We start from the raw sequence: 255185 nt of genomic DNA, 5'->3' as shown, positions 1-255185 counted from the left end.
CTTCAGGTTACAGACTCCGCTAACCCAGAAATAGTACCTCGGGTTAAGAACTTTGCTTCAGGATGAGAACAGAAATTGTGCTCCGGCAGCGCAGCGGCAGCAGGAGGCCCCATTAGCTAAAGTGGTACTTCAGGTTAAGAACAGTTTCAGGTTGAGAACGGACCTCCGGAACGAATTAAGTACTTAACCCGAGGTACCACTGTATTTGAAGAATGGGCAGTTATAAACAAGGCAGGACATTAATAGTACAATTAAAATATAAGCATATATGCATATATATATATATATATATATATATGCAGGTTTTGGTGTCTTCGGGTGTCTTCCCGTGTAAGAGTCGGGGTGTCTGTGCGACGTTTCGACGAGGTCTCACTCGTCATCTTCAGGCTGGTGCTTTCGGCTTCTTGTTACTGGAACAGAGCAGAGTCTGGTGTTTGAGTTCCTATAAATACTGTTGAGGGGTGTGGTGTATAGCCTCCAACGTTCTGGGCAAAGAGGAAGTTCCTAGATTAGTGTGCCTTTTCTTCTTTTGTTCCTTAATTACTTGAGGGATATCTTGGGTGATTTCATGAGTGATATTCAGAATATCACTGGGTGGGTCATTAAGTGTAGATTAGTTGCTAAAGCTTTCGTGTCTTGACCTCTTGAGCTTGTGAAGAGTTTTTCTGAGAAGATGGCTGTGCTGCATTTAGTTGTGCTCTGGCTTGGCTTCGTGTATAGGGGCGAGCTATGGTTTTGTGCCTTGTGCCAGCCAGATCTGTGTAGGGATTGCAGGGGGGTGCAGCATCCAGAGGTGCCACTATAGTTTGGCTACTGGATGGAGTCTGTAATATGTCTGTGGAGAGGGTCTGGGTTTGGGTCTGGTGTGGTTGATTGGTGACGGCGTTCTGTGTGCCTCTGGTTCTGGTGTCGGTTTTTGTGGGGAGGGCTAATTTCCAGATGTCTGGCAGGCGGGACGTGTCGTCACGCTTGTTCATGTTGTGAGGGTGTTTCTCTATCTCGATGGCTTCCATGATTATTCTCTTGTGGTGATGTTCCATGTTAAAGAGCAATTTGGAATCTGCAAAATTAATTTCATGTCCTGTTTCTTTCATGTGTTGGAAAAGAGAGGAAGTTTTTTCTTCTTTTTTGACGGCATTCTTGTGTTCTGCGATACGTGCATTTATTCATCTGTTTGTTTGTCCAATGTACGTGGCTGGGCAGACTTTGCAGGGTATTTCATAGACCCCTTGGTTTTCCAGCTGGATTTTGTCTTTTGGGTTTCTGAGGATATTGGCTATTTTTTGGTTGGTGCAGAAGGCTGTTTTGATATTGTGTTTATGGAGGATTTTGCTGATTTTGTCTGTAGTGCCCTTGATATAAGGAAGGAGGGCCATGCCATTGTTTTCTTCTGTGTCTTGGTTTTTGGGGGGTGTTTCTTTTTGGATTAGCTTCGTAACCCTGTTTTTCTGGTATCCATTGGCGATTAACACATTTGAGAGATTCTGTAACTCAGTTGTCAAGTGGTCTTTGTCAGCCAGGCGTTTGGTTCTGGAGATGAGAGTCTTGGCTACGGAGTTTATTTGTGCAGGGTGGTGGTGTGATTGTGCATGTAAGTAGCGGTTGGTGTGTGTTTTTTTCCGGTAGATAGTGTGTCCTAGGGAGCCATCAAGTTTTTTGTAGATTAGGACGTCAAGAAAGGGGAGTTGGTTGTTGTCTTCTATTTCCATAGTGAATTGTATTTTGGGGTGTAGGCTGTTGAGATGTGTGAGGAAGCTATCTAGTTTTTCTTTCCCGTGTGGCCAAATTACAAAGGTGTCGTCAACATATCTGAGCCAAAGTTCAGCCCTATGCAGAATCCATCGCTTCACACGTTACTAACTCCTTCCAGTTCATAGAAACAATAAAGAAACAATACCTACATCCCGATGACCTACTTGTGAGCTTCGATGTTGTATCTCTCTTCACTCAAGTGCCCATTAATGAAGCCTTGACAGCCATTCAAAACAAATACAACCCCCCCAAATACATCCTGGACCTGACCAACCACTGCCTAACCAACACGTACTTCATCCACAATGGACAAAGATACAAACAGATAGAAGGAGCACCTATGGGATCACCCCTCTCACCGGTCATCGCAAATTTGTACATGGAACACTTTGAAACCAATGCTTTAGACAAGTCAGAACACAAACCCAAACTTTGGCTCAGATATGTTGACGACACCTTTGTAATTTGGCCACACGGGAAAGAAAAACTAGATAGCTTCCTCACACATCTCAACAGCCTACACCCCAAAATACAATTCACTATGGAAATAGAAGACAACAACCAACTCCCCTTTCTTGACGTCCTAATCTACAAAAAACCTGATGGCTCCCTAGGACACACTATCTACCGGAAAAAAACACACACCAACCGCTACTTACATGCACAATCACACCACCACCCTGCACAAATAAACTCCGTAGCCAAGACTCTCATCTCCAGAACCAAACGCCTGGCTGACAAAGACCACTTGACAACTGAGTTACAGAATCTCTCAAATGTGTTAATCGCCAATGGATACCAGAAAAACAGGGTTACGAAGCTAATCCAAAAAGAAACACCCCCCAAAAACCAAGACACAGAAGAAAACAATGGCATGGCCCTCCTTCCTTATATCAAGGGCACTACAGACAAAATCAGCAAAATCCTCCATAAACACAATATCAAAACAGCCTTCTGCACCAACCAAAAAATAGCCAATATCCTCAGAAACCCAAAAGACAAAATCCAGCTGGAAAACCAAGGGGTCTATGAAATACCCTGCAAAGTCTGCCCAGCCACGTACATTGGACAAACAAACAGACGAATAAATGCACGTATCGCAGAACACAAGAATGCCGTCAAAAAAGAAGAAAAAACTTCCTCTCTTTTCCAACACATGAAAGAAACAGGACATGAAATTAATTTTGCAGATTCCAAATTGCTCTTTAACATGGAACATCACCACAAGAGAATAATCATGGAAGCCATCGAGATAGAGAAACACCCTCACAACATGAACAAGCGTGACGACACGTCCCGCCTGCCAGACATCTGGAAATTAGCCCTCCCCACAAAAACCGACACCAGAACCAGAGGCACACAGAACGCCGTCACCAATCAACCACACCAGACCCAAACCCAGACCCTCTCCACAGACATATTACAGACTCCATCCAGTAGCCAAACTATAGTGGCACCTCTGGATGCTGCACCCCCCTGCAATCCCTACACAGATCTGGCTGGCACAAGGCACAAAACCATAGCTCGCCCCTATACACGAAGCCAAGCCAGAGCACAACTAAATGCAGCACAGCCATCTTCTCAGAAAAACTCTTCACAAGCTCAAGAGGTCAAGACACGAAAGCTTTAGCAACTAATCTACACTTAATGACCCACCCAGTGATATTCTGAATATCACTCATGAAATCACCCAAGATATCCCTCAAGTAATTAAGGAACAAAAGAAGAAAAGGCACACTAATCTAGGAACTTCCTCTTTGCCCAGAACGTTGGAGGCTATACACCACACCCCTCAACAGTATTTATAGGAACTCAAACACCAGACTCTGCTCTGTTCCAGTAACAAGAAGCCGAAAGCACCAGCCTGAAGATGACGAGTGAGACCTCGTCGAAACGTCGCACAGACACCCCGACTCTTACACGGGAAGACACCCGAAGACACCAAAACCTGCATTCCTGTACCCGTGAAAATCTACGAAAGCATATATATATATATATATATATATATATATATATATATATATATATACACACATACACATATACAATATATGCATATAAAAGATCACATACAGATGGCTACAATAAAAACATCACAGCACTAGCCCTTTCCTTAAATGTAAGTGGTCCTAATAGAGAATAAAGTTCCAAAGGGCTGATTGAGCAAACTGCTGATTCTGTAGGTTCACCATATATGTACCGTATTTTTCGCCCTATAGGACACACTTTTCCCCCTCCAAAAATGAAGGGGAAATCTGTGTGCGTCCTATGGGGTGAATGTAGGCTTTTGCTGAAGCTTGGAGAGCGAGGGAGTCGGTGCGCACCGACCCCTCTCGCTCTCCAGGCTTCAGGAAGCTATCAGCAAGCCTGGGGAGCCCGCGGGAATTCCCGCAGGGCTCCCTAGGCTGCGGATAGTAGCCTGCTGCACGGAGTGCGGGGAGCGCTGAAGCAGAGCGCCCCGCGCTTCGGGCAGACATTGGGCAGCCCCACAAGCTCGGGGGACAGTGAGGAGGCGCAGCGCCGCCATCCCGCTGTTCCCAGACCTGGTTTGGAAGCTGGCGCTAGGGAGAAGCGCGCTTCTCCCCAGCGCCAGCCCCACAAGCTCGGGGGACAGCGGGGAGGCGGAGCGCCGCTATCCCGCTGTTCCCTGACCTGGTTTGGATTCCCTGACCTGGTTTTTGGGGGGAAATAAAGGGGGGGAATTCCTTTATTTCCCCCCAAAAAAACTAGGTGCGTCCTATGGGACGAAAAAATACGGTATTTAAAAACAGTCATAAAAATAGGAAGAATAAAATTAAAAGATAATAAAATAAGAATCATCATAATAGAAATCTTAAAAAGCATGAATCGTGTAAAATATATTCCATAGGGCAATATAGGGGTCATATTTCTACTATTTATACCCAATATTCATAAATGTTGCAAAAAAACAACAACCCTCATATTTAGTGGAACTGTGCCAGCCATGAGATTGTTTGATCATATAAATCACAAATGCCTCCCAAGCAGAGGTAAAGTCAGAGGAGCTGAAGATGTGCAGGCAGGCGCTGTGTAAGACCTTCCTATGTAAATATTTGCTCACCATATTTGGAGCCAGGGAGGAAATTGCCTGCAGACAAATTAGGCCCATCTGGAGGTTTTGCCTACCCCATAATAGTCACAACTTGTTGGCAGATAAGGCATTGGGTTGGATCCTTAGTCTAGGATCTCCTGGAGGGATTGCCCCTATTTGATGTATGTCATAGGGAGATCCATAACTCAGGATCAACCCTGCAAAATAATCAAGCAGCAGTCTGATTGATTCAGGATACATACCAAATGCTTTCACTAAAGCCTACTTACATCTGTAATCAGAGGTGCCAGCTTCTCCAAAGGATTGGGGAGTGGGGACGCAATGTTGCATGACATCCTCGGAACAGTGAAAGGGCCCAGCCCTCTCAAATATATATATATATTTGGGGGGCCAAAACTGCCTTGGCCCCTAGCAGTCGGCACCTGTCTCTGTAATAAATAAAGTTGTGGTCTATTCAAACCCAATATGTTTGTCTTGTAGGTTTGTTGTCTCTTCCCATGCTTTGGGCCTCACCGGCCACAGGTTCCCTGCACAAAGATGTGGCCTATTTAATTCCAGTATGGGGTTCATTTCTTTCTTTAAAAGTGTGTTCTCCTTCATGGAGAGCACGTGTTGTGGTGGGGTCTGACAGGCCACCCCTCTGTTGCAGGGCGGATCGTATAGATGGCCATAGCAGTGATTGGGCTGTTTGAGTTACTGGGGTAATTTTGATGTTGCCAATTTGTGGGACGGACCAAGGGTTTTATATACTGAGCACGCAGCATTGAGCGTTCTCTTTTGTTGCGTGCACCGGGTCCATTTATTTCTTACAATCAGCAACACTTCATTATTGTTATTGCATAATATGCATTGTTCTTGTCAGACAGTTAGCTGGAAAAACTGAACAGAGTATGCAGAAAGTGTAAAGGCCTAACATTACTATTGTTGGTTTCATGAATATATTCATTTAACCCTACTTTTGAGTGCCCCAGTGAGAAATGGCATTGTTGAATACAATGCAGTGATTAGTGTGAACACTAAATCTAGCTATGTAATAAACTGAGTATTATTTATATAAATTGTGACATTTTAAAAGAAGAGATTAAACTTCAATTTTCCCTTCGAAAGTAATGTAGAAACCTTAAAACTCAGTCTTAATGGAGGGGTTTTCTTTAGTACTTGTTTCACAGGAGAAAGCTGCTGCTAATGCTATTACCAAGAGCAATAGTATCAAGACTTCACCTTCCATCAACACATTGCATAATTAACTTATGGAATTCATTGCCACAAAATGTGGCAAGCAGCACTAGCTTAAATGTCTTTATAAATAATCCATATAGGTGATTTATTATTTATAATATAATGGCTTTAAAAAAGGATAAGATAAATTCATGGAGGACAGACATATCAATGGCTGTTGGCCATGATGTAGCAGAATACTGAACAATTTGCCACTGGATTACCAGATGCTAGGATCAAGCAATATCTGATGGCTATTGCCATCATATCACACTTGTGGGCATCTGTCTGGTCTCTGTTTGAGACAAAATGGTAGCCTAGGTCTGATCAAGCAAAACAATTATTATTTTTATGGAGTATTATTTTCCATTTGTGAATAGTATCACCACACTCAAAGTCACCAATGACCTTGGCTTATCTTCCATTTTGCTTTTATTGTTAATCAGTATTAGCTTGTCTACATCATGTAGTGTTTTCTTGAGGGAGGGGAAAAAACTCCTGTAAGATTGTCTCCGTCTGAACAGCTAACAACTTTTCCATACCTCACTTGTGCAGTGTAACTTTCCCCCAGATTAGACTTTAATTAGACTTTAATTAGATTTTGACCTGTTTTTAGGAGTTAATTTAATTATTGTTTGATTTTATACTAAAGTTATATATCTGATGTTAGCCCCCCTGAGCCTGGGGAGGGTGGGATATAAATACAAGCTTATTATTATTATTAGTTGCTCACAGCACTTCCCTGGCTCATCCCTTTGACCTTGTCATTTACCTCTGACTGCCCACTGCCCTGGTTTCCATAAAGCACAGATTACTTGGGGGGGGGGGTTGGTCTTTGAGTCATTCCAGGTTTCTCCAGTTTCGTCACCTGCTTAGCTGCAGTGTTAGGTACTTTGCTAGACTGTAGTATTTACTATAATGCCAACATGAGCGTAGCCAAGGGGGATGGGGGGCAGCTGTCGCCCCATCAAGTAAATAAATAAAAATACTTAACTGAGGTTCTGCCCCACTCAACCTAAGGCCTGCCCCCCCCCAAAAAAAAAACACCTGGCTACACCCATGAATACCAACAGGGAAACTTCCAGTCACCATCGTGACTGGTAATCCCATGGTACTGGTAGCACAGGTAGCTGCTAAACCAGAGTTAATGCTGGTACAGCAATCACTAGCCTAAAGTTCAACAATCTGTACATGAGGCAAGAGAGAGACTGACCAGTCCTTTTACAGAGCCCTCCAGCCCTTCCCAAGATCCTACTAGAACCCTGAGAGGAAGAAGCTCCATGAGGAGCCAGGAAGGGGAATGACCTCCACTGGCCATGGGGGCATCTGTCCCATCCCTCAATTCAACTCCTGTTTCAAGGCTTCACTGGAATCCTGAGATAGGACACCTGTATGGGTTTTGAGAAAACAAGTGTTTACACTTTCCACTTCGTTGTGAACCTTGGCAGTTTGGAGAAAGTGTCTTTTTTCATAATTACCCACTAATGTACTCTGGGTTCTATGCAAATGAGAAAAGAGTGGTGTCATCCTATTCCTTGATAGAAGATGCATCTGTCACTTGACTGAGTCTTGTTGTATACCATGATTGGCTATAGAGTTAGCAAGAATCCTATTTTCTGATTTGGCTATGAGGAGAGATGAGGGGTGGGTGGCTGTCTGTGACTGCCTATGGTCTCCAGTGAGAGTGTTTATCCTTATGTCACCACTTTTACAGGCATTATATTATGCCATTGCATCAGATGGGAGCAAGTGATGAGAGGGTTCCAATTATTATTATTTTATTTATTGGATTTATATACCGCCCTATATCTGCAGGTCTCAGGATGGTTAGCTTTCATTCTTCCCTTGCCATATCACCATTCATATCACATTTGGCCCTACTCCTAACAGGGAGTAAGCACAAGTGAATTCAGTAGGCCTTACCTTCTTAATAGATATGATTAGGATTTAACTGTAAGGCTGCAATCTTATGCACACCTACTTGTGATGGAAGCAACTTCCATTGAAGTCAGTGAGGATTATTTCTGAGTAGACATGTATAGGACGGAACTGGAGAGATTGATACACTGGGAGGGGCTGCTTGGTTATATTAGTATTATTTACTTATTCTGGCATTATTGCTTTGTCAGCATCTCTAGTCTATCCATTGTATCTTTCTGTTATGGGTTTTAAAGGGGTGTGGGTGTGTTATACTAAACTTTGTCTAATGAGGCAACCTATATCTTATGCACTATTAATGGTAACAGTTTGTTTTAATAACAAGTGTTTAAAAAACCTTTATTTTATATGGTATCTGATGGATCGTGTAAATTGTAGCATGTTTTTATCGTTTTCTCTAGGGACTAGTTGTTAAATCTAAACAGTTTCCACTGTGAACTAATTATCTGGTATAAGCAGCTGCCTTCAGTAATCTGGGGAAGTAGAAGCAGAGAGTGAGTTGTAGTAGTAATAGCAATGACAATAATATATAATTAGCTAGATGTTCAGACGGCTATGTGCTTAACTAACCAACAGAAGGGAATAATTTTTAAAATAACTGATTAAAGATGCTGCCACATTAACTGCTTAACACTTAACTGCATTCACATAATAGAGATGTAACTTTAAAAAATGCTCTGAGCATCTCTCCAAAGACAACTAATGTATGTTTTCAGCTCACTTGGGATGCCTTTTATGAGATATAAACAAATTGGCACCATAAGGAGCTGAGTTTTATTGCTATCTCTCTGCTAACAATATCTTATTCCTCAGGGTTTCCCAAGCACCTTGAGACCAACATGAATTCAAATCCAATTAAGACAACTTTCAGTTTGCTGGTCTAAACAAATGAATGAAATCTCTCACTGTCCACTATATAGGCTGTGCCTACTGGCCCACCCATGATTATATATTGTTTTATTTCTAGTAATATAAGTAAAGCCCTGCGCCACATGCTATGGAAGAAGTTACTGTTCCACACACAGCAGCACACTCATGGTAGAGAATTCTGATGCAGCATTAAATTTCAGTAATCTCTCATCACTCCTTTTGTTTCCAGGTTTGGCCATGTGAAGCATCCAAGCGATTTTTTCAATCCTTCTTGAAAAAGAAAGGTTTACATAGTTTATAGCTGGCCACTTTTTTCCATACTTTATATATATATATAAGACTATACCAAATATCCTGGGTTTTCAAAATACAGTGGTACCTCTGGTTAAGTACTTAATTCATTTCGGAGGTCTGTTCTTAACCTGAAGCACCACTTTAGCTAATGGGGCCTCCCACTGCTGCCGTGCCGCCGGAGCACGATTTCTGTTCTCATCCTAAAGCAAAGTTCTTAACCCGAGGTAATATTTATGGGTTAGCGGAGTCTGTAACCTGAAGTGTATGTAACCTGAAGCGTATGTAACCTGAGGTACCACTGTATTATGCTTCCAGACATGTATAGATTATGGAATTGGTACTGCTCATGCAAATTTGTTGCTGTTCCCACATGACATCGTCAGCAACAGAATGCTAGTCTGTATTTCCCCCCCCCCCCCCATTTAATCCATATTTACCCTTCCTATGGAATATCTGATAAGTAGGGTTTTTTAAAATGTTGCCAAAGACTCGCTTGCAATATCCGAAGTTGCTTGCAACATTGAGTCCACATCTGGAAGAACTCATTGTTTCTCAACAGTTCAATTGGTACAGCAATTAAAGAGGCTACTTAGGAAGTCTGTAGAATCTCTTCCTTTTGAAGAGTAGGAGCCGGGCTATACTTAAGCCTCTGTCTGGGATGTTAGGTAATGGGCATCATATTCAAGGGGAAGACACTGGATGCCTTCCAGTTCTCGTTTCTTCTGTATACTTCTGTGATTCTTCTCACAAAAAGAGTTAGGAAGTCATGAACTTTCCTTTAATCTTCACAGTATTCTGTCACATTGAAAGAAAGAACAGAAGCTCAGTGATTTAGGTTGCAATCCAATGCGCAATGCAATGTAAACTCCATTGAACACAGCGGACTCACGTGTTAAATCAGAAGCTATAATCTAGGTGTTGGATTATTGCAGTCAATGCTGTTTCCATCCTGCTACACTTCAGCTTCTGCTAAAACCTATGTTATTTCACTATCTGCTAAGGCCAAACTTGTGTAATTAATTTCAATGTATTTCAATGGAAGCAAAACAGCGGAAATAATGTAACTATTTACATAACATTTGTGGACTAAAAATGATTGTGAATATTGCCCATGTTCTCTTACGTGTTTCCATTCCTGACCTGACCTCAGATAACCATGAAAATTGCAGGAATTTCCACTCCTGTTTCCATTTCTGATTAAATTTCTCAACATCCCTAGTTGTTGGTCTCTCCTGCATGCTTTCCTAGATTCAAATGGTACTGGATAATTGTGAAAGCTTAGTATGGGAGAGGGCCAGACATATTGTTTCTATATCTTAAGAACTGGCTAGCAAATTTTTAGTAAAAAGGAAGACACAACCGTCTTCAGCAGCCATCAAAGTTATTCAGTCTTACTCATTGAGAATTTTACGGGAAAAGAAAAGAAAAGAAGGGTTTTAAATTAGGATTGCATGCTCCAAAGCCAAAACATTTTAATGCCAACTATAGAATCACTTATTCCACTGTCCAATATCTCATCAGCTAACGCCCAGCTTTATATACAGACAAATGTTATCCAGGAAAAAAGGGAAGGCATTTTAACATGGGATTATTTTTCTCACTTGTGATGAGAATGTCAGTGTTATGTACTGAGTTGAATAGGATCCAAACTGCAGCAGTCTGATTGGTCCTAGAACAATAGGATCCAAAATGCAGCAGTCTGATTGGTCCTAGAACAATAGGATTCAGAATGCAGCAGTATGATTGGTCCTAAAACAATGCAGCAGTATGATTGGTTGGCGGGAACCACCCAATCCTGCTCCAGATAGAAGTGAATCCACAACCTGATTGGCTTACAGTAGAATTCCAGAATTAGCCAATCATGTGCAGCCCATTGTGTAAATAATGTATATAAAGCAGATACTGTGAGGGGACTTCCATTCATTCCTCCTCACCACTATGAGCTGAATAAAGAGCGTGAAATCACTTTGCGACTCTGAGTATATTTCAGTCAGAGATTCTGCAGTTGTTGAATTTAATAACAAATGTCACAAGTATTACTTGTTCATGCATTATATTTTATTGTATTGCTGATAGTGTCCAGAATGTTTGGATACTTAAAACCAAAGAGGTTAGATCTGAACAACTCTATTAAACAAAGTGTATATAGATGATTATGAAGATGCCTAGTAAATGGTAAATATACATTGTTCCAACTTATTTCAGTGGTGGAGTTTCTGTATGAAAAATAATCAAAAATATAAAATCACCATTGTCATCTTCTTTGTATGCCACCATTCCATGGTTAAAACCATGCTCAAGGTGACTTACAACATGAAAAGATTTACAAAATTATAAACATAACAAAAGTCATCATAACCAGTAAATAAAACATATCAAAAAGAACACAACCAAACTGAACAATTTCCACATAAATCATAATAACATCTAAAGATAATATATTAATATTGGTGGCAGCAACAAAAATAATCCTAAACTGTACCCCAGCCCAAGGGTCTGTTAAGCAGCCTCAGCTTTTGTAGCTGGAGTCAGCCAGGGCCCTGCCCTCCCAGGCCAGGTGGTAAAAGGCCAGCAAGGCAGGGAGTGGGTCTTCCAGGACTCATAGCCAAGATGGTCTCCAATGTAAAATTCAATGTTGGATCATGGATCTCTCAAAAACTCTCAGGATTCTCACACAATTAGAGTTCCTATTTTAGGAGAATATAGCAGCAAGAGTTAAGGCAGTCACTATTTCACAGCACAAACCTCTTTACAAGTATACACAAAAGTAAAAATGGGAGAGAAATTCAATTTATTTCATGCTTTCTGAAACCCAAACAGCCATTCTTTGAAATTCACAATTCTCCAGATTGTGTAATGCAGTTCCCCAGCCAAATCATTTGTAAAAAATTCACAAACTGGGGTTAAAGTGTACATAAAAACACATATATTGGTGAAAATAACAAAAAATGCATCGTATTAGGGAAAATTGCTTGCAAAAATGTGTATATTAAGTAAAATTGCCTATAAATATGTGTCTATTAGGAGAAATTTGCACTAATATGCTGAAGAATTTTCATTAGGACTTTTTTTAAAAAAGCAAACTGATGTGGAAATGTGAAAAACTGAAATTAAGATTAGAAAAACGAGAAACAGAGAGAAACCAAAATGGTCAGAGTGATCCCTCATTACTCAGAATTACTCTAAGCCCCATAGAGTTTTATGAGCCTTACTCTCAGGTAACTGTGTAGAGGACTGCAGCCCTAATGCCCCAATGCAAAAGATTTGAAATATCAAGAATGTTTAAGTACTAAGATTGCTAGATTCTATAAAGAAGAATGATTCTGTGTCCCACTATTTTTCAGAAGAAAATATATTGGTTGATGTTGCTCTTCCTTACATAGTGTTGCAGAGGTAAAGGAAGTTGTACCTGCTGAACACTTCTCAACTCAGTTTATAATGCCTACCCTTTATTCTATTAGGATGATCTAATGCTGTCCCTACATAACAAGTGCACAAACATTAATACTGAAGAAGAAGAAGAAGTAGTTACTGCTGGAGTTATGGGTTTTAAACTAATATTGCATGCAGATACTTGGACATAATTATATTCAGCGTTGGCAAGAATGGGAAGATAGCACTATGAACAAATTTTGTAACGTAATAGAAAAGGGTAAATAAGAAGAAAATACTTCAGCTACTAAATCCCAACTTGATGAAGCATTTATAAATACTGGAGAAAGAGTACATACCTGTGTCTAACTCTACACATTAGAGGATATGGGTTTCCTTATGGAAACCCTACTCAAGTATTCAGTACCAATGAGCGTGAAACACATTCCCCCAGAATGCAGATAAATTGAAAGGTGAGATTGAATGGGATAATGTCTGGATAACTATTCTGCTGTCCCACATTTATTTATTTAAAATATTTATGCCCCGCTTTACAGCCTGAAGAGGCTCTCAAAGTGGCTTAGAAAAGATTTGCACAACACAGTTGCATTTAAGCATAGTAGTAGGGGGGAAAATGACATTGTGTCGTATGGTGTCAGGATAATTAAGGCAGAATTTCCTGTCCTCCTGTCTCCCTTTGGCCACAGCCAGCTAAGCAACAACTGTTCTGAAGCAAAGGATTGGAGCTGAGCAGCTAAACACACTCAGCCCATAATGGAAGCAAATCTTTTTCTGGTAGTTCACCACCCATACTTGCCACACTGATTGTACTCCCCTGAGTTGGTGCCTGTGAGGACACTGCCTATCCCCATACCCAAATGCCATTGCATACACACACACTTGACCCTGGCTGTGTCGGCATCAGCTAGAAGGGGACCTATATATGTACGATTGTATGCATCTAGTGCTCCCTTCATGATTTCTGTCCCTGTAGAGGGTTACCAATGCACAGGATCCATATATGTACATGCCCCTTTCAGACTGACACCAATCATGCATCAGCTACAGCAGGGACTTGGCCAGTGTACACACTGGTGCCTATGAGACACAGCCAGCCTGTATATTTTAGAAATGGTAGCTCTATATTTTAGTGACAAGCCTATGATTATACCCATGGATTAATCATGAGATCACACACTTTTGATTTTTACTTGTTTTCCTGCTGTTTTGCAAATGTGATTTTGAACTAACTTTCAGATCGCCATAGGCTTCATATCTTTTAAGAAGCCATACTCCAGTCTATCCTTTTTATAGTGTGAAACCCATGTAGAGTAGCAAGCCATCTGCATGCTGATTGAACCTGAAAGAAACCCATTTTGCAGATGTGCCATTTGAATGTCTTACTGGCATTGTAACTTTTTTTTAACTTCTGGTAATTGCTTTAGAAGAACAAAGCTCTTTGTTTAAGGGGAGCTCAGGGAGATCATAATTGCCATAAGGTACAAGACTGTTTCCAAGTATTTCTGAATTGCTTTTCTTTCTACATTAAATATTTAACGTCTAATCTTTGGCCAAACTGTAGAAACCCACTAAGGTCCATGGGTGATGACATCAGGAAGAGAATGGAGACCTGCCAGTTAAATGCTCTGTGTAATTTTCACTATATAACCACCACTTGAAAAGTATCTGGCTGAATTTGAAATAATATGCAAGAATACAGAAGCATGTAGTCACTGAAAAGTGGACCATAAGCAATTGGTTTCACACATTTGTGAAAAACTGAAGATTCACAAATTGTTTTGTTGTTTTTTTAAATACAAACAGCTTTTTCACTTCCCAAACATTGTGAAACAAATGTTTATCTTCCTCTTCCTCTGTAAAATCTTTTTTTTTAAGGATCGAAACAATAATCTTTATTTACAGCAATGTGCAATGTGACTTGGAACTTTTTAAAAAAAAATTATTGGTTTTTTGCACAAATTTTCCAACATAACAACTTCATAACATCATAGCAAATCTTTGGCTTTCACAACCTAATACTTCCCTCAACCTCTTCTAATGGTTTTCTAAATTCTTCTCTATTTTTGCATTTTATTCTTCCTCTGTAAAATCTTGACCCTTTATGGGTTTTTAATTGAAAGACTTATCATTCTTAGCACTTTTTGTCAGGACTGATGCCAGTACTGACTTTATCTGTGGGTATCCAGCAGTGAGAGGGTAACCCAGTACTCCAAGAGGGAATTGTTTTAATGCAAGCACTGACTGAATTATTTGCTGGATCAGCTAAAGGGCACCTGTTTCTCAGTCATGTGCTCTGATACTCTTTTGCCTTTGCTAAGAGAGCAGTTTCATGCCAGGCAGAGTGGACTATTTATTTTTTGTTGAAGGATAAGAGAGTGTGAATATAAACACACATAGGGTACAATTCATCCAAAACTAAACTTCCAAAACCCATTGATAGAACAGTGGACGTCCTTATCTTTTGCACTGAAAATAGTATGACAACAGTGCATAATTGTGACTAGATCATTCCATTCTACCCAGTGCTACTTTTCTAGAAAAAGAGGTACTGGAACTCACCATGCACACCTTCCTCATTCCTTTAGCATGGCAATGGCACCCATCTGAGAGGTGCCAGCACTGAGTTCTGATGAGTTCTGGCTGAAAAACAATTGACAGTGCGGATGCTATACATGTGGGATGGCAAGTGACAGCTTGCAGGCCAGATCCAACCTGAACAACATATGAAGATATTCAGAAGTCCTGCTATAGATCAAGCCATATCTGCTAAGAATTTTCACATTATATTTTAAAATAAAAAATATTAGCACAAAATTCTGACCAATGCATTGTACCTTATAGTACTACCTTTTGTGACAGACGATCCACAAATCAAGCACTGGTGACCATGCGTTCCAGTAATTATTTGAAATGCCAAATTTATTTGCAAATGGGATTATCTCTTCAATAGTTTGAAACTCTGCTTTCTCAGTCAATTCTCCTCCTTAGCACTCATCCAAATTTGACTCTAATGTTCTTCATGAGATAGGACAGAGTTTGCAAGGCTATATATGTAATATGACACCTTCCGCTATATCAGAGTTTGAATTTTGATTAGAAAATTCTGTGATTAGTTTCTCAGTACAAGAAAGTTGCTTAAAAATAAAAAATAAAAAAATTTGATAGTTGTGTGGAGGGGTTCTTGCAACCCAGTAATTGCAAAACATTATTTATCCAATTTATGGTGGAATAGTTAGGAATACTGTATATATTAAGTAGCAGTAAGCAGACCATGTACCTATTGATCTTTGAAGTAATGGAAGGGGAATGTCAGGAATGACTATCAGTGATAGATGAAAGCTAGGAGAGAATAAGGCAAGCCAGGCTGATGGACAGGAAGCCAACATCTGCTAAAAGGCATAATGGCACCCGACTTCACTTTCAACTTGACTTCCATAGCAGCTCTGGCTCCTGCTTATTTCAGAAATAAAATTAAAGATATTTCAGTCACTGTACCCATTAAATTTCAATAGATGGTCTTAGTTCAGCCTTAGAAAGTTCCAGTGAGCACATGCAGAGACAGTCTTGTCTAAACTATTGTTAATATTTTTTAACAAAATAAATATAAATATTTGATCCATTTTATAATGCTCTTTTTATTTAGTGCTGGCAGTTATTTGCAGATAAGAAACTGAAAAGGCACTCCTTTTCTCTAAGAGAGACATGGGGAACCTCTCGCCTGCCAGACATTGTTGGACTATAACTACCATCATCCCTGACTCCATGCCATGCTTGCTTGGGCTGATGGGAGTTGAAGTCCAGCAGCCTCTGGAGGGCCACAGGTTGCCAACCCTCAATCTTACAGGAAGCTGGCATGGGCTGGCATCCCCCAAAATCTATTAATTCTGCTAATAAACAAAAAAATGACATTAATACTTGCCAAGGCAAAACAGTAAGGCAGTTTGTAGTAACACTGGTATTTAGGGTGTGTGTGGTGGTTTGTTTGTTTTTTAAGATGCTAGTGTCAGTCTCAGTATAGTGCCTGCCACTATACCATCCCTAATGGCTGGGAGCAAGAACGTGTGTTGTGATTTTAGCCAGTTTTTATATGATATATTTTTAAGTTGGCATTTTGTTCTGCTGGTGATGCTGATTATGGTGATGATTTACTTCTTTTCTATGGCTTGTCCTAAGTCGCAGGGACTGTTTGGTATTGAAATGGAAATAAATAAAAGATGAAGTATTCCATACAGGACTAGTAAAGCACTACAGTGCTTCATGCATTTTTGTTACGATTAACTAAGTGCACTGATGCTCATGAAATGCAGTGGCATCACAACGGGGGACAGGGGAGGTGTGCCCTGGGTTCCATGTCTGTGGGGGTGACAAAAAGTCACCCTGTGGGGGCTCACATCAGCACGAGCAGCCACCGCGCTGCCACAGCCACATGTGGAGGATCCTCTGTTCGCGACTGCAGCCGCGAGCAGAGGATCCCAGCACTGGTGGCAAACTACTAAGTACAGTGCATGTGCAGCATTGCAATCATGGGCTGTACGTAGCGACACCGCACATGCGCTGTATAGCGGTTTTCCGCTGGCGCCACTCCAGCGCCGTACGGACAGTGCCGGGATCCTCTGCTTGCAGCTGTAGCGGCGATGGAGGGATCCTGGCACCGTCCGTACGGCTGGAGCGGTGCCGGCGGCAAACCGCTATACAGCTCATGTGTGGCGTCGCTAGGTACGGAGCATGTGTCCTACATAGCAACGCCGCACATGTGCCCTATGTAGCGACATCTGCCCTGGGTGTCACAATGCCTTCCTTCACCCCTGATGAAATGTTCTCCATGTTGACAATTGGATTACTGACTTTATAAACATTCCTTGGTGAAAAGTTTTTGTAAAAATTTTACACATTTGCTTTTTTATCCCGTCATCTTACATTTCCCTATAAAATACTCAGTTTAAGGCTGCAATCCTATATACACTTATTTCCCTATAAAATACTCAGTTTAAGGCTGCAGTCCTATATACACTTACCTGGAATAAATCTCAATGAACTTCATGGGTTTACCTCTGAGCAGATGCATAAAAGGCTGCACTGTTAGTGTAGAATTATAGAAAACCTTTTATTCAGTTTGCTATTGCTAGCTGTACCTAAAGCTATTTTAATCTTTAGAAGAACCTTAGAGTGAAGAGTTAAGAAAACTAAAGAAATATATTTGGCACTGTCAAAAATCCCTGAATTGTCCCTCTAATATCCCTGTGCTCTGCCAAACATTTAATCAAGTTTAATCAAAACTCACTGGTCTAATACAAAAACTTAATATTAGGTATGTCACCTGAGCTATGATCTACACAGGCTCAGGATTAAGAAAAATTGACGCTCCATGCAAAACGACAAGGCAAATGCAGTTCTGTGTGGGCAAAAAGTTTGTGTTAAATCCCAGGGTGAATATATGTGGCAGAGAGAGGAGGTATTGGATTATTGCTGGAATAGTTTTAGGTTTTAGTGAAATAAAATGAGACCCAGCGGCTGCCAGCAACAGTAACCAGGAATCTACAGTATGCTCTGTGGGTTCTTGCTTAGGCCTTGATTTTCATCCAGAACTATAGCATTTGCTGCTTCTGCCAGATGTTCGGGCTTGGGCCAACAATCCCATATAGGCTCACAGGAAAAACAAACCTTTATCCCTATGCATAACTATGAGACTCTGGCACAGTGCTCTATAGAGCTGTAAGTTATCCCATGGCTGCTGAAGGGTACTACAATTTTTTTTATAAAAAAAATAACCATTTTCCTAAGCTTTTAAACCTGTATTCTTACCCAGTAAACAAAGGAGGAAATTTTGTTTCTTAAAATGTGGTTTTAAATGGGACTGTTAAACTACAGGAAAGCCAGGACTCTGGGTCAGCAGCCTGAAACGCAGTGGATATGCATTCAATACATAACCATGGGTGTAGCCAGGATTTTTGTTAGGGGGGCAGAACCGACATGATTGGTCAGTTAGTTAAGTATTTCTATTGTTTTACTTGATGGGGGTGGGGGAGGCAGCTGCCCCTCCCTGCCCTCCCTGGCTACGCCCATGTACATAACCTCTGCAGGCCAAACAATTGTCCCTTGCCTTTTCGCAAACAATCTGGGGGGAACTGCAGGACCTGTGTTGGCTTTGGAGTCTGAAGTTCCTTTCCAATTTTCCAGTTCAGTCCCTTGGTGCTAAACAGCTGGCTTCCCCATGTTCTTATGAGTGCAGGGGAATACTGGGGAAAGATGGTGTAAATATTATTTTATTATGTTTGTTTAAAAGGGTAGCAGGGTGGGAAGCTGCCCTTCAGTATTCAGGGCAGCATAGAAGGCAGCATAGAGCAAAAATATCAGCATCAAAATAAAATCACAGTTAAAATGAAACACAAAGGAAAGCAGCAGCTCATAATTCTGCAGGAAAATGTCAGCAGAATAGATTAAGCAATTATATACCAGCTCACGTTAGCTGCTGGAATGCCTGGGCAAATACTCATGTCTTTGCCTGGCACCAGAATGACATCACACTTGGCATCAGGCAAGCCTTCTTGGGCCCAGCATTCCACAAATAAAGAGCTATGTCTGAGAAGCCCCTTTCTCTGGCTGTCATCCCCACTTCAACTATATGGGGCATCCAGAGGAAAGCTTTAAATGACACAGGATGCTTCCAGGCCACTGCTGTTTTCCGATGGGAATCAATCATATTCAAGAGAATTTAGGTTGATTTGGAGCTCTTGTGCAACAAATCCACTTCACACTCATATCCCCAAATCAGACTTTTTGCAATAAGGAAAGTGACAGAGAAATGCACTGGAAAGTGTGGGATAACAATTGCTTGATGTGGTGTTGTATAGCCTGCCTGCAAACAAATCAGAATGAATGCTCAATAAACAACTACTGTCATATACCAACCCCACAAACTTTGTGCAAATAAATCAGGATGAGTATTCAATTCATGTTGTCTGGAAGTGATCACAGTGTTTGGGCAGGTTTAGGTGATAGAAGTCAGTCCTTTAAGAATTCAGGTGCTAAGTCATTTAGGAATATATGGGTAAGCATCAGCACTTTGAAGTGTGCCTGGAAATCGGCAGTAGCCATTTAAGGACTGGTAAGCAATGGTGGCAATTGGGACGCGGATGGTGCTGTGGGCTAAACCACAGAGCCTAGGACTTGCCGATCAGAAGGACGGGCGGTTCGAATGCCCGCGACGGGGTGAGCTCCCATTGCTCGGTCCCTTCTTCTGCCAACCTAGCAGTTCGAAAGCACGAAGTGCAAGTAGATAAATAGGTACCACTCCAGCGGGAAGGTAAACAGTGTTTCCGTGTGCTGCTCTGGTTCGCCAGAAGCAGCTTAGTCATGCTGGCCACATGACCCGGAAGCTGTATGCTGGCTCCCTTGGCCAATAAAGTGAGATGAGCGCCGCAACCCCAGAGTTGTCTGCGACTGGACCTAATGGTCAGGGGTCCCTTTACCTTTACCTAAGCAATGGTACATCAGTCCTCTTAGGGATTTTTAAATCAGACATTGCCTATGCTCACTCATACTTATCCTTGCAACATTAAGGGCCAGAAATTTGCCTTTAGAAAATAAGAAAACATTTAAAAAGGTAAAGGTAAAGGGACCCCTGACAATTAAGTCCAATCGTGAATGACTCTGAGGTTGCGGCGCTCATCTCACTTTAAAGGCCGAGGGAGCTGGCGTTTGTCCACTTCTGCAGACAGTTTTTCCGGGTCATGTGGCCAGCATGACTAAGCCACTTCTGGCAAAACCAGAGCAGCGTATGGAAATGCCGTTTAACTTCCCGCTGGACCAGTACCTATTTATCTACTTGCACTGTGTGCTTTCAAACTGCTAGGTTAGCAGGAGCTGGGACCAAACAATGGGAGCTCACCCCGTCGCGGGGATTCAAACCGCCGATCTTTCGATCGGCAAGCCCAAGCGGCACAGTGGTTTAACCCACAGCGCCACCCGCGTCCATATATACCGTATTTTTTGCTCTATAAGACTCACTTTTTCCCTCCTAATACGTAAGGGGAAATGTGTGTGCATCTTATGGAGCGAATGCAGGCTGTGCAGCTATCCCAGAAGCCAGAACAGCAAGAGGGATTGCTGCTTTCGCTGCACAGCGATCCCTCTTGTTGTTCTGGCTTCTGAGATTCAGAATATATTTTTTTCTTGTTTTCCTCCTCCAAAAACTAGGTGCGTCTTATAGTCTGGTGCGTCTTATGGAGCAAAAAATACAGTATGCACTTTAAATGGAATACCTGCAACCCTTATTGGCTTGAAGACAAAGAAGGAATAACAAAGAAAAACATGGGTTTTATTGTTCAACATCTGGAAGTGTGTGAGCCCCGCAGCCCCTTGAGTGTTTACAGAGTGATGATGAACAAATTTACGTCTACCGGAATCAAGGGATATTGCAGCAGGATATCACGACTAGAGGAAATTTGCACTCCAACTGATCTCTAGGGCATTCTTTAAAAATATTTCACTTCTAACAAGTATCACTAGAAAACAGTCGTCACTCCCATTCCCTTGCGTTGAACATGCTTGTTACACTTTTTTTCTCTGCCTATACAAAGACCACAAAAGAAAGCAGTTGGCTACATGAAGCTTGACAGAACACCACAAGGAGAGCGTATAAATCTTCTTACGTTGGCTGTGTGCCCTTGGAATTAAAGGGAAATTGTCTTTTGAATGTTTTTTCTCCCAAACACACTAGATTAACAAAGTATATTGTGCCTTCACAGCTGAATATATGCTGGAAAGTTTGGCAGTTGTTGGCATCTGAGGCAAGGCCTTGTGTTCCTAATCCTTCCTTCTTCTTAAAGTATAAACCAGACATTATAAGGGCTTGTGCAAAAGTCTTGGGGAACTTTGTGAACACCTCTCAGGTGGCACCTCTCAGGTAGGCTCCATTGCCATTATGAGAGAACAATGGAGGCATTCGTGGCGAGTTCTGGCACCTCTTTTTCTAGAAAAATAGCACTCGCAACAGGGATGCCAACTTGACAAAAACAGGGGGGTATGACATGATGCATGCACACCATTTGAATGGCAATGCCCATCAACTTTGGGAGGGCAAGGTCCCCTCAAATATTTCATGGGAGGGCAAAGCCCCCTCAGCCCCTAGGAGTTTGCTCCTATGACCCACAGAAAAAGATCCCTGTCTCGGGTAAGCTATTGCGCAGGGCAGGCAAAACAACACGACCGCATTTATTTTTAAAACTTAACAGCTCACTTTAAAAAATTTATATTTAATTGCATTGCAGGGGTTGTTTATATGAAAACAACAATAGCAACAAAGAAGCGAACTAAAATAAATCTCATGTAGCATTTTTAATTTGCCTTGGCTTTCAGTTTTGTCTATCAGACATTGTTTTTAAATATATTGCATATACAGTGGTACCTTGGTTTATGAACTTAATCCGTTCCAGAAGTCCGTTCTTAAACCAAAGCGTTCTTAAACCAAGGTGTGCTTTCCCATAGAAAGTAATGCAAAATGGATTAATCCGTTCCAGACTTTTAAAAACAGCCCCTAAATCAGCAATTTAACATGAATTTTACTGTCTAACAAGACCATTGATCCATAAAATGAAAGCAATAATCAATGTACTGCACTATAAAATAAATAAAACTGTATTGTAGATGATAAAAAAAAAATTAAAATTCTTCCCTGTACTAATGATAGTCATTGTTTGGATGGGGGGCTTTTATCCATTTCCGCAGTCACACAATCAATCAATCAATTAATCAATCAGTAGCTGAACTGGGATCCACACAGATCCCCCCCCATTGCGGGAAATGCTTCCTAGAGCGCGCGCCTCCCGCAGCGGCATGGGGGGTGGGTTGTACGCCCACCAACCAGATGGCTGGTGGGCGTGCAGCTTCCCTCCCAAGCCTCTGTGGGGATTGCTCTCCTCCCTCAGCTGCATGGAGGAGAGTTGTGAGCCCACCTACCATATGGCTGGTGGACACGCAGCTTCCCTTCCTCACGGCTGCGGGAAATGCTGTGGTGACCCCCTTCTCTGCTGCCGGACAACGGAAGTGTGGCACTCAAAACAGAAGTGCACCCCCCAAATGGAGTACGTTCGTATACCAAAAAAAACAAAAAAAAAATACCCAACCAGGAACACTCATTTCCGGGTTTGAAGTGTTCCTAATCCAAAAAGTTCATTAACTAGGCTGTTCGTAACCCAAGGTACCACTGTATATACCCTTTTAAGAAAAGGGTAGGAAAATCAACAATGACATAATCTTGCCTATTACTGTGATATTTTGTAGAAAATATTTGTGTATGCATGTCATATTCAGTAGATAAAATCACTTCACTTTCAAAATGCAATGTTCCTCATATTTCGGGAAACCAGTTTTTTATAGGATTGCTCTACACATTAAAAAATCAATCTTGGATGCACCGTTTTGAAAACATAGAATCAGCATTTTACAGTAAACTCAGTCCTCATCATGCTTGTAAGCTGCAGAATGTGTCCAGCCCCTTAGGTTTCTTTTACATTGCTTTCCTTTCTCGAAATTATTCTGACATTGAATCTGTTTTATAGTTTACTGAATGCTCATCATGTTATTTCAGAAAGGTTCCAAATACACCCCCCATTGCTCATCTCTTCATGCTCAAGATTTTACATTATCCAATATTTCATCTTTTTCCCAAGTCAGGTTGTGGTACTATTGTCAGTCTTCCCTGTCCCAACAGATGTATGCTGATGCCATGAAACCAATAAAGTGTATAAAACTGAATTTGATTATTTTTGGTTAAAAAATTGTTCTTAACACCATTAATCAAGACCAACTTAATTTAACGTTTACACATCTGTTCATTTTTCATTAAACAGAATAGTAATGCCTAAATTTAAATTCGAATAGGTAGTGCTTGTATTAAATTCCATGCCACACATTCATCTTGAAACAACAGATAATGCAGAATACAGTAGTATTGCAATGTTGATTCAGACCCATATGCAATATGCAGACCCATCATTTTTCAAACTGAGCAGTGTTTTATGTCTCATTGATTATCGCAGAAGACAGGTATTTCATTTAAATCAATAATCAATTATAACTGCCTCAAAACTGTATTGTGGATTAGATTTGCAAAGAGAAACAATAAAATTGTGCACTGAACTTTCAAGAGAAAATGCTCATAATCATTACAATTGCTGCTGCGTTTTACAAGTTCAGACATTGCCCTAGCCATCTTACCTTATCTATGGCATCACAATCATGCTTTGGCATAGGTAAGCACTCTTATACCAGCAATAATATAGTCTGATGCAGTACAATACTGTTCTGTATGCATGTATGGCTAAGAAGAGAGGCAGAAGCAGGTCTGATCATTGAAGATAACTTATTTAACTACTAAAGAGCCAGCTGGGTAGAAACAAGCATTATGGATCTGAGATAAGATGATAATGAATATCAGTGGTTGCGGAACTGAAGCGTATCCTTGTAAGATGAGCCACCCTAGGTCCTTCATACACGACACCAGTTTAACTGCCCATTCACAGTCCCTGTCTATGTTTATAGTCAGATGTGTCCACTGATAAGACTCAGTTTGCTCTAGCCTCATAGTTAGACATATTGTGGGTTATACTAGCCAGCATAGTCAAACATACAGAGATATGATCTACAAAATACACGGTTCAATAGCCACTCATGTAGGCTTCTGTTAGTATAACCATGTCTGCAACTTGAAAAGGCAATGTCTCTCTTTGGGATGCAGAGCCTCTTCCCTTGGGATGATGGGACACCAGGAGAGGGAGCTACAACAATTTGATGTGTCATATACTGATAACAGACCAGTAGACAATCATGGCTCAAGGCTTCCCATAACAGGAGGTGGAACAAGGGAAGGATAGATCTCTGTCTAAAGCAACACAGCTGGATAAGAGCTGAGGCAGTGCAATATGTTTAGGATCAAGCTGGAATATCCAGTGAGATACGATTTAGAGCATGTAACTGTAAACTTAGAAAAGGAGAGGGATGTCATAAAGGTATGAGAAACGCCATGCTAAAACTCAAATCCAGCAATGAAATCAATTTCAACATACCATAGCACCTCCTTGGAGCAAGTTAAGTAGGAAACCATGCGTGCAAACATAAAGGATTCACCATATGGATCTCATTGCAAGATCTGTATAACCAGACATTTCCATTACATGTGTTTGTTAATTTTATCCATACTAATTTCTTTCATATACGTAGATGCCTGTGCCTTTACAAATCCCAACTTGTTCCTTTTATCATTATACATATATGTTAACTTAAGCTTAAGCAGCATTGTTAATGTCAAGTCACTCCATTCTGAATCCATTACTTTTAAATCTTAGAAGAATCCCTGAAATATAGTCTCTTTGGCTTTGCTTTGGCTACAATCCTAGGCACATGTACCTGGGAACACACCCCATTGAACTCAGTGGGACTTACCTTTGAATAGATCTGTATAGGACCACACTGCAACCTATAGTTTTATATCTACTTACCTAGGAGCAGATCCCATTGAACCTAACAGGACCTAGAATCATTGTAAAGTTGGAAGGGACCATGAGGGTCATCTAGTTCAACCCCCTGAAATGCAAGAATCTTTTTGCCCAATGTGGGGCTTGAACCCACAACCCTGAAATTAAGAGTCTCATGTTCTACCAACTGAGATTTGCTTCTGAGTAGACATATATAGTGCTGTCCTGTAAGGCTCTAATACTAAACACACTTTCCTGCAAATGGGTTTCATTGAATTCAGTGGGACTGTTTATTTTATCTGTTTAATATATTTTTATGCTGCCTTCAGGGAAGTAACTGTGATTAAGTCTGTGTGTTGTGTAAAACTCAGTCTTCTTGCATGAAGTTCCTCTCTTTGGAAAGCATGGGAAAATGCAAATCTTTTAATGGAATAAGGAAACAGAATTAAACAAAGTAAAGACCCAGAGTTAATTTTAAAAGATATTTATTTATCAAACCATTTATCAAATGGGCCATCTCATTCAGAAGACCTATGGCCTGATCTGGGAAAGTCTGAGAACTAGACATCTCCTGCTCTTCCCCTTGCCTTTTCCATGCCCAGTCTTGACAATTTTGCATGCATTACAAAATGTGTGTCACTGCACATGGAAAACTGAGGCAAAGAGGCAATGACGTGCCATACACGAGAAGGAATTCATGCATATGACTCATTGGACCATGTTGCCATATGACAAGCAGATGACCTGACATCACCCTCAATCTATATCACAACCATAGGCGCCGACTCCATGGGGCCTGAGGGGGCCAGAGCCCCCTCAAAAATTCGTTTGGGGGGGCTCTGCCCCCCCCAATAATCTCGGGCGCCCCTCCAGCAGAGCGCCGCCGCCGGAGCCTAGAGTCCTTCCAGGTTTCAGGATATATTGGCCTCAATTCGAAACCGAGACGACTGCCCGTCGGATGCGTAAAGGGGAGCACAAGCCTCGGCGGGGAGTTCACTCTCCCGCGCTAGCTGGAGGCACGCAGCCTCTCCTTCTTTCCTCGCCCCCCCCCCACCTTTGGCAAGGAAGAACGAGGCAATTTCATGTCCTCTGATGCGGGGGGGGGGAGCTAGAAGAGGAGGAAGCCAAGTTTTAATTGTTTTAATTGTTGGCTGTTAATTGGAGATGACACTGGAATCTCTGGCAGCGGAGCCGCTTCTAGGCTAGGCGAGATGTAGGAAGGCGAAGCGAGAGCGCGCGCTGAGGCGCCTCTCCTCTCCAAGGGGGCTGGGCAGAAGGAGTGGGGGGGGGGAAGAGACTGAAGGAAGGGCTGGGGGGCTGGGCAAGGCACTGGGATTGCTTTCAGAGCGTTATGCGTATTCATCCCACCCCAAACTAACAGAACTCCAGCCAATATGTGGAATATAGATTTCAAGCAATGCATGCACACAATCTTGGAACAGGCAGAAATCGTGGGGTTGGGCTGCAATCCTGTTGCCCCTCACCTTAAACCATACCCCTCAACCCCCCATTTCCTAGCTTTTACTCTGAAAAATTATTAAGTTTCTCGCATTTGTAGAACCGGAGACAGGAGGCAAACGGTACGGGTCTTCCCACTGAAAACATAGACTGCTCCTCAATTTCAAGGTTTTACTTTGCCTGCTCGGGAAAAAAAAATCCTGCAACTGCCCAGCTCCGAACTACCCCAAATCATATTTGCCAGACAGAGAATCCTAGCTATCTTTTGAACAGGAGTGGCCCACGATCCAGCAGAAATGGAAACATTTTTTTAAAGCCCCAGTACGGAGGAGCTTTCCGTTGCAATCTTGTGCCTGGGTCTACTTTCCAGCAGTGGCGTAGCGTGGGGGGTGCAGGGGGGGCGGCTGCACCGGGCGCAACATCTGGGGGTTAGGGTTAGGGGGCGCAAATCCACTGGTTAGGAGCCGCAAATCCACGGGTTAGGGGGCGCAAATTACTTGCCTTGCCCCGGGTGCTGACAACCCATGCTACGCTACCCCCGCCTCCTCCCCACCTGCTCCCTCGCCAGCCAGCCAGCCGCGCGCCCTAGCCGGAGAGCCCCGGCCGTCCCCGTCGCGCAATCGGCTGGATCTCCCTTCAGCAGGCCGTGCTCACAACTCGGCCCAGGGACCCCCCAGCAGCGGATCTCCGGCCCAGCTGAAGAATCCGGCAACAAGCCCCCTCCTCCCCAATCGCTCCGCCGAAATACGCTCCAAAACCCCCCAGATAGGCTGATGGCCGCCAAGTCTCGTGGCGCCCTGAGCGAGGGTCTCTCCCCAACACCGCCACCTCAAACTGCGTTCTCCCGGCTACCAGAGCGAAGCAGCCGTAGGACCCCGGTATGGGCCCCCCCAATATTTTTTATAAGTCGGCGCCCCTGATCACAACCTTGGTTTTCCATCTCTCTCACACACCCCTCTTCTGCATTTTTTCTGGTTCCGCTACAAATGGGGGAAAATGGATTTTGGCTAAACATGAAGAGCAACTTCAAGCAGTTTGACTGTGGAACTAACTGCTTCAGGAAGTAGCGGCATTTAAGTAGAGGCTTGTCAGGGCTACTGCAGTTGCATTTCACATTGCAAATCCTGCACTGTGCTGATGGTTGGCTAGATTACCCAAAAAGAACCATCCAGTTCTTTGATTCTATCTCCCTTGTGCTAAATTCAGGCTTATAGCAAGCCAATAGAAATCACTTTAAATGTGGATAAGTAGCAGCATGCCAAAAGTTGAATGCCATGTGTGGTAGCATATTGGGACAAGCCAAAGAGAGCTTGTACAAGTCTATTTCTGTTTCTACGCAGATATGATAATGAGGAATTGCACCCTGACATTTTGATCCTCTTCCTGCTGAAACTTCCATCTACAAGAAGTTGACTTTTTAGCTGCACATTGCTTGTAAATGCCCCCTCCAAAAAAAATATTTTTAAATTAGAAATTTAATTAATGCAGCAGACTAAGACTATCTACTAATATATGTTCACGCTGAATTGGTTCCATTCCCACCTTTTTATGGTTGATTAATTCCTAATGGCTGTACTAACCCTATTTAAATGTACAGAACTTGTTTCTGATTAAACATAAACAGAGTGTTGCTATGAAGCTACATGCATCCACTCAAATTTCTTCTTCTATAAAACTATTAAATGTACAAGTACCCTTGTCTTCCTATGCCTCTCAACACCATGGAAATGTGCTAGCCATATTTGGCTATGCTGCTCACATGTAAAGGCTGCACTCCACCTAAGAATACTAGAACTAAGCTAACTGCTCTTGCGTCCCTATGCCTGTCACTGTCCATGATCTGGAGGGCATCTGGAGTCTCCAATACCTGCTTTATTTAGAACCTTGCAAAACTGGGGTTCTAGATAACACAGGAAGCCCTCAGGAGTAGAGGAGACTCCTCGGTTCAAACTTTACCGTACAACTAGTAAAGAGCAACTGGCATAGTTATTGTTTGTATAATACACATTAAGCATCATTTTTTCTCTTGGGTGTGTTCCAGTACTTGAGTCCAATTTCTCATTCAGCATTTAGCATAGTATGTCAGCACCCTCTAGTGATGCTTTGGAACAATACCTGTTGAGGCATAGAAGTAGTCATTTCAGGAATGACAAAGAGAAAGGTATGCCTACCATGCTACAACTAAAATAGCTTTGAGGAATCAGCCATAAAAAGGTGGGAATGGAACCAATTCAGCATGAACATATCTTAGTCTGCTGCATTTTTTAAAAAAAAATACTAATATGCATTAGGTAAAGGTAAAGGGACCCCTGACCATTAGGTCCAGTTGTCACTGACACGGGGGTTGCGGCGCTCATCTCGCCTTATTGGCTGAGGGAGCCGGCGTACAGCTTCCGGGTCATGTGGCCAGCATGACTAAGCCGCTTCTGGCGAACCAGAGGAGCGCACGGAAACGCCGTTTACCTTCCCGCCAGACCGGTACCTATTTATCTACTTGCCCTTTTGACGTGCTTTTGAACTGCTAGGTGGGCAGGAGCTGGGACCGAGCAATGGGAGCTCACCCCATCGCAGGGATTCGAACCACCGACCTTCTGAATGGCAAGTCCTAGGCTCTGTGGTTTAACCCACAGTGCCACCCACGTCCCACCCATGCATTCCCCTGTTCAGTTTTTAAAACCAGTAGCTGTGTCATTATTACTCATTTGTTTTATGCAGTTCAAATTTTAAACTGTTCAGTCCGATTCAATCCCTGGCATCTCCAGGTTCTAGGATCTCTTACAATAGGACTGGGAAAGAACCGGGACCCTAAATCATAGAACTCTAGAGTTCGAAGGGACTCAAAGCACCTTCAAGACCCAACTGCTGCACTGCAGAAACCACAAATGCTCACTGCTATCTAGAATAGACCATAGTATGCTCAGGTGTTTTCTCTTGAAGCTGTGCTTCTATTGAAAAGGCATTACATGTTCCCAGCACTTGATGTGCTGTATTTTATATAGCATCTTGACTGCTATATCAATGCTACTAGGATTTCTATGTGGAATGCAATAGCCTAATGGGTATATGCCTGTAATATGAATGGTGCCAAATGATACAAACTGCCTTCTCCCAAACGCCAGCTATAAAGGAGCACTCATGTAGCCTTTACAAGCCACCATTCTCCTGCCCTGACAATGTTGCTGCACCATTGCAATTATCTCTTATGAACCGTTTTATGAAGCTTCAATTCCCCACCCCCTTAAAGGCTATGGGTCCCGCTCATATGAAACACGCATTTATGTTGTGTTCAGTATTGTGGGATCCAACAAGATGAAATTGGGTCTAGTCTATAATGGTAAATAATAAGTAAATATTGACTCTTTGTTTAAAAGGAGGACAGTGGGTATGGTTACCCTCCCATCTGCTATCCACTGTCTGGGGTGTTGGAGACCATTGCATAAGGTTAAAATTTAACTAAGGGTATGCTTTCCCTGACTGGCTAAATAAGTCCTTGGTGTTTAGATAAAACATTATAAATCATATGTTAATATACCTGGGATACATGCTGTTTGCTTCAAGTGATCTTCATTTTCGAACGACCTACCTCTTTGCTAATTCTTAAGTTGTTTTTGTTCCACAATGGCAGAATGCACCAGCAAAATATCTACGTTCAGCACAAGTGCTGTTGCTTATGGAACTAAATAGAATTGCTCTGACCTTGAGCTTTGTGATTACTAACAACAATCAAAATCAATAGGAGAGTGGGTAGCCGGATATTATAGCTTAGAGGAGCCAATCAATAAATCTTAAGTGAAGTCTTCATTTATCTGCTCTAAGAAACATGTTTTTGTCTAATACCAAAGTGATAAGAATGCAAACATATAATGACTCCTTAGTTAAAAAATATACAGATGCATTACGCTAAAAACACACACACCAAGATAACATTTGTAACATTCCCAAGAAGAACTTAGCTTCCAAATAATACAACAAAATATTACATCAATAGAATAATCTTATCCTTGGTGGACCCTTTGGGGTATGGAAGAATAGCTCCTACATCCCCTTGTGCTTATAGCCACAGGGTTACCCCAGCAAAAAATATATACAAGGTTAGTGATGTCATTGCCCTCCAGGCGTACCAGCAGGGGAACAGGCCAGTACTGGAAGCATTGGAGAGAAATGAACTTTAAATTCAGTCTAGACACCAGTCCTGATGGTGTAGTGTTGGTAATGTTAGTAAGCTCTAACATTTCCAAATAACTTCCCCTATTGTGTCCGTTCCCTCAACACAACCACAGTGGAGAGCAGGATTCATGTTAATTCTGTCAATTGTGGCACAACATCTGGGCTACATGAGGGTCAAGCGTAGTGGCAGATGAAACTGTTAGGCCACAAGACAGAGAGACCAACACTAGGTGGAGCCACAGCCACTGACAGGCAGAGCCTACTAAGCTACCTCATTCTTTTTCTCAATTCACATTGAAGCGGCTTGAGGAAAATGCATAAAAACACAATATGAAACAAGATGATAGGTACATGATAGATATGGATTGTGGCTTATAGCATGGGTAAACCACATCCCAAACCTGCTTAGTTCTGCAAAGGCCAAACAGAGACTAAGTAGGAGGAAGCCGACAGACAGTGCCACTACCCGCTAGACCAAGAAAGGCATGCCAGATGCGCGTGTATGGGAAGAGGTTGTTCAGCCAACAGATGGGTCAGTAGAATCCTCACCTTCCTCCACACCTCTGTTTCCTAGAGCCAGGAGACGCTTGAAGCAGGAAGAGTAGCAATGTGAAGGCGAAGTCTCAGGTTATGGGCACACAACGCATATGGGGAGGGTATATAAACCAGCTGGAGGTTGGGGTCTCCCTGTTGCAACTGCTCTACAGGCGTACCTCGGGTTAAATATGCTTCAGGTTGCATATTTCTACAGGCGTACCTCAGGTTAAATATGCATTTTCAGGTTATGCTCTGCGGCGACCCGGAAATAATGGAACACATTACTTCCGGGATTCACCGCTTGCGCATGCACAGATGCTCAAAATGACGTCACGTGCATGCGCAGAAGTGGCAAAACGCAAGACGCGCAGATGCGTTTTATGTTCTATTCAGGATGCGAAAGGGGCTCTGGAACGGATCCTGTTCACATCCAGAGGTACCACTATACAGAGCCTAGACCTGTTGACAACTACCTAGAGGCTAGAAGCATGGGTGTTTGTATATGGAGCACTGTGGAAGCTGCTATAAGTGGGGGTTTTTGTTGATAAAGAGTTAACTATCAAAAGTGTGTCTTCCTTGGATCGGGAGGGCCAGGACAATAAAGCCAGTAACTGTAAGTGATTATTCCAATCTAATTCACTCAAGCTGCAAGGTCTGCAAATACTAATGACATAAAAAATACCTTCTTGTAACAAACCTCTGAACATTAGCAGAGGAGGAAGAAACTGGGATCTTTGCAATAGGAAAAAGGCACTATGTTCTCCCATCTTGCTCCTATATTGAACTAAGAGCCTTGCATTATGTTCAAAGGATGGGTAAAATCTATAACACGTGGGTCCTGCAGCAAAAATTTGCAGCGTGGTGTGTTTTCTGTTGAGGATTCTTGCCACTATACCCCATTCCTCTATTTAGGGGTTATTTTCCCTCTTAGGGTTTTTTCCTCCTAAATATCTTTTTACTTCTTCAAACTTCAGGATACCCCCAAGCCTGCTGATACCTTGATCTTGCACGTGAGTTGTGCTTTTTTTTTTCTGTGGAGTGTACCGCCTGCAGGGGCGTGGTGCGCCGCCTGCGGAGGTGTGGCACCCAGCACGGGCGGGGGGGCAGCCGCGATGGCACCCTACCAGGATCGCAATGCCGGGGGCGGTGCGCTCCCCCCGCACTCCTCTACCTCCGCCAGTGCCTGAGATTTGACTCTGTGTGTTAAAATAAATATAAATACATTGTTCACCACTCAGGTGCAATGACCATGTATTCTATATACAAATTCCAAAAGTCATTTGCAACACAAATTGCAGGAACCTTGATCAGCACAACCTGCACTCAGGTCCCACATGTGGGCATCTGTTGACCCACTGTGAGGACAAGATGCTGGACTGGATCAGTCTATGGTCTGCTCTAAAATTCTCCTTATGTTGTTATGTCATGCTTAACCTATGTGCTTGGAATATTCAAAATGTATACCATGTGGAACTATCTCCGCATATATGGGCAGGGGGAGGACTGCAGTCTGATTTCACTGGAATCAAAGCATTAACTGTCCTTTTTTAATTCCATCTATTTCATTGGGATTCATATGTGCCTAACTTGTTGTATTATATTCAGAGTGGGAGTATATACAGTTCAATTTTTGTTCTTTAAAATACTATTTTTTAAAAAAAAACCTTAAAAAAACTGCTACACAAATCTGCAGTTTCTGGAGTCTCCTTTTTCTTTTCTAAATTATTTGGCAGAAGTGCAAGACTTTTGGATTATGAAGAGAAAAAATGTTAACTTGATTCCTCACAGTCTGCTGTTATTGCAGCTATTACTGATAGTCAACTGAAAACCATTAGAACTCTCCCCCCCCCCCCCCCGGTTCAAATTTCTGTTCAAAGCTTTGACATATATGAGTTGGTCATATCCGACACTGAATGGTGCTACTCTATTTTCCAGACAGTTGTAGTCTGGTATACTTTGTAAAAATGGATGTGTTCTATTTCTAACTTGGCCTGAGGTCACTGTTGTGGACTTTTTTTACAGCCTAATGAAAGTTATTTGAATTTAGGTTCATCTCTGTACTACCTATGAATACAATGAATTTATCACAAAAGTCTCCAAAGCAGCCTTCATAGCATGCTATGTGGATAATGTGTTATTTATATTTTTCACCAAGGGAATATTTTGCTTATCATCCCTTTCTCAGTGATATGATAGCTGGAGATATTCATATTTTAAGGCCGCATATGTTTGGGGTTAACAGAAGTTAGTTGCTTGGAACTATGAATGACTACAGTTTATAGTCAACAGAGTATATAAAAGCTGGGGAAGAAGCAATTGGGATTGGCAAAATGGCCCAGGAGACAGTTCTGGCCCCATGTGCCTTCCATTGCCCCCTGAAACTGGCAACTTCCTAAGGCTGCATTTCAATTTAAAATAAGTCATGGAAATCAAGTCTCATGTGACTGTAGTCTGGTATTTGGCTTCAATGACAAAAGCAGTGGGATGCTCACCATTCTTTGGAGCACTGAGCACAAACTACGTACTTATGTCTCACCATTTGTAAATGTTTTTTAAAACCCCTTGATTTTACTTAGAAAATGCCATTTTTAATTATTTTAAATTACAGTAACAAGCATTAGAACTTTCTCTGCTAATTATGCAGTTTTAGAACTGCAATCCAGAATGCAATATTCTAACTTGCATTCTGTAACATAATATTGAACATAATGAAGAAGAGGAATATACATAACATTGGAGAAAGTGGAATACAAGGTCAGGGATTTGAGATCTGTGCCTTCTGTGAGAGTTAGACTTTCCCCTAGAATCTTATGTCAGCAAGGCAATAGGAATCTCTCACCCATTAGTCCATGGTGCAGCAGCCTTAGGGGTGATCTCTGAGATCAATGAAGGAGTCCGCTGGAGCTGTGAACTATTAAAAATCCTTGAGCTTAAGTATACTTTGAATCTAAATAACTTCTATAGAGAAGGGAGTGGGGCTTGGTGAATGAGTGAATGACACAATACCAAATCCTTTGAACTATATTTGTTCCTTCTTGTTTACTATTGTGTTCCTGGGAGATAAATTTGAAGTGAAGAAGATATGACCTTATTTTTCAGAAGACCATGTTTTTAACTTTACAGCTTCTGAATCATAAATTTACCTTAAAAGAGATATTCATTGTCTGTGTGAAGTCTGGCTCCTGCTTACAGGGAATTGATAAACAAATCTTTCTGGTAAATACAAGGATTAGTGCTCTGATCTTTCCTGCAACTATTAAGGTCAAGATGTTAGCTGTTCTTCCAGGTCACGTATGAGATAGGAACTCTACCAGGGTCATAGTTCATGATGCCTTTTATGATCCATAAATATAAAACCACATAAAAGGTCCAGACTAGCACCCCAAATAAGGGCTAGTAAATTACTATCATCAGTGTAGGATGATGCAATCAGGCCTGGTTTCACTTCTCATCTTGGTTGCTGATGAAATTCCAGTCCTCCCCTGGTCATGTCTGAACTTGAAATGGATATTAAGTATCTTCATTTGGAAAAGTATCTTTGTAGCCAAACTCCTTCAGAACTGATCATGCACACTGTGCAAATGGGAGGCTTTAATGTATGACAAATACCTCTTGATCAGGTCTTTTTCAAAGAGTCAAATTCCAAAGTATAGTGTTACAGCAGACCTTGCAAGAGTCAATATGCTAGAATAATTAAACTAGCCCCTTAGTTCATGAAAAATATTCCAGTAGGTTTGTCAGCAGCCTATTCATAGGCAGTTTTCTTTAAAGCTTATCATATTGATCTGGAAAATACTTTGCAAAGGTCTAATATGTGTCTTGCTTCCTGAAGCACAGGAGAATGTAAAACAAAATGGGTTTAGCACTTAATGACATATAACAGTTCATATAAATAATGTATATACATGGCCATTCTCCAATACCCAGGAGACTGTCAGTCTAACTTTAATGTTGAAGATAACTATCTATATGTGTTCTTAGATTTATCGCTTGAATCCTAATGCATTTGCCAAAGGCATTAATATTTAAGAAGCAAAAAAATATTACATTGAGAGAAAATGAGAAAGATTTACAGTTCTTCACATAGACACAGTCACACACACATAGCTTCATAGCATGATAAAGAATTCAGGAAATCATTTTCTGTAAGCAAAAGTCAGAATGGGCTTTCTTTGTTAAGGTAGCAATATCAAACTTCCCAGTACAGAATGGTTTGAGAAGTTACCGATATCTAGAAAATCATCTGCTTCTGATAAGTTTTTAGAGCATATTTTTAGGAGCGGTCTAATATTTGAAAATTCGTGTTGACATTCTCTTATCTCCTGCAGCACACAAATAACAGACCCAGTTTCTGATACTGGAAATGTTTATATTCTTAAGAAATGCTTAGGCAGCTACATTTAAAGCACAAAGAACTTATTCTTAAAACCACCTGCTTATGAGGAGCTATACTGTGCAATGTAACACAAGATGCATTCATAACATACTGTATTTCCTAGGGGAACTATAAACAACAATTACAGGATAAACTTCACATTGCCTCATGTTGAGAAGTGTTAATCTAAAGGCTGAGACACAAGAAGGCTTGTGTGTGAGTAACACGCAAGCATTTGAGAAAGATAACACCTTGCCTATTCTATATCTTTGTATTGAATTGAATTAAGGCACCTTTAAATATTGAGATGATAATAATAATAATAATAATAATAATAATAATAATAATAATAATAATAATTCCACATTCAGAAAAGCTCAATGTTGCATGCTAAATGGCACATATATTTTCTTACTTATTTCACAGTTTCTTCTGATATTGCTAACTGTGGCAAGAGCCCATGCAGGAAACGGAGGTCTTGCTCTTGGGTCAGTGGATATCCAGCTCAGGCATTGACCACAGACTTTCAAATTGATTTTCAGTTTTAGGCGCTAGGAAGCTGCTCTTTTAAGAAGGAATACTGAGATTCACAGGATGCTGAATCCTTCACCCAACATCAGATTCTGTCCTCCTGCAGTTCAGTCACAAAGGACACCTACAGCCTTCACTACTTTTCAGAAAGTAGTTACCTTGTGGTAACATGAGACTAACTTAATATCCCCAATTTGACTTCCTTCATTATCCATTTATTATTGCTAGTCAGCTGATCGGGCAACCTTTTACTCTTTTGATTTTAATCATGGAGGGTGGGCACCTCTGTCTTTACCCTTATCCACTAGCAGTGGACATAGCTAACATGAGTGACTTAGGCTTCCACCGTATACCTATTCAGTAAGCCCCATTGAACCTTACTGAATAGACATGCATAGAAGGAACTGTAAGGAGCCTGCAAAGCCAGACTAAAAAAAGTTCCTATCAATGACAACCTATTTATACACTCACAGATTTAACTTGGGCACATCTTAGGACTGCTGAAGCCACCACTACTCAGCCAGTACCAAACTTCCAACACACTCAGTGATCACATCTGATTTATTTTCTAGTCTAATTAATTTAAACCTGGGGTCCTGAGCATTGCACCCATCAAAGCCACAACCCCTCCCAATTTTCATATTTTTAAAATATAAAATAGGGGGGGGTTGTTTAGTTTGGTTGGAGGATTGCCTTGGGGGAGAGTTCCTGTCTTTTCTCATTTGTGTTTGTTTGGGGTGCATGTAGGTGTTTGTTTGTCTGTTTTGGAGGGGGAATATCACCAGTTTTTCTTCTGTAGAAATTTGTATTTTTGTGATGCCCACTACAGTTTCTTAGATTTCCAAATACATCCCAAAAGGTTGGGGGCTGCTGATTTAAGCAGACAAGTCTATATTAGCAATTCTCTCATATGCATGCTGGAACTATCTGCCTCCATAAATTAAATCATTATGGGTACAGCTAATGGACTTTCAGACAATTTATTGGCTTAAAAAGTTTGAATCTGACATAATACAGTTCTCCTAAAACACGTAAAAATTCTGGAACCACTAAACTGATAGTCTGGTTAATTATTCAAACAGCAATCTAATTCTAGTTATAAATTAATGATAGCCCAACTGCCCTGCACTGACTAGATTCAGCGCCTCAACAAAACGGCATGTGTAATACAGTCCTATACAACAGATCTACTTATAAGTAAGCACCTTACTTAGTAGGGCATACCCGGGAGCAAGAGTATAGAATTGAAGCCTTAAGGCTCAAGTGTAAATGGTAATTTGTATTTAAAAATGAATTTTATATTGTTGCAACCAGTCCTGAGAATTTATGGTGAGGGGCAGGTCAGAAATCAAAGCAATCATAATCACAGCTCTGTGAGGTAGACTAGGCTTTGTTAATATACATACATAGGCAGCAGTCCTTGCCAATAGATTGTGCAGGGCAGACGGCACCAATTCACATATGGTGTACTGGGTTCAGGAAATCTGCAAATTTAACAAAGAAAATAAAATTAAAAAATAAAGACAGTGAAGTGGAATAAAGAAAAATAGTACATAAATAATACTAGTAACAACAACAAAACAATCATCTGTACTCAATCTGCATGCAATAACCATCAGTGCATAGATAGATAGATGATAGATAGATAGATAGATAGATAGATAGATAGATAGATAGATAGATAGACAGACAGACAGATGGATGGATAGGGGCCTGCAGTGCAGTGTACAGAATCCTAGGCCTTCTCAATGCATTTGTATGGCTTTTTTGTGTGGCTTTATTATTATGCTGGCAGAGCATTGTGAAAAATCACAGCCCATACCAAGGCAAGTCTATGTCATTCAGAAGAACATTTTTTTCTATTTAGGGCAGAAATTTGATTCAGTTCACATTTAAAAGTGAACCTACCTAATTCACACTTTACAAAACAACACAAGAACAGAAACAGCCATCCTTTAAAATTCATGTTTTTCCCAATTTTGGAATGCAATTCTCCAGTCATATAATGTGTACCAAAAAAATCATATATTTGGGTGAAGTATGCATACCAATGTATACATTAGGAAAAACAGCATACAAAAATGCACTGCACAAACTAGTTAGGTGATGATTTAAGCTGAGTTGTTTCCAATTTGTACACTAGTCTGATAAATTGAAAATTGTGGGTTTAGCTCACTGGTATGAAATTCTTCTCATAAACTGTAAATCCCATTCATTGGAGGTTACCTGGAGTGGAATTGTATGGTTAACAATTCAACTCAGTAGAAAAGGGCTTTAGGGAAAAAATAGCTCCAATTCTCAGAAACTCAAACTCATAATTAGTTTTTATTAGTTCTTGAAAGGGAATTATTTAGTTATAAAAGTTCAGGTTCAAATGATGAAGGAAGTGGTCTAGTAATATTTTTAGTGAAGGGCAAGTATTATATAAACAAATGAGACTAATTCCCAGAAATTGTAAGACGCAGAGACAGAACAAATAGACAATTCACTGTGAGTTATAGACACTGTTTATTTGAAAGCGGAACCTCTGTTGCATCAGCAAGCAAACACGGCCTATTTTAATGGTTCAGTTTTAATGGAAGTGAGAGTAACACAGCTCGTTCAAGCAGTGATCTATGAAGTCATGTGAATTCAAGAACCTTATTTACTTTAAACTATGATGGGTAACATAGAAATGGTATACATCTGAACCCAAAGGCCCATTGTCTTGACTGTTAGCAAGAGCCTGTAAAAGTGTATGAGGTGTTGCAGGTGTGATTCCTTTTGTTCACAGGGCTTGCTACAGGATTAACAGGGACCTTCAGAAGGTGATAGCATGAGCTTCTTGGTCTTCCCTCAAGCACCAAGGTCTTCAAGCAGCCCCAGGGAAGACATGGAAGGCCTGTCTTTACATTTTCCACAAAGGCTGGGCCTGCCAGGCAGCAGCATGAAGTGATGTGCTTTTGGTGGCACTAAACGAAGAATAGGTGAATAGTACAGTTATATTAGCTAGGGACCTGGGATAAGAGAGATTTGGGCTCTGCTGCAGACAGCAAAATATATTGGACCAATATTACCTGCCTCAGGCCAGGCCACTGATGTTCCTCAGAAACCAATGATGTGAGCTCCCTGGCCTAGACTTTGTTTCTTACATCCTCCTCCTGCAGGCACACCGGTTTCCAAATAGCCCTGAGAGGTGGGAGACAGGCAGCCCCTAAAGTCACCTTAGTCCTCAGGGTCCTGAACAGCTTGGACACATGGTTACTCTTAGATTATTTCACATTAATACAACAAAAACTGAGTTGCAATCTAAAATGCCTTGCTTAAGAGTTAAATGTTGGAAAACAGATACTCTTACAATCCTTAGCTGCTTTACTGAGAAATAATCGTTTCAAACATAAGACTTACATTTTGGTAAACGTGTGCTGATAATCTTACTGCTATAGCATACATTTTTAGATAGCTATTTTAAAACAGATGTTTACTTTACAGTAGAATGTAAATAACTGAAAGACAAACATTTTGCACCAGCTTAAGCATTTGTTCTGTGCAGTAAGAATTTATTCTTTCCCATTTGAAAGCCAACAGTGCCACCTTTTGTTACTAAAGGCCTAGCACAACTACAACTCACCTTGAAAAATCAGGCTTGACATTCATTTACTAATGTGTAATTCTACAAGGATTTCCTTCCTGTCAGGAAATTTCCAAATGCTTTATTTTTCTATTTTTTAGGGGTTTTCTATTCTTTGTTGCTTGCAAGAGTCTTCTAGAAACTGGGAAATGCCATTTTAAAAATCAACAATAGAAACGTTATTGAAATATTTCTATTTCATATACAACAATACCTTAATTTTAGGTACCACTGTGGTGGTCAGATAAAATTTCTGAATAGAAAGCAATAAAGTAAAGAGAGGATGGCATTAAAAGTTCACAGTTAGCTCGAAATGCAGCAACTTTAATATTACCTCAATTAATATACGTAATACAGAATTACCTCAATGAGACTTAAGGAAAGATGACTGAAATACAGATGGAGAAAATCTCATGCGAATCCAGACTTACTTGAAATAACTTGAAGTCTTTTTCTATGGCAGTGATACTGATAAGGCACCATTGTATGAGCTATCATCCAGCTGAGCTACTCCAGGTGGTTTATGGGCTATAAAACGAAGGTCAGAGCTGCTTGAGGGAGGAATTAGCTACAGCTTCTGTGGCATGTTTGTTAAACATTGCGCACATAAAATCACTTGCCTTCATCTTGATTTGGACACGACACACTAAGTGCAGATTATGAGCTGGGCGTGTCTTCAGACCAATGCTGTATTTTTAATGTAAGGCACAGTTGCTCACTTTGTAGCCCCAGAACAAGAGTAACTACACAGGAAAGTGAAAGTAACCTTGAAAACAAACTAAGAGTAAAAACTTAGCTCCAACCCATACTGGGAGACAGTATTTTAACTCTATAATTTCCAATTACGTACCACAAATTCATTCCTCAGAACGATGCATTCTGGGCAATGCAGTCTAGGAGAGTGCCTGCAAGGCAGATGCTTTGCCATTACAGCTAGCAAATCTTTAAACAAATTACAGTAGTTAAAAGTTTAAAATGGGTGCTCAGGAGAACCCTGCAGCGATCTGAACAAGTAGGAAGTGTGTGAGATTTGCCCTGGGCCACCCATCTCTTTGGGGACCTTCCTGGTGGTAGTTCCCAGTGAACCTTCTGCATTAGAACTTCAGCAGGGGTGCAAAAATCCTGTTCAATTTTGCTAGGACTCTCAACAGCTCTTGATATAACTGACTGCCTTACATTAACAACAACAGTTTTCATTATTGAATTTATATCCTTTCCTTCCTCCCAAAGCAGCGCAGGATTGCAAACACATCCAGAACTTAAAAAACAATCTAAAACAGTTAAATCATTCTAAAAACAGTTACAGTAAAAAAATAAATAAATCTAAAAACAGTGGAACCTCTACTTACAACCATAATCCATTCTGGAGGTCCGGTCATAACTATAAATCTACTAGAAACACCACCTAAAACAGCAATTTAACATGGATTTTACTGTTTAATGAGACCATTGATCCATAAAATGAAGGCAATAATCAATGTACTGTACTATAAAATAAATAAGACAGTATTGTAGATGAAAAAAATTAACATTTTCTTTTCTTACGTGCACTGTGGGTGGGTGGGCTTACCTGGCTACAAGCTGGGGGTGGGGCATGGGTCAGTAAAGAGCTGATTCACTTCAGCCAGGGTCACTTTTTTTTCTTGCCTGGCCAGGTTCTTCTCTGGACTTCTTCAGGTTAGTTCCTCAGCAGGGTTTGGGGCTGCAGTGCGCCCTGCTGTGCCTCTTCCATAGCTTTGGGGTGGGATGGGGGCCCTCTCCCTGGCAGCAGAGGCCTCAGCACTGCTCCGCAGCCAGCAGGGTGAGCAGCTGCAAACCAGAGGCCTCTCCCCGGCAGTGGAGGCCCCAGTGTTGCTTCGCAGCTGGCCAGGCAAGCTCCGATCTACTGGCAAGGCCTCTGTTTATATCTAGAGGAAAGTTCATAAGTCAAAGTGCCTACTGAAGGTCGTTACTGGAATCATATGTAAGTAGAGCCGTACGTAAGTCGAGATTTCACTGTACACTTTCATGCAGTTTCATGCAGTGATCCATGGGTTGCAAGGAATAGTATTCTTCAACCACCAAATGCCTAGATAAACAAGAATGTTTTCAAATTCCTCCTAAAAGTTAATAATGGGTACTGGTAGACCTTAGCTGGGAGGACATCCCACAACTGGGGAACAACCACTGAAAAGGTCCTGTCACAGGTCAGCGCCAAGGCTGCCCGCAGTGGCAGCACAACCAACAAGGTCTCACCTGCTGAACACAGGGTTTCATATGGTTGTTATTTGGCTTTGTTAGGTGCCTGAGTCCCAAGCCATTTAGGTAACTACCGGTATATGCTAGTACTTCTTGCCAACCTAGTACTTCCTAGTACTTCCTGCCAACCTATATGCTAGTACTTCCTGCCAACCTATATGCTAGTACTTCCTGCCAACCTAGCAGTTCGAAAGCACCTCAAAGTGCAAGTAGATAAATAGGCGTTGCTCTGGTTCGCTAAAAGCAACTTAGTCATGCTGGCCACATGATCCAGAAGCTGTACGCCGGCTCCCTCAGCCAATAAAGTGAGATGAGCGCCGCAACCCCAGAGTCGGCCACAACTGGACCTAATGGTCAGGGGTACCTTTACCTTTACGTTTTATGCTAGTACTAGCACCTTGAGCATTCTGCACTAGTAGTAGCCTCAAGACCATCTTCAATGGCAATCCTACCTAAAGGACCTTTACAGTAGTCCAGTTGGGAGGTCACTGGAGCATCGACAACTGGTGCCAGGATATCCTGGCTCAGGAACAGCTATGTTGTCGGACTATGGTGTGGAGTGCCATTTAAAACTGGTGCCATGAAGAGAGCAGTTTATGAAAAAATTCCCTCATATTCTTGGAATCTATGCAGTTAAGAGATTAGGCATGAGAGCAGTTTAAACAAAGGATTTAGGCAAGAATGCATTGCTTCAGGACAAGTTTCCTCTAAAATGCTTTTATGACTAATCTTCAAATTATTATTGGAGAGTTTAAAGAGCAGTTAGGGTATTCTGGGATCAGCTTCTGAAAATGATACTCTGGGGGAAATTGTGTGTTTTTATTCTCCTGAATCCCAGCCTAAGATACTATTCATACAAATTGCTGTGGCATGGATGGGTACCCATGCTACAGCAATAAAAAAATGTAACTGGTAATCACATAGATTGAGTGGATTACCGGTATATGGTGACTTCTCATGCCATTTACCCCCAGGAAGCTACAACAGTTCATATTAATAAATTTTTAAAATCTATTTTTTTTTCCAATTCCAGCCTCAGAATACAATTCAGCATGGAATAAACATATATTTCTTCTGCTATAGTCTTATTCAGAAGCTATTGCTCACACTGAGACCAATGGATAAATGGAGCACAGGGCTACATGAACTAGCCATGCCCCTGACTAGGTCCACCCCCTTTCTAGAGGGACATGTCTCTTCTTTTCTATCGATGTATTGATGTGCCAGCTCTCCCTGGGTGATAATGCTGGACATGCTGCCAAATGTAAATCCTCACACCATGTCACAACACACTACACCCTGGAACCTTCCCCATTCTCTGGTGGAGAAGTGGCCTTCGTAACTTCCCACTCTCTTCCACTGGGAACTGGAAGCCTCTGGGACTTCTGCTTCAACTGCAGAGCCAGATGCATCCAGAGGCGGAGGGGTGTTCCCATCAACCAGGTTCTACTCCATTGTGTCATCCCATTCATCTCTTTCCCATTCATCATCCTGCTCCCTAAGTGCCTCTACTCCTGGCGTTAATCAGAGTACAGTCATACCTCAGGTTACATAGGCTTCAGGTTGCGCGTTTTCGGGTTGCGCACCACACCAAACCTGGAATTACCGGAATGGGTTACTTCCGGGTTTCAGCGCTCACGCATGCGCAGAAGCACTACTGCAGGTTGCAAACGTGCCTCCCACACGGATCACGTTCACAACCCGAGCGTCCACTGTACTCTGAAATAATCATTACATGCCTAGATGCCTGGGGGCAGAGCTTATTTAGTGAAGCCCTAATCACATGCTGATAAATAGAGCTTATAGGTCTTCAGAAAAGTGCATCCACAATCTGACTGTGCTATCTTATTTGCCATAAAGGTGCTGGATTGTAGTCCTCCCCCCTTCACTGATTACATCATTAGACAGATCACTAAGACTGCATGCTTTTACTTGATGCTGGGTAAAGAGACAGACCAGGGCTTCTAGTAGTATACAGACACCATTCTGACCCAGATGGTTGCCGCCATCATTCCCAAGTGCCCTCTCCTACATGGCAGAACCCATGCAGATGCCTGATGTTCCAAGGTGGCAATACAACAGCCCAGGGGACAGCTTGAGTGACAGTGGTGGACATGTTCAAATGAAGGAAGTCTAGAACCCATTTGAAAGCTTATTATTTGATGGTGATTTCTGCACTAAATCATATTTCTTTGCTACTGCTGTGTTTCAGATTGGTCACAGGAAAAAATAGCAAACAGAAGTCATAGCAAGGCATATGTACACACCATGAATCCAAGTGCAGATGCTGTTTTCGGTTAGCTGCAAACTACAGTGGTACCTCTAGTTGCAGACTTAATCCGTTTTGGGGTGCTTTTTGCACCCCGAAAAGTCTGCAAACACTTCTGGGTTTGCCGCATTTGTAAGCTGAAAGTCCGTAACAAGAGCAGAACGCAACACAAGGTATGACTGTATAGAGCATGGGTAAGCAACCTAAGGCCCGGGGGCCGGATGTGACCCAATCGCGTTCTCAATCTGGCCCGCGGATGGTCCAGGAATCAGTGTGTTTTTACATGAGTAGAATGTATCTTTTTATTTAAAATGAATCTCTGGGTTATTTGTGGGGCCTGCTGGTGTTTTTACATGAGTAGAATGTGTGCTGTTATTTGAAATGCATCTCTGGGTTATTTGTGGAGCATAGAAATTCGTTCATTTCCAACCCCCACCCCCCAAAAAAAATACAGTCCGGCCTCCCACATGGTTTGAGGGACTGTGGACCGGCCCATGGCTGAAAAAGGTTGCTGACCCCTGCTATAGAGCAAGACTATTGCTCTAGCTACAGAACTAGAGCAATAGTCTTGTTTTTCTTTATTACTATTACCAACATCGATTTGCCAACTTAGATTTGGCTAAATGTCACATACGTATTTTGGAAAGGGTAAAATATTACTTATGCCCTTCATTATTTGTGTTGAAGTATTTTGTCAGTTATCTCTTTCTCTTACATTTAGACCAATTATCATTAATTTCCTGTGCTGTCCCTCATTTTTCTGCCATTAACTGTTTCCTAATTTGAAGTGCATTGAACTATTGACCTTCATATGACTTAATTTGATTTCCACAATTGCATCCTGGAGAAAACTTAGCTGTGCCAATCTTCAGCAAATGATCAATTTGTGTAGAGTAAACATTCATTAATGCTTTATTATTTAGAATGTTCAAATGCATATTAGTATATTTTCTCTCTTACCTTGACAAAATGAAGTAGGGTTTTTATTTTTAGCTCGTGTATTTGGATTACTAAGAACTAGCTTTGTAGACTAGAGTCCACTTCATTAGATGCATTTAGTGCTATCCTGAGTTGCATCTTTGTGTGACACTCTCTCTCTCTCTCTCTCTCTCTCTCTCTCTTAGAGGGAGGCAGATGTAAACACTGAGGTCAGAAGAAAATGAAATGCAGAAATGTACAGAGCCAGTGTGGTGTAGTGGTTAAGAGCGGTAGACTCGTAATCTGGTGAACCGGGTTCGCGTCTCCGTTCCTCCACATACAGCTGCTGGGTGACATTGAGCTAGTCACACTTCTTTGAAGTCTCTCAGCCTCACTCATCTCACAGAGTGTTTGTTGTGGGGGAGGAAGGGAAAGGAGAATGTTAGCGTCTTTGAGACTCCTGAAGGGGAGTGATAAAGCAGGATATCAAATCCATACTCTTCTTCTTCTTCTTCTACAGTGCTAATTCCATGAAGGGTGGCCATTCTCCAAAAGGCTTATGTTTGTAACACAGAGATCCTGGCATTTTTAAGTCAATTAACACATATACTGTACTGTTATGAAAATTAATTGCTTCAAGTCAGTCCACAAGTAATAGCATTGAACTTTGTGATTATTGGTAATTTAGCAGTTTCATGTTTTCTCTTTGTTCCAGCTTGGTCATCTTCTTTTCACATTACTTGGTCACATTACTTGGTCAGTAATAGAGTGTCCTGGGAGGATGAAATGTCCCCTCACTGGTTTTTTGGTGCTGCCATTTTTTTAATGTCAGATTTGTGTCCATTATTTCATGCAGAGGCTGTCATGTTTGTCCTTTGCAGAATGCAGAAGGGTATTGCTGGCAGGTGATGGTACACAACACATTGGAAGATGAGAAAATAAATGAACCCCTGATGTTGTGGATGACATTATTTGGTCCTGTAATTGTGTTGCCAGAGCAGATATGGGACAGAACTGGCATCTGAACCTGCCACAGGGTCTGGTCCAAGTTATGTGGCCTGTTGTTGCTGATGAATGTGTTTTAATTTGAGGGACTGTATGTTACTAAGTACAGGAATGTCACCCAAGGCCTGTAAGAGAGAAGTGTCGTGGTTTTAATTGGGAGCTGTCAGTGACGTGTTGTAGTCTCTCATGTCTTCTAGGTTTGTCATGTAGAACTGCACAAGTGCCTCCTATCTGTGAGTCCAGGTGATGATGTTTCTCAGGTAGAGGAATTTTGGGAACAGAATCTGGGAAAGTGTCAGCCATGAAGATGTTGGCATCCTTTAGAACCAATGGCATGCCAGTGATCTGTCCTACCCAGAAAGAAAACTTGGTGTCAGCAAGTGATCTCTCCAAATAAATAAAGATAAGAAGTGACCTAATTGGGGGGGGGGGGTTCTGTAATGGTAGAATTGCATATTCTACCATTCTTTAATAGCACATTGCATAGAAGATCCCAAGTGCTGCAAAACCTGCCTTCATGTCTGGCTATCCCACCACTATAACAAAGAGCATAATCAGTGGATTTCATGGCATGCACTGAGAAATGTAGTGTCAGAAAAGCAGCTTTTACCATCTACTCTCATGTCTGTAGCTGGCACAGAGGCTGCTGGGTCTGTTGACCTCAGGTAGTAAGTGCCACTTACTGAAGCCATTTAAATCTCAGATTCTTCTACACAATCAGAAGATTGTGGTTTCAAAAAGGCCATTCTGTGCCAGACCTCTCCGTATGTGCACTCAACCACATCAGTGTATTTGCATTGCAATTGAGAGTGAGAATGTGCAGTAACTACTACCACGGCCAGAGATGGCCAACAAAACAAAAAGATAGGCAACACAGTGCTGTGGAGGCTGATCACTTTCGGGGAGGTTATATGCTGTGGCAATAAACATCCAAGTGCTTTAATAGCTAGGGAGGGCCATTCAGCCTGTAAAAAGGGTTTGTAGTAAATGGCTATATTTGCGAAGGAGGAGGGACAACCTGAGGAAAGGCAGGGTTGTCCCTGCCGGTGTCTCAAGGAGAGGGGTTTGCTTAGAGGGAACGAGGATCCTGCGTGTGTGTGTCCACACCACACACACACGTGTGTGCGTGCGCGCCTTGGCTCCCTTCCAGTCTTTCGGTAACCTCGAGCTGCCTGGCGGTGGGCTTGCGCTGGGGTATTTACGGTAAGGTAGCCACGGCGGCGGCGGGTCCGTGTCAGGTGATCTGAGGCGAGTTGCCGCTGGCGCTGCCGCCCAAACGACGCCGCTTGCCCGGAGGAGGAGGAGGGCAGAGAAGCGAGGAAAATGCAACATGGCCCAGCAGCTGCAGCAGCAGCGGCGGCGGGGCTGTGAGGAGGGGCTGCCTGGCGCGCCCTCCGCGGCCCTGACGCGCGGGGACCGCGGCGAGCGCTGAGAGCCGCTGCCTGCCGGACGCCTTGAGCCCGCACGCGCGCACAGCTCGTCGGTTCCGCGAGACATGGGGCTCTGCTACAGCCTGCGCCCGAGGCTCTTCGGCGACTCCGGAGGCGGCTCCATCTCCAGCGCCGCCGCCGCCGCCACCACCACCACCTCGGAGACCGAGCAACAGCCGCCGCCCACGGCGGAGCCCCTGGCCCGGCCGCAGCCGCCCCTGCCCGGAGCCCCGGCCGGGGGAGGAGGACGAGGAAGGAGCGCAGGGAAAAGCGGCGGCGGCGGCAGTGGCAGCATCTGCAGCGGCGGGGAGGCGGAAGGCGGCAAGGCGCGCGCGGTGGAGCTGGACGGGCCGCTGCTGCTCCTGCAGAACGGAGCGGGCAACGGGGCGGCTCCCGCGGAGAAGGACAAGGGGCGGCAGCGGCAACGGGGGCCGTCGCCACCCCTCGCAGCTGCCACGGCGGCGGCGGCGGCGGCGCCCCAGGCCAAGCCCGAGTCGGGCTCGGCAGCGAAGCAGCAGCCGCTGGCGCTGCAGAGACCTTGGGAGAAGCTGCGCCTGGAGGAGCGGGAGGCGGAGAAGGAGGCGAGGCGCGTGAGCAAGAGCATCGACCGAGCGCTCAAGGAGCAGAAAAGGGAATACAAGCAGACGCACCGCCTGCTGCTGCTGGGTACGTAGCGCCCCCGCCCTGCCTCCCCTCGGCGCGCAGGTTGGGCTGCGGCGGCCCCTAGGGGTGGCCCCGTGGGAGTAGCGGAGGGGGGTTGCCCCCTGGCAGAGGGCGCTCTTCAGAAACCCAGGGGTGCCTGCCAAACCTCGAGCGTTCCTTCTCCTAGGAACTCTTTTCACACCTCTTTATAAAAACATTTTTTCTCGGGTTTTGTACATCCCTCCTGAAGTGGTTTCTTGCATTTGTCTAATCCCTTTTACGTGTTTCTGTCCTCCCTCTGAATTCCCGGCTCTCTCCTCCCTCTGCATCCCAGTTCCCCGTCTGTCCTCTCCTCCAAATGACCTAGCTTCGTCTCTTCTCTTCAGTTAGGAAAGTGGTACTATAATGTGGAACAGGAGGTGTTGCTTCTGAGCAGGAGTGTAGAAATCATGATGTTTCTCTGCTTCTCGTTGTGCCTGCTGTATTGCTATAATAAAAAATAAAAGTACATTTGGGTTGGTGTTTCAAGACTGCGAACATGTTTGGCTGCTAATAAATAAAAAATGTTGCAGCTAGAATTTATTAATGAGGATGTTTCCTTTTTGCTACTGGACACAAGTGCTTTGGCCCTTTGGAGATGAGGTGGTATGATTTTATGACTCAGAGTGAGCCAATGGAAATGCAAGACAATAATGGACTAGGTAATTATGGAAAGATGAGGAATTTATGAACACTACATAGAAAGATTAAAGCTACAATTTATAGCCTCTGTATTTATAACCCTAAAAGGCTGAAGAAGATTGGAAGAGAGTTTTGAGAATACATAGTGTTGGATTCTTCTACATCTTGTTCTTCAGATTTGCCCATAGAATAAAAAGTATGTGTTAGAAACAGAGAGCAATACTCCAGCAGAGTTTAATAAAGGTACCTCTGGATAAGCATCAAGTTGTTGTGAAGCTAACTCTGGTAGCTCTAGCAAAAAGATCACTGTTGTATGCTGTGTATATAAAGTGAAAGGTTTTTTTCAGAACTGCAAAGAAACCTGACCTAAAGTTTAGCAGTAGACAAGACCTATATTTTGCAGAGAATTAACCTGATGGCATCAGAGTAGGCCTTGGCAGAAGGGGGTGTGGGTGGGAAAGACCCCATGTGAAGTGTCTGAATAATCAAATATTCTCGAATTGTAAAAGGTAAGTTCTTTTTCTGAATAATATCAAGCACTTGTTGCTGATTTCTAAATTAATAATTATTAGTTCTCTAGAGCCTCATTATAACTGCTGCGTTTACAGTGTTAATACTCTAGGGATAGTTAAGTGAAACATCTGATTTCCTTGAAGAAATAAATTATCTGGTTTATTCTTTTGAGTAGCAAATGGGTATTTGCATTCCTGAGGAATCCCAAAGTAAGATTAGAACTCCTTAATTTCTGTTACATATAGAATGGTATGTCTTACCATTGAACAGTAGCTAGATTGTACATTACTTTCTTCTGTTTATCCAGAATTGCATATAACCAGCAGATTTCCCCATAAACGTTAAGAAGGAAATAGATATGTTAAAAATACTTCAACTTGTAAATGTGCCAGAGGTGACTGCCAAAACAGGATCTGTTCTAAAAATAAAGCATAGGCTCTGTTATTGTCTGGAAGTTTGTAGTACACACAGTAGTACTCATTAGCTGGTAACCAGAAAAATCCGGACAGTCGGTCTCTGACTAGTAATAGTTTCAAAGTGTGATTCTTTAAGCACTTAACTTACACTGTGAAAGCCAAGCAAATTAAAAATTGAGATGGCTGCTCCACTGCTGCTTTGGAGAGTTGTGAAAGGGTATGTGATGCAGCCAATTATGTGGATGATGGATAAGTCAATAGAGCAGGTTTAGAATTAGCAACACAGCTGATTGATGGAAAGTAAGACTTTCTCCAAGCTTAGCAACTAACTCCATAATATGGTCTATGCCCCAGTAGTAGTGTGTGTGGTGAAGTAGAGCAGCCTTCCTGACACCAGCTTCAATTACATGGTTGGGATGTGGCAGTGGCAATATTGGGGCTGTGCGGTTGCACAGGTGGGACCACAGGATTGGCCCTGCCCCATATAAACAACAGTGACACCCATGTCAGGAGGGGAGGGCAGCTCCACCCCACCACTTGCACTACCACCACCATATCCATTATGTGTCTTTAAATGTATGTTTCACTCCAAGGAGAGAGAGAGAGCATATTGGACTGTCCTAATTAATTCTGGGATGGTGTTGGAAGGCTGCATTTAAGGATGGTAAGAACAGTGGCCTACCTGTCCATCCACATTGAATCCTTGTTTCACATGGAGACTGCCATGGCAGCTGCATAAAAGCAAGAATAGTTGCCATTAGTGCAGTACTACTGATAGCTGCTTCTGCTGCCCCTGCCTGTCTTCTGAAAATGATGTTGCTATGGAGCAGCCACCTAGTGGGAGATAAGGGTGTAGATGGAAAAGGAATTGAATGTACCATTGGAATGTGGTGGAGAAGACTTCTTCTTCCCTGGTGGCAGAGGTGGGTGACACCACTTGAGTTTCTGCTGTTCAAGACCAGTGCTTCACCCTGCTTCAGCAATGGGTTGCGCCTGAGTCCTCTGGTAATCTTACTTGCTTTAGAGTCAGATTCTGCATGTTGACCAAGTAAGATAATGATACATATATGCAGTACAGTGGTACCTCGGGTTACAGACGCTTCAGGTTACAGACACTTCAGGTTACAGACTCCGCTAACCCAGAAATAGTACCTCGGGTTAAGAACTTTGCTTCAGGATGAGAACAGAAATCGTGCTTCGGCGGCACGGCAGCAGTGGGAGGCCCCATTAGCTAAAGTGGTGCTTCGGGTTAAGAACGGATCTCCGGAACAAATTAAGTACGTAACCAGAAGTACCACTGTATATGTGATATTGTTTAGTGTGAATATTCTCCAAAATTCACCTTTGTTTTTCTTTTATGTGTGAGACACATTTTCTTTTACCAACCTTGTTAGAGTAACTGCTGTTGCTCCCTGAGGAATTACAATGGAATGGAATGTTGTGGCTAATCCATTTCTGATGTGGAAAATGTTTTTTGATAAGATAATGAGTTTGAACCAGTCTCTTAGTTGAACTAGTTACCACGTTATGCTTGGAAAATAATTTCCCTGATATCTGATTGGATGGTGCTTTCTTCTCATTTGACAATGTGTGGCAGGGTATCAATATCTTTGCTGCAGGCAGCTTAATTAGGATGCACCTAATCTTTGTGGTGCATAATTACTGAGCATGTGTGGAAATGTCTTTGATAGACAGTTGTGTGGCCCTATTCAAGTGGAAGGAGAAATGAACAAGATGACTTTCTGGTCATAATAATAATAAATATCTTGGTGTATATATATTATGGAATACCTGACATCTGGTCATGTTGGCATTCACATAATAATAATTTTATTAATTATACCCGTCCATCTGGCTGGGTTTCCCCACATGTGAATGTTGGCTTTCATGTATACTTTTGAGAATGTTGGCAGACACTATGCCCCTAAAGTCAGGAAATACACATCTATTTTCAGACATGCACAAAATTAACCTGAAATGATCAGTAATCATTAGATACTGCACATTCACTAACACATATTTAGTTCAGTTGCATTTTTCCAAGCGAAGACTTTATTGGCTGCATTTCCCATGTACAGTTACCTAGGAATAAGGGACCTGCTTTTGCATTGAGATGAATTGGATTGTGCTGCAGGTCATTCACTCTGAGCTAAAATTTTCATATCTGTATTGATTTCTATAGGCATCTCTTCTATCTGTCTCTGTGGGACATTCAAAAGTAGCTTCTCAGTATAGAGTGGGAAATGGCCTATGCCTCCCCCATTTCAGGGCTCCCTCCCTCCCTGCTTAGCAGTCAGTTACGTATTCTGTGGCAACTAAGCATTCTCAATCCTTGTTGGGTTGTTTGGGGCTGGCTTCTGTTTCTCAAGGGTTTTTCTAAACAATTTTTGTATTTCTGCAAAACTTGGGGTTATCCTAACTGTGCTAATATCTCCTTCATAATATATTACTGTTGTGGTTACATAAGTTATAACACCCCAATAATTTAATTGGAAGCAGGCAACAGTTATGTTGAAAAGACATGCAGTGTAAATAATATTCTACATTTTAGAAAGTAAAAGATAACTAGATGGCTAAACTGAGTTCCAGAGTATGAACTATCAAACAGCAGATTGGGTAGGAAAACAACTTACATGTTTACTGTTATTTACACATGTAAAGTAATGGCAGTTTTCATTGCTCTTTGGTCATGTGTATAGCTGGCAAGTATCATTACTGTTTGAATGATACTACCTCCCTTTATTGGATGCATTTGTAAACATTTCTGCCAGAGCTGGATCTTGTAAAATTTTAATTAACCTTTTCCACGCAGGGAGCCACTTTCTAAAGCTACCCTACAGTTGCCTTACAGAGATGTGTTACAGTATAGTTCATGGATAATTTCATCTCCTGAAATAGATACATTTAAATTGTTAGACAAAATATAGCATGAAATACATTTTATCTGTTTACTTGTTGCATATAATACATTATTATTTAAATAAATCATGTATAGATTTAAAAATCTTTAAAAATAAAAAGGAAAAAGGAATGTTTTAAGGTAGCAATTATACATATACTTTCTTGGGAGTAAGTCCCATTGAATTTAGTGGGACTTGTTTTTGGGTAGATATATTTAGGATTCCATGGCTGGGTAATTTTACACAGTATTGCTACAGTAAAAGTAACATTGTTTCTGACAAACGTAGAGATAGTAAAATGATTGTGTTAAGCACTCTCTTTTCAACTAAAAGCCATTTTGCATTTTCTAATTACCGGTAACTTCTCATTCTACAAAGACATTTGAAAAACTGTTCATGGTAACTAAATTCTTTGATTTGGAAAGCCCTAGAATGTATTTATTTTGTGTGTTAGAATTGGCTTGTTGAGGAAAAAGCCTTTTAACAAACGGCTAAGCAAGTGTAAAAATTGTGTGTGTGTGTGTGTGTGTTTACATTAATTACAGCTTAGAGATATGCAAAAGCCCTGAAAGGTAGTTTCAGTTGAAGAAGGGCAATGACCAGAATGAAATAAGTTTTTAAATGTATCGAAGACGGGAACCGTTCGCATTTGACTATGCCACCTTCTTATCATCTTGCATGTGTCCATGACTGGAATGCCATTGAGCTTGCAACCAGCCTACATTCACATGAAGGTGTCAAAGGTTTTGCATAGGCTGCTGACATTTCTGCATTTACAACATCATTTTTTGGATTTTATAAATTCCCTTGAAATTAATTCTCCTAATTCCTCTCCCCTTTCTGTTGACATTATCAAGAATATGTCCTATCCTTTGCAGTCTTTATATTTTTACCTGTTTTCATTTGTGTGTCTTCTGGCATTTCTACATAGATGTCTTCAACCTTAGGTTCCACCCTCACTGTTCCATTTACATCTCCCTGGCCTGCTTGTCTCTAGTAATTTTGCATTGAATGTGCTTTCATTTTCTACAGCACAGCTGGGAAAGCTCAGGCCCTGGAAGCTGAATGTGACATTCCAGATGATTTTCCTGGTCCTCAAGTCTCTTTCGAATCTAGGCTAAACCTGCTCCCAAACCATCCGTCTCTCACTGGCCCTGCTTTGAACCCCCCATGAATGTGTCTTCCTGTCTGGAACTTTTATTTGAACTCTGATGATGTCTTTTGCTTGCCTGAATGGATGATGGAGAGGGGTGTGTGAGAAAGTAGCCTGCTGTGCAAAAGTACAGTTTTACATTCATTGCTCTACTAGCTTTAGTCTCTGGCCCCAACTACCGCTGAAATGTGGTCCCTGGAAGGTTGATGCGAAGGGAATGTGCCCTACCCCTGCTCTAAAGCTTCATCATGAAGGGAAAAGAGAGATCTATGGAACCGGGAGAGAATGAAAACCTGGTAAGGATAGTGGAAAGGAGCTGAAAGAGAATCCAGGAACAAAGACAACGGAAGAAACAAAGAAAAAATTCCTTCCAATATGTTTTTTCTTTCTTTTGTGACTCTTCCTGTCTGACATTCCTTTTGGGGATTGTGCATGCATGACCTGGTATTTTTATTGTGACTTTAGTCTGATGGATTATAGGTTATTGGATTTTATTTTATTGAGTTATAACTAGTTTGAGGGACAGAGTGAAAATATAAACAATTTCTGGTACTTAGCTTGTCATGAACACAACATCACTGAAAATTTCCTTCTCTTCCCGATTTTCTTATCCAAATTTAATATGTTGCCTAATTGCTGCTTGTCCCTCAATAGTGTCTCTGCTTTTCATATCTTTCATTTGATACAATTAGGAGTCTAACCCACTTTGTGTTTTCCCTTCTGATGAAAAGTAAATGTTCTCTTCACTGCCCCGCCTGTATCATATATATTTCCTTGGTCAGTTATAAATTCTGCCCATCTTTCTGACATTTGGTTCTTCCACACTGGCCTGTTTCTCTGGAATTGCGTTTCTGTGGTACTCACTTTTGCCAGAATGTCTGGATGATGTCACCATTATTCTACTGCTTTTTGAGTGTGTTTTGTTCTGTATTTTTCATACCAGATTTGTGAAAATCTTTTTGTAATAAAAATGAGATTGCATGAGTCTGTCTAATATAGACAGGCAGACCATTATTGAAACTTTAAGGGCTCCTAGCTGGTTCAGCCCATTTTATTGCTTCCTGGTGATGAGTGGATAGGAAATTAATGATGAATACCCTATTTTTGCATTATTATTAAAATGATAGAAAATCCATTATTAAGGCCTTCTCTTACAGGAACTGACCTTGGGTTAATTAAGAGATGCTATTTATTAGTAATCCTTTTTGTGTTCTGTTGTGTCATCCCATCCTACACTCATCATCTGGGACACGGGTGGTGCTGTAGTCTAAACCACTGAGAGTCTTGGGCTTGCTGAATGGATGGTTGGCAGTTTGAATCCATATGATGGGGTGAGCTCCCATTGCTCTGTCCAAGCTCTTCCAACCTAGCAATTCAAAAGCATACCAGTGCAACTAGATAAATAGGTATCACTGTGGCGGGAAGGTAAACGGCATTTCCATGTGATTTGGCTTCCGTCACGGTGTTCCATTGCACCAGAAGCAGGTTAGTAATGCTGGCCGCATGACCCAGAAAGCTGCCGGCTCCCTTGGCTTGAATGCGAGATGAGCACCATAGTCGCCTTTGATTGGACTTAACCGTACAGGGGTCCTTTTACCTTTACCTTACACTTATCATGAACTGATAAAAAGGGAAGAACCTGTAAGGAAGAAACTTGAACTTTGCTGGCAACATTTGAGCCAATTTTGTAGGAGGCTCTTGACTATATATAGAAAGGATATTGCCGGGCAATGTGGTGTTGAACCTCCATCTTAATTTCACTTGCAATTAATTGTGGAAAACCAGTGTTTCAGCTTGACTAAAGGGCTCTACTGTTGAAGCCATCCTTGTCTCTTTTCTGTTTCATTCTTTATTATAGCTTTTTATTGTATTCATATTTGTATTCAAACAGCTTTCCTTTTTAGAAGGAATAATTTTGCTCCTTCATATCATTCCTGCTTTGATCTCATTCTCTCAAATATAATTGTATTAATGGCCTTACAAAACCTTGTAGCTCTACTTGATTCCTCATCTCTGCTCCTGTTCTGTCACTGTCCCTTAATATAGGTTTGTTTGTGTGTTCCCATGCTTTTCCTTGTTAGTTCTTTAAATTGTAGTTGTTGTCAGCACCACACCTTTCTTTAGTGATATAGTCTATACACTTCCCACAAAGTGCTTTAATAAATTTGCCTGTTTTAATTACCAAGTGTTTTAGTTTTGTTAATGTAGTTTGTATTATTAGTTAGATCCTGATGGTGGCAGCAAATATTAAGAGAGGCAAAAGTAACTTTCTCTAGATCATAACAAGATCATAACTAGACTCTAGATCATAACTAGAAAATGTTTAATGCATTTAAATTTATTTTCTGCCCTGTAACAGAGCCAATGTGGAGATTGTCTGTCTTTTGAGGCTCCAGGATAGTAGTTGATATTTGTAATAAAGCTAGGTTATTGAAGTTTAGTGCTCTCTTGGAATTTGAGCCAGTTAAACCATATCCATTGTTGGAGTGGCTTCATGTGAATTTTAGATGCCAGATTAAGTAACCATACTTTTAGAATAAAGAGTGTTTGATGTACTGAATAAACACAGTTCTCTGAACATAAGTATTTTCCACATAAGAGTAACAATGAAGAAACATGATCAAAGGCCAATTTTACCTTATTTCAAACTTTGGTCATCAGAAATCATCAATCACATAAATATTTGCTATATTGACTCAAATAATAAGATTCCCTTGCCAATATTCGGTGACAACTAAGTACCCTTCAAAATTCACCAAGTGACTTCTGGAATGTATCTGAATGTAATTCACATTGTTTTGACAAGAAATTCCATGGGTTCATTATGGAATGTTGTACAGTGTGTTCGCCACTGCAAATTAATGTGCTTAAATTGATGATGGGCATTGGTTTTGTGCCCACCTTCCTGAAGTATAGCTGTGATGGGTCATCCTGCAGAAGAGCTTACTATTCTAGTTAAATCTAGTAAGACAGTTGGCTCATGGTTAATTAATTTTGGCAACTGCCACTTCATGTTAGTCGGAATAGGACCTGGACATCCTGCACCACCGATTACTGTAAACTCTTATGTTCTGTCTACCTGAGCTCTAGGAGGCTCTCATGAGATCTCATGGGAATCTCCTAGAGCCTGCTTGAGACCTTTCCCCAGCCTGGTGAGCAAGGTGGAGAGCTTAACAGCTGGGAAAACCTGGCACAGAAAGAGCTTTTAAGCTCTTCACCTTGCATGCATTTGATTCATGCAATTTTAGCTGGCCAGCCGCCAAGCATATAAAACTGTGCTTGTGCATGTTGCGAGTCAACTGTTGTCAGAAAAGGGATGCGTTACTACACAAAGAATTGATTGCTAAGAGGAGAAGGTTTAAATAGCACTCAAACTGTAGCACATAATTTATCTAGGTCATCCCTATGGAAAAGACAATTTGAATTGAAAATAGAAAGATTAATTGTTCTGAGGATTATTTTGAAGTGATCTATGAAGCACATAAACTCTTTGTGACATTATGAGTATTAATTCTTTAGACCAGGGTTTCTCAAAGCTAGTTTAATTCTCATATGCACATGTATGTGCACCTATATGTGCCTGCACACACACCCCTCAGCTAGTGTTAGTTATGTCTGAGGGATGAGGCCAAGCAGTTTAGAAGATGAACTGCCATGATAGGAGGTTTCTTCAAGCTGACCAGGAGGGACAAATTTTGTGTAAAGCTACAGGTATGGCCACATTGGCAACCCTGTATCTGTCAAAAGAAGAGATGATGCTTTTGTGCACTCAACAGTATTACTTTATAATCTCACATGAAGACATCTGCTAATAAACTGGCTTCATAGCTAAGGGATTCATTGCTTTTACAAAAAACAGAACTGATGCCCTTAGGCAAAGCTTTATTCTTTGTATTTAAGATATTTAGGATTGTTGGCTTGACTTAAAATAAATTCATCTTTGATTTCTGGTGCCGCACTACTTAATGTTCATGCTGATGTATCTGCCTGATTTTATTAGAATTTCCTTACAACTCCATCATAGCATTAGGCTTTGTGATTTGCCAGAATAATCCTCATACATGTGCATTCCTATGCAACATGCTCTGGAATGCATCTCAGAATGGATAAAAAATGATAAAAAATTTAATTGTTTAAAAAAATAATCAATTATACTTAGTATTTCTATTTACAAAACCATTCTGGTTTAAAATAAGAACTGATTTAATATAGAAAAATGTGTAAAAAGCCTGGTTAATATGCACACTTGTTCAGGAAATATGTTTCAAGAGAAATGATGATTTGAATCTACCCTGTTATGTATGCATTCTCTGCTGTGGCAGGAAGTGAGAGGAAGACTTATAAATTACTGTCTGTTGCTGTTACCAGAAATTATTTGGTACATGACAGCTCAGCACTAACTGTTGCTGATCCCAAACACAGTGATCATATTGGTGACTGTGCTGTGCAGAGTGTAGTGCATACCCTGTATCTCAGTTGCATGTTGATGCACAGCCAATGTACAACTTGTTATGGCTCTGGGGGAGACTCCCCCTCTTCAGGGTGAAAGGCTGGGGATTCAGAGTGGGAATTGCCTTCAGGGCAATCCCCAGATTTGCATAGCTAACCAGAAGTGTTTGTGCAAGAGAAGCCTGTTGTGGAAGTACCTCTCTGACCGAAGGGTGCCACCTTAGTCACTTCTGACTCCGAAGACACCTGTTCAGAAGCTGTAGCGCCACGGTCCTTGGGGACACATTTCAAACTTTGAAAAAGTGCTGTGGGCACCGGTCACAAAATGGTGCTGTGTGTTGGTGGGGAGGGGAGTATAACATAGAATTAGAGTGCAGTTGACAACTTCATGCATGCTGTGAGACGTCAGCTATGTCTTGCTGGTCCTGATTGTGGAGATCACACAATATTGATTCCCCACCTCCAATAACAGGGAGCATTCCCCAGTATCAGGAAACACACACACACGCACACGATTAAGTTCACCTGATATTTTCCTATATGAAGATCATCTCAGGATTAGTGGGCAGGGGGGGGGACTGAGTGTTTGTTTGTTTTTTGATAAAAATAAATTTGTTGGGGAACCAGTGCAGCCCTTATTTCAGTGTTTATTGTGTTGTATATAAATGTGAATGTTTTTCTAACTATACAGTTTTCTTGACTTTATAGGTATTGGTAGTAGCTTGATGCTAGAATTACTCAATTTAATCAAATCATTATACTTCAGTCCTTAAACCCCAATTTATCAGTATTTGGCAAAGTGATCTGTAAGAATACTGAATAATCTGTTAAAACTTGTTGCTACGTTTAACTCCATCACTAAAGTAACCAAGGTAGCAAGGATATGTGTTTCAACTTTTGACATTAATGTTAATTGTTTTGAACAGGAAGGAACGGGACAGTCCAGCACTTTTTCTGCAACTGGTATGGAATTATTTCTCTCTCAGGGTTTATAATTAGGCAAAACTGGTCATGGACCAATTAGTTGACACTGAGTTCCTCCTCTGTGTTAATGATTTATTCTCCTGTTTCTTACTACTAAGCTCCTATGAAACTAGGAAGACCTTTGGTGGTGGAAAGGCAATAAAGTATTCTTAGGAGCAAAGCCATTTCAAGAGCAAACCTCAAAATCAGTTGGTCTCTCCCAGAAAATTCTGGAGGAAGCCTCTTGGAAGCCTCTTCTGAAGGGGCATCGCTAGCCAGGCTGGGAACAAGATAAATGCAGTAGCTTGAAAATAATCATAGTATGTAGAAGAAACAATGGCGCAACTTTTTTAGCCTATATTGTGACTGTGGCCATGTGGTGAAGTCTCTCTGAACAGGTGAAAGTAGCCTTAGATATTTGCATGACAATTTAAAAAAATCTCAGAACCATGTACATTCAACTGTTAGCTACTCACTAAAACAGTAGAGGGCATTCTTCATCTTTTGTAACTCTTACTGTCTTGCATCATATCAAAAATTGCTGAATGCACTTTCCTGGCTAGATCTATATGTTTCTTTATTGCGTAACACTCTTGGTGCTGTACATACAGCATCAGCTGCGAATACAGGAGATCCCCTCCTCAACCATGCACTAGGAAAAACAATTTTAAACTAAAACCACAGGTGCTGATTACTTGCATGGTGGATGTGGTCCTACCAGGCACACTTGAGTAGCTTGTGTCTATCTATTCTTCTCTTCCATTTTATTGGCTTTGTACATGACCACCACCCATCCCCTATTGCCAACACACGTTCACCACTTTTAAGTCCTTGCAGGAAAGGTGGGGTATAAGTGTAATAATGAATTAGTAAATACAGTGGTGCCTCGCAAGACGAAAATAATCCGTTTCGCGAGTCTCTTCGTCTAGCGGTTTTTTCGTTTTGCGAAGCAACCCTATTAGCGGATTAGCGCTATTAGCGGTTTAGCGGCTATTAAAGGCTTAGCGGCTAAAAGGCTATTAGCGGCTTAGCGGCTTAGAAAAAGGGGGGGAAAGCGGAAAAAATCACAAGACTCGCAAGACGTTTTCGTCTTGCGAAGCAAGCCCATAGGGAAATTCGTCTTGTGAAGCGCATCGAAAAACGGAAAACCCTTTCGTCTAGCGGGTTTTTCGTCTTGCGAGGCATTCGTCTTGCGGGGCACCACTGTAATGGAGAACAACCCCTGCTGGATCAGAGTAAATATCTGTCTTGTGCAGCATGCTGTTTCTCAGCAACCAGCCAAATAGAGGCTTCTCCAATTCCACAAGAGGGCCATTTTCTTTATTCCCAACAACTGTTGTTCAGAAGGGTACTGCCTCTGAGTCTGAAGGTTCCAATAAGTACAAAGAAAAAAGAGAAAAGAGTATCCTATGGTCAAATGTGGTCTGTTGGAGCCTCTACAGATCTCTGCAGATGAAAGCAAAGGCCCATGACAGATAAACAAAGGCCAGGTCAATGTGTTTTTGAACTGAGTCTTTATACGTCCGATCTATTAGCACATAAACATATATGGTTGCTTTGGAAGCTTTCCTTCACTGCAGTTGTTTAATTTCTTTTGGAATAATGAGTAGTTTAAAAACAGCAATGCCTTCAATAGCCACAAGGTAAATGCACAAAGATGTGTGCAAGCGTAGCTTTGTTTATTGTGAGCACCACAACATTTTCCAAGATCTGTTTGGGTTAAATACATGGTTTATTTTGCAGCTGTTTTTTTGCTGTAAGGCCCCCACCAAAAATCTTGTGTGTGTGTGTGTGTGTGTGTGTGTGTGTGTGTAATTATTCCTTCTGAGATACTGCATGATAATAGTGTTGTATATCGAATTTTATAGTTTATACAGATGAGATGTGTATTTTAAATAGAAATAGTTGCTTACTAGCAAAACATATTACAGAGTGCAATTGTAGCAGGAACTACAGTGAATAAAGAGACCACCTGGGCTTTTTCAGTGTCTGTCAAGCCTATGCAAACAAATTTACCTCAGCTTGTCCTTGAACTAGCCTTTTTGATGTGGCATCTCATAGCAATACTATCTTCTGTTATTTCAAGTTACCCATCCACATGCGAAATTTAAGATTCAGTCCAAGGCCTACATTCAAACCGTCCTCCAGTTATAAAAATCACTGCTTAACATTTGCTATCAGCACAGCTATCCTCTTATCCAGATCTCTGCTGCTGAAGAGAGTTAAGATAAGCTAGAGGTGGCTCTCCTGGTGTGTGTGTGTGTGTGTGTGCGCGCGCGCGTGTGTGTGTGCCTCCGCTTCACCTGCCAAAAGTGCAAGCAGTTGAGAAGCTGCTTATGCTGAGTTCTTCCAGATGATAGCAAATATAGGTCCCCAAAACGAGGTGGGCTAGAGTAAACCCATGGATCTGCTGGATGGGAATCTGTTCCAGCTTCCTGAGAAGGGCCAAATCCAGACCCCTTGGCTGTGCCACCCTGGAGCTTCAGAACAACAACAAAAACCCAACAAGCGATCTCCCTTGGTGAGGCAAGGATCATAGTTTGGAATGCAGTAGTCAATCTGCCATCCCACTGCTCCCCAAGCTGGGTTAAAATCGCTCTGCCCCTCTTAATCTAGCATTCACAATGTTAGTATAAGGCTAAATTATAAAAGAATTTTAAAGCAGTGACATTTTGTATGTATTATTATTAAGTGTTTATAACTCAGTCTTTGTTCAGTATTTCAATCCCAGAATGGGGCACAATGAAATGAAATACAGTAAAAAAATGTATGAAAATTACAGAATCCATAAAACAAATCCAATAAATAACAAATAATTATTACTCCATCACAAAACTAAGTAGCCATGGGCACAACAATTAGAATTGCAAATTAAACAAATACCTTGGGGAAAAGAAAATAGGGCATGTAACCAACTAAAACAACCAACTGACACACAAAATTACATGGGCAAAAAACACTGGGCAAGATGCAGCTTTTCATCTATAAATTGTTGGAATTTCTGTTAATGTATTTGATCACAGAATGTACTGTTGTCTTATTTAAAATTCACGTACATGCATGGACACACAATTCTGCAGTGTATCAACCTTGCATTCCCCCCCCCTCACCATGGTAATCATGTACAGTGGTGTTCCAGGCTGTTAAAATAAATGAGTAAGATTTTGTTAATTTTTGCTGGTGTGTATTCCTTTTTGCCAAGCATTTGCTTCTGGATTTTGTTTCCTCGCGGCTAGATCTAGAATATTGTAGCCAAAGCTGTGGATATAAAATGTCCTCTCTTCTCCTTCAGAATAATTTTGGGTTCAGCCTATGTGATTTTTTTCCATTGAAAGGGTTCTTGGGCTTCTATCTCCAATACCTCTAAGGAGAGGAGAGCATGATTGTGTGAGGCAGATGCCACACTGCTGTTCTGTTGCCTGGAAACAGGTGCTTGGTTACATGGTTAGTGATTGTCATGCATTCTTTCTCTTCTACATTTAAAGCATTTCACTTCTGGAATGTAAGATTCACAAACATAGTGAACATTATCCACGAGCTGATTGGTGACCTGCAATTGTTTTAATACATAGGCTTTGGTCTCTGGCTGTTCAGTATAGGTGTAAATGATAATGTTGTGGGAGCTAGCTTCTGTATGTTAGTTGGATGTGGAGTTCATCCATACATTGATGGGAGACTACTGCAATCTCATTTAAGCCACTTTCATTTGTCCACAAAAAAGAGGAACAAGCATACTTAATTTAAAAAAATTGTACAGTAAATTAATTTTCCCCTATCATTTTTTCAAATTACAGGAAACTTATGCATGAGATTGCTGAAAATATATTTTGATTGAACATAGAAAGTTGCCTTATTTGTGTCATATTGTTGCTCCATCCTGGCCAGTAAAAAAAGAAAGAAAGATAAATGATTCCTGGACGGTTAAGTCCAGTCAAAGGGAACTATGGGATGCGATGCTCATCTTGCTTCAGGCCAAGGGAGCCAGTGTTTCTCCACAGACAGTTTTCTGGGTCATGTGGCCAGCATGACTAAACCGCTTCTGGCACAATGGGACACCGTGGTGAGTGCCCGAGTGCACAGAAACACCGTTTACCTTCCCACTGCAATGGTACCTATTTATCTACTTGCACTGGTATGCTTTTGAATGCTAGATTGGCAGGAACTGGGACAGAGTAACAGGAGCTCACTCCATAGCGCAGATTCAAACCACCAACCTTCTGATCGGCAAGCCCAAGAGGCTCAGTGGTTTGGCTCACAGCGCCACCTGCTCCCATCTTGGTCAGTGTACACTGACAGGCAGTGGCCCTCCAGCGTTTCATGGGACACTTGCAGCCCTTCCTGGATTCAGCACTGTCACTGGAGGTTCAGGTGGCCTCAGTGGTTAGAAGTGCCTTTCTTTAGCTCTGGCTGATTTGCCAGTTGTGACCTCTTTTGGACTGAGATGACTTGAACACTGTACTCCATCCTGTGATAACTTCTGGATTGGATTATTGCCATGTTCTGTATGTACAGCTGCCCTTGAAGATGACCCGGAAACTTCAGTTGGTCCAAAATGCAGTAACCAGATTACTGGCTGTGGTTCCATTTAAATCTCATACAACTCCTGTTTTAGAACAGCTGCACGGGTTGCCATTTCGTTTATGGTTCTAATTCAAGCTACTCACATAAGTGTTTAAAGCCCTAAACCACTCAGGCCCCAAATATCGGAAAGAGCACCTCCTTCACAACATACACTCTTGGGTGGAGAAATGAGCAGAGGGGGCACTCATGGTAGTTTCCCAACCCTCAGAGGCTTAGGGGGTGGCAGCCCAGGAGAGGGCATTCTCTGTGGTGGCCCCTAAACTATAACTTCCTCCCCACAGAGGTGTGTCTGACACCTTCATTATACAGCTTGTGGTGAATGATTCAGACATACTCTTTGCCCTGGCCTTTGACACTTCAGAACACTCCTTATTTTTGTGGTTGTAGGTTTAAACTGTTTTAAGTGTTGTGCTTTAATGTTGTAACCCACCCTGGGACCCTAGGGTGAAGGGTAGGTGGGAATAATAATAATAATAATAATAATAATAATAATAGGATATGCCGGGGATGGAACCTGGGACCTTTTGCATGTAAAGCAGATGTTCTACTACTGAGTTATTGGCCTTCCCCAAAGCAGTGCTATTTATTGATACCTGGGAAAGGTAATATTCTTTCAGGTAAATTTGTATTAATTTCTTTACCTTTTTTTTTACACATTATATGTTTGCATACTACCCTCACTTGCATTTGGTTAGTCTTTCAGTGCTTTTTTCTGCAGGTACTCAAGGTTACGAAGTACTGGCACCTTTTCCTCCAATGTTAAAAGAGTAGCACTTACTGTAACAAAGACCAGCCCTGATCTTTAGGGCAACTCCTTCAGGCATATATTTTACAAGCCTTATCTGAAGATGCATGCAAAGTTTCACAGTGAAGATTCATATTCTTGATAAGGTTCCAGAAATACATGGACATTCATTAAATACGTACACACAAGTGCGCACACAAAATGAATGTATAAAAATAGTATTAGAACAGTGTGGCTGTTGTGTCCGCGCTAATCAGCTGGATGGACTGGGGAGCTGAAAGCCAAGAACATGGGAAAAGCTTTGAAATCAGATTAATGTGTGTTGATTTTCAATTTCTAAGGTTCAGATTTTCTCCTCAGTAGTGGATGTTTCATTATTTACAGATACAGTGTCAGTCTGTCATATTACTATTTGTATATTGTTAAAAGGGTGTATCTCCATCTTTAATGATTATTCCTTCCTTATTGCTGTTGATTCTGGTGCCAGTTTTATGGATTCATTTGCATCACCTGGGTACAAAATGTCTTTTTATTTTCTTCGGTTCCATGTTCATCTGTTAGAGATTCAGTATAGAGGCTCAGAGAAGACCAAAATATTGCCCTCCTATTAATACGCATAAGTTAGACCACAGTGCTCTGCAAACTGAGTAGGAGTAAAAACATGTAATTATTATGTGTGAAGGGGGGTGCCTTCCTATGTGTTTTGTACATGAATAAGCATAACTGATTCTATCACTTTAAAAAGTGATAGATAAAATTATATCTGATGATTTTAAAAACTTTTTTTGTCCCCAAGCTTTCCCTAAATAAAGCCATGTAATGATTCTTCTGCATAAATAATTGTTTTGGAATAAACGAGGGAAGGGAAACAGGTGGAATACCAAACGTAGGTTGTAAGTCTTGCACTGTTGCTCACTGCTCTCACTTTCTGTGTTACAATTAGATATTAAAAAGTGATCCAGTATGTACCTTCACATGGAGTCATGTGAGGATTAGTAATCTCTTTAATTTTTTTTTCTGTGAACAAGGTTACTAGTCATACACCTATGAACAGATTCAGGTAGGTCTGACACAGTCGAAATAAATAAAAAATTGTCCAGTAGCACCTTAAAAAAGGTAAAAGGTAAAGGACCCCTGACAGTTAAGTCCAGTCGCAGACGACTCTGGGGTTCGGCACTCATCTCGCTTTACAGGCCGAGGGAGCCGACGTTTGTCCGCAGACAGTTTTTCCAGGTCATGTGGCCAGCATGACTAAGCCACTTCTGGCGCAATGGAACACCGAAACCAGAGCAGCGCACGGAAACTCTGTTTACCTTCCCACCAGAGTAGTACCTATTTATCTACTTGCACTTTGATGTGCTTTTGAACTGCCAGGTTGGCAGGAGCTGGGACTGAGCAACGGTAGCTCAACCTGTCACAAGGATTTGAACCGCCGACCTTCTGATCGGCAAGCCCAAGAGGGTCAGTGGTTTAACCACAGCGCCACCCGTGTCCTTAGAGACCAACGAAGTTTGTTCTCAGTAAAAGCTATTGTGTGCATGCACAATTCTTCAGATGCACTGAAACAGAAGTCACCAGACCCTTATATATAGTGGGAGGGTGGGGTAGGGTTTTTCCTCAGAAAAAAACCATCTCCTACTACCCTCCTGAGAAAAACCCCACCCTCCCACTATATATAAGGGTCTGGTGACTTCTGTTTCAGTGTATCTGAAGAAGTGTGCATACACACAAAAGCTTATATGTACCCAGAACAAACTTAGTTGGTCTCTAAGGTGCTACTGGACAATGTTTTATTTATTTCACCTATGAACAGAGTTAACCTCAGCCAGTAGTCCTGTTCACCAATGAATCCAGGAAGTGCCAATGTCCCAGTACACCATTTTCATATGCAGGCACGATTTTTTTAAATGTTCCATTCTGCTACCTATGAGCATATAATGCTATATGGCCATAGAACGTTATGTGATAACTGGGTCTTCGTTTTTATAGGTTACTTCTTCTCTGCCCCTTACTGCTCTTAATCATATCTTTCTGAAATCTTTACCTAAAACTTTTGTTGCTATCACTTTCAGTTTAATACATGAGAAATGCTGTAATGAGTCTTGTACCAAATCGTTTGTGTACTACCAAACCCGGCAGTGTAGTTTACTTGGAAAGTTGCAAAACATCACAAACAGATGCTTATACATCAGTTTTCTTAATCTCTTTCAATAATCTTTGCATGAGTTAAAGAAAACCAAGTATCTTAATAAAAATAGCAATGGGGGCTGGGAGGAATTGTGTGTGCAGTACTTGCAAAAGAGCTTACTATAAGGAAAGTGAAGTCCTGGTACTAATAGCAAAAAAAAATATCATGTTTTTGCTATTTATTTTTTGCCGTTTGGCATGTTGACTCAGAGAGAAAGTCCTCAGACAATTTGTTTGTTGTGCTTGGATCATCACGGGGTCTATTAGATCATCTAATTGAAAAGAAACTACTTTGTTATGCTGGCACCTCTCCAGTAATTGTTTGTGCCAGAGCCAAAAAAACCTGCCTGTAACAAAAGTCTACTGCATGGCTTTTAATTGTGATCCTGGGTTCTGATGTTGAAGCAGTTCAGATGGAACACCAAACCATGGTTTAGGCATTGCATGTCCTAGCCTTGGGTTTGCATATTTCTGGGGTTTTGGACTTGCTTTCTAGTTCTGGTTTGCAAGTCAACACCAAACCAATGTTTGAGTGATATCATGAACTGTGGTTTGCCTCTAACAAGGAAAGATGAGAGAGGAGCAAAGTACAGCAGCCGATATATCTGGCCTGGTTGATCTTGTTGGCTTATCAGCGAGTCATAAAATAGGTTTTATGAAATGTTTTAAAAATATTTATAAGCCACCAAACATCATATTCAAAACAAAACAGATAAAACCTTTATTTAAATAACCATTAGATAGTGCCCATCCTTCTGGGAAATTAAAAAGCTTTTAGCATATAAAAATGCAAAATGGTAATAATAATAATAATAATAATAATAATAATAATAATAATAATTGTCAGGGCTGCCTCAGGTCTCAGCTCACAAAAGACCAACGCCAAGCTCTTCTTATATACAAGGATGTTTATTGCAGTTCATTATTGGTTCCACAACCGAGGCGTGCAGCCCTGCGTCTCTTTCTCCTAGACATTAGAAGTCCCCTCTGAATCGGTACCTCCCCTACACCAGTTTAATAAGCTAACGCTGCTCCACCTCTTTCTCTCTTTCCTTTTCCGCAGGGTCTTTCTGCCCGTCGGGGTTCCCCCCTCCTGCTTTCTCCTGAAGCGGAGTCTCCAGACTGCTCCTGCCCCCTCCTGCGGGCTTTGGGTCCTGGCCCCTCCTCCGGGCTCCCTGTTCTCCCGCGCGCTTCCTCATTTGAACTTGGCGCGCGCGCCCAACTTCTGACCTTCCTTTTGACAGTTATGCTACTCCCCTCACTGCCTTCCTCCCCTTCCGGGAGAACGGCTTGCTCTGATCCCTCCCCTTTCTCTGTCGCCGGAGCTGCTCCCTCTGACACACTGGAACCTCCCCCTCCCTCGCTGCGCTCTGGTGGGGAGGCTGGCCCTGATTCCCAGCTGCTGCTTTGGGGTCCCCTGCTGGCCCCCTGCTCCTGACACTTTCCCCCTGGGGCTCCCCTTGCCCTGACCACAGGCGCCCCCTTCTGGGAATCCTCTGATTCGCTGGAGAGACTCATGGAATCCCCTGCGTCATTGCTATCCTCTTCCTCGCTCTCCTGGGATTCCTCTCCATCGCTCTCCATTTCCTGCCTTCCCTGTGCCTCTGTCCCTGTACCCCTGACAATAATAATAATGTTCTACAGGACATAGTCCAAATCACCATAGAATCAAACTCCAATGTATGTGGCATCATGGAGCCCCCAGTAGATGGTTGCAGTGAACAGGCAGTGAATAAGGTAGCCTTCTTGTATATTGCTTCACTGTTTGTGGGGGGACATTTGTTTTGCAATAGGAAAAAATGCACAGCCTGATTTCAGTAGTCAGTTCTAACCCTGGGAATTTCATTCTTATGTGCCTTTGGAATACCTCCTAGAATACACCTTAGTTTTCATCAGTCCATTGCCTGAGTGTTTCACCTTGTTTTCATTGTTGATCCTCTTTACTCCTGTTACAGTTTAGTTTTAATAATGTTGATTTAAAAATAATAAATAAAAATTGTGTTTTCCCATTTTAGCCATTAATTGGCATTTCAAATATACTCTTGTCCTGGTGTCCCTAAGAAGATAAGCTTAGATCAGCTAAGTAGGATTATCCTGCAGATAAGCCCTTGCAGGACCTCAGGCAGGGTGGTAGCAGGATCTAACCCTGCAATTGAGCTGGTATTTAAGCAAGGTTCAGGCAAGAGAAGGCATTAAAAAAAATTTCATGTGCTTCACACCCATCACCAGTCATGTATGGATGTGTAAATGCCAAGATAGAACAAGACAGGAGGACACTGCATCCATGCAGCCTGGGTGGTTCCAGGCATAATCTGACCATGCAGAATGCTGGTTTATGGTTTGATTGGGAAACCGAAAAGGAATGTAATGGCACCTTAAAAAACAGATCTATTGGTTTGTAAGATTTTGTGAAATGGATTCCAGTTTAATGTATACGTAATGTGTACATTGGGGATACGGGTGGCGCTGTAGGTTAAACCACAGAGCCTAGGACTTGCCGATCAGAAGGTCGGCGGTTCGAATCCCCGCAGTGGGGTGAGCTCCCGTTGCTCGGTCCCTGCTCCTGCCAACCTAGCAGTTTGAAAGCACGTCAAAGTGCAAGCAGATAAATAGGTACTGCTCCGGTGGGAAGGTAAACGGCGTTTCCGCGCGCTGCTCTGGTTCGCTAGAAGCGGCTTAGTCATGCTGGCCACATGACCCGGAAGCTGTACACTGGCTTCCTCGGCCAATAAAGCGAGATGAGCGCCGCAACCCCAGAGTCGGTCAACACTGGACCTAATGGTCAGGTGTTTCTTTACCTTTAATGTGTACATTGTGGGACAAATATGTATGATCTCCACAAAAGAAAAATAAATTTGTATTCCTGAGCTATGTCATCCAAAAATAAATCTGATTGAAGAGGATCCTATCACTTTTGTTATGAAGCACATTGAGAATAATACAGTTGACAAAAGTTAATAGCTTGTAAAAAAAAGCATATGTTTCAGATAGCTGGCATCGCTCCTACGACAGTCCAGTAGAGGAAAGGTTTTCCTTGCTCTGGCACTTTGCTTAGGTTCTGTGCTGGGCACAGAGGTGGGACGAAACACCTCATCTCTCCTCTGCCTATTTGCTCAGTCACCTGCATACAATTCTAGGTTGCCTATGGCTACCAGGCTAGTACTTAAGTACAAGGCTGGTAGAATCATAGAATTGTAGAGTTGGAAGGGACTATGAGGGTCCTCTGGTCCAATCCCCTGCAGTGTAGGAATCTTGGGACTTGAATCCACGACCTTGATATTAAGAGTCTCATGCTCTACCAACTGAGCTATCCCTCATTTCATCTGAACCAGGAGATGCTGTGGTCTTGAACTGGTACCTGGAAGTATTGATATATTTGATGGGGAAAGGACGAACAGGTATTGAATGAGTGTGACTTTATCTTTGAGAGAATATACTAGGTTTATCAGTGGTAAACAAATTATTTCTTGCTTTTAAGCCCTGCCTGAAGACAAAATTGCCACTCCCATCCCCTTCTGCTGGTAAAGACCTAGTCTGATAGTTGTCTATTCAGTCTCTCCTTTCAAGTCACCTTTCATGACAACCAGATTCTGATTTGGACTTAAATTACTCTCTTTCTTCACCAAATCAGAAACCTAGCATTGCACACATTAAGATCAAATAGTCAAACATTCCTGTAATTATATGTCAGAACATAGATGGCTAACTTCAAATAACATTATATTTTTATCATGTTGCAAATAATTTAAAACAGATCCCAGACTGAGGCTATAAAAGTTCTTCTGTTTCAGTGAAATTGGACTGATAGGGCACAGGTGAAGTGGCTCTCTGTTTTTACATGAATAATGTATTTATATAGAAAATTGCTCGTGCTTCACATCCCTCACTGATCACCTGATTAACGAACACTTGTCTTTGTGAAGCATGTCTATACTAAGGAAACCCACTGCAAATTGGGGCTTCTCACTGTATGTGCACAGGTCGTAATTGGCATGTGTTAATAATAAGTAACCATAGAATTCTAGACTTGGAAGGGACTCCAAGGATCATATACGAGGAACATGATATTTCATACCCAGAATTTTCCATGTTGGAAATTTTGCCGTTTGTAAACATCTCCTTGTCACTGAAACAAGCACACCACAAACCTCTATTATCTAAAATAAAATGCTTATTAGTAGAGCTAGAAATTAAATTTGGATGGTCAATTCCGAATGAGGTCACACCCACACCCCATTTAAAAGCACATTTTATAGCACTTTAAAAGACGTGCCTTCCCCCAAAGAATCTTGGGAACTGTAGTTTATCTCTCAAAAAGCTGCAATTCCCAGCTCCAAGTAATTGAGGCACAACTTTGAATGGATCATGCATTCAACTCAGATCATGTATTCAATTTGTGTTGTGAGGCTTTAGTACATCGAAGGTGTATCACACTCTCATAGGCTCATATATTATATTTCTGTAGTAGATATACCAAGTTTCCAGGCCACTACATGCAGCTTGTAAAGTAGGCTTAGGCTAACATTTCAAGCTTAATAAATGTCTTAGTCTTTTAAAAAGTACTTCAGAACTCTTTAATCTACTGCAGCAAAAATTTGCAGTGGTCTATTTTCTCTTAGTACCACCTAGTGTTTTGTCAATCCAAAGCTATAGCAAGTGTACCAGTGTAACATTTTGTCTCACTACTCTGTTTTTCTCTGAAAGGGAAAAAAAACCCCACACATGTTCATATTGTGAAACTATAAATAACTTTTTTACAAAAAAATTTACAGGTTCCTGTTACATTGCTTGTTTTTGCAATACTGATCAGTTCTCATTCCTTTCACAAGCAAAACATATTTACAACCCCATGAATGCTTAAGAAAACTAAAAAGAGAGTTCTAACTGTGCTATTAGCATTTGAAAACAATATAGAATAATAAAGGATGAGCAGTAGGACAAGCACTAAGAGATTAAGAAAAGAGAAAAGGCCCAAAATAACTTAAATATAGACAAGCAGGAGATAGGAGTAAACAAGAGGCCTGGTGGAAATTGGGAAGGGGAGAGGATTGCAGGGAAAGTATAACTTTATTCTCTGTTAACCTTTTAATAAAATTGTGAAGAGTAGAGACAACACAATTTCTCAAAGGTTGGAGAACAAGAAGTGAAATTATTAGACTCACCAACTCAATTCATTGTAAACTTCTTCCTGCTGTGCAAATACCCCACCACCATCATTTTTCCTGTGTTCAAACAAGGAAGTATCTTTTTCTTATCTTGCAGGGGCCATCCAATCTCGGAAGAGATTTTTTAAAGTTGTAGAAGCTGGAAGGTATATTCATATTCTGAACAACATCAGTGGTGTATCTGAATCCAACATGCACAAATTTCTAAAATTCTATATTTAAAACTATACATGTGTTTTCTTTTGCAATCAGTATTAATCAAAGGCTACAATCCCATGTACTTTACATGCATTAAGTCAGTTAAGACTTAAACATCTGTAGGATTGCAGCACTATCATAACATATGTGCCATTTTCAGTGGCACTTGCAGGGGATACATTGAAAAAGTGAGGGATATGGACTTGGACTTCCAAGTAACCTGCTGGTGCTAACTCAGACTAAGCAAGGGTGAAGTTGCCTTATTTTATTCTCTTTTTCTATGCAATAAAATGTGTAGCTCATAAAACAAAAATAAATTGGAATTGATAATTGAAAATCTTAAAGTCCCATCTTTTTGAATCTATTTACTTTTTTTAACATAATTTTTTTAATCTAGATTTCTAAGATAGCCTACAAAATAGAACCATAAAACAAATATAAATTATTAAATTATTAAAATTTGACCCCTCCTTGGTAGGGCATCAAAAGATGCTTCTATGGCTTCCTCTTCCTCAACACCGTAATAGTATCCATCAATGGAATTTGGATCAACTTGGGAGTCTATAACCAGCAGACCCTTCTGAATTTTACTTAATTTGTCTATAATTATAGATGCTTTAGTGGAAGATAGAATTTCCCACGATGTGCCAGAAGCTACTTCTTCTAGGCTGCTAATTATTCCCTGCATCAATTCTGTGGCAGGGATGGGCCCGTCAGCCAGGAACCTTGATGCCACATCCACTTCCTTGGAGGGCCTCCTAGATAATTTGGTTGTTCCAAACTCCATGGACAATGCAAGAAGACTGATGGCGTCTGGTGTTCTGTCAGCCACTAGGTGAGCCATACTGTTTCTGGCTAGACCTTGCTGGTCTAGGTCAAGCTCAATCAACTACCCTGTCGGCACTCTTCATCCTGTTAGGACGAATAATGAGGGGATGGGTTTGTTTGAAATATCACATTGCCTCAATTCTGATTTTATTAAGGGAGGGTCTGGCCCTCAAAATAATATCTGCCACCTGCTGGTTACTATGTATTACAATTGCTCTGGCATTTTTGTAATCATAAAAAAGAAAGTCTACACTCTCAATGTCTTCTGCAGTAATGGAGTGCACATTTGCCTGTTTCAGGGTCTGTAGAAGATAAGTTCTTCGCTCCATCTGTGGCATTAGTCCCTTGGGTTTGGGCTAGTTACACAATGCTACTTGGAGGAGGGTTGTTCCTTAGCCAGCGTTTCCTCCTTTATCTGACATGGAAGGTGACCTTTGGCTGTAGGGAGCCAGGGGCATTTCAATGATAAGAGATCTTGAATGGCTTCCTGCTCATTGGTGTCTACTCATAGGGGGGACAGAATAGGAAATTCAGATGTTTTCTTTACTGGAGCCTCATCATTTGCACATTCATCCTTGTATTTTGGACTATTTTTAACAGTCATTTTTTCCTTTCTTTTGTTTGGTTGCTTTTGGTTTGAGGGACTTCTCTTCTTTCTCCAATAATGCAAAAAGTCTATTGAAGTTAACTCTATTACTGAATCTATTTACAAAGTCCTTTAATACAGCTACCATGGCAATCCTTTCTCCTCTTTATGGCATTCCAGCTACCATGGCAATAATTTCTCCCTTCCCCCAGAGATCAACCCAAAGATGATTTCCTCAAAGATCACAAGGAAGCCTGATCTTCCACATGCTGCACTTTTGCTGAAATAGCTACACAGCTAATAATGTCAGGGTTGCCAGGAATAGTTTATTTCAGCTATTGAATATCTAGGTAAACAGAAATATTCTTAAATTGCTCCTGAATGTTAATGAGACAAGTAACCACAGCAGGAAAGGCATTCCGCAAATAGGGAACTGCTGCTGAGAAGGCCCTGTCCCAAATCAAAACCAACTAAGTAACCAATAGTAAGGGGACCTGGTGATGATGTAGTTGGTCAAGGGAGCTATGGACTCAAAAAGTTTGAAAATCACTGCCTTACATCATCACCAGCTCCCCTTACTATTGGCTGGTTGCGCACATGGAGCAGAGAATTTCTCTTGTAAATTTTTGGCTGATTTTTGCATGCTCTGAGTCATCTTGTCTTTCCTCCTGTGTCTTGACTTACACCAAGCATTGTTTAGACTTCAGAAAAACTTAACCCTTTCCTACCTCCCTGGTGGAATAAAATGTTTTTCTGTATATAACTCCTGCCTGCATCCTCATTAGATTTTTAAGAAGTTAAAAAAGTTATTTGTTACGTTGACCATTCCTTCTTCCTTGTTCTTTACAGTAAGTGTTGTATTTCACAACTGGTTTCTTCTAAAATGAAATAGTTTAGTTAATTTTTTATTTTTATAGGTTTCAAGCTGATTTATATAAACTTTAATTACAGAGAAGTTGTAAGGAAATGCTGCAGTTTAATATAACATATAAACAGTATGTTGTTTACTTAAGTATAGATCATTTGCATTTTAAAACCTTTTGCAGTTATGGTGTTTTGGTGTTCTGGTCCTTTGTGTAACTGAATGATTTGGTACTCAGCTAGAAAAGCAAACATGTATCTGAGATGTGTGTTAGTTTATTTTTTCAGCTGCACAATTCTTGGGGCCCAGGATGCAAAATAACTCATAAAATGATAGCTTAATCAGGCAAAAACATCATGGTATGTGTAGATGTGACTGTCTGCCTTGGTTGTGCTTTGCTTATTTTTATGATTGCGATGAGTATATATGTACATATGTAGTTTGCTTCCCCACCCCTGCTTTTCAGACAAGTACTATCTCCCAAAGCTGCTTGCATCAGTCAGAAATGAAACACAAGCTTTTCCTTCAGACTTACCAACTACAAACGTAACACACACAATGAGTTGAGCATCACATACCAAGTTTACTTGTTTATTTATTTTTAATTACCCGCTTTTCACTAACTGGGTCCCAAAGCAGATTACACACACACACATTGAAAAATGAGAATTTTAGTGCTTAAGATAAGGATGTTTTGACTTGAAAAAGTGTTAGATTAGGTCTACAGTGGAGACTGTTCCACTGGGTTTACCAACAGACTCTATTGGTGAGTCAGGTGCACTCAGTGCATGTTCATGCTGCTGTTTTTCTGAGGCTCATAATTCTTAATCGTGAATTGCCCTGCTCAAGTGAACCCCCTTAGACTGCATCATACTTGATTGGGTAAACTATTACTTGTACATTTTATTTCTCCAAAAGCCAGTAGGAAAGAACCTTCTTTTTTAAAAGAAGAAGCCCACCAGATCCAGAGATCTAATTTAAAATTCTTTATCTGCCACAGACTGATTGTATTGTTTTGGGTACATTATTACAGTATGCTTTCAGTCAAAGATATGGTCAACTAGCCATGGCTTACCACAAACCGTAATGTAGGGGCACTTTAAAAGCTAGCAAATGCATTATTGCATAGGTTTTCAAGGTTTACCAGTAATGTTACCTCTGATGTAACAAACTGTATACCAAGACAACTTAGGCCATAATGTGTTAGTCTTTAAGATGCCAGTACTTTTATTTTAAGGGACGCGGGTGGCGCTGTGAGTTAAATCACAGAGCCTAGGACTTGCCGATCAGAAGGTCGGAAGTTTGAATCCCCCCAATGGAGTGAGCTCCCGTTGCTCGGTCCCTGCTCCTGCCAACCTAGCAGTTCAAAAGCACGTCAAAGTACAAGTAGATAAATAGGTACCACTCTGGTGGGAAGGTAAACGGCATTTCCGTGCGCTGCTCTGGTTCGCCAGAAGCGGCTTAGTCATGTTGGCCTCATGACCCGGAAGCTGTACGCTGGCTCCCTCGGCCAATAAAGCGAGATGAGCGCTGCAACCCCAGAGTTGGTCTCGACTGGACCTAATGGTCAGGGGTACCTTTACCTTTACTTTACTTTTCTTTTTTTCTTTTGCAAAAATTGCACTATGATGTACAAATGCTTATCTGGGGCAATACAGTGACAAAGAAACGAGAGAACCATCCTCACCCACAATTCTCACTTAGGGCCTTTAAAATGTTTCAGTCTCTCACATAGAGTGATATTAAGTAGCTTTACAACACTCTAGACTCTCATTCTGCACAGCAAAACAAACGGAACAAACACAGTGCTAGTTGCCACTCAATGATACATCACTAACTTTATCCTAGCGGATAATAAATTCAGTAATACAAATTTAAGGGGGTGCACCCTTGCTCTTGTGGCGATTCAGAAGGGGCAACTCAGTATGTACAGGGTATGTATAGATCATGAATGACTTGAAGATTATTATCAAACTGACAATAACATGTCAAAGAATATGGTAGTAGTAGATTGGTGCGAAATTGATGGTGCTTTGAAATGAACTGTAAGGGAGCCACTTTTTATGCATTCTAATAAAGATAACAAAGTACAAAATATTGCGGCTAAGTATGAAAAACGCATGTCTACATTTATCAGTGTATTTTCTTTGAGAATACATATTATTGTGTAGTAAATACCCTTATTAGATTCCATCAATACGAAGTTTGGTTACGAAGCATTGCATCACCACAATTAGCTTATAATGAGGGCAGTTTGCTTCTGGGCACTTAATGTGAAAGGGGGAGAATGAGAGAGGGAGAGTGAAAATGGCAGAAGAGAGTGGGATGGGACCACGGAAATAGCAACAGTGGTAATTGCTAATGGTAAGTAGAAGTATTGATGTAAGAGAAACTGAGGAGTGGTTGTTGCAGACAGAAATAGCAGCATACGTTGTATATAATGATTTTGGTACACAGCTCTTAGGACTGGAAGCTATTAACACATGTGACTGACACTGGAAACATGTTTGATAAATTTGTTGATAAGAACTGGGCCTCAGGAAACAAGTGGACCCTACACAAAGTTCAGTGTAATAAAAATTAAAAGAAAAAATCACGTTGACTTTCTCTAATATTATTCTACATCCTTTTCTATAGAGGTTTTTCTTTGTACTGCCACTGGTCTGTCTGAACCCCTGAAGGGGAGGTAACAAAGGTGGAGTTACAGACAGACCTCTGGCTGGAGATACAGAAAAAGAGGGAGGAAATTGGGGATTGGAGTGCTGGCAGGGAGAGAACATTGTGTACACTAGAGTAAAGTGAGAAACTGGCTAGCTAAAATGAGTCTTGCAGTGCAAACCAATGCATATTTACTTAGGAGGCAGTTCCACTGTATCAGTGGATTTATTGTTAGGAAAGTGTGCATAGGATTAAAACCTTAAGGTGTTTTTCAGCAGGAAGAAGTAAGAATCCATTAATTGAATATCAACTGGTGAAAAGATCCATAAATAAAGAACAATCTAAAGAACAAGTGTGCAAGAGAGGAAGATATAACAAGCAACAAAGAGCCAGAGGAATCTAAGTGCAGATAAGAAGACTGAGATCATAGAGATAGAAAGGACCTAGAGATTGATGGGAAAACAATGGCTCTCCAGTGTTACGGTAAAATCTGGGTGCGGGGCTACTCTGCCACCCAGCTCGTCGGACTAGGTCCGCGGGTCCCTGCGGAAGAAAATGAGCTCAGCCGGAGACAGGAGGAAACTGCAGAAGATCCAAGTTTATTGCGCAACAGATTCAAGACGAGATTGAACAGCGAGAAAGGGGTGACATGAACTCTTAAAACTTCCCTCCATGTCCCAGAATACAGTGCAAAATACATCATAGTTACATCATGAATACATTAGAGAGAGCTTGGGTTACACAGATTACATCATGAATATTTTAAGGAGAGGTTGGGTTACACAGATTAACATATGGAGGAGGGAGGGGGAATATGCAGAGCTGGAGATATGCATGGATAAGCGCTTCCTGAGTACCGGTGATGAGAAGACAATAGTCCAAGTATGCGAAGTCTGCAACCTGGCATTGCCCGGAGGAAAGGTTGGGCAGAGTTATTTGACTGGATTAGGGTCTTCCTGAGTACATGACTCCTCGCTCGAGGGATTATGGAGGCAAAGGAGGTGTCATGGAGTCCTGAAGAAACTGAGTCGATCGACACCAAAACCAAGGAAATCGGAGCTGTGCTTGATATTATATGAATTTTAGAAGTTTTTAGTCTGTTTCAGTCCATTCTTATATTGATAATTGAAGTCGGAAACAAAATAGATACATTGTTGCAAGTTTTGACACTTTTATGGGTTCACGAGTTTCGGTTCCATTGTTCTCCCAGCGGGGAGCCGCCAGCAGCTTGTCAAGAGGTTAAATGAGGCGTGCAGGAGCTCGCTGAGCTAGCCCTGCAAAGCGAATGCATGGTTCTGATTGGGTAGAACGCAGCCATTGAAACGAATGGGGGATACAGTTTGATACGGTCAACCCACGATAAAGATGGAGCGAGAGAGAGGCTTAAGAGAAAGAGGCTTAAGAGTTTGGGCTTATTTCACCCGTGTGGAAAAGGAAAAGGCACTTTAATTTTGGGGCTTGGGTAGGGTGTGGTGCTTGTGCAACGGTGTGGGGGCTGAGGGGTAAATGTAGGGCTGGGTGCCCTTGAGGTCATCGCCTCAGACCCTCTAGTGACTGGCGGAAGGGTGAAGGAAGGAAGGCACCCCCCTCTTCCGTATCACCAGATATTTTAATTATTATGAAATGTATATCACACCTCTCCTCAGAAAGGTTCCCAGGATGGCAAACACAGCAACAATAAAACAATACATCAAAATGTCTAAAAACAATCTTTTAGAAGTCTTAAGAAACAGTCCAAAAGTCTTAAAAATTACATATTTTTACAGGTAATTTCAGGGTTGTCAGGATCAATATCCTTCAGCAATTAAACGATTGTGTAAACAGGGATTTTTAATATACCTCCTAAAAGTTTGAGTCGGGACAAGAGGAAATCAAGGGGATGGGGCACATGGAAGTGTTAGGTGGGGTGATGAAATGGGGAACAGACTAAGGGTTGAGAGAGATATTGAAGAAGAGAGAGCAGGAAATGGGGGAAGGGAGAAGATAGAGGTAAAGAGATACTGAAGAAGGAGGCAAATTTAGCAGAGGGAAAAGGAGGTTAAAACATTGGAACAGGCCTAACTAAGGAAGACATCAAAGATAAAGAAGGGTGATAAGGATTACTAGAGTTTCAGCACATTCTAGAGCTGCAGTATTGTAACTGTCTTATTTGTTATTATCTCTGTTGATCTTACTAAGCTTCTCTGGGATTATTTTCAGCTAAAAAAAGAGTAAAATCCTTTAAGTAGAAGTAGAATTGTAAGTGTTGGAAGGTACTTCAAAGGTCATCTAGCCCAACCCCTGCAATGAAGGAATCACAATTTATAAATCCCTGACAGGTGGCCATCCAACCTCTGCATAAAAACCTCCAATTAAGGAGAGTCCGCCACTTTCCTTGATAGTCCATTCCACTGCCAAACAGCTCCTACTGTCAGAAAGTTCTTCCTAATGTTATTCAGACTACTAAATGAATACTGTTTTTGATCAGGATAAAATAATTTATAGAGAATGAATCAGGTCAGTTCATTTGTCTTTCCAGAGGCGTTTGCAAATTCAAAAAAGATATACAGTGGTACCTCTGGTTGCGAACGGGAACGGGATCCGTTCCGGAGGCCCGTTCACAACATGAATAGAACACAACCCACAGCGGCGCTTCTGTGCCGCTGCGTCTGTGGGTTGCGATTCACCGCTTCTGCACATGTGTGTAACGTCATTTTGTGCGTCTGCACATGCGCAATTGGCGAAACCCAGAAGTAACCCTTTTCGGTACTTCTGGGTCGTCGCGGGACGCAACCTGAAAAAATGTATCATGAAGCAAACGTAACATGAGGTATGACTGTAGATTGTTTAGGAAGAACAACAATAAAGGGCATTGAACATGAATTTATAGCGAAGAAAACAAAATATGACCAGGACCTGTAGCTTCCAGAGAATGCCATATTTGTTCATTGCCCCAGAACAACAAAGAGTCTTTGTGGCACCTTGAAAACTAACAGATTTATTATGACATAAACATTCAGCCGCTCAAGTAGAAAGGTAGCACAGTGAAGACGTAAACAAGGAAAGAGAAAGAATAGGACAACAGAAGTGAGGGAATCAATTGAAACAGCAGTGTTAAATAGTGAAACTGTCTCACTGAGGGAAGATGAAAAGAGAACAGAAGAAAATAGAAGGTAATTAAAGAGAAAAAGAATCTGGATAAAGAGCATGACTATTTTAGTAAGAGGGTCAGACAATGTAGAATCCCAGAGAAGCATAAAGAAAGGACGTGTTTCGGACAGTGGAAAAGGAGAACAACACTGAAAAAAGAAAAAGTTATCAAATCCATTACATGCAGAGTACCATAGTACAAGTAGTATTAAAGAAACCAAACACATCAACGAGGCTGAAAAAAGATTGGGCTTCCAAGTTGGCAAATTGATCAATATGGAAATGAAATCATCCAGAATAAGAACAGGAGGAGGATAACTCAGTGAGAAGGAAAACTGAAGTTCAAAGTCAGATAAGTTAGCCAAGGGACTAAGAAGACAATAAATCACAGTAAGAAGAATAGCAGAATGAAACAGAAACATAATACCCAAAATAAAAAGGAAGAATACATAAGAAATTAAGATGCGAAAACAGAAAAGGCACAATAGGAGCAATTTCCATATCTCCATCTGGACCCATCACATGAAGTGAAAAGTGTGTGATCGCCAAGAGATGCAGGAGTAACAGCATTAGTTGAGAACCAAGTCTCTGTTGGAAGAAAACAGGAAAAACAGCATGAAATAAGGCATGAAGAATAATCACCTAATTGACAGTCAAACAACAGTTCAGTAGAGTGCCAGAAAAGAAAACAGATGAATGGAATAAAAATAAAATTAGGCAGACACTAGGGTCTAGATTCAAAGAAGCACCACGGGATGGTATCAACAGATGAGACTGATTAATAACATAGGAAAAATAGGACCAGCCAGCCAATAAGTAAGAGCGTGGCTGAGTGAGGATAATATACACCTAACAGTTCTTGAAGAACTTGTGTGAAATGGTTGATACTAAAATCAGTTTATTTGAGAATTGGAAAGTAGTGCAACACAGGTTTGTTGTTTTTTTTTAATAAAAAAAAGGTGCATGGATTTTATGGAAAATATAGGCATGTTTCCTAATGTCTGTCTGCATAAATTAGTGGAAAGCATAAATATGCTTCAATTTTTAATCATTTTGAAGAATAAGACTTTCAAATGAAGGAATGACATTGCTTCTAGAAAGCAAAGTTCTGCCTCACTGTTTGGATCTGATTGGTGTATAAACAAGCATGCAGATAGGAGTCATCCAATATGGGGACTTCCCAAAAGCATCTGAGCAAATGAAGTTGTCATGGGATAAAACAATGTCTTTTAATAGATCAGTAGCTGAACGAGGAAGTATTGAAGAATGGGGAACTATTAGAAAGAAAATAGGAATTATGAGCAGACAGCGTAAGTTAACAGTGAAGTCCTGTAAGGATCTGTGTTAGGCCAGTGCTACTTTCTTACATTCATATATTCATAAATAGTCAGGGGAGATCAATATGATAACCAAGTTTATGGATTATTCCAGATTATTTGTGATGGTAAAACACAAGCAAACTGTGGAGAAATCCAAAATATCTGTTGAAGCTGGGTTAAAGGACAACAGAAAGACAAATGTGGTACAGTGTAAGCGAGAATCAATGCGCATTATGGGAGGGGGGAACACAACTTCACACATAAAGTAAAGCAACTCTATGGGGTGGGAGGAAGCAGCGCTATTTTCAAAGTTGGGCTCATCTCAACATTTTTTGTTTGTTAACTCTGGGCTGGTGTACCTGAGAGGCCCATATCAGCCCCCTTTCAAGGAAATGAAACAGCCAGACCTAGTTAGAGGTGAGAAAGAACAGGGGATTCACATGATGCAAGTAGTCAATATGCACGTTGCAGTCATTCATTTGAGACTATCTAGTAAAGTTGCATTTGGTATGGGATTAGGAGTAAAAGCAGCTGAAAGGTAATCCCTACTTATCTGGCTATCTGCAGTATCACTGTTGGAAGCATTTTGTGTACGTTGAAAAGTGGGGTTAGGGCAAATATTTGGCACAAGGGTGCTTAACTGTGCTTCCCTGTGCATATTAAAACAAGTAGAATATATTTCATTTTTAAAGCCCTCTTTCATCCCATAGAATTGAGGCAGGCAAACGCACCACGAGTAGACTGTTCCTTCCTTGGTTTTGTTACCCTGCCTCCCTCTTCCAAGAATCACATCGCTCAAGGCAAATGGAAGCTAGATGAGGTCCGCTGGGCCTCTTTTTCTTCTCCCAGCTGTTTGCAACATGAAGATTTGGTACCATGGTAATGTTGGCAGTATTTTTTTTCTGCTGGAGTTGTTGGAAATGTAGTTTCCCTAGTCCGTGACCAGGTCAAGGGAAGTAATAGTACCACACTATTCTGCCTTGGTCAGACCACACCTGAAATACTGTGTCCAGTTCTGGGCGATGCGGGTGGTGCTGTGGGTTAAACCACAGAGCCTAGGACTTGCTGATCAGAAGGTTGGCGGCTCGAATCCCCGCAATGGGGTGAGCTCCCGTTGCTCGGTCCCTGCTCCTGCCAACCTAGCAGTTCGAAAGCACGTCAAAGTGCAAGTAGATAAATAGGTACCGCTCCGGCAGGAAGGTAAACGGCGTTTCCATGCGCTGCTCTGGTTCGCCAGAAGCGGCTTAGTCATGCTGGCCACATGACCCGGAAGCTGTACGCCGGCTCCCTCGGCCAATAAAGCGAGATGAGCACCGCAACCCCAGAGTCTGTCATGACTGGACCTAACGGTCAGGGTTCCCTTTACCTTTAACTTATTCTGCCTTGGTCAGACCACACCTGAAATACCGTGTCCAGTTCTGGGTGCCACAATTTAAGAAGAATATTGACAAGCTGGAAAGTGTACTGAGGAGGGCAACAAAGATGATGAAGGGGTCTGGAAACAAAGCCTTATGAGGAGCGGATAAGGGAGTTGGGTATGTTCAGCCTGGGAAAGAGGAGACTGAGAGGAAGTATGATAGCCATTTTCAAATATCTAAAGGGCTGTCACATGGAGAATGAAGCAAGCTTGTTTTCTCCTGCTCTGGAGGGAAGGATCCAAACCAATGGATTCACGTTCCAAGAAAGGAGATTCCAACTAAACATCCTTCTTCTTGTAAGAGCTGTTAAACAGTGGAACAAACTCCCTTGGGAGGTGGGGGTCTCCTTCCTTAGAGGTTTTTAAGCAGAGGTTGGAAGGCCATCTGTCATGGATGCTTTAGCTGTGATTCCTGCATTGCAGGGGTGGTGGTCTATATTACCCTTGGGGTTCTTTCCAACTTTACAATTCTATGATTTTATGCATTTACCTCTCCCACCGTCTTCAGGATGAGAACAATGTAGGAGACAGCAGAGGGGATTGGACTACTGGTCCATTGGAATATGATATTTCCTTTTTGGCCCAATTCCTTTTTGTGGTTAGTACAAAGCTTTTTGCATTTTTGTTGAAAATGCTGTTAAATAATCTGAGTGAGGCAGATTGTAGAGTGCATTGGTTTTGTTGTAGACTGTGAATGAGCTATCTTATTCATGAAACATTGGTTATTGAAATCACCACCAGCTACAGTGAGGGGGGAAAGTATTTGATCCCCTGCTAAATTTGCCTGTTTGCCCTCTGATGAAGAAATGACCAGTCCATAATTTTAATGGTCAGTTTATTGTAGCTGTGAACAGAGAAATCAAGAAGACAAAAGTCAGAGATTGATGTGCATTATAATGAGTGAAATAAGTATTTGATCCCCTATCAACCAGCCAGATGTCAGGCTACGTGGTATCTTCAATGTATGTAACGAGCTGAGATTAGAAGCACCTGCTGTAAGGGAGAGGTTTTACCTGTAATCCCAGCTCGTTACAGTACCTGTACAAAAGACACCTGTTGACAGAAGCAATCAATCCAGCAGATTCCAAAGTAGCTACCATTACCAAGAGAGCTGTCCAAGGATGTCAGGGACAAGATTGTAGACTTGCACAAGGCTGGACTGGGCTACAAGACTATTGCCAAGCAGCTTGGTGAGAAGGTGATAACAGCTGGTGCAATAATTTGCAAATGGAAGAAACACAAAATAACTGTCAACCTGGGGCTCCATGCAAGATTTCATCTCATGGAGTTGCAATCATCATGAGAATGGTGATGAAGCAGTCTAGAACTACATGGAGGGGAATTTGTCAATGATCTCAGGGCAGCTGGCACCATGAAAACAGTTGGTAACACACTATGCCATGAAGGACTGAGGTTTTGCAGAGCCCGCAAGGTCCCCTTGCTCAAGACAGCCCATGTACAGGCCCGTCTGCAGTTTGCCAATGCACATCTGAATGACCCGGAGGAGAACTGGGTGAAAGTGTTGTGGTCAGATGAAACCAAAATCGAGCTCTTTGGCATCATTTCAACTCGCCGTGTTTGGAGGAGGAGGAATGCTGCCTACGACTCCAAGAACACCATCCCCACCATGCTTTGGGGCTGTTTTTCTGCTAAGGGGACAGGACACCTTCACCGCATCGAAGAGACGATGGACAGGACCATGTATCATCAAATCTTGGGTGAGCACCTCCTTCCCTCAGCCAGGGCATTGAAAATGGGTCAAGGGTGGGTATTCCAGCATGACAATGACCCAAAACACACGGCCAAGGCAACAAAGGAGTGGCTCAAGAAGAAGCACATGAAGGTCCTGGAGTGCCCTAGCCAGTCTCCAGACTTTAATCCCATCAAAAATCTGTAGGTTCGAGTAGCTACACATCAGCCTCAAAATCTTACTGACCTGGAGAGGATCTGCAAAGAGGAGTGGGACAAAATACCTCCTGAGATGTGTGCAAATCTGGTGGCCACCTACAAGAAACGTCTGACCTCTGTAATTGCCAACAAGGGTTTTGCAACCAAGTAATAAGTCATCTTTTGCAAAGGGATCAAATACTTATTTCACTCATTATAACGCACATCAACCTCTGACTTTTGTCTTCTGGGTTTCCGGGGGTTTTCCTGTTGTTATTCTGTCTCTCACGGCTACAATAAACCCATCATTAAAATTGTGGGCTGGTCATTTATTCGTCAGAGGGCAAACGGGCAAATTTAGCAGAGGATCAAATACTTTCCCCCCTCACTGTTTTCCTACGTTCTGCCTTGCAACTCTCACACTAACTCATTCCCTGGTCAGCTCTGAAAAGCAACTCCTTCCATTAATGTGCTTTTTATTGACTGTATGCAAATCTGCTGTACTACACTTATATTTAGCACTTAGCCGTTTGTTTAACTCCCAACATTTCTGAAATCTGGTAGAATCCCATCCTCCTGAATATGCCAGTTCCCAACACCCTTTATCTATAGGAATGGAGGTGGGGGGGGTGGAGACTGAAAACATACAGCAATCTTGTATATAAGAATTCATGTTTCTACAAGGACCACCTAGTGACATTAGGGAGGGGAAATGGGTGATGAATTTAGCCTAGGCTCAACTTGTTCGTGTGCTATATGCATTAACACATGGGGACAATGGATCAAAATGGAATTCACATGTCAGATTTTTTGAAGTGGCGATTTTGTGATGTAGAGCAGATTTTTAAAATTAGTAGCTCCGCCGGACTCTGTCACACCCCCACCCCCACTTCCCTCATACCCGTTTAAGGATTTGGATTATAAAAAAAACCCCCCAGAGTTAGCACGCTCCATAGAATCCAGCTCTCACGTCTCCCCCTCCCCCCTCCACTCCTGCAGCGTTTGTACTTTGACTACTTCCTGGTCTCACAGAAAGGGGCAGTGCTGAGTTACAAGGACAAAAATAGACCTTTACAGAGAAATATAGGGATTGTAAGTGTGTGTGTGCGCGAGGGCGCCTCTCTCTCTCTCTCGCTCTCGCTCTCGCTCTCTCTGTATGTGTGTGTGTGCGCGCGCGCGCGCGTGCGTCTGGCGCTGAGAGAAAGCCAGCATTAGGTTTCCAGGAGGAGCCCTTTTCTTGTTCACTGTGTGTTAGGGTTTTTTTTTTTTTGTACAGATTTTTGTTCTGTTTTAAAAAACACTTACCTCTCCCGGAAGCTTCTCTGCATCCCTTTGGGGGAGGAAAAAGAAACCAACTGTGATCAGAAACGACCAGAAACCATTTTATTTGAACAACTGGTGGGGAAGAAAGAGGAGAGATACAATCACAGGGATATAAATATCATCCGTTAAAATTTATTTCTTTGCACTATTTATTTATAATCCTGTTCAGTCTGACATCCACCCTAAGCGATAGCAATGGGGTGTTTGGGCAACAGCAAAACGGAGGATCAGCGTATTGATGAGAAAGCACAGCGAGAAGCCAACAAAAAAATAGAGAAGCAGTTGCAGAAAGAGCGACTGGCTTATAAAGCCACACACCGTTTGCTTCTGCTGGGTAAGGAAGAACGGCTTTTTGGTGGGGGAGGGCGATGAGGGTGCAGTGGTGCAGTTCAGTTTCCCATGGCAGGCAAGCAAACTATACTATTTATGTGCAAGAGAAAATGAGATGGAAAGAATGCAGACCTGCTTTATAAATTCTATGTGCGTGAAATGCACAAATTGCCCTAGGTATGTATAGAGAAGAGTTGAATGTTTTAGGAAAACAGAGATGCTTCCATTCTGTCTTTCCCCATTTTCCCCTCCCCTAAATGTATACATCACACATTTTTCTTCTTTTTCAGGGGCTGGTGAGTCAGGAAAAAGCACTATTGTCAAGCAGATGAGGATCTTGCATGTAAATGGATTTAATTCAGAGTAAGAATTCTTCTTATTTGGAGGGGGGTGGAGAGAAAAAAACCCCACACAAACCCCAACAAGATGCATTTGAAACACATTAAGCCAAACTGGTTAACAGATCTTTCTTATATCCTTTGTATGTAGCTTGTTGGTAATTTACCTCCATCAACTTACCCTATTAGCATGGATATTACTGTTCATATATATTAAGAGAGGCATGAATTCCTTATTTTTCCTCTCCTGGTCCTTCTGCTGTATTTTACACTGTTGCTACTGCAGTGTTTAATAGGCCCTTGTGTAGCAACAACATGGCGACTACTTCTTACAACAGCAAATAACTAAACATTGCCTGAGTATTAACAATATATTAGGTCGTGTGTGTGTATATGTAGATATAGATATAGATTTGTGTGTGTGTGTCAAGTACATATTTGAACTACCTTCATTTTTAAAGTTAATAAAAAAGAAATCAGTTTAACATGATGGTGTTTTGTTATAAAGTGTCTGCAGACTGTATTATTTATGTCAGAGTTTTCTGAGAATGCTGTATTTTGTGATTAGACATTTTCAGAAATGTAGAATTTGAGTCAATTCATGGTAAAAGTAAGCAGCTTTTAAAATAATCCCTCCACCCCTTTTTTAAAAATGCTTATACATTGTTATTTGTCATGTGGCAGAAATATAAATAATTTATTTTGTTTAAAATTGTACACTACATTTTCCACTATGAAATATTAGGGATAAAAACAGCTATTGAAATTTGAACTTCAGCATCTCAGTAGCAGGTGAACACTCACAACAACTTGGCTAAATTGATTTGTGTTTGATTTCATACAGAGAAAAGAAACAGAAAATTCTGGATATTCGGAAAAATGTAAAAGATGCAATTGTGGTAAGAAAACATTTTTATTCCTTAAATGTATATACTTAGTGATTAGGATTGTGATTGCAGAGGAAACCCTGTTGTTCAAATAAGTCTAAATATCCTAGTAATTCTGTGTGTGATTTATCTCTATTAATATGTCCTGTTCCTTTGCTCATTCTAGACCATAGTTTCAGCAATGAGCACTTTAATACCTCCAGTTCCACTGGCCAACCAAGAAAACCAATTTCGAGCGGACTACATCAAGAGTATAGCTCCCCTTTCTGACTTTGACTACACACAGGTAAGATTTAAAAGTACTCTGCCCTCTTCCTCCCCCTTGCAATGTTTAAAAAGCATGGAATGACTTGTTTACCATGTTGAATGCTTATGCTTTGGGATAAATTTATTATTATTGACTTTTATCATTGGATAATTTTGTTTGGCACAGTATAAAATGTATAGAAAAAAATACTACCCATAGTGCTGCATTTTCTGTTCTTGAGGAAGCGTTATATAATGAAAAGCAGTCAAGGACTATGTGGATTTCAGATTCCTGGATTAACAAATTTTGCAGCACCTTTGTGGTATTGTTTAGTGCAGGAGACCAGATAAAACCAATATGAATAAATAGTGTAATGTTTGCAGATTTGAGACGGATCTGTTTATTATTTTGCTGGTGGTTGTATTTTCCTGGTGGCATGTTTGAGTAATGTTCAGTTAAGGCATATTTGGATAATCATTCTTTGATAGTTAAAATGCTTAGGCTTACATCTCCTCTCCCTCTCACCATTGCAGCCACCTATGTCTCCTGAAAGCTGCTAGTAATTCAGGGGCCCCTACTGAACACTGTCAACTTTCCTTCTGTGAACATGCTTAAGCTAGCCTACTTTAGCAGCCAGGCCTGATTTGGGGTGAGTTCTTCCTCCCCCAGTGGCTCTCTGCACATATTATTCAGGAGAGCCTTCTGACTGTCCAGAGAGGCTTTTATTGGGGGAACAGTTAGCTGCAGGAGGAAAGAGAGGCTGAGAAACTTTCCTATATGAACTTTTCTTAAGCTAACTTACCTTAAGATTCAAACATTTGTTCTTCATGGCTTGTGAATACTGACAGTATCTAGCCTTTCTTTTTTTATATGTAAGTAGCTGTATTGCTTAGGGGGAAAATGTTTCATTTTGCTTCTAGTATGAAGTTGTCTTCCTGCCGTTCATTGTATCTACTTACAATGGAGCATCTTCTGACTATTCTAAGGAGAGAGGCTTTGGACAGGCAGCTGCTGCCTCATTGCTTGTTTCTAACAGTGTGATCCTGTGCATGCCTTCTCAGAAGTAACTCTGAGTTCAGTGGGGCTTACCCACGGGTAGGGGTTTATAGGATGGGAGCCTGATACTCTGGATTGGTTCATTTTCCATTTTGAACACTTGGGATTTTTATTTTGAGAAGAATGGCTTTGTTGTAGTTATAAATTTGTCTCAAATGCAGTTATCTAGAAAATTACCTACATACAGTTTGTTTGTTTGTTTGTTTGTTTGTTTGTTGGCTCTCATTTGACAGAAATTATAAAAAAAAGATGAGCTTGAAATGTTTAACCAAATTAAATGATGTTGAATTTTATTTCAAAGATGTAAATGTGAAGCTACTGCTTCCTTAACTTTTGCATCCCTTTGTAATGCGTTATAATTACCGGTAATCTAGAGAGATTTTACATGACTCTTGTACAGTGAGGTATTTGTATGTGGTTTCCTTGTAAAGAAAATTACCACATCAGAAGATGACAAGCTTGATCTAGGTCTAAAAGACAGGATGTTGTACAAGTAAAGAATGCAGCTCTCTTCTGCATTCATGAAACATAAAGGTCATCCTTTCTCCAGTATAAAAATATTTTCAATGATCTGTTTTTAAATCAAGTTGGGCGCTGGATCCTTTCTGGAAGCACGCCAAGCTTGGAAATCAGGGTTGATCTTAGAGTTTTGTTTTTGGCGCTTTTGGCTTCCTTTGAAAAAGAGCAAAGGCACAAGATGTATCAAATACCTGGAAATGAAATTATTTATGATATGTTTACTTGGGTGTATTCACATGAAATAAATTTGTAAAGGATACAGATTATAGATGAAATCAAGCTTAGGGGGGAAAACAAGTCAGTGTTTTAGCTGCTGTTCTGTGATATTATGCATATTTGGGTATCATTAAGGCCATCTTCTCTTCTTTGCAACTCTGCACATTTTTACAGAACCAAAGTGGTTTATCTCTATGGAACTAGTGATTTTTTTAAAGTTACATGGTTTTTAAAATGTTTGAATTTCTTGTCTGTCTTTTGAGCACTGTGTGAGATGTTCAGTATTCAGGATCTAAGAGCACAGGGTTGCAGTGGCAGAACAATTCTAATAGTGTGATGTTGAATTCCACCCATAGGGTAGTATTCAACTAAATTTTACTCTGAGGAGACGTACTGAAATTAATGGGCCTAACTTAGTCACATTTAATGGGTCTGCTCTGAGTAAAACTTAGTTGAATACCACCTACACTCTTGTAAGTAGTTCCAAAACGGCACCAAAATGGTTTGAATTTTCTCAAACAAGAGTTCCCTCATGCTACATGGCAAAGAATTTCTGAAAATTATAGAAGTGTCAAAAGCAATTTGAAACCAATGGCAAGACTGCTTTTCAAAGGGAGGCGGAAGAATCCCAGTGTGCACTTGGAAGCCACATGGATCCCCTAAAGTAGGTTCTTGGCTACCAAACAACAAATGGCACTTGATTTCTATGGAGGGACTCCAAAGTTGGATGAAAATTGTGTTTTTTTGTGACACCAAATTGCTTTGTTTTAAAAATAAAATTAAAAATACATAAAGTGAAATGTCAGGCATCTATCGTTTATTAAATTCCTATAATTTGTATTTAGTAATAGTTGGTAAATGGGATGTGGCTGTCCAAAATGAGGAAATGCCTCAGCAAATAATTGCATTTGTTTCCTAAAATTTCTTTCAAATGAAAATAACTCTTGTGTGTTCTTGACTTGAAGTGTACTCTGCAGTGATTTAAACTTGATAAAGTATTTCTCTCTCTCTGAAAAAGAAAAACCATATTTAAGATTCTAGCTAGCCTACATTGTAACAGGCAGCGAAGCTTTACTCAGCTTTGATGCATATATTAGGCAGTATCCTCTCACACTGCAACAGATACGTGGTTTCTCCCCCTCCTCCCATATGTATGAAGCAATTCTCAGTGCAGTTTACAAAACAGAAACATGAAACAGCAGAATGCTTATAACTGAAACAGCGGTAAATAATCCATATCAAAATAAAAATACAATTAACAGTGAAAACTATAACCATAAAATAGAAAGTAAAGAAAAATAGTTAAAAGCAAACTGAAACGTCCAGGTCTTTTAAGACCTTTTTTAAAAAAATAGTCAGGGAGGGAGCAAAGCTGAGCTTCTATGAATGGGCATTCAATGAGGAATTATTGTGCTGCCTGCCTGCCTGCATACATATACTTGGGATGTGGGGAGGATCAAATCTGGGCACATGAGTCCATCAGCAACCTCCATACCCATACTAATAAATGATTAGTTCTCATTGAGTTTAGTGTGGCTTACTCTCTGGTAAGCATGCAGCACTGAAATGAGTGAGATTTAATTATAAGTAAATATGCTACAGATTCAGTTACATATAGGGATCATAATTTAAAGCAGACATCCTGCTAAACTATGTCCAACATTTATTGTTGTTATGAAAACAATTATATTACAATATAATTGTTTTCATAACAATTACATTTCTGTTTTAAGCTAAACAAATTCTATTATATTAGTTCTGGCTCTATAACAGAGTTATAATTTTTGTTGCTGGTGTTTGTGAACTTTTCTTAATGTATAGCTAACGATTTATCTGATTTTTTAGTTCTTTAAGATGTACTTAGTTTGAGGTATGCATTTTCTAGGAGAGTGTTTCCTATTCTAGAGTTTCTTCTATTATTTTTTATAAAGATGTGTGGTGATATTAAAAGAAATAACAGGTTTATTAACGACATTTGAAAAAAGGCAGTTGTAGCATTTTATGTCATTGCTTGGGGATAGATTTTGCATAGATTTTGTAGTGTATTATGGACAAGTTAAGAAATAAATGTTAATTAGATTAGCGCATTTAGATACAGCAGGAAGGTTTAGAGTGGAAGAAGAAGCTCTACTGTTTATCTGGACCTTTGGGATAGAGTGGTGATTGACATTTTTTTAGGCTAACAGAAATTGACCTGTGCCATTTTTAATTCTGTATCGATGGTTGTTTTGCCCTTTGTGTGGCAGAGTGAATATATTAAGGGCATATTATGCTACTAGCTGTGAACTAGTATTATGTCTGTTATGTAAGTTTCAACTTGTTAAAGACGATTAAGCTTAAAATATTTTGACACTGTTTGCAAACATAGTTGGTACATAATTATCTTTAGATATTGAGGGTATATGTCTAGAAGAAGAAAAACTATTTGTTTGCGCATGCATAAAATAATTATTTTCAGTCTGTAGGGATGTGTACAGCAAGTGCTTGGAAAGTTGAACCACATTTAAGAGATGTTCTTGGTAACATGCATTACAGTACTGTGCATGTTTACTCAAGTAAGTTCCACTGTGTTCAATGAGGTATACTCCCAGGTAACTGCATATAGAATGGTGGCCTGAATTCCTAATCTGCATATAAAATATAAATGTTAATAGGTAAATTTTAGAACCAGTTAAGCATTCTTAAAGTTCTCTTCAGAAATAAATAGTCTCAAGGGGGGGGGGGGTGCAACTATTCCTAGGATTGGTTTGTTAACATCTTTTAACTTTCTTTGGAACATACAGAGTGATTTACTGCTTTTGTGAGTAGTACCCTCCCTGTGATTTTTCAGAAAAGTTTAAAATTATGCCTCCATGTTGTCCCTTTTAATGCTAATGAGTAAACGTAACATTCACTGTGAATCCAGTTACAGATAGGTAGCCGTGTTGGTCTGCCATAGTCAAAATAAAAAAATTCCTTCCAGTAGCACCTTAAAGACCAACTAAGTTAGTTCTTGGTATGAGCTTTCGTGTGCATGCACACTTCTTCAGATACACACTTCAGATACAGTGTATCTGAAGAAGTGTGCATGCACACGAAAGCTCATACCAAGAACTAACTTAGTTGGTCTTTAAGGTGCTACTGGAAGGAATTTTTTTATATTCACTGTGAATATCATCTTATTTTTTCACTTTTTGTTTTTATAAAACAGGCCCAGCACCAACAGCCAGCCATTGCCCTTCATGATAGGAGTATCATTTATTTACATACATAGTACATAATGCCTGAGTTTACAAAACTCATATTTATCAAAAATATCAGTAGCAATTTTATCCCCTGTGCTTTTTAGCATCCACATGAAACTGCTGACTAGGGTCATCTGTAGTTTATCTCTTGTTAGCAATATGCTGACATTATGCTGAAGACACACAGCTCCTTTACATCTGCAGGTGTGGCAGTGGATGTGCTGAACCCTTGTCTTGCCTTAGTAATAGAGCAACAAACTGAAGCACAATCCAGATGAGTTTGAGGCACTGCTAGTGGGCGGTTCCCTAGACCAGATGGATGGGAGATTGCCTGCTCTTGATTGGGTTATACTCCCTCTGAAGGAGTGGGTATGTAGCTTGGGGGTACTTCTGCATCCATTGTTATTGCTTGAGGCTCAAGTGGCGACTGTGCTATGGTGTGCCTTTCACCAGCTCCGACTGGACAGAGATAGCCTAACTAATTCAGTCTATGGTCTGGTAATCTCTAGGTTAGATTTCTGCACCACGTTGTACGTAGGGCTGCCTCTGAAGATAGTTTGGAAATTTCAGTTGGTGCAGAATTCAGCAGCCAGGTTGCTCACTGGGGCAAGACAGTTTGAGCATATTACACCAATCCTTGCCCAGTTGCCAGTTAGTTTCTGGGACTAATTTAAAGCACTGGTTTCTACCTATAAAGCCTTAAATGGCCCAGGACCTCAATACCTCAAGAACCACGTCTCCATATGAACCGAACCAGACCTTTCAATCACCATCTGAGCCCTTCATTGTGCTCTTCCTCCATGAGAGGTCTGGAGGCTGGCAACACAAAAACGGGCCTTTTATGCCATGGCTCCCGGCTTGTGGAATGCTCTCCCTTGGGAGACTCGCCTGTCGCCTTCATTACATATCTTTAGGTGCCAGGTGAAAACATTTCTTTTTAACCAGTCCTTTGGCTGATTAACATTCCATGTCCTTTTGAATGTGTTTGTGGGAGGACGGGATTATTGGTTTGTTCTTGTTCTTGTTTTGATTAGGTATCTTGTGTTCTCATTTGTATTTTTATGTTGTGAACTGCCCTGTGATCTTCAGATGAAGGGGTTTTTACAAATTTAATAAATAATAATAATAATAATAATATAATAATAATAATAATAATAATAATAATAATAATAATAATATAAATACAGTAGTAAAACCCAAACCCAGTTCAAGGCATCAGGAATATACTTAAATAAACAGGTTCATCATCAAGAGCCATCCAAATGCCAATAAGTTGAGGCCTCTTGAATTTCAACAGTGAGGGCATTCCATAGACCTGATACAATCAATGAAATAGCATGTTGTATGTGATACTAACTGTATACCATATAGACAGACACTCAATACATAGCTAGTGAGTAATTGCTGCCCCCAGTGCAGGGTTCGAAACTAGCAGGGCACCAGGCACATTTCATGCCTAGAGATTCTCTATTTGCAAGCACCTCAAAAGGTCTGGGTGCCATTTTTTGCACCTGGCTGACACTCAAGGATTATTGAAATGTATGTACCTTGAAGTCTCAAAGTATATGTTAACTACAAGCAATATGTTAAGGAATTTAACAATAAAGAGTAGGGTGTTTCAAAACTGAAGTATAGTACTAATTACCAATATTTTTATTGTAAACTCCACATTATTAACAATTTCTTAACAATTAACAAATGTATTAACAATTTCTGTTTAAAATGTGATGTTACCAATGTGTCACTTATGTGATTTGCGTATTAGTTCATGCTTATCAAAATAATAAATAGTGTTGCTGACCACCCCCTTCCATGTGGCAACTAGCCATTCTGTTTTGGCGCCCACAACCCAGGTTCCAGGAGCCATTTGGATCCTATCTTTTCTGTTCTAGTTTCTAACACTGCCCCAATGTAGGTAGAAATCTTGACTTCAGTGGCCCACACAGTGTGCTGCTAGCCACTCAACAACTTTGTCCCTATGTGTTGCTGAGATAGCAACCTGCATGCCTTTCACACTGTCTCTCAGGGGCAGGAACAGGTAAAGAGAGATGCAAGCGTTACACTGCCTAGGGATTGGAGCCATAAAATGGTTCACATTTTTAAGATAATGTTCTATTTTTGTATTTGCATACCAGCCAGAAAGAAAGTGTTGTCTGGATATTTAATTACTGAACATTAACATAATTTTAAAATTCTTGTACATTTAGTGCCATTTGTTTTTTGATATCCTAGGACAGCTTTCAGATGGTATTATTTGTGTGTCACATACTTCAAGCTATGCAAATATCAATTATAAACTAATATTAATCCTTATTGTATAAAAGAGGTTCAATCCTAGAGCCTCCTCCCAAAATGGATCAAGCAGAGGCTTCCAAAAGACATGACCTCCCTACCGACAGAGCACTTTTTCGGGGGCAAATAGGAGCCTCCACCCAATCCTAACCTCCTCCAGTCAGTGAATTCAGGGGACAGGATTACTATGTTAGATGATATTTCAAAATCAACAACAAATTTATCACATTATTCAATATTTCTATACTGTCGTACCTTGGAAGTCGAATGGAATCCGTTCCGGAAGTCCATTCGATTTCCAAAACGTTCAAAAATCAAATTGCGGTGGACGTTTGGGTTCCAAAAGCACATTCACAAACCAGAACAAAAACTTCCAGGTTTGCAGCGTTCAGGAGCCAAAACGTCCGAGTTCCAGGGCGTTCAGTATCCAAGGCATGACTGTAATTAAGACCATTTATATGTTTTTGTTCATATGATTTATGTATATTGGGGAGGCAAAAAGTTGTTAAATTTTAAATTAAAATCTCAAAGAATGTTTGAAGAAAAATAATGAAAGTTGTACAGAGATAATTTTGGATTAATTTGATCTGTCATATTCTTAAACCATTATCCTTAACTGAGGATTCAAACTTAGTGAATAAACTCTTTGCTTGAAAACATTACAAATGTTGCTGCAATAACAGATCTGACTCATAAAAATAGCTTTAAAGACTTAGGAAACTGCTTTTTTTAAAAAGATAATAAAGCAAATGTGGTTTTCCTCCTTGGTCTTAAATGGACCATGAAGGATTGTTTTCCATGTTTTCTTTTCCTTATACGATTTCTTAACAGGGATAGAAGACATAGAACCATAGAATTGCAGAGTTGGAAGGGACCATAAGTGTCATCTAGTCCAACCCCCTTTTGAACCCAAAACCATTAGATTAAGAGTCTCATGCTCTGCTGACTGAGCTATCTTTCAGCATATAATATTTGTTTTGTGATATGTGCCAGATCCAAAACATACATGTGAATGGTGATGGTGTTGAATTTGTGGAAATGTGCCAATTAATTAATAATTAATTAATATCCGATCAAGTGACAGATGTGCAGAACTGCATTGATTTTTCTGTGCTTTCCTACACATTTCAAAAAACTACTTAGAAGAATAACCTCAATTTCAGTCCTGTTCATACATGCCTGAGCCCACTATGTTTTGTGAGACTGCCACTCTACATGCCTACTCAGATGTAAGTCTCAATGAAGCTGTCTCCTAGTTAACTGTGTATAGAATTTCAGCCTGTACTGAATGACTGTAAAAATATATAGCTTTCCCCCTTAATGATTATGTTTTTAAAGGAAAAATCATCTCAGTATGAAATGTCAAAAGGTATAATTGAAGCAGATTATCAAAAAGAGCAGCTATTTGCAGAGAGCAGCATGTAGATTCAGATGTTGGCCAAATTTTGCCCAAAGATGAACCTTAGGAAAGCAAAGGTAGAAACTAGACGAGTGAATATTTGAGAAAGTGCAACTAATGTTACAACAATAATTTATTAACAAGTTGAGTTCACCTAAATACTTCCACTGGTTGAATTCTATAACTTTACTGGGTTCATTTTAGTGGAACAGCATAAAAGATCAAAGCCTGAGACTTAAGTTAGATTTCTGGGTGTCCTTTCCTGTTCTTTGTTCTTCAGAATAGTTGTATCTGCTGGCAAGTTATGTTTGCTTGCTAAATCTAGGATCACTGGCGGAGGAAGAGGAGGGGGGGAGCGCACCGCCCCCGGCAGTACAATCTTGGTAGGGTGCCATTGTGACTGTTTCCCCCCCTCCTGCCCGCGCTGAGCACCATGCCCCTGCGGGCGGCATACCACACCCCTGGGATGCGTGACAGCCCTGCCCCCACCTGTTCTCCACCCCACGGTGCTGGAGCATTAAGCTCCGCCACTGTCTAGGATACTGTAATTTGCTCCAGAAGGAGAAACCCAACAGAGTACTTTGTATGATCATAGCTTAATAAACCACACATACCTCCCCTTTGCTCCATCCTTCATACGAGCTGGCAAGAAAACCAGGAAGGATTCCATTAACTGTATTTTTCTGTTTTGAAAGTCAGGGTATTAAGCCATACTCAAACTATATCCTGGCTTGTTCCAAAGCTATCAGCCATAGTTTTCCGTTTTGGACAAAACACGAAACAGTAGTTTGGTGGAAGACTTCCTGGTTTGTTTGCCAGCTCTCGTGAAGCAAGAAGCAAAGGTGCTATGAACACTCCACAAATACTGGTTCTTATATTGGCTTATTAAGCTAAGTTATGATCATCCAATCACAGTCAATATATATCAGCCAAATTAATCTAAGGTTTATTTTCTTTATTTTTAAAATTAATGTTAATAATTCTTTTATTTGAGGGTGAATCCAAACATATTCTATTTTCTTTAACATGAAACCATTATATTTTATGTATTTGCACAAAAAGTCCATAAAAGAACTTTGTAAAAAAGAAACATACAGTCATACCTCATGTTATGTCCGCTTCATGTTGCGTTCTTTCAGGATACGTCTTGCGGCGACCCGGAAGTACCAGAAAGGGTTACTTCCGGGTTTTGCTGTTCACGCATGCGCAGAAGTGCAAAATGATGTCACACGCATGCGCAGAAGCGGCGAATCGCAACCCGTGCGTGCGCAGATGCACCGCTGCGGGTTGCGCCCTTTTCATGTTGCGAACAGGCCTCCGTAACGGATCCCGTTCGCAACCAGAGGTACCACTGTATTGTATTAGTAGTAGTTCACATCACTAGGAGAGACAGCATTAAAAAAAAAATCAACCCCCCACCCCACCCCCCGTATTATAAACGTAAGTGTGCAGTGTTTCTCAGACAATTGGTTGTCTTGGTAAAATGTTAAAATGCTTAGATCTCTGAGGTACAAACCTGGCAGCCACATTTCATTCAACCTGCTAGATCCTGTGGTCTATCAAGCTCTGATGTGGTTTCTCTTTCATGTAACCCTGGAGAAGGCCCACAGAGATAAAGTGGCAGAGGAAAGTTTGAGAGCACCCAAGAGGGAACTAGGCAGTCCTACAGTGCAGTAAACCTGACACACTTTTGGCTGAACCCCACCTACCATTGGCTGTTACCCCAGACAGACGGACGGACGGACAGACAGACAGATATCTGTGTATTTTCAATTTAATCGTTCCAATTTTGCTCACTTTTACCCAATTTTTTGTAGCTGTACTGTTATACATAGAAAGTTATATATTTTGGACTTTGACTTCTAAGCAACTTTTTCCATGGGTGAGTGACGCTTTGTAGGGAAAATGTTCCCCACTGCTCAACGGTTTCAATGCATCATGTCAAGCAAGAAGATAGCTAAAATCCTTTCCATCTGCAGTCCCCTGGTTCACAGTTAGGGTGTTCATAGTCCACCACACAGATTAATAATCTCATTCCATTGCATCTCTTTCCACTGAAATTATTTTGTTTAGAACCAGGTTTTTTATTCTATATCACTGAGCAGGTGAAGCACTCATATGAAAACACTAAATGTGAAAGGAAAGGCCTTTGCGTCTGGTGCAGATACTGTCTGCAGTTGCTGTCTAGGATGTGACCTAGCTGGCTTAGCTCCAAACACTAAAATCACATCATAATTACTTTTTAGTGTACAGAGTGCTTCATTGCCATTAATTCATTAATCTTTCCAACAAGCCCAGAGAGGTTAGTGATATTTCCCCCAAATATGTGAGGAATGAGTCTGAGGATAACTTGACTCAAGTTAGGAGAGGCATAGGCAAACTCGGCCTTTCAGATGTTTTGGGAAATTGTTGTCTCAAAACATCTGGAGAGCCAAATTTGCCTATGCCTGAGTTAGGATTACTTGCTGATATGAGTTCCCACTTCCTGCTCTAAGCCTGTGCATTACACCATTTCTCAATATTATATCCTTCACGGGAATTTATATATTTTGCTCTGATCCATGCTGGGTTGAGGGGAGTAGGAAGAGAGATCTATAGCCTAAACTAGCAAGTTGGCACAAAATATCACTTTGCTGTTTTGTTTTGTTTTTATTTAAATAGCATCCAGATTATCAAAGAAAAATAAATATGCAGCTTGACTTTTGGCATTGTACTAACCTCTAGATACTACAGTAGATCCTGTGCCTCAAGTACAGGCTTAATTAAGGTTCCACCGAGCCATAGTAATAGCTGGACAGAAATGATTTATCAGTGCTGTTGACTCAAGAGGACAAGGTACTTTGCTAATACAAAACTGACTGCATGTAGACTGTAACTCAAAACTTGCACTTTGCCCTTCCTTCTCCTCCATGAAGAAGAGATTGAAAGTGTTCACTTCTATTTCCAATTAACCATAGTTATTTATTATATCTTAACTGAGAATTGTTTTTAGTGTTAACTGTGGTTTTTGTTGGGGGGCAGGAGGAGCTAGGACAGTTACCATGTTTTAAAGTTGGTTTGTGTCACTAAACCATGACTGACAAAGCTCCAGTGCCAGTCCGGGTGCTGGCATATGAGTAACTGTGTTTAGTTGAAAACAGAAGCAGAAGTTTCCAATCTCCTCCCTGCTGCCATGCACCACTCTTGATATCCTCTTTAGCAAATCCTATCTAGGTAAGGTTGTAAAACAGTAAGTTGCATCACAGCTCCAGGAACGCCTTGACAATATTGAATTCCTGTGCCCACGGTTTTGCAGATATGATTGGCAACTAGATTCAGCAACAAACAATTTTGTCAAGGCAACTGGGAAGACAGGTGATTCCCCGCACTCTTTCACATCCTCCCTCTCCTCTCCTCTCCACTTTCCTGCTTTCTAAAACCTCAACTTCCGGCAAGAGGTGTAGAACTGAAATGTGTGGAGGTTCTGCATATCCATAGCCTTTTGCTTCTGGATAGCCTGGAAGCAGTAAGAGTACATTGGTTGGTTGCCTAGCAGCAGCTATACACAGGTGTTTCAGGGAGTGGGAAGAGGATGAGAGAGGCAAGATTAGAAGGATCTTTATGTGTCTTCTATTACAGCTGTCACATGTCACTCACCCTTTCTCCCAGGCCTACTGCCTAAACTGTTTGCTTATGAAAATGAGCAAAAAGTACAGACCTGTGACTGTTACAAGCAGCAGCCTGGCATGTTCTCTTAGTTGTGCTTGCAGCCCAGCTTGCTCTCAAAAGAGGTCTTGTGGCTGTGCCTGCTCTGGGTCAAGTAAATATGGGAGCCACAGAATTTGATTTCTTGGTAACTGTTCCCTGTTTGTGGGACTCCATTCTTTCAGGAGTGCCCTAGCAACTATCTGTAGAAGGTGCCTGGGAATATGGTTGTTTGTTTGCTTGTTTTTAGATGAAAAAATTATAATCAGATAATAATATGCAGTTTGTTAAAACTTCAGGATCCCTTCCAACTCTGCAATTCAATTATTCTATGATTCTATTATTCCCTCTCTCCTGCTTTCTAAATGAAATCTGAGTTCACTAGTAACCTAAGATGACAAAAGATGCTTACATGTATTCAGAATCACAACAGATTTTTTAATCATGTTATGAGTACGTAATAGAAAAACTTAAAAATCTGAGAAAATACATTTTAGGTTTAAGCTTATATAGCTGGAGTAAGGGCTGGTTATCTTTCAAGAGGTGTTAATAAAAGTATACACCTGATTTCTGGTAATAAATGCTTTGTGTACTGACCTGGTTCAACCATCGCATACTGTAGTCTGTGTAAATGAGCAGCATACTGGTGCTGCTTAGGGCAAAACAGTTTTTGGGAAGGCAATTTGGAGCAGAGAAGCACTTGAGAGGGATAGTGAGTTCTTAGCTCTGCCCCTGTCTTGTTAATTTTCCACTGCATCTCTTCTTTTCAGTTGCATTCTCTGGTTCCAGGTGCTTGTTTGTGAAATAAAGACCCATTTGAAACCATGATGTGGTGGAGGAGCACTAAGGAATGTTTTTTTACAGCTTCTGCTGATCTTCTTCTTCGGCAATCACTTGTAGCCGAGTAAGATTGTCTTCCATGAACATGGTCTTAACAGTGCATCCATAAGTGACTGTAGAGGCCAATTCTGGATCCATGTGTCCTTCCACAGTGGAGACATAGGTTTCCGAGCGGGAGTTGATCACAGTGAGGGTTTGCCTTCCTCTTACCCTTTTTCCTTTTTGCCCTAAGTTCGAGCCAGTGCCACAAGACTCTATGTATATCTGTAGATTTGGGAAACAGAGCAGTCTGTTTGTAGCTGCTCTGCGTCTTTCCAGTTTGACTCATTATTCAGGGCCCAGTTACATCTGCTAAAAATGAAGGCTGTATAACTTTTATGTTTTAAGCAACTACAATACTGTAAAACAGTCATGTAGACTGTTGGGTTCCTCTGGGGCTGCTCTGTGCATTTTCTTTTTCACAGGATATGAATTAGTGCCATTTTCTGCACTGTTAGCTGGCTGGTTTGCTAAAACAGGTAATTCCCCAGTTTCCAAGTAATATGGTGAGCTCAGGATTCCCACAAATTTATGATGAGACTTAAGGGATTTGGCTATGATAAAATATAGCAAAATTGAGTAGTGGCTTTAGATGTAAGGTTAGGTGGATTTTTAGTAGTCTTGCATTATAAATCATGAAAATTCTATTTATTCTTTGTTGTTGGAACATTCAATATGAAATTGGTTGATGAGAATCTGCTTGAAGTATTAAGATGTCCAGATTACAGAAAAAATGGATGAAAAATGACTGCATTTACAAAAAATAAAAAATTTGTGACTGGATAAGTGAAGGTCTAGTTCTATTAATTTTTTTCTGCAGTACATTTAACATGTTCACTTGGGAGATCAGAATTATTTCAAAACCACATGTTTTGAATCATGTCTTTCATTAGCTTGTTGAAAATCTATCACACAAGTTTTAAGTTTATGAACTTTAAAAATTGACATTTGTTTTTTTGTGTTTTTGTTTATTTGATAATACTTTACTTTTGAATGAAAAAAATAAGTGACTTGAAATATTAATCATAGAAATTTAAGTAACAAGAAAGAAGACCAGCAAAAGAGAAAAGGAATGCAAGACACAAAAGCTAGCCCTCTGCTCCAAATGGTTTTTTTTCTTTCTTGCTGTGAGTTTTTGTGTTTTGGTAAGGGTATTTATTATTTTGCTTGAGGACCATGTATGTGTTTTGAAGAATTGCCAGGAAGGAAGTGAGGAGAATTTGGATCATGCTATCTTTCATGTGGTTGGCAGTGGCAGGTATGGCAGTGGAAGTAGACTAGGCAACCATAGCAAAAGGAAAATTAGACATGTTCCCCTTCCAGTTCTTCCAGCCAATATTTTTTCTTACTGTCTTGGCAGTAGCCCTCCAGATAGTAAAATTATGCTGCTAAACAACAGGCAGGCATATTGTAAGATATCCAGGATTTATCTTGATCAGCATATTGACTTAGTTTATGTAGCAGAGACCTATGTGGATGAAGAGGGTGACATTAATCTGCCCCATCTCTGCCTACTATGTACAGCATCTGGTAACTTCTGGCAGGTAGAGAGCAGACTTGCAATGATCTGTTGTGATTCTGTTCCTCTGACAGTCTCCAAATTTTGTGTGAGCCCTCAGGGTCGGCAATTAAGGCAGGATTTGGATTCTTTTGAAAAACCATCTATCCCACTGGCCAACAAGCTCTCTACCCTGACCAACAAAGGTGATCTTTAGGGGTAGTGTTGGACTTCTTTTGATAATTGTTCATCTACAGCAGCTGAGGATGACTTCTGCCACTGGCATGCAGTGCCTGTGGGCCTGTGTCAAATAATTTATAGTTCTATCCATTCTACAGAGCAGACACTTGATTTGATGTTGGCTGAGCAGAGTGCTGGTGATATATGGGTGGGAGAGTTTGAGATAACTTCCTAACAGGGTTGGGAAAGCTGTTGTCTTTGTAGAACTCAACAGAGAGAAAGATGGTGCCAAAATTAGAATTAGTTGGTTTTGCCTGTCTTTGGCTCTGGCTCCACCTCGTGTCGGCTCCACCAACCTACCCCGACTTCCTTCCTAGCATTCTCAGTATCAGCCACCACTGAGCAGCACCTCTTTGCTCAACAGAAAGTTCACATCCATGAGCCGGAAACATAAGTGAATTTCTTGTAATGAGGGAAAGAGGAATGCTGTAGCTTTGATATAAAGAAATGTTTTCCTAACAACTTCATTCATATAAATTGTTGTAATTCCATCTAATTCACAGTTTGGGTCAGAAAGGTGTAACAAAGTTGGATTAATTTAAAGTTGTCTTTTAAAACTATCAGTCTGTAAAAGTCATGCAACTTTTATTGGATCATGATTCAGAAAAGTGCAACTGTAATTATCTTTCTCTTTTCAACTGTTATCTTTCTTTTTAAAAATAGTTATTATGTGTTAGTAGATGGGTACAATTAAAACTACATTTTGTCACATAATTAGTTACTATGTTAGACATGTGCAGCGTGCCAGAATTCTCTTTCTCTAGAACGTGTATTGGTGTTTAGTTTCAGTAACTTTAAGACACTTCTCAATCCAATAAAACAAATTAAACCTGTACATCACTGACACTACACTGATTGAGACATGAGTCTGGCTCAAGCAGTGTACGTGCAAGTTTTGGTCTAGAAGGAGACAGAGTTATTTGGAGAATTGTTTGCCTGTTTTATATGGGATTATGCAACAGGGTTGTCCAGAGACTCTTGAGTGCACCCCAGCTAAGGAGGTGAACTGGAGTAGTTTTTCACATTACCCATGATTCATAAACTATATATATCAAGATGGATTAGGGAATACTAAACCTTTCAAAAAGCTCTGTTGCTTAGTTTCCCCCCATAAAGTTAAATGCATGGCCATCCACCCACCTCTCCACCCCCCCCCCCCGTGAAACAAAACCAAGCTGGCTGAGGAGGGGTGAGAGAAAATTGACACTTTCAATTTTTATAGCAAAGGTAAAATTACCTACCAGGGTAGTCCCAGAAACTATTTAGTAGAGGGTTTTTTTTTCACTAGGGGCGCTTCCCCAATGTATCCAATTTTCATGTGCCCCCCCCAAAAAAAGAATAAAAATAATATGACTTCAATTTTCTTGCACCAAAGCAGAACTGCTATATTTATGAAATTTGACTGTCTTAGTTCCTTGGGAATGGGTGTCCCTGCCTGCATTTTCCATCCAGGTTTTGCAGAATATATATAGCAAATTAATAGCCCCCCCCCCCGTTTTAAACTTCTCTGTACTAAAACCTCTTTATGTATCCGCCAGAAATTTGGCAGGCATATTTCACTCTGGAGATGCAACTTTATCTGAAAATAAAAATACAAACAATATTTTGATTCCCATTATAGTCAATGAAGGCAAAGCAGAGCTTCAGATTTAACAGATCTGTTTTGAAGCAGAATAGCATATTGAACAGGCATTAAACAGGTTGGGCTACTTCCAGAAGCTGTAGACATCTTGTGTTCAATGCACACCCCTACTATATACAATGAACTTTAGCTTCTTTTACAGAAATGGCTGTTGCTCAGTGGCAGTTCTCACATAATACACAGTTCTAGAATGAAATTTAGAAGTATTATCAGAGCATAATTTGCTGATAGAAGCAACCCCATGGACTGGTGCACTTCTTCCTCTTTCTTCTCATAGTCTGCATGATTTAGATGTAACCATAAACTATGGTATGATCAAACAAGGAAGTGAGAGACAAAATTGGAATATGTGAGAGGAGGAAGAGAGAAAACAGGGGCATGAACAATCAGAGTAATGTTTTGCTGTTGTGTGTGAACCAAGCCACTGTGTTCTGTCTGGAATTTATATGCCGGTTAGATCCCTCAATGTTGATCAGCCATTAAAATTATAGACAAATGAATAACTCAGAATGATACATGATACTGGCACATTCTTAGCATGGAACAGTGAATTCTTTTGTTTTTAACAACAACAACAATAACGATATTTATAAACAGTCACTTGTAGTGTTTGCAACCCAAATATAGCATATTGTGCTGATTCGGTACCTAACTATAAATAAATAAACTGTATTTTTTTAATAAACAGCAAATATATAAAAGTATCAGTAATTGCATACATTGCTCTAGATACATTTTTCTTAAGATTGCAGGGCCATCTTTTTAAAGTAACTCGATATCAAAACGTTAGTTTTTGTTTGTGCTAACAGTGGCACAGTGGGGGTGGGGTGGGGAATAACACTAATCATTATGCTAAGACCCTCTTAAAATGGCTCTGAAATAGTTTATAAAAGCCCCATGTGATGTGAAATGTACAATTGGTTCTGCTTTTTGTTAACATTCTGTAGGCTGTGATGTGAAATTGCCTGCTTCATTGGTAGCATGCAAAGTAGCTGATTTTATGTGAATGTACAGTTGTGTTGCTGTGTAGAGCTGTTGCTGTTTATGCTCGTAGCTTTATAGCTAGTTGTTGCAAAGCAACTGTTCATATCAGCAGCTTGTTCTGGGGATAACCAACCCACGAGGATTGTGCTTGTCTTTCTTCCTTGTATGCCCTTGGCACTCTTTTCATGGTAACATTGCTAGGACTCTTCCACCTTAATCCTAGCATAACAGCTGGGGAGTATCACTCCCTGACAAATGGTGTTTGCTGGGGGGGGGGAACAGCACTAGCTGCTAGTTCACTTGACCGGAGTTCTTTGAATACAAGAAACTCTTACATTGTTAAAGGCTAAGCCGGTCTCAGTGTGGATGGTTCCTGGATAGGAAACTGCCAGGGAATGTCACACACACTGGTCTAAGTTCCCCCAGAGGAAACATGGGATAGAAGTGGAATATATAATAAATGTCTAGCTGAGTGAGTGAGATAGGTATAGGAGTGGCAAGTATTTGCTCAGATACCAATTCCCACTTCCGTCTGCTTTCCCAAGAATGTTGTCCTTACTGTCATTTGGGGATCATGGTGTGAGTAGAAATGTTGGATTGAAGGAGTTAGTGCTTCACGTCTTTAATGTGTGTTGCACTCCTTCTTAGAGCAAAGTGCTATGGCAGGGTGGTTCTGAAATGTAATGTAATCCATTCCTATAAACACAGTTTTGGTTTGTTTTGTCATCAGCATGCAACCTGTTTATCCCAAATTTAGGGCTCCCATCACACTGAACAGACTTGTTGTTATCTGTGTATTGAGTAAGGGTGAGATGTTGATACTGTCAACAGCCTGAAAGATATAAGCCATGGCGCTTTCCTAAAAATCAGCTGTTATAAATGGAAGCATGCTCTCTTACAGAAGCAAGTTGTCAGCTTGACAATGTGCCTACATCAAAGTCCAAAATTTTAGCTGCAAAGTTAGGGCATGCTATTAACTGTATGGATCACTTAGTATAAATATTACAAGAATTCCATGGTTACTATATTCTTACTGGACTAAAATCAAGCTGCTAGTTTTAACCTTTAGAGCTGCACATGGCCTCGCTCCAGGAAACCTGAGGGAGCACCTATGGCTATAGTTTTTTCATACATTAAGCTCTAGCAATTAAAGCTTGTGATGGGTTCCATGTACATCAGACTAAAATTTATAACCAGTAGAGTCTTATGCATCAGATCTGAATGTCTGGGGCATTCATGTGACAAGTGAAGACCTTTTTAAGCAGGCCGTTAACTGGTGTACAGTGGTATCTCAGGTTACATACGCTTCAGGTTACAGACTCCGCTAACCCAGAAACAGTACCTCGGATTAAGAACTTTGCTTCAGGATGAGAACAGAAATCGCGCGGCGGCGGCAGCACAGCAGCAGTAGGAGGCCCCATTAGCTAAAGTGGCGTTTCAGGTTAGGAACAGTTTCAGGTTAAGAATGGACCTCCAGAACGAATTAAGTACATAACCAGAGGTACCACTGTACTAGAGATTTTACCTGTCTTGTATTAGTTTAATTCCCCTGTGTTTTGCTAATTTTAACAGTTGTCTTATTGCTGCTTTATAAATGGTGAGCTTGCTGTTCTCCACTTTGGAGAGTTGTAAAAATGTTGAAGCAAGTATCCAGTATATAAGCTTAACAAAATAAGAAATCAGTGGACCATAACAGTAGATATGGTAGCTTCTCATTATTCTTGATGCCATTGTTTTCAAAAAAAAATTTATCCACTTTTACTTTTTAATGGTTTATGGCAGGGTGGGGAACTTGTGGCTCTCCAGATATTGCTTGGCTGCAACTCGCACCATCAATGACCATAGACTGTGCTCACTGGGGCTGATGGGAGCTGGAGTCCCACAGGGAGGGCCAAAGGTTTCCCATCTCTGGCTTATGGGACATGGAATTTTAAAAGAAATTTCCTCCTATTAGAAGCAGCTTGGTAGTGCTGAGAGAAATGTGAAACTCAGTTGTCTTTCCTTTCCTTTGTGAAATCCTTGGTTTGTAGGCCTGAAGAAAAGACCTGTTTTTAGCTTTGTACAGCATCTAGTGATTTTGGGACCACCCTAACTTAAAAAGATTATGCAGGGCAGATACACAAATGCTTTATTCTTCTAAGGACTGGGAACAGAATTGACTTGAGACAGTCATATGTGTGTGTGTGCCAAGGAACAATAGTGTCCTTTTCAGGGGAGCAGGTGGCACTGTAGTCTAAACCACCGAGCCTCTTGGGCTTGCTGATCGGAAGGTTGGTGGTTTGAATCCGTGCAACGGGATGAACTCCTGTTGTTCTGTCCCAGCTTCAGTCAACCTAGCAGGAAGGTAAACTGTGTTTCCATGCACTCTGGCACTTGTTACGGTGTCCCGTTGCACCAGAAGCGGATTAGTCATGCTGGCCACATGACCCAGAAAGCTGTCTGTGGACAAACGCCGGTTCCCTCAACCTGAAAAGCGAGAAGAGCGCCACAACCCCATAGTCGCCTTTGACTGGACTTAACTGTCCAGGGGTCCTGGTCCTTTACCTTTACCTTTACCTTAGTGTGGTTTGGTTTCACCAGCTCCTTGCAGAGTATTGGTGAGGTGCTAAGAAGCTACATTAGTGGCTCCATCCAAGTGATTACTGCATGCAATCCTTACTGGGGCAATGATGAAAAATGGCATGTGAAAAAAGGCTCCTACACTCCTACACATATGAATGGACCCTAGACAATTCATTCTGTTTCAGTATTCAGTTTCATAGTATTTTTACCTACTACCTAGCATCTAAGCACAATAATTTACAATCCAGCAGATGTCCTCAGTCAGAAGAGGAAGTGAAGCAATTCCCCCCAATCCCCCCCCGCAACCCCCCCCCCCAAAATCTGTTCTAGAGGGTCCACCAACCCTCCATAATAGATTTTCTGGGGGTGCTGGGAGCTGCAGAAAGGATGGGGATTTGGCAGAAATAAACTCTTCTCCTGCTCCATTAGTGAACATGTACCTTGGAACAGCAGTGCTAGAAGAACCAGTTAAATTCCATCTATTGAATTGTATAGAATCATATAGAATTGTAGAGTTGGAAGGGACCCCAAGGGTCATCTAGTCCAACCCCTTGCAATGCAGGAATCCTGCCCACAGCCATCGCTGAGTGGGCTCAGACCATCAATTTTCTGGTCAACAGCCACGTACTGACCCATTGCACCACAGAGACAGTGTGGTGTGAGCACTAAACCTTATAAACATGCACAAAATAAGGACAAACACATGTCAACTTTATGCAAGTTACATTGACTTTAAAGGCTGGTGACACCTGCATTTCTGTATTGTGTTGCAAGATCCTGGAAAGTAATAAGCCTTATTTTAACATTTCATTAGACTAAGTTTTCCCCATAGAATAACTTGTTATTCAAAACAAGCTCTTAAGGGAAGGAAGTTCACTTCAGTTGGTAACAGTTCCTGTGGATACCAAAGAACTTTGTACAATACACAGTACTGCATCGTGCAACATCTTGTTTAGAAACTTCAGCTTTAACCTGGATCAGTGTCAGGTGACATGTTGATTTTCAAAAGCGGGAGTGTTTGCAAAAGGAAATTGAATTTGATGGCATACATGCTGGTAGAAGTGCTTTGAGGCCCAAGTTGTTAGTGTACGTTTTGGGGGAAAGGACACGTGTATTCAGGATAAAGTTTCGTTTTGACTTTAGCTCTGAGGCATTTTTATGACAAATGTATTATATAACCCTAGATGTGACTGGATCCTAGAATCACGTAGCTGTGTCTGGATCCTATACTAGTCTCTGATCCATGGATTGTTGCCTAGAGTTCAGTTCTCTAAACCAAAATGTTTTTTTGTTTTGTTTTTACCAAGCACCCAGCACTGTTCAGTGCTGTTCCTGTTGATGGTTTGGTGCAAAATTTAATCTACCCACACTGATCTGCCAGTCCTTCACTGCTGTGTGTTCAAGTAGAGATCAGCACATTCATATGTAACTAGAAACGTATTCAGGGCTTGCTTGAATTTTTTTTATTTAGAAGAGGAAGAGTCTCTAGCTTGTGTGCACTCTCCCCAGCCTGCTCTTCTCCTGAATAAAATGTGGTCTGTGCATTTGTCAGTAATGATGCTTCCACAATAAACTCACTAGCAGTTACAGTGCGTTTTCCTAAAAATTAAATATTTCTCTCATCATATCGTGGAGCTTTTAACTGATAAGTAGAAGAAATCTTTGGAATGTGAATATTTTTGAAAATGGTTTTAGTGAAAGAGGTTGGATGCTTATCACACATTTTTAAAAGTCTGTTTTAGAATTAAAAGTGTACAGTATGCTGCATTCAAATAAACTGTTCAAGAAAAGCTGAGTTGACTGTTCTTTAATAACTTTTGAATTGGAATTAATTGTTCACTTGATTTTCTTTTAGGAAAATAAATAGGATTAGTAATGCCATAATAAGAATCAAGAGAAGTTATGTACTGAAATTATATTAAGCTTCATTTTTTAAAAAAATAAATATTATTAATTAATTGATAGGCTGTAATCCTATATATTCTTACCTGGGAGTCAGCTCCATTGAACTCTGTGGGACAGACATATATAGGATTGCACTATACATTTTATAATGTGCACAGTCCAACCAAAGTTGAGCACTATTGAATTTCATTGGTTTGAAAGGAAGATATCTAAACCTATAATTAACTTTATCACTGACATAAATGAAACTTGTGTTTAACATTATAATATTCATATTATTTTTAATGTATCTGAATTATATTTAATCATAAATATTCCACAACATTAAAATCTCTATTAAATAATGCTTAGCTCAGGCATAGTGGAGTAAATGTGTTGAACTTACAGAGGGACTCTACAAGAGAGATACAGTACTTTTTTGGTGCAACTGGAAATGCTCTTATTTAGCAATTAAGTACCAATTTATGGTTTGTGGTTTATGTGTTATAATGTTGTGAATACTGTTCCCTCTCTCCCTACAAAAATAACGAGTTACATCTACATAAAATTAGACAGTACTATAAATGAAAAATCAGCCTGAGGATTAAGAATGGCCACACTTAAACTACATAATTAATTGGAAGAGAATAAATTATATTCAAATGTAATCTGAATTCCTGTACTGTGTCTTGGTGACTGTAAAGATGAAGAACATGTTATAAATATTTTAATTAATAAATACCCTTTAACTAAAGCTTTATCAAACATTATACAGTGGTACTTCGGGTTACATACGCTTCAGGTTACAGACACTTCAGGTTACAGACTCCGCTAACCCAGAAATATTACCTCGGGTTAAGAACTTTGCTTTAGGATGAGAACAGAAATCGTGCTCCGGCGGCGCAGTGGCAGCAGGAGGCCCCATTAGCTAAAGTGGTGCTTCAGGTTAAGAACAGTTTCAGGTTAAGAACGGACCTCCGGAACGAATTAAGTACTTAACCCGAGGTACCACTGTACTCTGAAATAATTCTACTAGTTTGAGTTAAATTACTCTAGATTATGTAGTTTGAAGACTTTTCTTATTTTGAGAATCCAGGAAACAAAATGTTTTCTGCATTGCCACTTTAAAGCAAGGCAGCAGACACAATTAATGCAAAAAGGAAGCTCTTTCTCCTGCTGTAAGTCATCTGGTTTCTCCGTGCCGCTCCTTTGTTGGAGAATGGGGGTCTCTTTTCTCTTGCCCTCCCCCACTTGTGTTAACTTGTTTCCTAGACTTGTCATGGTTTTCCCTGAGGAAGCCTAGCTCTGTCTAACCTTCGCCCTCATAGACTACATTTTGCAATCTTAGGAATATTGGAAGTTGGTAAGTCATTGGTCCATCTAATCCAGTCCTGTTGATACTGACTGACAGTGACAGTCCAGTTTCTCAAGAAGGAATCTTTTCCATCCATACCTTGGAGGTGCTGCAAATTGAACCTAGAACCTTATGCATGCAAAACATGTGTGTTTACACTGTTTACAGATCTTCCCCAGGGTGGGAAAGAGAGCTGGAGGTGTGTATCATGTTTATCCTCTTTTGGGGGGTGGGGGGTGGAGAATGCACTAAAGTTTCATCCAGTGTTTGGATATTATACAGTGGTACCTTGGTTTTCGAACAGCTTAGTTCTCAAACGTTTTGACTCCCAATCGCTACAAACCTGGAAGTGATTGTTCTGGTTTGCGAACTATTTTTGGAAGCTGAACATCCGACGGGGCTTCCGTGGCTTCCGATTGGCTACAGGGGCTTCCTGCAGCCAGTCAGAAGCTGTGCTTTGGTTTCTGAACATTTTGGAAGTCGAACGGACTTCCGGAATTGATTCCCTTCGACTTCCAAGGTATGACTGTAATGTGAATGTTCACTCATAAATGTTATGCTGTGGTATTCTCAGAATGCAATTTCTATTGATGGCAAAGAATTCTCTTACACCAATAGAAATCCAAATAAATAAATTTGCCACAAATACAGCACTTTTTCAAAGACTTACAGCAGTTGATGGCAAGAGGACTAGTGCTGTATATCAATATATTAATTAATCTTCTAAAAGGGTGATGTTCCCAAGAAAATTTTAGTAGCTTTTAACTCTTGTCTTCACCCATTTAAGTCATTTGACACTCTTCTTATTTTCTATTCTCTTAAGATGCCATCAGAAATGGTTGCCTAGGAGATATTGTTCTTTCTAAGAATAGGTCACACTAAATGGTACCAAAAACCCTGAAATACTAAAAGAATCCTTTTTAAATATGACTTGCTGCCATTACTGCAATTTATGTTCTACAGAATATATACCAAAATCTGTACTGTTGTTATTTGCATTTGTATGGTCTTACCCTCTCCCCTCCTCCTCCTTGTCTACTGTAGAAATAATTTTGAATAAAAACCAATAATAGCCAGATTGCACAATATATTTTTAAATATCTGAATTTATTGGTTGGAGATTGGCCAAGATAATTGAACTTAGTTCATAAACTTTTAAAACCTGCCTTCCAGTTTGCATGATGAAGGGTAATTAAGCAGGGCAGAAGCATGCATGATGACCTAATTAGCAGAATCTAATTGGGCCGTTGCATATATTGAGTCCCTGTGTGGTGCACCAGTCCATCATGGGATGGTGGAGGGCACACTGCTATTTTACCATACAAACTGACCTAACACATGTTTGAAGTGGACCTTAATTGTTCCAGCAAATTGAATTCAAATAGGGAATGGAAAGTGGGAGATGTATGGGATACTACCCAGGATTTCTGAGTTCAGAATGATCTTATTTTCAGCTGCTATTCTACATCAAAATCAGAAACTTCCTCCTCCCTTTATTGGTTGCTTAGGTAAAGATCTACTGGTAGATAACTTGCAGTCTGAAGTAAATCATCAAGGATTTATGACTCCCAGTTGTTTAGCAATGGCAACAACACAATGACCTCTTCCTATTCTACTGATGAAATGAATAAAGCTGTGTCAGGGGAGGGGGAGGAGAGTGTTAAGCAGGAATTGATTTTTATGCAGGACTGTGTGACCTCAGTTAAGGTCCAGTACTCCAAAAAGATTCCTAGGCTCAGAATAATGTGAAGGATATGGATTATATCCAGCTAAATTTTAATTAGGACAGACCCGTTGAACTTAATGGATCTAAGTTAGTTGTGTTCATTCATTTCAATAGCTTTACTCAGAGTAGGACTAGCATTGGCAACAGTATTCTCTCACCTGGCTCTGTAAAGGATGGGGGAGTAGACCCTGTAAGCCTAAAGTCTGCTCATCTCTGCCCTGTATGCCACTGGAATTGGGGAGGGTGGATATTGCTGTCACTGGCCTACACATGCATGAAAATAGTACACAGTCGCGGGGCCGGGGCTTCTTCTGCATCCAACTTCGTCACTGTAGTCCAGGTAGCCTCAGTGGCTAGAAGGGCCTTTTACCAGCTGTGACAGGTAAAACAGCTAAGGCTGTTCCTGGACTGGGAACGGAGTCAAGTACTGGGGACTTCAGGGTTTTGAGTACTACAATGTATTCTATGTGGGACTTCCCTTGATCCAGAAGCTGCAGCACAGTTGCAGACAGGAATGAGAACCTCTCAGCATATTACACCATCTCAGCCATCTGCACTGTTTACCAATTTGCCACAGGGCCAAGTTCATGGTGATAAAGCCTGTAACTTCTTGGGACCAGTTTCCTTGCAGGATTACCTTACCACATATATTCACATATACTTGTTCCACACACATATAAAAAAATAAACCTTTTAGTGTGGCAGCACCTACACTTTGAAACTCCCTGCTTGGTAGGCAACTTCGCTGTTACACTTTCTGGCACCTGCCTAAAACATTTTTGTTTAGGCAGGCCTATCCAGATATGTAGATATTGCATGTGTTTTAATCTGTTTTTAGTATATTATTGATTTTGAATGTTTTTAAATACCTGTTTTTACTGTTTTACTGACATAATTTTAATTGGGGGGGGTTGTGTGTAAACAGCTTTGAAGTTTTACTACAATTACATACATTTTGTTAAGTAAAATTAATAAAATAACCCAATAACACACGAATGTGAAAATGATAGTAAAACCAAGTGGCATACAGAGTCTCATTTTTTGTTTTTGTACCTATTGTCAAGAAAAAGAAAATAAACTATAAACGTTTCTAACATACTATTGCAATAACAAGAAAATGCTGCTTGAACCCAACAATAATTCTTGAATGGTATACGTTTAATAATATATATTCTCATTTTATCTGGTACATATTGTTTCAATCTGTTTTTCCATTGTTTGTTATGCCAAATATTTTTCCAAACCCTTCAGAAGCAGATGATCCAGGTTCAGTTGAAGCAATCCTCCAAATCGTTTGGAGGAATAGCTGTGACCCATGAGCAGCTCCTTCTTGCTGCCCTGTTATTTATACAGTGGTACCTCGGGTTACATATGCTTCAGGTTACATATGCTTCAGGTTACAGACTCTGCTAACCCAGAAATAGTACCTCAGGTTAAGAAGTTTGCTTCAGGATGAGAACAGAAATCGTGTTCTGGCGGCAGCAGGAGGCCCCATTAGCTAAAGTGGTGCTTCAGGTTAAGAACAGTTTCAGGTTAAGAACGGACCTCCGGAACGAATTAAGTACTTAACCCAAGGTACCACTGTACAGTGCTTTACTTTCAGTTCTAAGTTTTACTTTAACCATGATTTGGCATGGATTTCAAACCACTGTATGAGAATGGGGCAAAGGGAAGGAGGAAGATGCCTGCAATTCATTTCAGTGGTTAGAGTTACCTAAACTGGGGCTTTATCTAACATTGAGCTCAGATGACTTTAGCTGCCAGTAACACATTTCCAAATAACAACCTTTTTATTAACTTAAAAGAACAGTTCATTACATGTTTGTTTGTTTTCTTTTTAATTTACAAACTCATGTTTTCAGCATGCCCTAGGGATTTCCTGATGTGTGCAGAAACCACTACCTTGTCTATGGGTCGCCATATTTCAGCATCAAGTTCGGTATTAAAAGGAATGATAGTTTGCACAGTCAACCAAGTTAAACACATTTAAGTGCCATTTATTTTAATAGGAAAGGTAAACATACCCTTTAGTCTATTCCATTGAAAATAGTGAATAATAAAAGGTCCTTAACTTTGGCTGGATTGTTCACAGTGTTTGTTTAGATAGCGGTATCTAGGACTGTTTTAAAAGGCTTGTTATATCGATCAACTTGCAACCACTTTACTTGAGCAAATATGTGTGTTTTTATTAATATTTATTAACAATTTGCCTCGCCTTATCTTGAGGGCTCATGATGAGTAGAATGAAAATAGGTAGAAAGTATTTTTAAAGGCTCTGTTAAGTAACTGTGCTGGCATCACCCTCAGCCAATTATTGTATGTGACTGGGTAGTGGATACAAATGATGTGTGTAAATTTAAGAAAGCTAATTGCTTACATATATTTAAATTTTATTCAGCAGCATGGTGGACTGGCTTGCCCTGCACTGAATAAAAGGCATTTGTTATTAAGCCTTGGGATTTTGAAATGTACTTTCAGAGCAACTCCCTAGTCTGTTAATACTATATATAACTGGAGAAAATGGTTGAAATGTGTAGGAGCAATACAGTGTAGTTAATAATTGAATCAATGCACTATTTCAGCCAGTCAGTCATTCCAGTTCTGCATTGCATTGGTATCTCCTGACAGATGCTAGTGCATACCCAGTTTGAATGTTGGGTGTTAGTTTTCTTTTATCTTTGAAAGGTTTAGGCCTTCTTTCTTTTTTAAATATTTTGTCAGTATATTTGTTTTCAAACAAATCACTACCATACATATATTAGAAATTTGCTTTCTTAGGCTATTATGCTAATTATCAGATTCTTCCAACCAGAGCAAAATTTCCCACATCTGGATCACACAACACCCTGATTAAGAGCCAGTGTTTACTCAAAAAACACTTTCTCTATTTTTTTAGGGTAGTTATGTTCCATTAACAATTGTTTTATTATTGTTTGGTGTGAGCAACCTTTTGCTAAGGCAAATATGTCACAGGATATGCATGTTTTAATTTAAAAAGTAGTAATAAACCACATTTGGAGTCAGAATTTGGAGTCCGAGTGACCAGGATATCCTTTATTTGAAACTTTTTTTCTAGCTATTTGAAATCTTCAGGTTGCTTTAAAAAAAATCACCATGATAAAACAGAATGCCATTGTGAGGAATATTGAAAATAAATACTTGGGAGTTTGCCAGCATGACTACCCAGCCTGCAAACTGGCAAGTTCAAATAGCAAACATTTTGCTTCCCTTGAAAAATATGGCACAGACTTTGGAGTCAGACTAGAAATGTAAATGGGAAGAATGGATGCTATCCTCTTGTAAATGCTTCCTGAGGGGAAAAAACAAATATTATGGCCTCAAAAGTGGCTTGAATTCATAGATTATGTGCTTTATTGCAGGAACACCAGCTGAAAGCCAGCTTGCTTTGCAACATAATTCCCTTCACACTCTTTTTACTCATTTAAGTGATCTTCACATGGTTACCAGGGAGCAGAACTGCGCTGCTGGCCCCTTCCCTGAACTCCACACATTAGATGTGGGTATTTGGAAGGGGAAAGGCTTTTCAAATCGACCTATGTGTGTATGGGTTTTCATCCAACAGACATCCACTCCAGGCATGCAGATATTGGAGAGGGAGTGTTCCGGAAATCAAATTATGTCAGGTGCAGCGTTAGAAACTCAGATTTATAAACTAATCACCAAATGGCACCTTAAACATAGGTTACGGTCGCCACAACGGAATGTCCACATGCCGTTTTCCCCCAGTGGGACTTATTGTTATTGTTCATTTCATTTCTATACCACTTTATATTAAAAAAATAATCAAAAAGTTGTTTACATTAAAACAGGAGTTGGCAACCTAAAGCCCATGGGGATTGTTTAACCGGCCCACAAGCTGCCCCTAAACCGAGCCGCCCACTCGGCGAATCCCCGCCCGTTGCGCTAAACTGGCATGGTGTGGGGGCTCACTTTCTCAGTGCTAGAAATAGTGTCTGCGAATGTTCAGATGCCGGAAATCATTTCTGTGCAGACACCGGAAATCACAGCCGCACGCACACGATCCAGCCCACAGAGAGATCTCCGGTAGAGTGAACCGTCCCAGGCGAGGTAAATCATGCCGATCCCTGCATCAAAACATCAAATAAAATACCATAATGACACTTTCTGAGTACCAGAGGAGCTTTGGGATTGGCCTCAAAAGCTTTAGTCACAAAAGAAAATAGATAAAATAACTTTGTCTAAGTATAGCCTAATGACTCTAAATGTTGATGATAAAAAATGCTTTCTGAATTGTCTCAGCAGCAGAAGTTACTTTTTAATTGTTCTGTGTTTACATATCACTTTCGTTGGGAGAACCACCTTTTATTATTCTGCTGGCAGTGTACACATTATTGTTTGCCAATACAAGTATCCATTAAAAAGCCTCAATGTGCTAAAAGAATTGTTGATGCTTTCTTGAGTTAAAAATGAATTATAAATAAAAATCGTAAATCAGCTATGAGCAAATTAAGAGTGTTGGTTTGGGATACTGTATTAATTTTACATTTGGTTTGAATACATGGAAAAAACCTATCATTAGCTGATTTATGCATGCCTGCAAGATCCTGGTTGCCACTTAAAATCGCTTCTGTGTATTTGAGTCTCTACACTGCTGCAGAAACATTTTGAATCAGCTTCCCATTTAGTTTGGTCAAATTGGTGGGAAGTATGCATGCCATTGTTGTGTTTCTGACTCTGAGGGCCTTATGTTGCAAATCCTTGTGAATAAGCAGATTGAATTGTACACATTCCACGAGTCCTAACTCCATGGAAGTTGTTTTTTGCAGCAATCATACCACCACTTGGGCATCTTTGAATCAGTTCCATGTTGTGGTTGCTGTTTCAGTAGTACATTTAGTTTAAAATCAGATGGGAGCTTTGATGTTTCAAAAAGTACAGTGTGAGAACAAATCACAAAGGCTTAAAAACATGAAGGTGATTTATTAAACAGAGCTATACTGTAAAATGCATACCGATACGACACCTTGTTGTGCTCTTTGCCTGAAACTACACTGCATACTTAGACATCTATAATCTAAATAGAGCATTAGATCAAGGATCAGTGAACAATCAGTTAATACCAAAATCACTGTATGTTTCTCTTGTCCCAGCATGCCTTCTGTTGTTGTATTATATTGTATTTACTACCTAAGAGAGAAGTATTGATTCAGTGAGTTGAATTAGCACCTCTCAGCCTACTGGGGCACACAGGGTGAGGAGTTGGAGGCGCACCAGAACTCAAAGATGTTCCTGGTTACTACTTTAGAAGCTCAGTCATGTTGGCAGTGCTGTTCATCTGAAAATCAAGTCAGTGATATCATTGAACTTCAAGATTATACATAGGATTTTATCTAAGGAGGTGTGACTAAGCCTTTCAAGCCAACCCTTTTTGGCATTAGAGTGGGGGACTTATGGGAACAGCCAGTAAAAAAAAAGTTTCAAAAATTATTATTATTATTATTATTATTTAAAAATTATATGGAAATAAATGATTGAGGTAACCCTTCAGCATCACAGCAGGGGACTTTCTTAAATGAAGTTCTGGGGGGCAGATGCAGGCCACAGGTTGTCCACCCACTGATATAAGGAATATGTAATTAAATATGTATAATCTGATTAATGATGTCCAGAATTAATTTTTAATAATGATGAAAGTAATATTTGTTTCAATCAGAGAATATATCATATTGGACAAATATTATAGGTCACCAGTGGTAGAGACTATTATAAGTACAGTGAGTCTTTTTATGTCATTGTGTTTAATGCTTTATTTTCTGTAAACTACTGCCGTTCAGGTTTGGGTGGATGCATAGCTGTCAACCTTCCCTTTTTTTGCGGGAAATTCCCTTATTCCAGCTCCATTTCCCGCTGCTTCCCACTGCTATCCCGGATTGTTAGATATCCCGTAGACTGTCCCTGGGACAGGTGAGGCTGCTGATCCCTTATTTTCGAGGCTGCTGATCCCTTATTTTCAAATCTGAAAGTTGACAGCTATGGGTGGATGAGTAAGGTTTCATTTTGCCCAGCAATATAATGGTAGCATTAAGGTGCTTTAAAAAATAAGTGGATTTTGTTTATGTGAAGAAATATTTGACAGAGATCTCCCATGTTATTTGGAAACTTATTGATGGATTGATTAATTGAGCAGCAATCCTATGCTTGCTTATTTTGGAGTAAATTGTATGTATCCAGTGAAATTTACTGCAGAATAAGCAAGCATAAGATTGCTGCTCAAGAATGGCAGAATTGAGCTGTTTGTAACTAATTAGCAGTTAACGTAAGAATATGAGAGTACCACTTCCAAAATTAGAAGAAAGGGTAAAAATTTTAAATGTTAATTTGGTGACTCACATATGTTTATATATGGAAAAATATTCTAAATTGAGTCTTCCAACTCATTTTGAATATTCACATTTTTAAGAAATGCCATATTCTGCTTTTGTGTATAACTGAGCTTTCATCCAGCATGATGACAAATCAGATTGCATTTCCTAGAACACATAAGAAACTAAGAGCCTGATAGATATTTAAAAGGTGTGCTCACTCTGCATTTTGATAATATTCCCTCCAAAGTAAAATACAGAGAGAAAACCTAGAGTACTATAGTACCATTTAGTTTTCAGGTTCAATTCAAAATGCTGGTGTTTACCTATTAAGTCCTGAACAGCCGAGGCTCTGAATATCTTAGGGAGTTCCTCAGAACCCTTGAGACACAGACTCCCACCCCATTATGATCTATCGGAGAAGCCTTTCATTAGGAATTGTGTAGCTGCAGGTCAGAAAAAGTCCTTTATGATCCCAAAGGAATTATTGTCTTTACCAGTTACTAGAAAACACTGTAAAGGCTTTTCATTTAGGCAGGTTTGTGAAGACTGCTTTTGTAATATATTAAAACTTTTGTTGTTGTTAAATTGCTTGAGCTATAATGCTTTTCATCTAGGACTGCAGCGTTTAGTTAGGTAATGGCATAGATTAATTAAAAAAACCTTTTGATTGTTGGTTAGTAAATTTTACATATTATTTTTAATATAGGTACAGTGGTACCTCAGGTTACATACGCTTCAGGTTACATACGCTTCAGGTTACAGACTCCGCTAACCCAGAAATAGTGCTTCAGGTTAAGAACTTTGCTTCAGGATGAGAACAGAAATTGTGCTCCGGTGGTGTGGCAGCAGCAGGAGGCCCCATTAGGTAAAGTGGTGCTTCAGGTTAAGAACATTTTCAGGTTAAGAACGGACCTCCAGAATGAATTAAGTACTTAACCCAAGGTACCACTGTACATTGCTTCACTTTCAGTTCTAAGTTTTACTTCAACCATGATTTGGCATGTTTTTCAAACTGCTGTATGAGAATGGGGCAAAGAGAAGGAGGAAGATGCCTGCAATTCATTTCAGTTTCAGGTTAAGTACGGACCTCTGGAACGAATTAAGTACTTAACCTGAGGTACCACTGTACCTAGGTTTGAGGAGGTGTATGTTATTTCACCACTCAGTCTGTGTTCTCTCCCTCCACTCTTTTTAATAAAAAGAAGGCACAACAGTTATCAATAACAGGTAGCAGCTCCAGAAATGTAACGCTGCCCACTTGGCTTCTCAGAAGAAAACACTTTGACTCCTCCTCATGGTTCACTTTCGAGTCAAACACTTTCGAGCACAATTCTCAACTTTGACACTGTAGAAATGATCCTGAAAGTATAGGTACTTGCAAAAACTTTAGGGATTCTCTCCTCTCTCACACAGAGTATTCATGTTTCACAATCACACCAGTTGATTAAAACATAATTAATTAATTAATTAATTTTAATTAATTAATATTTCGTTGAGTACAGCAGCACCTCCGGTTGCGCACATGATCTGTTCCAGAGCTCCGGTCGTATCCCGAGGTGTGCATATCCGGAGGTGCCGTTTCTGCGCATGCACGCGGTGCATAGAGCACATCTGCGCATGCACACACAGCGAAACCCGGAAAAATACTTCCAGGTTTGCCACGTTCGCATCCTGAAGCATACGCAACCAGAGGTGTGCGTATGCAGAGGTACCACTGTATAAGCTCCAGTTTTTATTTTTTGTTGAGTATGAGTTCTAATTTCATCCCTGATCTTTACTGGGTATTTGTGATACACTGGTTGGTTGGTTGGTTGGTTTTTATCTTGGTAAAACACCCTTTTCTCCATTATGAAAAAATTAGCAACAAAATGTATGTCAGTCCTAAACACACTTACTAAGGACTAAGCCTTATTGGGCATAGCAGGACTTACTCCAAAGTAAGCATACATAGGATTGCACTGTCTAGTAAATAATCGCTGTGAAAAAGAACAATTAAAGGTACTTGGGAAGCTGCCTTATGCCATGTCAATCTTTTATCCATCTAGTGCAGCATAACCAGTGTTCACTGTCAGTGGTTCTCTAGGGTCTGTGGCAGAGGTATTTGACCTAACCTGCTATATGATCCTTTAAATAAAAAAAAGCCAGTTGCCAGGGATGTACCTTCTGCTCCCAAACCATTGAGCTATAGTGCCTCTAGACTGTGTACAGTGGTACCTTAGTTCCTGAACGGCTTAGTTGTCAAACAAATTGGCTCCCGAACACTGCAAACCTGGAAGTACCATTTTTTTTGCATATAGGGCGACCCCTATTTTTGGGGACTCCAAACTGAGGAAATGGGGAGAGATTGCCCAGAGTTGTTAAGCTTGGGGGGGATTGCCAACAGTCGCTCACACGCCTGACCACCACTGCCAATTGAATGCATCAACAAAGCCACCAATCATCTGCCCACTCACTACCAGCAGCCACCGATCGCCTGCCCAATTGTCACAGCAGCCAATCACCAGCAAACCTTGCAGCAGCCACCAATCACACACCCAAACAACACTGACAGTCTCCTGCTCATGGCAGCCACCGACTGCCCATTCTACTGCTGCACTATCTGTGTATAAGACGACCCCCAATTTTTAGCATTTTTAATAATAAAAAATATCTTCTTATACACGGGAAAATATGGGAAGTGTTCCAGTTTGCGAACGTTTTCCAGAAGCTGAACATACGACACAGCTTCCGATTGAGTGCGGGAAGCCTCCTGCAGCCAATCGGAAGCCATGCCTTGGTTTTCGAACCAAGTTTTGGGAGTTGAACGGACTCGCGGAACGGATTAAGTTCAAGAACCAGGGTACTACTGTGTCTATGTTTGGTGAAAAAGGGGGGGGGGGGAGCGTCTATGTCAGTTTCCCAGGCTTCTATTTTCAAGCTCACTTTAATTTTGTCCCTTTCTAATAGGCTGGGTATATTTGAGTTCTTTTCTTTTTTTTTTTTTAAGTCCAAAAACTGCATGCAGTTGAGTGTCCAGTGTAGATGGATTCTAAGCTGAAACATTTCCTGTTCCTAACATTTATCATATCTATTCTCGTTCTTTGTTACTGAAGAAATGTTTTGCGTGAAATATTCATCTAGTTTATAAGAATAAAGTATTAAATGATGGCTAGTAATATTATCAAATGAACTTACTGGCTTCTGAAGAGCTATCTTCCTTAACTGTAATTAAGAAGTTACTGAAATCAAAAAGGTTTCAAATATAACTGAATTTCTGAATTGTTAATTTTTGCAGTGTTGTAACACTAAGCATCAGTGCTTCAGGCTGCAAACCTATACAAACTTTCCTGGGGAACAAGTCCCGTTGAACTCAGTGAGACTTACTTGAGAGTAATATATAGGATTGTAATGTAAAAGAGGCAGAAAATGCTATTCTTTCTTTGACTTGTAATGAAGATTATATGGGATTTTAATTAAATGAATGGAATTAATAAACTTTGTAAGAATTCTTGTTCTGACTGCCTAACTTTACTAACATTATTTGTGCACACAAAACTATTTACAAGACAGTAAGTTTTGGAGCTGGGAACTGATTAAAGTTTTGAGCTTATTAATTATGCTTAAATATTTAATTAATTTAAACTCCCATTTTCAGTATGTATCCTGGCTTGAACCCCAAGAACCACAATCAGTTTTCTTCCAGGATCTCCTACCACTCTTCCACTGCCATCCCCTCATCTATCTCTCCTCCGCCTTCCAAGCAAGTCCAGAAGGTTGGGCAATCCTCCAGAACAGTATTTGGGGCAGCATGGTTTGACTAGATTGGTTTGTCTGGTGGATATGAACCTTGCTTACAGAGCAGGAAGTAGCATGTGCTTGCCCTTTTCTATGCCTTGTCAAGGGAGGATGTAAAATTCACTATTGCAAACTTCATAAAATAATGTCACAGACTGAAATGTGCAACAAAAAACCCCAATAACTTTACTTACCATTCTCCAAATTTTACTGTAGCTAAACTCAGAATAAGCACAGTTCTGGACTTCAGTCCGTTGACATTCCCTAGAATTCATGAACCTTCCTTCCATTCATCAATTTGGCTTCTACTGTTAGATAAATCAGCAGATGCTCCTCTAGTGATGACCAGAAACCAGCTTGGCAAAAATTAAAACAAATTAATGAAGAATAGGTTTGTCTTTGAGCTTATTGGACAGATAGATAAATGTACAGAGGCTGAATACCTCCAGTTACTACATGCTGGGGATAAACAAGGGATTACCATTAACATCATACCCTGCTTGTGAGCTGTCTACAGGCATTTATTTTATTGACTACAGATGGAACAGTAGATTAGGGAGACCTTTGGGCTGATCCAATGAAGCTGTTCTTAAGTACCTATTAGAAATAAACACAAATGGTTTACTTGAGTGCCATCACCAATGTGTATGATTTCACACAGTGTATCTATGTTTAAATTCTGTAATCTATAATTATATACTTTGGTAAATCCATCCACATGCTTAAAAAATAGGATGAAGTTGCAAATAAATCTGCTTGCTGAAAGAGGAATGTAAAAGGACATGAAAATGAGCCCCTGTTCACAGGCTTATGGAGTAACAAAGGACAGTTGTGTGTTTTGTTTATGAAGGTGTATTACGTACAGAAATAATTTGTTTCATCAGAAACTTGCAGTGGCATGGCATGGCAGTATTCTGCTAGGAGTTGATTACGTCATACCAGTCTCTTGGACCTACACAAATACATCCTGAGGAGGAAAGAGAGAACACTGTTTACTAACTCTCCAGGCTAATGTTTGATACATCAAATCACTTTTCTTAAAAGCTCATAGTACAATTCACCAAGTTGTTGATGTGATGAGATGTAATGGAAACAAAATGACCTTGCAAAGAATATGTAGAATATTTAGAAAATTAGGGAAAGGGCTACTTCTGTCAGTAGTGATAGCTTTCACTAATTAGCAAGAGTAATTGCATGATTATTGCACACCTAGAAATTATTCTAGAAAAAAGGCCTGCTGGGGGTAGAGATAATCTTCTCCCAAGGGTTGCCCTCTAATTAAGTGTACACTAAAGCAGGTGTACACAGAGATTTTGAACATCATGTTAAGCAGGTCCCTTGGCTTCCAACTTGGCTATTCCTAAATGAGTTTTAATGAGTGTTATGTCTCAGGTTGTGTGCTAATGAAGCTTTTGTTGTAAGTTGTGCTGAAAAATTAAGGGAAAGAGATTTATTTGCATATTACAACCCTCTTTGGCTTTGTTGCTAGCTCAGTAGATGGGACAGTAAGCTGCTGTGTCTCCATAGCAAAATACTGGAAACTCCTTTGAACAAACCTGTACATGCAGCATTGAAAGGTGGCTGTGTTGAAGCCACAGGGGACATTTCCTGTCTTCTAAACAAAAGCATGATTATCATGGGAATCTGCTTGTTTGTTTGAAATATGAGTGTGTGGATATTTATTTTAGATTGTGTTTAATGCTGTAAAATATTTTAAAAGAGCAAAACATCCAAATCAAATATGACAAGGGATGCAGCAAATAGACTCTGAACTACGCATTTAGCATTGACATTTGATTATATTAAGCGTTCTTTGTAGGAGAATAGCTATGGAGGAATTATGCCCTGTTCATCCATGGTCTGTTTGTCACTTTAATTTGGAGGAAGAACATGTAAGACCTATTTTCAGGTGCCTGTTTTCTGTGATGTAGGTTCCAGCAACCTGCCATAATGTATTTACCATGTCACTCAACTCAGTTGATGTTGTTGTCACATTTAGGGGGCAATCCAATGGCAAGGTGAACCAGGTTGAACATCTTAGGATGCAGCAGATCTCTAGCTCAGTCAGCTGATTCCTGGCTCCCCAACCCTGGCACAACCAATGATACACCAGCGTAACTTGCTAATCACAGATCAGTTGGCTGAGAAGAGTCCCCAAAAAGGGCATGGTGGGGGCAGAACCAGAAAGGGGAGACTTGGGCTGCATATGAAGCCGGTTCAGCTCAGTCACATGACCTAGCAACCTAGCATATTTTATGGGCTTGTTTTCCCGCTGCCAAGCTAAGGCAGAGCAGCAGTAGCAGTCCTACTGCTGAACAGGGTTTTGATCTAGTGTAACTTTATGCCAACTTAATTTGCATTGTATTGCTTTACACCAGCTTCTTGTGTATAGGATTGCTCCTTAACCTCTCTTAGGCTAAATCATGTCTATGTTAAAAATATCAAATGTTTGAGACAAATTATCACAGATTTTGAACTTTTTACCATTCGGACAAATAGCTATATTTTACCTCCATATTTTACCTATAGGTGAGCAAACAATTTTAACACAGGAACTTCCTAAACAAAAGTCCTTGTGCCAAGAATTATTCAAGACAGAGAGCATTCCTGTATGATCTCTCTTCTTTTTATGATAATCAGCAGGACCGTCTTAAGCATATCCGGCGCCGTGGTGCAGATACGCCCCCGTTTCCCAGAGTTGTTGACCTTTTTTAGGGTGGACGGCGCTGCCGGAGAGGGCAGGCAGTGGCTGGAGGGCAGCTCCTCCAGCGGGAAAGAGGCGGAGGCTGGACGCGCCACCTCCTGGCTCAACTTGCCACTTTGTGCTATGGTGGCCATGGCAGATGAAGGCTCCAGGTGCGGTGCTGCTTTGGCGCGGCATGGTGGAGGCGGGCGTGACTGGCGAGCTGATGCCAGGGGAAGCCGCGTCCAGCCTCTCCCTCTTCCCTGGCGCCCTCCAGAACTCTTCCCTGGCGCCAACCTCTATGGGTAAGATGCCCCTGATAACCAGTCATGGGTGCCCACCAGATTTCATCACAATCTTTAAAGATACACTCACTTTTAAAGTAAATGCATAGGTTAATGGACAAGTTTTCCTCCTTCAAAAAAATAGGTTCTTGTAGGAATAGTGACTTTCTGAGCATTTACAGGTGTTGTCCAACTTCAATGCCACCAGCCCAGCCAGCCTGGTCAGTGATCAGGAATGGCATTTAGAAATGATGATGGTGATGATGATGATGTACTCTATGTGCAATTATTTGAATGTTGAATAAGTTTGTTCCTAATTATAAGAAGGGAAAGACAGTTTACTGTAAAATAATAAACAGTGCAGTGCCTTACTAAATCTCTGGGAATAACTATACAGTACTCAGGACATAATTATTGCATACTCTTGTTGTACGCTGAGGATGTTTATGAGCAATACTAAAGCATCTGCTCTGAGCTGCAAAAAGTCTAAATTAGGAAATGTGAGAGTTTACCAAGTCCAGCATTTTTCAGAGTTATGACTAACATAGTAGGAGAGAGAAGACACAGTCCACATAGTTTGAGGCGGATTGCTGCTTAAAGTTAAAATCAGTTCGCACACTTCTAAGAGGATGTCCTGTTGAACTGAGTGAAACGAGACTTCTAAGTAAAGTGACTGTACTTTCAACCTTGTTGTTTATTAATGCAGCCACGTGAATCCTTTAACAAGTAGTTCTTCTATCCTAATGTTTGAGGTTTACCTATTGTCAAAAATAACACTGTTGAGTGCACATGTTTCCTGAACTGTCATTCTTTGTTCCAAGGGCAGGCTCCTTTTCATACTGTGCTGGAAAAAAGTGTGGCTTTTACTATCTTGTGGGCCAGTTGGATCAGCCCTACCCATTTCTTTTCTGTTCGGACATTGTTCTTTTGTGATGGCCCTTGGCTAAACAAACTGATTAATTATACACTGGTAACCTTTCTGTGCTTAAAGCTCACAGCTCAAGCCCAACCTTTTATTTAGCTCAGCCCTTCCTAGGTGTTTAACCTATGTTCCCCATCCAGCATGGTCCTTCTAAAAAACAAAAACAATTATTTTTCCTTCTGAAACACTTGCCTACTCAACACTTCTCAACCTCCTGGTTCCCACCCAGGACTCTACCCTTCCACCTTGTCTCTCAACCCAGGGTGCAAACAAACTAACAAATCAACAAATCACCTCCTCAAATCTCACAACAAAGAGAGTTCATGGAACCTGCTGACCATAGTCTCTCTAGGCTTGCTTTTATGGGCCTTTTGTAGTTGAAGAAAACATTAGCTATCTTATGTTCACCTGAGGGAAATCCGCTTTTTAGAAGTACTTTTATCCATTTAAATTTCATAGAATCATAGAGTTGGAAGAGACCACAAGGGCCATCGAGTCCAACCCCCTGCCAAGCAGGAAACACCATCAGAGCACTCCTGACATATGGTTGTCAAGCCTCTGCTTAAAGACCTCCAAAGGAGGAGACTCCACCACACTCCTTGGCAGCAAATTCCACTGTCAAACAGCTCTTACTGTCAGGAAGTTCTTCCTAATGTTTAGGTGGAATCTTCTTTCTTGTAGTTTGGATCCATTGCTCCGTGTCCGCTTCTCTGGAGCAGCAGAAAACAACCTTTCTCCCTCCTCTATGTGACATCCTTTTATATATTTGAACATGGCTATCATATCACCCCTTAACCTCCTCTTCTCCAGGCTAAACATGCCCAGCTCCCTTAGCCGTTCCTCATAAGGCATCGTTTCCAGGCCTTTGACCATTTTGGTTGCCCTCCTCTGGACACGTTCCAGTTTGTCAGTGTCCTTCTTGAACTGTGATGCCCAGAACTGGACACAGTACTCCAGGTGAGGTCTGACCAGAGCAGAATACAGTGGCACTATTACTTCCCTTGATCTAGATGCTATACTCCTATTGATGCAGCCCAGAATTGCATTGGCTTTTTTGGCTGCCGCGTCACACTGTTGGCTCATGTCAAGTTTGTGGTCAACCAAGACTCCTAGATCCTTTTCACATGTACTGCTCTCAAGCCAGGTGTCCTCCATCTTGTATTTGTGCCTCTCATTTTTTTTGCCCAAGTGCAATATTTTACATTTCTCCCTGTTAAAATTCATCTTGTTTGTTTTTGCCCAGTTCTCTAATCTGTCAAGGTCGTTTTGAAGTGTGATCCTGTCCTCTGGGGTGTTAGCCACCCCTCCCAGTTTGGTGTCATCTGCAAATTTGATCAGGATGCCCTTGAGTCCATCATCCAAGTCATTGATAAAGATGTTGAATAAGACCGGGCCCAAGACAGAACCTGTGGCACCCCACTAGTCACTCTTCTCCAGGATGAAGAGGAACCATTGATGATCACCCTTTGGGTTCGGTCAGTCAGCCAGTTACAAATCCACTGAGTGGTAGCATAGTCAAGGCCGCATTTTACCAGCTTCTTTACAAGAATATCATGGGGCACCTTGTCAAATGCCTTGCTGAAATCAAGGTAGGCTACATCCACTGCGTTCCCTTCATCTACCAGGCTTGTAATTCTGTCAAAAAACGAGATCAGGTTAGTCTGACATAACTTATTTTTCAGAAATCCATGCTGACTATTGGTGATCACAGCATTCCTTTCTAGGTGCTCACAGACTGTTTGCTTAATGATCTGCTCCAGAATCTTCCCTGGTATTGATGTCAGACTGACTGGGCGGTAATTATTTGGGTCCTCTCTTTTCCCCTTTTTGAAAATAGGGACAACATTTGCCCTCCTCCATTTCACCTGTGGTATGAAAGGACAGTCATAGTTAAAAAGAGAAAAAGCAGCCACAGCAGTGTTTTTTAAAGGATTTTCCAAAGTGGTTTAGATTTCAGTCTGCTGCCTGATCATATACCAAAGGACTACTGATCATACATGTTTGATTATGTTCAACACAGAATAAACAAAACAACAAAGCATTGTTAAAAGGGATGTGATTTTAAAATGGTCCAGAGTTAGAGAATTTGCCTCCAGTCAGACACAAACGCACACCTATGTCAGAATTTTAATAGTGTGAAATGTATTTTGCTAACATAGGTATGCAAGCATTTGAACCTTTCCAAGTGATGGTCTCCTCTTCTGAGTGGAATATTTTATTCTGTTTTTAAAATCAATAAATGTTTGCTTTCTAGTGAATTGATTAATTTTCCATAGAATTCTGACACTTGGATAAACTAATATGAGCACATCCTTTCAAACCATTTTAATTTTTTAAAAAAATCTAGCAACCTCTATGTGCACTGCATTTTTTCCCTTTTGTTTGAAGCAGGAAGTCATTTTGGAGCTGAAGGTAATGAAATTCTTGAGACCTGATCTAATGAGTAATATGTAAAAAGATTTTTTCCTTACTAAAAACCTCACTAGTTGTCTCTCGCCCCCCCCTTTCTTTTTCAAGAACCTGTTAACTTTAAAGTAACATCCCACCTTCTGCTAGGACCTATGTATGACTCAGGGTGAAGTTACATTTTAAATGGAAATTGTGATAGACAGCACCTATAATTACAGCAATTTTTTATCTGGCTGTTTGAACTGTCAAGCTAGTCACTGAGTGCATAAAGTACTAGAAACGGTACAGGAGGTTTATACATACATTAAATTAATCTTTCAGAGCAACTTGACTATTTAAAGCTGAAATATAGAATTCAGAAACATTTCCAAGACATTTCTAAAAAGAGAAAGGATAGAAGCAAACTTGTTCTTTCATATTTTATTTGTGTTGATTCACATGACCAACTTTATTTTGTAATTGCATATGTTTGAAGTTATTAACAGTATCACATATTAGCTGTCCTAAATAGTAATGTGAATGCAGTATTCATCAAGAACCATTCTCTTTATCATCACCTGATTGTGTGAATTAGCTCTTCGGAATGATGCATGTCCTAATTTGCATATACAGAAAATATCCATGTTAGTCCGACTCAGAGTAGACCTATGACAAGCGTTCTTCTGAATAAAACCTAGTTGAATGCAACCAACAGTATCCGTTTTTTGGAAACCCAGGGGGAATTTCTTTTTTGAAGGTGCCTTTACATAATAAAGAATCCAGAATAAAAACTTAACCTGAGAGGAGGCTAGCTTCAGATCTTACCCAAGCTCTGAAGTGGTGTGCTTTGTCTGTGATTTGCTCAGGGGTTGCATTCTGGGTCATTGCATGCCTGCATGAAATCACATGCAATTGAAACACCCCGTTCTGCCCTGTTCTGCTTCCTCCTCTGTTCTGCCCTTTAGTGACTTTTTAATGACGTTTCTGGGTCACTTCCAGGTTCAGCGCTGTGTGCATGTGCACACATATCAGTCTCACCTAAGACAGGGTGGGGGTGTTCCTGTATTTGATGCCTCCCTCCAACCCATTTAAGTTTGAAAGCCCATCCAAAATGAGCAAGTGAAATGATGTATGTATCTTTTTCAAATCATAACATAAACAAGTCAAATAAATTAAAACAGTATACAATTTTTTAAAACCACAAAGAGGTGTTACGTTAAAGATTTGATTTTGCTGCAAAAATATGCATGGCTACGCTCCAAAGATTGTTGTTCTTGACCATAAAATTTAAATTCCGAAGTTGAGATATGGGTCAGTTCTTTTAGGCAGAGAGCATAGTATCCTGCTTGCGGTTTACCAGTATTGTAACTTCTTCAATTTTTGAAAGGGTGCAACAACAAAATATTTGCTGCTGAAATGGAATACACAAGATGAAACAGTTAAATCAGCTATGATTAAGTGGGCACAGGACATTGGTCATAACATTATGTTTGCTGACTGGGAATGGTTGTGGAACACCGGGATAAAATTTACGGCATGTAATGCCTTAAAGGAAAATATTATGAAAATGATCTATAGGTGGTACATGACCCCAGTCAAGCTAGCAAAGATCTACCATTTGCCTGATAACAAGTGTTGGAAATGTAAAGAAACTGAAGGTACTTTCTATCACCTTTGGTGGACGTGCCCAAAGATTAAGGCTTTCTGGGAGATGATATATAATGAAAGGAAAAAGGTACTCAAATGTACCTTCACTAAGAAACCAGAGGCCTTTCTCTTGGGCATTGTCGGCCAATTGGTGTTAAAGAAAGATAGAACTTTTTTTTATGTATGCTACGACAGCAGCAAGAATACTCATCGCAAAGTATTGGAAGACACAAGATCTACCCACCGTGGAAGAATGGCAGATGAAAGTGATGGACTACATGACACTGGCTGAGATGACGGGCAGAATCCGTGATCAGGGGAAGGAGACGGCGGAAGAAGATTGGAAGAAATTTAAAATCTATCTTAAGAACTATTATAAAATAGATGAATGTTAAAATGTCGAGGTTTTGAGAAAGAAAAAAGGATTACAGTGACATAAGAATAAGTTGAAGAAAAGACTAAGAGGGCACATATTTGACAAAATTACTTAGAAGCTGCTGAAAAAATCTTGGAAATTGGGATGCAGAAAGGGGAGGTATGGGGGAGTCTGAGAAATGAGGGTGATGAAAAAAAAGGTTATGAAATTATACATGTTTGTTTGTCTTTTTATTTGTTTGTATTGTTTAAAAAATTGTAAAACCAATAAAAAATTTATAAAAAAAACAACAACAAAATATTTGGGGGGAAACAGTATGTTGGGGAGCTTCCTGGACCCCTTAAGAAGAGTTTAGTTGATTATATCTCTTTCTATATAAATATGAGTCATAATTCAAATATTTCATCAAAATTAATATGTTATCACATTTCCAATTTTCAGGAATTCTTTGAACACGCAAAAAAGCTCTGGGATGACGAAGGAGTAAAGGCATGCTTCGAGAGATCAAATGAATACCAGTTGATTGATTGTGCACAATAGTAAGTGCTTCTTACAGAACAATGTACTTGTGTAAGCCTGAAAACCAGCATTCTAAATTAAGGATTGGAGGCCAGTGGAAACTTACAGAAAGCATTTTTGTTTTGCTTTGTGTTTGAGGGAGGTGTTTTTTTCGCAGGAAAGGGAATGTTCCTCATACACTACACCTGATTTATTATGGCCATTTCTCCTCTCTCAAACCTCACTTACAGTGACTGCTCCTCTCACTCAGTCCACCAACTATGTAATTACTCCATGTTTTAGTTATACAGTATCCCCATTCCAAAGTAAATATCAACTTATCATAATACATAACATTTGGTGGGGTGCAAGTTGTTACAAAACTTAGCGTTCTTTTAAAATCAGTATTATAATGAAATACACACACACTTTAAAGACTTAGAGCCTGATCCTGCCAAAGTTGACTACTTTTCAGTCCTACTTATTTCAATAGCTGAGAGTGATGCACATACTTGGAACTCCCCAACTGTAAACTGTGGAACTTAAATGTGCTTAATTTGGACTGGAACATAACTATGCATACGGAACCAAGTTGATATGTTTCCCCCTCTGCTTATCAATACTAATTTATTATATTGGTTCTATGGGGTATTTTGGTGCTTGTTTTCATTTATGTGATATGTATCCACTTTTTTGGGGGGGAACGTGGGTGGCGCTGTGGTCTAAACCAACAGCCTAGGGCTTGCCGAACAGAAGGTCGGTGGTTCGAATCCCCGCGATGGGGTGAGCTCTCGCTTGGTCCCTGCTCCCACCAACCTAGCAGTTCGAAAGTATGTCAAAGTGCAAGTAGATAAATAGGTACCGCTCCGGCGGGAAGGTAAACGGTGTTTCCGTGCACTGCTCTGGTTCGCCAGAAGTGGCTTTGTCATGCTGGCCACATGACCCGGCAGCTGTACGCAGGCTCCCTCGGCCAACAAAGCGAGATGAGCGCTGTAACCCCAGAGTCGTCCGCAACTGGACCTAACAGTCAGGGGTCCCTTTACCTTTATCCATTTTTTTCAATAATATCCTATTTTTAAGAGCTTGAATAAGAATAAAACTTGAGGATCAGCTTTTTCCTTTCAGCTCATCTGAATTTTGTTTAAGTAAGAGTCAGGTTAGTATATAATAGAGGATTTATGATAAATGGAAAAAAACTTGGAACTAGGCAGGATATTTCACTTGGTTATGTGTGCTTTTAGGTATATCTTTGACAAAAACTTGACACATTTTTCCCTCTAACTAAAACAGTTATTCCATTCGCTTATACTGAACACTGGAAAATTAATATCATGCCAGAAAGACAGTATTTTGAAATATATATACTGTAATAAGACATGGTCCACAAAAAACCAGCATATATTTACCATCTATAATTTTGGGGGAAGTGTTGGGTTTTATTTGGGGATGGAGTTAAAGTGGTAAATTTTGATCTGTTTTGCAAGATAGGTGAGGTACTCTATAAACACATAAATAATTCTCTATGAGGAAATGATTATACATTTAAAGAAGGGGTACAAAAAAAGTAGTTTGGGATCTACTTGCAGATCTCTTGGTGATTTGTAATAGATTTAGAAGATCAAGATTTTTGATTCCTGGTTATTTAACAAAAGCAACATATGAAAAAGGCTCCTCCACTCCAAATTAGGCCAGTGAAATCACCAAAGCTTGGATGGAAGCCACGAGAGGATTTCTGGGTGGCAAGAAACATGAACTTTGTTCTGGTATTATAAACAAATTCCTGGACTGAGCATGTGCTCAAAGATACTACATTCTTTAATTCTAAGGGTATATCTGGCTCCTATTCCTTAAAAAAAATTAAAAAAAAAATTGAAGGAAGACGTTACTCTCTCCCTCCTGAAAAACCCCCAAACCATAAAGGATTCCTCCTTGGTAAGAACGGTTAAATAAGTGACCAGTTCAATCCTCCTTCCCCTCAGAAAAGAATAAATCAGTAGAAGGCATTGTACAGAGCAATATAGCTTGACGCAAATAAAAAATACAGCATCAACACATTTCTAGAAACCTCATGGGAAAAGGAGGCTTTTCCAGTTTCACAGCAATTCCACCCAACATACATCTTTGTCAGCTCTAGTCCTTGTCCCAAAGCCTGAGAAATGCCCAGTCATTCCTGCTGTGGCTCTGTGCTATCTAATATAAATCACAAACGTGTTATAATAGTCCAGTGTTGATTATTATTCTTTCTGCAGCCTCAGTTTGAAAGACAGTTTCTCACCCATTGCAGTATTCCATTATTTTTCACTTCGGCATGGTTGGTGAAGCTTCCAATTTTAGCATAAAGCAAAGTAGATACTGAAAGTCTGAAGAAAGCATGTCTCTGATTTAAAGCTACTTTCTTCCAGGTCAAATAATCATTAACTTTTTTTCAAAAATAATAATATAAGGTACCCCCTTTTGGAGGGAGAAAGGCAGGGTTTACACCTCTAAATAATTAAATGGGTGGCAAGTTATCATACTTGTGTTATAGTTTGTTGTCATGAGATTTACCTCAATGGCATAATGCATATTTCTGTCTTACTGCAGACGAAACACAACTGTAGGTATCGGGGTGGTTTTAACCCATGGTTTATATCTGGGACCCCAAAGTAGCACTCATGGAATGCCTGTAAAGCCTCCCTATTCTCCTGGCCCCACCCACTTTTCCAGGAGATACCTTTTCCTCCTCCTTTGGAAGTGGGAAGGAGGGGGCAGCTTCAGTTCTGAAAACAAGTTGAGATGTGGAAGGAATGTTGGTCCTTCCTACTCCTCCTTTCAGCTTTCCAAACCGAGATCCATACCTCAGAGCAGAACATAAAGCTTACAGGGAGCAAAGCCTCATGAAAGAAAAAAAGGAAAAGGTAATGGGTGGATAGAGAAAGCCAATGGGTGGAAGAGGGCTGGTGGGCAGCGTAAGGAGGGAGAGATAGCAACGTATATTGTATATTTGCTTTCTCCCTCCTCTCCAGGATCTAGTGGGTCTGTGTTTATATGTTTTTTCTCCTTTCTAGGATCTGGAGGTCTGTCCTTGGTTTTCTTTCCCATCTCTGTCTAAAGGGGGGGGGGGGTCAACTGTGTTTTACGTTCCCTCCTTTCAAGGTCTGGATTTGTCTGTATTGGCGGGCGTTTGGTTTCCCCCCACTTCTCTAGGGTCTGTGTGTTCTTTTTTCCCTTCTTCCCTGCTTGCCTTCTAATGCCCAAACTCCTTCCCCAAACAGAGCAGTGGGAGTGAGTGGGGCATTTGTGGCCCCCACAGCAGCCATTTTGTGACTGAACAAGCCCCTCATTGCAGCAGTTTCGAAATGACACCTGCAACATTTTGAAAATTCCAAATATGCCCATGAACCCAGATAGACTGGTCCCCCCCCCCCAAATAAAAAACCAATAGACCCAGTTATACTTCTGATAACTTTGAATATTTTGATAGGATCTGACAGCAGTCTTTCAATTCGGTAAAATGGCAGAGGCAACATAAAAGTGCAAGAAGTTTGCATCAAGTTCAAAAAGCCACAGGAATCATCCAAAAACTGTGTGATTATGTAAATGATACAGTAGGTCAGTGTAAGCAGGAATTTATATAAGAGATACTTCTCTTCATTTGCATGGCAGCCTGCTGTCTATATTAGCTACCTTTCCTTTAATGAACTGCCTGTTTAAATGCTAGTTTGTAGTAATTGGGCATAATTGACAAGCTGTTTATTGTCATTGTGTTCCCGTCATCATTTTTGTTCTTAAAAGACCCAGTTCAGAAAAGAACGGAGATTCTTTGGTCATCTTAAAGACAAACGGTTGAATTGTAGCCTAAGCTTTAGTTTTCATATCTTAAGAAAAGTTATATTTGCTGTCCTCATCAGCAAGGAGTGGAGTATTCTTCCCACTGTTCCTGCTGGTGCTATGCCTGCAGCTTATTGAACTGTTGTGTTGTTCCATGGCACTCTGTTTCAAGACAGAGAGCAGTTCTCAGAATTGGCTGAGATAATTGGAAAGAATATGTTGTTGGCCCTTCTGGGAATTACGGAAGAGTCCATACAACACATACGATACTCTAAAAAGTTAACTTTTCTCCTGATTGTTGCTAGGTTAGAGATCGTGCACTGTTGAAACATATTTGAAGGACTCTCGATTGATGCATGGTATAACTAAAGTGTGGATGAATATGCTGGCTTGCCATGGCAGAGAAACTGACTTGTCAAATTAGAGCAGCCAAGGAGACAGTAAACATCAATTTCTTTTAAGCAGATTGTTCATATTACATGTCAGATGGGAAAGTCAAGTGAGATTATTGCTATTAGCATGGCACCAGTTCCTCTTAAAATTTAGGTACAGTGGTACCTCAGGTTACAAACGCTTTGGGTTACAAACACTTCGGGTTACAAACTCTGCTAACCCGGAAGTAGTACCTCGGGTTAAGAACTTTGCCCCAGGATGAGAATGGAAATCGCGCGCCAGCAGTACAGCAGCAGCAGCAGCAGCAGGCCCCATTAGTGAAAGCATGCCTCAGTTTTGGGTTAAGAACGGACCTCTGGAACGAATTAAGTTCATAACCTGAGGTACCACTGTATCTTCAAACCCGCCCCCGCCCCCCGAGAGCTCTGGCCAAGCTTTTAGCCTGCTGATCTTCTCAGACATAGTTTTCCTGGCTTGGTAAACCATGCTTTTAGCAAGCTGAGAATGACCATTGGACCTTCACCCCTCATTCTCCCCAGTCACCTTTCCTCCCACTGTATGCCTGCTTTAGAACTGTGATTATGGTTTGGTGCTGCTGTGAGCTTTGTTGTATTGATTTTGTTTTCTGTTGCTGGTTTTCTGTTATATTGGATTTTGTGCTATATTGGTTTTTATCAATTTATTATCTTGTTTTATGTTGATTTGTGTTTATTTCTGTTAGATGCTCTCCAGGGAACTTACCTTATTGGGTAGCATACAAATATTGTAAATAAGTAATTCTTTAAATCAGATTCTGGCTTCATGTTGGCTTACTAACTAAAACAAGAAGCTCTAGCTAAGGCGGTTTTGTACCGAGCACTTCCTGTGGCATAGACACACTTTGGTTGCGTTCATACAACAGTTTATTTCAATTCTTCAACGTTTCCCTAACTGTTAATTTCATTATTATATTTGAGCTTCCACGTGACATAAAAGCCACATCTGGAAAACTAAAAATCAATTTGCAGCCCCCTTAACCCAAAAAATTGCAGTAGTATCGTGATGAAATTTGGGGTAGTATACCAGTATACAGTTCTTTTCCTGCCAGTTTTTTTTTTTTTTTTTTTTTTTGAGGTGGAACAGAAGCATATATGAGCTGAAATGGTGGGGGAGTAGCCATAATGTCCAGTGATGTTCATTTTTGTGTCATAGCATGCCCACTGATGTGAATGAAATTTAGCGTCATATGCAGGGATTCTGTAGCAGTAAAGGTAAAGGTAAAGGTACCCCTGCCCAAGCGGGCCAGTCTTGACAGACTCTGGGGTTTGTGCGCCCATCTCACATCTATAGGCCGGGGGCCAGCGCTATCCGGAGACACTTCCGGGTCATGTGGCCAGCGTGACAAAGCTGCGTCTGGTGAGCCAGCGCAGCACACGGAACGCCGTTTACCTTCCCGCTGGTAAGCGGTACCTATTTATCTACTTGCACCCGGGGGTGCTTTCGAACTGCTAGGTTGGCAGGCGCTGGGACCGAGCAGCGGGAGCGCACCCCGCTGCGGGGATTTGAACCGCCGACCTTTCGATCGGCAAGCCCTAGGCGCTGAGGCTTTTACCCACAGCGCCACCCGCGTCCCTGTAGCAGTAGATTTCCTTTATTGGCATAGGTGTTTGTGGATGACTTTTGAGGTCCATTCTGTCTCTACAATGGGCGGCATATGAAATGAGGAGGAGGAGGAAGAAGAAGCTTCTGTCTGCTATTTGACAGTAGACTGTCAGTAAACAATGCAGTAAATGTCAAAGAGCAATACTGAGATTGGAGATAAGCCACTGGTTGCTCTTCAAAAGGCAGAGGTGGAAAAAGGCATTGGTAGAAAAAGCTTCAGCCTGCACTTTAAAGGATGGCAGACTGGGGCTTATCTCTGATCTTAGCACTGTAGAAGCACAGCACTAAGCTCAGGAATAAGCTTCTGTCTGCTGCCTTTTAAATAAGCATGACCTTGGCTTGAACTTTGAATTTCCTAATGACAGCACTGCCCACCTTCCAAAATGGCCTCTGGCTAATGGGCCAGTTTTAGATCCAGCCATCAGGCCTGATTCGATTTTCCAATGCTCAGTTAGAACAAAAAAGTTATTTTTTTAAAAGGCTGGTGCATTTTAAGAATAAAGCAAATTGCTTAGAATACCTGGACTTTGTTAGGTAACTACCTGCCCAGGTTAAATATCATGTTATTTTAAACAATATTACTATTATTTCCATAATATTTTTAAAAACTTGTAGATGATTCCAGTTCTTAACAAATTAACTCCAATTTTGCTCCTGTTTAAACTTCTAGACTCAGTTCATATCAATGGTTCCCTGGCATGAATTCAAAACCATTTTTGTAGGGCGATTCATTGTTTTTCATTTCCTGTAAAATTAGATGAGTGGCCAAGGCAAGGTTTAGCTATTTTTAGGTTCAGCAGTAATTGTAGTAGAGAAAACTGGCCAATTATCACATGACTGACAGTATCACAGGGAACATCCCAGCACTGTGTTGTAAACAAAGACTACCAGTATCAAAGACAAGCTTATGGTATAGAGAACAAGGCTACCAGACAGTTATGGAAGGGAGGATGAGTACTATCGCATACTATTATATATATTTTTTATTTAAATATTTTTATTTAAGAAAGATACACTCATTACTATTATACTATTATAACGATAAATAAAATTTCAGTCAGTTGTATTCAGCTGAGTTAGGCCACAGCTGCTCCATACATTTAAAGCAATACAGTGGTACCTTGGTTCTCAAAATTAATCTGTTCCGGAAGTCTGTTCCAAAACCAAAGTGTTCCAAAACCAAGCCACGCTTTCCCATAGAAAGTAATGCAAAATGGATTGATCTGTTCGAGAACCCTAAAACAGCAATTTAACATGAATTTTACTATCTAATGAGACCATTGATCCATAAAAGGAAAGCAATAATCAAGGTAAAGGTAAAGGGACCCCTGACCATTAGGTCCAGTCGTGGCCAACTCTGGGGTTGGGGTGCTCATCTCGCTTTATTTGCCGAGGGAGCCAGGATACAGCTTCTGGGTCATGTGGCCAGCATGACAAAGCTACTTCAGTTCCCATTCTTCCCTGGGAGGAGGCATTAATTGATAAACCAGTGGGAATTATTTTAAACTACAGTTGGATTTGAGTGTGTATACGTGTGTGTTGTGTGTGTAATTGTCAGCCACCACAAATTTAAATAGTCCTTTATGTTTACATCGACCACCTCATTTCCAGTGTGCAATCTTTGGAGTATGCAGCAATCCTTCTAACATTTTTGTTTGTAATGTCTAAAGAAAAAATGCTGCTTTGAAAAAGTTGGTATTTTGTGCGCACGCACGCATGCGCACGCACACACACACACACACACACAAATTCCTATGTTAAAATTATGTGGTTTTTAAAACATCATCATTGCTCTTTATGACATACTCTCTGATTTAAAGTTAAAGCTCTCCTTGCCATTTCTCTCTCTTTATTCTTTGTTATAGAAATTGATTGTTAATCCCAATTCACTTCCACTTGTCCTGTCACTGTCACCTGGGAAAACACATTGTTTCCTGCTGAATCGAAACAGACGTCAATAGGATTTTCTGTGGATTGGCATTGGATTTGATTCAGCGATAATCAATGGATTTTCCCAGGAAAAGCTGTGTGACAAATGAAAAACCATTCAGACCCATGCCTAGAGAGCACGGGACAAGCAGAAAACATATCGGACCTGTACTTTCTAGGCATAGGTCAAGTGGAAGTGTAGATAAGCCTTAAATATCTATAAACATTTTGCAAATGAACTTTCAGGATTTCATCTACCCCATTATATCTACCTCCTAGGAACCCTTAGGAAAATATTGGATATCTCTGTTTAAATAAAACTACTTTCTAGATGTATAGAAATTTTTCATATATATTCTGCTTGGTTACTCCTGTTCTGTGAAAAGAGAGCTAATTCAACACCAGACGAAGGTTAGATAAGAATAATCACTTCACCTTTTTCTCTGTGAACACAACACCCTGTAAAAAAATGTGAGTTAAAAATTAATGTTAAAGGAGAATGAATAGCTAATGCTAACATGTTGGAGGGATGGTGGGTGGCTTTGATAATTCACAGGCAGAACAGGGGGACAGATTCTACACAAGAATGTAAGCTTCTGAACCTTAGCATTCCCCCCCCCCCTTGGCTTCATTATACAGTGGTGCCTCGCAAGACGAAATTAATCCGTTCCACGAGTCTCTTCGTCTAGCGGTTTTTTCGTCTTGCAAAGCAACCCTATTAGTGGCTTAGCGCTATTAGTGGTTTAGCGGCTATTAAAGGCTTAGTGGCTATTAAAGGATTAGCGGATTAGCGGCTAAAAGGCTATTAGCGGCTTAGAAAAGGGGGGGAGCGAAAAAAATCGGAACACTTGCAAGAAGTTTTCGTCTTGCAAAGCAAGCCCATAGGGAAAATCGTCTTGCGAAGCAGCTCAAAAATGGAAAACCCTTTCGTCTAGCGGGTTTTCCGTCTTGCGAGGCATTCGTCTTGCGGGGCACCACTGTACAAAGAAATCAAACGTAATTAAATTTCTTTAAATTCAGTAACTAGTCCTTATTTTTATGACACGATCAATTCAAAGAAAAAAACAGAATTTCACGATTGGCTTTTTAAAAAGAAGAAAACAATGCATGTAGATTTTAATAGTTCAGTTATATAGATATTACAGAAGAGTAGGCCAGAGGAGGGGGTTAAATCCCTGGAGGGGAAGGTTGCCATGGAAACAGAAGCACTGTCAGTCATGGGTTTACTGAGAAGGGCTTAGGTGAAAAAGTGGTTTAAAATTGGATAACTTTGTATGTAAAACACACTGTTATTTAACTAAAATGGATATCCTTTCCCTGTTGTGATATGAGCATAAGGAAAGCCATATTTGGTCTATCTAGTTCAGCATCCTTATTCCCACAAACCCCACACTCCCAGTTATCTGTCCATTTTCTCACATGCGCACTCCCCATTCATCCATCATCCATTCATTCTTCCTTACACACATACCACTCACCCATGTTCACACACAATGTGGATCACCACATTTTGTTAGCAATTCTTGTTAACTAAGCATCTAAGCAGCCATCCTTACCGCCTTAATCAGTGGCTCGCTTTACTAGAAGTGAGCTGTTTGTGCGTTAATGGTTTGATATATTGCTTTGTAAGGATCACTCCTAATGTCCCGGTCAAAATGTTATAAGAAAAAATAGTTCAACAGCCTTCAGAAGAAGATGCTCAGGAGAAGAGTGGAGAAGGAAGCTTGTGTGGTTGGACTGGGATCATTAAGCATCATAACATGTAGTTTGTCCTTGAGTGAAGCTCAATTGCAGTTCCCCAACCCCTTATGAGGATGCTCAAGGCATTCTGGGAGGGAAAGGGAAGAAGGGGCAGTCTTGCTGTGTGAACAAAAGTTAACATGCACAGTGTGTAATATTGAAAGGGACATCGGTTTTCAGACCAAGAATGTAAAGATCAGGCAGCAAAGTTTCTTAAAGAAAAAGTTTTTATTTGGTTTTTGTCAGACAAAAAGCAAAAGGGTGCATTTCAGTAAAATGAGAAAATGCCCACCCTCCAAAGGGGGTAGTCTACTTATATACCTTTCTTGCTAAGCATAGTTCAGCCCCTTACCCCTCCCCATCTATTGCATATTCATCATAGCTCTACCAATCAGATTGGTGGCTGCCGTGTTCGGTTTCAAGCTTGCACTAATCACTAGATGGCGCTGCTGGCTTATAAGCTGCTTGACCTCTTCACTATTTCCAGTAAATGAGCCCCTAGCCCACACAATTCTGGGAATGGGCTGTGGTTTCTAAATAGAGCCCATCTCCGGGGTCTTGCGGTCTTCGTGGTGGGCAACATCCTGTTATTGTGTTAGTCAGGGGCTCGTTTCTCAGAAATAGCTTAGTACATGCAAAATTCCCCTAACCACAAGCATGCAACTGCTGTTCTTGCAAAATATAACAGAGACCTGGTTTGCTCTTAGCTGGCTCTTCTAGAGAATAGAAAATGGCCTTTTGCCTGGTAGGGGTACAAGATAAGATGGCTCCCGTCTGGCTCTCTCAGTCTTCACCCCTTCATTCCCCCCTTTCCATCCCGAAGATGCAGAACCCAGGTCAAGGTTCCTCATCTTCGGTTGATGGACCTATAGATGCAAAATCGTAGAGAGCCAGAACCTGTGTGCGTGTTGCTGCAGTAACTGAGCGGCTCACCATTTGGCGTACAATCTGAATAAGACAAGGCACAAAGCATGATAAGGCGATTACAATAAGAAAGAAAACCAGAACCACAAGTAAAATCTCCTTTAACCATGACCATCCTGGGAGCCAAGAGGTAAGCCAATTCCAAATACTGGGAAGACCTGTACCATCTTGACTAATCTTGTGGAACAAGTCAGCTTGCTTCTTAATGCGCTCAACATCATTCTCCACACGTTTACTTTGGTTGTATATGGATGCTAACTCCCTAATGCGCCAAATATCTGTCAACACGCGTTGGTCTCGGTTAATGTATACGCAGCAGGAGGAGTTCAGAAAGGCACAAACCCCTCCTTGGCTGGCCAGTAGGTAGTCCAAAGCAATCCTGTTCTGTAAGGTGGTAGCGGCCATCTGCCTGATTTCCAGCTGAAGGGCCATAAGGGCATCAGCTGTGGAGTTAGCCACTAGAGCCATTTGTGCTACCTCTTCCTGCAGGGAGGTTAAAGCATCTGCGGTGGAGGCCGCAAAGATCTCCAGTGAGGCTGAAATATTGACCAGTGCTCGTTCTACCTCATAAACTCCAAGGCCAGGGAAAAACGCTCTCATAAAGGAATGAAAGCCGGTGTTTCTGACCACCAGGGGGTTGTCTGCCCTGCGGTAGCGGGGGCGTGCCACTCCCGGGAAGGTGTCATGGAGTGTGAGCCCTGGGGCCAAGGTTCCTAAGGTGCAGGTCCCATACCAATTGCGAGGCAATGTCTTGTAAGCCTTGTGATCGCAAAGCCAAAACCATCCCTTTCTCCACCCTGGCGTTGCAAGGGGCCAGGCAAGGTAGTGCCAGGGGTGGTCTAAGGTCTGTTTAGCGCGGGTCACATTATGTATGTAAGTACACCCTAAGTGATTGCCCACAAAAACCTCGTCTGGAATGTCCGGCTGCCACCAATCGTCAGGGGGGGTATGGTTCCTGTAGTAGGCTTTCCAAACGGCACTGTCCACAGGTGGTATACTCCTGTGGATGCACGGGCCTCCCTCTATGACCCTGTCAAGGCTCCAAATGTGGTGTCGGGGAACTCTGTAGGACTCGTTAAGCCATGGACCTATGTCGGACACGTTCAGCCATGGACCTATCAGCAGACGTAGAAAAGAAGTTGCATTCATAGAGAAAGGTACTCCCGTTATGGGGATCCCCTGCCCCATATGCATGGGGACGTGCACGCATACCCAACATTCTGACCTATTCAGGCTCTTGGCTACCGCCGTTGTCATGTTTAGGAAGGTATTGTCCTTCCACCCCGTGGCCATATGCGAGGTGAGGACCCATAGGAGCCAGAGGGTGACCTGATTCCTCATCTTGTTCAGTACCCCAGAACAGGGGACTGTACCACCAACACAGGAATCCTACAAAAATGGCAATGCCGCAAGCAAAAAGGAGGGTGGCCCACCAAGGCCAGGGCATGGGGCTTCTAACTTCTGGCCGTGCTACGGCGTGAACAGCGTGCACACACGTAGCGTTCCCACTCTTCCCAGGGAAAGGTGTCTGTCCGGAAGTGGAACACTGCTAGGCCTTGGGAACTGCGGGGGTGGCGGTAGACCCTGTAAGTTTCGAAAACGGGGCCCACTCCCCGGATGAGGCCGAAGGGCCTAAGAGCCCACTCCTGAGCCTCCGAAGCTCTGTAGACCAGCCACAAGGGAAGAACGGGGTGTTGACGCAGGGTAAATGTATAGTGGCCACACCTGAACGCTCCTTCCTGCAAAAAGAAGCTGCTCCGGGTTACTGGCCGGGCAAACCACGTGTAACACTGTTGTGCTGACCAGTCCTCGTGATAGGGTTCTAACGGGGAAGGGCGTCTCTGCATGCGGTGAGATTTCTGTACCTAGTTGCCAAGATACCAGCGGTAGCGTCCTTCCTGGGCCTGGCGATATGCAACGTCCAGGAGCTCCGCTAGTTCAGGACCCCTAACGTTCCAGGGCCTATACCAGGGTCTGGATTCTTCTGAAGCTAGGAGTACTGTCTGCCGGCCTGCTGGTCCTATTGGGTGGTTGTCGCCCACGTGGCCTCTAACCAGGGCGAAAGGAGGCTGAAACCCTGGGGTGGCAACCCTTATGCAGCCACAAGAATATCCTGCCACATCCACAGGTGTTGGGTGTGGGGTCACCAAGCCTATTAGTTCAGGTCTGACTCTGGGATTTTGGGAGGTTCGAGCCACCACAACAACCACAGGTGGGGCTGCGGGATTTACGGGCACTTGTTCAGCAATCTCAATACGCCCCGGGGTCAAGCTCCCTCCCATTCAACACCTGAGCCAATATTCCTTCAACACCCGGGTCAGGGTCTGGGCGTGGTATGCCAAATGGGGTTGGTACTGTGCTCCACCTCCCCGGTCCAGTGCTCTCCCCCCCCTTAGGCAGTGGGATATCTCCCCTCCAAAACAGGAGCGGGCGAAAACTCGATAGAGTTCGACCGTTTCCTCGACTTCGCGTAGGAGCAATACCCACGTGCGTTGGGACGTGTCGTGGACAAGGAGCCACAGAGGGTAAGTGGGATGCCTCACTGCCGCTGCCCTGTGAGGCCCCCGCTCCCAATAGCCGACAAGGACGCCGTCCCTTACCACCGGTAGGACGAACCACTCGTAGCAGAGGTCAGCAGGCCAGAAGGATTGGTATGGCTCGGTGGGGTCAGGACGATAGGACATAGAACAAAACGGTAGGCACAGAATAGAGAAAGGGGAAAGTCTCTGTGAAAGTCTTTGTGATGATCAGTCGCAGGAACAGTTGCCCGTGGCCTAACGCACTTCCGGTGGCGTCAGACGCAAGGTGATGATCCGTCGCAGGAACCGTTGCCCGTGGCCTGACGCGCTTCCGGTGGCGTCAGACACAAGGGTTCTTGGAGAGAGTCAATTTCAGAGGGTCAGCAGGGTTGCTTTTGCACGTCCAGACACCCTCAGACTTCTTCAGACGTGTGTGATGGATCCAGGGAGTCACCTCGGCTACTTTCACCGCGGTAGGAGTGGAGAGGAGGACGGTGTACGGGCCTCGCCACTTCGGGATGAGAGGGTCGCGCTTCCACTCTTTCAACCACACGGAGTCCCCTGGCTGGAACTGGTGGACCGGCTCAGCGAGACTGCAGGGTGTGCGCTCGAGGGTGTACCTGGAAAGGGAAGCAAACACACGGGACAAGGATTGCACTTGTTCCTGGGTAATATGGTCTCCCACCCGGCCCAAACTGGCGGGGAGGTCTCTGACGAAAGGGGGTGGCCTGCCATACAAAAGTTCAAAGGGTGATAGTCTCAGTCTCTTGGTTGGAGCACTCCGGACCCGAAACAAAGCAAGGGGCAGGACATCTATCCAGCATAGTCCTGTCTCTTGTGTCAGCTTGGCCAAATGGGTCTTCAAGGTGCGATTCATGCGTTCGGTTTCCCCTGAGCTCTGGGGTCGGTACGCTGTGTGGAGCCTCCATCTAATGTGCAGCGCTTTGCATACTTCTTGCACAACCTTATCAATGAAGGCCGGCCCATTGTCGCTGCCAATACTTCTGGGGAGGCCAAAGCGGGGTATGAGTTCATTCAATAGTTTCTTGGTCACCTCACGAGCTTTTTCTGTTCTAGTGGGGTAGGCTTCTGTCCAGCCCGTCAGGGTGCAGACAAACACAAGCAGGTATTTGATGCCCCTTGCGGATGGTAGTTCAGTGAAGTCCACAATCAGGCTTTCCATAGGGGTAAAGCCAACGTGTTGTACTCCCGGAGGAGGGAGGTGGCCTTGTCTGGGGGTGTTCTTGGCGCACAGGACACACCTCTGGGATATAGCAGCAACTAATTGAGCAAGGTTAGTGATATAGAAAAGTCTCCCAAGGTGCGCCCTGGCAGCTGGACCCCCTAGATGAGTGGACTCGTGGTAGTTCTTCACAATCACGGTGGCCAGATGTTGGGGCACAAACACACGGTTGTCAGGTAGACGGAACCATCCTTCCTGGAGTGTCGCTCCTTCCTGGCGTGCCCACTGCTTTTCCTCAGGTGTGTAGCGTGGCTCCACGTCGTCTGGAGTGAATTCTGGGATGAGGGCTGCATTGAGTGCTGGTGGAGGTTTCAAAGCTGCTTCCCGAGCTGCACTGTCTGCCTTCCGGTTGCCCCTAGTGACCGTGTCCCTGCCTCTCCCGTGGCCCTTGCAGTGCATCACGGCAATCTTTTCGGGACCCCATACCGCTTCCAGTAGGGTCTCAACTTCTGGACCGTATTTCAGGGCTTTCCCGTGGGCTCCGATCAAGCCCCGCTCCTTCCAGAGGGCTCCATGCGCATGCAGGGTTAAGAAGGCGTACTTGGAATCTGTGTAGATGTTAGCCTTACATCCAGCTGCCAATTGCAGGGCCCTGGTTAGTCCAATCAATTCGGCCTTTTGGGCAGAGGTGCCGGGGGACAAAGGTTCTGCTTCCACAACTTCCTCATTGGTCACTACAGCATATCCGGCTTTCCGGACGCCGTCCAGGACAAAACTACTACCATCTGTGTAGTATACAACGTCTGGATTCTTCAGCGGCTCATCCTTCAGGTCCGGTCTACTGGAATAAACCTCATCCATCACTTGGAGACAATCGTGGTGTTCTATAGTATCTGTGTCAGGCAAGGGCAGTAGAGTAGCTGGATTGAGGGTATTGACAACTCGTAGATGTATTCTGGGGTTTTCACACAGCAGGCCTTGGTACTTGGCCATGCGAGGGTTGGTCATCCAATAGTTCCCCTTGAATTCCATAAGGGTAAGAACGGAGTGGGGCACATTCACATGCATCTCCTGGCCGAACGTGAACTTGCCTGCTTCTTCTACAATGGTGGCGGTGGCGGCCACGGCCCGCATACAGGGTGGCCATCCTTTCGCTGTGGGGTCTAATTGTTTGGAGAGGTAGGCGACGGGCCGATTCCAACTGCCTAGCTTCTGAGTCAGGACCCCAGCGGCTACGCCGTTTTGTTCATACAATTGGAATGCTTTCCCGGGATTTGGCAAACCCAGGGCTGGTGCGGCCATGAGGCATTGTTTAATAGTCTCAAAGGCTTCTTGTTGGGCCGGTCCCCATTCAAAGGGATCTCTTTCTCCTCCTCTAGTACTTTCATTGAGGGGTTTGGCTAAAATACTGAAGGCTGGGATCCAGATTCTGCAAAAGCCTGCTGCTCCTAGGAAACCCCTCAACTGTTTTCTGGTAGTGGGTTCCTTCATGCAACAGATGGCTTCCTTTCTCTCAGGGCGAAGTGCCCTCTGCTGGTGTGACACATTAAAACCTAAGTACTTCACTTCTTCTTGACATAATTGAGCTTTCTTTCGGGAAACTTTGTATCCTGCCTCCCACAGCAGGTGGAGCAATTCTTCGGTGCCCTCCCTACAAGTCTCATAGTCCGCTGCCGCAAGGATGATGTCATCAACGTACTGGAGCACCACCTTGTGGCCAGGCACGGAATTGTACCGCGCCAGGTCTTTTGCCAATGCTGTGCCAAAAAGAGTGGGGGAGTTCTTAAAGCCTTGGGGAAGCCTCGTCCAAGTGAGTTGCCCTTTTGTCCCGGTCACTGGATCCTCCCACTGGAAGGCGAAAAGGGGTTGGCTTTGAGGGGCCAGGCGGCAACAGAAAAAGGCGTCTTTAAGGTCCAGAACGGTGAAGAAGGTGGCTTCCGGTGGGATGAGGCTTAGTAAGGTATATGGGTTTGGCACGTTGGGGTGTAGGGTCTCTGTGGCTTGGTTGACGACCCTTAAGTCCTGTGCTGGACGGTAGTCATTGGTGTGAGGCTTTTTGACTGGCAGTAGAGGGGTGTTCCATTCAGATTGGCAAGGTTTGAGTAACCCATACTGAAGTAAACGGTCCAAATGTTTCTTTATTCCTTCCACTGCCTGGCGTGGCAAGGGATACTGTCTTACAGATACTGGCGTGGCAAAAGGCTTTAATTTGACTATGATAGGTGGTATATTGATGGCTAATCCCGGAGGATTGTCTTCAGCCCAGACGCCAGGTGGCGCTTTAAGGTTTTTCGGGATATGATCACTGGAAGAGATTGGCTGGTGCTCGGCGGCCAAGGCTGCTAGGAACCGCCATGAATGTTCTCTGGGCACTGTAACTGACATTATGCCACTTGCCTGTGGGGGCAATTTCAATTCAGGTCCCTTGGGGGTGAAGGTAATTTGAGCCTGTAGTTTGGAGAGGACGTCTCTTCCTAACAAGGGCACTGGACATTCAGGTATATACAAGAATTGATGGGTCAGGTGACGCCCCCCGATCTGACAGTCCAAGGGTTGTAGGAACGGTTTTCTTGAATAATTGCCAGTGGCCCCCACTATATTCACTGTTCTCTGGCTTTCACGTTGAAGGGGAGTAGTCAAGACTGAGTATTGGGCACCAGTATCGATCATAAAATTGATAAGTCGGTTCCCTAATTTGATTTTGACCATGGGTTCCGATTGGGAACCTGAGAAGGCTGACTGTGTGCCTACAAGGGAGGAACCCGGTCCATCCTAGTCTTCATAGTCGCCCATGGCTGCCAGACCCACAAGGTCTGTCCGGTCTGGTCCTCTGGCGTATCTTCCTTCCACTATCCTGCCCCGGCGTTCCCGTCCTCGGCCTCCTCCCATCCTTCCTGGCTGGTTTTGGGGGCACTCGGCTTTCCAGTGGCCCTCTTGTTTGCATATCGCACACTGGTTTCTTCCTAAGCCTTGATTTTTTCCTCCCCCTCGGCTGCGGGGCTCTGACTGACTGCGGCGGACCTCCCGGTTCCCTGGGCGGTGCGCGATTGCCGCGGCTATTACTGCTGCCTTTTCCTTCATCCACTGCTTTTTCTCCTTCTTCTCAACATCCCCCCTCTGCTCAAAGACCTTCTGGGCGATGGCCATGAGTTGGGACCTGGTCATGCCTTGGAACCCGGGTTGTTTTTGAATTTTTACTCTAATGTCTTTTGCACACTGTCCAATGAAGGAGGCATTGACCATCAGCTCATGTGCGGGGGTTTCGGGGTCGAAGGGAGTCCAAGTTCTGTAAGCGTCTATCAGGCGTTCCAAGAAGTCGCCAGGACTCTCGTCTGGCCGTTGCAGGACACTCGAAACCTTGGACAGGTCAGTGGGTTTTTTAGCTGCCCTACGTACTCCATGTAGGAGAATTTCTCGGTAGGTGGTTAGGGTGGTACGGCTGTCTGCATTATTTGGATCCCAATGTGGGTCCGCAAGGGGATACCGATTTGGCCATTCCTGTTCATTCACCTGTTGATCCCTCAAATATTCCAAAGCCTGGGTATTGATTCTCCTCCTTTCCTCCGAGGTGAAAAGGGTATTCAGTAATTGCTGGCAATCTGGCCAGGTGGGCTCATGGGCTGCAAATATAGAGGACAGTAGGTCCAACATTGCCTGGGGTTTTTCAGCGAATGGCGGGGTGTGGGTCTTCCAGTTAAACAAATCAGTTGTGGTAAAAGGAACATATTGAAGGGTAAATGTTCTTTGGGGCGGCGGTGGCGGCGGGTTATCGCCGTCGGCTGCTCCTGCTGCAGGCGCCGGAGGCGGGCTATCATAAACCACGCGAAGGGGGGTCATTACTGCTGCTTTCGCCTCTGCAGCGGCCTTACATTGTTTCATATATAAGCTCAATGCTTTGTATCGGGCCTGGCCATAAGCTTTTACAGCGTCTCGATACATGACGGTATTGGTCCTCTTTTTGGCCGCCTCTTCCCTCAAGGTTTTAAGGTGGGGATATATTTCTTCTAGGATCTGATCACTGGGTTCTGTCTGGTCTTCTCCTGGGGCAGGTTTTCCCCCTTCAGCGCCTATTGGAACATATTGGGGCGGCGGCAATGGTGGAGCGTTGGGGACCTGAGGGGCTTGTCCCTGTTCTCCTAAGGGGGCCACTACGGTCGGTGGAACATACGGCGGTGGGGCTAAGACTTCAGCCTCGGGTCCCTGGTAAATGGGTTTCTTGGGACATTTTCCTGACTTTGTGCCCCTAACTTCAGCCCTGAGGGCCATGACTTTGCAATATTCAGTCCTGCATTTCTTCAACCAGGGGGGGGTTTTATCTACCACACTCAGCCAACTGTCTATATAGGGGATCTGGTCAGGATGTCCCCCCTGGTCCTTGATGATATTTCCCCATAAACTGGCGACCAGGGACCGGTCAAAGGTGCCGATGGACGGCCATTCCGTTCCTTGCGTTGGCCAGTCTACTTCACACAGAGTTCTTAGGCGTTCTGGCGTCATTGTGACACCGTAGTCTCCGTTGAATCCTTTTTTAAAGTTGTTCAACATACATTGAAGGGGAGTAACATTCCCGGTCGATGCACCCCCCCCCATATTTAGTATGGCCCTTTACAACGTCACCACACCAAAAATTCACAAACTCACAGAATCAATTCAGACTTTTTCCGGACGGTGTCACTCTTTCCAAACATACACCTTTTGCTGCAGATTGTGACTCGTCGCGGTCGCCCGGACAGAGAAATGCACAATCCTACTTCCGCGCGGCCAAGGGATGACTAAATCCCGGCCCCATTCATTCATACAGTCACCCTGTAACATACGTGCACAAGAGTGCCTCTTTCGCCAGACGTTGTACAATCCAACTAACCACCCAGCAATTCCAACCCTCTTTTACCTCTTCTTAATACCTAAGTGTGATTGGATGCCAGGGGGACACTCCTTCCCCCTTTGTCCAGACACACTGGGGGTGTGATCAGGACCCCCCTTCTCCTTAATTATTAAATAAGGAGGTTACCCTATCGGGACCCGTTGTCATCTACTCACCCACTGCCGGCTGATTCTGAGACCTAGGAACCTCGGTTCTTTAATCCGTTGCTCTCCTCCAGGATGCAGACAGCAGAGGGTCAAGTCGCCTTCTGTCCTCCTCCGAAGAAACAGTTCGGTGGGCGCCTTGGAAGCAGGAGGTCTGTTGGCCCCCTGCCGTCCCTGCCCAGAGGGCAAGGGAGCTGCCTCCTGGTCAGGACTTAAGGTCCTTAGGATCCGAGTCACTTTAGGCACCAAATGAAAGGGACATCGGTTTTCAGACCAAGAATGTAAAGATCAGGCAGCAAAGTTTCTTAAAGAAAAAGTTTTTATTTGGTTTTTGTCAGACAAAAAGCAAAAGGGTGCATTTCAGTAAAATGAGAAAATGCCCACCCTCCAAAGGGGGTAGTCTACTTATATACCTTTCTTGCTAAGCATAGTTCAGCCCCTTACCCCTCCCCATCTATTGCATATTCATCATAGCTCTACCAATCAGATTGGTGGCTGCCGTGTTCGGTTTCAAGCTTGCACTAATCACTAGATGGCGCTGCTGGCTTATAAGCTGCTTGACCTCTTCACTATTTCCAGTAAATGAGCCCCTAGCCCACACAATTCTGGGAATGGGCTGTGGTTTCTAAATAGAGCCCATCTCCGGGGTCTTGCGGTCTTCGTGGTGGGCAACATCCTGTTATTGTGTTAGTCAGGGGCTCGTTTCTCAGAAATAGCTTAGTACATGCAAAATTCCCCTAACCACAAGCATGCAACTGCTGTTCTTGCAAAATATAACAGAGACCTGGTTTGCTCTTAGCTGGCTCTTCTAGAGAATAGAAAATGGCCTTTTGCCTGGTAGGGGTACAAGATAAGATGGCTCCCGTCTGGCTCTCTCAGTCTTCACCCCTTCAATATAACACATATTCTGTGTTTGTTTGTTTGTTTGTTTGATATACAGTGGTGCCCCGCAAGACGAATGCCTCGCAATACAAAAAACTCGCTAGACGAAAGGTTTTTCCGTTCGCGATTTGCCTCGCAAGACGAATTTCCCCTATGGGCTTGCTTCGCAAGACGAAAACGTCTCGCGACTTTTTTTCTTTGACTAAAAACAAAGACATGTTTTGTTTATAAAGTTAATTTATTTTCCCTTAAATTTTTGAACTGCTCTTTACAGTATGTGTGACTTTAAAGAGCAGTTAATAAACTGTTGTTGTACCAAATTTGGCTTTGTTTGGACTTTTTTTGACCATAGGAACGCATTAATTGATTTTCAATGCATTCCTATGGGATTTCGTGCTTCGCAAGACGAAAAATTCGCTAGACGACAAAAATCGCGGAACGAATTAATTTCGTCTTGCGGGGCACCACTGTATCTATAACCCACCATTTAGGACAAGTCACTCTAAGGTAGTTTCACAAATTAAAAATGCTAAACTATTATATTATCAATTAAAACCATAAACTATTCTGAAATATTTAATCATGATTTTAACAACGAAGAAAAGCAAGTGAAAAGTAAGGCTGGAATAATAGGGATAAGAATAGAAATCTGGAAATCTTAATGTAAGGAAAGTAAATAAGGATCTGGAGAGAAATCTGTGATGGCTTCATGTTCAGAAAATGTCATGGTTATGTTAGGTCATGTTGACACTACTTACTCCTTTTGTTGCATTCTCTCTTCTAGTGATCATTTTAGTGAAATAATCAACATTATGTTTTTAGCACGAAAGAATTGATCTCTTATTAACAAAGTATAAAAATTGTCTTACTACTAGAACAGTCTTGCAGTTCTCCTATGCTAGTGAATTGTGCTCTCAGAAAGAGAATAATAAACAGAAGCACAGATAAAAGCCAGTTGGAAACTTCCCCTTTCCTGGCCCCATCTGACTTAGTTTTTACGTTCATTGTGCTTTATTAATGATTCTACCCAGAAGAGACAGATGAAATTTGAACTGAGGGTAGAGCAAACCGAGATCCACACATGTAAACACAGCATTGTTTGTTTCAAAATGTTATTCAGTATTTATTTGATTGTGACATTTCCCCCCCATTTAAATAACAAAACTTAAATGTTGTCAAATATATACAGTAAATAGCAACACCCTCATTTTAGCCCTTTCCTGTACCACACCAGTAATTATCTACTGGTCATCAGCTTGTAACTAGATACCACAAGTGAGCCCTGCAACAAAATGATGTGCTGTGCCCTTGGTGTGTGTCCCGCCATTGTGTATATATTTGGGGCTTTTATTCATTCATTCACTCACTCACTCACTCACTCACTTTCACTCTGCTATTCTTTCTGCTGTGCTGTTCACTATCACATGCGCGCGCGCTCTCTCTCTCTCTCTTTCACACACACACACACACACACACACACACACACAGTCTCTCTCAAATTTCATGTCCTATGTTGCATCCCTTGAAGAAGCATTTCTTCTTTGGCTTGTGAGCTGCTCTGTGCTTCTCTGAATTTGGAAGTGTGTGCTCTATAATCCTTCTTTTTTTGAAAGAGCTCTCCAATCTCGCTCTTTGAGGGTTGAATCCAGCCCCTTAAACTTCCTCTCCTATGGGAGATCCTAGAGCAGGGGTGGGGAACTGGAACCTGTGGCTTTATAGATGTTTTTGCACTGCAGCTCACATCATCCACTGGCCTAGGGTTGATGTGAGTTGGAGTCCAACAACCTCTGGGGGCCACAGGTTCCCCACATCGTCCTGGAGCAAAGGGAATGGAAACAGCCATCAAGGGAGAGCATGACGCTGGCACCCACATACACATTCTTCATCTAGCCATTTTAGTGGGGTTGGACCCCTTTCAGAGGGTCACAATTTTAAATATTTTATACTTCTGCATACCTTGTGGTTGCCCCCAACATGCAAACACTTCTCTCTTGTTTGTGGGTGGCATTATTATAATTTATACTCAAATTATACAAAATAACACAAGGTTTACAAAAGAGATTTTCACAGTGATTTTGTAGTTTATTTTATTTTAATCATTTTTATTTGATTTTACAAATATAAATTTATAACAAAACCAAATACATACCCATATAAAGATATTTCCCTGAATCTCGACACTTCCCCCATCTCCTCCATGGGTCCTATTCACAGAGTAATTTTGTTGTTACACATTTTTTCTTTAAGCATGATTTTGGCAATTCATTTTGAGTAGCCTTGTTAAGATGAATAAATTCTCTGAGATAGTATTAGAGATGGATCATCTGCCATCCAATTAAGGTCATTGCTAGCAATCCATTGGATTATCAGATTAAGCACTTGCTGATATTCTCAAATGCAGCTAATTATTTATACAATAAATACTAATATAGATGAATTAGAGCAAGTCTCAAGATAAAAATAATTAACAAAACATTAACCCTTTTCAAAATTTGAATGTATAAGGATTGTTTCCTCTTGAATGGGCAACATCCTCTTTCTAGCTGTTTTCTCATTCCCTAGTTCATAAACTGCCTCCCAAAAATTAAAAGCCTAATGCAGTGGTCCCAAAAGGACCTGGTTCATGCTTGATAATGCTATCAGAAGGTTAGAGTACCTGTCTCAGAGGCATTCCAAATGCCTCACTGACAGTCAGCGGTATAAGTTTGGATGCATTTTCCTTCAAAAAGAGGGATGTGATGAGGAAACACCTTATTATTTGTGTTATCTATTGAAACCTTAGCTGAAGCAATGAGAGTTAATAAGGAAATAGGGGTAAAGGTGGTGCAGGGAGAGTTTAAAATTAACCTGTACAGCTTTAAAAAATGGTTTTATTTATGCATGATCCAGTAAGCTTTTCTCAGAGACTTGAAATAATTTTTTTTAAGCAAAATATTCATTTATAAAAAAATCAAGTTTATAAAATTGGGATGGATGGGATTCAATATAAATAAGACTTTAAAGAATAAGTTAAGTAAAAAATGTTTAACCCCTTAGTTTAAATACTTGGGATTTGAGTCACACACACTCATGAGCATTTATTCAGTCAATTACATTAAAAAAGGAAGGAGCTAAAGGCAAATATGATGTGTTGGAGGAGACTAAAAATGTATAGAATGTGAAACATACTGTTTTTAAAAGCATAGGATTGCAAAAACTATTGGTTTAATTTTTGAATATCCCATTCTAAGTACCAAATGTGGGCATGCCATAGATTTGTATAATGGCATTATGATACCGGCAGTTTCACTTTCAGTTCCTTTCCTAATAATGCCTAGCGTTGAGTTTGCCTTTTTCACGGCTGCTGCACACTGAGTCGACATCTTCATCACCCTATCTACTATGACCCCAAGGTCTCATTCCTAGTCATTCACCTTTAGTTGAGACCCCATGAGCATATATGTGAAATTAATATTTTTCACCCCAACACGCCTCACTTTACACTTGTCTACATTGAATTGCATTTGCCATTTTACCACCCATTCACTCAGTTTAGAGAGGTCCTTTTAGAAATTCTTGCAATCTCTTTTTGTTTTAATGTCCCTGAACAATTTAGTATCAAGTGTTTGGATAATATATCTGCTTATGCCTAGCTATGAACACTAGAACTTTGCTTATGAACGGTTGAAACATATATCCTGTATTTAGAGCTCATGCTGAACCCATACTAATTGTATCAATAAATGTTTTGGGATTTCCTGAGCCAAAATTCTGAGTCTTTTGGCCAAAGGTGGGAGCCAGGACATATGTAGTTTTGCCCTAAAATAAAGCTCATTTGGATGAAGATTATAAATGAAATTAAAGTTTTAATTCTCAATGAGGTACCAGCAAACACATTTGTAATTTTGTTTGGCTGTATAAAAGACTGGTTTCTGCCGGAAGAGAAGGAAATGACAGCCCATCTGTTAACAGCTGCACATAAGAGAATTTGCTCTAATTGGGGGGAAATCCCAAAACCTTACACTGGATGAGTAAATCATGAGGATATAGGAATTGGTAAATATAGTTAATTAATAGGATGGGGGGGTAGACAAACAAATACTCTATTTAATTAAAAATGGGAGCATGTTTGTAATGTGTACAGTATAAGAAGACACAGGAAAATTTAGGACCATTTTGTTTGGGTTTAGCTATATTGTTTTTTTGGGGGGAGAGTGCAATAAAATATATTTTTAAAAGAGAGTAGGAATGTGGTGAGCCAAGGCCTGTTTGGGGCAAAAGCCTGTCTTGCTCTTTTGTAATAATGTAGGGCACAGGAATGGCTTATGAAAGCCAGAAGCATTTTATCAAGTAGAATCGGAGAGCTGAGCTTGGACAAACAAGACCTGCAGAAGCTTTTGCTGTTATTATATAACAGAAAACAGTTTGCCAGGAGGGATACCTAATATTTCCTTAAAGACAGTAAGTTGCTCACCTGTACAATAACCCAGTAAAAGAAAATTACCAAGAAGTGTTACCTCACTATTTCACAACATTAAAATTTGAAAAGATTTCATGATGGAAAAAAGCAGGAATGCCTGTGTACTTTGCTTAGCCAATATTAGGGTTGTATATGTTAGGGAAGTATGAAAGCACGGTAACTTGCCAAGCAAGAGACAATATATCATTGTGTAAGACTTAAGTGACAGTTTAGTTGTTTATGTAATAAAAGAGCTGCTGAGGATCCATGTGTTTTATTTCCTGAGCTACACCAGTTTTGCCGGTGAAAAAAGTATTTTAAAACTCTTTAAGATAATTGTCAAGATTTAAGTACTGTATTACAGTAGCGAATCCACTCTTTATTAGCATTTAGTGGAGTTGATTTACTTGACAGAGTGGGTTGGAAGAGAATTACTGAAATGCATATAGTTCACCCATTTCCCCATAATGGTTGATGTGCTTAGGTCTCATATTATATGCAATGGGGATCATTTTGCGTGCAGGTGCTGTTCCCACAATGGACTGGCCCCAGGCCGTTTATATGATTTCTGTGATAATTTACCTGTTAGACTGAGAAACATTAGTATTATTAAAAAGTAGTATTCAGCAGCTCCTGATATCCAGACCTTTTACATTAAACATTTCCCCAATTATTTTGTATTTCACAGACCCCTCCCCTAGTTAGGCTCTTTCTTTCAAAAAGGTTTGTTAGTCTGTGCTAAAAGGAAATCTGACCTATACAATATAACATTAATTTTAAAAATCCATCTATATACTATACAGGTCACTCACAACCTGTGTGAGGCTTCCGTTCCAGGGATGACGCATATATGCAAAAATGTGTATAATCAAACAAGACCCTTCAAACTGACCCTACACAGCCATCCTTATCTTCTGGGGCTGGCATTCATAATGGGTCACACACCCCCAAGCCTTGCTTACTGGGCTCTAGGATACTTCCATGAGATATTGCGGGGCACCCAAGAGCCTCCCTAGAGTCCAGTATGCAAATCTGAGTTTCCCAGCTCAAAAAGAACTTTTCAGCTCTCCACCTTCCATGAATTTTGTGCAATTTCAACTGGCAAATCGCCAACCATGTAAAGTTGAAATTACTATTATTTCTTGAATTTATATACCACCTAGAGGTTTCAGGGCAGTCCACAGAAAAAAATATATAAAAAAAATAAAAATATAAAACCACAAAATACCGTACAAATAAGAACAACCACCCAATAACTCCCCCACCCTTGGGAAAAAAAAACATTTTAAAGGGCATAGAATGTCAATCAAATCAACCAAATGCCTAGTTAAAAAGCAACATTTTTGCCTGGCGCCTGAAGGTATATAATGAAGGTGCCAAGCGAATTTCCCTGAGGAGAGCATTCCACAGATGGGGAGCCACTGCATAGAAGGCCCGTTCTCATGTTGCCACCCTCCATTCTCGAGTTAAGTGTGTGTATGTTAAATGTGTGTAAGTAGTGTGCTGCCTCTATAATAAATATATAAAATGTTTAACATAGTATGATTGTGAAGTTTTTCATATTCACAATTAGGGTTGCCATATTTCAAACAGTGAAAATCCGGACAAAAAAGTTGTTGAATTTTGGGGGGCAAAATCGGGAGGGGGCATTTTTGAGCTATTTTTATGGGAAATTGGCAGAAATGTCATTGCCGACATTGCTGCTATACTTCCAGATTTCCCCAGGCATTTTACTGATTTCCGCCAGGACACTGTTAGAGTCAGCAGTATTCCAGATATGTATGAAAATCTGGACATGTGGCAGCCAGTTAAATCAGTTTTGTGTATGTACCATATACAATAAAAATGAAAAGTAAGGAAGATGAAATTGCAAACCCTTTAAGGCTCTGCAATTTCATCAATATGTATGTTAAATATTTTGGTGGAAGTTAATGTGCAACTTACTTGCATCACAGACCACATTTGTTCAGTGCTGGCGTATTTGCACTTCTGACAAATTAAACAGTTGTCACATCACTTCCCCATAGTGGAGCAATGCTCTCCAGACTATTCTAGCAGATAAAGTATGGTATTTTGTGATACTGCAGTGCTATTATTTTTCTTATGTGAAGTCCTAAAGAATAGAATTATTTAACATAACGGGCTCTTTAGAAGATCTCTAAATAGACCTGGAAGACTATTAAAAAGCAGCACCACAATTTCATATAAATTCCTGTAGCAGCTTTAGATTTGAAAATGGCCTATTGCACACTTCTTAAATTATATTTGTGTGTTTCTAAACTGTTTCCCACTTTTCAACTCTACCTCCAATACTGAAAACCAGTTTAGAGAAATAGTACTTGCTGATTGGAGTGGTGCAGTTTGATATAAATAACAAATAATTCATTATATAGTTTTAAGTAACTAGACTTTAATATAAAACATAATTGTTTTGGACTTTTAAAATCCTAAGCCAGGAAAATCAACTGCAGGTATTCCATCTGAATTTAGGACTAATGGAATTCTCTCTCAACACTTCTAACATAGGGTTACCAGACGTCCCCAGTTCCCGGGGACAGTCCCTGAATTTGCTCATCTGTCCCCGGACAAATTCCGTCCCCGGAATGTCCCCAGATTTGCAAATCTGTCGCCGGGAAACATGGCAGCAGCAGCCTCAGCAGCCCGGAGCCAGCTTGTTAGCGCAGTTGGCTCTGGCTGGCTTCAGGAGCTGCCCGCTGCCGTTGCACCCGCCATTTTTCGTGCGCCACGGCAGTGAGCAGCAAGCAGCTCCTGAAGCCAGCCAGAAGCAACTGCACTACCAGGCTGGCCCCTCCTGGGCAACAGACGCCCGCCTGTGACTCCCAAGCCTCCCCTGATCTGTCAAAACAAAGGGGGAAGGAGATCAGGGAAGGCTCAGGAGTCACGGGCGGGTGGCGTGCCATTGCCCAGTTTTTTATGTTTCACGGGTGCAAAAGAAGGGCTTTGCACTTTTATACAATATGCATGTGTGCTTGGGCCTAGGGTCCTTTGCCTCATCATCCCCAACTACTGACTCCCTTTTGCTACTCTGCTTCAAAAAAAAAAGAAAAAGAAGTGTCCCCGGAATCATTGGAAAAAATCTGGTAACCATATTCTAACACGCTATCTCAGAAGTAAGACTCATATATGGAAAGAGTGTGATGCTGAAAATTAATTCATTAAACAGCAGAACATTATCAGCAGCAGTAAATGTTAAAATCCCTAAAATCAATGCTAGTGGTAACATAAACTCATATATCAACATATAAAATGCCTGGGCAAAGTGAATACCTCACTTCTGCATTTGTAACCCTAATGTCTTACGCACTATGGCAACTCTGTTGACATATAATAATATGAATTTCCTGTATTTATGGCTTATAAAATGACACACACGCGCGCACACACTTATTTAAATCGCTTGAGAAGAAAGATGTTCCAGATGATTTAAGAATTTCAATTCAAGTTTGTTTTTTGTGAGTTGCAGGCTTATCTTTTGAGGAATATGTTCTATAACAAGCAGATTCAGTCTCGGTTTCACCCTCAGTAAGTTCAATTTATGTCTCCAATCAAGGTCTTAAAACTTGATGCTGCAAATGAAACTGACATGGCCTTCTCTCCATTGTGCCTTAAGACTATCAGTTGCATCTGGCCTGCCAGTGCCTGTTGTACAGATTGAGCAGGAATCATGTGTAGCATGGTGCAGGGGAGAACTGTGCTACTAGTCATCTATCAGTGCTTCTGTACAGTCAATATTATACAGGACACATCCAAGACACCTGCACAGCCAAATTCCATACATTACACTAGCCCCTGAAATAATTGCATTTTCCCAGCCACAAAATGATTACAATCCTGTCCTGTTACGCAAAGCAGTCCTTCATTACAGCAAGATGAGGGACTCAAAGAGGATGTTTACTGTCCCCAACACATGTTACACAGTTTGCACTGCCTAGAATTTATTGAGGAAGTGTGAAATAGGATGGTAGAGTATGTGTGAGCGGAACTTGAACTGCAGCTTCGGTTTCACTGAGAGTGTGTTCCATTGTGTTGCAATTTAGAACAAGTTGCTAAAGATCTTGGGAATACAAATGACTTACACAGAAGTTATCTATGTGAACTTATACCGTTCAGCATTCATACCAAGACACTCCCCCCCCCGAGTTAACAGAGCCCTGTTTCCCCACCCCAGAGGCACAGCAGGTGGCATGAGAGGGCATTGCTGGAAATGAGAGGTCCATGCATAGCTCCCATGTCCCCCAACTAGTTCTCCCTCTGCTTGCTACACAGGTTCCTCATAATCTGAAGCATGAGTAACTTGAATGGCATGTACATGGCAGGCTGGGCAAAAATATGTGAGACAAGCATGGATTTCCCACTCCATAATGATGCCCCCTCAGACTGCTTGCTCGTGTAACTGGGAGCAAGTGGGAAAGCTTTGAGATCTACTGCTGTGCACAGACGTTACACCTGAACTCATTTGGGTGGAGCCTCAAGTGATTTCATTTTGCAGAAGCCTGTATAACCTTTAAATTACAGAAATAATAAGAATAGTATTAGTTCTATTTTTGGGTACACTCTGAATAATTTACAGCAGATATGAATCAAGCAATTTCAGAGGAGAGAAAATTTGGCTTAAATGTACATTGGCAATAGCTTTAAACAGTTCCTGCACCAATTAGCAAGAAATGTTCATCACCACCTGATATTACAAAATGATGTTTCCCTCCCTGCCTGTTTTTGTGTGTGTGTGTGTGTGTGTGTTTTGTGGGTTTGGGGCCTGGAAATTGTGTGGTAACGGCAGTAGGAATCCTGAGTGTTCCATGTGAATAGTTTTGCTGTAGATATACATTTTAACCTTGAAACCGTGGGAGTCTACTAAACTCTCTGTGTAAAAGACAGTTTTCCAGATATAAATCTTAATATTGTTTATATAAGGACAGGGGTTAATGATTTGGCTCAGAAGCCAAAAATATCAGTTGAGCTAAAATATGGTTTATACACTAAATTTAGCTGTAGAATGAACTCTCCCCAAATCCACACCCCTATCGATGACTGCTTCTGTATTTAAATGCCAACTTAAGTCAAATATGACAAATAGTTTTGAACATTATTACGTTAAAAGAGAATGTTTCCAGAACCTCCCTGGAGGCTAGTAGACATGGTCTTTTTGCCAGTCAGTGAGTTCATTGCTAAATAGAAAACAGAATTTGGAATAATGACTGCTGATGTCACCAAGGGCACTGATGTTTGAGGTTCCCGAAAATGGGGAAGCATTGCTATTTCCAATTGCAGTTCATAAAAAGGATGATGTATTTGAGGGGCTTTTTTCCCCAGATGCAAGGTTGTGGGTTCCCAAGGCAGGCTGATAGCTTCCACCCCTTTCCAGCTTTCTGACAATAATGTTACAGATCTGGGGTAACAGAATTTGGGGGTGCAAGGGTGCCTATAACTGCTAGAATTAGTGAATGTTAGAAATTAATAAAAAGGTGGAATTTAGCTGATTTTTTGAGTACTGAAGGGAAGATGCCAGGCCTGTGGAAAAATACAGACTAAGTTCACTTTCTAGGGCAGGGTCTCACCTGGGATAAAAGTCATTAAGCACGGCAAAAGGTGTTGATAGCCCATCACAGGGAAATCCTTGGGCCTGTGCCAACGGAGGTGGCATGGGTTATGCTGAACAATGACATAATTACAGGGAAATAGTCATCTTTTAAAACTGGGCTTAGAATAGCGGGGAGAATAGCAGACAGGGGTTGCTTGGCAAGGGGTTTTCTGGAAAGGAGAAGCAGGAAGTTGAGAGAACTTTATACTTGGGGCTGAAGGGCACATGCCATGAGGGCTGGCTGAAGACAAGCTAGAGCAGAGGCACAGAGATGGCACTTAGAAAGCCTCTGAATGCAGTGCTGAGCTGCTGTGAAGGACAAGCCTTCTTGAGATGAGAATGTTGTCAACTCCACACACTCTCCATCTGTGCCCAGGTTGTAAAAATACGTTAATAAAGCCCATTTTAAAAGACAGGACAGCCTCCACTGTGTCTTGATTCCCAATGGAAACACGACCCTGAGTGAGCACCTGGAACCTGCCAGAATTTTGCTCTCATTTCCTCTCTCATTGAAAGAGGAATCACTTTGTCTGATCATGATCTCTGAAGAGCCTTCAGAGGAATTTTATCTCCTGAGGTGTACAGGGGTAAAGCGCTCTTAACTGCTCTTTAATCTCCAATCCTAAATACAAATAATTTGGTACATGTTAGTGAAGCATTTAAATATGTGTTTGTCACAAATTAATACCTACTAATAGAAACCTAGCTTGACTATATTAGAATCATAGTTTGCCTCTCTCTTTGTGTTATATTTGTGTTATATATATAATGTGTGATATTTTACTGTATTTTTGGTTTTTATGGAAGCCGCCCAGAGTGGCTGGGAAGGCCCAGCCAGATGGGCGGGGTATAAATAATAATATATTATTATTATTATTATTATTATTATTATTATTATTATTATTACTGAAATATTGTTTAATGAATACATTTGTAATTTCTTTCAGTGAAGACATTCTACCGTGTTGCCGCAGCAAGTCTCTAGAATTGCTGGAGAATATGGTTTTTGTTGTAGACTCAAAGTAAAATATTTTTGTTTAAATAAATCGCATGCTCCCATATCTCACTAAATCTAGTCAGCTGATACAAACTGGCAACCATTTTATAATCAAGGCCGTCTGGCTTGAGGATTTATTTTATGTGTGACAATGCAAATGAATACTAAGTGAATATTTCAATATTTGAAACTTTCATAGTAAAACAAAAAAATACTTTCCGGACAAATTCCTAAAACTCTAATTTCACATTTGAGATATGGAAACTTGTGTCCCTTATATGTAACATGAGTTACCCATTTTAACAGTTACATAAATAGGTTACAACAAATAAACTGAATTTTATTTTAAATAGCTATTAGAATTTGAATCCATTTAAAGGTGTTTGTTACCTTACTAGACTGAAAACCAGAGGTGTAAACTATTTAGAATGCAGTTTTGTTGTTTGCCCAAATGTAATGTGAGCTTGCACATTTTGTTTAGTTATTGCTGCCCTCTGCAGGTTGCTTAAAGTATAATGAAAAGGGTGTTTGATGCTTGGAAAAGCAGAGATGAACTTTAAATGCAGTTTTCTAGTGACCAAATGTTTTGTCCATGTGACCAAATTATTTGTTATAATCCATAATCAAAGGGAAAGGGATTGGGTGGTGGAGAAGGAAGGAAAATCCAACCTCAGCCACATCTTATTAGCTACAAGTTCTTATAAGAACCAGTTGGAATAGAAACAGTTCAAAGAAAGGAGGAGCCAAAAGTTGCTGATTTTTCAGCAGAGTGTACAATAGAGACCCGGCAGTCCCAACTCTGCTGCAGCCTGATAAAAAAGCTATATAATATGGTGTCTCTGTAGAGTTCAGATAGGGATTGGTCATCTTTTCAGTGGTACAGTTACTTTAGACTCTGAATTTAATGGTCTTGCGGGAGGGGCCTTCATTAGATGGTAACGTGTATTACAGTGGTGCCTCGGGTTACATACGCTTCAGGTTAGATGCGCTTCAGGTTACAGACTCCACTAACCCAGAAATAGTGCTTCAGGTTAAGAACTTTGCTTCAGGTTGAGAACAGAAATCGTGCTCCGACAGCGCGGTGGCAGCGGGAGGCCCCATTAGCTAAAGTGGTGCTTCAGGTTAAGAACAGTTTCAGGTTAAGTACAGACCTCTGGGACAAATTAAGTTCTTAACCCGAGGAACCACTGTACTTACTTCGAAATGTGGTAAGCCACCCCTAATGCTCATTTTGCTGAGTGGAGCACTGGACATCTGTTCCTAACATGGTACGTTTCAAAGGCTGCCTGAAACAGTCCTATACACCAGGCAAATTAGGCCCAGCAGGCTAAAGATTCCCCAAGGCTGGTGTCTAAGATTGTTGTCTTGGTAGCATTTTGAAAGGTACCATGTTTCTAACAACCAATCATTCACAAGGAACCTACTGTTTCTACTGGAATTGTATTAAGATTTCTTTCAATAGTAAAGATGATGTTGAGATTAGGATTAGGATTTTTTATTATTATTTGTACCCTGCCCATCTGACTGGGTTGCCCCAGCCACTCTGGGCAGCTTCCCACATATACAAAAACCTTGTAAAACATAAAACCTTAAAAGCTTCCCCATACAGGGCTGCCTTCAGATGTTTCCTAAATGTTATATAATTAGTCATTTCCTTAACATCTGATGGGAGGGCATTCCACAGGGTGGGTGCTACTACCGAGAAGGCCCTCTGCCTGGTTCCCTGGAACTTTGCTTCTCACAGTGAGGGAACCGCCAGAAGGCCCTCGGTGCTGGACCTCAGTGTCCAGGCTGAGCGATGGGGGTGGAGACACTCCTTCAGGTATACAGGGCCAAGGTTGTTTAGGGCTTTCAAATAAAAAATCCTTTTTATGCATGTCTTTTTTTAAAAAAGCATGCCTTACTTTTCTCTATAAAGTTCTCTCTCTCTCTCTCTATATATATATATATACATATCAATCACACACCAAACAGTTACAACGGTTCACATTACATTGATTTCTGTGGTAGTATTAAGCACATGCTCCAGGCTTTTCAATTTCAGCAGTTTAAGAAGGGGTTCCTCACAAGTAAATATCCATTTTCTTTTGATGCGTGAAACCTTAGCTCCAAACCTTTTCGAAATTGGGGGGGGGGAGTGCAGGTTGAAATCTGCACTTTTGTGTTTTCTGCCTACATAAGATAAATTTTAAGATTGCTTGTCAAAGAAAGTGTCAGATGTGTTTCCAAGGCAACTTACTAAAGATACTTAGAAATCTAAAGATAGATATAATAATGTCAGTAGCTAAATAATATTGTTCATCTTGGCCTTTTTCTCTTTAACAAATGTGAAATATTTAAGATAGATTCAGAAGTCTTCTAACTACAGTGGTGCCTCGCAAGACGAAATTAATTGGTTCCGCAAGTTTTTTCTTCTTGCGAGTTTTTCGTCTTGCGGAGCACGGTTTCCCATAGGAATGCATTAAAAATCAATTAATGCGTTCCTAGGGAAACCGCTTGCCAGGCTGGTGGTGCGGAGAAGGGCTTTTCTCCGCACCGCAAGCCTTCAGGACAGGTACGGGAACAGAGGGGAAGGCGCGCAGCGCTTTCCCTCTGTTCCCGGGGCTTGCGTGGGAGGAGGGTTTTTCCTCCCCACCGCCAACATTCAGAACAGCATTCGTTCCGGTGCCGCGCGGCGGGAGGAGGCGTTCCCCCCCCCCGCCGCCCGGCATCGGAGCTTCGTTCCGATGCCGCGCGGCGGGAGGAGGCGTTCCCCCTCCCCCGCCCGGCATCGGTGCTTCGTTCCGGTGCCGCGCGGCAGGAGGAGGCGTCCCCCCCCCGCCGCCGCCTGGCATCGGAGCTTCGTTCCGAAGCCGGCAGCGGGAGGAGGTCCGAGGACAGTGGGGAAGACGCGCTGCGCTTCCCCGCTGTCCCTGAGATTTCCCTATGGGCTGTCGTCTTGCGAAGCAAGCCCATAGGGAAATTCGTTTTGCGAAGCGCCTCCGAAATGGAAAACCCTTTCGTCTAGCGGGTTTTCTGTCTTGCGAGGCGTTCGTCTTGCGGGGTACCACTGTATTGCTGTTTTGGGCAGTTTATTGCAGTGTTAGTTCATGTTAGAGCAAAGTGGTAAAGGAAAACACAGTAAGATACACAGGGAAAGGAAGTTCCCTGTTGGCAGGCAGGATCGACTTCTTTCTCCTTCCCATTTTCTCAGCCATATAACTTGATTCAAAATTCTCTCCCAGGTTTTATGTTCTGGACAAACAGTTCACTTTGCTGCAAGGAATGTTTGTGGCCAAGGATTGAGATGGATTACTTTTTTAAGTAGCAAACCTGTTTAAGGCATGATCCTAAGCACATTTAAAGGTAAAGGTACACTTGACCGTTAGGTCTAGTCGCGGACAACTCTGGGGTTGTGGCACTCATCTCGCTCTATAGGCCGAGGAGCCAGTGTTTGTCCGCAGACAGCTTCCAGGTCATGTGGCCAGCATGACTAAGCCGCTTCTGGCGAACCGGAGCAGCGCACGGAAATGCCATTTACCTTCCCGCTGGAGCGGTACCTATTTATCTACTTGCACTTGGACGTGCTTTTGAACTGCTAGGTTGGCAGGAGCTGGGACCAAGCAACGGGAGCTCACCCCGTCACGGGGATTTGAACCACTGACCTTCTGATCAGCATGCCCTAGGTTCTGTGCTTTAGACCACAGCGCCACTGAACCCTGTGCAACTGATTTCTAAGAAAATGTGCTACTTCATTGAACTGTAGGATTCTCACAAAAGCTGTATGAAGTCAGTTAAGCCTTTTTATGTGGCAGTCAAGGGCTACACTGTTTACTGCGGTTTCATGCCTAGACAAATAAATGTTTGAGTGTAAAGTGTTGTTCAGATTTTACGAAAAAGCACAAGGAATTAATTTTTTTACATATGCAAACATAGATATCCTGTATATATTAAGAGGAGAATTGCATATGGTTGGTGTATTATCATTAGAAGTTTAGCAGACATCTGATGCAACAAGAACTTTTGAGCAGCGTATAAAGGTAGTGTGTGTTTAAAAACAAGTGCCTTAGAACAGCCTGTCATGCACAGGGTTTAAATACTTACGTGTGAGAAGGAAGGTTGTCAGGGGCCCATTGAGGCTGCTATTGCCTTTCTACCAAAAAGCTCATCCCTCTGCACTGTTACTATGCATGGGGGGGGGGGGTGACATTCATCTTGCAGAGGAGGGATTGGCATGGAAGTAAGTACAAAGTACCTTGCCATTTCCAACGTTAAACAAATCTTCACTTTGCCTTGTAACTTTCACTAGATTTTGCCAAAATAGATATGCTGTGGAGGATCTGTGATCAGATCTCCAAATGTTGTGTATTTTCACTTAGAGCTGCTGCTATTATCCCTGCCAACTTGGATCCTGGCCATTGTTCTGAGGGAGAAGTTAACTCTTTTCTCTCAGTACAATGTGAGTACCTCTTCTGTTGCCACTCTAGCAGCAGTTTTGAAAGGTGATTGGAGTCAGGGAAACAGCTGTGCTTAAAGCAGTGTCACAGCCCAAATAAAAATCTTAAAGTGCTTGTAGTTGCATTGAGCAAAAGGAAAATGTGCTGGAAGCTCCAATCACAGAGTAGTGTGATCCTTCCACAACTGTATCATACAATATGACATCAGGAAAGGGGGCTATATGTCTGTTTTAGTGGCATCATAAGCCTTAGAAAATCAGTCAAATCAAGCCAGCACTCCAAATTACAATAGCTCTACTATTCTGGGAAAAAGAGAGGTTTTAGGTTTATCCTCTAAACCAGGAGGGCTGTGTGTATCTAATCTGTTGCCCTCCAGATCTTGTTGAGATTCCATATTCATCATTCCTGGTTCTTCATCACGCTAGCTGGGGCTGTTGGTACCTGGAGGCTGCAGTTTAGCCACTGCTGTTGCAAACTAAAGCGGTTTATTGAGGAGAGACGTATAAGCCTGCAAATGAACAACAACTTCTCATTTCCTGTAAACTAGAAATAACCTAGCACTTCTCTCTGCTTGATGTCTGCTCTTCTTTAAAACTTTAACACCACATTTTTATTTCCTGGTAGTCAGCCTGTTGCCATAGCAACAGGTGTTGGAAATTCAGGTAATATGAGTCAGGGCTAATCCTGCTAATACGTACATCTTTCCTAGGAGCCTTGTCTTAGTTCTTCCCTGTCTTATGCTTATAGCTGCGCCCTGTATCCCTTGTGAAAATAAACCTTTTGGTGGATTCATAGGGTTCCTAAATCTAAAATAATGCAGGCCACGTTATCTTGTTGATAGGTTATGGGGGGAAATATTTAAAAACTCAAGTAAAAGCATTAACAAAATACCACAATTGAGCAAAAAAATGCAAGCAGTGGTCCACATACAACAAATATAAATAAAAGGTGAGCTCTTTCGTTAATCAAACTAGCCCCATTGAAATCAGTAGACAAGTAATTGCAGGATTGGAAATTAAAAAGAAAATAAGGTATCTTGGAATAAATTTAACAGCAAACACTATAGATTTAAGTAAAGAGAATTATGGGAAACCATGGAATGAAATAAAAAATGATTTGCAAATATGGGGGGAATTAAATCTTTCCTTACTAGGGAAAATATCGGTAATAAAGATGAGCATATTACCAAGGATGATGTTTTTATTTCAAAGTATCCCAATACTAGGAGAAGATAAATGTTTTAATAATTGGAAAAGAGATTTGGCTAAATTTGTGTGGTCAGGGAAAAAACCAAAAATAAAACACAAAATAATGATAGATAAGAAGGAGAGAGGAGGATTTGGCCTCCCTGACATGGAGTTATATCATGATGCGGTGGGTCTGACCTGGCTAAATGAATGGATCAAATTAGATGACTCGGATGTATTGGATGTAGAGGGAGTAGAGACGAGATTTGGATGGCATGCCTATCTAATAGATGAAAAAGTCAAAGTGCATAAAGGCTTCCTAGGGCATATAGTCAGAAAGTCTATATATAAAATATGGGAGAAATATAAAAGTCTCCTAGAACCGAAAACTCCTTGGTGGGCATCGCCAGCAGAAATTGTCGCAGCGAAAAAATTAAATATGAAAGAAAACTGGGCTACCTATAAAATGGTATTAAAGGAAGAAAACGGAGAATTGGAATTAAAGGATTATACAGAAATTAAAGCTCATATTAGTGATTGGTTTCAGTATATTCAAATTAAGTACAGATTAGCGAAAGACAAAAAGTTAGGATTTGAAAAAGAAATATCAAAATTCGATAAATACTTAATACAAGAAAAATAAAAATATATATCTAAATTGTATAATTTGATTTTAGAGTGGGAAACAAAGGATGAATTGGTTAAAGCATCAATGATCAAATGGGCGCAAGATATTGGGGAAAATATTATGTTTGAACAATGGGAAAAATTGTGGAAGGAAGATATGAAATTCACTATGTGTTATACATTAAAAGAAAACTATCTCAAAATGCAACACAGATGGTATTTAACACCTGAAAGAATAGCAAAAATGAATAAAAATTGTAGCGATGTCTGCTGGCGATGCAACACTGGAAAAGGTACTATGATACATATATGGTGGAACTGTTTAAACATCAAACAATTTTGGGAAACAGTATATAACGAAATGAAAAAAAATGTTCAGATATTCATTTAGGAAAACACCAGAAGGTTTTTTATTGGGAATAGTACCAGGAAGCCTAAAGGAAGAAGACAAGACCTTATATTTATACGCAACAGTAGCCGCAAGGCTATTGATTGCGAAAAATTGGAAAAGTGGTACTGTACCAACAAAGATAGAGTGGCTTGCCAAATTATTGGAGTACTACAATATATCCAAAACAATGGGAGAAATTGGAAGGATCTCAAAAGAGAAGGCAGACAGGGACTGGAAGGTGTTTAAAAGATACTTGCAAAACTATATCAAAAAATCAGAACTCCTATTAGAATAAACAAGTTTCATTTCAAATATTGGAATACTAAATAAGATGTATAACAATGTGTAATAGAAAAAGAAGTATGAAATTAGGTTAAAGGTGTGTGAAAGAAAGTAATAGAAGTGGAAAGAAATTGCAATTGAGTAGATTGGAAGTCTAACACAAAGGGTGAGGGGTGGTGGATGGTGATGGGAATTATCTGTGGGATTGAGTGTAGGTATGTTGTAGGTATGTTATATGAAATGTATGTTTGTATGTGTATTAATGTTGAATTATTTTAACAATAAAAATTTATTTTTAAAAAAAGAAATCAGTAGACAGGTCTTTCCATTTTAATGGGGTCTACTCAATTTCTTAGTTGGCCAATAAGATGGCCAGTAAATATGCATGATGAATTCTTAAAAGTTTGTATTTTAGAAAGTGAAGGTGCTGCACTGTTTCTGCAGAGATACACTAAACCATGCACATCCACAGGGTTGTTATAGTGGTTGCCTAAACTTCTTTGTTTGTTGCATTAGCTTTTTAAAGTTCTGAATATCACCTTTTACATCTTTCTTGACAGGTAATTAATCCAACATTTGGATTGTATAGGCTTTTATTGGGGGCCCCTGTACTGTAAAAAGTATTGGATAAATGGTGTTTTGGCTGCAACTTTAACCATGTTTCTTAGATTACCCACCATATGTATCATAATAATAGTGGGGATGAGGCAGCTGTTATTGGGTGTTTTAGATACATTAGATTTTCCATGGTTAACAGCTGTGTTTTCTTTCAGCTTTCTAGAAAGAATAGACAGTGTCAGTCTGATTGATTACACACCCACAGATCAGGTGAGTAAAGTGGGAAACAACTGGCTGTGAACTGTAAGCCATCTTCATTTCTTTTATTAAAAAAATGTGTCCAGTGGTGTCCATCTGCTGAGAGAATAAAACTGTCAGTGGAACAGGAATGCAGTGTCTGGTATTTCCCTTGCATGCTCTATGCCACTGAAACCTGCTCTGGGTTCCTGAGGGACCCTCCAGAATAGGCTTCAAAAAATTGCCTCCGTCCCTGTTCTACTGGTAGATTTGTTTCATGAGTGCACAGACACCACTGGATGCAACCCACAGTATTTAATTTTAAATATACTAATTTTAAACCGTTAGGTGGGGGGGAATGTCTCAGATGAAGGATGAGTTAATTCTGTCATGTTTGCTTCCTTAAAATTCAGAGATTACAATCACAGAAAGAACGCACATCATTTTTTGAAGTGTTCTAGTCCTTCATCCACGACTGGTGAATTTAGTTTTTGTGAACAACAGGGGCTTTAACCTTTTCCCTTCCATGCCATGTGGCAGACTGCTTTTGAAGCGGGGGGGGGGGGAGAGATTAAAAACAATTTATTGTATTGTGGGGTGGAGGCAGCCATTCAAAGAACAAAAGTAAAATAGTTCCACCTTGCTTGATTCTAAGCAGGTCTTCAGATCCTGGCCAGTATCAAAAAGTAAATATCACCCGACCTTGTTTGCATTTCCTGATGCCCAAGAAGCAAAACACATCAGACCTTTTCACTGCTGATTGTGAGGCACGTGCCATCATGGTGTCTGGCATAGACACAGAGGCATGCCTTTTCAGAGGGAATTTAGCCAGATATGGTAAGAACTGTGCAGTTTGAGAAGTTACCGAGAAGAGAGAGCCAGCTGACGAAACAGTTGTGTCAATTCACATTGTGCATCAGTTGCCCTGAAATGTTGATATATCAGTTAAAATTGTATAGTCCAGGGTAGACAATGTGATGCCTCCCAGATGTTGTGGGCAACAACTACCAGCAGACCCAGCAGAATGGCCAAGAGTCAGGGGGTGAGGAGGGTTGTCATTCAAAACATCTGGAAGAACCACGCTGGCTACTCCTGTACTCCTAGTATAAACAAGTGCATTTTTAAACCAAAAGACTACATACTTCTGATTCTGTTTTTCCTTTCCAGGATCTCTTGAGGTGTAGGGTTTTGACATCGGGGATTTTTGAGACAAGATTCCAAGTAGATAAAGTAAACTTTCAGTGAGTACATTAGTACTGTAGTAATCTTTAATTTTTGTCATTATGGTAAAGTAGAGGCGACCGAATTGACTTAAAAAAATTTATAGAACCATTTTTTTTCAAATAATCTTGTGGGCTGCAACAGGATTGCACAAGAGAAGAGCAAAGCTTGATATGTATACAACAGCTCCATTTGTTGCACAAGCCGTTGCTGATTATTTACTTCTTTTGGAAAATTATGGTCCTTGAACTTTCAAATTTCAGATGAAGTCTTTCCAAGGCTTTATATAATGATAATGAAAGAGCGGAAGTGTTATTTCACGAGTCCTAATTCAAATAGCACATTAAAATCCCTGGGTTTTGAATTTTTATATTTGATACCTACAAAAGCAATGATAGCTACTACAAAGAGAAGTTTAATTAACATCTAGTCTATGTTTGCTGTTAATACTTTTTTCTAGTCTGACTGCAGCAATGAAGCATTCCCAATGAACCATTTTAATACTTTTACCCATTTGAAATTTTTGGTATATTCTGGAATGTTCTTAGGCCTAAAATATATGCTGCCTCTCAAAATAATTACATTCTAAACAGTGCTTATAAAACTCTAGTAAAGCTGAATAACTTTCTCAGCCTTGTAAAAGTATTGTAGGAATGTCAAGTTAATTCCTTCTGTCCTATGAATCACTAGAGCAGGCACAGGCAAACTCTGCCCTCCAGATGTTTTTGGACTACAATTCCCATCATCCCTGACCACTGGTCCTGCTAGCTAGGGATCATGGGAGTTGTAGCCGAGTTTGCCTGTGCCTGAGTTTGAGGATCCTTCCCCTTTTTCTCAGTAGACTTGTTTGGCCCACTTTCTTGTTGCATTTTGGGTCTTGCCTTTGAGACATGTTTGTAAATTTGTACTCTCAGCCAGACTCCCCCCCCCTCACAACTGATCTGTGTTTCCCCAACTATCTGTTAGTATATAAATAAAACATTTTCGGGAAGCTGAGGGAATGTCCCTTTTTTCATGCAATAAATACTGCCATTTCATTTGGAAGTTTAACAAGATAGCATGCAAAGTGTAACTTTCCTTGTGCGTGCCAAAACGTAACACCCTCTGGCTTTTCAACAGCATGTTTGATGTAGGTGGTCAGAGAGATGAAAGAAGAAAATGGATCCAGTGTTTTAACGGTAAGCAATATATTCACATTATGTGTTCTAAGAATGTTTCCAGCCCCCTTATTTTATGTTGTAAGTGTACATAATTTAGATTGATCTGAGTTTCTAAACCTTCAGAAATCTTTACCCTTTTGTCTGTATATCCTAGATTGCATTTATATAAATACCATCATAAAACATGTTTATTTATTGTGACAGTGAACGCAACACAGTAAAAATCTTATTCTCTGGGTGTTCTGTTCTCCTCTAGATGTCACAGCTATTATCTTTGTCGTGGCCTGTAGCAGCTACAACATGGTCATAAGGGAAGATAACAACACAAACAGATTACGGGAGTCCCTGGACCTCTTCAAAAGTATCTGGAACAACAGGTAAAATTCCCATACAACAGAGCAACTATATTGGGAGGGGGAACAGTATGTAGCATTTCTAGCTTTCCTCTGCTGCCACCAGGCAAGCACTGGCACACCAGACTGGGATGGGATACGCAGAGAGTGAAGATCACTTTCTGTGCTCCCCATCCCCCACCACCACTGAGTGAGCACTGGTGCGGCAGGCGGGGGCAGGACGCATCACGAGATGCCAGGCCCCCTCAATGGGAGCAAGTCGGCCCCCCTGCTTCCAAGCTTCCTTGCCTTGCTTCTGTGTTGCCAGAAGCAACTGGCTAGCTGCTGTTGGAAATTAGGACACTGAATGATGTTTGTATGAGATTATTCTAACATGTGGGTCTTTGCAGGTGGTTACGGACAATTTCTATCATTTTGTTTTTGAATAAACAAGATATGCTGGCTGAAAAAGTCTTGGCAGGGAAGTCTAAAATTGAAGATTATTTTCCTGAATTCACACGTTACACTGTACCTGAAGATGGTGAGTTTATCTGCATTGTGGTTAAGTAGCTAGGGTAATCTTTGGTTTCCTTTAATGTCAAAAGTTATGTCACACATATATATCAAAGCAAATATATCAACGCAGAAGTTAAGATATAGTTTGTTCCAAGTAACACTAATAAACCTTTAGACAACCAATAGGCTGGTTAGTTCAGATGGAAGTGTGGCCTTGCTTGGCGGTCACCTAGGAGAGGAAAACCAGCAGGGGAGGAAAAAGTGATGAAAACTTCCAGCAATTGGGCTGAGCTGCAGACTATCCTGAGGATTGGTGGGATCTCAGTAGCACCCACTACTTCTGCCGCAGCAGGTCTGAGCAGAAGATCTGACAAGATACACCTGTCCCCTGTGCAGCTCTGACATAGTCATGACAGAAGCAATTAACAGCTGCTGCCTCAGACAACCTTTTTGATAAACCCCTTCCTCTTCCCAAACTTGGAGAGCTCAGAAAGGTAGTTCTTTCCTGACTTTGCATGCAGTTTCAGAGGGCCATAGTTCTCTAGTGCAAAAGGTTCCAGATTCAATCACTAATATCTCAAGGTAGGACTAGAAAAACTCCTCTGTCTGAAGCTTTGGATAACTGCTGCCTGTCAACGAAGACAATACTGACATGGACAAATAGTAGCTTCCCATGTCCCCACATTTCAGAATGCCTCTGCAGGTCAATGAAGGTCAGTACGATATCAGAAACAAGACCCAGCACCTCCCTCAGAGGTGGGGTGGGGCCACTGGCAGGCACAAATTTTGGCTGACTACCAAGGTCAGATTTGTAGATCCCTGCCCTTGTGGTGCCTTGCTAACAATCCTCTACTCTTCCACATTATCTTAATCACTGTTCCTTCAGAGGCCTTCTCTAGTCTCCCTTTGCCTCAGTAAGTTTTTAATCTCATTTTCTACCTAATTTTTGTTCATATTTATCTTTCTCAGTCCCTTGCCCGCTTTTCACTCTTTCATTGGCCTTCTTGCTTCTGGACTTCCTGCCCTTTGGGTTTCTTAATTTCCAGATTCTTTTCCCAAACTCCACCAGACAAAGTAACAAATACTCAAGAGAAGCTAGACTGAAAACTGCTTAGCTCCTTGAACTACTGAGCATTCCATGTGGCTACACCAGATGAGAATCATGTATGAAGGTTTCATTGCCACAACCAAAATGTAGATAGCCTGGGAGCAAATCCTCTACTTGTTTAAATGTTAATGCGGTCTGTGTATTATTCTTCCTATCTCAGACAACTGTCGCTTTGTTGAGCAATTCCTTTCTTCCAACTCCTCTCCCTATTGCGTTGTGTTAGGGCACTTCCCCACCAAACCTACCTTGATGCCAAGCCCTCCTAAAGGCTGCCTGCTTCCTCCTCCTCCTTCAGACTGTTTTGCCCTTATAGAACTCAGCAGGGAGGCAAACCGATACAAATGTCTCTACCTGCCCTTGGCTCTGGCTCTACCTATACTGTTGGCCTCCCTGCGTTATGCCCTACTGGTCCAATGAGCACCAGTCACCACTGGTTAGACGGTAATCAATAGAGCAGAGAGCATTTGCCCACATGGGAATATTTTAGCTGATGTATATTACAATGATGAAAGTATAAAGTTGTAGATAATGATGTACCTAAATGTTACTATTGCAAGGAATGTTGCTTGTTCAGGGACTTCTGGGGATTAAGTGTGTGAAATGAAGTTAATGTTCTTACGTTTGACAGTATTAGCCATAAAATTGTACTGATACATAAAAGGCAGTAAATTGTCCATGCTTATCTAATCTGCCTTAACCATGCTTTGCTTTTTTGTATCTGCATGTGATTACTACTTCTTTATTTAATGTTCCTAACAGCAACGCCAGATGCAGGAGAAGACCCCAAAGTTACAAGAGCAAAGTTTTTTATCCGGGATGAATTTTTAGTAAGTCACACTTTAAAAAACATTGACTGGCTATGTTAATTTACTGTCGATAAACTCATTTGACCAGAAAGGAGTTTTAGTATAATCTTTGAAAGTTATAGAAAATGTGTAGCAGCTTGAAATCCAGCTGTTATTTAAATATTAATCAACTATGTCCCCGTTTTATAAATCAGGAAAAAATGCCTGGTCACTTGTCTAGCTACGTAGAATTATTTTGTCTTCTATCTGGTATTCCTTTTAGAATGGCTTGCCTTTCACCTCCAGCCCATTTGTGTGAACCAGGTAACTAAGATTAATGCGTGTAACCCTCTGGTTTTAGATTGGACACACACACACACTTTGCCATCTCCAGGTCTGCCTTCCACTTCTCAAAGCAGCACTTTGTTGTGTTGATAGCTGTCCAATGGCAGGTGGTTTGTGCCTTTCAAGTCTTGAGTCTGTATTGGTTTTCTTCTCCCTGCAGAGAATAAGCACGGCGACTGGAGATGGAAAGCATTACTGCTACCCCCACTTTACATGTGCAGTTGACACAGAAAACATCCGCAGAGTGTTCAACGACTGTAGAGACATCATTCAGAGAATGCACCTTCGGCAGTATGAACTATTGTAATTGAGAACACCATGGAGCCTGTGGTTTTAAACATCATCTTTTTTTCTGACTTCTTCATGTGAAGTAAGAGGGAGAGGCTATATAGATATACGTCTGCCTCCTCAGTTTGTTTACTTTGATTAGCCTTTCAACCCAGTTCATGCTTTATGGGACGATGTGTGTGCTTTATTTTTATATGCCACTTCTGTGTCATTCCACTAAGGCCTTGGGCTACCTCTGTTTCCTTAGGTTTGGTTGCATTTTGGTTTTGTTTTTAATTGGACATAGCCTGCTAGTTGTTTTTCCCCCCCAGCAGGTTTGTTCAAGCTGGTATCTGCTAGTTGGGCGACACCATGTCATACTTGCAGTGTGCATGGGTTTCCTTTCTACCGTGACGCTGAAGAGTACTTGATAGATTGGGTGGGGGGAGAATAATGCACTTTGTTTTAGGGTTGTGATATACTGTTGAGGATATATACACGCGTGATGTAGCAGCACCACAATATTAGTCACAGTTTTTAACATAACTGAGTTGCAGGTCAGCTGACAAAGGTGACCTCCTCTTCTAAGCCATTATTGGCACAGGAAATAGACTAGATAGTGAGGCACAGGGAAGATGAGCAATTTTTCTGGAGGTTTGGAGCCAAGAGTCTCTACACACCTCAGGCATTTGAATTCAGAGCTACTTTTTCAGACTACTTGCATCTAGGCAGAAAATTCACCCTCACTTTTGTTTCTTCTGTCCACAAATGATCCAACTACTTTAGATCATTTTTGGACAACAGTCTTCTCCCTATATATATAATATATATATAATATATATATTATTTTTGTTTTACTGCTGGTTTATTATTATATTGTACAGACTGTAAAGTGTAATATTATTTTGTACAATTTTATTGAAGATAAATACTTGTAGAAGATCTTTGTGCCTTGATTATGGCTGTACCTGTAAAACGAGCTAAGATGTAAGTATGTTTTTGATTGCGCTGTACAGCTTGATGTCAACTTTACCTGCAGCAGTGACTGAAGGTAAAAAACTTCTCTGTAGAGTTTAGGGTTTTTCTGGTTTATATTAAAAAAAATGCTCTTTAGTATAAAAAAATATAAATTATGCAAATTTTAGTCATATACCTTTGAAAGTAAGTTATTACTGCCACCAGATGTTGCAGCAAATATGCCTTTCTCAGTCTTAGCTTTAAAACACTGAAATTGATTCAAGTGTCCAAATTGCAACCTGGTGTTTTCATGGAAACCAAGGATTTTGTTTTACCTTTAAAAAAAACCTATGTTCAGTAATTCTTTGGTCATTCATAGCCAATTTCACAATTGCAGATTGTGAATGTGTAGAAGCACCATTAGATAAAGGCTCTTCAATCTCTGTTGCAACAGCCGCTTTCATTGTGCAAATTGGAAGAAAGAAGAAAAGGTTTAACCCTTGTGTCTGGCCTAAGAGAATTACAAGATGACAATTTTATTTCTCTTAATAAAGAGACCTTAGAAAATGGTTTTATTTTAAATATTGTAGAATCACAATGTGTGGATATTTCTCAAACTTGAATAATTTATGCAAATGACATTCACAAAATAAGTTGTGGTACGGTATAATATAAAAGCAAGAATTGCAGTAGCAATAAGGCATGTCCTTCTCAGTACTATAACACTGCTTTTATATTTTATACATAGGTGTTATGTCGGAGTACATAGTTTCCTGTGTCCAAGGTAACCTGTACAAACGTTTAAAATTTGTAATTGCAATAACAAAATTTAGAAGTGTTAGCCTACATACCTTCATAGATTATGTATCTCTTGGATTATCTTCATCCTTTGCTTTAAATTTAAAGGCAAATTACTCTTTGAAATATTTTCAACCACCCAATGTGAATCAATTCTTAAACGAGGATAGCATGTTTGTTGTTTATGTAAGCCCAGGCGTTTTCCCCTGACAACTGGGCAGACATGTTGTCGTTGTAACTCTACAGAGGGGTCAGATTAGTAATCTTTCTAGGTACTGTATTTTCTAAGACCCTTTTCAACACTTTAGTTCCACTCTGAAACTGCTAGTTGGATATATTTTAATGATTTTTCAGTAATGCTAACCATGCATGTTTCCAAAACGTTAGAAAGACACAAGTGTTTAGGATCAAAATGCAAGATTCTGACAACACCATTTCCCAGAAAGTGCATCACTAATACCAAGCATCAGGCCTTTCAATCTTACTGCATTTGCCCATCATGGTAAACCATAGTTAATAGCTTACTTGTAACATAAAGATGGCTCCTGCCACAAAGTGAGCAGGAGAAACAAATCACAGTCCTGGCTTAGTGTAACATGTGGACTTGAGGATTGTGGTTTGTTTCACTATGAACAGACCACAGTTGGTAAGCCAAGAAATAAACCTTGACTTCCCTCTGTGGTTTGGGAGTAAAATAAACAACAATCCTCAAGTTTACCCAGGGGATTGTGGTTTGTTGCTGCCATTCATGCTAGAGGAGAAATTTCTGCATTTACTGTAAATCATTTGCTATGGTTTACTGCAATGACGCACTAGGCCTATATTTAAAAAAATGGGGGTGGGAAGAGAAAGGAGCCGCTTGCCTTCTATTCCACAGATTAGTTTCAGCCAGACATCCTAGCACGTGCCAGTGGGATACACAGATACGTCTACAGATCTAAGAGGTTTGTCCTCAATTTTCTGCCTGGTTAGCCAATCCTCTGCAAGCCTGTTAGGCAAGGATTTTGATGATTGGCACATGACTGCCATCGAAAACTACATCTAACCTAGAACAAGGAGACTTCTCTGAGGCCAGTAAGCTACTTCTCCCAATAGCCCTTTTTTGTAATATCTTATTGTAAAATAACTCTACATCAAGGAAAAGAAGTACCACGCCAGATGGTCTCGCAGCAATAACACTTTAAAATTATTTCCAATTAGAAAGACTGAGCCTCTAAGCAGCATAGGACACTAGTGCAGACACAAGAGGAGGCTTGTAGGACTTATAGTGTACAGTTACAAACTTTTAATATACATATTTGATACAAAAACTTTAGCAAGAAAATGATTCATTTGATTGTAGAATACAATATTTTTGTACAGCATGAAGCATTCAGTTAACTTACCCTGTAGTATAAGTCATATCAACTGTATAGGACTTTCTGTATGTAAAGGCAACCTGCCTTTGGGCTAGCAATTCAAGTACGCATTTGCTGGCATGAATGTAGTCTGATGGACTGTTCTTTAGCTTTGGTGTGTCAGTGACCGATTACAAGTGTCTGACTCTTCATACTGCTTTATATTTAGTGATTAAACGCTGAACAAAATGAAAAGGGGTAACGAAAGGGTGAAAGTGAGCTAGTACGAGGACCAAAAGCCCAGCTCCTGCTGCACAGTAGATAGTAAGAACTGTGTTCTCGAATGGAAGAAAGCACTTATAGAGAGAGAAGTCGGTTGGTGTTATACTGCCCTGAGAAAGAAAGGAAAACAGCATTTTATAAGATGGGGCAAGTGGTTGGGAGCCTGTATGCTTTACAATTATACTAACAGTAGAGTTCAGTTTCTCTCATAGCATCAGTGCTCTCAACTGTCCTGTGGATAAGAGATGCGGACAGCTTTAAAACCTATGTTAGATATTCCATTTGTTAAGCACTGAGCTGCCTTGAGACTATTTTGTGCCATTTAAAATATTTTTTTTCAGTAAAGAACACAGCAGCTGCTATTTGGCTAGGCAGCTACTCAGACCGCATAGCACCTACTGGCCCTGACCTGGGGAATGACTTCCACATAACTATGTAGGATTGCAGGCTAAAGGTGCTTAATTGTGTTGGATGGTGGCCACTAAGTATGTGGGGTGACAAAGCATACGAGATAAAGCCAGATTAATAATACTTGGAGTGTTGGGGGAGGGATCACTGGTCTGCAGGTAATCTAGGCCAACAGTCAGACACCATCTACTCCTCAAACTGCTGAAAACATGATATTCTGAAGTAAACTGGATTATCTGGTAAGTAAACACTCTAAACAAAATTAGGGAGACAACATGCTTTTCAAGTACAACTGTTTTAACACTGTTTTACTTACTGAGTGAGGAATAACTTTCATCTATGAACTAAAAATTATAATCAATTTGCTTTCCCCCATGCACAAGAGGCTGAAAAGGTAAACTTAGCACAGAACTGGTTTTTGAAAAGAATAAATATTTAAATGTGTTTTAGAACTGGGAAACTTTTTGTGCTTCAGGTTAATCTATTTAGAGTTGTAATCTAGGATACCCAAAGTAAGCAAACTGTGAATTAGGTTCATCTGATAGAATTTTGCTGCCCTATGAGATAGTAAGTTTGCACTTTTGAAAGACAGAAGAACCATGCAGAAAAGATTTGGTCCTGTGGATAAATCAGCTAAGCAAAAACAAGTCTTAATACTGTTTGTTGCAGACTACTGATGATTGTTGCAGTCAAATTGTTTACACTGCATCCTCTTTATAGAAACATACTAAATATAGCTTGTATGTAGACATGTTTGTAAAACCTACAAAAAAAATACTTTGCACTATACAAGCAGGATGGCTACGCAAGTATGTGCTTTATAAAGTGGGTGCTTTGTATTCAACTTAAGTGTACTTTTGGAGAGGATGGGAGGAGCTGTTTTGTTTTGCTTTTTTACAGGTAGCATCAGTCTGAGAAAATAGCTGATTGCTATGTTGATTTATATTATGAAAAATTATCTGACAAAATAAAAACTATTTAAACTTACCAGTATGAAACTAGGATTGTTTCTGTTCCTCCAACTGAATGACGGAATACTGATTTCTGGGATTTTCCCATTATGCAACACTTCACAGGCACTGTGGGTGTGACCACTCAAAATGAGCCGAGGATGAAACCACCATAACAGCTATGAGAGTAAAACAATGTTGGCATTTAAAAATGTCTGACTTAAGAAAAAGAAAAGTGCCACACAGCTTGATATATTTTTACTTTGCTTTCAAGTTTCCCCTTCATTTCTTTAAGTCAATGCTAGTACAAGTTTTCACCCACACATGCAGTAAGATGCTCTCAAATAATGCAGGAAACGATCACACATACAGAAGCACAGCTTGGAGTAGGGGAGTGGAGGAAGGAGGTCTGCTCTTACCCTGGGTTCTTGGTTCATTAGGCAAGGCCTAGTAACCAGCATGCAGTTGCAGCAGCCTGGCAACCACTACAGACTACCTGCCCAGCCTTTCTCTGCACCTCAGTTCCAGAGCACAAACCAGTTAAGGATCAAAACATCTACTTTCCTTGGGATGGCTCCAGCAATCTCTCCTACCCAGTTCAGTTGGATCCTCTGAACATGATCATCCTCAACTGCTTGAGTGGAGGAGGGGGTTGATTAGCTAAGGCAGGACTTCATGCATGTACCAAATGCACAGCCTGACTCAAGAGCAGACTCATGCAGCCTTCCTTACTGACTCTGAACATAACAGGCTGCACGCTTCTGTGCATAATTTGCAGAAGCTGCATTATATTTCTAGTAGCCTTATTTGAGTATGCTCATTTATGACCAGAAAGATGAATTACATTAGAGAAGGAAAAACAGTTTTATTTTGATGGTAGTAAAAAGCTGTTGTTACAAACACTATTGTTACAAGAATAGCTCAGAAATCAATGAAATTAAGAATGGATCAAGCAGTGCATGACGGGGGTGGGAGAGAATAAATAAGAAACATGCCATTCTTAAGATTCTTTGACTATCCAAGTGCCCTGTTCACTGATACACACAACGTTAAGCAATAATAATAAAATTACAATTTGCCAACAAAATAGGCATGCCTTTCAGGGCAGCTAGTACACGTCTTGACAAAGATAGAGCACATTCAACATACCTTTTGAGAAGCTTCTTTTGAAACCACATCGTACTTCTCTTTAAAGATGTGATTCTTTTTATCCAAAGGAGCAGAATCTTCTCCTGTACATTTTGCGTCACTTCTTCGATAAAGAGGATAATGCTGAAAGGGATTAAAACCAAGAAGGAAACAGCACATTAACAAGACCATAATGCATTTATGCTAAATAAAAGTGCAAAGATGACCCATTTCCCAACACAAACACACCTGTAATAGAATTGGAGCTGTAGGTGGGAGCTTGTCTACATCGCTGCACCTTTTTCTGGACTGACTTTGTTCCTGTCAACAAAAACCAAGCAAGTGTTTGTACACACTCCTGTATTACACGACACAGGAGCAAATAAAGGTAAAGGTAAAGGTACCCCTGCCCGTACGGGCCAGTCTTGACAGACTCTGGGGTTGTGCGCCCATCTCACTCAAGAGGCCGGGGGCCAGCGCTGTCCGGAGACACTTCCGGGTCACATGGCCAGCGTGACATCACTGCTCTGGCGAGCCAGAGCCGCACACGGAAACGCCGTTTACCTTCCCGCTAGTAAGCGGTCCCTATTTATCTACTTGCACCCGAGGGTGCTTTCGAACTGCTAGGTTGGCAGGCGCTGGGACCGAACAACGGGAGCGCACCCTGCCGCGGGGATTCGAACCACCGACCTTTCGATCGGCAAGCCCTAGGCGCTGAGGCTTTTACCCACAGCGCCACCCGCGTCCCCTCCTGTATTACACGACACAGGAGCAAATAGAAGGAGGCTGTTTTCAGGAAAAATCCTGAGAAATTAGTAGGTCCAGCCTATGGAAAGACAACTCCCCGTCTAGAAGCTCTAACACAATATGAGTCTTCCATGTACAAAGTACTGCTGACACAGGGTGGAGACAGCAGGTGTATCATGAGATAGATAGAAAAATGGCTACTTGTACAAAACCCTAACTTCCACCCTGGAAGTGGAGTACGACAATAACAACACACACACAACTACAATTGGGTGACAAATAGCAGAAAGCAGCAGTTAAAACAGCCTAAGGTTCAACAAGAAATATAAAGTCTGCAGCTAGTTTACTGTTAAAAATGCCAAGCAAATTGGTCTGCTGAAAATACATCAGATTTGCCAGCCAGTGAGCCTCACTGAAGATGGCATTGCACAAATGGTGCTAGAACTCAGGAGGCCTTTTCTCCAGTCACCACACTTCAGTTAATCATCACCACTTAGAACTGTCAACCCGGGTCATATTCAGTGGAATATGATCCCGGTTAGTAATTTGCCAGGCTAATTTTTGTACTAACTTGAATTTTCAAAATAAATCATGCACACAGCAAATTGCAATAATCTAATCTAGTAATTATCAGGGAATGGAAAACTGGTCAGTTATCTGTAGGCAGGGAAGATCAATGTTGGTGCACCAGCCTAAACTTGTGGAAGCAGGGAATACCACAGAAGCCACTTGCACCTCTAGTGACAGGAGTAGTTTCCAACTACAAACCTGGTCCTTCCGGGTGAGTGTTACCCCATGCAGAACAGGATGGCACTCTTATGGTCAAGCATCCTCCAACAGCATCTCCATCTTATCTGGGATGAGCTTCAGTTTACTGGCCTTCATCCAGTCCATAATGATTTCAAGTACTGGCTTAGCACTACGTTCCTCTGAGAAAGGGTATGATGGAATTTAATAACAAATACTACCACCCAGAGGTGGAAGAGAGTGGAGGTAATGAAAGCTGAAGCAGCGTAACTGTTCAGTGCCCAAGCCAGATACAATTACCTTTGCAACAATCACTATTTTCACATGCCCTAATTCAGTGACGGGATGCTGGCTCTTCTAATGCCATGCAGATACTTCACCCATAAATATTTTTATATTCATTTTAATGGAGGGTGGCTACTGAACAACCCCAGGCATGCCTGGAGGATGCGGACCATTTGGATCCCTTCCAATCTGGATTCTGGCCTCATCATGGGGCTGAAACTGCCTTGGTCGTGCTGGTTGATGATCTCTGGCGGGCTAGGGACAAAGGTGAGAGCTGTTTCCCAGTTCTACTGGATCGCTCAGCGGCCTTTGATTCCATCGATCATGATATCCTTCTGGACTGTCTAGAGAAGCTGGGGGCACTGTTATACAGTGGTTCCACTCCTTTCTCCTGGGCTGTGTCCAGAAAGTGGTGTTGGGGGATGAGTGTTCAGACCCCTGGGCTCTCACTTGTGGGGTGCCTTAGGGCTCCGTCCTCTCCCCCATGCTTTTTAATATCTGTATGAAGCCAATGGGAGAGATCATCAGGGGGTTTGGGCTGGGTGTTCATCAGTATGCAGATGATACCCAGCTCTACCTCTCTTTCAAATCAGAACCAGTGGTGGTCCTGTGTCAGTGTCTGGAGGCGGTTGGAGGATGGATGGCGGCTAACAGATTGAGGTTGAATCCTGACAAGACAGAAGTACTGCGGGTGGGGGACTCCTTGGTTCTAAATGGGGCAACTGTGCCCCTGAAGGAGCAGGTGCGTAGCCTGGGAGTCATTTTGGACTCACAGCTGTCCAAGGAGGTAAAGGTCAATTCTGTGTCCAGGGCAGCTGTCTACCAGCTCCATCTGGTACGCAGGCTGAGACCCTATCTGCCTGCAGACTGTCTCGCCAGAGAGGTGCATGCTCTAGTTATCTCCCCTTGGACTATTGCAATGCGCTCTGCGTGGGGCTACCTTTGAAGGTGACTCGGAAACTGCAATTAATCCAGAATGCGGCAGCTAGACGGGTGACTGGGAGTGGCCACCGAAACCATGTAACACCAGTCCTGAAAGACCTACATTGGCTCCCAGTACGTTTCTGAGCACAATTCAAAGTGTTGGTGCTGACATTTAAAGCCCTAAACGGCCTCGGCTCAGTATACCCCCATCGCTCAGCCCGGACACTGAGGTCCAGCGCCGAGGGCCTTCTGCTGGTTCCGTCACTGCAAGAAGTAAGATTAAAGGGAACAAGGCGGAGGGCCTTCTCAGTAGTGGCGCCCACCCTGTGGAACGCCCTCCCATCAGATGTCAAGGAAATAAATAACTATCTGACTTTTAGAAGACATCTGAAGGCAGCCCTGTTCAGGGAAGTTTTTAATGTCTGAAATTTTATTCTGTTTTTAATGTTCTGTTGAAAGCTGCCCAGAGTGGCTGGGGAAACCCAGCCAGATGGGCAGGGTAGAAATAATTTATTATTATTATTATTATTATTATTATTATTATTATTATTATTAGGAAGCAGGTTTCCAAGCATTAAGAGAAACAGCACATCCTTATATAAAGTGATAAGGCGGAGAGTGCAAGAACTCCATGCACACATTAGAGCAACTGAACTTCTCGGTAATAAAAGTCACACATAAAAATAATGTATGCAAAAACAATGTATGCCAAGAAATCACAAACAGAAGCCAGTTTAGAAAGATTATTTTGAGCACCTCAATATACACGGATGCAGCTTCCCAGTGAGGTAATTCTATCCTTACCTGCAGTGAACAGTTGAGTTGATGGGAGAGTTCTGCAAGCTTTGCTTCTGCTGTTCTACAGATGATGCAGCCATCACCCTCAAGAGCAACACTGTTCACCATAACAAAGCTACAAGTACAAGAGAAGAAATAATGACATTGATGTGCAGTATGTCTGCAGTAAGCAGCAGCTCCATGCTCAAAATCAGGAAAACTCAACAAGGTAGACATCCTGCAGTGCAGTGTTTTCTCAAACCATTGCTCTAAATTCAGCCACTCTGACAATCCGAAAGGCCTAGTATTCTACATCATTTTATATGCTTACAACAGGAGTTGGCAACCCTGGGCCAAATCAGGGGTTCTTCACCTTTCCATCTCATTGCTTGCAACCATGTGGCCCCAATCTTATCTCCATGGGTCACACCAGGCAGGTGCAGGATTTCTAAAGATACAAGGAAGGACACGCTGCACGTAAGATGGGAATCACACGTAGGAAAAATGTGGAAAAGGTGGAACGTCACATTCCTTCCCTTTTTTAGTAACTGCTTCTTTGCTTGGGATAGGTGCCAACCAAGTTGGTGAAAGATGGAAGACATGCATGTGTGGGAAAGGGGGGAAATGCAAAGGGGAGTGAGCTACGTGTGCACATGCTTATTTGCCAGTGTGGACTGGCAAACCAATTGAAAACTGAAACTGCAACCTTCTCCTTATGGATGATTCTTTGATCCCTTAGCACAAAACAAAACGGATATTGTTTTAAGTTCCATTACCGTGCTCTATATTAATACGCATGATATTTTTGAACATAACAGTGCACAAGAGGACTCATTCCTAGGTTGATGTGTAAGACTGAAGCCTAAATATGTACTTACAATACAAATGCTGCAGACCAACTTGGACAAGTGTCTTCAACCATTTCATGAATTTACACCCCACACAAAGTTAAAACTGATAGCTTCCTGGCAATGGCAGATACGAAATGTAAATAAATATTTAAGGTGAAAGTGAACAACAACAACAAAAAAGACTCACTTTATCCCTTTCCGAGTTATCAGCTTTTCTGAAGTGAAATTGAAAACCTCTGAAAAACGTTGCAACTTGTATTCCGTCATTCTGTGTGAAATTTAAAAAAAAATCTACTTAATTTAAAATAAGTTATATTGATCTTTTTTCTGAAGCTTTAATTTAAAAAGCTAACTCTCAAGCTTCAGTCAGGTAATGTGTATATCTAAATGTTAGTTTAAAGTACAGTCCATTGCAGTTCCTTTATAGAAGTGCTTCACAACAGTGGGGCAGACTTTCCAATGAGCATTGAATGCCTCAAAATTCACACAATTCTCACAACTGCTACTCTCCAAAAATCATCATTAATGTTAACAAGATTTTGGTTTTGAACTAGTTTTCATTTTGCGCCTGTGTATTTTGGAGGCCAACATAGCAATTTATTTTCACCAGCTTTTTGTTTTTCATTTCTCACATTTTTCCCTTTGAGAGACTTTCATACACATGGTCCTGCTGTTGCATTCATCCATTTATCTGCCAGTTTCTGGATGTCAAACAAGTCAGGGCTCAAATCACTTCCTTCTTGAAGTAAATAAATTCACCTCTATGGGGAAAAAAACCTGTACAGTGGTACCTCTAGATGCAAACGGGATCTGTTCCGGAGCCTCGTTCACATTTAGAAGCAAACGTAACCCGTGTCCGCACATCTGCGGGTCACGTTTTGGCGCTTCTGCGCATGACGTCATTTTGAGCGCCTGCGCATGCACAAAAGCGAAACGCGGAAGTAACACACTCCGTTACTTCCGGGTTGCTGCGGAGCACAACTCGAATGTGTTCATCCCGAAGCATATTCAACCCGAGGTATGACTGTACATTCCTATCTAGCTGCTTGTAGTATATGGCAGTTAAAGACAGCTCAGTCCTCAAAAGAAACCTGTTCTTTTGAGGACAAACCTGTCCTCAAAAGAAAACAGGCAAAGAACTGAGAGTGTGAACAGCTGGGTGGAAACAACACCAAGTGATCTGCAATCCTGGCACCACAATCAGCTAGTAACACAGGATCTGATGCTGAAAAGAGAATCCTTTTAGGCAAAAGGGATTATCACTCTAGGTGAAGCCTTGATGTCCACAATACAGCTGGGTTAAAAGGTTTTGCACTCATTTCCACTCCCCTTATCCTTAATTTTTTGACATTTGGGGAATTCTTGAAAGGGGCAAAACATTTCTCCACTGCCCCAGCAACCAGGCTAATGCTCCACGTTTATAGTCAACCTGCAGCGATGGAGCTGCTGCAGAACAACAAAAAAGGAAGCATCACTTCAGAAGTGCATTAAAAGAAGTGGTGGTGCATTAGCTGGAAGTGGATTGAAGCTTCCCTCAAAAACGTTTTTAAAGTAAATTTGCAATATTACAACTTAAGTCCACAGCAGGTGCATATAATGGTATGTATCTAACACTTGACTTCAGTATTGTATAAGTACTACAGTGGAAGCTCGCGTTGTGAATGTGATCTGTGCGGGAGGCACATCTGCAACCCGCACCACTACGTCTGCGCACACGCGGGTTGCAATTCAGCGCTTCTGCGCATGCGCAAAGCATGATTTAGTGCTTCTGCACATGCGCCGAAACTCAGAAGTGACCTGTTCCAGTACTTCTGGGTTCGGCGCGGTGCGCAACCCGAAATCGCGTAACCTGAAGCGTCTGTAACCTGAGGTACCACTGTACATGGCACACTTCTTGCTCCCAACAGGTTGAGGCATGTTAACACTGAATATGGGGCAAGGCTCCTCCAGCCCTCTATGTGCACAGGCAGAAGAAGGGACAAAGCAACACTCTGTATGATTTTGCATGCTTCCAAGAAACATGCCCCCCCCAATAGATTCAAACCTATCTTAAAGCATTTAGTTTTATAATGGAATGTTCTTCTCATTTTGACAATTCCCATCTCAATACTGCATCCTGTTAAAAAAAAAATTACTCACTCATAATGAAAGCCAATGTCGTGGTTGCCAACAATAGCAATTAGCTCAACAGAGGCTGGATGCCTAAACATTTTCTGATAGCGTCTTACATCATCTGACCAGGCCTGCAGGAAAATGTAAAGGTTCTAACTGTATATAATCCAATTTAAATAACTATTAAATTTTTCATCACTATCATTAGTTATTGCAGTTTGCCCCATATTTCTACTGTCAGTAACAGCCATATGTCATTACTGTTACCGTGAGCCGGTTAAAAGCATATTATGGTTGTACAGCATTAATACTGCAAATAAGTGACCTGCAACAATGCATTTAAGCCCACATAAATAAATCAAAGTAATGTGAACACTGGGGCAAATCTTTCTCTCCTCAACCCCAGCAAGGGCAACTTTTGACATGGGCAGGACCATCCACGTGTCAATCATCTGAGATCATGACAGGCAGACCACCTCACCCATCTGTCAAAGTTGGCCCATGGAAATATTCCTAAGCAATACTGAACTCCCCACACATCAGTTGCTGCATGAAGAACTGAGTCCTGCTTTTTGCAGCCACATCTCCACCTGTCCTACATCCATCATTTGATGCCAGGTGAGGGTCAGGGGAACATGGCCTGGGGAAAATGGCCTCTTGGACCATGAAGTGCCTAGAGCATCTTGTTTTGCCTGAATGCCAGAGACTCCCCACCCCCCCACCCCATATATATATATAATCAGTAACTCAGTAATATTTATCAAAATATAGCATCACATTTCTTTTTGCATGACTCTGAGTAAGGGTTATGACTAATTGGGCACTAATAAGGGTATTGACTAACTGGACACTAATATTGACAAAGGACAGATTCTCACAATCCTTAACTGCTTAAGTCAACATAAATTGCTTCTCAGAGTCTCTGTGCATGCTAAATCAGTCATGTGACTCACTAAAGCAATACTCTATATACCTGAAGGAGCATCTCCACCTTCATTGTCCAGCCTGGACACTGAGGTCCAGCTCCAAGGGCCTTCTGGTGGTTCCTCCACTGAAAAATATGAAACTACAGCGCCCACCCTATGGAACACCCTCCCATCAGATGTCAAACAGATAAACAACTATTTGACTTTTAGAAGACATCTGAAGGCAGCTCTGTTCAGTGAAGTTTTTAATAGTTGATGTTTTATTGTGTCTTTAATGTTTTGTTGCGAGCTGCCCAGAGTGACTGGGGCAATGCAGGCAGATGGGCAGATTATTATTATTATTAATTATTATTATTATTATTATGCCTACAGCTGCAGCATTCTAAATAATGTGCTGAGTGGAAATCCAAGGTGGGATTCACCTAAAGACCCCTTTCACAAGACCTGCACAAGGGCTTCCAATATTACAAAATTGGCCCTGGGGCTGGCGGGGGGAACCCCCAGAACAGTGCAGGGGACTTTCATTCCATCTGGAAAGCTGGAATACTTGCAGAGATGGAATACTGCAATGTTTAATTCCACCCTCAGCTTTTAACACACACACACACACACACACACACACAAATAATCTACTCAGCACATTCACCTAGTTTTAACTTGACAATAGCAAAAACAACAACAACAACAAAACCTATGCAGACACATTTTCAAATAGCCTCTACCTAGGTCGAGAGTGGGGAAGCACTTTCATCTGGTGGGTCAAATCCAAATGTGACACACAGGTGGTCATAGTTAGCTAAAACGGCCCTGTGGGCCAAATTAGGAACTTTAGTGGATCTAATTTGACCTATGGGTAAGAAGTTTCCAATGTTCAATCTAGGTTTTCCTCACTCGTTTTTGCTATGGACAGAAAATCTTTGTACCAATCCCATGTGTAGCTTACTGCTAGCTGATGAATGCCTACATATTATTGATGCATCTCTCACCTCATCTTAAATTAAGCACTAGGAACTGCTGGCAAAAAAAGCATAACATATCTGTGTTAACAGATCTCTCCTAAAAGCACTGAAGCAACTGCCTGGTACTTGTCAAATATGCCTGTAGGAACTACATAGTTCAATGTGCTACCTAGTAAAGCAGAATTTAGAGCCCAATGACTTCCAAGTTCTTTAACTTAATTGCTACTGATCAGGATACCGGTTAGCGAAGATGACTGAACAACTAAACTTTAAAATAACTATATTAGTTTCCTGGTCTCATTCTTTTGTGCAAAACACTTTCAATGAAATCTTATTTTGCTTCATGAACACTTTAATGTTTCACACAATACCAACCTGGGAAGAACTCCATTTCCCTTCATCAAAGATATCACCCAGGATAAAGACTATTTCTGGCTGCAGAAGCCAGAGAGCAGTTTGGAAGGCTCTCTCCATCTGCCATTCCCTAAGAGAATAAAAAGGGGTATCAGTTCAACATACTTAAGTGAATATTATAAGCACTTGTACCAATCTGTCCATGTTGACCTGCTTTGCTTTGCTTTGCCTCCACTATACTGGGTGGGTATTGTAGTTCCTAAGGTAAATGTTTTAACTATGAGTCTTCATCCTCCAAGTCTGAAGAGATGTGGTTGTATTGCAGGGCATGACTGTAAGTAATAGATTTTGTGATCCTTCTGAATGAATGCTAGAAATATGTACGGGTTAGTGGTCAATGGGTTTCATATAATTTCCAAGTGATGCAAGTTTAAATATGGATTCTTTTACATACATTTCTACTGAGTTTTCTAACCATTAGGTTGAACCTTTGCAGTGGCAGACCACGGGGGTCTCAAATTTCAGTGGTGCCCTGTGTGACGCTAAAATTTCCCATCACCACCACCTCTCACCTTCCATTCCCCTGAGGAGCCTCACCGCTAAATCCGCCTCTGACCTTTGTGTCAGCATAATTTATTTTAAAACTCAGAGGCTGAAATTTTGCAATTTCAATTTGTGCACTTTTTATTCCTTTTTACTTGGACTGAAACATACAAGGTATCTGGTCAGCTTGATAGCAAAAAAACAACAACACTGCTTTAGCCAAGTTTTTCTACACACAGAGAGATGTAGAATGCTGGAAGTGAATAATTTGCCATCATGAGATCAAATAACCATCAAGCCTGGCTACACCCAGTCATTACCTCCTCTAACACAGTGAATGAACATGAATTATTTGTGTGAACTCTAAGGACTATATTTTAGCCTAGCAATAGTCAGGATATTACCATTCCATAAGTTGGGAACCAGTTTTAATTGGTAAGACTTTGAACGATTTTTGCTACCAAGGGGATTTCCATTCTTTTATCCATGTTTATACGACCAGTCCAAATAAAGAAGCTTTGGAAATAGGCTGATGAAAGACTTTATTATTATTATTATTATTATTATTACTATTACATCACAGCACATCTTGTATTAAAAATAGTTTCAATTAGGATGCAACCCGAACCTTAGATCTGCCAGAATGAGCAAGTTAGAACATGGCAGACCTTCGGCTCAGCCAGCAAGTTCCCAGCTCAGCCAGACTACACTAATATGAGGCTCAACTGGAAATATGGTGGCATAACTCCCCCCTCCCAACGAATACAGGGCTAACTGAAACCAGTAGAACTTGTGCCATTCCAGGAGAGGTGAAATGGGGGAAGGGGCTTATGCTGAATTATAACTCTGTTGAGTTCAGTCATGTGTCCTGGCAACCCAGTGAAACTTATGCCATCAAGAAGGTATAAGTCAAACTCTATTTTAAAGGCTTGTTTCCCCTTTGCCAGCCTCAGGCCAGCTCAGCCAGCAATACCCCTGGCTCCTTCTTGAACAGTTTGGATCTAGCATGCTTTATACCAGCTCAACTTAACCCCATGCTACAGTCTGCATTGCGCTCCCCAAAAGGTTGCAGAGCCTAAGAAATGCAAAATGAGTTTTACTTCAAATATTACCATAATAACAATTCTGGATTCTCAAATTTAAGACAGTCTTCTGATAACAGTATAAAACTCATTAAAACCATTTCAGAATACCTGCGCTTTTTATGTTATTTTGGTTCTGGTGTGTTACAGCAACATGCAATGAATCAGAAAATATTAAGAGTAATGGTTCCTTCAAACAATGAGTAATAGCTTATGATTATCAAATTGTAAAAAAAAATATCCACTTCTTTCAATAGATATATACTAAAGTTTTGGCAATATTCAAATATGAATGAATGGCTTAGCATGCAAATAATCAACAAGTCACAGGTATTTAGTGGTTCATAACCCTGGTTTTCATGCATGCAGAGGCCAACTGGAAAATATATGTTTACAATAAATTGCTGCCTGTTACTGATATTTAGTTCTTACCTTCTCAGCTTGTCCAGCCAGTGACCACTGAGTTCACCTAGTAAATGAGTATCTGATAAAAACATAGCCTTCAAGACAGAATTGGAAGTCTTTTCAGTAGCCCTTGGAGCCTGAGCTTTCAATTGTGGCCAGTGACACTGAATTATAACTACGTAATAAATAAAAAATTCACAGAAAACGAACACAGAAAGAGTAAAACACAAAAGCTTCAGTGCAAAAGTGCGTCCTCTCTTCTCCCAAAAACTGTCCGGGATCCTAAAGTGCAAAAGTGCCATATCAGCCTACAGGCAGGTCTTTCTCCCCACACAGATGGTACCAATATCCACCTACTGAGGCCAGTAAACCAAACCAAATGTGTGTTTCAGTTTTTGTTCTTCACAGGAATCCTGCAGAAGACAGAAAATAATAAATACTATGAGTTCAGTAAGTGATCCAAGCTGCTTCCTCTAGGCTCCAAAACACAATGTGAAAATGTTGATAAAAGTGATCTAATTTACAGGACTGGTGTAAGAATTACTTAAGTAGCATAGTACCTTCTAAAGCTTTCTATAAATATTACTCTAAGTCAACAATAGTATAATATATTCCTTAGGACCAACTAACATGTCATCAAGTACCAAAGCAAGCCTTTGAGTTCACCAGAATTTTCTTCAGAGCAACATTACAGGGGAGAGCAAAAGTGCAGGGGAGAGCAAAGATGTTCCTGTGAGTGATGAAAACACTTCTGAAATAAATAAAATTGTCCAGTAGCACCTTGGAGACCAACTAACTTTGTTCTGGGTATAAGCTTTCGTGTGCAAACAAAGAAGTGTGCAGGCATACAAAAGCTTATACCCAGAACAAACTTACGGTAGTTGGTCTCCAAGGTGCTACTGGACAAGATTCCCCCCCCCCCCACTGCTTCAGACCAACACAGCTACCTGACTTAATTTGAAAACGCTTCTGTTTGCAATTATACCAATAATTTATATTTATTTCTGTAGTTCACCCAGTGAGCCCCTTTGGTAACAATCGAGCTAACACGAAGCAACAGCAAAGTTCAGGTGAAAGCCATGGAATGATGCATCTTTTCTCTCGCCATTTTGTGTGTGGAACCTCCAAGGGCGAAGAGCTCTGCTCAACTCAAAAGCTTGCTCGCTACTGTTGTGACCCGTTTTTAGTTGGTTGTAACAAAGACATTATACATGTATTTGGAAGGAAATAGAGAGATAACGATGTTTAATTTTACCTAATGGATCAGCGAGGCGACTTGCAATTTTTGTCAGCTTTTAAGAACCACCCGACTACTTTGCAAGCATCTCCCAGGTACTGAGTAAATGCCATCATGCAGAGAAAACGAGCCCGCCTCTATTACAATTACCCTCCTACCGCCAAGAAGGAAAGCCCCAACAATAATATTTCTTTTTGGTAGACCTGGGAAAAGGTCAAAGAGGCAGAATAAAGCCAGGCTTGTATAACTTTCTCCTGCAGAAGGGGAGGCATTTCTACGGGGAAACTACCGAAGGCGGAAGCAAACCTCTTTCCTCTCACAATAAACAACCCGCTTCAAGGTGGTGCTGTTACCGCTGCTGCTACTCACCCCTGAGAGGAAACTCCCGCCAGGAGCGGAGCGAGGCTCCCCGCGTGCAAGAGACGGAGGACGGAGAAACTCCCCGCCGCTTTGCACGTGTCCCCCGCACGTCTGGAGCGGCGCTTCCTGCGGCATCCGTGGAACGGCGAAGAGCTCCACTCCGGAGGTCAGGAAAGCGACCGAAGCACTTGCTATTGGATGCCTCGCTTCCTGAATCGCCTCGTTCTCCAGCCTTGCGCGCCTCTCATTGGCGCCGCTGAGGCAGCAGTTTGATTGGCCGCCGCGTCGCTCTCGGCTGGAGCATGGCGGCGGCTGCTCGCTCAGATGGTTATCCTGGGCAGCTGTCCCTGCACAGCTGAGGCGGAGGGCGTGCAAGGGCGAGGCAGGGGACACGGGGTAGTTGGTTTCATTAACTTAGCAAGAGGAAACAATAGTTCGTTCAAATTTATTCATTTTCATTATTCATTAGTTCATGCACACACAGCATTCCTTTCTCCCACCTCTCTGTTTTGTGTTTTTCCTGCCTGTGAGGAGCTTGTAAGCTTTATAGCATCTTCAGAGGCCAGAGGCCAGAGGCCCTCGCCAAGTGTGAAGCGACTGGTAGCTACTGGAGAAAAGGCTTTTTGGGGCGGTGGCATCCCAGTTACAGAATGCCCTCCCTAGAGAAGCCAACCAGGCACCTTAACTTGTGAGCCTTTGAAACCACTTGATCTTGGATTTGCTGCCTGATGCAGTGGCAAGATGTGGCTTAACAGAAGGTTACTCTAACCAAGATTTAAGAGCTGCTCATTGTGAGACAGACCCTGGAATAGGGATTCAACTGGTTTGGGATGGGGAAGTACTCCTTTCCATATTGGAGTATTGCAGCAGGTCTACCTTTGAAGAGTCTTCAGAAGTTACATTTCATCCAGAATACAGCAGCAAGCATGTTGATGGGTACTTGTTCCTGCCCTGTACTTGTTCCTAGATTTCCTTTCAAGCATAAAGCAAAATGCTGGTGATTGCATTTGAAGCCCAAAACGACTCAGATGCAGGATATACTGGGGACCACCACCTCTCACCCTCTAAGACCCAGTAAAAATATCCTTCTCTATGTCTCACTTGCCGTGGAGGTGCAATTGGCCAGGAATGGCCATGCCCAGATTATGAAACACCTTGCCCCAGAAGTATTGTTGGGCCTGTTGGGAGTTTGGTGGGAGAACTATAGTTAGTGAGCATACAAGGATTGTGTTTTTGTTTCTCCACCCCCACCCCAGCTTAATTTTAATGAATGTGCTGTGTTGTGTTTGTTGTTTTGTAAAAATGCCTTGAGTTGCTTGTGGGAAAAGGCATCTAATAAATGTAATTAATAATAATATATCAGTTTCATCATGGCTTGTTTGAACTAACCACAATGACGCACCCTGGGGTATAATGAGGATCTGTTGTTTGTTCAAATTAAAACTGAATGCTTCTGACCTCTGTCACATACTACAGAAAGAGAGGGGACCGGGGTTTTCAAGAACAAAGTTCATGCAGGTACATTCATATAATGCTAAACCAAAGTTTAGTGGTACATCCAAAACCAAGAAATAACTTATTAAAAATTCAGAAAGGCATAAAGGCACTGCACAAATTATGCAAAGGATTAAAAATTGGTCAAAGTCATGATTTTATTGCAAAATAAGCGCCTTCCTCATAAGCAAGTTAATATTACAAAGTACAGTCAATATTAAACTGTTTATTCATAATCTTGCTTGAACATTTTATTTCCACGATTTATTTAAAGTTCCACGATGGCTACCAGTTGTTAAAGTTGATGTAAAAGTGATTCCATATGTTGAACTCAGTTGTTTCAAACACTTTTCATATTGAGTATTAAGTTTTATGGCTTCTTGAAGTGCATATTTTAGATCTTCTATTTCATCAAAAAAATCCTAAAAAGTAATACCACACAGAGTATTTTAATTAAGTACTACTTCCTAGTTTGTCCGTTCTTGTATTCATCACTGAAATAGTCTTATAGGAAACAAGCCATCTTTTAAAAAAATGACGTTTTACAAGAACTCAAGATTTGCTAATGAAAAGTCCAAATTTTAATTTGCTTGGAATATTACTCCTCTTGACATCTAACAGATGCAAGATTCTAATCAATGGAAGATTTTGTGAACTACAATGTGTGCCAAATCTTATTCAACCAGTAATTAGAGGACTTATCTTCTGGACAAGTTCACAGTGTGGTACTGAAGGCTTGATTACAGACTTTTTAGTTAATTTCTCAGTTAGTTTGGGGTGGTTTTTACTCAACTACTGTACTCATTTATTAAACCTAAACTGTTGGACTGCCCCTATCCTGCAACCTGTCCAGTCAGATTGTCCCCTCTTCCCCACTTTACATTTTGTAACATTTATTTGTTTTAGTATTTGAAAACTAAATCACCTTGGATGATTAGGCAGAAAGGTGGTATATAAGTGCAATACGTAATGATAAAGTTACCTTATCTAACGCAGCAAGCTCATTTCTCAACATTCTTCTTTCTTTAGATAATGATTCATTTTCCATCTTCAGACGCTGAATCTCAAAAAGCAGTTGGTCTATAGTACAATAAAAACCATTAGGAGCTCACTAAAAGATAAAATCATGTTACATATTCATAATTTTAAAAATATGCTTATATCTTCAGGCAATTTTCTTTTCTAATGACGCCCTGTATCAAAGAAAGTATTGGAATTTAACCCAGCTAGCTGGAAACCTCCATGAATATTATCGATACTGTTTCAGTCATAATTTTAATATTCAGACATAACATGCTGAAGAAACATGATCACAAAGTATATGTTTACCTAAATATTTGCAGGAACAGCTCCCCTTCTTTTTACACACACATTTGTAAGACCCATTTTTTTTCTGTAGTGGATCAGTTTTGTCCTTTGGTAACATCTTTTTACTTTCCAGCTCCTTCATCTTTTGGTTCGCTAAGTGAAGTTGGTGTTCCATATCATTAATTTTAATCTATGATAAAATAGTAGAGTATTTGTAATAAGCATTTAAATTAATGCTATATCTAGCATCCTTGGAAGCACACTTTACTAAACTTTATTGGCATCAGAAGCTAGCAACAAAAATGTGAGAGAAAAGGAGTCAGATTCCTATCAAAATCAAAAGAAGCAAGTATGAGATGGAAATGAGAAATATTATTGATTCAATCTATGCCTGCAAGATCTCATATATGGCATATTGTTCATTTTGTGTCAGTTATATGAACTTTTACAAGCGTCTTCAGGGCTGTCAGCTACACTCATCTGTTGGCACAGGTGCAAGCAGCTCCAACCCAATAAAGGCACTATGCAAGCAACTCCAAACACTAAACACAATGTATTTCATCCATAAAAAAAGGTAAAGGGACCCCTGACCATTAGGTCCTGTCATGGTTGCGACGCTCATCTCACTTAATTGGCCAAGGGAGCCGGCGTATAGCTTCCAGGTCATGTGGCCAGCATGACTAAGCCACTTCTGGCGAACCAGAGCAGCACACGGAAACGCCGTTTACCTTCCTGCCGGAGCGGTACCTATTTATCTACTTGCACTTTGATGTGCTTTCAAACTGCTAGGTTGGCAGGAGCAGGGACCGAGCAACGGGAGCTCACCAAGTCGCGGGGATTCGAACCGCCGACCTTCTGATCGGCAAGTCCTAGGCTCTGTGGTTTAACCCACAGGATCTTAAACACACAGCCATGTTTTAAAAAAAAATCTGCTTGCTTATTTTTTCTTTATGCAAATCACCTTTGCTACATCAGATGCTGAAAGCTAATGTCTATCCCATGCTTCCCAAGAGTTTGGATCTTATAGTAACAGTTAAAAATAAAACAAGGCACAATAAAAACAAAATGTCCAATTAAATTATGGTTAATTATCCAACACTTGATAATTAATCTTGGCCATTAAAATGCCAGCCTAAAGAAGACTCCTTCCCTAACACCCCACTACTTATTGTATTATCCCCATATCAGATAAAACCTAATTTACAGTAGGGAATCACTGAGACTGGCATTGTTTGAGGGAAATGTCATGAGGACTATGCAAATTAGATGGAAACACAAATAGCTGAAAACACACAGTAAACTCCAGTGTGGACAAGCCCTAAATCTTGAGCATTCTTTTAAAGTAAGAGTTTACATGAAATCATATGACCAGAACTTACAGAAAGTCTTGCAATTGTTTCACATTGTCCTTGGTTTGTTTTTAATTCTTTATTATACCTTTTCTGTAGATTATGATACAACTGGAGTACTCTGGAACAGCAAACAGACAAGAATGATAACAAACTGCTGATTTTCCTAATACAGATATAGAAATGCTTGTTCAAACCCCTCTGAAAAGAACTGGCAGCATCTGGCAGCAGGGCTTGGTGGATTCCATTCACTACATGCAAAATGTTTTGTCTTGTTTTGATTTAATAAACACTGAAATCCAGGATGTGAAAGATGAGGTTTACGGAGGTGGAGTGGCTGGGTGTGGGTGACAATGGTGAGTAACAAAAGAGAGAAAAAGGCAAGTATACCAGGAGAGGCCTCGAAGAACCAACAAACTCAGAGCTGCCCTTGGCCTATCACCGCTGGCCGCACTTCCAGGACTACAACGCAGCTGGGGAATGGAGCAGAAGGAAGCTGAGACGGGGAAGTTAGAGACATGACCAGCAGAAAATGACTCCCTGCCCAACTCTACAGATCTGAGAAAGACTATAGCAATAACAGCAGTGGCAGCAGGAAGGGGAACCCTAATTCCCTATTGTCTCCAGTGAGATCTAGAGTAAAAAGAATCTAACTGAGGATTTAGTGACACAATTTTAGAATGGCCTAGCTGACAAAAGCAAGATTTGCTAGCTGATACTAACCGTTCATTATGAGAAAATAATGTAACTCACACAGCAGTAAATTGGATGAATCCACTGACAAAAATGTAAGATGCCAAAATAGAAGCTCATTTAAGAAAAATGAGAAGGAATTGTTTTTCTTTATCCTCTTCTGCAATACTATTCACACTTAACTGGAAATACATCTCCATGACCACAAGTGGACTAATGTTTTAAGTAAATATGCAAAGAATCTGATTCATAGCAGAGATACATCTAACTATACTTGCACAACTTACCTAGCATTTTCCTTTACTCCTTCACGTTCCTTACGATAAAACCCATCGTCTTTAAGGGGTAAGTGGATTTCTGTTTGAACTGGCACACTAAGTTAAACAAATATGATAACTTAAAATCTCTTCCCCAAACATGAACATTTTTCTCTTTCTTAATAGTATATTCTGAAGCAATTAAAAACGTTAATGCGAAAAATAATCCGTGGCCTCAAAAGCTACATACTTGTATTTTGATTTTTATCATCTGGATATATTAGGAAAAACAGCAGTGAGATAACGGAAGTTCAAAAAAGTACATTATCATTGATCATAGAACATGGTCACATGGTCTAAAGGGACATGCACATCAGAACATGGTATGAAGGCTATCAGTTTGCTGAGGCTAAGCAGGTCTAGGTCTGGCAAGTACCTGTATAGGAGACACCCTAGGAACCATATGTACACTGCTTTGGGGTATGACTAGAAAAAGAGGGGATATAAATGTATACTGGGGGAACTGAATATATATGTTCATTAATTTTTTTCAGCTAGACAGTCAAGATTTACATTTGGTGACATGGGTTTCTTTTTGCTCAGACAGAAATATTTTTTCAGAAAAAATAATATTTCCACCTCTTAAAAAGCATTAATATATCACATTTTCAGACAATGAATAAGTAATTCATTCAATGGTAAATTTACCATACCTGCCCCATATTTTTATTATTATATATAAATTACTACTGTGAACATAGTCCTTGTTCAATGTCTTCAACTCACACAGACTTGCTTTAGGAGTACTTTAATGTAAAAACTGTGCAAATATTACCTAAAGTACTACATCAAATATGACCATAAGAGCAATTATGGATTCTCAAACTACTGCTTCTTAAGTCAGCTTTCCTATAATATTTCATGGCTGCAGTCTGCATTAGGTACGTGAAAAAGCTATGAAGTCTGTGGAAGTATATAATGAGCTATTTGAAGACCCAGCACAATTTACAGAGCATGGCTGCGCATGGGAGACAATATCTGTCTAATCATCCCAAAAAAATCTAATGAGTCAAGAAGAGGAATTAATGTTAAATATTTTTCCTTCTTCAAGAAAAAAGTAAGTATAAATTCATCTATCCAGAAACATACTTTTTCATGAGTCATAGTTTAAACACTCCCAAAACTCAAATTTAAATGTTTTGAAGAGTGCTTAAAATGATTTCATAGACTGCAAAGTGCAACCTTACTTCAAACCTGATGCATAGCAAACTACAACCTGTGTTCTCCCTGCCCAAGGGTCCTATCCACAGATAGGATCCTATCACCTATCCTATCACAGATCCTATCACCCCTGGCCATTGGCTATGCTGGCTGGGTCTAAACCAGATCTTTAGCTGGGAACATGGACACCTAAGGAGCAAAGATATAGTCTTACTCTTTCTTTGTGACACAAGTAGGCAGTAACTTTTTTTGCCCTTGCAGTTGTTCTTGTAACTGTGCCGAATCATATTCCAACTGCTTGTTTTTTAGGCGTGCATGCCTCAGCTTTTTAAGCAGCAACTGATTTTCTTGATGGAGCTGGAAAAGGGAAGGAAAAAACGTTTCTTAAGTTAGGAACAGATGCAGTTAGTTAACTAGTGCAATGGAATAGTTTTCACTGTGTAAAACATCCTACTTTAGCTTTCCTTCATTAAGGATGTTCTCCCTTTAATCAAAATACTTGCAAAACCTAACCTAGAATAGAAAGTTATTTGCCTGTCGCCCAACACCAAAAAGAATGGGACGCAGGTGGCGCTGTGGGTTAAACCACAGAGCCTAGGGGTGAGCTCCCATTGCTCGGTCCCTGCTCCTGCCAACCTAGCAGTTTGAAAGCACGTCCAAGTGCAAGTAGATAAATAGGTACCAAGTGCAAGTAGATAAATAGGTACCGCTCTGGCGGGAAGGTAAACGGTGTTTCCGTGCGCTGCTCTGGCCACATGACCCAGAAGCTGTACGCCAGCTCCCTTAGCCAATAAAGCGAGATGAGCACCGCAACCCCAGAGTCGGTCACGACCGGACTTAAATGGTCAGGGGTCCCTTTACCTTTAACACCAAAAAGAAAACTAAAATTGGCACCAGGAAAACATTAGAGGGAATTCTGAAAGATACCACAACCCAAAAGGCTCTCGCTGCAGATAACAGGGGGTGGACAGGGTGTGGCAGTATGAAGGAAATTTGAAGAGGACCTCAATGGACAAGAAAGGCTGCTGTGTGTTTGGAACAAGGGCAGAAGATGCGGGGAGACAGCAGGAGGCGTCCAGCTGCCACCGCCTTGAGGTGAACCGTATGCGTCTCTGTAGACACTGACAGAAGCCGCCTGGGGAGCCACTTTCCGTCACTCACTTGGAGGCACTTGTGAACTGACGGCAGCGCCATCCACTTCCCTCCTACAGCCTCCCACACAGAGTGGACGCCAAACATCCGGGGAGGGTCACGTGCCCTTCCCCGAAAGACACAACCAATGAAACGGCTGGAGGGGCGGGGCCTTCCTTTTTAGCGGGCCGTAGCCGCCAGGTTTCCAAGTTCAATGGCTTAAACTTAAAAGCCTATTATCTGCGACGACTTTGCAACGGGAGAAAAGGCCCCCACGTGCGAGGTGTCCAATGTCGCGCCTGCGCTACATGAGTAAAAGTGGTACGGAAGGATTCGCAACAGACGGGTAAAACCATGTATCCTGTGCCCGATGAATGTTATAAAAACCCTGCCTACTCATAGGCGCGCCCCACGCCGCTACAGCACAAGCGGTTAAAGGTAAACCGACTTGTTTACATTGGTAGAACGAATTCTATGAGGTCATCCAAACGCGACTGCAGCTTCAGGCCCCCCTTTCGGAATTTCGGCTTCTAGGTTACCATGGTGACAAGATTCTGTGACCCCGTGTCCCCAGCCCAGCACTGAAACGTAACAAAGAGATGGCGACTCGGTTTCGAAAGGAACTTCCTTTGTGGTCAAAGCTCGTTGAGAATATAGGAAAGTTAACATGCACGCAAACACTTACGAACTTAAATCTGCCAAAATATAGTCTAGCATTGGCTTTTGTAGAACTCTAAAGCCACACATTTATTATGGGGGGAAATTGTTAGTTTTTAAGGGTCCACAGTACTCTTTGTTTTCTCTGCAAGAGACTCACAGCTTCTCTTCTGGAAACTGCCAAAATATAAAAAATTGATGTCGTGGGTATTTAATGAATTTCATATTGCCAATCTTTTAAGGCTAAATAATATATCTTGAGTGTTATCCTGCGCTGTCTGAGAATCATAGACACCTGTTTAACTTACTGGCAAAAGGAATTAATTGAAAGCTAGGTGAGCAAACCTTTTATATAAAAATACAAACGACTTTTCATTTTAGTTGAAGCCTAACAAACCAGGCTAGTTTTTTTTGCTGGATTAACTAGACAAGAACAAAAAGGAACTGGAAAGTAAGGGTTGTTTCCTGCTCTGGCCTATCATAATATATGTTAACCCTTTAAAAGATGAATTACTAGGAAACGTAAAATCCTGCAGTGCTAAATTTAGATATACAATGCATCTGCTTCTAGATGAGTGTTTACAGCATTGCAGCCATAAGCTATTTAGCTATGAGCCTGTATCCACATAAGTCCCATTCTGTAGGATTTACATCTAGGGTTACAGTTAGCAATTTAAGATTAAGCAAAATTATTCCTAATTTACCAGCTGGCAGCTGCACAGGTTACAGGGAAGTTTGTTTCAATTTCAAGTTATAAGACCAGCAGACCTATTGGAAAATTTAGTACAGTAAGCCCACAAGTTACACACATATAACTTGTGCATATTCAGCTTTACACACTTGGTTTCCCCCCACCCCTTGGGGGGGGGGAGTAGGCATCTGGGGAAAATACTTTGGCAACCAATGTGTCTTACACAATTTTGGCTTTAGGCACAATCCCCAGAATATTAACCCCCACATAAGTTGTGGGCTTACTGTACAAGTAATTGACGACAACAAACGCAATTGCAGTGAAAGTGAAATAGATGAGAACACAGTCTCAATACAAGGTCACTATTAAGATCAAATATATGTAGAGATTCCTAATATTTATGGCATACAGGGATGAGTCATTGTTACAATTACTGCTAATTTCTCCTCCCCAAACATCTCTAGACACACTGCTGGCTAAAAATGCAACTAGGTCACCCTCTCCCCCTTTAATTACACCTGGCTTGGGGCAAAATGCATGAAAATGCACTCCATATGAAGGCATCCACACCCCTTCTCCACCCACCAGGCACTGGACAATTGGGGAACACATATGTGCAAATGTGATAGAAATGCCGAGTCTGTGTTTTACACTGGTAATGTGCACACAGCCTCAGTTACAGATTGCTGGTGTTTGTAGCCATCATAATGGATGCCCAAATTAGCTGCATCTGCAGCTTGTATGCTAACAGCAGCCTCTTCCAGAAAAACGTAATCTTGCCACAATTAATCTTGCAAGCACCCAGGATTCTCTGGGTTTTTTGTTTTACTCTCATACTAATAAATAGGGCTGCCTAGGAAATTTCTTTGTAAACTTCAACTAGTTCAGAGCAGTGTGACCAGCTGAACTTAGACCATCATGCTGATCAGGTATTGCCAGCGCTGAAAGGCCTTCACTGCCTTGCTATTGGTTTTGAGACCTAATTCAAAGGACATTTTATTTATTTTTTTATAATAAAAAAACCTTGTAAAGTCCTATGTAGCCTCTCTGAGTCTCTGTGACCATATTTCTGGATATGAATATGTGAAGGAATAATCAGAATCACATACCATGGCAATACATTCTGGAGGATCAGGAGAACATGTGGCAGGGGAAGTAGAGATTTTTCCACCAGACAAACAGAAATGCTTGTTCTGATGGAATGATCTCCTTAGTGCTGCATTGAATTCCACCCCGAATCTGCTTGGGTAGTATTCAACTAAGTTTTACACAGAGTAGAGCCATTGAAATTAATGGACCTAACTTAGTCATGTTCATTAATTTCAGTGGGTCTACTCTGACTACCCCATATAAACGTAGGCATGTTGGCTCTGCAGTGTGATCAGGAACTGTACAAAATGCAGGGTCTCCAGATATATAGCAATTCCATGTCTATGCCAAACGTTCCAAGTAATAAGGGCACAATCCTACTCCCATCTCCACAAATTTATAATCCTAGTTATGGTTGCATGAACATGGCTCCAAGTAACACCAATAGGATATTAAACAAGCAGTTCTATTTTTATAGGAAAAGAGGTGCTGGAACTCACCTTTGTTCTCTTATAATGGCACTGGTGAGTTCTAGTGGAAAAATAGCCCTGCAAAGAAGTAACTAGCATATGAATATGACTAATCCAACAGTCCAGTTAACTGTGACGTACTCCCAGGTAAGTGTGTATATGACTGCAGTCTTAGTCGTATTCATAGAATCATAAAACTGTAGAGTTGGAAGTAACCCCGTGTCATCCAACCCAACCCCTGGCAATACAGGAATCTTGCTCACAGCCATCCCTGGGTGGACTTGAATCACCAACCTTCTGGTAAATAGGCAGATAAACTGACCTACTGCTGAAGGGACCCCTCACTGTAGATCTTTCTGTTAAAGGAACATAGGATGCTGCCCTCTAGTAAGTCGTATCATTGGTATATCTAGCTCACTATTGTTAACACTGACTGGCAGATACACAGGGGCTCAGTTTTTCTCAGCCCTATCTAGAGACACTTGGCATTTCAGCTAGGTCCTTTTGCATGCAAATTCGAATCCCCATGATGGGGTGAGCTCCCATTGTTCTGTCCCAGTTCCTGCCCACCTAGCAGTTTGAAAGCACGTCAAAGTGCAAGTAGATAAATAGGTACCACTCCAGCGGGAAGGTAAACGGCATTTCCATGCACTGCTCTTGTTCGCAAGAAGCGGCTTAGTCAAACGCCGACTCCCTCGGCCAGTAAAGCGAGATGAGTGTCGCAACCCCAGAGTCATTTGCGACTGGACCTAACAGTCAGGGGTCCCTTTACCTTTTAGACATGAAGGATTGTGCTGTTGGATTTTGGTCCTTCAGAAGCACAGTAATTTTTTATTTCATTGCATTTCTCTAAATTAAATCAGGATATAGAAACATTGCACATTCATTCTACAGAAGATAGAAACTGCAAAGACCTGGATGAAGTGCAACTTTTACAGAGGCTACATGACTTTTTAAAACATAATGACACCTGGTGATCAAAAGGATTTCAGTCTCAACAGGCAGAGGCTATTTTTAGTTAACAGCACCGAGAAGTCAAGTTATGAAAGTCTGTGGTTATGAAATATCAACTTCCTGGGGTTATGAAAGGTATATTAGAGCACGGTTCAACAGCTAGGAACCACCTGTCATTCACAGTAAACTAAACTAAGGCGTTTGAGGGACTGGGATAAAAATACAGCTCTGTTATTATCACTGTTCCATTGAGCTATGGTTCTTTCGCCAGAATCCTTTTGAAATTCTTAACCCTTATTTACAGCAAGAATTGGAAACGTGGAAGTTACTGGACTCCCAGCTCCCATCATCCAGGACCACTGGCCATAATGGCTGGGGCTGATGGGAGTCCAGGGACATCTGGAGTAACACTGTTTCCCTCCCCTGGGACATTTTAATATACTTTCAATATAACTTTGCAGCATGTAATTTCAAGAACTAAGGCTTATATTTGCACAGGTATTCACTGTTGTTCAGTGAAACCAGGATGCTCTTAAATAATAAAACTGGCAATTATTGGTTATTTATTTATATACCACCATCAATGTAGATGGCCGTGTACATAATTAAAATAAGAAATTCTAACCCAAAGAGTGTACAATCCAGTTCAGTGCTAAGTGTTTGTATAGCTGCAATGCTTAAGTGTCCACAGTATCTTTATAAGGGAAGATGTTGGGGAGAAAAAAATGGGAGCAACTGGCTACACCCCTCTGAACTGATTGGCCATGCCCCCATGACTTCCTCGCAGCTCTTACCAGTCTAGTAGACATGGTGGCAAGTAGCGGGTTTGGCGTGCACACACACACACAATTAAAACATAATGCAAATGAGATGCACATTTTTTCAAAAAAGAAAAGAAAAATAAAGATAGGATTGTTAACAGTCTCAGCTTTATTGCTACATACAGGCTCCCTGTTCTATCTGCTCTGTTGTGCAAGTCAGGAGGTAAAAGAAAAGGTAAAGGACCCCTGACCGTTAAGTCCAGTTGCGAACAACTCTGGGGCTCATCTCGCTTTACTGGCCAAGGGAGCAAACGTTTGTCCACAGACAGGTTTTCCGGGCCGTGTGGCCAGCATGACTAAGCCGCTTATGGCGAAACCAGAGCAGTGCACGGAAACGCCAGTCAGGAGGTAGAAAGCCCAATTGAATTCAGTAGCACTTACTTCTGAGCAGGCATGTTCAGGACTGCACTGTAAATCCCCCCCTTTTTTTTTGTATGTTGGTACTTTGAAAATAAAACTGCCAATAGTAGTTTTAAAGAGTCCCTAAACTGTCTGTGATTCATCATATCATAATGAATCAATATTTGCATTATTATTCAGAAGCTGATCCTGCCACTTCTGCACTATGAATAAAGTGGAAGCAGTTTTCTACAAACCAGCCTTCATGTTCCAGTGAGTAAGGTTTCATTATGCATAATTCCGGCTCCACACAGAACGTCTCCAAAGCATGCCCTAGCAAGAAAAATCAGGGTGGAAAAATATGTTAGCTGCAGCTGGAACATAAAGCTGAATACCAAATGAATATGTGGGAAATGTGCTGGAAAATAATGCTCATATCACTGATAACCAAACAACAACAGATATTTTTAAAAGCCAGAAGAGTGTTAAATTAAATTTGTATATTTCACATTTGCATATTTTTTTATAAAGTGTTTGGAATTATAGTCCATGTTCCAATATTTAATTAAACTTTTACTAGATATTGCATACAGACAGAGAGAAAGAGTGACACACACATGCACACACGTGTGTGTGTGTGTGTGCGCACACACACACACACGGTTGCATTACAATACTATCCAGGATGATTTTCATAAAATCCATCATCTTTTAAATAATATTACTTAAATTCCTCCTCTATTGTTATATTCTTTCAAAAGACTACTACTGTGATCATAGCATGTGCCACTGTACTTAAAAACTGATTATAAAGGCTTCACATGGTACAGTTTGTGGAGGCTCCTGAATCTTGGAATACCATTACACTAGTGTTTTAGGATCTACATTCTGGTTTCCATTCACACCTGTGTTCTACATTTTCTGTCCCAAGTATGTCTATTCGTGCCTTTCATGTAGTAGGTATGAACAAGTTACAATATACTTTGGTTAGTAGAACCCTGTAACTCAGGGATCACCACTTTTGGGGCCAGTGAGCACATTTCAAATTTTAAGAGTGCTGTGGGCCCCAGTTAAAAAATGACTGCCATGTGGGGCATATCATAACACAAAATTAAGAGAGAGCACAGTCATGGTGAAAATTTTCCCATAATTGTATTTCCACAATAGAAAATCCTAGCCTGATAACTATCTGGCTGTCATACAGTTGTTACTGGCATAAGAACCCCCCCCCCCAAGCAAAGCCTAAGCTGCCATCCTAACAGAATGCAAAGAGACTTACTTCTGAGTAGACATGTATGCCACTGTACTACCCATTAACTGTACAGTGAATTCTTAATGAGTGTCTGACCTTTAGTTCCTGCACAGGAAACATGCCAAAGCCTATTCGCAGAATTTTGCAGGAGGGGGTTCTTTAACATTCTGTAGTAGCATTTGCAGAAAATAACAGGTAGTATCTGATCTTGGACGAACCCACCACAGGAAGGAAAATATAATATCAGGGCTTAGTCCGGTCAGACTGTCCCCTCCCCACCCATAAGGCCAATCGTCATAATTGCTGGGAATCTCAGGCAGGTGAGACACCCATTTACTAGAAGTTGCTCGCAGTACCAGTCACCACACGGATGGCTTGTAGGTTGTAGGCAGATATGGATATACACAGATATATAAAAGTACAAAGTATCTCTGTTGCTCTAAATAAGTTCAGCAATTCAAGATGTTACACTTGAAAAGTAACACTGACTGGCTAATTGATTAATGGACACTACTGAGTTGACATGCATCTATCACAGTTATAGTAGGGGCACTGGGCCATTACCACAGCAGCTGGCTTGGCTGGCCATGCACCTGCAGTTAGCTCATCCATGGAGTGATTTACACTTTTGAAGGAAATGAAGCCCTTCTCATGTCCAGTTACTCCAACAGTAATCTACCCCGTGAGAAGGAAGAAGAGAGTGGCCAAGGCAAGTTAAGACAACACTATGACCTTCTCCAGTCATAGTCACCTAGGGCTAACTTTACATATAATATATTTTAGTATTTTAAAATTATAAACTGCTTGGAGGGACTTGACAGAAAGGTGATATATAAATGCAACAAATAGGTATTCTGAAAACCTGTGAGCATATTTTAAGCATTATGCCATGTGTGTGTGTGTAGCATTTTATTGTCCACAGATTTGAGATTATATTGCTTAAAAGTTTTTTTAAGCTGCATAGTGATACAATAAATACAAATGTGTGTATTATTTTATAAGTTTATATACTAAAACTAAACTCACACAAAACTTCCACAGCCTGGAAATATAAGGTGCAGATTAAGGTGCAACATTCTCATAATTTAGGAACAAATGTAATGTTAGGCTAGGAACTGACCACAGAATTGGTTCATATTTTCGGGTTGTGATCTATTTATGTAACATATCTAATTTCTACAGCCAAATGTGCCATAACAGGTACATGAAGAACCTGATCCTTTGTGCATTTATGTACATCTGTTTTAAAACCTACAAAATGTACCTACATCCTTGAGAAAGTGAGTAGGAGGCATGGGAGTGGGGTGGAGATGAAAGCAGAGGTATTAAAGGTTCTGCAGAACAGGAGGAAATTGTGGCTTCCTAACTGGGTGTAGGGCTGGGCCACCCATAAGGCAAGGATGTAGATCTTAACTCACTGTTTTCTCCTAGATTTTAACTCACTACTCCTTCCCTGGAGACGAGGGAGCACCATTTTGTGGTTCACCTCAGAACGGCGCAATTGTGTCTTGGTCCAGCCCTGACTGGGCGGAAGGTGAAAAGTATGTTAACATACTTAATGCGTGGGAAGAGGAAGATGTAGGAGCTTTCCGTGGGGGTGGTTTGTGTGCAGGAGAGGGGAGGCATGGATATTTCTGCAGAAATGCGGTTGGCAAGCTCCATAATTACATGGAATGGGAAAGGGCATTTCTCGGGGGCTAAAGTGAGGGGAAACAGCACCGGGGGTTGGCAAGCTGAACGACCCTGTATGGCAACAATGACAAAGTGCCCTGCAGTCAGAAGCAACCTCATAGAGGAAGAGGTGAGGATGAGACCAGATCTTAAACTGAGGCGGGCGGCTGCCTGAAAGAAGCGAGGAACTTCCTGTGAGCCACATCCTATTTCTCTCACACACAAAAACACACACACACCCGAGCCCATGATTCGTCCTCTGCTCAAGGGCCCAGCCTTTGCGGCTGCTGCCACAAGCAGTCTGAACGGCGTCCTAAAATTAGCAGCCAGCGAGCGGGCTTTGCGTGGCGAGGAGGCTGCCGCTCCTGGATGGGTGCAAAGCGCCGTCACTCTCGCCCAAGGAGGCGGCGCCTCTGTGCCGTCAGCGCCTCTTTCGCCTCCCGAGCGAGGAAAGAGGACGCGGGAGCCAGACGGACGAGGAAAGTCGGAGCGGGGACGCAGCGGGGCAGCAGAAGTCAGCCTCGTCCAGCCGTAAGCGGGAGAAGCAGCAGCAGCAGCAGCCCCGGCCAAGCGGCGGGGAAGTTGCACGAGCGACGCCTGGGCTAGCGCTGCGCCCCAGCCCCCTGCTCGCCCTCCCCGCGCGCTGGGGACCGAGGTGGGGAGGCCGCCTCACTTGGGCCCCGAGAAGGCGGAGGCGTCCTGGAAGGGAGGGGGGCAGAGGCTGCCATGAAGGCCAGCGGGGAGCAGAAACGGGGCGAGGCGGCCGCCAGCCCGGGCGACCCCTGGAAGGAGTGCATGGAGGTGGCGGTGCAGCTGGCGCTCCGGGCCGGACAGGTGAGAAGGCGCCACGTGGGGGGCTCTGGGGAAGCAGGGTTCAAGGGGGAGGGGGCGGCGGCGTTTCATTCCGCTGCTGCCCCTCCCCCGACCCTGCGGGGTCTGTAAGCAAGAAGAAGCTCCAAACACGGATTGACATGCCTCTCTGTCTCCTTTTGAGATTCGTGTGGGACTTGAGAAATCGCTGCATCTCCATCTCTCTCTCTCTCTCTCTCTCTCTCACACACACACACACACACACACAATGTTACCTGCTGGGCAGCGAAGGGCCAGGTCTCCTGGTTGCGGACAGAGCTTCTGAGTACTACAAGCCTTTTGCACGCAGCCTTGTCAATTCTGGCTGGCCGGTCGAGTTTGTGAATGTTTGGCAGGGACGCGAGGTGCATTTAGTTTAATAGCTCCCTCTTACTCTCGAGCAAGTGCATAAGATTGCACGTGGAGAAAAGAATGGGGAGATGCAGGTGAAAGAGAGAGAACTGATGGACAGAAGTACTTTTTCCAGAAATAAAGTCAGATGTGGGCTAACTGTGGATTAACAGTTTAGGAGGTAAATGGGGTTCAGCTGGGCCAGGTCAAACAAAAGGTCAAAGGAAAGCTACCTTGCATTTCTGGACATTACAGAAATGGCTCTTCTTAACTACCTGGCCTAAAAGTAGCCCATGGTAAGATATCAAAGAAAACATTGTTGGAACACTTGATTTAAAAAAAACCAACACATTAATTTGAGGTTGTTGGGTGGGTTTAAATGGGAGTAAACTGTATTGCATCATTGCTGTATCTGCATTAATGTGTTCAGTGTCAAGGATGTATCTTGTTAATATTCAACAAGAGTTTGGGTAAGAGTCTGTAGTCCTGATTTCACTAGGAATGCCTTGCTTTTCCATTGCCAACTTCAGATACCATTTAAGGAGCCACATTGTTAAGATGTGACCCCCTTTTTAAAGGGCAATGTATAGGTTGAAAAAAAACGAGTTAAAGGAAATACTGTATCAGTGTCTAGCCAATAGCATTCCATTAACTGGTAGTTGAAAAGGTGTTTTGACATACAGGTAAAGGGAACTATGCATTATAAGAAATCCTAGTAAAATGACCCAGTAAGAACTACTGTACATTGATATGCAAAAATAGAGCAGTATTTGAAAGTAAGAATGATCCCATATATAATAATAAACAGGTTCTCTTTCCAGGCAAGGTTGACTGTAATTTCTTTTCAATGTCAGAGTTCAGTCCTGAAATGTGAGGACTGTTCTCATAAGGACAGGACCCAACTTGCCTCAGTCAGCAACCTGGCCCCTAAATTCTGTACCAGCTGCAGTTTCCGAACAGTTACCAGGAGGAGTCATGGGGAAAGGCCATAGCTCTGTGGAACAGCAGAAGATTCCATGTTTAGTCCCTGACATTCCCAGCTTGGGCTGAAAGAGACTCCTGTCTAAAATGGTGGAGAACCACTGTCAGTATACACATTTCTGAGCTAGATGGCTCCATGGCCTGTGTCAGTATAACACAGCTTCTTCTGAGTTGTCAAATTAAAGCAGAAGTAATAGGTAAATTGGGTAAGCATGCCCTGCTACCATAGGGTCGCATTCTGAAACCATTTTGAAGGAAAGGGACTTAATCCAAAAGCAATTCTTTTGATTTCAGTTGAAACAACAATGTGTAAAAATACTATCTCATTGAAGTCTCCCCTTTGTTCATAAAATGTGGATGGCTATCAAGCTACTAAAGCGGAATTTGGTCAAATGCTTTGGTAGTTGTCAAGGGGAAGATATGCCCATTGTTCTCTGGAAACAATTATGTGTGTTTAAGACCACATACAGATAGCCCTGGCATGCGGGTGGCACTGCGGGTTAAACCACAGAGGCTAGGACTTGCCAATCAGAAGGTCGGCGGTTCGAATCCCCATGACGGGGTGAGCTCCCGTTCCTTGGTCCCAGCTCTTGCCAACCTAGCAGTTCGAAAGCACATCAAAGTGCAAGTAGATAAATATGTACCACTTCGACGGGAAGGTAAACGGTGTTTCCGTGCACTGCTCTGGTTCACCAGAAGCGGCTTAGTCATGCTGGCCACATGACCCAGAAGCTGTCTGCGGACAAACGCCGACTCCCTCGGCCTATAGAGCGAGATGAGCACCGCAACCCCAGAGTCCGTCACGACTGGACCTCATGGTCAGGGGTCCCTTTACCTTTACAGATAGCCCTCCCTCTCACTCATCCTCTGCCTCTGAGTGATGAAACATCTTACCTTCTCTCTTCAGGATAATTTCACCATGGAAATCACTGTGAAACAATATGTTAATAATAATAATAATAATAATAATAATAATAATAATAATAATAATAATAATAATTTATTTATACCCCGCCCATCTGGCAGCTCTGGGCAGCTTCCATAAAAACCAAAAATACAATAAAATATCACACGTTAAAAACTTCCCTGAACAGGGCTGCCTTAAGATGTCTCCTGAATGTCAGGTAGTTGTTTATCGCCTTGACATCTGCTGGAAGGGTGTTCCACAGGGCGGGCGCCACTACCGAGAAGGCCCTCTGCCTGGTTCCCTGTAGCTTTGCTTCTCGCAATGAGGGAACCGCCAGAAGGCCCTCGGCGCTGGACCTCAGCGTCCGGGCAGAATGATGGGGGTGGAGACGCTCCTTCAGGTATACTGGACCGAGGCCGTTTAGGGCTTTAAAGGTCAGCACCAACACTTTGAATTGTGCTCGGAAACGTACTGTAAAAATACATTTGTGCTTACAATAATTTAGAGACAAACCTGTGGCTTCCAACGCAGCAAAGTTCAAAATGTTGAAAATGTAACTGAATGGATTTTTACATCCTGATTGTGTACATCAGCACAGACCAGTGTCTCTGAAATATTGGTGACATGTCACAGCAGTACCAGTTTGATTTTTTTTTTTTTGATGGGGGGAATAATTTTTATTTGTTTTTACAAAACCCATTTGATGTTTTTAAGCAATTCTATATGGGCATAACTGTGAACTTTTTTTTGTCTATTGCTTGTCGTTTGAGTCAGTTGAGAGTTCTGTGTAGGGAAATGGTAAAGTAATTTCTGATTTAATTTTTCTAGATTATTAGCAAAGCTCTCACTGAGGAAAAACAGGTGTCTACCAAAACTTCTGCAGCAGATCTTGTGACAGAAACAGATCACTTTGTGGAAAACTTAATTGTTTCTGCTCTGAAAGAAAAATTTCCCTCTCACAGGTAGGTCCAGCTATGATATTATCCTAGGCAAGTTACGTATGTTTTGAACTGGAATTGAAAATGTCATTCTGTGAATAAGGAAGCTTGGAGAATATCAATACTAATAAGCTGCTTCACACATTGTATGAATGCAGTGACTGAATGATACAAACATGCACCTGACATACACTAGTAAGATAACAGGGATTGGCTACAGTTCTGTCAAGCGTACAGTTGGTGATAAACTTAAATGTGCCGCCAATTGTCTGAAGATGTCATAAATGGATGGGGAACTGGCAACCTGTAGGCTAGATGCAGCACATTGAGCTTTTGCATCCATCCTGCAGCCTTCCCTCATCTGTTTCAGCCCCATGAAGCAATTAGCTGGGCCCATTTTTCTTAACCCTAATTGCTGCATGGGAGTGATTTTTGTGGTGGTGAGAGCTAGCCATGGTGAGTTAACCTTCCCCATATGTTGCTACTCTTCTAAAGATTGTGAGGAGCCGGAATGGCAATTAGGCTTAAGAAAACAGATCCCATTAATGCAAATGGGGGCCTTTGTTCTAAACCTAATTGCCAGATTGCTAGCAGTGGGGGAGAGAAGGGAAGATTTGTAAATAACTTATGAAAGGGGGATGGATGAGCGTGGGGGCGTGTGGGTTTCACCTTGTCTACCACTGACATGCAGCCGTCAACCTAGCTGGATCCCTAGTTATGCAATAAAATGTATAGCCCATCCCAGTGCTTTGAGATATGTTAGACTGAGAGATAGTCATTCAGTGAGTTTTCTCAAAGCATAGCCCTGCAATGAGGGGGGAAAGACAGAACTGGGAACACTTTACTTCACCATCACACTGCTGGGCTAGGAGGGGAGGGCTTTTCCTCTCAGCACAGTCCTGTGATGGAGAGGTACCTGCCCCCTGCTCCTCTGCTGATTGGCAGAGAAAGGGTGACTGATTGTCCTCAGGAGAACAAAAGGTTGACCACCTTCCTGTAACCATTCTCCTCCTCCAGTTAAACATCAGGTGAGAGTTGTTGAATATAACTGGTTGTCCATGGGCGGGAGACAACATGTTAAAAGGGTGTGTTCTTTTTTAATTCTCCTGCCTCCAATGTCTTCTCAAATCCAGATTAGATTTCCCGTAATGAAATGAATATAGTAGTTTTAGCCTAATCTTAGTGGACATCTGTTCACATGAAAAAAAGCCCAACAGCAGCAACAAAAACAGTAACCTTCTCTTTATATAGGCTGGAATTGAAGGTTGTTTTCACAAGTATAGCACTAAGCTTCAATAGACAGTTGCCATCTAGTTTTAATTGGGAAAGAATAGCTGTGAAAAGGTGGGAAAACTGTAACTCTTCCAGGTGTGGGTAATCTTGTAAAGCTTGATGTCCTTTGCACAAGCTGAAACTAATTGCTGGAATGTACACACAGTGCAGCAAAAGGTCAAGGGTTGCATGTGCATTATAGCGCAAGACATGTTCAAAAATACATGTGGTGTTCTGTGTAAAAATGGTCCTGTTCTTGGAAACAAATCATAGTAAGCATTAATTTCAGTTTAGGCTTCTGATCTCCTTGTGTTCTGGAAAGGGAGGCCAAAGCTTGGTGCAGCTCATTCTCTTCACGCTAAACCATGGTTTAGTGTGATGTCCAAGTATGGCAATCACATGACTAGGGAACCCACACTGCAATTTAAAGCCAAATAAGACATGATAGTGATGAACAGGCGTTTTCTATTCATGTGCCTGCCTGGTTCATATATTGGACAAAGGTTGAATCTTACTCAATAGTTTTTATTTCAATAGTAAGAAAACTACTCATTGCAGAGTGACTTGCATATCTTCTATATGTGCTTCTGACTGTCATCCAAAATGACACCTCTTACCTGTTGTGATGTACAAACTGTTGCTACATTGTATTCACACACAGCTTTTCATGAGTGAAGATACATGGGTTTCCCTTTGTGTAAGACCCTGAAACCTCCATAGAGGCCCTTAAACACCTTCTATATGTGCTCTTGGGTAATATGCAAAGACTTACATAGATCCCCTTAGCATAACTTTTAGTACTTTATCTGATGCTTGTTTAAGGCCAAACGTAGTAGAAAACAGCTATGTTTGGGAATGCCAGTTCCTAAGTGCCTTCCAATAAGTAATAATTCAGTTTTAATTTTCTCATCCATTATAGGTTTATTGCTGAAGAAGCTACCGCTGCTGGTTCAAAGTGCATTCTCTGTGACAGCCCTACCTGGATTATTGATCCTGTTGATGGCACCTGTAATTTTGTACATAGGTAAATACATAAACAGTGCTGAAAAAAAGCTATGTCTGCCTTTTCTCAAGCTCTCTGTCATTCTTTCTTTTTCTGTGTCCAACCTATTTGAGTAAGGCTTGCTTGCATATAAGGTTACTTTCTTGAGTCAACTTCTGCCCCAGTGCTTTGGGAGGAAGACTGATGAGTGCATATGCACAAACTCGATTCTAGTTTATGACTTGGGGCTTCCCAAGTGTTACTGTGAGGGGAGTACACACACTCAATTCCTTTGTTACATAGTTTGGCTACTATCAAGATAGGTTCTTGCCCATGTAGTGCCTTGTGGAAGTCTATTACAGGTGGACAGAACTGAATAGCACCAAAACACAATTGCAGGGACAAGTACCAAAAGGGTGTAGTTACTAAGTAGCACAAGAATTTGAAGCTACCATTGCTGTACCACAAACAATCAACAACTGTAGTGGTTGGCACCTTAGTTCAGCATACCAGTTACCTATAAAAACCTTATTCTAAAAGAGTCCCTTATCATCAGAGGCTCTGGCTGAAATCCAGAGAACTATTGGACTAGTACAATGTACCTAAGGACAATAGCTTTTAACAATATACTTTCCTTCTCCCTGCCATTAGCATGGCAAACTGGTTTTGAAACTCAGTGGAGAGTTCAAAAGAGGGAGGGACGGTTGTAGTTGAATCAGTTGTCAGGTTCTGATCAATTGCACAGCATCCTAAGATTTGAAGAAGGGAAAGGGATTTTCTGAGAATCAAAGTCAAGTCAGCTATTTCTGCTTCAGCTACTGGGGAAAGGTCACTGCTAAACTGATCCACCAGATCAGGATGCCCCTAATTCTTTAACCATTGGGCTTGTTTTTAAAAGGTAAAAAGTAAAAATGTGCAATTCCTTTAGATACAAAGAAATTAAGACTCTCCGATTTCTTAGCTGAGAACCAACACAATCGCATTTCTGACAGGTAAAGTTGTTGAAATTAACTGTTTAGAGAGCATACTAACAGACGCAACTGGTTTTATTTACACAGGTTTCCGACTGTGGCCGTCAGCATTGGATTTGCTGTTAATCAAGAGGTATAGGATAAAGCTTTATCTGCTGCTATCATGATTAAGTGAAATATTAATATCTAACAAACTTAGTGAGAATCTTGTGAGCTTCATAACAAATAACAAAGTTCACAGAAAGCCATTTAGGTTACTGTATTTATCTTGAAGTGTTAATCTGTTATAACCTTGGTTTGAATACACCAATCTGCATAATCCTGAAACCAATCCTTCGGTGTTGTGAGTAGTCTTATTATGACCTACCATAAATGAATGGATTCTGGAATCATTCTTTGGGTAAAAGAGTATGTATAAGTCGCCCTGCCTTTATGTCTGGCAGAATGTAACGGTAGCTAATCCCAGTTTCAGGGACCTGTTTATAAGTAGTCTTGCATGTTTTAATTCTATCAATGTTTAATTGTTTTTTAATGATGGCTTTTTCTATGTTTTTCTTATTTTTAATTTGTAAGCCACCTTGAGCCCCTGTCAGAGAAAAATGTGGAGTATGTATGTATGTATGTATGTATGTATGTCTCTTTTCTTAAATAAGGTCCATTAAAATCAACATGACTTGTTTCCAAGTAAATGCATTTAGGAGTGTCATACTTAAGGGAAAGGTCAGATCAAACCATGCTATTCGTTTCCTGAGTGACTGCGCAAGCAGCTTCCAGCTCATCAATCAAGTGGCAGACTTACCAGTTGTTGGGTTTTTTCTATTGCCATCTACCTACCTGTGCTGCAACGTAATTTTTCATTCTTGTCTTGACTGTTAGAAAACCTGTATTGGCAGCCTTTATAAGTCTGCCCTTGATACTATTCCTTCAAGGGCAGAGTAGCTGACTTTGCATTACACAGATGCAATGGTAATGCAATGCAGTTTTTCTTCATGCAGAACCCACTAGAACAGAAAGGGACTACGCTGTAGGGGAAACAACAAATGTTGTCTGTTGGCTGGGACACACCCTTGTTGCTAGATGGCAGGTGGAAAGGACAAAGCTCCATAGAAGCTTCCATTAGAATTATTCCATAGAATAATATTTGGCAAAGACATGTTGGGTAGGGATAATAGTCTTGCATTTAGTTCTTATCACCACTCCTGTACTGTATATTCAACACCAGATATTGGTAACTCTTAGGATACAACTTCACATGCCTGTGTCAGACTTACTTATTCAAAGCAACTGTAAAATAAGGTATGGGGGTGATGTCAAGTGGTAAAGCAGAGATGGGATACTGGACCTTTTATCTATGGATTTTGTGCTGTAGGTTATTTGAAGCCTCTGTCCTGCTACTCTAGGCAGCACCACTCAACAGACTTAGCAAACAAGAGTTTTTGTGCCAGCACTATATCTGGATAGTAACTGGTGCTTAACTTGAAAACTAAGCAGTTGTGTGATACGTTTGATGTGTTGAGCTCTTGCTCATTGTTGTCAACAGTGTGCAGAAAATATTTCCAGGGGCTTTCTGAACATGTAAGAATTAGCCCTAAAATTTCTATGGAGATGGATTAACTAATTTCTTATTGAAATTTTATGTACCTTGTGAAGTTGAAAGTCTGGCATGCTCTAAACCATTTCTTCTTTATTATCAGTAGCATAAACTGCCATTTATATGCATTTTATATAGTGATAATCTGTTTATATTGCAATATATATAATACAAATTGCATTCACAATCTTTTTCCTTTCCTGAAATGCTAAAGCTTGAATTTGGTGTAATTTATCACTGCACGGAAGAACGATTATACACTGGTAGAAGAGGTCAAGGGGCATTTTGTAATGACAAAAGGCTTCAGGTATCAAAAGTGACAGGTTGGTTTAAGCGCTATAAAAGAAATATTTTGAATATTGTATTATTAGAGAGTCGTTACCATATGTAGGTAGACTTACAGAGCAATCTTCTGCATATTTACTCAGAAGTAAGATCCACTCTGTTTAGTGAAGCTTACTTCCAGGTAAGTGCACATAAGATTGCACCCTTGATGTATCTTCTGCATAACTGAATGTATTTTACATTTATTTAAGTAGTCCTTCTTTTCTATACCATACTTTAATTATTGAGCTTAATAGTTTAAAAGAGGCTTTTATAAATCACTGTAAATTTGGTCGCAATAGAACTGGTGACCCTTGCTTAATCTTATGATTAGGCAGCTCTTGAGGGACAGGTGAGTGGACATAGTTCATATCTTATGAATGTTGCTGGCATGAATCTCTATACAATTATGTAAAACTACCTTAAAAAATGTATTCTAAATATCACAGCCACTGCAGTGAAAGTATTTTAAGTGTACCCCATTTCATGTTGAGGCTGCAATAATGAAGCAGCCTACTTAGGGTGGATTAGCACTGTCAGCCTGCAGAGTTAGTGGAATTCTAGATTATTTATTACCTATTTCTTGTTGGAAAATATGTTGACTGATTTCTATCAGTGGAAGTAGAGAGACTTTTTATTGTGATTAAGGAAGACTAGCAGACTTCTCAATGGAGAATTAAAAAAAAATAACGTAGGATGTGAAGTATGTATGTATACACTAAAGAAAAGTTGTCCAAAAGCTTGAAATTCAGTTAATTGGTCCTAGAATACTAGGACTTGGGATAAGCTTCTAATGTGTGCAGGCTATGCAATCACTTTAGAGGCTTTTCAAAATAATATGTTAGTTCATGGTGGTAGTATTAATTCTGAATTTTGCACGTATGAATTTTGCAAATATGATATGATAGGAATGATATATTCTACTGTAAGATTTAAATGTACTTTGTGATAGGCTTAGAGCTGATGGGCTGTAGAATTATTTTGACTAAATATTATTGCAGAATCTGCTGTGATTCTAAGAGTATAAGACTTTGCTTCCAAATAAACGTATTTAGCTAAAAGTAATAAGCAGATTTGTTTTCCATAATTTCAAGACACAGAATTTTGTTGAAAGCTTTTGGAAATAAGCAAGACTCTCAAAAAAGAACAGAAATATATGAACATGCGAAGCGATCTTATTGTAAAATATCCAAAGATCCTTCACAGTAGAAATTGGACAGTACCTACTTTGAAAAGCTGTTGCAATAATACAAAATAACCTTTTGTCTTGCAGATATCTCAAAGGCCTTGATTTTAACAGAGATTGGCCCAAAACGAGATCCTGACACTTTGAAACTATTTCTCAGCAACATGGAGCGATTGCTTAAGGCCCAAGCTCATGGGTAAGATCTTCTTTAAAAAGTAAATAAATCATAAACCTTTGTAAAGAAAAGAACCAGCACCTTCATCAATATTTCAGTTACTGAGGCCATCCATTTAAATTTAGTGAACCTAAACTTTTGCAGGCATTCTGGTGCACTTACAGAACTCCCTCTGAACCAACTTCCCCATTCACTGCCAGTGGCGGAGCTTCATGCTCTGGCCCCAGGGGGGGCGGAGAGCAGGCGGGGGCGGGGCTGGCGCGCATCCTGGGGGCGGGGTGCGCTGCCCGCAGGGACCTGGCGCACATCGCCTGTGGGGGCGGAGCGCTCCCTCCGCACTCCTCTTCCTCTGCCAGTGTTCACTGCACCATCAATATAACTTTTCAGTGTTAGTCAGTCAGCACCCCTCCTCTTTCTTTTTGCTTGGGAGTTATGAAGACGGGGCAGCCTTGAACTGCATTGTCAAGTGAATAGGACAAACAGACATTGCTTGCTGGATATGATAACATTGTAAAGAAAGGGGGAGATGTTGAGACAAACACCTGGAAACATATGACTGGCTTTTCTTAAGATAATATTTTAACTTGTTGTGAATATGCCAGTTATTCTGTGCAACAAATCGTTGGTTAAAATTGATGACTAGTTTTTCTAACCTTGACTCATGAGTACATCCTCATGGGTTGGCTTTATCAATGGTTTTCGTTCTTTTCACAAGTCTTTTTGCTCCCACCTGTGATTTATTGTAGCGTTCGTGTCATTGGAAGTTCCACGTTGGCGCTCTGTCTTCTAGCATCTGGTGCTGCAGATGCGTATTACCAGTTTGGCTTGCACTGTTGGGACTTGGCGGCAGCTACAGTTATTATCAGAGAGGCAGGTGGTGTTGTGATGGATACTTCAGGTAAGCAAAAAATATTATTTTTGTAACACATGTTTATAATGCACCTTTATTTATAAAAATATTCATATCACCACATCGTAAAAAAGCTGTTTACAACTATCTATCTATCTATCTATCTATCTATCTATCTATCTAAACATAACATTTACATACAGGTACCATCAACTAATTACCGTATTTTTCCATGTATAAGACGATATTCCCACCCCCCAATTTAAGTTTAAAATTGGGGGTTGTCTTATACACTGAATGTTGCAATTAAATATATAAATAAATACATGCCACCATCCATATTATTTCCCTCCCCCCCACCTCACCTCACTAATGGCCTCACGACAAACCCTGTTCTGGTACTCCCCCCCCCTAGCAGCCCCCGCTCCAGACATTGTCCTTTCTACTCAGTTCCCTCAGCTGCCCCCTGGCTACCCAGACCCCCCCATTCCCCCAGCGCGCTCACTCAGGCAGCTCTGGAAGTCGCAGCTCCTCGATCAGCATTCGCATCTGCCGGCGCTTGTGGAGTAAATACGGTACATACTGTAAATACTGAGACAAAAGTGCAACACACAGGGGGGAGAGCTGGAGCCGCAGCTACAATGGAGTTATACTGAGCTGACAGGAGCAGCTGCCATTACACAGCTTGCCTCACTGTTCGTTGTTTCAATATACGGTACTAAATATACCGGTGTTTTGAATATTTAATAAAATATCAAAGTTGTTCGGTTTGGTGTTTAAAATATTTCTTTCTTAATTTTGGGCTCAAAAAATAGGGGGCGTCTTATACATGGGGGCGTCTTATACAGTGGTACCCCGCAAGACGAACGCCTCGCGAGACAAAAAACTCGCAAAACGAAAGGTTTTTTCGTTTTCGAGTTGCCTCGCAAGACGAATTTCCCTATGGGCTTGCTTCGCTAAACGAAGCTTGCCCCGGGGACAGCGGGTCTTCTCTTTTGCAGCAAGGGGCTGCGGGGAGATCGCTATCTCCCCGCGGCCCCTTGCTTCAAAAGAGGTCCGGGGGCAGCGGGAAGCAAAGCGCTTCTTCCCCGCTGCCCCCGGACGTCTTTTGCAGCAAGGGGCTGCAGGGAGATCGCTATCTCCGCGCAGCCCCTTGCTTCAAAAGAGGTCCGGGGGCAGCGGGAAGCAAAGCGCTTCTTCCCCGCTGCCCCCGGACCTCTTTTGAAGCAAGGGGCTGCGGGGAGATCGCTTCTCCCGGTGCTCCGAAGCCGGGCGGGGGGCAGGGGACACCTCCCGCCGCCGCGGGGACACCTTTTGAAGGCAGGCGGGGGGGAGCAAAGACTTTCGCCCCCCGCCCGCCTTCAGAAGAGGTCCAGGACCTCTTCTGAAGGCTGGCGGGGGGCAAAAGTTTTTGTCCCCCCTGCCTGCCTTCCCAGGGGCTTTTAAATCGCCCCGGACAGCGGAGAAGTCCTCCGCTGTCCGGGGCAATTTTAAAATGCCGCCCGCCAGCATTTTAAGATTGCCCGGACAGCGGAGAAGTCCTCCGCTGTCCTGGGGTTTTTTAAAATGCTGGGGGTGGGAAGAAAAGCCCTTGTCCCCCCCCCAGCCTTCAGAAGAGGTCCGGGGACAGACTGTCCCCGGACCTGGTCTGAAGGCGGTTTCCCTAGGAACGCATTAATTGATTTTCAATGCATTCCTATGGGAAACCGTGCATCGCAAGACGAAAAAACCGCAAGACGAAGAGACTTGCGGAACGAATTAATTTCGTCTTGCGAGGCACCACTGTACATGGAAAAATACGGTAATATGGAAAGACTGCCTGCATAAGTCTGGTGACATAGAAAAGTTTTCAGGAGGTGTTAAAAGGCTGAAACTGAAGGGGCCTGCTCAGTGTCTATTGGCAGAGCATTCCACCCTTACTGGGCAGAAAACGTCTGAGTTTTTTTGTTGTTGTCAGATGAATCCCACCAACTTGACAACCAGCTATGCTATTGCAGATGCTTTCAATGATCAATTCAGATATAAGAGTTTAGGCATTCCTTAAGGTATCCTGGACCTAAGATGTTCATTTACAATGAATGCAAGGACCTTGAACCTGGCTCAGTTACAGATGGGCAGCTAGTGCATATGTTTTAACAATGATGTCATATCTATCAGCCATGTGTCCCAGTCAGCAGCATAGCTGCTGCATTCTACACCAGCTGGAGGTTTACAGCAGACCCAAGGGCTGTGCCACATAGAGCATGTTATAGTAATCTAACCTCAAGGTTGCCAGCACATGGACTTCTGCGGTCAGGCTATCCCAGACCAAACAGCTGGTAAAACTCAGAGGATGCTTGGGCATCTAGTGACATAAATGTATCCAGGAGTACCCACAAGCTGGGCACATGTTCCTTCAGAGAAAGTGCAACCCTATCTAGATCAGGCAACTTACTTATCTCCCAATGGTTCCCCCATCCTATGATAGAGGGAAGGTGGGTGCGTTCCAGCTAAGCGTTGCTCCTTAATGTCTTCCCGTGAAATGGAGGTCTTTCATCTGATGAATTGTACTATATGGGAAATGGTTTGAGTCACAGAGGGGACAGTCTCGCATTACTTTTGAACCTCAAGTGCTTTGTTTGACTGATCAAATCCCTCTCCTTTCGTAGGTGGACCTCTAGATCTAATGTCATGCCGAGTGGTCGCAGCAGGTACCCAGGAAATGGCTGCATTCATAGCTCAGGAAATTCAGACTATTCACTATAGGCGAGATGATGAGAATTGACTGGACTTACATATTCCTGGAAACAAGGAAACTTGTCCTTTTGGAACTACATTGCTTCCTTCAGGATGGCTTGCTTATAGGATAAATGGTTTAATTGTATGTTTCTTAATACAGTCTATATAGCAAAGGTATTATGAAAAAAAATTACTTGCATTATAGGAAGGTGAAGGGAAATTTTTAATTTTTGTAAGCTTCTTGGCCCCCTTTTAATGAGAATTTATTTCAGCTATGCTTTTTAAAAAAAAAAATCACAGGTATCCCAGATTGAGTTCACTTCTTGCCTCTTTTAGGCTGAAGCAGAGGGGAAGCGGGGTTTGTACCACATTCAAATATAAATAAAACTTTATTTTTGCAGATCTCAGGTAAATTAGTCTTTCTGCAGCAAAGGGAAAATTGTTTCGAATTGTGTGCCTAAAGTACTCACACTCAACAGTGCTTGAGAATTCTAAACTTAAAAGTACATGTATAGAACAAACCTTAGATAGTTACACTTCTATTTACTTAAAAAAAAAAACTACACTCATTTATGTAGCACAGTCAAAAGTGGCAATGGCACATATCCTTGAACGGTGTATTATATTTATGTGGGTAACTTAAATAGCAGATATTGGTGCTGATCAGAAGATGAAAAGCTGTTTTTCCAATATTTGAAAATCTTCAGCTTCAATCAAGCAGCACAACATAAATCACAGCAGGGTGTTGTTGTTTTCATGACCTAGAAAATTCAATACAACATCACATAAGGATGTGATGGTTTTAACCTAGGTAATAGCACTGAGCACAGAACTAGCTTGGCAGCCATACAAACACATTGGTCACTGCTACACTTGAGTCATTACTGTGGGGATGAGGAATCTTATTCAGGTGAGAACATAAGAAGAGTCTGACTAGATTGTGCCAAAGGCCCATAAAGTCCAGAATCCTAGAGTGGCCAGCCAGGTGTCTGTATGGGAAGATCAGGCCTCACCTTGTCCTCCATGGGTCCTCCAGCCTTAGGATGCAATGAGCCCTGAACTCTAGAGCCTTCTCTCCCTTGGCTCAAAGACAGTTTGGACCCCTCTAATGAAGAGAGGGGGAGAGCCCAGTGGCAACCCCCAGGACAGAGGGGGCTTGCTTCACCACCACCAGAGCTGGGGGTGAGCAAGAATGCCAGGAGGGGAGGCAGGCAAGCTGAGCGGGCAGATCTCTGGGGCCCAACCTGGACAGGTGCGAAGGAAAGGGAACACCAAGCACTCTGCAATATTTAAGAGACTTGTTTGAAAAACCTTCATAGGATGGTAACCTTTCAGGGATTCTTTAGCTGTGGTTCCTGCACTGCAGAGAGTTGAGCTAGATCACCCTTGAGGGAGCCTTCCAGCACTGCAATTCTGTGATTCTATGTAGCTCATAAGCAGAACATGAGTTCAACGGTGCTCTTCTGATTCCCATCAAGTGGAATTCAGAGGCATGCTGCCTTCGACAGTGGAGTTTATAGAACACTAGCAAAGAAAGTCTCTTCCACTGGGTGCTAATACTTGAAAAGGGCTCTGAAGGGAGATATATTCAAAGGACTGAAGCAAAGTATTTTAACCAATTATTGAAAATAGCATCAGAATCTTCTGTCTTGGCCGCGTTTAGTCAGTTGCTAAGAGAACCATGGAATTGAGTGCTTGAGCAGGAAAGGGTCATGACTTAGGCTTAGTTCTCACAAATAGCAGATAATGTGGTAAACCTCTTCCTGGACTCTACCTTTTCAGGTGTGGGCTCACATGACTGACTGAATGCTTCTCTGTACCAAAAAACAACAACCAACCAAGCAAAATTTAGTACGTCAGAGGAATGATCCTAAGTTAGCCATACAAGTTCCCTAAATGTAGCAGTTCTGTTTCTTTATTTTTGTATGGCAGAGCATTCAGTCATATAAGTCAATGCATGCTGTTTCAACTACAGCCCACAAAATATTTATTTCCTTATCTGTCCTTTGTGGGAGCTAGACCTTAGAAATGATGTGAATCTACAGTTATCCACAGTAACTGTGTGGATAATTGCTGTAATTTCTGCAGCTACTGAAAGTCAGCATCATGACCAAAACCCAGATACTATAACATTACCCCTGTAGTAGTCTGTGTCATGTTAAGATCCTCTACACCTAAACACACTGGAAATAACTGCCATTAAAACTAATGATCCTTTTAAGCACAAATACTCAGGATTGGGATTGTGAGACTGAGCCAGTTGGTCCCAATATGAAAATCTGGGACTAGGAATTTTCTTTTGTTTCATAGAAATACAACCCTGGCTTTATAAACAGACATCCTACTGTCTAAGAGGAGTTTACTATTCTATTTAGCTATATGTGTGTGCAAGAAAAAAGATTGTAAAGACCCAAAGAATAAGATGGTGATGTATGCTGCTCTGAGCACAACCCACTCTGTGAATGGAAAAAGTGACTTGCAAATATTATAAATATAAATGTTCTGAATGGAAGGGTCTGCAAAATCACAAGACTTTGCTACATGTTAGCCTTGCTTCTGTTGCATTTTGTGTGTGTGTTTTTAGAGCTTCTTTGCTGGAGCACTGTGTGGTGTAAGAAGCAAAGCAGCCACAAAAATAATCCTCTAATTTGGTGCATCTGGTTCACCAAAATACTGTATAGCCATATAATGGAAACATTGTCACACATTGTTAATTGCATTGCAAAAATATTCTGGTGCCTGTGAGTTGTTTGCTCTGTTCCAGTCTGAACATTAATGGCAATGAATGTGTTATCTGTGTGAAATGTCTCATTTTCCCAGGTATAAAGTATTGTGATTTGAGTGTTTGGAAATTGTGGTGTCTCCAACAGAAGTGAAAACTTGAAGAAAGACATGAAGAATGTGCACAATAAATGAACAGTTTTTGTGTAATTGAACTTGTATGCAGGAAAGCCCTAAAAATGCAGAAACATTGTGGATCACCTTTGTGTCTCTCTCAAGCTTTTAATTTCAGCATAGTTTTTATGTGTGTTTTGGCAAAGCGAAGGTAGTGGGGAAACAAACTCTAAACCCAATACTAGTGCCAACACTAAACTCATGCTGTGCTTGAATGCTTGTCCTAATAGCTTGTTTTATGGCTTAAAGGACTGCCAACTCCTTTGCTGATTTTCTGTGGCTTTACCAGCTAAATGGCAGGGTGGTGGGAATCGGCAAGTTATAGCTTTTTCCGTCAATGATTAGAAGATATTATTACTACTTACCCCCACCCCCCATCCCCAGTCATTACTATGCAGGTACCTTAATTAACAAATAAGCTGGCAATCTGTTGTTCAGTAATTCTGAAATGAACAAACTGAAGCTGTCCCAGTCCTAAACCATGATGTGTGTCTGTCGTTGCAAGTCAGACTATACAAATATTTAAAATTGAGAGAGTACAGTTAAAGCACTGTTGACTTAATAGCACTTACCATTTATATAGCACATCAGAATGTTCAAAGTACTTTCCATGTCTCATGTGTAAACCTTGTAAGAGTCCTCTAAGAGTAGTAGTATCCTTATTTTGGGGATTGTGGAGAGAGCCCTGCCTAAGACCAAGTTAATTCACTGAATGAGTCAAGATTCAAACAGGACTTACCTGACTTACAGCTCAGTATTTTGGTGTCGTTTAGCTATGTTAAGGCTGCAGTCTTATACACATTTACATGGGAGTAAGGCCCATTTGGACGTGGGTGGCGCCGTGGGATGTGGGTGGCACTGTGGGTTAAACCACGGAGCCTAGGGCTTGCTGATCAGAAGGTTGGCAGTTTGAATCCCCACGACGGGGTGAGCTCCCTTTGCTCAGTCCCTTCTCCTCTCAACCTAGCAGTTCAAAAGCACATCAAAGTGTAAGTAGATAAATAGGTACCGCTGCAGCGGGAAGATAAATGGCATATGAGTGCCGCAACCCCAGAGTCGTCCGCGGCTGGATCTAACGGTCAGGGGTCCCTTTACCTTTACCTAAATCCCATTTGAATACAGTAAAACATATTAAACAAGCACAGGTTGTCCTACTCATGCATTATTTCATTTCCTTCATTTCCGTTTTTATAGCAGGCATAGTTGCTACTCGGTGCCATGTCACTTGAGGGGGAGGGTTGTCAATTGCACCCCCCCCCCCGCCATGATTCAGAATGTCTATTGCTCTTCTCCCTAGAATGATTTTGATAGCAACTTGGAGAGAGGGTTGGTTCATGAGAATCATGGCACAAGAGAAAAACAGCACCAAAGAACAATGGAATTTGGACTTGGTACATTCATTTTTAATATATATACAGTATTTAACTCCCCCATCCCATCCTTTGAAAAAATAGTGATTGAAGCTGAGTCTAACAAGTCTTGGTATTATGTTGGTTATTTTTTTGTATACACATTACTATTTTCAACTGAAAAAATAGCAGAAGGAAACTGGCCATCCTGACAACCAAAACGTTAAAAAATAGCAACTCTGCTATTTTTGGGTAGCACAAAGTATTTTGTTTTCAGGTGCGGCACAATGAGTAGTTTTGTGTGTGACGTTATTCCAACATAAAGAACTTGGGAGCGCAGGGGTTTCCTTTAAATGGCTTAGTTTACAATGTTTAGACATAAAAATTATGAATCTGTCTATACTGTGTGATTCTTACAGTAATTGTGCACCATTAACTGTTCTCTACTAAACCTATTCATATCTGTGAAATACTGCTGTAAAATCTGGTAACCCAGACATTTCTACCTCTGTATGGGGCTATGAGGAATAATTAATGTGTTGCAGCAGAATCCTGTAAACCTTACTATTGAATTAAATAATATTATCCAGAATTATTAGAAGTATTAATGTATGTTGTCAAAACACTTACATTGTGCATGAAACTGGTTGGTCGAGGAAGTGCTGATTCATATAATGTACAGTGAACTCACAGAAGTCCTTGCTGCAAGATGTAGTGTTATCTGTTAGCTTAAAGATGACTAACAGAGCATTGGACAGATTCCAGGGGGGGGGTAACTGTTGAAAGCTATTAGCGGTTTTTCTTCAAATATATGTAAAATCTGAAATGAGTAACTTGTTTGCAGGTGTTAAGTATAACCAAAAGCTTAAGAGTACAACCCGGAACCCAGTGGTGTTTACTAGTATTACTTGCTTTTAGTAGAGCTGTTGTCTACGTCATGCTCATTTATGATCAGCCCCTTTCAAATAGTTAATAGGACTTTCATTTGTGAAGCACTGTGCAAAATTGCAGCCTTAGAATGCAAGCCAAAGCCTTTCATGTGCAGGGGCCTTTGTTCTCTTTGTAAAAGGGAAATAAATAGCCTAGATACATGCTGGGGCTCCCTTCTGAAATGTTTCCTCAAAAAAGAAAGCTAGGAATCCTTCAGCCATGAAACGCATACAGATGTGGATCACAGCCATAGAGTGGCTATAGACTTTGTATAAGTTTAAGCAGTGAGGCCACTGAAGTCTACTTGTCATATTTTAAGTGTTCAGTCATAAGGGGAAAGCATGTTATTTGTGTTTACACCAGATGCCAGCAGAACATAGCATTGATTGGCTTAGAACTAGTCACATCACTAATCCTCACCCTGAAACAGTATTTGTGGGCTGTTTTTTAATCATTTCTGTTTTTTAAAAAGAAGAGGAATGTGCATTTAATTGACTCAAACAATATATTTGTAGTGTGTTTGTTTAAGTGAACAGAATGGAAGGAGGGTCAAGAATACTGAGCTGGCATTAAATTTGTTGGCCATTATATTTATCAAATGCATTTGTGTGGTGATGGTAGTGGGAAAGCCGGGTTTGAGATGCAAGACAAAAGGTCACATCAAGTCATGACTTTGTTTTTACCACCAATATGTTTAAAGAGGGATTTTTCAAATTACAAATAAATACAAGGATGCTTGTCATTGCTTAAATATTTCAAAATGAAGTCAAATTGACATTATTGTTATTATTAAATTTTAATACATTTCAGGTTGGTATTATTGCACACTTCTGTATGTTTGGACAGGTTTTCTAGCGAACTTGTGCAAACAGTCCTCTAGGAGTTCTGTTAATGTATTCTACAAATAAAAGATTAATACATTTGAAGGTGAAATTATGATATTTTACTGTCTATTACTTCTGTTTTCCAATGTATTCGCATCATGTTACATAGCACTTGGGAGTATGGTGAAAGATTCAGTTAATTTAACTTTCCTTAACCTGTGATAACTGGTCAAGCTAAAATTTAGTTTGCTGGGCCAAAGGGAAAGTTAATAGTTAAATTAATACCCAGTGTTTCCACTGAAAGTTTTTGTGAGTCTACTGCTCATGCAACTTCTATTAAATGATTTATTTAGCACTTGTGTCCATTTTATTTAAGTGAAAATTACTTTTTGGTGAATTCAGGAAAGGGTGATTAAAAATGGTCATGCTCATAATGATTTCATTATAGTCACTGTAGTGTTGCTATCTGCTTACTAACAAGATATTGTGCCTCTGGTACTGCTTTGCTTGTCCTTTTTCAGGCGGCAATCCTAACCCCATTTCCCTGGGAGCAACCCACTTTGAATCCTGTGGGGCTTACTTTTGAGTAGACATTGTTAGGATTGTGCTGTGATTTAACCAGTTAGGAGTCTTCATAAAATAAGTTATTGCTAAGGTCTATAACTTTATGAACGGAAAGATGTGTTACAGTGTATGTGTCTGAACCCACACGCGTGTCCACCACTTACATGTATTCATACACACATATAAAGAGGTTTAGGATCTTTTGCTGGAGTTACGACGTGTGTTCGTTATGAAGATGTGTTTACCCTTAACCGTATGCCCACAAGAAGTTCCCACACAAATAAATATTGGTTTATTACATGAAATGAAAATGACAGAATTACCGTATTTTTTGCTCTATGACTCACTTTTTCCCTCCTAAAAAGTAAGGGGAAATGTGTGTGCGTCTTATGGAGCGAATGCAGGCTGCGCAGCTATTCCAGAAGCCAGAACAGCAAGAGGGATTGCTGCTTTCACTGTGCAGTGATCGCTCTTGCTGTTCTGGCTTCTGGGATTCAGAATATTTTTTTTTCTTGTTTTCCTCCTCCAAAAACTAGGTGCGTCTTGTGGTCTGGTGCGTCTTATAGAGCAAAAAATACAGTATATAAATGCTGCTTCAGACAGCAAAACTGCAAGTTGAACAGGCAGCAAAATGGTACAGTACACATATGCCTTGATCTAAAGAGTGAAAGAATCTAAAACCATTCTCAAAAGCCTACAGAAAGCAAGAGTGCCAATTTTGCCACACAACACACATTAATAGCAAGAGAAGAAATGGAGGGGAAGGGTATATCTGTCCTTAAAGTGAAGCATGTCTTGGTTCCTTGAAAGTGTTGAGTAAGATCCTTGTTGGAACGTGGAGAGCTAACTAACCATTGGGAATATTGGGCTTTTGTATTAATTTTAGCCAATATGTTGTAATGGAGACGAGAGGGAGGCTTTAAGATGAGTAAATTACTATAATTTCATTATTTTTATTGTTCTGTTGTCTCTTCTCTTCCTAGAATTTCCTGCCTACTTGAAATTTGAAAGAATATAATCCTAGTGAGCAATCACTAAACAGATTATCCTTGTTTGTTTCCTGTCTTAAAGTTACCTTTCTTTTATCTTGGTGGCAACCATACTTTCGCAGGAGCTGTTGATTAGATTTATTGGTCACTAGATTAATGTGCTGATATTTACACAAGGTGTTAGGAGCTCAGGATGTCTCCTCCACACATTCGCAATAAGACTGGCACCACAGTCGAGAGAGTTCATAATGAGGATCTCTTTTTCAGTGAACTCAGTGAGTGCAATCCTACCCATGTCTACACAAAAGCAATTGTGTCCACCCCCAGGTAAATGAGGTAATGCTCTGTTGCCTGAACTTCAGGCCTTGAAGTTCAGGTAAAAAATGTTGCACATTTCTCAGAATTGAGCCCTGGCACTAAAAACCAGACTTCAACCCCTGTGTACATTAATTCAGTGACCTACATAGGATTCTTAAGTGGGAGTGGTGTGTATATCCTGATTCTCTGCAGTCTTTATATCATGGACACTTCCAGCCCCTCTGTCACTGTGTTTAAATTGCATTATAACCAAGTTAAAATGGGTGGTAGTCTCGTAATCTGGGGAACCGGGTTCGCGTCTCCGCTCCTCCACATGCAGCTGCTGGGTGACCTTGGGCCAGTCACACTTCTCTGAAGTCTCTCAGCCCCACTCACCTCACAGAGTGTTTGTTGTGGGGGAGGAAGGGAAAGGAGAATGTTAGCCGCTTTGAGACTCCTTAAAGGGAGTGAAAGGCGGGATATCAAATCCAAACTCTTCTTCCTCTTGGTGTGTTCGAGGGTGAAGAGGAGGGCAGGGCTTTGGCAAGCTTCAGGTCAGATGCAGGAGAAAAAGATAATTTGGCCAAGGCACAGGGAAGACTGTGACCTATTTCAACCAAGCCCCATTGTCATGTGAGGAAGACTGGACCTTGACTGTAGAAGATGTCTCTTAAAACATAATACAGTCGTTATATTTACACTTAGGGCAATTCTGTGGTGACAAGGGAGCAGGGCCTTGTTTTGAGCGCTGCCCCTGAAATCACATCTTCATTCTGCAACACCCGTGTTATGTGAGATTGTGTGCAAAGAATTCTTGACATGTGAGCATCTACCAATGCAAAGTGTCTCTGCCTAATTTGGACACCTACATACTGCTGTCCCAATAGCACAGAACCCCTATACACGTGCAGGATCTTATACATAAGTTTTATTTACAGATAACCACACACAAACCCTGCTTGTCCTGGGAAATGGGTGCAAAAGTGGTGGAAGGGCACAGCCTTTAAAAGCTCCCACAATTGCCCTACAGGTGAGTAACACGTGACCAAGGCTGATGTTTCCTCATGTACATATTATCTTTGTATTTATGGGGCACCCAGAACTGCTAATATTTCCTGGAGCCAATCAGTTGGGTAGCATTAGGGCAGAACAGGCAACATTCACGAGAACTGCATCCTGCTGGCAGGGGTGCCAACTTGAATAAAATATGGTGGAGGGGGCGCGGGGACAAGTTAGCCCTGCCCTGTATCAAAAGACATACTATTTGAATGGCAATGCCCATCAACTTTTGGGCGGTCCAGACCCCTCAAATATTTTGCTGGGGGCAAAGGGACAATGACCCTTAAGTGCTGGCTCCGATGCCTGCTGATCTAGGCCTCGGCTGTTGACATCTGCCCCTACTCTTTCGCTAAGAGATGTCTCATCTCTCTCTGGCTCCAATCCTATCTTCACTAATCAAGAAGTGAATTTAGTGGGGCGTTCACTGTGTACCGCCTTATCGCGCAACCCTATGCACGTGTATTCAGAAGCAACTCCGCGGAAGTTGCAGGCTAGCTGGGGCAGGGTGTGCCAAAGCCTCCTCCTCATTGTCGCACGTTACCGCGGGGGTGGAGGTTCTTGTCGCCCCTTGCACACACGCAGGCAACCCGCCCGCGCTTTGGCGCCTGAGCCTCCTGCCGCGCCGGCCACGCGCAGGCCTTGCCTAAACTGCGTCCCTCCCGAAGGGGCGGTTTCGCTGCGCGCCTCCGCCCGTCGGGGGCGGGGCTGCGAAGAGCGACGCCTCCCTGGAGCCCCTGGGCTCATAAGAGGGCCGCGGCGGGAGGGGGCGCAGACGGCGTTGCTCGCTGGGAAGGGAGCCGAAGGTGCGAGGATGGCGGTGGTGTGCGCGCGCGATTTCGCCGCGGTTTTTTTCCGGTGAGTGATCTACCCAGGCACGTTTACTCGGGAGTAAGTCCCGCGGCGACCTTCCTTGGGCGCTTGTTGCCCGATATGCACACATGCAGTTGCCTATCTATCTATCTATCTATCTATCTATCTATCTACGTTTTCGGGGAGCTGGGGTGTCAGCGCCTGCTTGCTGTCCCCGGTTGCTCGCTTGCCCGCTTTCCTCCCTGGGCAGGATCGGTCTCCTGAACTCCTGACCCGAGCAGCACCCCTTGGTCTCCGGCTGCCATCTGGCTCCGCCACCTGCCGCGTCCTCTTTGTCCGGCGCTCAAATGCGGACTAGGTGGCGCTCCTCTTTAAATCCAGGCGGGTTTTCTTTGTGTCTTGGAGGGGCAGGGCGGGAGGTCGGCGTCGCAGGATCCGCAACTCTCGGTCGGTCACACGCTGTTGTGTTTTCTTAATTGGTTGCTTGGAAGTAGCCTCCCCCTTCCAAGATCATCTAGCCACCGGTTGAATGGACTGGAGGCTTGCTAAAATAACTTGAAACCAAGGGGCGGGGGGGGGGGGTGGAGCTGTGTGACTCCAGCTTATGGGGTTTGTGGAAGCAGCTTCCGACCTAGTGGCCTTTACTCATAGAACGACGTGACTTGCTACACGGCAAGAAAAGACAGACGGGCCGCCCTGTCTGTAGTTTAAACTCAGGTCATACCCTTTGTTAGGCTCCCACAGGTGGATGCCCTTCACCTTTTTCTCAGTCCTACGACTGGATGCTTGAAGCCGAGCATGCATGATGTTAGAGCCACAGTCCATCCTGTACTCCTGTTGGATGCATTTTCCACAGCTTCCATCTGATTTGAAGTCATAAACCGTGTTTAAGCAGAGATTTGTACGTCTGAGACATCCTTTGAGCATGTGCAGATAACAGCCTCAGGAGAAGTGGGGAAATGAAGTCATGGAAAGTGCATCAGGCGAATACATCCCCGCCCCCTCTATGGTGTTTATAGTAGCGTTATACAATGGGGGAGGCAATGACCTTGTTGAGTTTTAAGCCACAGTCTAGCGCTCTTCTCTTTTATCTAGGGTTCTTTGCCTTGAAATGTCTCTTGCCTCTGACTACTAGTACACTTGAAATAATCTATCTTTTGGATAAAGAAGCTTCACTCTCTGAAGTGCCTCTTGGAACCTGTTGAGGTTGCAGGTCAACTTCACATCCTTTTGAGTAACTTTCACAGCACACTAACTGCTCTCCTGCACCACATGCTAGTGTGCCCCATCACACAATTTAGGAGTTAACCTGCTTGTGCATTTCTACAGCATTGCTGGCTTGTTTCAGATGGTTTGTATATTGTCAGCGAAGCAGGTATCTCATAAAGCAGCTGTTGGGGAAGCTTATTTGCTCATTGGGATAGATTCTTATTCAGATCAGCCTCACAGGCCAAATTTAACCATTTGCATGTCAGTTACATGATGTCATTATGGCGCAACATGGTTCCTGCTTGTCAAAATCCCTTGCACAGCTTTGCAAGTCTTCCCAAAGTCTTATTTGCAAGTCTTTAAATCCAATGTTGGAGGTTTAAAAGAGGAGGCAAGTGCTTTAACACAGTGTTGTCTTAAAGTGGCAAAGCGCCCTTTGAAGGAGACAGGGAGGCTGCATCAAAGAGCGCTTTTGCCAAGCACTTTAAGAGTAGATGCACTGCCTATGTCACTGGTGCCAACCCCAGGGGTCCGTGGGGGCTTTGGCCCCCACAATAATATATTTGAGTGAGCCACACACCCCGTTAGTGGGCACCGCCAGACCCCGCTCTGCCTCTGGCTTTTCCTCCTGGTCCATGAGAGAGGAGGAGGAGGAGGAGCTGCTGCCAGCCATTGACCACTGCATCTGACTCTGCTCCGGCTCCTTCTCCAAAAACAAGATACAACATTGCACATTGTGCATGTGGCATCACATGCACATGCCTGCACGTAGTGTGTGTGACATTGCATATTGTCCGCGTTACATTGTGTGGGCCCCCCCAGTCTTCACGAGATGATGCCAGTGACCTGTGCTGCTTTCTTTTTCATTTCCCAAAAGGAGAAAGAAAGAAAGACGTGTCTTGCAAGCAAAGTCAGCAGAAGTGATTTCTTCTGTGCGGTACCTTTGCTTGTAAAATGCAAGTTACAGGTTGGGTTGGGATGCCATATGGACTTTAATCTGTGGTGGTGACATCTGTTTAGCTTTTCTCCCCTGAGAGCTCTTGCCACAGTTAATCCTTTAATGTGTTCGTAAAATTACTTTTTACTTAAGACCTGTCAGTGGGGAAAGAGTGTCTTTCTGGAGACAAATGTCACAGGAATCGGTTCCAATAATAACTTAAATCTAGATACCACATATAGCTTGAGCCACAGTGACCCTTGTGCAAGCCTTGGATAAATAGCCAAGTTATTGGAGTTGTGCTCTATAAATGTGAAACTCTTCTGAACACAGAGCAGAAATATAACTGTCTCAAGGGAAAGGTCTGCCTAAGCAAAACTCATGACATGTCTGTTGGCAACTGCAGACTAACATGGATTACTCTTGGCAGAGTATTGTTTTATAGGACTGCAATCTTTGACCTGATTTAACCAAGTTGGGATTGTTTCTAAGTAATCTTATATGAGTAGGCTGCATATCCAACAACACAGTGCTGTTGCTTAAGTGAGGGCATGGCTCTGACTTTTTTATATAAAAGCATTAGGCAACCTTAAAAATTGATCTGCTGTAGCCAAATTACAGAATTAAATATAGGGCAATCATGGCATTAAGGAGACACTCCTAATGCTGTGCTGGGACAATGGTTGAGTCACAAATAACCTAATTTAAAGGTTGTGTCCTAACCAATCATCCAAGATGGATCTTTCAGTTGTAATTAACCTTGTTTCAGGTTGCCTAAGCAAAGTGCTTGGATATAGGTATACAGTGAGATGAAGTAAGATCCTGCAAAAGTATCCATTGGCAATCAAGGTGACTGGCTAAATGCTTATAAATCTGAAGTGAGACTTTTATAGACAGCCTGTAGAAAGTGCTATGGCTGAACAGTATAAAGGACTAGCCACTGCCATCCTAATTGTCGGCTGCAGTGTTTTTGCTTTTTGCAGGGGGTCCTCTTGGATTGAGTGCAACTGTGGAAGCACAAGTGATGTTCATGGCTAGGAGTGCCTTTTACCAGCTTATGCTGTCAGCTGTGACCCTTTCTTTAGGAATCATATTTTGTCTCAGTCACACATGTGCTGGTTAAAATCAAGCTAGACTACAGTGGTACCTCGGGTTAAGTACTTAATTCATTCCGGAGGTCCATTCTTAACCTGAAACTGTTCTTAACCTGAAGCACCACTTTAGCTAATGGGGCTTCCCACTGCTGCCACCTGCCGAAGCACGATTTCTGTTCTCATCCTGAAGCAAAGTTCTTAACCCGAGGTACTATTTCTGGGTTAGTGGAGTCTGTAACCAGAAGCGTATGTAACCCGAGGTACCATTGTATTTAACATAAACTTTGTTGGGCAATCTTGAAAAATGGCTTGGAACTGGTACAGAATGTCAGGATGTCTGATGAGGGTTAGGTGTTTGGGCAAACCTGTATTGTACATATTAGCAGCCAATATGTTTCTGGGTCCAAGGAGTACTGGCCTAGACCTTCAAAGCCCTAAACCTTTGGGTCTTGGTGATTTGAAGGATTGCCTACACGGATGCAAGCCCGGCCAGGCATTAAAATTTATCTTGGGAAGGAAGGATGAAAGAAGTCTGCAAACTTGCCAAGGAACTGATAAGGTTCATTACTGAGTCATCTGCAGTTTGACAGATCACTCTTCTTCTCAGGCAGAGAGGAAAAATGGTGAAAACAGGTCATTTATTGGGACAGAGTGATTTTTGCATCTGTTATTAAAGTTGCAAAACAATGAAGGACGGGACGGAGCAATGGAGAAATTTCTGAAACAATGGGATATCAGCTACGCCCAAGGCATGATGGAGAACATCAACAACCGGGAAAAGATAGACGTAACATTTTATAAGGACAGGAAGAAAAACCACTTACAGAATAATTGCCACACACAAGAAGAGCAAGGATATAGTTTGAGTGCCTCACTTATAGTTCTATCAATCATTTAATGTGTCAACACAAATGGAAGTTATTAATATTGCAGCTGTTGTATAAGGGATTATTATTTTGACCAGAATTTAATTGAAATTAAATCTAGCACATGGGGGGGGCACCTAAATTATATAATTCAGTATTTGAATTATTGGTATTAGTAATTGTATTATAATTTGGTATTGCTATAATGAGGCTATTATTGAATTGTAATTTAAAATTAATAAAAAATATTATCAACATAAAATTTATTTTGGGAACCCTAGATAATTAAAATGGCAGGCAGTAGAGACAGGACCTTCTCAGTGGTGGCCTCACACCTTTGATAATTTCTCCTGAGGAAATTGTGGACTGGATCCTTTATCTTTAACTGGGCTCTGAAAACACTTCCATTCTAATCAGGTTTTTAAATGTTGTGCTGAGTTTCTACTGTTTCCATTAATAACAAGCTAAAATTATCAGTAGTGTGTTGTATTTTTAGCCACAGCTGCTTAACCTTTGTAATTATAGTTTATGGAATTGTTTAGCCCAAGTGTTTTAGAGGTGGTCTGGTAGACATTGTCAAATGTTTTTTGATAGTCAAGTGTGAATATAACATTCCTCAGTTGAGAGGATGGGTCCTCTTAGGCATCAATAACTAGAACAGGAAGCAGGAATTAATATGCTTATCATGAGATACATGCAAGAAGTGAATTTAGGCACTAACAATCATTTATTTGCTCCTTACAGCAGATGGGGCCTATTATATATTCTAGCAAAGACTCCAGTTACTAGTCTGTCTTCTAAAGATGCTGTGCTAATATTGGAAATGGTAAACTAGACCATGTTTAGGGGCCCAGCTGGCACACACACACACACACACTATTCTGATCAGCTGCAAAGATAGTCAGAAGGGTTTTACTGGACACTCTGGGGATGACACTGTATAGCTCATTGTTACATCTACAGATCAAAACAATCACTGTTGGATCAAAGTGCCCCTTCCCTCAAAGTGCTTAATATCTCTTTTTCTAGCCTGGAAGAAGGTATATATTTAGCAATGCATGAATTGCTCTGCATCTAGGCTGTAGGCTGACTTGAATTATACCCATGGTGCTACTGTGTACTAAAAATGATTTCCTTGCTCTTAAAACTGAAACCATACAATGTACATAAAAAAAAATAACAAACCTCGAACTGCTTTCTGTTCTAGATCTCTGGTGTCAGTGGGAGCATCTCTAGGGTCAGTAACAAGACAGACCCTGTTTGCACCTCTTCCAGCTGCAGCTCGGCCCTTCCGTGTTTGTAACCATGACAGAAGCAGTCGGAGAGGAGTTGTTGCAAGCACCCTAGAGGAGCTTATTAGCAAGGTATGCCTCCTGTCAAAAGCACAAGCCTGATGATCATGTCAGGACCTCATTATCTCAGCCATGTGTTCAAAAATTCTTGCCCCACATACACACAGGTGGTGTGTGTGCACACTACAACCTCCATCAGCCCCAGCCAGGACATAAAAGGTACCAGGTGAGTGAAGGCTACTGTGAAGTCCTGGATCTAGCAGGGATGTTAACTTCTTGAATATTTTATTAAGGATTTTCTTGTTTTACAGAAGTAAGTGTAATGCCTCGTTGTTGTTTTTCCCATGTAACATTTTTACAAATCCATTTCATTTGTTGAGGCATTAGGGGGAGAAGAAAAAAGAAAGGGGGGGGTGGAGAGAGGGAAGGTGGATGGGGGTGGGGTTGGGTGGCGGTGTTTTTATTATGTTTAATGTATGTAGAGTTTGGTGTCAGCGTTGCTTGTGTTGTTCACTTGTGTTCCTTTGGTGGTGAGAGAGGTTGGGGTTGGCCTAGGGTGTGATTGTTTGCTTGTGATTGGCTGTGGTGATCTTTGTTTTTGTGTGTGAATGAGGTGGGTGGGTGGATGTTAACTTCTTGGAGAAGTCTGGTCCTACCTGTTTGTCTTAGCTCCAGACATAGCTGTATTAGATGCTCAAGATACCTTTTCCATTCCAATTAACTTAGCCAGTGATCCATAGAACTCTAGTCTAGAGAAAAGTTCTCCACTGAACCTGAAGATACATCTCATCCAACAAAAATCCAACACCTTCTGCATATCCCCAAGACTCCTCCTCAAGTTATCTCAGTCCCTAAGTGTTGGGAGAAGCGGGACAGCAATCAGGTCCTTTATCCACAGTGAATTGGTCTGAAGGTCACCCAGTGAGCTTCATAGCTGACTGGTGAGTTTCACCCAGGTTTCCCATGTCCATGTTCAGCATTCTGATCACTACACCATGCTGGCTGTCTCCACACGTGATGTGGAGCTGCCCTGTTGTAAGCCTCCTTTGGGATGAGGCCTTTGTAATGTAATTAATCACTGTTTCAAAGATGCCTGTGTTTTGCCGAACTACATTTGCACTATTTGTAGTTTACCGCTGGACCATGAGCACTGGTTACATGTGCATGCCTTCCATGCAACAGTGACCAGCGGTTTGAACTCCCTGCCCTTATCTCAGGAGACGATTTATATTGCCATGAGCACCAAGAAGAGAAATTTGTAAAAATTGGGCCAGCTTTCCTTGCGCAACTTAAGTTGGCAGTTCAGTATACTTGTATTAAACAACACTGTAATAACATGTTCTTAACCCATGTCCTCCTTTCCTTTTTTTAGTTTTTATGGATTCAAAAATTGTGATAAAGTTTATATGGAAAATACATCTCCCTAACTGAACAAGTAGAGCAGAATTGTGGGAATTGTCCCCACAAACCACCATTAACTTGATTTGTAGAATGCAGAGGTGTAGAGTGGATTGCAGCTGTCCTACTTAGGCCAGGCTGGGGAGATGGCTTTGGGTTGGGCCTGGAACCAGTCACAGCACCAATTGCTACCTCATACAGTCAAACCTCGGTTGTCGAATGTAATCCATTCTGGAAGCCCATTTGGCTTCTGAAACGTTCGACAACTGAGGCGTGGCTTCCAATTGGTTGCAAGAGCTTCCTGCACTCAAGTGGAAGCTGCGTCGGATGTTCGGCTTCCAAAAAACGTTCAAAAGCTGGAGCATTTCTGGGTTTTTGGCGTTTGGGATCCGAAGCATTAAAAAACGGGAGCTGTTCAGGAGCCGAGGTTTGACTGTACCAGCACTGGAATGCTGCATGGATGGAAGACCATCTCAGAATCCTATGTACAGTACTGTAGAAACAGGATGGGAGTGGGAATGGAATCGAAATGTAAAGTAGTTAAGGTGATTTGGATGATAAAGGGCAACTTGCTTTGTAGGTGTAGGAATCTAGACTGCTTCTGCAAGTCACACTAATAACGCCCTCTCTTGGCAGCAGAATTTCTTTAAAATCTATTTTCGATTTTAGTTCTAATCTGCAGGGCTAAACTAGATACATCATTGTGAATGTGATCAATATTCACTTTTAAAGAATGTAAATAGGGAGGAATTTTACTTTCCACAACCACCGAACCCCTCGAAGTAATTTGTTTTGGAAAGAAGGCCTCCATTGTCACTGATGGGGGCTTTCCTCCTGATTGAAAATAGAAAGGTCTCATGCATGCATGCACACACAAAGCCAGCACTGCTGCTTATATGTGTGTGTGTGTGTGTGTGTGTTTATTTTCTGTTGCATTCATATAATGAATTCAAAGCCTTGTTTGGTCCTAAGCGTTGACTTTCCAGTGATAAAAATAAGCACATTTTGGAGGAGGCTTGAACACCATGTGAACACATGGCTTCATAAATTGGGGCTACACACACAGATCTGATTCTCTTCCATAATTTTCTCCGTTCAAAAGTAGTTGGGCTCATGTTAGCTCAATCTATGACAGCTTAATCTATGCAGAATGGTGCATGCAAATAACTGAATAGTACAGTTTCTGAGTAATAGACATTCACGCCTGTGATGTGTCTTGCTTCAGTAGGGGGTAAGTAAACTAGGATTGCCCTAAACCAATAAGGTATTTGGAACTACGTTTTGCTCTTCTGTCTGTATTTTAGACCTTAGATACCTTAATGATTACTGCTGGGCTGATAACACTAGTTCTGGAGGAAGATGGCACAGTGGTGGATACAGAAGACTTCTTCCAATCCCTGGGAGACAACACACATTTCATGGTTCTAGAGAGAGGACAGAAATGGAAGCCAGTAAGTGTTGTTCTGAAAATAGTTTATTACAGAAAATAATAAACTTGATATGCCCTGTTTGCTTTGAGTTTAAACAAAACTTCTTCAGTCTTTCTGATTACAGGCCTAATTACACCCACCAAACCTTGGAGATCGGCCCACCAGGAAGTTTGGGGCAGACTACCCCTCTCTTTCCCATGCCTAATGTTGTATGTGACCTCAGGCATGGGAGACTCCAGGTCCCACGGGAGCAATGCAGATTCGGGCGCTAGATTCTGAAAGTGCCAACTTGTTGACGCAAAGGAAGAATCAGGAACAGACTTCTTCTACCTTTTAATTGCCAGCTTGAATTCAGTTCCTGGTATTGTGTCTGCTTAGTTACAAAAGACATAATTGTTTCCATCTCCGTACTGATGTAAGCATTAATAGATAGATCACGCCCGTGAAGCCTATTGTAATAAAACTAGGTATGCTTCTTTGGGAATACATCCTGTTGAACAAAGGAGAACTGAATGTGTGTTTACTTGGAAGTAAGCATCCAGAGCAGAGGGTGGCAGTTACAGGATAAAACAGTGTTTCACCATGAGAGTAAATAGTCGTGCCAATTAGCTAGTAGAATTACGTTTTTTCTACGTATATTCTGTATTCCCCCACCCCACTCCAAGAAGTAAAACCATAAATTTAATAACTGAACACATTGCAGAGGTTAGGTAGCTGGAGGGTGTAAAACACAGGACAAAGGCAGCACCATGGATGACTAGTGAGATAGAGAATGATATCTCCTGAACCTTCCTCCTCTGATTTGCTAGTCCCCCGGTTCAGTAGAAATCCTGAAACAATAAATGTTATATCTGACATTATATCACTTGTGTTAAATCTGGATACTGAGGTTATTCTCCAGTGTCTCTCTAAGCCTTTTAACTAGTTACAGATAGGTAGCCGTGTTGGTCTGCCATAGTCAAAATAAAAAAATTCCTTCCAGTAGCACCTTAAAGACCAACTAAGTTATCTGAAGAAGTGTGCATGCACACGAAAGCTCATACCAAGAACTAACTTAGTTGGTCTTTAAGGTGCTACTGGAAGGAATTTTTCCTTTTAACTAGGTGGTGGTAAAAAAAATATTTCCCAAACTGTTCCCAAATTTTTCAAACAACCTTTACCGTATTCCGGTAATTGTAAATTTCCAAGGGACTCAAGAGCTTGATTCAAAACCCATTTTGGTGGTTAAACCATAGTTCAAAGGCTATTGATTAATTTCTGTTCTCAATAAGTTAATTAGTCTTAAAAAAAAAATCCTACAGGGCTCTTGGGCGTAGATAGGTGTTGTGAGCTGAAATATTTCACACACTTGTTTTTCTTTCCTCTGAATTAGGGGCCAAGACCCTGCTTTGCAGCAGTACAGCAGCCAAAGAAAATGGGGGTGGCAAATATTACCTTTGATTTGTACAAAGTGAACCCTAAGGACTTCATTGGCTGCCTAAATATCAAAGCTACATTTTATGAAATCTATTCTGTGACGTATGATATCCAGTGCATGGGAGCAAAGGCTGTACTGAGGTAAGTGTGTGCCTCTAGTTCAGACGCAACCATGCATAGGTGAAATTACACCCAAAAGTCCACAGCTGAATAACTCCCTTATTAAGACCAACCCAAAAGTCCGACATGGGGCAAGCTTTCAAGCCCTCTGGAATCCTTCATTGGACAAAGTGTTAAGCAAAGCAGTGACTGCTAGGGTGAGGGAAAATCAACAAAAATTGGGGTCAGTGTTGTAGTAATGAGACCACCATGAATATTTGAGTGCAAGGTGGAGACTGCATGTGTGCGATTCCCTCCCAGGTGCTACTGTTTATCAAGTTACATACCTAGGATTCTGGGATAAAAAAGCAATGGCTGTTGTCCCCATTCCTTGACAAAATAAAGCCTTCTTTCCCACATCTTAAACAAAGCACCTGGGTTCTAGGGGAGGCAGAGAGCACAAGTAAAGGGAAACATGGCAGTGAGTTACATTACAAGAAGTTGTGTGGAGGGAGAGTTGTCCAAGTGTGCATCACTTTACACTTTGAACTGCATTTGCCACTTTAATGTCCATGCACCTGTTTTGGGATTTGATATTTGTCTGCCCCACCATGAATAGCTTGCTGGCAAAATTTGCTACCTAACTGCTCAGTCTCTACGGCTGTCCACTTATGAGCAAGATAAGAATCACTGGTCCAAGTGCAGATCCTTAAAGTACCCAGTACAAATGTTGCACTGATAAAGACTATAAAAAGGAAATGCTGAAAGTGAAATTTCAAAGAGGAGCTGAAATGCCAGAGCTGCTGTTTCTGTAATGTCAGTCTTCTTAAAAATAAATTCAAATAGAGAGGAAAATTATTGATAACTCTGCTGTCTGTTCAGATATCTTAATGTGTTGTGCAATGGAGGCTAAGCAAGCTACACCTGATTCCCTAGATACATGGTGACCTGCTAAATAAAGGCACAAGTAAGTTGAATGTTCAAGGAACTGGCAAGCTTATAAAATGACCTGAAGGTTCTTGATGTCTCAGACTCTCTGAAACACTAGCTGGTGGTAGTGCCTAAAATTTCTGAAACAAGAACTGGAGTGCAATGATAAGGAATTCCCTATAAAAATGTGGGAGTTACAAATGCAGAAGGACTCCTGCAAATATAGCAAGCACTGACATGTTTCTAGAAGTTATTAAAGTGGTGATAGTGGGATAATATCCAGAAACAACAGCTTTGGGTCTGTTAAGGTAGGCTACTGGTCTGATCCAGTATATTTTAATACTTGCTGTAGCATTAGGAACCAAGCGAATATATATTAGAATTAATTCTAGCAGTCCCCTGTAGGAAAGTATGAGCCTTTCTGACTTTCAGGTTAAACTTAATTGCAAAGTAAATATACTTAGAATGGCAGCAAAAAACAAAAGGAACTTCAGCTTGGTATTTGAACATAGGAATTTCAGAACCTTTCACAATAGCATGAAAGGAAAGCAATATAATAAATTGGCATAGAAGTTTCATATAAAATGGCTGGAGCAGGCATAGGCAAACTCCGGCCCTCCAGATGTTTGGGACTACAACTCCCATCACCCTTGACCACTGGTCCTGTTAGCTAGGGATGATGGGAATTGTAGTCCCAAATTGCTAACAAACTTTAAAATACCTGGATAATTAAAGATTGTTACCAGCAGCTAAAATAACAATGTTGGTGTCAGGTGAGATTGGACATTCCATAACTGGGATGCTCCAGTTGAAAAGTCTCTTTTTTGCTGACCACCTGATGGTGCAGGATATCAACAGATCTTGGAATGCAGGCAGGTTGACATGGGAGTCTGTTTTCTCCAGGTAGCTGGGCCCAAACCATTTAGCGCTTTAAAAGTAAGCATCGGGCTCTTTGAATTGGACTTGGAAGTGAATGCTGCCAGACATTCTGCACTAATTGAAGCTTCTAAACCATCTTCAAAAGCAGCTCCAAGTATAATGTCACTGCCATCAGCCATGCTCTGATAACCTTCCATTTGGGTAACTGGCTAGGCTATCCCTGTCCAGAAGTATTCTGTGCTACCAGTTGGTCTTCAAGCAACAAAGCTGGATACAGGAGAATCCTTAAACTAAATTTGCTCTTTCAGGAAAAGTGCAACTTCAGAAAAAGTGCAGAGCATGTGCTGGTGTAAATTGTATATGGACAAAAGTGATGATGTGTTTTCTCCTTTTGTGCAATTTTTTTTGAACCTGTCTAAGCTTAATGTGTTTCTTTTTTTAAGGAGGATACTTCGATATCTGTCACATATGGCACAAGTTACGGGACATGTCCTTCTTTACACTGGAACATATGTGCTACAGTTAACGGGTGACTATGAAGAAGATCGGCTTACAAATGGAAAGCGCTAACTAAAACCAGCATAAGAGCCTTTTATTGCTGGTTCTGCAGCTGATACTTAAGCATTTTTAACTTAAATATATTTATAACTTAACACACTAAATGGTCAAGCGGCACTCTAATGACCAAAAGTTTAACTAAAGTAGCTTTTTTCATGTACAGGTTTTTCATTAAGATAATGATGTCATAAGTGTAAAAATATGATTGGAATCTTTTTAATGCAGTGGAAGGAGAAGTTTTTCATAGAAATTACTGTGCCATAAACTTCAAAAATGAAGAGTTGTGTGAATAATGGGAAGCAGGCATTTAGTGACTTACCAACTGAGATGTGTCTGTTAATTAGCATATGAACAGCCATGTAGCAAATTCTGATTGGAGGTGGTGACTGTTTGTAGAAGTTTAATACTAATCTTGCCTACCACTTAAAACTGTTTTTCTTATAAATAAATTTCCAAGCTTCAGTATTTCAAAACTACATTGTTGTGCCATTTCTCAATACCATCTATCACTGCCGCAACGAAACATGTCTCTCCTGTATCGGTCTCTTGCAGCCACAACAGGTGCTCTAACCTTCCAATAGTTTGACTTCACCCCCAAAGGCTCACTCCTCCATTGTCTTCTGAGACAGACTGATGTCAGCACAACACACTCACTAAAATACGAAGCTTTCAGAAATTTCCACACAACCTTATGTTAATAGTTCAAGTGCTTCTCTTGTCACCATCATTGTTGGCAAATTTAAAGACTGATCTGCTTTTAACAGGTTAAGCATTGTTTGGGATTTAGTTCAATACTGAGACTTTTAATTACTACTACTTCTTTGAACTGCTTTTTGAAGTCAAATCTGTATTCAGGGAATGGAGAATTTTACAGCTGGAAGAAAGCACCAGGTGCCTTCTTCCTCTATTCAACCAGACAGGGGGAAATAAAGAGCATCAAAATAAAGCAGTGGTCTAGGGAGGTGTTGACTTTAGGGGAGGTCAGCTACTATTATTCCTGTCTGCATCCCCATCTTGGACCTCTCTCACACCTTATACCAAGGAAAAGTATGATGATTTCTGTGTTAACAGATGTAGAAATGAATCTTATTATGTCACCATGGCACTGGGAGACAAATATTTATGGCTGCTGTTGGACAATATGTCCTGGATTATGAAACCTGGGGTGTCACTATTACAAAGACATTTGGTAGTAGTTAATATTGTGTTTGTATACTACCTTTCCAAAGGAACAGGCTTGGTGCACAACATTATTTTTTAAAAATACAACCAGCTAGACACAACACATGTTTTAGTCATGATTTTGTGCCACACCTATCCATGGAACTCAAGTTTCCATCAAGGCTCTGCCCAGGTATGGACCTACTTAGTTTCAGCAAGACTGTTTCACCATGTACATTCAGACCATGTTTTGGGGCCAAGCAAGACTTGCTATTGTTCCACCGAATGGTAAACAGGCTTAAATTCCTAAGGCTAAATCCAGGCCCACTGAGTACAACTGCCCTGCCCACCCCACCCCTTATTCTTCATCTCAATTGAAAAAAGAATGTGGAAGAAACAATTGTGTGTAGAAAATCCATTTTGTGGGTTGCAGGTGAAGCCTGATTCACCATCTTTGCCCATGCTGGTGTTCCATTCACAAATCTAGTTGTTGACCCAGGGTGTATTAGTAACTGAATAAACAGTTTTCCTGCTTCATCAAGTGCAGCATTTTTATAAAACTAGGGTGGGTCAACTTCAGCCTTGGCAGAAAGAACCATTTTGATTTTTGTTAGAACCTAGAGTTCTACCAATCAGGTACAAAATGGCGACGCCAGAAGCTTCCACAACAGGGTGGCCCAACTTTTCATATCAAGTGGGCCACTAAAGTACTTCAACACAGAACCTGTGGGCCACACAGTGCCTTGTCCAGCAGAGGAGGGGAGTGAGGGCAAAACTTAAAGCCCTCCTCGCCCTCATGCTGCTTTTCCAAAGCCATATAAGTGATGTATCAGGCTTTGGGAAAGAGGTGCAAGGCTCTGGAAGGGTCCTACAGCCCTCCCAGCTTCATCCCAAAACTGGGAAAGCACAAACTAGGATTTGAGGAGGAGGAGAGGACTCTAGGACACTGTGAGAGGCTTACCCAGAGGGCCGTAGGAGCCGTATCTGTGTTGGACTGCCCTGTTCTACAGGTTTGCAATTGAGTACAAGGCTGTGTTGAGCACATGCTCATCTCAACATGCTTCTCAGGGCTAGATTTCAGGGCTGTTATTTACAACACAAATCCACCTGTAGTTTTTCAGGCTTCCTTTACGGTGGTACCTCGGGTTACAGACGCTTCAGATTACAGACTCCGTTAACCCAGAAATAGTACCTCGGGTTAAGAACTTTGCTTCAGGATGAGAACAGAAATCTCACGGTGGCAGCGGGAGGCCCCATTAGCTAAAGTGGTACCTCAGGTTAAGAACAGTTTCAGGTTAAGAACAGACCTCTGGAACGAATTAAGTTCTTAACCTGAGGTACCACTATATTTCAGAAAGGGGTGGGTGGCGCTGTGGTCTAAACCACTGAGCCTCTTAGGCTTGCCAATTGGAAGGACAGGTGGTTTGAATCCCCGCGACGGGGTGAGCTCCCATTCCTCGGTCCCAGCTCCTGCCAACCTAGCAGTTCGAAAGCACGTCAAAGTGCAAGTAGATAAATAGGTAAGGAAGGTAAACGGTGTTTCCGTGCACTGCTCTGGTTTCACAGAAGCGGCTCAGTCATGCTGGCCACATGACCCAGAAAAACTGTCTGCGAACAAACGCCGGCTCCCTCAGCCTGCAAAGCGAGATAAGCGCCACAACCCCATAGTTGTCTGCGATTGGACTTAACTGTCAGGGGTCCTTTGCCTTTTTTATTTCAGAAACCTAATTTGAGCTCCAGGGGAGCATTTTTGTTGGTTTTAAATCTAAAAGAGCTAAATTTGGGGGCTTTTAGTAGTTGGTGGCTACTTTCTACTATTCACTTTATGTGTGGCTTTAAAAAAGAAGAAATGAACCACAACAAAAGGAAAGAATTGCATAAGAATTGTATGTGCTCATGGGGGGGGGGAGAATCAGTATGATTGTAGTAGAGAGACAGCAAGCGCTATGTGATTGGATGTGTCCATGAGCAGAATGGGGAGGGAGGCACTTTTTGCAATTGCCCCTCCTCTCTTCCCCCCAAATCTGTTCTAGAAGATCCTCCAACTTTCTGCTGCAGATTTGGCAGCGGCTGGTGGGGAGGGGAGGGAGAATAACTGAAATTACCTCACTCCTTGTTCTGTTTATGGATTAGGAACACTAATAGGATACCACACAATATATCTCACCATATTGGTGAAGATTGTGACACTGTGCTGCCTGTTTATAGGCATCTTCAAAACTCTTGCTCCCCTTTCTATGGCTCTTTATCTTTAAACTGGACATCCTTTAGCAAGACTGATTGGATTAAAAAAGAAATGGAGTGTATGCAAACTGCATGGACTATAAAAAGGGGAGGTGGGAGGTGTCAATACCTGATATAGTTGGCATCCTGTGTTTAAACTGGTGGATCACAAATTGTGGATCACAATTTGTGTAGACATGTAGCATCTCTGAAATCACAGCATGTTTAAATCATGGCTCTAATGCTGTTTGCATTGAAATGAGTCATATAGTAAAAGATTATCCTGCCCTGCTGTATATATTGCTCTGTTTAGATGCAAAAACATTGCTTTTTAAGAGCATGACTGCATTTATCAATTATGTTTATATCCACCCTTTCTTCCACAGAACTCAAGAGTTGGGGTCCCAGGTGGTCTCCCACCTGGGCACGCACTGCTGAAGCTCAGACCTGCCATTAAATGCCTTCCAATGTGTCCTGTGACCACATACATGTTTGTATGTGAAGTATAGCATTTTGCTGCAAGCGTGTGCACTGTCATCATGTATATGAAGCAGCAGCACACATATTTATCCAGTCTTCATGTGGAATTGAAGACATCCTTTTTCACCAATGAAAAATGTGTGAATCTGCTGTTTGATTAAATCACAACGCATGCTTTTGTCTAAACAGGAAAAAATCCTTCTTTACACATTTTGGGACTCCAAGTCTTCCTGAGGAAGTTCAGTAGGACAGGAGAAAAGAATGTCATTTCTGCCTACTGGATTTTGCTCCAATAATCTATTAGTGTTTCTTTAAAAACTTGAAGTTGAAGCAGAAAGCTTCAGGTTTTAATCAATTCATGGTGGAAACTAGTGCTTCCTTGCATTCACAACAGTGGTATTTCTTGTGCGACTGCATTACTTACTGTCAATCTAATGTTAATGAAACAGTGTGACTGTCTAGCTTCCAAAAAAGGAATTCTGTCTCAAGTACTCACTCCTGTTTGACTCAGACACTGCTCATATTCTGTATGCAAAATTCCTCTACTTCCTGATTTGATTTCCCCACTGATTTTTTTCCTCTTGGGGAAACAATGTTTATAGTCCAATATTTATAAAGGCCTTTCTTTGCCTCAGCTATATAGCTGTGACTCTCAGTGCTAACAGTTCAATTTTACAGAGTGATGGGGCCAGACTAGAATTATTATTCAGAGGTCCCACACAGGTTTATTCTGTTTTCAGGTCTCTTAATTTCATGTCCTTTCTCAGTAAAATCACATAGACTACAGGTGGGGCATGGGCTTCTTCAACATTTTAAAGTAGACAAACATGTACAGATTGAGGCCTAGCAGGCAAAATTCTAATCACATGTGTTTCAATGCCAGGGAAAGTTCGCCTGTGAGTTTGTTTCCAGTGTGTCTCATTCTCATGGTTTTTTGCAGAGGAGAAAAACGTGTGAGATTAGAGAGAGGTCTCAGAGAAAGACAGGCAAATGCAGGAGCTTGGGAAGCTAACAATGGAATACAGCAGCTAGCACATCATCAGGTGCAAGAGAGTTGGGTAAATAAATGCCATATAAACTTTTCAAAATCATTTTTGACTATTTGACCTCACTCATTTGTGTGCTTGAAACTGATTTGGGCAGTGTAATCCTCTCCATGCCTACTCAGAAGTAAGCCTCCTCAACTTCAGGGGTCTCACTCATGGACAAGTGTGTATAGGATAGGACTTGACCTTGGCAAACCTATTCTGTACTGGAGAAGCTCTCTCTAAGACTGACCTACATATTGTTTATTATTATTATTATTATTTATATTTAATTTAATATATTATTTATATTATTTATATAAATAATATATATATAAATATATATATTATATATAATTATTATTTATATTATATTTAACTTATATGCAGAATTCATCATGTGAAAGGCTGGGCTGGATGAATCCCAAGCCGGAATTAAGATTGCCGGAAGAAATATCAACAACCTCAGATATGCAGATGACACAACCTTGATGGCAGAAAGTGAAGAGGAATTAAAGAACCTTTTAATGAGGGTGAAAGAGGAGAGCGCAAAATATGGTCTGAAGCTCAACATCAAAAAAACGAAGATCATGGCCACTGGGCCCATCACCTCCTGGCAAATAGATGGGGAAGAAATGGAGGCAGTGAGAGATTTTACTTTCTTGGGCTCCATGATCAGTGCAGATGGTGACAGCAGTCACGAAATTAAAAGACGCCTGCTCCTTGGGAGAAAGGCGATGGCAAACCTAGACAACATCTTAAAAAGCAGAGACATCACCTTGCCAACAAAGGTCCGTATAGTAAAAGCCATGGTTTTCCCAGTAGTGATGTATGGAAGTGAGAGCTGGACCATAAAGAAGGCTGATCGCCGAAGAATTGATGCTTTTGAATTATGGTGCTGGAGAGTCCCATGGACTGCAAGAAGATCAAACCTCTCCATTCTGAAGGAAATCAGCCCTGAGTGCTCACTGGAAGGACAGATCGTGAAGCTGAGGCTCCAATACTTTGGCCACCTCATGAGAAGAGAGGACTCCCTGGAAAAGACCCTGATGTTGGGAAAGATGGAGGGCACAAGGAGAAGGGGACGACAGAGAATGAGATGGTTGGATGGTGTTCTTGAAGCTACTAGCATGAGTTTGATCAAACTGCGGGAGGCAGTGGAGGACAGAAGTGCCTGGCGTGCTCTGGTCCATGGGGTCACGAAGAGTCGGACACGACTAAACGACTAAACACATTATTATTATTATTATTATTATTATTATTATTATTATTACCACTCTGCACTCTTTAAAGGAAGATAAAAGTGACAGATAAAAATGAGTCACACTATTATAAAAACCTTAGTAGTCCTAAGACTAGCTGTCACTGAGGGGATAAACCTGCATTAGGATGGTAGGTAAGTGGTCACATGGATGTTCCTCACACATTCTCTGCACATGAAAGATGAACATGTCAGGAATAATATTAAGTTACAAACCTTCTCCCCAATATCCTTCTTTTCTACGTGAAGAGAATGTTTTGCATGGAGGGACTCATGTGAGTCCCCATGTGTATTCAGCTTGACCACTTCAGTGAGAATAAAGTGGCTACAAGCTTTAGTTTCAGCTTCAGTTTCATAGTAACTGCTAATCTTGTCGTTTTATGGTGAGACTTAGCAAAGGTCTCTGTAGTTCTTTCAAATAATGCAGATGAAAGATGCTATGTAAGTAAAAGCTAACTGCTTGTCTTTTGGCGGGGGCAGATAATTGGTCTCTTGTTAACAATGGAAGGACTCTCAAGCATGCATTAGATCTTTAGTTGTTGTATACATTGAAATCTTGCATTTAACTATTTCTGCTAAATATATTGTCTCTATCCCCCTTAACTCTTCAAATTATATGTTTGGTGTTATTGAAATATTGGCATATAATTATTATTTATTAAATGTGTTTGTTGCTTTTTGCAAGCGTCTCAAAGCAACTTCCAAGAATTGAAAAGATCAATGGAAACATGTATAATGCTAAAAGTGTTCATCCAACAACGTAAGTAACAATTAGGTTGCTGGGTAGAATGCTGAAAGCCATGGTAGCCTTCTTTGAAATACTACCAGTTCCACATTCAGGAGCAACTAGACAGCTTTGTAGTTTCAGTGTGTGAATGTTTGGATAAGGCAATGGTGTTGAGAGGAGGGGTTTGGATTTGTTAGGCACTGGGGAACATTTTGGGACAAGTCAGGGCTGTACAAATGGAAAGGGCTCTACTTGAACTGGGGTGGAACCAGACTATTGGTGCTTAAAACTAAAAGGGTAGCAGAGCAACTTTTGAACTGATTGGGGGGGGGAGGAGCAGAGGAGGGTCCACTTTGGATACATTTCCCCACTGGGATGAAGGTGATTAGACCCAAAGTTCATCCATCACGTGAAATAGGCACACTTCTATCATTTGGGCTGCTGGAAACGAAATTGCTCATTTGCACTTTGGTGAAGAGGAAATGAGTGTGGTGATAGATATCACCCATGAAACATCACCACAACCATGACAATCGAGCCCACCCCAAAATGTGCTTCCACATCAGCTATGACAGTGGAGGTATAGCAGGTTATTTTTACTTACCAAGTTTTCTGAATTAAGGAGAAATCTGGATTACATGTCAACAAAGTAGACTGGCATTTTGATGACAACTACATCATATGGACTCTTTGAAAAACATGTGCATAAGCAGCACCAATGCCATGATAAACTCCTGTCTGAAAGCACCCTTTCTCACCTATTGATCCATACTCATGGATATGCTTAGCTGTTAGAACTGCCCAAGAAGACTATTAATAGGATTTTGATTGCTGCTTGCTTGCCTGCTTTTGCAAGCTATAAATTATAGTACTTTAAAATTCCTTCATTCAGCCTTAAGACCTGATTTGGGAACCTCAAAGCTGACAGACTCTTTTATCCAATAAAAAGTGGCACTTTTAGCCACCTTGTGCTTCTCAACTGCTTTATTGGCATCTGCTTAGCTTTACATGCTAAAAAATGTGTTTCTTGATGTTGTGGCGAGGCAGTTTAGTTGGCCACGTTGCTAGTTAAGTTAGTTTTGTTTGCACATAGTTCTTTCTTTCTTCCTCCCTCCCTCGTTCATTGCACATTGGGTATGTTTGCAACTGTGAAAAATTACACCTTTCATCATGGTGCAAAACTAATTAGAGGGACCATTTGTTGATAGTTGTGTTGAATAAAGGGTGCAGAAATGTTTCGTCCTTGACTGTAAATGAGAGTTTCTGTGTCTCTGATGTTTGTGCCATGTTGCAACATTTCATGGGGGTGGGTGAGGAATTGAAGATGTCATAGTTCACTGAGGTTTGGGCAGCCTCTGCGGCTAGGAGTGCGCTTCTACAGCTACAGCTGGTATGCCAACTACAGCCATTATTGGAGTGGGGCAGCCTGGCCACGTTGATTCATGCACTGGTAACCTCTAGACTGGATTATTGAAATGTTCTGTGTAAGAGGCAACCTTTGTGCCTGGTTCAGAAGCTCCAGCCGGCACAAAATGCTGCAGCTAGACTGCTGATGGAGACAGGCTACTGCCAGCACTTAAAACTAGTGGTTAAAAGCTTGCAATGCTTACTCATTTGTTAACAGACTAGGTTCAAGGTTCTTGTATTAATTAACAAGGCCCTTACAACTTGGGTCCGTAATAACTTAAGGTACGCCTGATTCCTTATAACCCTGCCCCATCTGCTCTGGGCCACTCCCCACAAAATATTAAAAACACAATAAAACATGGTTCAGATGCACAGTTTGTAACTTCCAGAAGCCATTTAGTCAGTATTGTGGCTCTAATCCTGTGGAACTCCCTCTCAACTGAGATTAAATAGCCTCCCCCCCCAATTGCTGAACTTGACAAAGATTGAAATAGAAAATGGGCATTTTATGTATGTTTCTGTTTCTATGGTGAAATTTTAATTGTTCTTCACACTTTTAAGAAACATGTTATGCACACTGCTTAGAAATATTGAGTGTTAAGCAGTGTAAAAAATCCTGAAATGAGTAACTATTATTTTACTTTTTACTAATATTAACATTTCTGAATGACTCTGCTACCCTTTCTTCCTTGAATAATATCAGTTTGTTGTTAAATGCATTTTGGATGTCAACAATACACAAAAACATCTATGGAATCAGACCACTGCCAAAAAGCAGTCACCCATATGACATATGACAATAACAACAACCCTGGATGGTTATCCCATTCAAGGAATAGCAGTGTT

At 41.4% G+C, this 255185-nt stretch overlaps 5 protein-coding genes and 1 long non-coding RNA gene across 9 annotated transcripts in view; 4 read left to right on the top strand and 2 right to left on the bottom strand.

The window, feature by feature from the left end:
• Window positions 1-10726, top strand: part of LOC309539110 — a 16756-nt gene extending 6030 nt beyond the window's left edge. The window contains exons 3-4 of the long non-coding RNA XR_014222692.1: window positions 9081-9135; window positions 9937-10726. This is a non-coding gene — a long non-coding RNA (uncharacterized lncRNA). The remainder of the gene's footprint in view (window positions 1-9080; window positions 9136-9936) is intronic.
• A 36556-nt stretch (window positions 10727-47282) lies between these two features.
• GNAL (G protein subunit alpha L) lies at window positions 47283-178108 on the top strand. 3 transcript variants are annotated; one of them, XM_082234915.1, is made up of 12 exons: window positions 47283-48215; window positions 86772-86844; window positions 87664-87718; window positions 87873-87992; window positions 131975-132072; window positions 170814-170868; window positions 172003-172076; window positions 173176-173234; window positions 173473-173593; window positions 173959-174089; window positions 175932-175999; window positions 176463-178108. In XM_082234915.1, exons 1-12 carry the CDS (start codon window positions 47615-47617, stop codon window positions 176607-176609), a joined length of 1602 nt encoding a protein of 533 aa, XP_082091041.1. In that variant the 5' UTR covers window positions 47283-47614; the 3' UTR covers window positions 176610-178108. The 3 variants fall into 3 exon arrangements, with proteins under 3 accessions (XP_082091041.1, XP_082091042.1, XP_082091043.1); XM_082234916.1 differs by lacking the exon at window positions 47283-48215 and adding an exon at window positions 86013-86485; XM_082234917.1 differs by lacking the exon at window positions 47283-48215 and adding an exon at window positions 86558-86658.
• A 1478-nt stretch (window positions 178109-179586) lies between these two features.
• On the bottom strand, window positions 179587-193567 carry MPPE1 (metallophosphoesterase 1). 2 transcript variants are annotated; one of them, XM_082234919.1, is made up of 9 exons: window positions 193169-193567; window positions 191133-191241; window positions 188900-189003; window positions 186948-187028; window positions 185937-186045; window positions 182679-182750; window positions 182451-182573; window positions 181340-181480; window positions 179587-180053 (listed from the first exon to the last, which is right to left on the bottom strand). In XM_082234919.1, exons 1-9 carry the CDS (start codon window positions 193441-193443, stop codon window positions 179871-179873), a joined length of 1197 nt encoding a protein of 398 aa, XP_082091045.1. In that variant the 5' UTR covers window positions 193444-193567; the 3' UTR covers window positions 179587-179870. The 2 variants fall into 2 exon arrangements, with proteins under 2 accessions (XP_082091045.1, XP_082091046.1); XM_082234920.1 differs by lacking the exon at window positions 186948-187028.
• A 2786-nt stretch (window positions 193568-196353) lies between these two features.
• LOC309539108 (uncharacterized protein) lies at window positions 196354-202429 on the bottom strand. The gene is made up of 7 exons (XM_082234927.1): window positions 202222-202429; window positions 201275-201417; window positions 199870-199956; window positions 198920-199010; window positions 197562-197730; window positions 197215-197312; window positions 196354-196654 (listed from the first exon to the last, which is right to left on the bottom strand). The coding sequence occupies exons 1-7, from the start codon at window positions 202297-202299 to the stop codon at window positions 196484-196486; spliced, it is 837 nt and encodes a 278-aa protein (XP_082091053.1). The 5' UTR covers window positions 202300-202429; the 3' UTR covers window positions 196354-196483.
• Window positions 202430-210654: 8225 nt separating this feature from the next.
• Window positions 210655-230337, top strand: IMPA2 (inositol monophosphatase 2). Its single transcript, XM_082234926.1, has 8 exons — window positions 210655-210969; window positions 214052-214185; window positions 216353-216457; window positions 217474-217519; window positions 219192-219300; window positions 220575-220683; window positions 221409-221560; window positions 224161-230337. The coding sequence occupies exons 1-8, from the start codon at window positions 210862-210864 to the stop codon at window positions 224274-224276; spliced, it is 879 nt and encodes a 292-aa protein (XP_082091052.1). The 5' UTR covers window positions 210655-210861; the 3' UTR covers window positions 224277-230337.
• A 3496-nt stretch (window positions 230338-233833) lies between these two features.
• On the top strand, window positions 233834-246528 carry CIDEA (cell death inducing DFFA like effector a). The gene is made up of 5 exons (XM_082234921.1): window positions 233834-233992; window positions 239261-239417; window positions 242048-242194; window positions 243546-243730; window positions 245941-246528. Exons 1-5 carry the CDS (start codon window positions 233949-233951, stop codon window positions 246065-246067), a joined length of 660 nt encoding a protein of 219 aa, XP_082091047.1. The 5' UTR covers window positions 233834-233948; the 3' UTR covers window positions 246068-246528.
• Window positions 246529-255185: the final 8657 nt, after the last annotated feature.

This window comes from Podarcis vaucheri (assembly GCF_965113315.1).
Source record: "Podarcis vaucheri genome assembly, chromosome: 8".
In the NCBI taxonomy this organism is placed as follows: domain Eukaryota; kingdom Metazoa; phylum Chordata; class Lepidosauria; order Squamata; family Lacertidae; genus Podarcis; species Podarcis vaucheri.
This window is presented reverse-complemented; position numbering and strand designations above follow the sequence as displayed.

Excerpts from the sequence above, each read along its gene's own strand:
- CIDEA (XM_082234921.1), top strand. The coding sequence starts at position 233,949 with ATGGCGGTGGTGTGCGCGCGCGATTTCGCCGCGGTTTTTTTCCG. Across the intron at positions 239,418-242,047 it reads TAGAGGAGCTTATTAGCAAG|ACCTTAGATACCTTAATGAT; the intron begins GTATGCCTCCTG and ends TCTGTATTTTAG. Across the intron at positions 243,731-245,940 it reads GGAGCAAAGGCTGTACTGAG|GAGGATACTTCGATATCTGT; the intron begins GTAAGTGTGTGC and ends TCTTTTTTTAAG.
- IMPA2 (XM_082234926.1), top strand. The coding sequence starts at position 210,862 with ATGAAGGCCAGCGGGGAGCAGAAACGGGGCGAGGCGGCCGCCAGCCCG. Across the intron at positions 214,186-216,352 it reads GAAAAATTTCCCTCTCACAG|GTTTATTGCTGAAGAAGCTA; the intron begins GTAGGTCCAGCT and ends CATCCATTATAG. Across the intron at positions 216,458-217,473 it reads ACCTGTAATTTTGTACATAG|GTTTCCGACTGTGGCCGTCA; the intron begins GTAAATACATAA and ends TTATTTACACAG.
- LOC309539108 (XM_082234927.1), bottom strand. The coding sequence starts at position 202,299 with ATGTTTGGCGTCCACTCTGTGTGGGAGGCTGTAGGAGGGAAGTGGATG. Across the intron at positions 199,011-199,869 it reads GGAGTAAAGGAAAATGCTAG|AGTACTCCAGTTGTATCATA; the intron begins GTAAGTTGTGCA and ends TTGCTGTTCCAG. Across the intron at positions 197,731-198,919 it reads AAACAATTGCAAGACTTTCT|ATTAAAATTAATGATATGGA; the intron begins GTAAGTTCTGGT and ends ATTTTATCATAG.
- MPPE1 (XM_082234919.1), bottom strand. The coding sequence starts at position 193,443 with ATGGCACTTTTGCACTTTAGGATCCCGGACAGTTTTTGGGAGAAGAGA. Across the intron at positions 189,004-191,132 it reads GGAAATGGAGTTCTTCCCAG|GCCTGGTCAGATGATGTAAG; the intron begins GTTGGTATTGTG and ends ATTTTCCTGCAG. Across the intron at positions 180,054-181,339 it reads ACAATCCTAGTTTCATACTG|GGCAGTATAACACCAACCGA; the intron begins GTAAGTTTAAAT and ends TTTCTTTCTCAG.
- GNAL (XM_082234915.1), top strand. The coding sequence starts at position 47,615 with ATGGGGCTCTGCTACAGCCTGCGCCCGAGGCTCTTCGGCGACTCCGGA. Across the intron at positions 48,216-86,771 it reads GCACCGCCTGCTGCTGCTGG|GGGCTGGTGAGTCAGGAAAA; the intron begins GTACGTAGCGCC and ends CTTCTTTTTCAG. Across the intron at positions 173,235-173,472 it reads ATGGATCCAGTGTTTTAACG|ATGTCACAGCTATTATCTTT; the intron begins GTAAGCAATATA and ends GTTCTCCTCTAG.